We start from the raw sequence: 260,679 nt of genomic DNA, 5'->3' as shown, positions 1-260,679 counted from the left end.
TATGGTTTCTACCAGCATCCATAGAAATCTCAGCAAGTGAATAACATTTTCTATGCATCAGGTTTATAGAAATGTAGGAGTTCACCTGCTGTGTATATAGGATGGGGAGGAGAGAAGCATTGCTTCTACTTCTGACCTAGACATCATCTTTCAATTCCCTGACCCCTTACAAAGCCTGCAGGGACTGAGGGTATGGCTTCTGCAGATCCTACACCTCAACCCAGGACATGTTGCCTGTGTTTTTACAATAACCAGCTAGGTTATTCTCCCATACATGCACAACATTTTCTCTGTGCTAATATTTTCAAAGGAGCCTGAAGAAATCAGTGGGATTTGGGTGCATAACTCTGAGACCCCTTTGAAAATTCCAGCCTTCCTTATCTGCATGCTTTCTGAATGGAACTCAAAAACAGTTGCTTATGCTGCTGAATGTGCTCAGCATGCAATTTTCAAAGTCTGTTGACTGTCAAATCAAAAACCCAATTTTCAAAGGAACGTGCAGTACTCACGGAGAACTGTTTCCGTGCCTCTACCCATTTCAGCTGTAAGGCTGCTTAAATACAGGTCATGACAATTTTTTTAGCATAGGAAAGTACTTTTTTTTCATTCTTAAAAACTGTTGAACTGTGATTTCCTCAAGTTTGAGAAACTTGCAGGCAGAGATGAACAGGTGAAACTATGGGAATTTTCAGCCCAACAGGTGAAAATGTATGCGGCATAAAAGAGCCTAGAGTGGTGTAAAGGGGCTCTAAAAGCTCCTTGTTCTGGGTATGAGAGGGTTCCCTTTGCACAGACACTGCAGAAGCTTAAAGCTGTCCTCTGAGGACCCTATGCAGGGGATGGGACTTGGGGGTGGGGGACATGTCAGGGCAAGGGCCATCACACTCAGCAATGCAGCAGTTCTGGGCCAGGCTACAGCCCATAGGACGCTTCTGAGAGGCTGCAATAACTTAGACCTGGAGTCATGTTTGTTGTGCTGAGGGCCTTGGAGCAACTCAGGACCAAGAAGGTGCAAAAGTGGTGTAAGGCCATCTTAGATATGTAGCTCAGAATGTACCTCTATTATTTTGCCTGTTTCAGGACTATAGGATGAGGCCTCCTGGGGTGTTTTTTTTTCCCCCTGAAAGCACCTTCACTTCACGCAGGGACCTGCTGACCAGGAAAAAACCCAAACCTGCTACTTAATATTACATCATTGCATTTTTCTAGGTGAAAAGGTGTTGATCCTTTCTTCTTCCCTGGCTGGCTTCTAGCATGACCAGATGTCCAGATTTTATAGGGACAATCCCGATATTTGGGGTTTTTCCTTATATAGGTGCCATGATGGGTCAAATCCCTCTTCTGGGGTGCCACCTGATGTGCTGGGGTGTCACTGAGCCCAATCTTTCCACCAAACTGGGTTTCCTCACCCTGTTCTTGCTGTGCTAGCTCTCAAGCCTTCTCCAGCACACACACAAGTAAGGCCAGTCCCAGCTGCAGACACAGACTGAAATCAGCTCTATGGGGGAGGACTTGGCTAGGAGAATGGCCAGCACTCGTGCACACCTCCTTTGGGGTACAAACCAAAATAATATTATCTTGCACTGTATAGAAAGATCTGCACAGCACAAGCTCATAAAAATTCACCATCTCCCTCAATGTGGAGAGAGATATGCATCGCTTTTTGCTGCACCCCCCCAGCCCCGATATGAATTGCACAAACTGCGTTTTGAAATAAACAAGAAATAAGTTCATTAATGACAGAAGGTAAATTATAAGTGATTATAAGGGATAGCAAACAGAACAAAGCAGATTACTGAGCAAATAAAACAAAACAAGCACACTAAGCTTAATAAATTCAAGAAACAGGTTATAAAATGTAATTTCTCACCCTCAGTGTTGTTTTAGGCAGGTTGCAGAGTTTCTGTAGCTTTAGAGTTCAAGTTATTTCTCTTTACAAACTGAACCCCTGTCTCAGACTGGACTCAGCCCCTTCCCTTCAGGTGTTTATAGCAATCGTCCTTCTTTGATGGGGAGGCAATGGAGAAGAGTTCTGACTGATTGACTTCCCAGTCTTAAATAGAATTTACATAAGGCGGTAATCTTTTGTTTCCCAGTCTGACCCCGCGACCCCTTCTTAATGAAGAAAACACTGAAAGCCCAAGATGGGGGTCTAGTACCAGGTGACCCAGTCACCTGACCCTGTAATGTCAAAGCAGCAACCCCGGAACTTCTCAGGAAGGCAGGAGATTAGTATCTTCCAAGTCTTATTGTTCATCTTAATGGCCCAATAAGGCTGATTGCCTATTGTCTGGTGGGCATTCCCCCAAATACACACATAGTTGTAATTGTTACATAGTCAATATTCCTAACCTCAGTTACAGAAATGATACATGCGTACAAATTGGATAAATACATTCAGTAGATCATAACCTTTCCAATGATACCTCACATGACCTATCTTGCATAAAACGTATCTTAGTTATGCCATATTCATATGGTAACAATATTTCTATGAAGAACATGGGGTGCAGGGTCACAGGTGCCTATTACCCCCACTACCTGTACCTATTTTTCACACTTGCTATCTGGTCACCCTACTGGCTTCCCAGTTGTGTGTTTCTTCAGTTTGTAACAAAGCTCTGCCATTTTGATCTGATCCTTTTTCCATGATGCATGGTTCCCTCACTTCAGGGTATGAGACTTCTCATTTGAAATTAATCAGCTGCTTTCAATATTAGCCAAATTGAAATGGCAATAGTTTCCCCCCTCTCTTTTGTATGCAGTGGGGGTGGGAGGAACTATTCTGCTAAGGTGGGATCAGAAGAGATTGTTTAGTTTGAATTGTTTCCACTGTCAGGACTGAAACTTTCTGATTGGAGTACGCTGATTTATTAATGTAGTTATCAATAAGCTGCATTATTCAAATGTGAATCCTTTCCTTTTATTGCACTTTGTTTTAGCACTGGTCTCTCCAGGAATATGTATCAGTCTATACACTGCTGTTCTGAGAGGAGATCTGTTTTGTTGTAGGGAACTGTGAAATGTCCCAAGAAATCTTTACACTTTGTTTTTTCTCCATTTGTTGCAGGCAAGAGGTGGTACATTTTCAGCTGCTGTACAATGAAAATTTAGGGCTGTGAGCTACTAAGAAGGGGGTCTTCATGGACCATTAACGCTCTGTCCTATACAGCTTCCCTTTTAATTAAACACTGTTATGGATTTAGTGCCAGTGAAATATGCCAGACTGACAGCCTGCAGAGTGAAATCCTTTTAATCTGCAGAATAGATCAGCTTCCCACCACACTGAATGAGTATGCCTCAGCGTGGGTGAGACTCCCTCTAAAAGTGAAAGGGCAGTTCTAATTTCAATGCCAATTGAATCCCTGACTGTCATTATGGATGCCAGTTAGTGCTGGTCTATGTGAAATGGATGTTTATCCACTGGGAACTGGACTGAGACCAGCAATTTATTTCACATAGGCTAGTCACTGGTGACAGCGAACTGTTTCAAAACTAGGCCCAATCTGTGAAAGGTTCCATAGCCTAATACTAGCCTTCTACACAACCCAGTTCCTCAGAAATACCCAACTTTCTAAAACAGTGACTCTCTTTCTGTGATCGTTGGAGAACTAATGCCATTAGTCGCATGTAGCTAACTCTCTCTCCCCTGCTAAATACCATTAAAAGATAGCTAAAATACATTCAATACTTGTCTGTAGATTAATTTTCCTGGTGTGTAATTGCAATTGCTGATGTGAGGTGACTGAGATGTGAATGAGGGGCCTGGGTAACAACAAGATCATAAATGAGAAAGTGGTCCAGGAGTCAATGTCTATTAAGATATAGTCCATGTATTCTAAGGGATTTTTCTTTCACTATCAGAGGGTAGCGTGTTAGTCTGTATCCACAAAAACAATGAGGAGTCCGGTGGCAATTTAAAGACTAACAGATTTATTTGGGCAAATACGAAAACGAAAAAGCTTATACCCAAATAAATCTGTTAGTCTTTAAGGTGCCACCGGACTCCTTGTTCTTTCACTGTAAATCTTGTGTTTTTTCATCAGCCATTTAATAATCTCTTATTATAACTAGTGTCATCAGACAGGTTTTTTTAGAAACACAAGGTAACATGCTGAATAGCAAATATATTGGAGTGCAATTTTTGAGAAGGATAGTTTATTTGTTTAGCTTTATAAGAACATGTTTCAGACAAGGCATCACTCATTGGGAAATTCTAGGGAATCAGCAAATTCTGGCAAGTCTGATCAATTCATTCACATTTTACACATAAGGTTGTTGTTTGGCGCCTTTTTTTGTTGGCAAAATTGTGCTTTTGTTTTTGAAGAGTACAAATTTGTACTCTGTCAGGGGTGTAAAAAATTCTTTCCATCACATTGTTATATGGATGAATTGGGCTACTTTTAACCTTCATTTCTTGTAAGTGAAAGGTTTTTGGATCCAGTGTCACTACTTTTTTTTTCTTTTATGAATTACTGGCAAATTTTATAAGAGAACATATTTTATAGGATTTAAGTGAGTTTCCTTTGTGATTTAGCACTTTCTCGCCATATCTCATTCATGGGGATGGCATCCTTTTCTCATCTATGATATATCAGCCATAGCTGTGCTGTTTCCTGAGTGCAACAGCAGCATAATGAAAATAATAATGATTAGAAAAATTAAACACAGACTATGGTGTTCAAAACAATCTGTTCCTAGTTCATGGCCTCGTCAACAGCTGCTGTAACTTGCATGTCTCAATAAATGGTTACTGAAAGGTGCCAGATTGAAATTGATACTGTAGTCCTAGGCCTGATGCCAATCCCACCAGTTTTAAACTTGTGCAGCTCTATGGAGTTACTTCTAATTAACAACTTTTGGACACTGTCATCCTGCCTGGATTCAAACCAGCTATCTAGTGACCCATTCCTGCAAATGTTTTCTCATAGGCAGGATGCCTATTGCCATGAATAGCCCCCCTGATATCAGTTGGGCTATTCACAGTACAAAGCACTGAGCCTGATAGCTGATGCTTGCAGGATTAAGTTTTCAGATTGAAAGTCTCCTTAACCTATTGTCAATTCCTGGAACTATGTAGTCCCCTGACAGCTGCTATTTATAAGTGATTCCTAAACACACTCAGCCCTGGTCTACACTAGGTGTTGAGGTCAAATTTAGCAGCGTTAAATCGATGTAACACTGCACCCGTCCACATGATGAAGCCCTTTTTTTCAACTTCAAGGGCTCTTAAAATCGATTTCCTTACTCCACCCACGACAAGGGGATTAGCGCTGAAATCGGTTTTGCTGGGTCAAATTTGGGGTACGAATTTGACCCACCAGGCGGAAAAGGGACCTCTCGTGAGTGTACCTTTTAAAATACCATACAAAGTTTAAAAGCCAGCATGTTTAATGATTAATTTGCTCTGGCATTCATGGCTCTCCTGGATGTACTCCCAAAGCCTTTGCAAAAGGTTTCTGGGGAGGACAGCCTTATTCCGTCGACCATGGTAGGACACTCTACCACTCCAGGCCAGTAGCACGTAGTGGGGAATCATTGTAGAACAAAGCATTGCAGTGTATGTTTGCTGGCGTTCAAACAACATCCGTTCTTTATCTCTCTGTATTATCCTCAGGAGAGTGATATCATTCATGGTCACCTGGTTGAAATAGGGTGCTTTTCTTAAGGGAACATTCAGAGGTGCCCGTTCCTGCTGGGCTGTTAGCCTATGGCTGAACAGAAATGTTCCCCGCTGTTAGCCCTGCGGTGGGGGGAGGCAAAATGTGACTTCGTAACGAAAGCACATGTGCTATGTATGTAATGTTAACAGCAAGGTTTACTGTGAAAGAGTGTACCCATTGTTCTATAAAATGTGTCTTTTCAAATACCACTGTCCCTTTTTTTTTCTCCACCAGCTGCATGTGTTTCAAGGATCACAGGATCTTCTCCTTCCCAGAGGCTAGCGAAGATTAGAAGGCGAAAAAAATTCACTCACGATGAAATGTTCTCTGAGCTCATGCTGTCCTCCCACACTGACAGAGCACAGATGAATGCATGGAGGCAGACAATGTCAGAGTGCAGGAAAGCACAAAATGACCGGGAGGAGAGGTGGCGGGCTGAAGAGGGCTGAAGCTGAAAGGTGGCAGCAGCGTGATGAGAGGAGGTAGGATGCAATACTGAGGCTGCTGGAGGATCAAACTAATATGCTCCAGCATATGGTTGAGCTGCAGGAAAGGCAGGAGGAGCACAGACGGCCGCTACAGCCCCTGTGTAACCAACCGCCCTCCTCCCCAAGTTCCATAGCCTCCTCACCCAGACGCCCAAGAACGCGGTGGGGGGGCCTCCGGCCACCCAGCCACTTGACCCCAGAGGATTGCCCAAGTAACAGAAGGCTGTCATTCAATAAATTTTAAACTTTTAAAGTGCTGTGTGGCCTTGTCCTTCCGTCCTCCATCACCCCTCCTGGGCTACCTTGGTAATTATCCCCCTATTTGTGTGATGAATTAATAAAGAATGCATGAATGTGAAGCAACAATGACTTTATTGCCTCTGCAAGCGGTGATCGAAGGGAGGTGGGGAGGGTGGTTAGCTTACAGGGAAGTAGAGTGAACCAAGGGGCGGGGGATTTCATCAAGGAGAAACAAACAGAACTTTCACACCGTAGCCTGGCCAGTCATGATACTGTTTTTTTTCAAAGCTTCTCTGATGCGCACCGTAGCCTCCTGTGCTCTTCTAACCACCCTGGTGTCTCGCTGTGCGTAACCAGCAGCCAGGCGATTTGTCTCAACCTCCCACCCTGCCATAAACATCTCCCCCTTACTCTCACAGATATTGTGGCGCGCACAGCAAGCAGTAATAACAGTGGGAATATTGGTTTCGCTGAGGTCTAACCGAGTCAGTAAACTGTGCCAGCCTGCTTTTAAACGTCCAAATGCACATTCTACCACCATTCTGCACTTGCTCAGCCTGTAGTTGAACAGCTCCTGACTGCTCTGTGTATGGGTTCATAAGCCATGGCATTAAGGAGTAGGCTGAGTCCCCAAGGATAACTATAGGCATTTCAACATCCCCAACAGTTATTTTCTGGTCTGGGAATAAAGTCCCTTCCTGCAGCTTTTGAAACAGATCAGAGGTCCTGAAGATGCGAGCATCATGTACCTTTCCCGGCCATCCCACGTTGATGTTGGTGAAACGTCCCTTGTGATCCACTAGTGCTTGCAGCACTATTGAAAAGTACCCCTTGTGGTTTATGTACTCGCTGGCTTGGTGCTCCGGTGCCAAGATAGGGATATGGGTTCCATCTATGGCCCCACCACAGTTAGGGAATCCCATTGCAGCAAAGCCATCCACTATGACCTGCACATTTCCCAGGGTCACTACCCTTGATATCAGCAGATCTTTGATTGCGTTGGCTACTTGCATCACAGCAGCCCCCACAGTAGATTTGCCCACTCCAAATTCGTTCCCGACTGACTGGTAGCTGTCTGGCATTGCAAGCTTCCACAGGGCTATTGCCACTCGCTTCTCAACTGTGAGGGCTGCTCTCATCTTGGTATTCTTGTGCCTCAGGGCAGGGGAAAGCAAGTCACAAAGTTCCATGAAAGTGCCCTTACGCATGCGAAAGTTTCGCAGTCACTGGGAATCGTCCCAAACCTGCAACACTATGTGGTCCCACCAGTCTGTGCTTGTTTTCCGAGCCCAGAATTGGCGTTCCACCGCATGAACCTGCCCCATTAGCACCATGATGCCCACATTGGTAGGGCCCGTGGTTTGAGAGAAGTCAGTGTCCATGTTCTCATCACTCTCGTCACCGCGCTGATGTCGCCTACTCGCCCGCTTTTGCTTTGCCAGTTTCTGGTGCTGCATATACTGCTGGATAATGCGTGTGGTGTTTAATGTGCTCCTAATTGCCAATGCGATCTGAGTGGGCTCCATGCTTGCTGTGGTATGGCGTCTGCACAGAAAAAAGGCATGGAATGATTGTCTGCTGTTGCCCTGACGGAGGGAGGGGCGACTGACAACATGGCTTACAGAGTTGGCTTACAGGGAATTAAAATCAACAAGGGGGGTGGTTTTGCGAGAAACTGAATGGCCGCCTCAAGGATAGAACTCAAAACCTCAAGGATAGAACTCAAAACTGGGTTTAGCAGGCCATCGATTTCACAGAGGGAGGGAGGAGAAAATGAATACAAAACAAATCTGGTCTATTTCTTGTTTTGAGCCACTTCATCTATCTTTATACATCATGCTGGCAGCAGACTGTGCAGTACGACCTCTAGCCATCGTCACCTCCTGTGTGCTCGGCAGAAGACGGTGCACTATGACTGCTGGCCATCGTCTTCTGCTAGCTGCAGATTAAAAGACAGTGCACTGCCAGTAGGACTCAATCGCCATGAGACGAAACAAGGGAAATGACCTGGCTGAGTCACTCCCGTGTTTGCCCAGGTGCCCGGTTAAAAGAGCACCCAGGACTACGTCGACGATGGCTACCAGTCATACTGCACTGTCTGCTGCCAAAAGGCAATAAACTGCTGCTGTGTAGCAATGCAGTACCATGTCCACCAGCACCCAGGAGACATACGGTCACGGTTAGCTGAACGGGTTCCATGCTTGCCATGGTATGGTGTCTGCATAGGTAACTCAAGAAAAAAGGCGCAAAACGATTGTCTGCCCTTGCTTTTACAGAGGGAGGGAACGGGGGCCTGACGATATGTACCCAGAACCACCTGTGACAATGTTTTAGCCCCATCAGGCACTGGGATTTCTACCCAGAATTCAAATGGGTGGTGGAGACTGCGGGAACTGTGGGATAGCTACCCACAATGCAAAGCTCTGGAAGTCGACTGTTGCCTCGGTACTGTGGACACAGTCTGCCGACTACATGCACTTAGAGCATTGTGTGGGGACACACACACTCAACTGTATAAAAACGCTTTCGACAAAACCGACTTCTATAAATTCGACCTAATTTCATAGTGTAGACATACCCTCAATGCTCTTGCTGCTTGCCTTGCACCAGCAGTTACCTTAAAAAACCAACAAAAAAATAAAACACGAGAGAAGAATCTTTCTTCATTAGCATAGGCACAGATGCAATGAGAATGGTGCCAGTTAATCAGTAGTCTCAGTTTTCAGAAGCTCATGGAAACATGTTGTGCTGGGAGGTTTTGCTGCAGCTTTATCAATAGCTTGAAAAATAGACCCTGGACAAATTATTTTGTATAATATTATGGTAAGCTTGAGCTGTTTAGCAGCCATTACAGAGCAAAGAAGCAGAAATAAATTCACAGGAGGGAAATGTATGGCAGCAAATTTCTATTTATCTACACCTACAGTCTGAGCCTTAAAATCCCACCAATTCCTGGAGGGTAAATTCCATTGAATGATACTGACTACTTGTAAAGCCAATGCACAATTTTTGCAAGAGAGGATGAATTTTACAGCTTTAAGAATGTATTGATCGTTATATTGACAACAAAGGCACATCAGTTACATTTCACAGCTGGCTTATTTATCTGTTGTTCAGAATCAGAGTGGTGACCATATTGTCTTTCTATAATAGGCATTTAAATGGCCCTCATCAACCTAGTATCTGAGGACCGTGCAATCACTAATGAAATTTATCATCACAGCACCTGTAAGAGCCAGGTAAATATTATCCCATTTTACAGATGTGAAACTGAGGTATAGAATAGATTAAATAACTTTGATGAAGAACATCATAAGCACTGAGTTCATTTTAAAAGATTGTTAAACCAATCATAATAATGAATGTTATTTTGAAGGCCTCTATCTGTTCCAGCCCAGTAAGCATGTCACAGACAATGTTAAAGCCATAAACGTGCTAAACATGACAAGATAAAATCCTCAGAGATAAGTAAATCCAACTTATTGCAATGTGCCAAATGACATTTTTAAACAAAAAGGCCTTCACACCTCTCCACGTGTGCAATCTCACTTCAGGGAAACTAGAGAGACTATTCAGGACTATTTCCTGAACTGCTTTATAACATGCAGTGTGACTGCTCAAGTAACAAATGGGATGTGGGGGACCCCCACTGATGATGGAGAAAAATTGACGATGGTGTGCCATTTCACCGGCCACCTAGAAAGAAGAGAGGATAAACTGTTCTTTGCTGGTGCAGTCATGCTTTTTCTTTTTGCTTTGCAAAACTGAAACTTTTGATTCACATGAGAGGGGGATCAAAGAGTAAAATCTGCTGAGTCCTCCCTTTGCCCTGGTCTACACTAGGAGTTGAGGTTGAATTTAGCAGCATTAAATCGATTTAACCCTGCACCGTCCACACAACGAAGCCCTTTTTTTCGACCTAAAGGGCTCTTAAAATCAATTTCCTTACTCCACCCCCAACAAGGGGATTAGCACTGAAATTGGCCTTGCCGGGTCGAATTTGGGGTACTGTGGATGCAATTAGATGGTATTGGCCTCTGGGAGCTATCCCAGAGTGCTCCATTGTGACTGCTCTGGACAGCACTCTCAACTCAGATGCACTGGCTAGGAAGACAGGAAAAGGCCCGCGAACTTTTGAATTTCAATTTCCTGTTTGGCCAGCATGGCAAGCTGCAGATGAGTACAGAAGCTCATCAGCAGAGGTGACCATGATGGAGTCCCAGAATCGCAAAAGAGCTCCAGCATGGACCGAACAGGAGGTACGGGATCTGATCACTGTATGGGGAGAGGAATCCGTGCTATCAGAACTACGTTCCAGTTTTCAAAATGCCAAAACATTTGTCAAAATTTCTCAAGGCATGAAGGACAGAAGGCATAACAGGGACCCGAAGCAGTGCTGTGTGAAACTTAAGGAGCTGAGGCAAGCCTACCAGAAAACCAGAGAGGCAAACGGCTGCTCTGAGTCAGAGCCCCAAACATGCCGCTTCTATGGTGAGCTGCATGCCATTTTAGGGGGTTCAGCCACCACTACCCCAGCTATGTTGTTTGACTCTTTCAATGGAGATGGAAGAAACATGGAAGCAGGTTTTGGGGACAAGGAAGATGATGATGATGATGATGACAAAGAGGTTGTAGATAGTTCACAGCAAGCAAACGGAAAAATCGGTTTTCCCGACAGCCAGGAACTGTTTCTCGCCCTGGACCTGGAGCCAGTACCCCCCAAACCCACCGAAGGCTACCTCCCAGACCTGCCAGGTGGAGAAAGGACCTCTGGTGAGTGTACCTTTTAAAATAGTATACATGGTTTAAAAGCAAGCATGTTTAATGATTAATTTGCCCTGGCATTCGCAACTCTCCTGGATGTACTCCCAAAGCCTTTGCAAAAGGTTTCTGGGGAGGGCAGCCTTATTCCGTCGACCATGGTAGGACACTTTACCACTCCAGGCCAGTAGCACGTAGTGGGGAATCATTGTAGAACAAAGCATTGCAGTGTATGTTTGCTGGCTTTCAAACAACATCCGTTCTTTATCTCTCTGTATTATCCTCAGGAGAGTGACATCATTCATGGTCACCTGATTGAAATAGGAGGCTTTTCTTAAGGGGACATTCAGAGGTGCCCATTCCTGCTGGGCTGTTTGCTTATGGCTGAACAGAAATGTTCCCTGCTGTTACCGGGGGAAGGGGGAGGGGCTAGCCACGTGATGGGGGGAGGCAAAATGCGACCTTGGAACGAAAGCACATGTGCTATGTATGTAATGTTAACAGCAAGGTTTACCATGAAAGAGTGTACCCATTGTTCTATAAAATGTGTCTTTTTAAATACCACTGTCCTTTTTTTTTTCTCCATCAGCTGCATGTGTTTCAAGGATCTTCTCCTTCCCAGAGGCTAGTGAAGATTAGAAAGTGAAAAAAACGCACTTGCGATAAAATGTTCTCTGAGCTCATGCTGTCCTCCCACACTGACAGAGCACAGACGAATGCATGGAAGCAGACAATGTCAGAGTGCAGGAAAGCACAAAATGACCAGGAGAAGAGGTGGCGGGCTGAAGAGAGTAAGTGACGGGCTGAAGATGAAAGGTGGCAGCAGCATGATTGAGGAGGCAGGATTCAGTGCTGAAGCTGCTGGAGGATCAAACTAATATGCTCCAGCATATGGTTGAGCTGCAGGAAAGGCTGGAGCACAGACCGCAGCTACAGTCCCTGTGTAACCAACTGCCCTCCTCCCCAAGCTCCATAGCCTCCTCATCCAGATGCCCAAGAACACGGTGGGGGGGGGCCTCTGGCCTCCCAGCCACTCCACTCCACAATATTGCCCAAGGAACAGAAGGCTGGCATTCAATGAGTTTTAAAGTTTTAAACTTTTAAAGTGCTGTGTGGCCTGGTCTTTCTCTCCTCCACTACCCCTCCCAGGCTACCTTGGCAGTTATCCCCCTATTTTTGTGATGAATTAGTAAAGAATGCATGAATGTGAAGTAACATTGGCTTTATTGCTTCTGCAAGTGGTGATCGACGGGAGGAGTGGAGGGTGGTTAGCTTACAGGGAAGTAGAGTGAATCACGGGGCAGGGAGTTTCATCAAGGAGAAACAAACAGAACTTTCACACCGTAGCCTGGCCAGTCATGAAACTGGTTTTCAAAGCTTCTCTGATGCGCACCGCACCCTCCTGTGCTCTTGTAATCACCCTGGTGTCTGGCTGCGTTTAACCAGCGGCCAGGCGATTTGCCTCAACCTCCCACCCTGCCATAAACATCTCCCCCTTACTCTCACAGATATTGTGGAACGCACAGCAAGCAGTAATAACAGTGGGAATATTGGTTTCGCTGAGGTCTAACCGAGTCAGTAAACTGTGCCAGCCCGCTTTTAAACGTCCAAATGTACATTCTATCACCATTTTGCACTTTCTCAGCCTGTAGTTGAACAGCTCCTGACTACTGTCCAGGCTGCCTGTGTATGGCTTCATGAGCCATGGCATTAAAGGGTAGGCTGGGTCCTCAAAGATAACTATAGGCATTTCAACATCCCCAATGGTTATTTTCTGGTCTGGGAATAAAGTCCTTTCCTGCAGCTTTTGAAACAGACCAGAGGTCCTGAAGATACGAGCGTCATGTACCTTTCCCGGCCATCCCACGTTGATGTTGGTGAAACGTTCCTTATGGTCCACCAGTGCTTGCAGCACTATTGAAAAGTACCCCTTGTGGTTTATGTACTTGCCAGCTTGGTGCTCTGGTGCCAAGATAGGGATATGCGTTCCATCTATGGCCCCACCACAGTTAGGAAATCCCATTGCAGCAAAGCCATCCACTATGACCTGCACATTTCCCAGGGTCACCACCCTTAATATCAACAGACCTTTGATTGCGTTGGCTACTTGCATCACAGCAGCCCCCACAGTAGATTTGCCCACTCCAAATTCGTTCCTGACTGACTGGTAGCTGTCTGGCATTGCAAGCTTCCACAGGGCTATTGCCACTCGCTTCTCAACTGTGAGGGCTGCTCTCATCTTGGTATTCTTGTGCCTCAGGGCAGGGGAAAGCAAGTCACAAAGTTCCATGAAAGTGCCCTTACGCATGCGAAAGTTTTGCAGCCACTGGGAATCATCCCAGACCCACAACACTATGTGGTCCCACCAGTCTGTGCTTGTTTCTCGGGCCCAGAATCAGCATTCCACTGCATGAATCTGCCCCATTAGCACCATGATGCTGACATTGGCAGGGCCCGTGGTTTGAGAGAAGTCTGTGTCCATGTCCTCATCACTCTCGTCACCGTGCTGACATCGCCTACTCACCCGCTTTTGCTTTGCCAGTTTCTGGTGCTGCATATACTGCTGGATAATGCGCATGGTGTTTAATGTGCTCCTAAATGCCAAAGTGATCTGAGAGGGCTACGTGTTTGCCGTGGTATGGCGTCTGCACAGAAAAAAGGCGCAGAACGATTGTCTGCCGTTGCTCTGATGGAGGGAGGGGCGACTGACAACATAGCTTACAGGATTGGCTTACAGGTAATTAAAATCAACATAGGGGATAGCTTTACATCAAGGAGAAACAAAAACAACTGTCACACAGAACGGCCCCCTCAAGGATTGACCTCAAAACCCTGGGTTTAGCAGGCCAATGCTCAACCTACTAAGCTATTCCTCCATCTGGTATTTCAGGCAGGACTGAATCTCCATTAAAGTTTTCAAGGTGCCCCTGACAGACCTCACCAAAATGATTGTCGGCTGTTGATTTCACGGTGGGAGGGGGGAGCAAATGAATGCAAAACAAATCTGGTCTATTTCTTGTTTTGATCCACTCCATCTATCTTTTACATCTTTGGCTGGCAGCAGACGATGCAATAGGACTGCTAGCCATCCTCATCTCCTGCCTGCTCACCATAAGATGGTAGGACTGCCTGAATGACTAAAGAGAATGACCTGGTCGAGTCACTCCTAATTTAGACCCTGTGCCCATGTTTGCCCAGGTGCTCCTGACCAACCTTACTGAGGTGGCCAGGAGCACCTCGGACATGATGACGATGATTTTCAGACCTATTGCACCATCTGTTGCCACAAGGCAATGGGTTGCTGCTGCTGTGTAGCAATGCAGTACCACATCTTCCAGCAACCAGGAGACATATGGTGACAGTGAGCCGAGCTGGCTCCATACTTGCCATGGTATGGCGTCTGCACAGGTAACTCAGGAAAAAAGGCACAAAACGATTGTCTGCCGTTGCTTTCACGGAGGGAGGGCCTGATGACATGTTCTCAGAACCACCCGCAACAATGTTTTTTGCCCCACCAAGCATTGGGATCTCAACCCAGAATTCCAATGAGCGGCAGAGACTGCAGGAACTGTGGGATAGCTACCCACAGTGCAACACTCCGGAAGTCGACGCTAGCCTCGGTACTGTGGAAGCACTCAGCCGAGTTCATGCACTTAATGCACTTAGAGCATTTTGTGTGGGGACACACACAATCGACTATATAAAAATGATTTCTAAAAAAACAACTTCTATAAATTCAACCTAATTTCATAGTGTAGACATACCCTTTGTGATCACTACCACGAACACTGCTAATAGGGGAAGCAGAGATGATGGAAACTTCATATGGGTATCTTGGGAAAAAAGCTGAGAGATCCTCACAAAAAAAATCCCTAAATGTGGCAAAATCTCATCCAATGTTCATTTAGTTTGTGTTCTCCCATTTTATAGAGGTAGAAAAGGTTGTTAATTCTTCTCTTTTGGAGGCTACAAGAAAGAAGTATGTGTGTGTGGAACAGAAAGATGGGGGTGGGCAGTGGTGGCTGGTGAACTTTGAGACAGGTAGAGCTGCAGAAGAGTCAAGCTCCTGTTTCAAGCGGTGGCTGGAGCAGCCACAAGGCTGAGGCCACTGGGCACTGTGGGAGAAGGGAGTCAAGCCCCTGTTTGGTTTGAGGTGATGTTCTTTGCCTTCCCGGAGCTTTTCTCACCAAACCTACTGCTGATGGAGATTCTCTGCGGAATCCAAATGTTTGTGAGCTTGGTTCCTTTGCTTAAGCCCCAGGCTGCAGTGACTGTGAAGCATGCAAATGTGTCTAACTACCTTGTGTAGATCCTGCTGGCATGCTGTACAAGGTGCCAGGCAGTCTACACGGGCAGTTAGAGCACAACCTGTTAGAGCGCTCTTCGATCATAGCAGCCTGTGGTTTGGGCAGTGAATCCAGCACTCCAACCTCCACTGAAATCCCTGCAGCACTCTCCTGACTCAGACATTGTCAATCATTACTGAACAGGTGCCATGGGGACAGCAGAAAGACACCACGGCCATGATAGATTTGTTGTGTTTGTATCAGATGCACTCATGCACACGCGCGTGCACATGTGCGCGCATGTGTGTGTGTAATTATTAAGGCTGTCGATTAATCACAGTTAACTCACACCATTAACTCAAAAAAGTTAATCGCGATTAGAATACCCATTGAACTTTATTAAATATTTTTGATGTTTTTCTATATTTTCAAATATATTGATTTCTTATTACAATACAGAATACAAAGTGTACAGTGCTCACTTTGTATTATTTTAATTACAAATATTTGCACTGTAAAAATGAAAGAAGAAATAATATTCAATTCACCTCATACAAGTACTGTAGTGCAATCCCTTTATCATGAAAGTGTAACTTACAAATTAGATTTTTTTGTTACATAACTGCACTCAAAAACAAAACAATGTAAAATTTTAGAGCCTACAAGTCCACTCAGACCTACTTCTTGTTCAGCCTTTGGTGAGGGATCTTGTCAAGCAAGTTTGTTTACATTTATTTATCCCATGACTGCTTATTTTGCTTAAGAGCCTTTGGTGGGGGACCTTGTCAAAGGCTTTCTGAAAATCTAAATACATTATACATTATATCCACTGGATCTCCTTTGTCCGCATGCTTCTTGACCCCCTCAAAGAATTCTAGTAGATTGGTGAGGCATTATTTCCCTTTACAAAAACCATGTTGACTATTTCCCAAGAAATTATGTTCATCTATATGTCTGACAATTTTGTTTTTTATGATAGTTTCAGCCAATTTGCCCGGTACTGAAGTGAGGCTTACTGGCCAGTAGTTGCCAGGGTCACCTCTGGAGCCCTTTTTAAAAATTGGTGTCACATTAGCTATCCTCCAGTCATTTGGTACAGAAGCTGATTTAAATGACAGGTTACAGATGACAATTAGTAGTCCTGCAATTTCACATTTGAGTTCCTTCAGAACTCTTGGGTGAATACCATTGGGTGCTGGAGACTTATTACTGTTTAGTTTATCAATTTGTTCCAAAACCTCCTCTAATGACACCTCAATTTGGGACAGTTCCTCAGATCTGTCACCCAAAAAGAATGGCTCAGGTTTGGGAATGATAGACATGACCTTAGAAAAATAAATGAGCTACTTCCTAGAGGAATGGATACAGCCAGCAAAGATCATGACTCCAAGCTGGTTTCTGTGTATTTCTTTTGCTTCATCTTCATAGGCACACACTCTAATGGAGGCATGTGAAAGGAACACAGAAGAAGAATACTGTGTCTTTGTCATGAGTCGAGGAGCTGGTCTGCTCTGGGAACAGGCCTCGGTCTCTAGGGAAAGAGGAAAGTTGACCTTGGTACCTTTTTCTAAGGCTCTGTCACTTGCTCCTCCAGTCACATCTATTAAAGCTCTTTCCGCCTCATTTATTTTACCAAAGTTTGAGCCTCCATGGCTGATTCTCCTCTCACTTACATGGATTTAAATTCATTGACTTTAGTAGGGTACTCCTGAATTCATACTGGGGAAGCAAGAGCAGAATGAGGCCCACACCCAGTGGCAGCTCATGTATTGGTGGCATAGGGGCACTGCCCCACCAAAGCAACAAGCACACACTTTTTTATATATAATTACTAGGGCTGTCCAGTGATTAAAAAATTAATTGTGACATTAATCGCACTGTTAAACAATAGAATACCATTTATATAAATATTTTTGGATATTTTCTGCATTTCAAATATATTGATTGTAATAGGGATTTCTTATCAAAAGCCCAATCATTGTTGATAGTTGCACTTGAGTTATCAACATTGACAGCCCTACTGCTCTGTGGCATCAGCAGCCACTTCCTTTACTTTGGGAGCCCCTGTTCCAGGGTTAACTGACAATGTCACAAAGACAAGTGTGACTGCATTGAAAATTCTCTACCTAAATAAAATAGTGGCTCAAGCAAGGCAGACTTATTTTTGTTTCACCTGGTGGAACTGCTGTGTATGACAATGGCAATGGCAATGTGTGAAATACATTTACCACAAGCCCAGTTAACAAATGCGACATTACTAATTAAGGCACCCTATATTCTGACCACCAACAAGAAAATAAGAACAGTTACATATTTACTCAGCATCTTGATCTTGTGCTGTTTTTGGCACCAAGAGTTAATGTACCTTAAGCACCAGTTTCAGTGATTTCCTCCAACATCAGGGACAATTAATTTGTGTTATATGTATACTTGTGTCATCTTAGAGACTAACAAATTTATTTGAGCATAAGCTTTCGTGAGCTACAGCTCACTTCATCGGATGCACAAAAGCTTATGCTCAAATAAATTTGTTAGTCTCTAAGGTGCCACAAGTACTCCTTTTCTTTTTGCGAATACAGACTAACACAGCTGCTACTCTGAAACCTGTTATATGTATGTCAAACTGGTGGACATTGTCTTCAGTATTCAACTCTGCAGCACAAATTATGTCAACAATCATATATGAAAAATATTTTTTTAAAAAAATAATATTTCTGTAGAGTTGCACAATATGAATGCTAAAGTGCAATGTAAAATTAACATCAGGAAAAAAGACAGGTAACTAAGAGTGAAAAAGACTGTGAAAACATTATTATTAAACCTCCCTTCTATCAACAGTGTGAGTCATCCTGTCAAAGAAATCCCATTGCTACCACAAGAAGAGACTAACCACAGACACAGTGAACTTCTGTTAGCTTTTTACCACTGCACAAGGGCATTTTCTTTTCCATCTGCAGTTCTCAGTGGATTTGTTCAGCAGCAGTAATGGTTTGTTTAAAATCTTCAGATTTTTTTTTCCAATAGCAAGTTTCCTTTTCCATTTTTAAGAAAAGACTCTGGAGAAAAAAGCATATGTAAGGAGAGGAGATTGTTTCCCTTCGTCTCATTTAATGGTATTTTAAAATGTATATTTTTATTGAAATGTATTGGAAGTCATCAGAAAGGCTACTCTTAAACAGTAGGTACATTTACCTCCATTCTGTAAGGTGTTGTCTTCACTAGGAAGAAAAGATGTGTTCTTATAATCCACTAGTGTGTTTGTGTTACAGATTCCCCAATGTGCTGATATACAAAGTATATGTATTGTTACAACCTCCAGCTATAGAGACCTGGCTCCTTAGCTCAAGATGTAGCAGTTGATGGTTTTGGGTCTACAGGTCCCCGGTTCAGTCGCCAGTGTGTCAGCCGTGAGGGAAGCTGTCACATTCTTAACTTGAGTTAACTAAATTGGGGTAAAGTCCTAGGTAAGGAGTATGTGGGAGTCTAGTCTTTAATTTGACCTGCTCACTTGTATGTAAACTACAAATTGTCTAGGATTTTACCTCAGGTTAATACATCTTTTTCCTAGTGAACTCACAGATTTCCAGAGGTGCTGAGCACCCGCAATCCCAATTGACTTCAGTGGGAGCTCAGAATCTCTGTAAATCAGAGCTTATAGGAACAATTCAGCACCACAGGCTCAGAAAAAAATGGGACTTTACTTAGTTTAATGTCTAATGAGGAAAGTAATTGCTTAAAGTGATTACAGATTTCTTTTAGGGGCCTGATTGGACACCCTTGTATGACTTTTGATGTTCATAGCTACAGTTAATGTCAAATTGTAGCCTAACTCTAATTTTAAAAAGCAATTGGAAATTATTTTAAACTGATACAGTTATGAGAGAGATTAGGTTATAAAATGCATAGTGGTTAAATAATGTAATTATGTCTTCTAGGATTCTCAGGTTTTTTAGATCTGTTCTTTAACTAAAGTATGGACTGGAGAATTATTATAAATTGTTGTATTATAAATCATTAGCCAAAATAATTTTTAAAGCAAATAAGAAACTACAGAAGGAAAAATAAAGATGATTAGATAATTGTTCACAGTGTCAAAAATTTAACCCAACATTGGACATTACAATTTTCTAGAGGTAATAAATCAGAACAATTCAAGTTTTACTCATAATCTTGTTCCAAAAAGAAACTTTTATTCTAGTCCTATACTAGTCTGGGCAGGTGACTTTGGTACCAACATAGAATTGTGGATCCTTAAATATACATTCTTATTTACTTCTAGTCAAGTGTTGATGTAAATGGAATTATGGGATGCCTCAAGTCAGTTCAACCAAACTATTCTCAGTAGCATTTAGAAAGTTAATTATGGAAGAATGTCAATTCAGTTCAAAATTACCTTGCTTGGGTCATGCTTACAGCTGAGTTTTGCCACTTATACATATGAGATTATCCAGTATTGCCAAGCCATCATTCAAAAATCATGACACGGGCCTCCCAAAATCATGACATTGTTTTGCAAATCGTGAGATTTAAAAACAAATAATAATTTGGGAGGTTTTTCTTTGTCTTCTGGTTTCTGAACCTTTAGTGTGAACTTGGATCACTTTTGAGTTTTTTCTTCACAGACACAAGGGCTGGAAACTTGTCCTTAAAAATAATCAAATTTATCTGAAATTCACATAGAATTACATGAATCTTTGAGCTGCACCTGTAAGAAAAACACCAAAATATCACATGGCTCATGATTAAATTGCAAGAGCTGGAAACACTGAATTCTTACATCGCTTAGGTGTACGGCCAGTCCTCAACTCTTCAAGCATCTGGGTATCGGGTATTTCATCACACAGATGCAAGAATAGAAACCCCTGTATGTCCTGCAGCAACAATCAGTTAAGGGAAAGTGTTTCTTCTTTCTGCAGCAGTAAAAATACCAAACTGTTACAAGGATTGTGCTGAACCAGACCTCTTATGCTATGTGCACTGAAAGCAATAAAGCCTGCATTTCTCTTGTAAACCATAAAATAATCTATTGGTGTTGCTGCACAGTGTATACATGGCATGTTTAGACAATTGTAAGAGAGAATTCTCGTATCCTGACTAACATTTCCTGACTAACATAATGTCCAAGTTGTGTGGGAGCTATAGAATGGTTATTGGGTACAAACCACATAACTACTTTGTGCCTCAGTTTACCCATCTATAAAATGAACTTACTCATCTTTGTGTACTCTGAAATCTACAATTTACAAATACTGGGTATTTTATTATTAGAATGACTATTATTTTCTAACTGATAATGACTACTGACAACCTTGGCAAATGTTTCATGCTGTCTATGAGATCTGTATGTAGATTTAAGGGCATCTTTAAACTTGGTATTCAAGAGCTCCATACTATCAGGTGCTGAGCAATTGGGCCCTGATCCAATAGAACACTTATATGTTTATTTAACTAGTCCATTGACTGGCAGTCAAGTATCTACAGCACTGGTTCTCAAACTAGGGGTGCCGCTTGTTCAGGGAAAGCCCCTGGTGGGGCGGGCTGGTTTGTTTACCTGCTGCGTCCACAGGTTCAGCTGATCATGGTTCCCACTGGCCGCGGTTTGCCACTCCAGGCCAATGGGGGCTGTGGGAAGCGGCGCGGGCTGAGAGATGTGCTAGCTGCCCTTCCTGCAGCCCCCATTGGCCTGGAGCTGCGAACCGCGGCCAGAGGGCACCGCGATCAGCCAAACCTGTGGATGCAGCAGGTAAACAAACCGGCCCAGCCTGCCAAGGACTTTCTCTGAACAAGCAGCACCCCTAGTTTGAGAACCACTGATTTACAGAACAAAACCAACTATCAGAACTGACACCCTCATTGGCTACTTCAGGCTTTGTCTAAATGAGAAAGTTGAACTGGTTCAATGTAAATCAGTTTTTGCAAACCCCTACATAGACATTTGTTTTGCAATTTGGCTTATTTTTGGTTTCGCTTAAACCAATTCCTAATAAACTTAAGCTAAACCAATATAAGTGTGTCCAAACAGGGAATTGCATTGGTTTAACTAAATCGGTTTTTAAATCACACCTTTTGTTAAGTCAGCACAACTTTCTTATGCAGACAAGGCCTTGGTTGAGGGGCAAAGTACTGAATGGAAATGAAGACTATGCTCTCGGCCAGAGAAATTATCTGTTCCCACTAGATCACATTGGTAGAGATAAGTGGGAAAGCTTAGACATCTGTTTCTTGTGTTGTACCTGTTCTATGAATAAATGCAGGGCTTCAGTCTCCAGGGCTATTAATGTGACCTAAATTCACATGAAGAAAGTGATTAAAAATTGGCCTGGAAATCACTGCGTTCTTTGTTTTGCAAACCCAACACTCAAATTACTGGGTAGGAAACACATTTCTTCCATGTAAGTCATTTGCCCAAGCGGGTACAATACGCTGTGTGCTTCACTACTATCATATTAATCAAAGAGATCTGATCTCAGCTTTACAAGGTGATGACTCCAATGTCAGGGCAGCATCCATCACTTAAAAACCTGGATAACCAGAGAATGTATTCTATTGACAAACCTTGTTGGTAAAGAAAAGATGGTGTTTAGCTTTAAAATGTTAATGTTGAGAGATTAAGAAGTCCTGGGTTTTGCTACTGCTATAGGTCTGTCATGTTTCCATTTTTTTTTATGGTGAGACTGTGACGTTCCCCTCTGGTGTTATCTGGACCAGTGATTTGCTAGGTCACTCCAATCCTTGACTCTGGGAGCCAGCCTTACCCTGCTCTGCTGTGAGAACCTCCACTGCTGGGCAGTTCCCGCACAGACTCTGGCATGTAAACTGCTCCCAGCTACTTGCAACCGAATGACACTAGCCAATATCTCCGGTCCCAGATACAACCCTAGGAATCTCCATCTTGCAGTGTCCACTTTTGCCTGCTGGATGCTGCAAGCTTATATGAGTTTGTCAGTTTAACAAAGAAATTGATATGTACCAGGCTTGTTATCCCAAGGGGAGCCTCTGACACTTCAAACCAAATGCACTGCTTCAGATGTAGATGTAGGTGGAAGAGAGAGAGAGCATGGCAAATGTCTCTCCCTTTTATCATGTCCTTTCTTCCCTCTTGGCTTTGCGCCCCCCCGCCCCCTTCAGAGTCCCCTGAGCATTACCTCATCATAGTTCCAAACTGACCAAAGGAAGGGGGTGACTCCCTCGAGAGTCTAACAGATTCTTTTGTTGCTCCCAAGGCCAGCGTCCTTTTTTTCCTGTGAAGCTGGGCTGGGTTTGTCCCATACATGCCTGATGAGGTGTGAATTGTCTCTCTGTTCTTGGAGAGCTCAAGGTCTCGATTTATAAAAAGAATTAGGTATCTAACTAACACTTTAGGGGCCAATTCCCAGAATCAGGCCCGACTGAGATTCACAAAACCCCTGCTCAGCAGCCACTGAACCCTGTAAGTGCCTAAACTCACTTAACACTTAGATTTTTGCAGTAAAAGTTCACTAGGCACCTATGTTTTGGCTTCTGAGTATGTGCACCATAGCTTCGTGCCAGACATCTGGACAGCTAGACCCCAGAGTGATGAACAAACTGGCGAAAGATGGACATTCCTCCACCTAACTTGCCTGTGGGGCCCAATCCAGTAAGCATGTCCAGGGCTTGCTACACACCCCTCACCTTGGCAGAGTTGCATTGGTTAGTTTAGGTAGAGTTCTGTCCAGCATGCTGGCTTTTGTTACTCCCATTCTGAGGTGCCCATCTCTCCCCATTTGTGAACCCAGTGATTTTCTAGGTGCCTAAAAGTTAAATGTGGTAATGCTGAGCATTGCCACACCTAAGTTTCTTTGTGAATCTAGCCTAGCTACTCCCATTTAGGCACCTAAACAAGTAACTGATCAATTCTGAAAATTGAGTGTCCATTTAGGCATCTAAATGTGAAGTGGCAAGATTTGCAGAAGTGCTCATCACCCAACAGCTTTCATTGCTCTCAGTGGGCTCTCCTGAGTTTTGCTGCTGCAGTGCTGCCACCTAAATGAGAACACTTTTGTAAATCTGACCAGTTTAGGTGTCTACATTGAGCTCTTCTGAAAATGCAGCCTGTCGTGGGTGCTGAGCACTTTTGAAAATCTGGCCCTACATGTATATGGAAGAGCTTGCTGAACTTGTTAAAGACATAAAGATGTGAGTAAGGCCTTGACTACACTACAGAGTTTTGTTGACCAAAGTTATGTCAATGATCAAAAAGCGCAGTAATATTGCTATTGCATGTTCACACTACACTCCCTTTGTCAGCAGAACGCGTCCACACTTGGTGGTGTATCATCGACAGTAAGAGCAGTGCACTGTGGGTAGCTATCCCACTGTGCTACTCACTGCCTTCTGCCACTAGGAGTTCTGGGAAGGTAGAGTGGATGGCAGCACATCTTGGGTGTGGGCTCAATGTCCCATGATGCATGATTTTCTATCCCAGCATTCTATTGGCTTCTGACTGCGTTTCGTGGCGTTTTTCAATGGCCCCTGTTTACTGTGTCCCCGCCTTTCTCTGTCTGAAAGGATGAATCCCACACAGCTCTCTACTATTATGGTAACTGTCGTTAACACTTCACGGATGGTCACATAGTATAATGAGCTTGCTATTTGAACAGGAATCAGAGTTTCCTGACCTGCTGTGTACCATGGAAAGAAACTACATCAGATTACTTTTGGCATTCATGGAGCAGCTGAACATGGGTGCACCATCGCTTTTGGGCTCAGGAAACAAGCACCAAGTGGTGGGATCACATTGTTATACTGGTCTGGGATGACGAGCAGTGGCGACAGAAATTTTGGACACAGAAAGCCACCTACCTGGAACTGTGTGCGGAGCCCTGTCCTGAGACACAAGGACACCAAAATGAGAGCAGCCCACTCCGTGGAGAAGTTTGTGGCTATCACTGTGTGGAAGCTGGTGAGTCCAGACTGCTACTAGTCAGTTGCGAATCAGTTTGGAGGTCAGATGTCAACTATCGGGGCAGCTTTAATGTAAGTGTGCAGGGCCATTAATTGCATTCTGTTCTGAAGGACCATGACTCTCGGCAATGTGCATGAAGTAGTGGATGGCTTTGCAGAAATGGGCTTCCCTAATGGAATATTCCAGTTTTGGCCCCAGACCATCTTGCAACGGAGTGCATCAATAGAAAGGAGTACTTCTCCATGGTATTGCAGATGCTTGTGGATCATCGTGGGTGTTTCATTGATATCAATGTGGAGTGGTCCAAGAAGGTGCATGATGCACGAATCTTCAGGAACACTGCCCTGTACAGAAAGCTGCAAGCAGGGACTTTCTTTTTAGACTAGAAGATTACAGTGGGGGATGTTGAAATGCTCATAGTGATCCCAGGAGACCCCGTGTACCCCTTACTCCCATGGCACATAAAGCCTTACATGGGAAACCTGGACACTGGCAAAGAGAGCTTCAATGATAGGCTGAGTAGGTGCAGAATGACTGTAGAATGTGTGTTTGGCAAATTAAAAGCACGCTGGAGATGCCTTGATGGTAGGTTAGATCTCAGTGAGGAAAACATTCCCATGGTCATAGCTGCCTGCTGCACGCTCCATAATCTTTGTGAGGCTAACAACAAAACATTTGCCCAGGGTAGAATGCTGAGGCAGATTGCCTGGCTGCTGATTTTCAGCAGTGAGATACCAGGGCCATTAGAGGGGTACAACAAGGGACAATTTGAATCAGGGAGGCTTTGAGGCAACATTTTGAGAGTGCGAACCAGTAATGTGTGTTTGTATACAGCAATCTACCATCTTCATTCACTTTGGTTTGGTTTGTTTCTCTAACATATGTGATGATTACTGACCGGGATTTTCAGCAAGCAAATGATTAAACTGCATGTATATGTTTTACTACCAGCCGCTATCACAATTTGTAGGATACAAATAAAGATTTGCTATCTTTCAGAGACTTCATTTTTATTAAACACCAATTAACACACACACACACAAAGGCTCGGTGGGAAGGGAGGTACCAGTGAAGGGAAGCTGAGCGTAAATCCAGCTATCATTTTGGAAGATGTTTGAAGGGGTGGATTGAATGGGAAATTGAGAAGTTCTGGAAAGTTGAAAGGAATGTGTGGGAGGAGTTTAGGATGAGCATGGAAAACAGTTGTGAATGGGCTGCAGGGGGAGGCAAGCACTAATCTGTTCTGACTGTAGCATGATTAGGGACTTTAGCATCTCTGTTTGCTGCTCCATTACTTTTATCATCCACTCAGTGGCCTTTTGAACAATCTCCTAATTTTCTTTTCTGTCCAGCCTTTCCATTTCTCTCCATTCCCTCTGTTCCCTTTTTTCTTCCTCAGAAGATTGCAGCAGCTCCCGGAACATGTCCCCCTTGTTCTGCCTTGGTTGCTTAATTATCTGGCGGAGGCACTCCAGTGGTGTGTAGGGGGTTCCCCTGAAGGCCACATCTGCAGAACCACAAGAAACAATACACAGAAGCATGATTGTTAGTTCATGCACAGCATTGAACCATTACCATTAGTAAAAAGTATAGCTCTTGTTACATACCAAGCACTTTCTCACTGACCCTCAGCAAGCACACATCTTGGCTAACACCCTAAACATGGTGAGTTCTGCCTGGTGGGTGGGGGTTCTTGAAGCTGGGGTAAAAAGTGATTGGGGTGATTCAACAGTAGTGGTGCAGGTGACTAAAGACAATATTGTAAATTCGGCACCATTTTCCGCAGGCAGGGGTCAGTGAAGCAGATATCTCACTCCTGAGGGTAAGCAAGGGTGCATCTACTGCATGCTTGCGGTTTCAAACCCAGTCCTTATGCTGCTCATCTGTGTGCCACTTTGGTCCCTGCATAAGTGATTATTGAGTGGCGTGGAAAAGTTTCCTGCAATGGAGGAAGGAACAAAGCAGCTCTGCCAAGGAATCTTTGGCAGAGGATTAGCAAGTATCTCCAGGAAAGATTCCTAGAGATCTCTCTGGAGGATTCATCTGTAATCTCTCTGTGCAACAACACACTGTTCTGCCGCACAGCTTAGCTTTACAGGGGAATTTGGAACACACTCCAACCCAGCTTCTCTTCCACATTTCTATCCCTTCATCCAGTCTTACAGTATACAAAACAAAGAACAGCTGTATGTCATATAACCGAGCAGCATCAATACAAAGAGATCACTTACCGGCATCTCCTCTCTTGCTTCTTGCTCACCGGAGAGGGACTGCTGGAACTGGCTGGACACCTCTGGAGTGGTGAAGAGTTCCTTGCCATTGGGCAACCCTGCTGTGGGCTCCACATAGTCCTCCAACTCCACCTCCTCGTCCACGACTCCATCTTGTGGGTTAGGTCCACTTTCTGCCATTTCCAGTCCTACCGAAGTATCCAAGGGGCTCTTGGCGGTGGAAGTGGTGTTGCTGCCGAGGATAGCGTCCACCTCCTTATAGAAGCAGCAGGTCTTCGGCGCAGCACTGGAGCAACAGTTCGTCTCCCTTGCCTTCTGGTATGCCTGTCTCAGCTACTATATCTTCACTCTGTACCATAGGTGCCAACTCCATGGGTGCTCTGGGGTTGGAGCATTCATGGAAAAAAAATAGTGGGTGCTCAGCACACACCAACTACAGCTGATCAGTGGCCACTGCTGAACAGCTGTTTGGCAGCTCAGGGAAGGTGTAGAGCAGTGAGTGGGTGGGGGCCTCGGGGAGGGGCGGCAGGAAGAGACGGAGCAAGGCAGGGCCTTGGGGAAGGAGTGGAGCAGCTCTGGAGCACCCCTGGGGAAAACTAAAAGTCGGCACCTATGCTCTGTACCGCACCCTGTCCCAGTCATCGCCCTTTTCACACAAGCTACGAGAAATCTGCCTGTAGATATCGAAATTCCAACAACTGGAGCACAGCTTGGACTGGACAGCGTCCCCTCCCCATATACTCAGCAGACCCAGCAACTTAGCTGTGCTCCATGTGGGAGAGCATTTGCCGCGTGGAGGTGCCATGATTAGCTGGGAAGATGCATTGTGAGCTCTCCATACCAAGCAAACAGGAAGTGGAATTTCAAAAATCCCCGGGGCCTTTAAAGGGGAGGGATGGATGCTAGTTTACTTGGTGTGACCGAGTCCCAGGGGAGCCACACTGACGTTACTCAATTAGGGCAAACCCCAAAGCCGGGGGATATTCCAATACTTAGATTTAGAAAGGTTTCAGAGTAGCATCCGTGTTAGTCTGTATTCGCAAAAAGAAAAGGAGTACTTGTGGCACCTTAGAGACTAACAAATTTATTTGAGCATAAGCTTTCGTGAGCTACAGATGAAGTGAGCTGTAGCTCAAGAAAGCTTATGCTCAAATAAATTTGTTAGTCTCTAAGGTGCCACAAGTACTCTTTTTCTTTTTTAGATTTAGAAAGCCAGCACAAAACAACTTCTACAATATCTTATTGGTTGCACAGAAGCCAATAAACAGTTCCCGTATGGTAAGCCAGCCTTGGGCTTCCATCCAGACACCCAAGTCAAATATCAAAGTTCTACTAATCCCAAAGGATCAGACACATCACCTCCCAAGTTAATGAATACTTCAGATCTTACCTAAATACATGGTTACAGCCAATCCTTATTAACTAAACTAAAATTTATTTTTAAAAAAAGGAGAAAGAGTATTGGTTAAAAGATCAGTATACATTACAGACATGAATACAGTTCTGAGATCAGTTTCATAGTGGAGATGGTGAGCTTTGGAGTTACAAAAAGTTCTTAGAATTAGTCCATAAATTCAGTCTAATGTTCATATGCAGGGTGATCCAGGTGGGACTGGAGATCTCAGTCTTACGACTTAAGTTTTCCCTTGCATACAGCATCAAGCAGATCTGAGATAAAAAGGATCAGGATCCAATGGTTTTTTTATACAGTTCCAGGCCTTCTCTTGACAGCTCGGAGTCCTTAGGCGAACAATAGGCAATCATCAGGACTTTGAAGTAGACCCATTTCCAGAGCATCACTGGTAATTAGCTACATGGATTAACATAAGGCAATTGCCTGTTTTCCACCATTTACAAGTGATTTGCTAGACATTCAAAAAGAGATCAATACAGTGATATCACTATATTTACAGTTCATTTAAATGTTAAGATCTCCTTTTGATCTCTGAACTAACAGAATACAGCATAGGCAGAAACCATTTGGTTACACTATTAACCTCTAACAATATATATGTAAACACACAATATGTCCCTAAAGTTTGAATTTGGATCATTTATCCTACAGGATGCTTAACTAGCAATGCCAGTTGTCTGGTTTTTGACTGGAACGCCCAGGCAAAAAGGGACCCTGGCGGCTCCAGTCAGCACTGCTGACAAGGCCATTAAAAGTGCAGTTGGTGGGGCTGGCAGGCTTTCTACCTGGCTTCGCACAGCTCCCCGGAAGCGGCAACAAGTCCCTTGGCTCCTAGGTGGAGGTGCGTCCAGGGGTGCTCTGTGAGCTGCCCCTGCCTTGAGTGCCAGCTCTGCAGCTCCCATTGGCCGGGAACTGTGGTCAATGGGAGCTGTGGGGGTGGTGCCTGTGAGCGGAGACAGTGCACAGAGTTGCCTGGCTGTGCCTCCACCTAGGAGCTGAGGGACATGTCGCCGCTTCCAAGGAACCCCCCCGAGGTAAGTGCCAGCCAGAGCCCGCACCCTCTCCCGCACCCCAACTCCCTGCCCTAGCCCAGAGCTGAGTGAACCCCTCATTTATGGACCCACCCTGGAGCCCACACCCCCAGCCCAGAGCCCATACCCCGTCCCACATCCAAACCCCTTGTCTCAGTCCACACTCTGAATCCCTCAGCTCCACCTCCCAGCTTGGAGCCCCGTCCTGCATCCCAAACCCTTCATCCCTGGCCCACCTCAGAGCCTGCACCCCAACCCTCTGCCCCAGCCTGGAGCCCCCTCCTGCACCCTGAACCCCTAATTTCTGGCCCCACCCTGGAGCTCACACCCTCAGCTGGAGCCCTCACTCCCTCCCACATACCAACTCCCTGCACCAGCCTGGTGAAAATGAATGAGTGAGGGTGGGGGAGAGCGAGTGACAGAGGGAGGGGGGATGGAGTGAGCAGGGCCAGGGCCTCAGAGAAGGGGCAGGGCATGGGGCGGGGCCAAGGTGTTTGGTTTTGTGCAATTAGAAAGTTTGACATCCTATCCATAATCCTTTCGGGCCATGTGTCACACCTGGCTGCAGGGGAGTTTGAACTGCAAACCAGAGCGGTCAGGATGGGCATTGTGGGACATCTCTTGGTGACAAAACCAAGCATGGTATCTACAATGACACTTTTTCGATTAATCTTTGCCATAAATAGTCCTATGTCACTCGTTGAGGTGATTTTATTTTGTTTTGTTGCCAAAAGTTGCATTGTAGCATGTACACCATCACTGTTTTGTTGAGAAAAGCTGCCTTTTGTTGACAAAACTCTGTAGCATAGTCAATGCCTTTAGAGATTAATTTCTCCCCTTTACTTTGTCTGAGTTATTGTGCTAACATTCTGGCCGTACCAGTTTCTGCCTTCATTTCTTGAATGCATTGCTCTGCTCATTTTCTCTGTTTAAAATATTTAAGTAACAATTGTTTAAGAAACAGACATAAATGTTTAGGGACAAAACTATAATGTGCATCCAGTAATAAGTTGAATTGGTAAGTCATAGCTCTTTTCTACACTTCTGAGAGTTTGCCACTATAGCTATGCCAGCAACTCCCCCTAGTGGAGATGCACGTTATACTTGGCAAAGAGTTCTCTTGCTGGTATAGTTTACGCCCTTCCTCCAACAAAATAAGTGATACAAGCCCAAAAGTTCTTTTGCGTTGCTATAACTGCATCTATGCTCAGGTTTTCTGCCAATATCAAAGTCAAAGAATCACAACCCCTAACTGACATTATACTGTGACAGGTCTGAGTGTCGACTTAGGGGTACATCATTTCATGAAATACCTCAACTATGTTTCCTGTCTGCTTTTGAGAGAATCCAGCCTGCTTTATGTAGACCAAAGTCCCTATTTATTTTTTTCCCTCCCTCAGTTGGGGAGTCTTCCTGTGAAAGGCTTTGACCTGGCAAAGAGATGGCAGAAGTCTCAGAAATAGGTCATTTCTGTTTGGTGCCTCAGCTGAGCTCAGGAGGGACTGTGAATTTCAGTGGGGATTGCAGAGGTGCTGGAACTAGGGGTGCTGGGGGTAGGGCGGCACCACCTGGTTTGAAGTGGTTTCCATCATTTACAGGCTTTTGTTGAATGGCTTTTCATCACCCCCACTATAAAAATTGTTCCATCACCTAAGGGGAGGAGAAAATGGGTGGAGGGTAGAGAAGAAGAGAGCAGGAAAAACTAGGAGAGAGGAGACAAAGGTAAGTGGAGAGCAGAGAAAATCAGAGAGGAGTGAATGGTAGAAAGAATGAGTGAAATACCAATTTCAAAGAAAATAGGAAAGAGAATTCTGTAAAGTAAAAAGGAAGAAAATATAAATCAAGGGAAAGCGAAGACGGGAAAGAAGGAACTGGCAAGGAAAGGCGAGACTGCAGCCCTGAGTCTGATCTGATTTGCACCCGTTTTACACTCGTGAAAGGGCTTGTTTACAACGGCAGCCACCCAGGACTCACGGCACCTGTGTGGCCACCACTACTTTGGAATAAGAGTGGCCATACCCGGCGTTACTCAGGAGTAGCGGCCGCCCTTTAAATTCCCACGTGGCTGGCAGCTGCAGACAGGTGCTGTTGACCCCCCTGAGCCCGGGGCAGGGCCTCGCTTTCCCCGCGGGGGCTGGCGAAGAGAGGCGGCGGCCCGGGGAGAGGGGAGAGGGGGCAGGCAGGCTGGAGGAGGAGGAGGAGGAGGAGTGCGAGCAATGGCAGGAGTTCATGTCAGGGGAGAGGCGAAGAGGACGGAAGGGTAGGTCCGCCGAGGAGGGCGCCTGTGTGCAGGCGGGTCTCGGGAGCTGAGCGGCGGCGGCGGCGGCGGCGGCGGGGGAGCCCGCTGCGGAGCCGAGGGCGGGCTGCGCACGGAAGCCTCCGCTCCCCGCTCCCCGCTCCCGCTCGGCCGGCGGCGTTTGGCTTCTTACCTTCCCCCGCCCGGGCTTTGCAGCCGGCCGCAAACCGCTGCCCCAGCAGAGCCTGGGCGCGCGGCCGGGGGACGCCACCCCCGCCGCCGGAGAGAGCCCAGAGTCCCCGCAGAGGCGGGCTGGGGGAGCCCCGGAGCCCGGCGTGAGGCTCGCGGCGGCTCCCCGCCAGGATGCGAGAGGAGTAGGGGGCAGCCCAGGAGGACTGGGCCGGGGCAGCCGGTGGCCGCTGTGCCTGTCCCCGGAGGCGGAGGGGGGGGGGGGGCAGCAGCAAGCTCACCCCCGCGGCCAACTCGGAGCTGCGGCTTCCCCCCGCCAGGAGCCGGCGGCTGGGCTGAAGCCGCGGGGCTTATGCTCGCGTGCAGGTAGGGGACGGGGCGCTCCGCCCGCCCTTGCCTGGCCCCCTGGCGGCTCGCCCCAGCCGGGGAAAGTTGGGACGAGGAGGGAGGGCTGCTTGGGAGGGGGGAGCGGGGCGGCTGGAGGAGTGAAATGCCAGGCGGAGCAGGGGAGGGCTGCCGCTGAAATCCCAGGCGCCGAGGCAGAGAGCTGGCTGCTGCTCCTGGGGCTGGAGAGGGGCTTAGCGAAGGTAGGTTGTGCTGGGATAGCCTGGGGCTCGTCAGCCCCCCTTCCCCCCCCCCCACTGACTGCTTCCCATGGGGAAAGTTTGAGCAGCCCCCTAGGAGGGGGAGGGTGAATGCTGAACACTTGGTCTTGTAATTGTCTGTCCCCTGCTCCATCTCTTCTCAGTTTCCCCGACGCAGAGGTGGCTTCCTGCTTTTCACGGGCTTAGATATTATCTTGCCTTCCGCAAGCTACAGCAGCCCCCAGAAATCGGGGGTGTGTGGGGTGGGGGATCAGGTTTTTGGTTTTTCTTTTTAAACCTGCCTCGTCAACGAGAAACTCTATAGAAAGCAGGTTTCAGAGTAGCAGCCGTCTTAGTCTGTATTCGCAAAAAGAAAAGGAGTACTTGTGGCACCTTCGAGACTAACAAATTTATTAGAGCATAAGCTTTCGTGAGCTACAGCTCACTTCATCGGATGCATTTGGTGGAAAAAACAGAGGAGAGATCTTCATCGGATGCATTTGGTGGAAAAAACAGAGGAGAGATCTCTCCTCTGTTTTTTCCACCAAATGCATCCGATGAAGTGAGCTGTAGCTCACGAAAGCTTATGCTCTAATAAATTTGTTAGTCTCTAAGGTGCCACAAGTACTCCTTTTCTTTTTTCTATAGAAAGCAGACAGCAAAGTGCAATATATGATATGCCTGCCATGGTGTGCCAGAACTACATGAGAGAGGCTGAGAGGGTGCATTTATTCTAGGGCTAAGCATATTCTGAAATGTGGTGGTGCTTTTTTTTTTTCTTTTTTTTTCCCAAAGGGCTTTGTGCAAAGGTAGCTCAAATGTTACTTTATACAGAAAGTTGAAACACAATTGTAAAGGCTATTTATGTTTACCTAGCATCTCACATTTTTTGTCCACAACATAAAATTTTAAAATATATTTTAAATCAATAGCTGGGGTAATTATGTTGGCAGGGCTTCTGCTAAACTTCTGAAACATTAGCCTTAAATAAATCTCTGCTATAGAGTCCTGAACTATTTTGCTTTGCTGTTGTAAACCAGAGGAAGAAACAGGCAGCATATGCATACTGTTAGAAACTGCAAAGAGATCTATTTGGCTTTGCTGGCTTTAATAACGTGCTTGTACGTACTTGACTTTTTTTTTTTTTTTAAAAAAAATCATGCTCACTAGCAGTTATTTTAAAACAACTCTTATCAGACTGAATAAAAGATTGATGAAAATCAGCATGCATGAAGTCAGGAAATGTAAGTGAATGGTTGATGTTTGTTCTGGAGTCTGCTGTGATTTAAGGAGCTTCATTTGATTCTAGGTACATCCACTTTACAGCAGTCATTTTTTATTTTTTTTTTTTTTTTAAAAACCCTCTGATTTATGCCAGCTCTTATTAATTATACCTCACTAAGTTTGTGTAGCATTTTTAGAGATGTAAGAAGACAGGTCACTGTCCCAAACAACTTACAGGCAAAGTGTAGGGGGAGGGATGCAGCACAAGATCTTTGTTTGATAATTTATACAAAAGACAAACAAAGTTGCATGTTGTTTGAGATGTTGCATTGGTACAAATGCCAGGTGAAAAACGTGTGAGCTGAAGTGTTCCTAATTGTTCTCTTCCTAGGGACTGTGGATTTACGTAGTCGTTCTCTCTGATGTGAATACAGCATCTCTTGTCCCTCTGGGATGCCGTAGGTGATGCCTAGCTCTACTGCAATGGCAATTGGAGCTCTCTCTAGTTCTCTTCTTGTAAGCTGCTGTCTCATGGTTGCTCTCTGTAGCTCCACCATACCTGTGCAAAAACTGGCCAAGGCTCCAGACAAGCAGGAGATAAAAACAAGCCAGGAAAAGAGGGATCATACATCAACCAGGCCGGACAGTCAGAATCAGACAGGCCCAGGGAAAATGAATGAAATTGGAAGGAATGGGCGGGAAGAGGGCACCAGAGATTGGAAGAGCAAAGGAAACAGAAATTATTCAAACAAAGAATCTTGGACTAAGCAAAAACAGGTTTGGAGTAGTCAGGGAACAAGCAGTAAAGCTGGAAACATTCAAGCACAGGAGCAAAGGGATGGTGTTCCAGAGGAACCTCAGGCTGCTGAAGAATCATCCCTCCCAGAAGTTGTTGCTAGTACTACTCCTGAGCCTCCAGAGGAGTATGCCTATCCAGACTACCGTGGGAAAGGCTGTGTGGATGAGAGTGGCTTCGTTTACGCTATCGGGGAGAAGTTCACTCCAGGTCCCTCTGCTTGCCCCTGCCTTTGCACTGACGAGGGACCTCTGTGCATTCAACCCGAGTGCCCAAGACTCCATCCACGGTGTATTCATGTAGACACCAGTCAGTGCTGCCCACAGTGCAAAGAGAGGAAGAACTACTGCGAGTTCAGGGGAAAGACCTACCAGACGCTAGAAGAATTCATGGTAAGGGTGGCTTTTTTGTTTTGTTTTTTGTTTAACTCATTTGTGACGGTTAGTCTGTGAGCTTTATGTTCTTGAAATGTTTCTTAGAGAGGGATTTTTTTTCTTTCTTGTTAATATTGCACCTGCAGTAGTGTGCAATTTTCCCTTTAAACACGACCTTTCCAGTTCAGTGAAACCATAACATTTTAAAAATGAGGGAGCTGATCTTCATTAATTCCTTTGGTATTTATAGGGAAAAAAATTACAATGAAGCCATTCAGTATTAATATGTATGTGCCATGAGAGTTTCCACAGGATTTTCATTGCATTTTCAGCATTACATTTACTGTTCCCTTATTGAACAATGTTAACCATAAAACTTATTCCTTGTGAAACCTATTTGCCATTTGGGGCTGATTTCCATTGTTAATAGCTAGTTAGTGACAATAATGCATCCTTTAATCGACCTCTTTTTTGCCTGTTCAAACTGGGATGTCAGTTACATAATTTTCTGTGGGAATGATTATGGACCTTGGTGTATTAATTGGAGTATAGTTCAGAGGATAGATTATGGCAGTATTTAAATAGTCAATTTTCTATCTAGTGGAATACTTTTATAGTGAAGCGTTTTTGTGTTGTGGGTTTTTTTTTAAACAGGAAATTTCACAATGGTGGAGGTTCATTTATCATTGCAAATATTTCTTGTGCATTGAAACAGTGTTGGTTTTAAGGTCTGAGTGTACAGTTACTTTTTTTCTTTCTTTTTCCCCTTATAAGTTCTGTAAACCCGTACTGTTGTGCATGGACATTAGCAGATGCACGCTCCCAAGATGCAGGCCTGATCCAAAGCCCAGATCTGAATGCTCCTGCACTTTTGGGAGTCAGGAATAATAAAGGGAGTTAGAAATTCAGTTCATGCCTGTCTCATATATTTGAGAGAGAAAATTCATCTTTATGAAGGTTATAAAATCACTGCTTGAATCTTCTTTGGTGTCATCTGTGGTATTTGTGTAATCTTAGGAACGTATTTTTCTTTTGAATGCCTTTCCATATTTTTCACCTTCTAAAAAAGCCAGAGAATGATTCTGTTCAGAGAATAAATTGGAGCACTTTCTCCCTGCCATCTCTAGGTGGCTATGCTCCAAACACTAGCACTGTTCAAGGCATATGCCAGCAAAAAGTAGGCCCATCTCCTCTCCTCCCTCCCCAAGGTCTTGAGTCTTGGCACAGCAATTTCTTCCTTTAAAAGTGAAGAAATGTGGGTGGTTGGTGTGCCCTTTTTAGGGCCAGATTCTGAAATCCTTACTGTTTCAGCAAAGGACATTCAGAAGCAAAGTCAATATAATGTGATTCCCTTTATATGTTGTCTCCAGGTCTCAATAACTTAGTGTTAGAATTTTAATGTGTTCTTCATCCACAGCTTTCCAACCCCATCTATGTCTTCATACTCTGACTGTAGAGTAGCTTTAAAATGCAGTTAGGTTACAGTTCAATGTGTGGTGGAAGAATAAAACCCATGGGCTCACTGGTGTCATACAACAATCATGCCTGATAGTTTTTGGAAGTGTAATACAGTAACTCCTCGCTTAACGTTGTAGTTATGTTCCTGAAAAATGTGACTTTAAGTGAAACGATGTTAAGCGAATCCAGTTTCCCCATAAGAATTAATGTAAATGGGGAAGGGGTTAGGTTCCAGGGAAATTTTTTTTACACACAGTACAAGTTTTAAACAAACCATTTAATACTGTACACAGCGATGATGATTGTGAAGTTTGGTTGAGGTGGTGAAGTTAGAGGGTGGGATATTTCCCAGGGAATGCCTTATTGCTAAATGATCTAGCTTTTTGGCTAAGCCCTCAAAGGTTAACACTGTTGTTAATGTAGCCTCACACTCTACAAGGCAGCAGGAATGGAGGGAGGGGAGACAGCATGGCAGACAGAGACACACACCCTGTGTGTCGGGGGGGGGGAGGGGGGAAGGGAGGAGATGTGCATTGCCCCTTTTAAGTAGGTTGACCGCACTCTTAAGTACATTGGTCTTTTTAAGTGGATCAGGCAGTTGAGGCAGCAGCTGCTGCCCCCAAGTTTGCTAGCGCGCGCGCTCTCTCTCCATTTATGTCCCCACCCTGCTTTATATGAAGAAGGGGTAAGCGGGGTTCAGGAGCAGAGGGGGAGGGGAACACCCTGACACTAGCCCTCCCCATCACCCCCACACAGCAAGCAGGAGGCTCTGGGGAGCAGCTCCAAGACAGAGGGCAGGAGCAGCACATGGCAGTGGGGGGGAGGGGCAGGTGAACTGCTGGCAATTGATAGCCTGCTGGGTGGCTGCTGCACAGGGAACTTAGAGGGGCTGCCTATCCATCCTGGTTCCAAGCCCCCACCAGCTAGCTCCAATAGGCTGCTCTTCCTGAAAGCAGTGGACAAAGCAGGTGATTGCCAGTTATGAGGGAGCATTGCACAATTTTAAATGAGCATGTTCCCTAATTGATCAGCACTGTAACAACGTTAACTGGGAGGACTTTAAGTGAGGAGTTACATAATTCTGAAAAAGATCTGGGTTTTCAGCTTTGTTTTACCCCATTCTGACTCTGGCAGTTCTAATGAAATCTTCCCATGATACAGTGCCATTTTTCAATTATTCGTATTCTCTGTTAGAATAAGTGGATAAGTAGGATGAGTAAGGGGGTGTGTGTGTGTGTGTGTGTGTGTGCGCGCGCTCAGGGTGGATAACGAAAATCACTAAAGCTATATAGCACTTTAATTGCAGCCTATACTGTGTTTTATCATACTGACATCGCATAGCTGGGCCTCAACTCGGCCTATAATATTTGTAGGTGCAAAACAGTAGCACAGTTACTTTCATTTACCATTGCAGTCAATGATTAAGATGGAAGGGAAGTAACTTATGTGTGCAATCAGATCACCACTAAATGCATGCACAATTGCAGATGGAAATAACTGCAGCCAGTATTGGAAGCCATTTTTATAACTCTAGTCACAACTGTCTTGTGGATGTTAAGTACAGCACTCTCTAACATTTTATTTGAGTCAGGGAAGTATTTGCAAACAGATAAGTCTATTTTCTCTGGATGCATGTGTTCCATTAATGGGAATGAGTCACGTATTCTGATAAAGAAAAACATATTGACTCCTTAAATGATTACATGAAATTGTGTGTGTGTGTATACAAGAAAATGTGTATGCAGATTCACATGTGTGCATACACAAGTGTGTGTGCATGTATATAAATGGAGTTTGACATGTGCTTTATTTTAACAAAAAAACAAAAACAAAAAAAACTCTCCAAAGAGAAGTAAGTACCACTTCCCAAGCAGTGGTACATCAAATTTCACAGAAACCGATTTTTATCTCCCTCCACTCCTATCTCTGCATACAGAATTTGCTTGTATTTGTGTGTGCGTGTGGTAGTATCTATTTTATACTAGTGTTACAATTTATTTTTCTTTGTATTGCAAAACAGAACCCCAAAACTCAGAAGCCTAATAAAGATGTCTTATCACTTGCAGTATAGCTTTTTGTGGGGGCCATGTTTCAGTATGGGAAGTGTTTCAGCTTATAGAGAACTTTTAATGGGATTGGGAGCAAAAGTACCATACAAAAGAACAGTCTCACAACTGTGATTAAAATGGAATTCTTCAATGAATTATATCGGAATCTTTATTATTTCTATTCAAATTCTAAAGAAGCATTCCAGTGATCATTAGTGAGCTTTGTTACTTAGAGACAAATTGGATACTTCATAAATATGATTTCAGAATTCAGTATACTCCTATATGTAATGACCCCACAAAGGGCCAGAAATTAGAATAATTTCTAGAGCTGTTAAAATTAATAATGCTGCTTATATTGTAAAACCCCAAAGCTGTTACAGATTTTGCTTTGTTTATCGCGACTTCTGTCCTGTCAAATAACTTAATTTATGAACAACTCACTTGAAATTCTTGATGACGACAAATCCAGATGGATTTCAAAGCATTTGTTGTGCTTTGAAGTCACAGAGAAATATAAAGACTGGTTTCAGAGTAGCAGCCGTGTTAGTCTGTATTCGCAAAAAGAAAAGGAGTACGTGTGGCACCTTAGAGACTAACAAACTTATTTGAGCATAAGCTGTAGCTCACGAAAGCTTATGCTCAAATAAATTTGTTAGTCTCTAAGGTGCCACAAGTACTCCTTTTCATAAAGAAGATTGATATATCAATGCTTGTCAGCCTAACCGTGTTCATGATCTCTTGGGGGGGTGTAACTGAAATGAAAATGTTACTAGAAATACCAACCCAAGAGTAAATGGATATAGTTTTATATATTTTATTTATTTATTTTTATTTTACTTAGTTTTCAGAGATGCAAGGAATGAAATATAGACTTCTAGATTTTTTTTTTTTTCTTTTAAGAGTTGTTTAATCCCTGTCTTGGTTAAAGTACAAATAGAGAACTTCCACTTTCTGTAACCCAGGTGGATTTTTTTTCCAAAGTCCAGAAAAAAATTGCCTAAAACTTTACTTTGGTATGCATGCTGGGCCAGATCCTCAACTTGTGTTAAGTGGCATAGCTCCACTGACTTCAACTGAGTTATGACATTAAACTGCTGAGGATCTGGCTTGCTGCCTGTATTACGCTAGAATTTTTCTTGTTCTTCTGTTGGGGAACCCTTAACTGATCCACCAAGTTGTTTGCATAATTATGTATGCAAACTTTTCTACTACATCTGTAGCTCCACAGAAAAGCATTTATACACTTGTTCATAATCTTCCTTTAAACCCTCAAGAAGACAACTTCTTTTGATTTTTATGGCTGCCTGGCAAATTAGGTCAGATTTATCTGCTGCTTATTAGTTCTTCTATATGTTAGCATAGGAAAATCTGTTGTTGTGATATAGTTAATACTTAGCACTTAAGTAGTATTCTTCATTCCTAACTCTGAAATTGCTTTACGACTAACTGCATGATCTGTTAGATTGTGGAACAGTGTCTCAAAGGAGCTGGTGGCAGCCCCATCGCACCAGCTGTTAGAACCTGTGCTGAAGTAAGAGTTCTTCCATTAGAAGGGAGGGGAAAATGGAATAGAGGCACAAATGGGCCTTCTCTAATTCTGATTTATGATTCCCTGCTAACTACATGGTGTCATTGCAAGGAAATGCCTTTCTAGACTCTCTCTCATACATTGATCCTTATTAATATTACTTTTTTGGCCTTTTTCAAGCATTAAGATTAGAAAAGGCATTAGTTTTCTACAGTTTTAACCACATCTTGCCTATATTGAAAAAAGAAGCAGCAACAAGCTAGCATTTGGTCCAAAGACATGCAAATAAGGACTCCCTGGGCATTTCTATAAGGGACAGAGCTAATGCTACTTTAACAACTATTCTGCTTCACTTGTACTGAAAATGTACTTGACTCGTACTCTTGAAAATATTACAAAACAGAGTAGAAAAACATAATGTGGTCATTTTACAGCATTCTTAAAGGACTACATTGTACAACTCTTATTCATGTTGGAGAGCTTGTAAGAGTAGTCCCATAGACTACAACAGACTCTGCTAGTGATCACCAACATGAATGTTTGCGCAATGAAGTCCAAAGTGAAGAAACTCTTGTGGCTGGAAAAACAGGATGCCTTAGCATCAGATTCTTATCTTGGTTACACTGTAAGTGTGGAGATACTACACTGAGGTCAGGTTTCAGAGTAGCAGCCGTGTTAGTCTGTATTTGCAAAAAGAAAAGGAGTACTTGTGGCACCTTAGAGACTAACACATTTATTAGAGCATAAGCTTTCGTGAGCTACAGCTCACTTCATCGGATGCATTTCTGAAGTGAGCTGTAGCTCACGAAAGCTTATGCTCTAATAAATGTGTTAGTCTCTAAGGTGCCACAAGTACTCCTTTTCTTTTTACGCTGAGGTCAGTGGATTTCCTCCATATTTACGTTTGGTGTAACTGAAATGAGAATTTTTCTGTACTAAATCTCTTCCTGATCACCGAAATGCAAGGTGCTTTTTGTGTAGTTTGTACCATAGATCACATTGTAGATGTAGGAAATGTATGTGGTGGTGTATCCAGGGATGAATATGTCTCATCCAAAGGAAAAAAACAGAACAAAACAATGTATGAGAGATGTTAGTGCTTATTAAAGGATCATTGTAAATATTTCTTTGCAATAACCTGGTATATATTACATGCAAAAAACTGTTCATGACCTACTACTTGGACATCTGTTTATCATAAAGTGTTCAGTTTCTGAAAGGTTTGATCTTCAAAACACATTATATTTGAGGGAAACATCTTTATGAACACTTTTATATCTGTTCAGACTTTAAATCAGGATTGTCTCCTTCCACAGTGTCCTTAATATTTTATTAAATGGATTCATGTTCTGGGCAGCCTATGCGTTGTTGAAGGCAAATGGTTCTGTCAAATTTCTGTTGACATTCCAGTAAATAAGCTGCTGAATTAAAAGCTGCTTAAATTTTATAAGGCTGAATAAATGTTCTTCCTAACTTTTTTTTTTCAGTCTTGATTGCTGCTTCATCACATCAGATACAAGGATATAAAAAATTATATAAAAGCTAGCTGTACCATAGTATATGGAATACTTGAAGACGGAATACCCATTTTTTGCTGTTGATCTTGTCAAACTGTCAGACAACAGGGCTAAATTCACCTCTTATTTAATTGTGCCCAAGTATTGTGAAGGGAATTGTGCCAACTTAGGCTCTTGGTGAATTTAACCCCAAGACTTGATTTCTCGATTGTTTTATCTGCTGAATAAGATCTTAAAAGCAAAACATATATTTTGTACCTGTTTTTTTTTTAAAAGCTATAGTATATTTTATAGGGAAGAGCACTAGAAGAGAATGGCTAGCTGTGGAAGTCTAACTGAACAAAATTTAAATGTAAGGGAGAAGGGCAAGATGGGAGAGATGCTGCCCTGAGCAGAGGAGACCGCATGAAAAGAGGGTCAAGCACACGAGCAAAAAGAGAGGAAGAGGTTAGTGAACGGGGAAATTGGTGGCAGAGCATAGAACATAGGTGTATAGGAGGAGACAAGGGCATTGATGTAGCCATGGGTAGCGCTGTACCGAGATTTGACAGTGAGGAAAAGGAGAGAAGCGGGAAGTGTGGAGGAATTGAGGCAGAAGTAGCTGTGAGTATGCAAGATAACATTGGATGTGATAGGTTGAATAAGAAGTAGGGAAGTAAGGGAGAAGGATGTTTCTGTAGTCCAGATGAAGGAGAACACTGATTCAAATGAGAGTTGAGGTAGAGTGGAAGGTCTGGCTTTTGGGGATGTTTTAGTGGAATAAGTGAGAACTTTATCTGAGGGAGGAATCGAAGATGACCCCAAAGATGCAAGCTGGAGTGATCCTCTAGTGAGCACAGACTTCCTTAGAATTTCCGGCAATTCCACTTTGAGTGTCAACAGAGATCCAGTGAGAACAGCCTGTCTGACAATCTGTTGGTGCTTCTGTTTCACTGGAATCTGGAATTACAAACAAGCATTCTGCCTCCTTCTCTCCATGCTATCTGAGCACTTCAGAACCTCAAGTTCATTTCTAGAAATAGGGAAACGTTGGGTGTGGAAGATGTCCAGGTCTTAAACATGGAGGAGGGGAGGATGTCACTGGAAACAGTGTTCTATCACATTTCCTTCTCTAAACTCTGCTATGTGTACCGGTGCCATTTGGGGTACAGCAGTAGTAATCACACCCTCAACAGAGGGGAGAGACCAAATATTGGTAGCTATAGAAAATACCAGTTGGTTTTCACAGGAAATGTTGAGGGGAAAAAAATTCATTTTTTGTTCTGAATTTCCTATGGAAAATATTGAGGTTTTGGATTTTCATCAGAAAAACATAAAATGAAAAATTTGGACCCAAAGCCTTTTAAATCAAAATTACTTTTAGTATAATATAAGACCAGCTCTAGACTAACCCCACATCAATCCTTGGAGCCATGGGGAATGGCTCACAGCCACAGTGTCATAACTAGCCTCACATGGTTCTCTTCCTCAGAACCTTTTGCTTTGCTCAGTTTGGAGCATGGATTCAGAACAGTGCCTGGGGCTAGCGTAGCCTGCAGCAGCCCTACTTTTGTCTGAATACATGTAGAAGACAAGATGCATGTAAAATAGACAGAGGAAAAGACAGTACAGAGGCAAAGAAAGGCATTATGCTGTCCGGGAGAGAATATTGAATGGTTGAATTAAAAAATGAATGGATTTGTGTTTCAGGTTTCCCCATGTGAGAAATGCCGTTGTGAAGCCAATGGTGAAGTGCTGTGCACAGTGTCTGCTTGTCCTCAGACTGAATGCGTGGATCCAGTGTATGAGCCAGATCAGTGCTGCCCCATCTGCAAAAATGGTAGGTAACTAATGCAGTATCCAGATGGTTGGGGTTTTTCTTTCTCAGAGCTACCAGTTGCTCATATTTCTTTGAATGAAATGTGATTGTCCAAGCAAATGTGCAGAAATATAAGAGAGCTCTGTTGTGTTGAAAGGAATGTTTTCCTTGACCTGAGTAGATTTATGATGATCCACAAAGATTTTGTTGCCTGAGAATCATGTGTGGCATCAACACCAGTCTCTGGTTGTGTGTTCTGCATATGGTCATTGTGGATGTGACTTGTGTGCCATTTCAAGTCTAGGCCCTGTGAAGTTCTTCCCAACTGTAATGCCCGGTGGCTGATGTGGGTTAGGCAGCAGTCCTGATTCCTAGTCAATGGTGCATGAGTAGCTGGGTAGCCAGCTGGTCAATCCATATTGCAGGCAGTCCAGAGCAATGGCCTGAGTTTGCACAGGGGTCAGTAGGTGGCGGATCGGATCCAATCCAAAGGTCAGTGTGTTAGGGAGGCAGGATCAGGCGAGACAGCAGGGCAACAAGGTCGGGTCAGTATGAACGGCAAGGCAGTCTAGGCAGCAGGCAACGGCCTGTTGCTCATCAGCTTCCACTTCCAGTTGGGGCCTTTGTGTAGTCCAGGCACCCAGTGAGAATGCTGCTTCTCCGTCCAATCAGGGACCTAGGGTCTGGCGGCTGTAGGCCTTTAGCATTAGAGATGTTGGTCAGGCGCAGCTGTTCAGTGCATCATCTAAGGATGCTGCCTAAGGGTTGGTGGCAATATTGGGGTCTTGATACCAACTTTCCATTATTGAGCAGTAGAACTTACTTTTATTTTACCGTCATATTTCTTCCCTTGCAGAGGTGGCTTTTTTTCTCTTGAGGCAAATCAAATGTACCTTATTGAGCTCATTTAATTTTCATAACTAAATTAATTAAACTTCCATGTTTGTTTGAATATTCTTTGCAACTAAAGTAGATAGAAAGTCTCTACTCCCAGCAAGGCTTGCATTAGATCAAAGTCTTCTTCTTTTATTTAGAAGAACAAATTATGAGATACTTCAGTTTGCCATTTATAAAAAAAAGTAACTTATTAATAAAAACATACTGCAGTATCAAATGAAGCTGTATTTAAAATGAGAAACATTTTAAAATTTATTCAGGTAATTTTTGCAGTCCTATGTTTCTGTATAAATATAGGGCAATTACATTAGCTAAAACAAACGTCTACATTGCACATTTCTTTTTGGCATCGCTAGGAGTACATGGACTGCATGCACCCCTATCCTGGGTATCAATAGCAGTGTAGATGATGATGAGGCACTGCTTAGGTACCTAGCACAAAGATGCATCTGAACCTTGTGGGTATGTACCCTACATGGCTCTCTCCTCCCCCAAGCAGTGCCTCCCCGTCTATGCTGCTATTTTAAGCAGTGTGGTGTCACACTGCTGGAGTCTTTCCCTCTGTCCAGGAACATTCCAGCAGCGGGGGCTCTAGCAGCGGGGAAAGGCTCAAGCCGCTCCTTCCTAGGTGTTGACCACTGTCCAAGACAGGATACAGGACCTGAGGGTGTGACACATGGCCAGTCCTATAGGTCCCTGGAGTGTGTTTAGTTTAGGAATGACAGAAGACACACCCATAGGGGTATTTGCTTTCAGTATCTGCTGTATTGTGTGTAGCTCCTAGCACAGACTGGCTGTGTCAGGGAGGAAGCCTGTCCCAGGGTAAGTCTACACAGCAGCCGGGAGATGTGATTCCAAGCATGGGTAAACATGCATGCACTAGCTCTGCTTGATCTCACGCATTAAAAATAGCAGAGTGGCTGCAGTGGCACAGGGGCAATTCGGCATAGTTGCCAGAGAGTTGGGTGGGATTGATCTTGGCTAGCTAGTCTAGGCAGTTGCCTGTGCCGCTTAAGCTGCACTGCTATTTTTTTTAATGCACTAGCATGAGCACAGTCGGGGCACACACGTCTACCCAAGCTGGGAATCCGACTTCCCAGCTGCTGTGTAAATATACTCCTCTGATTTTAGGATTTGGGTTAGAAGAGTAATATGCTAGATACATTTCATCCTTTCCAATGGATTTCGCAGGAGGCATTAACCCAGCTCTAAGCAGCAGTAACTCCTACGTGATTATTTATTTTTTCCTCGGACAAAAGGATAGTGCAAAGTGGTGGGTACCTACCAACGCTAGCTTGACCGTGAATGAGCCATGAGGAGGAAGTGGGGCAGGGTCTGGCTCTCTGAATGGATTCCCTGAGACCCGCAGGTTTCCTTGCACCCGTGGTTAGAGGATTGAACACCCTGCCCCAAGAGAGAAGACCTCTGTACTGTCATAAGCCTCCCTCCCCTTAAAGAGGGTGGTGCTTAGAAAGTGCACATAAGCAACCAGGCTGACTTTCTAAGTGAGTTATCTCCTGTAAGAAAGGGTGATGAAAGCCCTATAATCCTGAGCATTGAATAATTTTCTGTAATTGTAACCGTATGTGTCTTGTATAGTCTAGTGTAGAGACTGGTATCACTGACACAATTTCAGACAAAAATTGCTGGAGATGTTAGTTTCCAGTGAACTGTTCTGATATTAACAGGAGCAATAAGGAACTGAAAATATTTTTCCTCTTTAGGTTTTAGACAAGGAAAAATAGTCCCTGAGAGGCTTAGCTTTTCTGGTTCAGTGAAGAAGCTCCTCTGTATGGAATTTGGTTTTAAAAATATCAGGCTCCTTGCTGTCAAAGCAGGGATATAGCTGTTTAGGAGTATGGCACCTGCACAGCTTGAAATTGTTTGCCTTCGCAGGCAGAAAAGAAATAGCCGTGAATGGTGAATGTTTTTAATTAGTTTGCTCAGACATTATCAGCCAGGAAAGCCTACCCTACCTCATCAGTCATATGCAAGCTTGTGATTCAAATTCACTGTGTATGTGCATCACAGTATTTCATTGCAAAGTTGCTCACAGTATGATTGTCATCACATCACCTTGCTGACCCAGAAGACCCTAAATAAGCACATGGGGAAGGCCATCCATGCAACCTGGGAGGAGAGAGAAGACCAGCTGAATGTGGAAGCAGCTAAGATGGAGTACCCTACAGCCCAGAAGTCCATAGAGGAGCGAGTAGGCTAGTTCCGAACAATCCACTCCATAAGAGACTTGTGCTCTCATTCCCTGTCCTTGAAGTGAGTACAGGAGGAAAAGATTAGATTTGGGTTCTGGAAATTTCCTGATCTTTGTGGCAAACCACAAAATCCAAACTCCAGTTTACCTTGGTTTTCCTGGCACTTAATGGTACACAGCAGTTCCCCCAACCTCCCTGGCCAGAGAGCTGTCCATGCAACAAGAGACAGAGACACACGCTTTGCAAATAAGACCATGTACACAGATATGGGACTAATGAGTGTGGAGAATGATTAGTGAAAGCATGACGTACATGGAGATGAGCAAATTCAGGTTGTACTCCTGCAGGAATACGGAACAGAATGGGGAGTCCTGCCATGCTCTAGCACCGTCCTGGCTCAATATCAAATGAGACAGGTGGCTTCACATTTAATAAACTTAACTCTGCACATACGCACCAATACAACTGGTGCATTGAACGTGATGAGAAAAGGGAATGGGAAAATCTAACTAGCTAAGAATAAATGTCTTAAGTCTCACTACACCACTCAAGAAGGAAATCCGGTATTTTGATATCTGGGAACATTTGGATGTAGGTAAATAATAATGCTCTTCCTTATGGAATGGAAAAGGTTTAAAGCGCAATCACAGTATGTAAAAAGGGCACCTTCTTACTCAAAGGTTCTGCTCCTTTGCATTGAGTTCTAGCTTATTGGTTTAGTGTCCAAAATAAGTTTTTTGCTGCCTTTTGTTTTAGCCCTACAGAGATATCATGGCTGAGAGAAAGAGAGCTGTGGTTGGTTGGTTTGTTTTCTTCCTTGTGCATCAACAGAATTAATGCATGGTGGGTGAGATAATCTCTTATTGGAACAGTTTGTTGGTGTGAGAAACCAGCCTTCAAGTGACACCAAGCTCTTCCTCAGGTCTGGGAAAAGTACTCAGTGTCACTGCTAAATACAAAGTCAAACAGATACTTTAGTATAAGTAGTTACAACATATTCTAATGGACCATTCAAGGTAAAGTGGCCCTTAACTCCCTATAGTCATAGCCCAAACGGGGTATTAGTGGGTTACAGATTGTAATCATAAATCCATAATTTCTAGTGTCTAGCATGGTTATGAATTTACGCTCCCAGGCTAGTCTTTTGAAGGTGTTGTACAGGTTTCCTTTGAGGGTGAGGAGTGATAGGTTAGGTATAGGGTGATCACTTTGTGAAAAGAATTAATGTACTAAGTTCCACTTGGTCAATAAGGCGGTCAATAACTCTGGGCGTAATTTGGTCTTCTGAACCTCTAACAAAAATAGTGAAGCAAAAAGAGAGAGAGAGCCCATCCTGCGAGATGGGACTAGACTGCCTGAGCCCAGGGCTGGCAGTTGTGGGGGCAGGAGTAATCCTTGTTGTGTGTTGGCAAACTGAATACATTTTTTTTTTTTCTGTAAATCACTGAGACACAATAAACAGGGAAATTCAGAATACTTTTCAGACAACTAATAGTTGGGGAGTAAAGGTTAAATATGCAAATTGTTTTTGATGAATAATTCAACCAGGTCTAGTTTACACTGATTGGTATGGAAAAATAACACCAGGGAAGTGCAATTTCTTGTGAAAATCCTCTGCAGATTCTTGACCAAGATATTGGACCCATTTCAAAGACTCTATCTCAGATTTTACACAGGACGTTGCATGTGCTGGGACAGGACTTGTGGAGTTGTAGGGAAAGCTGAGTTACCACAGTTTGGACAGTTTTTGTAAATATTATGATTGCATTTATGTACACTGTCAAATCAAGCACATTTAAGTGTCTTAGCCATTTGGCAGCTGAGGATAGGGTGTTGTGAAAGCCCATGAGAGAAGCAGGCAACCCTTGCCTTTGGATGCAGCCTGCAAGTGTATGAGCTACATCTTCTAATTGGCCACAATGGCAAAGATGGGAGTGATGGAGGCCTCACTTATGATCATCAGTAGCACATCTGGTCACTCCACATCTGAAGTGATGTGCTTTACCCAAAGATGGTGTGGAAAATCAAAACCAGGGTTCTGGACTGTTGGATCTGTCACAAGATAATCATTGACTGTGTTTGAATCGCATCAGTGGGGTGTGGGGGGGTGATACTCTGCTACAAAACAGGAGAAGGCAAGCCCAGAATTTCTCAATGTCTGCTCATTGGATCCCCAGGAAGAACCAGCTAGTTTGCTGATCACTTTCTTCTCTTTCTTTTTCAATGAGGTTTTGATAAGATGCTCCTCGAAGTTCAAGGTATGGTCCAGTGTAACACCTAGATACACAGGCTTTGGGTTGTGGCCCAGCCTGTGGCTATTCAGGAAGTGGGGGATCTGTTTGTTGGTCTTTGTATAGCATAGATGGAAACTTTTTTTTTTAAATATAAGGTTTAAGTATTCATCTTTTGCAATAGTGAGCCTCTTTCATGTCAGCATTCAGGACTTCTTCTAGATGTCTGAAATCCTAGTCCTGTACGGTTAGACAGATATCTGCATAGATAAAATGCTTGGCAGTGGTGTTGGGAAGGTCACTTGTGAAGAGGTTGTGAAGTGTTGCTGCTAGAATTGAGCCCTCGGGTAACCTGTTTTGGAGCCTCCAGGAGCGTGTGTGTGTGTGTGTGGTGTTTTTTTGGTCTGAGTGAAACTTGGAACCAGCAGCCTGTCAGCAACAGTTCCACAGCCATGATTACCCACCTGAGTAGGGCCAATGACGGTTTTAAAGTAGGCCCATTTGCCAGGCTGTGTCATATGCAGAAGTAAGATCTAGCAATTACTCCTGTCTTCTGCCTGGTGTGGAAGCCATTCTCGTTATAGATGTTGAGAGCCAGCACTTGATCACAGGGAGTGCAATTCCACCTGAAACCTGCTAGTTATGTACTCAGGAATGTCGTCAACAGTAGGGGCAATTCTTTGAAGGCTAAGACTTTCAAGTAATTTGTGTACACAGCTTAGCAAAGAGACAGGGCAGTAACTTGTTGGAAATCTGTGATCTTTCTCATGTTTTGGCAAGGGTATTACTCTTGCGCTGTGCCAAACCTTAAGTATTTTATCCTCCTGGGTAACTCTAGATAGAAAGATGGCTAACCATTAGCTGCTAGTTTTTCCCCAACTACTACTTCAGGAATTTGGGGAAGGTACTGTCAAGCTCACAGGCTTTCATAGAATCCTAGAATATCGGGGTTGGAAAGGACCTCAGGAGGTTGTCTAGTTCAACCCCCTGCTCAAAGCAGGACCAATCCCAATTTTTGCCCCAGATCCCTAAATGGCCCCCTTAAGGATTGAGCTCGCAACCCTGGGTTTAGCAGCCCAATGCTCAAACCACTGAGCTATCCCTTGTGCCCCCACTTTTCATTGTTTTGATCACCCTTTCTGTTTCATCTGCAGTGAAAGGCTGGAAGTCTTATTTGGTTTCAGGTACACGCTGTTTTTATTGCTGGCATTTTGTCTTCCCTGTCCTTCGAACTTTTTTCAAAGAGAGGTTGCTTTTGCAATATTTATCAGGTGGGCAGCAATGCTGTTTGGAGAGAATGGATAATGGCGCTTTGGTGGAAGCTTCTGAGCAGCACCAAGTTTTCAGATTTGTGCCCAGACTTTGCAGCTGGATCTTGACATGTTTAGTTGTGCAGTGGCCTGCTCTCATTTTCTTCTAGAAGCATACAAGCTGTTCAAAAGCTGTCCGGATTGCCACTTTCTTCATATTGCTTGAGAAGTTCTACATGCTCTCATCTATCCAGGGAATGTAGCTCTTATAACAGCCTATTGGAATTGATTCCGTGGCAGCTTTATAAATGGCTTTTGTGTACTTCATGTGCGCTCCTCAGTAGAGATGGTGTGTGGGATACAAGTAATGGGATACAAGCAGTCAGTGAACTGTGTAAAGGCTAGGTCAGTTTGCTTTCCGATTGTTCCAGCGAGGGTTTTTATTGGAGCTCACAATAGGTATGGTTACATCATCTTTGGTGAGGATCAGAGGATGTTGTTTACATGAGAAGTTTTTCAATACACTGGTTTATAGCTTGAAGTGGATAATTGCCTGTGCTGATGGAGCTCGGGAGAGTAGTCTTTCTTTCAAAATGAAAAGTATGTCCGTTATTTTAGGTCATGGGTGAGATGAAGATAATGAAGCGAGAACCAGTTCAAAAGATAAACTCCATTTTCATCTGACCTGCTGTATCCCCAACAGGGATATGGTGTGGTGGCTATTAAAATGTCCAACATAGATGGCAGGGTGTTCGAGCTTTGGGAGAATATTTGGGTTAGGCCAGGATTGGGTATGGGGCTTGATAATCAAATCTCACAATATCATAGAGGTCTGAATTAGGTGGGAGTGGTTCCATACCAGTAAGATCTGCTCTAACCTAGGTAGTATGTGCATATTTGATATGCAGAGAGTAACTCAAAAGGTAATATTTGATAAAGCAGCTGGTAGAAAGGGGGTCAACATGTATATCTGTGCTTTCAGGAGAATCTGCCATGTCTGGAAGGTAGGGACTGGAAGAAGGGAGCATTTAGCATTCGAGACCTTCAGCGCTGATCATGGTTAAGATCCCTGACATTGCTTGAGAGACCATGCTGGCCAAGATCTGAAAGATTTTGCAGCTTTGGCTATCCAATATACAACAAGAATGTAGCTGCACAGGACCCCAAAGGTTCAATACAATTGATGATTACTATAATGCCAAGTTTTATTGGATTAATTAAAGAAGACTGGGACACTTCAGGCAGCTGATAAATTAGTCTGCCTACACTAGAGTATAAAGACCTGATTCTTTATCTCATTTCATGTTTACACTGGTGTAACTCAATTGACTTCAGTGGAATTAATCCTTATTTCTGGCAGTATAAGTGAGATCAGAATCTGACAGACACATTTCTGGAATACATTTCAGCCACTTAAAAAAACCAGAATAACTAGCATAAGATTCCTTTCTCACTAGAAAAAGGATGGGCATTTGTTACTTGTGGTTGGTTTTTTGATTTTTTTTTCCCAATGTTGCAAAGTGAATGAATTATTTTTTTATCATTGAATTATCTTGGTTGACTATTTCACTCTTATTGTTAATACAACTACTCTAGTAGGCATCTCCATAAATGTGGCTCTCACTGGAAAGGTTGCTACTCCAATTAAGTTAATGGAGAGCCTGGTGTCTGTCAGTAGGACTTCAATTAAATCAGTGCCCCAAATGGAGGCAGGGAAAATAAAGGTTAAGGTGTAAGATCCAAAGACATTTCTTTCTAAGACTCCAGAGATTTTCTTCTTACTATAGCTAAGGCAGCACCCAAAACAAAATACAGTTAATACCTGTCTCCTAGCTCTCAGCCAGCAGATAGCTGATGGAGGCTGGCAGCTCTGTTGCCTCCTGTATCAGCAATCCTCTCCATAGCATGAGGGAGGAGTGAGGGCATGACATAGCAGAGCAGATCTCTACGTGTCCTGTCCTTCATAAGGTCTCTTAAGGAACTTATGCCAGCGTATTTATAGTCTACACTACATTATATTCATTTACAGAGAAATTGATTGGCAAACTTCAAAGGAATCAGTTTGGATAATTTGGCTAAGTTCTGGATAAGTTTCCAAACTTTTGGTCCTTATCCAATCACTTCGGGCTCAAATGCATTACAGGGATGAAGAAAGTTAAATTTTTGACACTGGGAAGCCAAATTGATTTCAGTGGGGGTTCCGCTGTGGATAGACAGCGGTATATGGCCCTAAGGATATAACATCTTGTCTTTCTGTTCATGCGTACAGGACAATTGGAACAGCTACAGTAGTGTTTAATATTTAAAGTGGAACTTCTATAGTTGAATGGGAGGAGGGGAAAGTAAAATATTCTATTAAAACATAAAAAGCAGTTTCCTCACAGGTTTTCCAGAATTGGCTTTGCCATATTTTCTTATTAGTTATTTCTGCCCAGACTGTTTTCCCCCACCCCTCCACCAAACAAACTATTTTTTTGTTTCTATTTGATACTGCAGTGAAGTCATAAGGCTTATTCTGCAACATCGCAATCATTTCTATGGCAACTTCCTACGTTACAAATAGAGCCCTATGACTTCACAGTGGGCTTAAACAGAAAAAGATGCTGGAATGTGAGACCTTATTTCAACAAGTCACTTGAATAGCAGCAAGAGGAATAGAGAATTATGTGGTGAACTGGCTAGTATGTATGTGAACCAGTACCATCTACTGGGTGGAATCAGAACTGCCCTACTGTGTGTTACAGAGCCTATATTGATAATGTAGTTTATCGTTTGAAGTAGAAAGACTTGAATTTTATCCCTGTTACTGCTCTGAGGCGCCAAATGACCCAGTGCACACTCAAGTGTCAGTGTTGATGTCCTTGCTATTAATTATAAAGTAAATTACTTACTCAGCCTTCAGCTGTAGTTGCATGCCTCCTAGACTACCAAGCCATGGGGGCTGCTACCAATTCAGACAGGGACATACCTGTGTGCAAACAGCTATATAATGTTGTAATAGGAAATAAATTGCTGCTTAATTTCTTTCCCAACTCCACGTCTTCCACAGAGATGGAGAAAGTTGTTTGGTTTTTTTTACCTCCTATGCAATGGGCAAACCTTTTTAAAAGGTATATAATTTTCTTAAAAATATGAATATTGAGAATGGTGGTTGAGCTGTACTGTAGTGAAAAACACTTTTTTTTTTTTTTTTTTAAATGTCACTTTACTGTTTTGCGGATTTCCCAGTTTTCTGAATGAGCACCAAATGATTTGGATTGATATAGCATATGAAGTAGAGAGAGCCCTGCTCTGATGAAATGGTGGGGGAGGTGTCTGTGTGTGAGTGAATTATGCCTGGTTGGGCGTGTGCCTTTTTTTTTTTTAATTTTAAGTCGCAATCTTTGTTAATGTATCTTACCTGTAATAACACACTCCCTGTCTGTTCCTATTGCTTAAGTGGTGCATCATGGGAGCTTCCTTACCCTCTCTGACATCAGATTCTTGTTTTAGGAGACAGGTGATATTCCTGCCCGGCTGTACAGCCACCACCACTTGGAGACTCAATTGCTTGCTTATTTGAAAAACTATGACTTCATATTAAATCTACTCCTCGTACTTGGTTGTAAGCACTCCTCACCTTGTGAATTTTTGGATTGCTGCCCTGGGTATAATCCTCTGTACAGCTGTCATTTTATTTTTAAAATTTGTATTTTTAAAGCAATTCTTTAGCTTTACCTGCACCATTATCAAAATGAAGAATTTCCGAGGAGTAGGGCTTTTCTTAGTTTTCCGAACATTAAAAAAAAAAATCCAAATACTAATGAAGATCATGCTTTTGAGTAGGAAAACGTGTGCCTATCTTTTTGCCGTACAGGGCTATTTAAACTTGCAGCTCAGTGATGTTTCTCCACCCAAAAACATCACTCTCTCTTCCAAACATTCCATATTTTAGCTGACTGTTCAGCTCTTTATTTGCTCTGTTTGTAACCCCTGGACTGTGGTTGGTTTTTATGGTCTCTGAAATGATATGCACAAATCCAGGTTGCCTATTAATTTTATGGTTGAGCAATATTGTGCTGCTTCTTCCTGGGGAACTTTGCCACTGCAAACCAAATAGCGTGTGGTTTTGTTTTGTTTTTTAGACAGTGGTAACTGACCGCTTCCCACCCTCTTTTTGCATCCTGCATAGAAAGTCATTCCATCCAAATGTAGGTTTCATTTCCAAGGAGACTGATCAATGAGGGCAGCAGCAAAAAGGCAGTGTAAACCAAGTTGTGTCAAACGGTGTTTTATTTGAGAAATGCTTCTGAATCAAAACTCTGGATCCAAGCACCTCCAAATCTGAGGGAGCGATCAAAATTCCATATTGGATCCAGATCCCAGTTCTGGGCCAGATTGAGAGAGCCTCTCTCATAATATAATATGTTCTCTCACTTCAAAGTAACTCAATTGACTTCACTGGCACTGCTTACAATTATAAGGCACTGTTCGTTGTGAGTAAAGGTATCACAAATGTGTCCCAAGTGGTCCCTCTTTTTATGATCGTATAAACCAAAATCCTGGATCTAAATACCTCTGGAGATTTAAGTGTTCAAATGGAGAGCATCTTGGAAAGAGATTAAATGTGGTGCTCTTGGGGATCTTATACTACTAGTAGATCTAGCTAAACCTATAACAAAAGGAGATTCTTAAGCAAAATAAGCAGTCATGAGATAACAGAGAAGGTCCTTTTCATGGATCAGTAGCTGGTTGAAAGATAGGAAACAAAGGGTAGGAATAAATGGTCAGCTTTCACAATGGAAAGAGTGGGCTTCCCCAAGGATCTGTGCTGTTCAACATATTCATAAATGATCAAGAAAAGGAAGTTAAATTGTGAGGTGACACAGTTTTCAGATGATACAAAACTACTCAAGATAGTTGGACACAAGTCCAAAGCTGACTATGGAGAGTTACAAAGGGAACTCACAAACCTGGGTGACTAGGCAACAAAATGGCAAAGGAAATTCATTGTTAATAAATGCAAAGTAATGCACATTGGAGAAAATAATCCCAACTCTACATACAAAATGATGGGGTCTAAATTAGCTGTTACCACTCAAAGAGATCTTGGAGTCATTGTGGATAGTCCTTTGAAAATATCTGGTCAATATGCAGCAACAGTCAAAGCTAACAATGTTAGAAACCACTAGGAAAGGGATAGATAATAAGACAGAAAATATTATAATGCCACTATTTAAACCCATGGTTCTCCCACAACTTGAATACTGCATGCAGTTCTGGTTGCACCATCTCAAAAATATATATTAGAACTGGAAAAAGTATGGAGAACAACAATGAATATGATTGGCGGTATGGAACAACTTTCATATGACAAGAGATTAAAAAGACCAGTACTGTTGAGCTTGGAAGAGACAAGGGGGGATGTGAGAGAGGCCTATGAATGAATGAATGGTGTGGAGAAAGTGAATAGGGAAGTATTATTTACCTGGTCACATAACACAAGAGCCAGCGGCCGCCCAATGAAAATAATAGGAAGCAAGTTTAAAACAAACATAAGGAAGTACTTGTTCACACCACAAAGTTAGCCTATGGAACTCCTTGCCAGGTGAAGTTGTAAAGGCCAAAAGTGTAACTGGGTTCAGAAAAGAATTAAGTAAGTTCATGAAGGATATGTTGATCAGTGGCTATTAGCTAAGAGGGTCTGGGATGCACACACTAAACCTCTGTGACTGATTAATTTAAAATAATGTCTTTTTGTTTCAGTGAGTTAAATATGTAGTAGTCTGGAATGATTACTGTATGAAGGTTTAAGAGTACATTTAAAATATAAAATCAGCTTAGAAATACTGATTTAAGAAAATGTAAAACAGAAGAGATGCATCATGTATTCCATAATATTTAATGTTGTATTCAGCAAGACAGCTGACTTGCCCTTACTACCAAGTTTTTGTAAATAAATCTGACAAACTTCAGGATATGTCAAAAAACCTGTGATTGACATTTTTTATTCCCAAGTTTTAGTGCTTTTAATTTGGTACCTTCTGCATGTCCAGTTTTCACCATCTGGCATGCAGTGGAAAACATGCTCCATTTTCTTTAGAAAGAAATTGTAGAAGAAGCAAATGACATCTGAAAAAACGGCTCATTTGGGTTCAGGGATTTGGCTGGAAGGGGGTGAGCAGGGTGAGGGAAGGAAGAGAGGAGAGAGACAGTGGGGAGAGGACGGGGCCTCAACAGAGTGGGGCAGGGCCAGGGGCAGAACAGGAGTGCAGTATGGGTGGGGCCACAGGCAGAAGAGGTGGGCTGGGGAGCTAGCCTCCCCAAGCAGCGGCTTCACCCACCGCCCATGACAGCAGGTAAGAGTGAGTCAGCTCCCACGCACCCAGCGCACACTGTAGCCTCCTTAGGCAGGAACTGTATTCACAGAGTCAAATGCACCAGCACCATGCATTCTGTGTGAGGGAGAGGTAACGGGGGTCTCTGTGGGAAACTGTGACTCTCCACCACTGTGAGGCGGGCCAGGCAGCTCAGTAGCCTTTGCTGCCTTGTCTCTCTTCCCGCTCCTGCGCCGCCTCCTCCCCCGGCTGTGAGCCCTGGTTGCTGTCGGGCATGGGGCACCAGTTTAATAATACTGCTTAGGGCCCCATAAATCCTAAGGACAGCCCTGTACATTTTTGATAGAGAAGGTGGTTCACCATTGGAACGGTTTACCAAGTGTCACGGTGGGTTCTCCATCGCTGACAATTTTTAAATCAAGACTGGATGTTTTTTGGGAGGGCAAAGTTTTTTAGGAATTATTTTGGAGAAGGTCTATGGCCTGTATTATGTAGGAGGTCAAACTAGATGATCACAAGGGTCCCTTCTGGCTTTGGAAACATAATCTATAAAGTCAACGGAGGATTCAATGAAAATGAAAGGTAACTTAGATAATTCTGTCTTTAATGCAGCTTGTAATTAGCCTGTGTAAACCAGACACACTATTGATTCACAGCATTTACTTTAGATTATGGGGAAAAAGAGACCTTTGATATGAATGGTAAAAATAACCCCAGTTACACTAAGATAAATATATCTGAGGGATATCAACCCTCATGCTACAGAGACTGGAGGCAGGAAGAAACTTCTCCCATTAGCGTGTTGTTTCATGACTGTCCCTTATGATGGAAGGGAAGGTCGTGATTGATTTTTAACCCATGGAATCAAACTTCAGATTTTCAGGCTTTCTACATTTTTGTTTTCCTTTTAAATTGCATTGTGGGTTTGTTTGTTTGTTTTTTGTTTTTAAAGGCAATTTTCAGAAACGTGATTGGTATTTCTGGGCTACCTTAATTCCAGTCCAATCAGATTTTTGCTTGGGAATAAATGTCCATTGTTACTAATGGTTATTGTGAATCTTGGCTTTAATATAGTGGTCTTTTTCCCCCACACACGCATTTCATCATCATTCTGATGTGTCATGAAACACAAAAAGTACTTTCTAAAATGAGGCCTTCAAGGCATTCAGACCAGGCAGATGGTTGGAGAAAATAGCTAATGAGAATGTCTTTTGACATGTTCTCCTTTCAGGGATCCTATCAAGCTTTACTGAAATGACCTAAAGGCAGGTCAGCTGTGAATTGCTGTATAATCACTATGCACACAGCTTAACTTGGCCGTTAATGAGTGATGGGGTCTCCCTAGGTATAGCACTTCAGTATTTTTAAAATGATCAGCAGAAGGGTAAATTAAAGAGGTCTAAAGACCAAATAAATTGTGCAATGTGTGTAGTTACTGCTTGTCTGTGTGAGAGAGAAATGTGCAGCCCCAAGACAGAAAAATTATTTTTCAGTAATGGCAGTTTGCTAGCTTGAGATATTCTTAATGAACTGATTTAGACAGGGGTCTGGCAGCATTATTAACATATGGGAATGACTGTTTACTTAATACTAATGCTTAGGTTCAAGCTAGATTGTGTTTATGACATCAAGCCCAAACTCCTAAGCATTTCTGTGCTTAGTACTGAGATTATAAATACAGCAGAAATTTCTTGGAAAAATCTCTTTGCTGAAAGTTTCCTGCAGAGCCTGGTGGTATTAAAATGCTATTGTCATGTCAAGGCTTGGCAGCCCAAATATTGGAACTGCTGGTTGTGATTTGGTTTGTGAGTGTGTCTAAGCAAGCCATGATGTCCTTGTTCTGTTGTGAACTGGCAGGGAGATGAAATGTATAATAACCCTTATGCCAAATGCTTTAGAGAACAAGTTTTTTGTATATTTCAGAACCCTGCCTACTCACAAGTAGAGTAGGATAGTGGGACTTGCATATATCTGTGATAATGAGAAAACAGCACCTTGGCAGATCATTCAACAGAGGAGGATATTGTCAATGTTGCACCTTTTATTCTGAGGGGGTGATGTGTTTGCCAGAATCGGGAAGAATTTTTTTTTTTTTTTTTTTTTTTTTTTTTTTAGAATTCACGTAATTATAATAGCTCTCTAGTTGGGAGGAGGGTTTGGAGAGAGGTCCCAAGATCAATTCCTGGCTCTCGTGTCTTGATGTTCAGAGGGGTCCCCAATTTTTCCTCGTTGATTTAATATAAGAATTGGTGCAGTTCTTCAAAACCAGTGCAACTGTTAAAGATAACTGGGAACTAAAGCAATTTTTATTTTTACCAGGCATTGCTCCTAATGATCTACTACTTTAAACAAAACCTTAAATTCCTACATTTGAAAGATCAGATCAGTTTTTTTCTTTGCTGGAGGACTCCACTGTTCGACTCCTCCACAGATTTTGCCTGATGTCACATGAGGCTGTAACCTCACCTGAAGATTTAGATATGTGAAAGACACATTTAAAGACGGCTTCATCACCACTTGTGACCTGTTCTCTCTTCTCTTGCCCTCTACAAATCTTCTCAGGCTCTCCAGTAAAAGGCTTTCTAATATAGAAAACCGAGAAAGAAGAAAGGATTTGGGTGAGGTGAGGAGTGACTCTTTTATATATCATAATTTGTGAAACTCAAGAATGGATTAAAGCAGTCGGTAAATCACCGCATGGGGGGGCCTCCTGGCTCCTTTCTTCAGATCCTCCTCTCCCCCCCCCCCCCCCCCACCGGATGGCAATAGCATGAGACCCCCTTCCCTCCCAGAGAAGCAGAGACAGCAGCATGGAACCTCCTTCTCCCTAGACGTGTCAGTAGGGGCCTTTTCCATACTCTGAGAGGGAGCAGGTGGCAGGCAGGAGATGGAAGGCACTCTTCTCCCCCCGACTTACTCCCGTTAGCTATGGTATATTTGCTTGGGTGGATGGACCAGCCACACAGCACCCTTCTCTTCCTGCGACACTCGAGTCTTTCGCTGGAGTGGTGTTATGGGCTGCCCTGAGCAGCTGGTCTTGGTGTTAACAATCCATAGAGATGAATGGGGCAGTTCACTCCTCTTGGAGCAATTGTTTTAGGCTGTCTGCAGACCTTACTGCATCAGTTGTTTGGTTTATATTTTCAAGTATTTTTTCCACAATTATGAGGGCCAAAGATTTATTGCTGTGATGTGTTTCTAATGACACCTGAAATTCTGATTTAATCATGGTTCCAAGAGCCTATGTATGGGCCTATATTGCCATAAGTAATATACAATTGCTTTCAAATTCATCTTTAATTGCATACTCCTTTGAAGTGGGCATGAATTTATAGAGCAGTTAAAGGTGCAAACTTCAGAGAAAAATCTTACCAATCGTAACAGTAGAGACATGCATTCCCAGTAGAAGCACCTCCAAAAAAAAATTCCTACTTCCTGGCACTAGAAGTCAGCATTAAGATAATTTTACATTTGCCTTTAGGCCAAAACTCTTCTTTCCAATCCACGCTCGATTTCCTGTAGTATACCTATCTGTTCTATACTGTGCCTCTGGCACCTGAATGGGTGGTGCATCAGTAGTGGCTTTGCGTGTGGCCCAAGTGCACAATAGGTGTATGAAAGTTATAGTGTGCCGCAAGTGCAGCTATCCTGCGAGTTCTTCTTTCAGGAATCCGAGCTTCACGTTACAAAAGGAATAACATGTAAAACCTTTAGTTCTGTTAATTCCGTTTTTAAGAAGTGTTCTGTTGGCCTTGCTATGAAATGTGCTGTATTTGTTAAAATATTCAGTATCTTATCAGCAAATAGTGACATCACTGCTAAGAAATAGATAGTACAAGAAAGGGAACAGGGTGTATGTAAGAAAGTAGTAAAAGAAATCTTTATTTATTTTTAAGAGTTGTCTATATAAAGTGTGTTAAACACTGCGTTAAATCTCTCCTACACTAGTATAATTCCCTTGAGTTTTGGTGGAGTGATTGTTGATTTTGCCCCAGTGTAGGCAACAGACAAACCAGGTCCATTAATTCTTTTTTTAAAAAAAAAAATCTGATTCATTCACTTTTAATTTGTAAATAGGATCAGCTGTCAGTGATAGATCAAACTGAACTGCTGTTTAAATCATAAGCAGCAAGGGGTGTGCTATCATTTTAAAGCTTAGGAGGCCATGTGCACGTAGAGTCTGAGCAAAGGCATGGAAGACATGAAGATTCTGATTACTTATCCTGGCTGAGCCTCTGACTTTGAATCTAACCTTGGGCAAATCACTTCACTGTCTTGTGCTTCCTCCCCCACGCCCCCATAAGGACTGGATAAGAGCTGAAGCTTGCTGGCCACCAGCTGCTGAATCTGAGTTGAACTTAACTGAGAGAATCTATTTTTTTAATTAAATCCATTAACATCTAGCTCTTATATTTAATGGATACACCTAAATGTCCATTTTGCCAGTAGAAATCTGATACTTGTATATAGAAATAAACTTCTTACTGCTTCAGATAAGAGACAAACCAACTAATGCATTCGTTCCTTTAGGACTCCATACCCCTTTCCACTGCATGCTAGAGAAGGTAGCAGAAGAATGAATTGTGATGAGAATACGGAAAGTGATGGAATGGAAAAATGGTGGCTTGCTCTATACAAGCTCTCTTCCCCCACCCCCCAAATCAGTATGGTACAGGCCTGTCCTTCCATGTCTGGGAAGGAGGAGTGGAACATGGACAGGAGATGGTTTACATGGCATGCTCCCTTTATCTACTGTCAATACTTTCATCTGAAAGTGAAATAAGTTATCTGCTACCCTCTCAGGAGGAGAAAGATATAGGTGTAAGAGGCAACCGATGTTAATGTTCCTGAGGGACTAACACAGGGGTAGGGTTGGAATTGGCTTTGGCTCTATGTGGCCTGGAGGCTATACCGTGGGGCCTTATCTAGATTGGGAAAAGAAGTTGTAGTTCCAAGTTTCTCTTGTGTAGAAAGAGGTTAATAGCATTTAATGCGAGTTTCCAGGTTATGGTCAACCCTAAGCTCCCCTCTGCCATCATTGTAGAGAGAGATTCACATGTTAAAGTCATGGTTATCATTATGTCAGTCTCCATCTCTTCTCCAGTCTAGATGGGAGTTTCAAAATCCCTCCCTGTGATGAACATGTGGCAGAGTTTCTTGAATCCTCTTTCCCTACCCACAGGTTTTATCCTTGGGAAGGGTAAGATTTGGACCATAGATCAAAAGTCAAAAAGATCTCTTTTGGGACTTCATCAGAACAAATCAGGAGAGCTTACAGTGTCACACGCTGTATGAACCTCTAACAGTAGGCACCTTTGTAATTTTCTCTCCTTGTTTACACTTCTGTGCCATAACATATTTTTCCTTTTTGATTCTGTATCAAGTTCTGTTTATGATCCTAAAAAGAAAAGGAGTACTTGTGGCACCTTAGAGACTAACAAATTTATTAGAGCATAAGCTTTCGTGAGCTACAGCTCGGAAGTGAGCTGTAGCTCACGAAAGCTTATGCTCTAATAAATTTGTTAGTCTCTAAGGTGCCACAAGTACTCCTTTTTCTTTTTGCGAATACAGACTAACACGGCTGCTACTCTGAAACCTGTTTATGATCCTGTATCCCCAAAAATTTGGTTCTTGTTGCAGTCTCTCTGTCTCTGTATAGCAAATCCCTGTGGTATCCTTGTGGCGTGTGCTATAAGATACAGAGATCAGCCAATTGCATAAGTTGCCTTTGGCATTGTACTTTCAGGAGCCAGAGGTTGCGTGCGTGGGTTGGCTGACTTCAGTAGTGGGACAATAGTGACATCAGCAAGTATTTTGAAGGCAACTAGCTAAATAAAATGAATTGTGATTAAAGGCTCTGTGGGGAAAAAATGAGGATGAAAGCACATCCCTCTTAAAATTCCTATTCAAATAAGTTTTGTTTTAATTTTCCTGTTCCATTTATACAATATAATGAAATCATAAACAGTAAACTGTGATTATTTTATATGTTCAGTGTGCTAATTATAGATGTATAGTAACACTTTAAAAAGTGCCAAAGTCTCATTTTAAAAACTAACTTAGGCATTAGCGACCTGAAGTCCCATTGACTTTCAGTGAGACTTAGACATTATACCAGAGAGGTATAAATTCTAGTGCATGCGCTAACTGGCTTGTGTGGACCCTGCTGGGTCACACTAAAAGTACACTAGTGTAGTGGCTCTCAATCTTTCCAGACTACTGTACCCATTTCAGGTGTCTGATTTGTCATGTGTGCCCTCAAGTTTCATCTCACTTAAACTACTTGCTGACAAAATCTGATATAAAAATACAAAAGCATCACAACACACTGTTACTAAAAAATTTCTCATTTTTACCATATTATAAAATAAATCAATTGGAATATAAATATTATACTTGCATTTCAGTGAATAGTAAATATAGTATAAACAAGTAATTGACTGTATGAAATTTTAGTTTGTACTGACTTCACTAGTGCTTTTTATATAGCCTGTTGTAAAACTAGGCAAATATCTAGATGAGTTGATGGAAGACTTCTGCATACCACTGGTTGAGAACCACTACCCTAATGTGTGTTAATGTATTCCTGAAACAGTGGTATATTAACATGCACTAGGAAACTTATTGCATGCCAGTAGGTCCATGTGGGCCAGTTAGTGCATGACACACTAGTGCTCACTAAAATTGACACCCTTCCAGTGCAGACTAATGCACTGTGTAGACAAGCTGTTAGACTGTGTAAAGTCTTATTGAAAGTCAATGGGACAGAAAGTCTCTAGAGCTTGTCATATTTGAAAATGTGACTGAGGTGCTTTTGAAAATTTCCCTGTAATCTGCTATATGGTTGAATAGTTATAATTAAACTGTCTTGTTTATAGCAGTCACTTGTGTAACAAAAGACACAACTCATAGGTTTTTCACAATATTTAATAGTGTGGTGAAATTCTGGCCCCATTGATTTCAGACAAAGGAGCAGGATTCCTCTGTCCATTTATAAAATCTGTCCCTATGCAAGTCCAATGAAAGTTTTGTTTGTGTTCTTTTTTTTTTTCTGGTGACTTGACTTGAAACTATCACTGCAATCATAGAGTTTTGAACGTTTCTTTTATTGTTAAACAAAGGATATTTGATTTTTCTTAAACTTCATATGGCAAACTTTCATTAAAATGTATGCCACAATTTTCCTTTTTATAAGTGAAATGACTCTTGCATTTTGTGCCATGACAAAGTCATGACTTCCCCAATTTTTTGCCATTACAGGCCAGCCTTCATGATGATTAGACAGACTACATTAGCATAAATACATATATACACATGCTTCAGTCATTTGAAGCATTTTCAGAGAAAAGCAGTGAAGTGAATTCACAGCATTGTACTCTTAATGCTGTTTTCAGCAAGGGTAAAACAAGGTAATCAACCACTGGGAACACCTGCACCCCATCTCTGATTCCTCCCTTCCTCCCTGAGATGCAACCATGGAATCTCAACTGCCTGGGTTTGTACAGATGGCTTACATGGGCTCTTTGGAAGGTTAGGAATGTGGCACAGAGTTGTCCCATCATCTTTACCCCCCTCCTCCCATTTTTGGGATATTTCCATCACACATTCTTCCTCTTTATTCTCCTCTATAGCTCCAAGCATGGGTCTTAAACTACTGCTATATTAGTTGGTTCAGCTCTTTATTTATTTCTGTAAGATGTTTCTTGTGCTCTTAAAGTAACCATAGCAGCTGGAATTTCCAAGCGCCTAAGGGACTTAAGGACCAAAATTCTAGCACATAAGAGTCACATGGCTAGTTAGTTAGGTACTGATATGGCCCCTGTAATAAATAGAGGGGGATAGCTCCCTTTGATGGACACCCAGCCTTTGTCTGTCTCTCTGGGCTGACAGCCATGCTATCAGCAGCTAAGCCAGGTACGATTATAAGTCATCAGATCATGTTAGAAACGCATTGGAGTTCAGATAAGTAGAAGTAGATCAGAAGTTTAACTAGATGCAATTAGGGTTATTTCTGTTGTTTCTTATTGGCTTGCGGACTCCTCTGTGCTAGCCACAGATGCTTTTGTTCGCTTGTAACCTTGGAACCCCCAAGAAAGCTGTTTTGGAATTGCTCTTTTAAAATCTAGCAAAAGCCTAAGTTCCAGGTGATGTATTTTCTTTTTTTGTTTTTAATAAAATTTACCTTTTTTAAAAACAGGATTGGATTTTTGGTGTCCAAGAGGTTTGTGCATGATGTTTGATTAGCTGGTAGCCACAGCTAATTTCCTTTGTTTCCTTTTTCAGCTCTTCCCCGGAGGGGATGTGAAAAGGCTTGAGGGCACCCCTCAGGAAGGAATTCCCCAGTGCTCCTTGCTGGGTTCAAAGGGGGTTTTGTTGCATTTGGGTGGTGGCAGCAGCCTTTACCAAGCCAAGGTCAGAGAAAAGCTGTAACCTTGGGAGTTTAATACAAGCCTGGAGTGGCCAGTATTAATTTTTAAAATCCTTGCGGGCCCCACTTCTGCACTCGGAGTGACGGAGTTGGGATTCAGCCTTGACAGCCCCCATTACCACAGTATCTGAGCATCTCAAAATCTTTAATGTATTTTATCCTTACAACCACCCTGTGAGGGAAGAAAGTATTATTAGCCCCACTTTAGAGATGAGGCACAGAGAGACTAGGCGATTTCTCAAGGTCACACAGGAAGTCTGCAGTGAAGCAGGGTCACAAACCTGGCTCTCGAGTCTCAGGCCAGCACCCTAGCCACTACTACCCTAGCCTATCCTTCCCTAGTCGTCTTCGAAAATCCCAGCCAGCATTAATATGGAAGAAAAACAGTGAAGCCGTTTAAACTATTCCCTGTGGGGCTCTGTGAGAAACTAAAATCCCCTGAGACGACATTATTAATTGAAACTATTCACACATATGTAATAAGATATATATTTTCAGCAATTCATTTCTATGCTGGTTAATCCTATTTCACGGAGCTTTGGAAAGAACATACTGTAATATGATTTTCTCCTTTAAATGCCTTAGATGAATCTATAAATTCAGCTGAAGCAACATGTCCTTTATCTGTTGCTTAGCTCTTTCATTAGTGGCTCTTTACAAAACAGTGCTATGTAAAAGGTGACAGTCACACAGATAAAAATCCAATTTTCTTTGTTTAACCAAAAAAGGGTACATGGTCTATATATATTTTTTTTTCCTATTAGCTTTGAGACTGCTGGCAAGATTGAATAGGTCTTTAGTTAGAATCAGTTACTGGCCATTTTCCAGAAAGGAAAAATATCTATTAATAAAAGCACTGACATCACAAATCTATGTTAAAAATGATAAATCTTGCAATACACCAAATCTAAAAAAGGAAAACAAAAACCTGATTGTCTTATTTTGGTAGGGTGATGTTTTATAGATGTTAAAGTGAAATAACTGGGGTAATGGGGGAAATCTAAGGAAGATGCACCCATTTTGTGTTTTAGTCTGAAAAAGATTGCAGAAATTAAAGTAACATCATAATGCAGATTCAGACTGTGCTACAACTTTAATCCCATAGGCAGTGGTGTAGGTGTATTTGTATACACACTAGGGAGTAATAAATGCTGTTCTGCAGCTTGAATGAATAGAGGTGAGTGTGTGGTCTTGCTTTCTCTTGCATAATTTTTATATACAGAAACTGGTAATGGGCAAAGGAGGAACGATCACTTGATTACCTGCTCTGTTCATTCCCTCTGGGGCATCTGGCATTGTCACTGTTGGAAGACAAGATGCTGGGCTAGATGGATCTTTGGTCTGACCCAGGATGGCCATTATGTTCTTATGTACACGTACACCGTATACTCACCAATAATATCTAGACTTGTCGTGTGTGTGTGTGTCCATATGTAATTATTGGTGTGACCAAGAACCTACCTATGTTCAAGCTGCAGAAGAGCTTGGCTTTCTAAGCCCTGTAACATAGTATACCAAGAGAAATATTGTAGGCTCCTCAATTAAATGGCAGTCTGAAAAATGCCAGCATTATAAAATGCTTTATTCTCTAGCTTTTCTTTTCTGAGAAGCTTGAGTTGGCACAATAGTTTATAGATCCCCTTGACCGAAGCACCATTCGTGGTACATGGGAGGAGAGGGCTATTTATACTAGCCTTTAATTCTACTGAGATCTGAGTTAAATCCTGATTTAGGTGAAAAGAAGATGGAGAGACTGTGGGAATGAGGAAAAAAAATTGGAAAGAATGGAGTAAAGAGGGAGACTAGCAGGAGAGAAGTGGAGGAAAATATGAAGGGGAATGAATTGGAGGGTGGAGAGGAGGTGTTGGAATTATGAAAAGAGATACTGGAAAAAGACTAAGACCTGAAATAACTATGACCAAAATATAGGAAAAAATCAGAAGAAATGAAGAGCTAAAAAGAGGGGAAATTTGGTTACTTTATTATTGTATAGAATAGCAAATAATTATACACAGGCTGGGCTTTATATATTAAGGAGATGTTGGAGGACATGACTGAGCAGGATGAATGGAATATGAGGGACTTGGCTGTAGATGGGAGTGGAATGTAGGAACTGTGTATGGAGAGGGACTAGCCTGCTTGACTGGGTTTGTTTTTGCAACATTTGCTGCTGGCTTTTTCAAGCTGCTTGTATAAATTCATGTACGCAGTTAATGGTGAAATATCTAAGTGCAGTTTGGGTGGGAAGTATTATAATGGACCCGAATTAGACTGGCAAGTTATTTTATTATGGAAATCTAGAGAAATAGCAGGTAGATTTCCTAGCTTCTGACCTACCATTTTAATTTGCTGTCTAGATTTGGAGGATGGGCTGTCTCTTTCCTGGTCAAGCTGAAATATTGCTGAGTAGAAGAACGTTGGGGAGTTGAGAGGAGAAAATAGAGGGACTCTAGGTATATGCCCTTTCACAGCTCTGCAATTTGTCCATCTCAAGCCAGTGCTCTACTGATTCTTCACTTTCTCTAGCACCATATTTTAACCATAAACAGTCATAAATCAGATTTTCCTAGGAGGAGAACTAAGTAACCATTTGATTTATGAATTGATTTGGATTACATATTAACATACATCTGACAGTGACTCTTTTCACAGAAGACCTTTGTTTCAGCAGTTCAGTTGTGACTAAAACGTGTGAGATGAAGAGCAATAATTCTGGTGCTAATACTCTGAAAGAGATCTCAATGCCCTGTACAAACTGGGGCACAGAGAAATGAAGTGACTTGTGCAGCATTCCACACCAGGTCTATGGAAGAGCTGGGTTAGAACCCAGGTCATCTGATTCTTGGTCCAGTGATCTAACTGCTCCCTTGATTAGCTGGTGAGGATTCATGCAAGCTCCTTGTTTGGGGGGCGAGGGGGAGGGCACCATCTGTGTCCTAAAATAACAAGCCTGAAATATCTGAACTAACGCAAATGGATTGCTAGGGTTTAAAGAAACACCCCTAGGAGCTTATGAGTGATGCACCGTATAATTCCTGCACGTCCTTCACCCTACTCTGGCCACTCCAGCATCACACAAAGAGTAGGAAAAACAGGAGGAAGAGCCAGGTTTCTGTTCCAATGAATGGGAGTCCTGTTGCTGCTGAAGCCCCATTTTCTCTCTTGCAGTACCTGGCTGCCCAGCCCAAGCCCAGCTTTGAAGAGCCAGTCCTGTAAAGGAAGTCTTATTTCTTCCAAATTAACCTCCCCACAACTCTTTCCATATCAGCTAAGGAGACTTCCAGCAATCAGTGGGAGAGACCCATCCACTTCAAGAACCAAAGGAGACCAACTCCTCACCTGAGCAACCACCCTATAAAAAGCAGCTCCAAGATGACCCACCTTCTGCCACCACTGCTCCTCTGAGGAATAGCCGCCATTTAGGGCAACCACCTATATATTGCTTCCATGAGGCGCTAGAGGAGGGGATGAGTCGAGGTGCTGGGCCAAGGATGAGTGTGGAAGGATTGTAAGACTTAGGGGCAGAGAGAAAAGAGTGCGGAATTGAGGGATTTTTGAGAAGAGGGGTACATTGTATTTTCCCCAGGGAAATCTCACGTGACTGAGATGGAATATATGTTGGGAGACTCTTGTTAAAATGTTAATAGCACTGGCTCTAATCAGTAGACCATGCAGAGGTATTTGGGGGGGGGGGTATTCAGATAACTGCACAATCTGATTAGCTGAATATTCATAGGTGTTGTTAATTAGTTGTCCTTAACTATAACCAGGACCGGCTCTTCCGTTTTTGCCTCCCCAAGCAGTGGAAAAAACCTGTCCCCGCCAAATTGCCACCGCGGATGGCAAGAGAGAGAAGCTGCCACCGGATTGCTGCTGCCGCCGCAGAAACTCTGCCGCCCTTTTCTGACTGCCACCCCAAGCACCTGTTTGGAACGCTGGTGCCTGGAGCCGGCCCTGACTATAACATACTACCACCCTGCTTGGCACTAATTGGGAGTCCCAGCTGAAAGACTAAAGACTGAATGAGCACCCTTAGAGATGGTTCCTCTTGGTCAAGGTAAAGGTATATCAATGGGACAGCACTCTGCCTGTTCTATGCCTAAAAGGAGGGTGACATATGCCAAGGCTATCAAAGCTCCAGCTCCTTCCATTACCATAAAATTCACATGAAACTATTTCTAGCTGTGGGAAGATCTAAGCTCTCAAGTACAGCACTAGGTGTAAAGTAAAAGATCCTGTAAATCCAATACTGCACTCCATTTTTGTGATGTCCTTTATACATTCTCCATTTTGACATACTTTCTGTGTCCAGGGCAAGCATGATGTGTGAGAGAATCCCAGAGGAGGCTGACGTAAGGCCACCTTATCAAAGATGAGTTAATGATGTCCTTGCAGTTTGTTTTTGAGGGAAAAGTATATTACAGTGCCTGACTCTGGTTTGTCACTATCAAAGTCAGCATAATTGATGCTGACCATGGGAAAATTGGAGAAGAGTTGCTTTTTAGCTGTATTTTATTTTAAAGGAATGCAGTCCATTTAAATTTAGCCTAAAATTTTAAATGGTACAAAATGATTCTAGTAGAAGTGACTTATCTTTGGTTTATCTTCCAGCACTGACTCTAGGTCTCTTATTCGCCTCTTTCAAACAAACCGAAATAGCATATTAATAGTTCTAATTTGTTTGCAGAAGCATCCAATGCAGGGATTTGGAATGGATTTGGTTATAGGATTGAGCCTCATGTTGTGACTTCCAAGGGGGTGCATATGCTGCCTCATCTTGCAGTCTTCTCCCTCACACAGTCACCAGCAGGATTCAAGCCCTTGACCAAGTTAGAACTTGAGTTTGGACAAATTTCTCCTCATTGGTGGTTATATGTATTATGGTGGTGCCTAGGAGTCCCAGTTGTGGACCAGGACCTCATTGTGCTCAGTGCTATACAAACAGAACAAAAAAACTGTCCCTGCCTGCAATAGTGTGTGCACTAGCCCTGCAAGAAGAGATGAATTAGGCCAGGTGGGCTCAATCAGCTAATTAGGCTGCAAACAGGGGAGCTTTAGGCTGGAGGCAGCTCATAGAGGCTCACATGTGCAGTGGCTGTGAATGGCCCAGGGAAAGGCAGCAGGGTGCAGGGAACAGACCGTGGTTGCAGTATAGAGGGTTCCTGAGCTGGAATCCTGAGTAGAGGGTGAGCCCGGGTTCCCCTGCCAGCCACTGCAGGAGTGGCCTGGGAGGCCGTGAAGCAGAAGACTACCTGAGACTGCTGGAAAGTAGGAACCTTAGTATACTTTCCCCTGAAAGGGAAAGCACAATAGTGACCTGCTCAGAGGGCTGAGTCATGAAGAAGACAGCCGCAACACTAAAGAGCGAGGGGGGGGGGGGGGGCGTTGACATGAAACTGACTGATGTAGCTGCTGGAAAGGGCATCGCCCTGACCGAGCTAATTCCCATAACCTCCAGGAGGTGGCACCATCCAGTGGAGCTTACAATCTAATTATGTAAATGTAACACAGAAGCCTTATGTCAATATTATGGATGAAATACTTCCACTTCAGCCAGTTCCCTAAACTAGCACCTGCATATCTTTTATGCACAGTTGTTTGCCTGTAGAAATGGTCATCCTCATGCACCATCTTTTATATCCACAAAATTGTTGGAGCAAATTTGGAAACCTAAAATCTTTCTCAAAAGGTTAAAATGTATCATATGGGGAAGAATATTTGGGCTTCATTATTGTTCCTGAATTGGATAATATAGTACAGCTTGGTTGTATTAGCATAAAGATTTCTACATTTTTGCCAGCACTTTCATTGTTCATTTGGAATTGCGTGCATCATAGTGAACTAGTAGTTTCCAGATTACTTTAAATGTTAGGGTTAGTAGCCAACACCACCTCTGGATCAGAGACTTTCCTTAACTAACACAGGATTAAGTCTGCTAGTTTAGGGTAATCAGCAGTATTTATCTTGAAAGCAACAGGGAAAGTGCATCATTTACATTAATTTGTGAGGTAGGGATTGTCAGTTTCTTCAGTGTCAGACCGTTTACTAAGAATGCATGTCCCAGGGCACAAATTAGCTCCTTCCATGTTGCAATGGCTTCAGTTATGAGTTATTTCAATTTTTGTTCAGACTAGCAGAGACTCACACAATGTAGGACAATAAGAAAAGGAGTCCTTGTGGCACCTTAGAGACTAACAAATTTATTTGAGCATAAGCTTTCGTGAACTACAGCTTACTTCATCGGATGCATTCAGTGGAAAATACAGTGGAGAGATTTATATACACAGAGAACATGAAACAATGGGCGTTACCATACACACTGTAAGGAGAGTGATCAGGTAAGGTGAGCTATTATCAGCAGGAGAGCAGGGCGGAAAAACCTTTTGTAGTGATAATCAAGGTGGGCCATTTCCAGTAGTTGACAAGAACATCTGAGGAACATTGGGGGGGGGGGGGGGAATAAACATGGGGAAATGGCTTTACTTTGTGTAATGACTCATTCATTCCCAGTTTCTATTCAAGCCTAAGTTAATTGTATCCAGTTTGCAAATTAATTCCAATTCAGCAGTCTCTCGTTGGAGTCTGTTTTTGAAGCTTTTTTGTTGAAGGATAGCCACTCTCAGGTCTGTAATCGAGTGACCAGAGAGATTGAAGTGTTCTCCAACTGGTTTTAGAATGTTATAATTCTTGACTTCTGATTTGTGTCCATTTATTCTTTTATGTAGAGACTGTCCAGTTTGGCCATTGTACATGGCAGAGGGGCATTGCTGGCACATGATGGCATATATCACATTGGTAGATGTGCAGGTGAACGAGCCTTTAATATTGTGGCTGATGTGATTAGGCCCGATGATGATGTCCCCTGAATAGATATGTGGACACAGTTGGCAATGGGCTTTGTTGCAAGGATAAGTTCCTGGGTTCGTGGTTCTGGTGTGTGCTTGCTGGTGAGTATTTGCTTCTGGTTGGGGGACTGTCTGTAAGCAAGGACTGGCCTGTCTCCCAAAATCTGTGAGAGCGATGGGTCGTCCTTCAGGATAGGTTGTAGATCCTTTGATGCGTTGGAGAGGTTTTAGTTGGGGGCTGAAGGTGATGGCTTGTGGCGTTCTGTTGTTTTCTTCGTTGGGCCTGTCCTATAGTAGGTGACTTCTGGATACTCTTCTGGTTCTGTCAATCTGTTTCTTCACTTCAGCAGGTCGGTATTGTAGTTTTAAGAATGCTTGATAGAGATCTTGTAGGTATTTGCCTCTGTCTGAGAGGTTGGAGCAAATGCAGTTGTATCGTAGAACTTGGTTGTAGACAATGGATCGTGTGGTGTGGTCTGGATGAAAGCTGGAGGCATGTAGGTAGGTATAGCGGTCAGTAGGTTTCTGGTATAGGGTGGTGGTTATGAGACCATCACTTATTAGCACCGTAGTGTCCAGGAAGTGGATCTTTTGCCTGGACTAGTCCAGGCTGAGGTTGATGGTGGGATGGAAATTGTTGAAATCATGGTGGAATTCCTCAAAGGCTTCTTTTCCATGGGTCCAGATGATGATGATGATGATGATGATGTCACAATGTAGCGCAAGTAGAGTAGGGGCGTTGTGGGACGAGAGCTGAGGAAGCGTTGTTATAAGTCAGCCATAAAAATGTTGGCATGCTGTGGGCCATGCGGGTACCCATAGCAGTGCCACTGATTTGAAGGTATACATTGTCCCCAAATGTGAAATAGTTATGGGTGAGGACAAAGTCACAATGTAATTCTTGGGGTTTAAAAAGAGAGTTTAGGGTTGTGTGTTGTTCCTCCCTGTTAGCTTTCACCATGGGCTTTTGTGGTATCAAGTACAGGAGAATCTGGCATGCCACTACCATAATTTTATAGGATTTCTCTGCCACAAACCTACAGGGATGTGATTTCCCACCCCAGTATGGGCCATTTAGATACAGTTACTATTGTGATGCTTCTTGGTGCATTGGTCTAGGGACCATCAAAATTTATTTGATCACAAATTTTGGCCAGTCCCTCGCTGCAGCCCTGGCAAATTCAAGTTAGATGTGGGATTGTTTCCAAAGAGAACCTATGGAAAAGAAATACATAGTCTAATCTCACTGTTTGGGGATTTATACACAGGAAAGTCCCGGTAATCCTCGGGACTGAGACCTGTCGCATCCCTGTAAATAGGCATGAGGATAAACCCTTTAAAAAGGTATAGCTTTAAAAAAAAAAAAAAAAACAACCAACCAAACAAAAACAAACAAACCCCCCCCCAACATAGTATACGAGTCTTGATGTCCTGTTTCTTGTGCAACAGTCAAGGGTGCAACTGATTTATCCTGGAACGCTCTACCTGACTACCAAACCTACATATTTCACCTCTATTTTGTTTCCCATCCATGTGCGGAATAAATTTTTGTTATGTACACCGAGGTAATGTGCGATGTGCACCACCAGTAGAAACCAAAAACCTAGATATGAGAGAGAGATAGATATAGATATAAAAAGTTGTTGTATCATAAAAACAAGACTAACAGGATCTTGTAAGAGGGATAAGGCAAAATGCTGCATTTATTGTAAATACAATAAAAAGATAAACACACTTCTATATTACTACTACTCTTTATGTATTCATATATCCATTCATACAATCATTCATGCAAGTTCTGTATAGTTGTTATAGTTAACAGCCTAGAAGCTGCTCGTGACAGAGTACTGGCCAGGTAGCCTGTACACGAGAGCGGAGCCAAATCCGTGTCAGATGCACATCCAATGCTCCTGGAGGGTGGTAGCAGAACCAGACTCGAAGTTCCCAGTCCTTAGAATCTATTTTTATAGGAATCTATTCCTATGCCAGTCCATGGGAGTTGCTTCATCATGCTGTTTGTCATGACAGCTCCATGATGGCTGTCAGGTGCTTATCAGTTTTCTCATCCTTTGAGATGGTCGGGTGGTTTCCAGTTTGTTCTCCGGGGGTCCTCTGGTTGTTTTCACTTGGCGCCTTCTTTGGCCAATTGACACTGAATTCCTAGGCTGGCACCTCCCTGACCATTCATTTATCATCTAAACCAAGCATTCATTCACATACATTCTCTATCTTAATCACATTTTTTTACTTTCTCTCTCTAACTTTTGGGGTGTTATGAATTTATTTGAGACTCCCTGCCTTTTAACATTCATGATAAATTGAGATTAAAAACTACGGAGGGTGGGAGTCTCTGTACTAGTTCTAAGAACAGTTGTTGTTACAAGGTATCCCTTGCAAAGTATCTCCTTGAGCGCAGTCAATTAACAGCTTACAAGCTTTACACAGATACAGTCAGCATCTTGCAAGTTAACAAGAGATCTTTTAATTGGTAATGCCCTGGAATTTAAATTGTGGGGGACTAGTTATGGGGAATCGCATTCACTTCTGATGTGAATATAGATCTTCTTTAATATGCCTACATAATATACCCACAAAGTTACCATAGGGATAATTGCTCCAGCCAGGACAGGTTAGGCATTTTAGAACTTGCTACTCAAAGAATTAAATTTAATTCTTTGAGAGAAATAAAAATTATGAAATGCTTGGACTAGTCAAACTAAAATAACACACTTTCCACCAATAAAACTACAGAGAATATATGTGCATTGCAGGAAGTACTAAGAAGTAATAACAGTAATACAAGTATGTGTTCGGAGGTGAGTGTGAGCGTTTGTGTGAGTCACAGACTGTGTGCTGGCTGCTAGGGATGTTTCTGAGAGACAGTGCACTGTCTCTCTAAGGCACTCGCTGAAAGATCTCCTGAGCCATGTCCATCCTTCCCCGCTCTGCAGAGATGGATACATGGGCCACAGGGAGGGGGAGAGAGAGAGAAATTTTGTATGTGCTGGCTGCTGGGTAAGTCTCTGAGAGACCATAAACCATCTCTTTAAGGTACTCACTCATCGCCCTGGAAGCTTTATCCAGACCTCAGACTCTCCTGCTCCAAGTTCTGAACCCTGTCCCCTGCTTTGTGGAGAGGGGTACAAGGGTAGGGTGGGGGGCACCCTGACATCAGCACCCCCCCACTCTGCACAGCCAGCAGGAGAGTCCCAGGAACAGCTGCAGGAGCATGGCTGCAGAGCAGCAGGGGAGGAGCATCTGAACATACGCTGCCGGATGTGCGTGGCTCTGCTAATCAAGTGCGTGGCACTTGAATTGCTCCTGGGCGGCCGCCTGACCACGCAGCTTAGAGAGAACACAAATATGGAGGTACATCTCCCTCAGGGCCATTGCTTTTGAGCAGATTTAAATTCTAATCTTTTTTCCCCCTCTGCACATCATGGTGAAGGGGAGCACGTGGCCAAATAACAAACACCTAAACCAGCAAAAGGGACTCGTCCCTCTGGTCTGTTTGCTGCCCCTCAATTGTTGCAAGAGGAAAACTGGACCTCGTTTGAATTTTGATCTTGACAACTAAGGAAAGGAAGAAAGTCAACTTTGTTGTTTCAAAATGTTGTATGTCACTTCCTAATTTTTATTTATTTGTGTGTGTCATTAGCAGAACTTGTATAAAATTGAATTGCATGATGATTGTCAAAAAATTGTGGCTGAGTTGTGGGCAAGCCATGGAAAATTAGTGGAAAACCAATAATGGACCTTTTTATTTGCGGTAATAAAGTCCATTATTACTTTTCCACGATTTTCTGCTGACTACCACCCAGGGCTAAGTGGGGAATGAGGCTCCATCTGTCAAAATTGCAGTAGAAGCTTAATATTTTGGAATCCACAATTTCTGCAACATTGCAAGCTAAGTAGGGCCTTTCTATAATTCTGCTAATGAGAGCGAGAGATTTTTTTGCATAGAAAATGAAAATCCAGGATTTCATTTACAGACAGATATATTAAAAAAAAAATTCTGCTATTGATTTGGGGTCATAGATGGTTTACAAAATTAGTGCCTGACTCTCCACTGTCTTGCAGTTTTTGTAGTCAGACTTGTGCAGAGTGGGTGTAACATGGTCCAGGGTGTATGTGGTGGTACCCACTCAGCCCACTGTGTGAAGGAGGCAGGCAATGTCAGAATCTTCGTGTGTGCAAGCACGTGTGCACAGAGAGAAAGTTGGTAGATTCTACTGACATACCAACTTTCTCTTTTCTCCCTCTTCCTGATACTGGGAAGGCAGTGATAGAATCTTCATCCTCAGTCATCCCTGCTGGAGACAAGTTGTGTTACTTATAAATAATAGAGTAGGCCTACTCTGAAGAACTCAGGATTAAACTGAAGACAAAAATTGTATCTGAGTGTGCAAACAAAAGGAGGGAGTGGAGGGCGGTGCTAAGCTTGCCCATTTACATAGTTTAGCTCTGTGCACAGCTTGAGGGACTCAGTCAAGTGGCACTGTCTTCCCCTGTGGCAATGTTGCAGAACTCAACATTTCTTGACTTTTGAATGCTTTCCCCCCAATCAAATTATGACATTAAGTCTTTCTTAACCAAGTTCTTCTAGTAATTTTTCAGAGAGTGGTATAGGTAGGGTAGATTTACGGCTATAACTGCCGTATATACATAAATACGGCTATAACCCCAAATTGAGCCTAAATCTTTTGTACAGGTTCACAATGAGTTCAGTTAAGGAGATCTCTATCTACCCCACAAACGAGGCCCCAAGCTATGGCCTTCTGAAGGTGCCCAGCCTATTCAGAGGCTTCTAGTTCCCCTCCTATTCCCATCAAACCTCCTCTTTCTTCAAACTCGGGCCTCCCCTCACCACCAAAAATATAACCCTGCATTGCTCTGTCAGGTCAGACACTCTTCACGCTAACTCTTCAAATGTATTGTGGGGACCCAGGATGCGCCACTTACAACTCTCAGGTGTTCTGTTTGGCAAAGTGGCATGAAATTCCTCAAACTCGGAGCCTGCCAAAGCGTGAAAGAACTGTAAGTGGAGACAGCAGTGCCCAGCAGCGTTATAGCTGGAACCTGTAGTGTATTTCAAAAAGGTAGACAGAGCTGGAGGCATGAGGGGAGACTGTGGGCCAGATGGGGGAACTGGAGTACAGCAGTGATAAAGGAGCAAGAAAAGTGACATTTGGTATTTTGAAGAAGGAATGATGCTGAATTGGTAAGGACAAGGTTGCCAGTGAGGTGCTACTATAGGGACAGCAAGGTAGATATAAGTATGTGAGCTTTTGGGTGCTTTTATTTCTAAGTGACAAACTTAGAATCATAGAATATCAGGGTTGGAAGAGATCTCAGGAGGTCATCTAGTCCAACCCCCTGCTCAAAGCAGGACTAATCCTCAACTCCCCAGATGGCCCCCTCAAGGACTGAACTCACAACCCTGGGTTTAGCAGGCCAATGCTAAAACTTTTTGAGGCTCTCCCATCAATCCTATTCACTCTTGTAATAAGCCAAATCCAAATTAAATATTTAGATTCAAATGCCTTTCTGACTTGATTTTTCAATGCTGCGGAACCATCTGTCACTCCTATTGAAAAATCAGGCTGTTAAGTTTCTCACAAGTCAACCAGAAAAGATTACTACAGCCCTGGGAGAGAAGGCAGTCTCACCGGAGTCAGTCTCACCAGGTTTGAAATAAATGAGCTGCTTCAGCACTGGGTGTTTGCCAGTCTTGCCTGCAGTATTCATTCCCCCAAGTGAGAAAACTGCAGCACCAGGGATTGTTCCTTACGCATCAGAGAACAGAAGACTATAGTGTATAAGCTTCCCTCTCCTCTACACTGCAAATTTGCTTTGAAATTTTTCAATATAGAAGAGTTATGGGCAAGAGCACTGTAAAATATATATTCACCATATTGGAGTGGAGTGCTAAGGAGAGCTGTGTCTTCATCAGGAGAAAAATTAACAAGCAATATGTGCCTGGTTATGAAAAATCCAATCCAAGTTTATCTTCTGTTTTCTTTGCAAATGGGAACTCATCTTTAGGTTAGTGACAAAAAGGGATATGTTGATGCACTTGTCTGTGTTGTCTGAGCTGTGGGACGATCTGGAAATGACGTAACTTGGTCACTTGAACTGTGTCTGTGTTCTGAGCTGGAGTTCTCAGTTGCAGTAATGTTGACTTCAAGGATTAGGTTCAGCATTTTGCATCTTTTTGCCACAAGTGTCAAATATAATTTCAAAACAAGTGGAAAAGTGTGTGTGTAGGGGGGGAAATAGAAGAATACTAAATTGAATGGTCATTAAACTGAAAAAAATCAACATTAAAACTCTTCAACCTTTGATGTTTTAGTTATTTAGATCACATAGCATTAAAAATGGGCTTAAAAATATCTTCATTTTATATATCACCTGTCAGCCATTCTAAGGGCTTTCAAGTTAGTCAGTTAAGGAGGCTTTAATGATAATGACCCAATTATTTTTAAGACTTGGTAGTAAACATATTCGGTAGAGATTTTAAAGGTTTAAATTAATGGTTTCAGCTTTTAAACTTGATAAAAGATACTGTAAATAACAAAACACTCTATGAAATTCCATTGGCCAGACACTTTAATCACATTTTAGTCTGATTACAAGAAGATGCGTTAATTAATATTTTGAAACCTGGGAATATTTATTCCTTTCTCCAATATTTCTGAATGACATTACCATCTTCAAATCCTCTGACGAGGGCATTGTTGGGTGCTTTGAACAACTAAAAATCATTTTCAGTCTTTTGGAAGCTTGAGATCGTAGTCTGTTTTGGGTGTGGCGTGTTTTTTTTTTTTTTTTTTTTTTGGATGACTTGGAGAATTTGAAATGTTATACAGATCCTTTCCCCCTCTATATAACTGATGTGAATCTGGGCTTGATTAGTGGTGACCAAAAGTGATTTCCATTTGACTGTGAAATTTAGTTTGGTCTGGGGGACAAGGGTCAAAATCACAAAATTCACCATCACAATTGACAATCTTGTTACAGACTAAGCAGAGAAGCCAAGGACTGAATAAGAACGGAGATGGAGCTATCCTTTCAATCTTGCCATTGGCCCGTCCAGGTTAGGGTTGACTCATTTGGGAATGGGTAGTATGGAGAAGCTTGTACAGTTTTTATACCAGTATATAATATTTCAGTTTTGTGTGTGTGTGTGTTACCCAAATAATTGTATCAGTACAACACCTAATGAGGACACATTTACACTGGTATAAAGGATTAGGCCAGGTCCAAAGCTACAATGTTTTGTCAGAATAGCACTGTTGGTTACGGGTGTGAAAGACCCACACACCCTTACCTGATATAGTAATGCCAGCAAAATCCCCATTGTAGACAAAGCTATATTGACAGAAGAGGGCTTCTGTCAGACACTAATGTCTTTTGGAGAGGTGGTGGTCCTTTATCAACAGAAAATCTCCTGTCAGCATATGCTAATGTCTACACTAGGGGGCGCTGCCAGTATAGTTATACTGGCAAAGGATTTGTAGTGTAGACAACACCTTATTGGTCTAGCTTATACCCCTTTTCTTGTGCAAATAAACTATACCGGTATAAAACACTTAATACTGAATAATTGTGCCTATACTGCGGGTTCTTTAGCTGTCCTAGTGCGGTTAAGGAGCTATAACTTTTGTGTGTAGAGAAGTGTGTGCATGGACACTGCGTGTCTCAGCTTGTATTAGTTATTCAGATTTTATTAGGTAAGAAGTTGGATACTGCAGTGATTTTTTTTTAATACTCTGGACAGTGCATTTTAATGGTAAAATGCCCCTTTTTATTTAGTAAGGGAGACTGAGAACACCAAAATGTGATCCTTTCTCAGTGTAATTGAAGGTTTCAGAGTAGCAGCTGACTTAGTCTGTATTCGCAAAAAGAAAAGGAGTACTTGTGGCACCTTAGAGACTAACAAATTTATTAGAGCATAAGCTTTCGTGAGCTACAGCTCACTTCATCTCACGAAAGTTTGTTATAATAAATTTTAGTCTCTAAGGTGCCACAAGTACTCCTTTTCTTTTAGTGTAATTGAAGTAACCCTCCTTCATTCAAATCATGTGCTGGTACCACTATTTAGAACACTTCATGCTGGGACAAAGACAAAAGAAAGAACAATGACATGAACTCCTTCTCTGGTTGGCAGCCTGTTTCCTTTGTTCATCTCTTTTTTTTTTTTTTTTTTTTTTTTTTCCTTCTCCTTATTCATAGATGTGTGGATTCATAGATTCCAAAGCCAGAAGGGTCCACTGTGATCATCTAGTTTGACCTCCTATATAACACTGGCCATACAACTTCTCCAAAATAATTCCAATAGAATGTCTTTTAGAAGAACATCCAATCTTGATTTTTAAAATTGCCAGTGATGGAAAATCCATTACAACCCTTGGGAAATTGTTCCAGTGGTTAATTACCCTCTCTGTTAAAAATGCATGCCTTATTTGAATTTTTTTAGCTTCAGCTTCCAGACATTGGATCTTGTTATAGTTTTCTCTCCTAGATTGAAGAGCCCATTATCAAATATTTGTTCCCCATGTAGATATTTATAGACTGTTAAGATGAATAGACTCAAGAAGCTCAGTCACTGTAAGTAAGGCTAAGATTTTGTCACTGATATCTTTAGTGAAAGTCATGGACACGTCACGGGGAATAATGAAAAATTCACAGGAGCCTGTGACCTGTCCCTCACTTTTACTAAAATTATCCATGATAAAAGGAGAAGCCTGTCCAGCTGTGAGTGGGCTGGGAGCTCCAGTGTCCCCCTCCACTGGTATGCGCCATGTTGGTTTTTAACTCTAATTTCTTAATCAAAATGTCATTGATGCTATACATAAGTCTTAAGTATATTACAGTAACACTATTATCTTTCTCAACCAAACTTGTAATCTAATCAAAAAAGATATCCAGTTGATTTGACAGGATCTATTTTTCATAAATTGGTTGAAATTCCAGGTTGATTGGCATTAATGATATTCTCTTCCGTTAATTATTGATTGTGTCCCATATCATCCACTCCATTACCTTGCCCAGGATTGATGACACACCAGCAGGTCTATTTTATCCAGGTCATCCTGTGGACCCTTTTTAAATATTGGCATAATATTAGCTTTCTTCCAGTCCTCTGGAACTTCATAATGTTCCAAGATTTATTGAAAGTCAACTATGGCCCAGCAAGTTGCTTAGCCAGTTGTTTTAAAAACTGCTGAATACAAGTTATCTGGACTTGTTGATTTTAAAAAATGTTTAACTTTAATAGCTGTTGTTTAACATCCCTCTGGGATAATAGTGGAATAGAAGGTGTATCATCATGATATGATGTGACTGTGTCTGTTTTCCCCCCCAATACAAATATTTTATTGTACGCTTCTGCCTTTTCTGCATTATTGATAATTCTACCATTTCCATCTAATAATGGACCAATACCATTATTTGGTTTCTGTTTGTTCCTAATATACTTTTAAAAACTCCTCCTTATTGGCCTTAACTCTGTTGGCCATAGATCTCTCCCTGTGTCTCTTTGGTTCCCGTATCAATTTTCTATAATTCCTAGCGTCTGATTTATATCTATTGCTATCGGGTTTCCCTTTCTTCCATTTGTTTATGATGTGTTGCTACCTCTGCTTCACCTCTAAACCAGATTGGGTTTTTAAACCACTACAGCCTTCTGCCTTGATTTTGGGATTGTGGCTTTTGGGGCATCTAGTGCAGTGTTCTTAAACAACTCCCAATTATCATTCACATTTTTCTGACTAAATTCTTCTTCCCAGCTGATTTGGCTCATAGTTTTCAGCTTTGTGAAATTGGCCCTTTTGAAGGCACTGAGTGTGTGTAATCACTGGTGTATATTTTATTCCCTCTATTGGACATCTGCGAGTTAGCTCTCTCATGTGTTGAAAGGTGTGGCAAGTCTCATCATCTAGGTCCAGTGAGTCCCAGTATTTTCTTGAGTATCAGTGCCAGGCAGTTATAAGCAGTTGTAAAGTTTCTTAGTTCACATAAAGTTCCAGGAGTTTTAGGTTAAATTTAGTCTTTGTTTGACCCGTACAGACACCTGTATAGGTGGTTCAAATTTTCTAAGCTGCAAGTCTGGTTTCTTTGCCAAAAGGAAAAAATGAGAGAGATCAGTCCCAGAGAATGGGAACAAAGTCAAAAAGGAAGAGGAAAAAGAGATGGACGTTTCTGAGGGGCTTTGGCATAGTATCTTTGCTTTAAAAAACATGCAGTTGTTTACATGGTTTGTTAGGTTATAGATTGGTCCTGATCCAAATTCCATAGAAATCAGTGGGAATATTTTACTGACTTCCATGGGCTTTGGATCTAGCCCTTTGTTTCCCATCTTTTTTTCTGTCAAAACATGCAGGGTTCATGATCACATTGGAAACTTCAGCACATGCATTTTGTAAAATCTCAGCAAAAGAATGAGCCCTCTCCTGTCAGCCTTTTCTCTTGGTTGACTTAAATTTAAGGTGACTGGTGGCAACACTATCTGTTCTGTGGAGGACTTCAATCTCCTGGACTACCAATCTGGCATCTTTCACCGGCATGAAATTCATTTAAAAAGAACTATTTATAGGGCCTGATTCACCACTAGGTTACTTCAGTTGTACATCATTGAAATCAGTGGAATTATAACCATGTAAAAATTAGAGTAATACAGTGGTGAATCAGGCCCTGAATTTATGGTTTTATTTTGCTAGAGTATAAAATAAGAAAAATATTTTCATTAATTCTTTAATGTGTTTTTCTCCAGAAAGCCTAGTGAGATTTCAGGTGGCTTTCACTATTTGGAACACTTATTTAGCTTAGACTGGCCAGGTCTGACAGCACCCCTTATGATACTGATTTACAGGTGAACTGTGGAAAGTTGCTTGCCTGGTAAGACCTGTGTTTAGAGTTCAATATTTTTCATACAACAGTGATAACACTAATGTCCTCTAGAGCAGAAGTATGTATTTCCTGTATTCCTTGCACCGCTTTAGTGGTAGTGACCTTGTCAATTGTGTCAAGGGAAACATAAGACCCTGGTCTTGGCAGATATGTAAAGGAAGAACTGATTTTCATTGGAAGTATTTTGTTTTAAATTGTATTTGTCATTTTTAAGTGTGTGCACACTTGGTTATTGGTTTGGAATATCTTTCCTTCTCTATAAAACAAAAATCATTTAATCTTTTAGGCCCTGCTACTGCAATAAGCACTATGGGTCTTCCCACAGAGCCCCATAGACTTCAGTGTGTGGGTAAAGAGGTCTGCCTGCACAGAGCCGCTTATTGCAGGATCAGGGCCTAGCACCTTAAGATACTGACCATAGATAGTGGTGCCATAATTGTTATACTTGCTGTTTTCCAACTTGTATGATGTCATTAAAAAGCTTTTATGGATGCATTCAAGATAAATTCTTTCAGTTCATACATCTGGACCTGTGTGCATCTTGCTCCTTTCAATTCCATGAATGAGAGCTGGAGACTCAGAGTAAGCCTGCAGCTATCACAAGGAATGATCAGGATTTACTGTACTTGCAGGGATGATAAGTGCTGTTGTCACAAAGCTCTGCAAGGTATTTTTTTCTCTTGCAACCATGGATTGAATGCAGTTGCTGCTGTGACTACGGGCTTGATGCTGCTCCCATTGTTTTGAATGGTTCAGGATCAAGCCCTAATTGCATTGCTATATTTTGTTTTGTGTAGGGTTTTTTCCCCCCACAGGATTTGTCTTTAATTTTGACATGGAATTTGGTATGGAATTTTATTTAATAAAAATAGAATTAATAAGATGAGACTTGGCGAGGGCATCTATTTACTGGAAAATAATCTATATGGAACAGAAAATTTAGTTTCCTTCTTGAAGAACTAGGCAGTCACACCAGATACATTTTCTTGACAAGAACTTCACACTCTCTGAAAATCTTTTCATTAAAGGATTATATTAACCCATCTGCCCTTTCAGAAACAGATAAACTATTCCACATTTTTCTACCATCCAACCTTCTTATAAGTCTGTGCCTTAATTGCAGGATCAGTGGAAGAGAATGAAGTCTACAGACCCATTTGTAATAATGGTGTACTCCAACAGTGGACAAATGAAAAATAAACTGGTATGTGTGCCTCTTTTTAGGTGGTATAGTGAGATGGTCCAACAGAGCATTGATATAGGAAGTTACAAACTGTCACTTTAATCAAAGACCCAAAAGTATCATTTACATAGTGGCAGCAAGACTACACAACTTCAGGGCATTTATCAAAGTCCCTGGAGTTAGTTCCTTATTTCAAGCAAGAGAGGTAAAACAGATATTTGAGTAAAGAGTTAATCTCCATTCAGATCATGTAATAAATTGGGAGGTAAAAGTAAAAAACCAGAGAGGAGCTATTGGCTCTTGATTAACTATTTCTTATTACATGCAGAATTGTAAGTAAAAATCTCTCTGGAGTGCAAGTATGAATTTCCATTGTAAACATCATATTTAGCTTTGTGATTTGGATGTTCTAATTGCATCTCTCGCTTGGTGCAACTTCCCTATGTTTAAAAGATCCATGTCACATATTTGGACTTATGTAGTATAAGATGTGTGATATCAATTCAGACCTAATCATCTTTCTCCTCTAATCCTTCAAATGGTCTCCTATTCAAAAGCCTTGGCTTACAATCTGCTGCTAAGGGTGTTTAGCATCTATGTCTGTTTGCATCAGCTACTGAGCTAGTCATCAGTGAAAAGCAAGGATATAGTCCAAGATGTCCAGATATGATGGCTGCCTTCCTCCAAAGACCCCCCCTCCTTCCCCGGGATTATAGAAGCTAGCACTAATTAGTGTAACATTTATAGACAGTAAAGGTTTGAGTGAGTGAGGTGATAGGGTGAAATTAGAGCTTTTTACTTTATTTATTTTTTAAAAACTTTACTATGAACTGTCTTTATTTTTATTGTGAATTTAGGGCTTGTGAAAGGAGCCAAATTGACTGCCTTAATGAGGCCAAAAGTATCCATTTAGTCAAAGCGTGGTACAGTATATGCAGTCACAATGTAACCTTCTCCTATCCCTTACACACCTGATATGGTAGATCAATATAAATGGAACAGATACCTGGCAAATTTATATGCAGTGCAAGTCAGGTTGAGGGTGCAAGGGTGGCTTAAAGCTAACCTTTGGATTCTACTGATCCTATAGCTGCTATGTGCAGGGCCAGTCCTGCGTTACAGCAACTTGTGAACTGCTCCAATTTATGCAATCAGTAAATGATCCAAAGTGACTAAAAATGCAGCCTAGGAATTGGCATAACCTGTGGGCATCCCAGCCAGCCTCCTTTTATTCTGACCCTAATTCACCCCCCCCCCCCCCGCTACACTTGCAGCAGGGAGTAGGGTCATGCACGAGGCTCTAAGTAGATTGTGTCACCAGAGGATCCCACCTGCACTGGGATCTCATAAACTGCAGTCTATATTCAGTTTCCCAAACAAAGCAAAGTAGCTATATGTACCTGAAAATCTGGCTTTATGTCCTTTCTACAGAGAGCCAAATATCAAGGTTTTTTTGGTGACAGGGACACCTGTCCATGAAGGACTGGAGTGACTCCTTCAATGTGTCTGCCATAAATATAAAGGAAAGGGTAATCACCTTTCTGTATACAGTGCTATAAAATCCATCCTGGCCAGAGGCAAAGTCCTTTTGCCTGTAAAGGGTTAAGCAGCTCAGGTAACCTGGCTGGCACCGGACCCAAAATGACCCATGAGGGGATAAGATACTTTCAAATCTGGAAGGGGGGGGGGAGAGTCTTTTGTCTGTCTGTGTGATATCTTTTTGCCAGGAACAGATCAAGGATGCAAGCCCTCCAACTCTTGTAAAGCTAGTAAGTAATCTAGCTAGGAAATGTGTTAGGTTTTCTTTGTTTTGGCTTGTGAAATTAGCTGTGCTGGAGGAAATGTGTATTCCTGTTTTTGGGTCTTTTTGTAACGTAAGGTTTTGCCTAGAGGAATTCTCTGTTTTGAATCTGACTGCCTGTAAGATTATTTTCCATTCTGATCTTAGAGTTCTCTTATCTTTTTTTTGTTCTTCTAATAAAGTTCTGTTTAAGAATCTCATTGGGTTTTTGGGGTCTTAAAAATCCAAGGCTGGTTTGTGCTCATCTTGCTCATTCTCAAACCTCCCCAGGAAAGGGGGTGTAAGAACTTGGGGGGGGATATTTTGGGGAAATAGGAACTCCAAGTGGTCCTTTCCCTGTTCTTTGTCTAAATCACTTGGTAGTGGCAGCATACTGTTCAAGGACAAGACAAAATTTGTGCCTTGGGAAAGTTTTTTTTTTTTTTTTTTTTTTTTTTTTTTTAAACCTAAGCTGGTAAAAATAAGCATAGGGGGTCTTTCATGTGGGTCCCCCCATCTGTACCCTAGAGTTCAGGGTGGGGAGGGAACCCTGACAGCTTCCCATCTGAAGAGCCCTCAGACAGTACTGACATTGTCTCTTCTGATCCAGATGTGACCAGGAGGTGAAAGGTCTCTTATCCCATTACCAGTCCATGAATCATCTAACCACTTTAGTAATATTGTTCAATAGCTTATGTCCAATGAAATTAATATTCCTTATTCAGATAAAATAAGTGATATCTTTTGTCAGACTATCCATGATTATTGAGGAACATATGCAGAAAGTTCACTTTTAAAAATCCATGTACCCATGCCTGACATACTTATACCTCACAGTGCATGCAGATAGTTTTAAATCTTTCCCACTAAGTAAGATCATTGTTTTGAGCAGGTATTTCCTATTCTTCTAGTAGGGAATTCTGCAAAAACTGGGAATGCCTTACCTATGTGGTATATCTTGACTTTAGTAAAGCTTTTGATGCCGTCTCACATGGCCTTCTCATAAACTAGAGAAATGCAACCTAGAGAAGCTACTATAATGTGGGTGCAAAACTGGTTGGAAAACCGTTCCTACAGAGTAGTTATCAGTGGTTCACAGTCATGCTCCCCAAGGGCGTAATGAGTGGGGTCCCTGTCAGGGATCGGTTCTGTTCAATATCTTCATCAATGATTTAGATGATGGCATAGAGAGTACACTTGCAAAGTTTGCAGATGATACCAAGCTGTGAGGGGTTGCAAGTGCTTTGGAGGATAGGATTAAAATTCTAAATGATCTGGAGAAATGGTCTGAAGTAAATAGGATGAAATTAAATAAGGACAAATGCAAGGTATTCCATTTAGGAAGGAACAATCAGTTGTACGCATACAAAATGGGGAAATGACTGCCTAGGAAGGAGTACTGTGGAAAATCTATCTGGAGGTCATAGTGGACCACAAGCTAAACGAGTCAACAGTGTAATGCTATTGCAAAAAAAGCAAACATAATTCTGGGATGTATTAGCAGGAATATTGTAAGCAAGACATGAGAAGTAATTCTTCCACTCTACTCTACGCTGATTGGGCTCCACTGGAGTATTGTCCCCAGTTCTGGGCACCACATTTCAGGAAGGATGTGGACAAATTGGAGAGAGTCCAGAGAAGAGTGACAAAAATGATTAAAGGTCTAGAAAACATGACCTATGAGGGAAGATTGGGGGGAAAAAAAATTGGGTTAGCTTAGTCTGGAAAAGAGAAGACAGAAATGGGACATGAAATGGGACACTTCTGACATGAAAATGGTTTCAAATATGTAAAAGGTTGTTACAAGCAGGAGGGAGAAAAATTGTTTTTCTTAACCTCCGAGGACAAGAAGTAATGGGCTTAAATTGTAGTAAGGGAGATTTAGGTTGGACATTAGGGAAAAACTGCCTAACTGTCAGGGTGGTTAAACACTGAATAAATTGCCTATGGAGGTTGTGAAATCGCCATCATTAGAATTTTTTAAGAGCAGGTTGGACAAAGGCATCTCAGGAATGGTCTGAATAATACTCAGTCCTGCCATGAGTGCAGAGGACTGGACTAGATGACCTCTCAAGGTACCTTCCAGTTCTATGATTCTACCTGGAAAGGGTTTAAAAAAAAGCTTTTAAACTGTGCCTGCTGTATGTAGCCTTATGGCTAAAGGCCTCATTGCAAAATAACAGTAAGCCAGATCACAGCTAGTATAAATTTGCATAGGTCCTCTGAAATTAATGCAGTGAAGTCAGTGGAACACTCTGATTTACACCATCTGGGCTCAGGCCCATTCTTCAGTCGTGCACTAATAACAATTAGTGTAGCATTTATACAGTTCCTCACTTTGCCACAGACTTCCCTTGTGACCTTAGGCAAGTGACTTAATCTGTCTGTGCCTCAGTTCCCCATCTGTACAATGAAGATAATAGAAAATTTCCTTTCTCCCACCCTTTGTCTGTCTTGTCTGTTTAGACTGCAAGTTGCTTCTGACAGGAACTGTTTTCACAGAGTTTAGCGTGATGGGACCCCAGTCTTGCTTGTGGTCTCTAGTCACTAATGTAATACAAATATTTATTATTACTATATTCTAAACAATTTCCAGTTAAAATGAAGCAATTTTTTGTAGCTCAGTGGCATGCTAGTACTCGGTCTCCATCTGGAGAACACACACTGACGGGTAGTTGGTATTTGACATCACAGTACAAAGAAATTTAATTTCTAATTGCTATACCAACTGACATCTACTCATTAATTTGAAAATTTGTAAATCTGTTAGCTGTCATAATGTTTTTCTTTTTATCACCTGCCCTGATATACAGAAAACCCTAGCTCTAGATTATATCACCAAAGACTAATTTTTTTCTTATTAACAAAGTTGGGCAGACTGCCATAAACACCACTCTAAGTGACATGTTTATAGTGTGACTTGAGTGTTCTTAGCAGGAAAAAGTTTTAGAACAAATAATTGTACAGAATGAGCTGGTACTCCCATGCTTCGTGCCTGATTTACATTAAATCAAGGTTATGATAGGTATGTGACAAAGTCAGACCACGCAGCCACCAGAGTGGTCCTGTTGAGATCCAGGAAACCACCCACTGCTAAAGGTCCTCCCCCCCAGCCTAAGGGGAGGATCCAAAGGTCCGGGATTCCTAATGATTGCAGGGGACAGCTAAAGATATAACGGGAACGGGAGTGAGGTCACAGGGCTAAATGAAGGGAACCTGACGGACAACGAGCCGAGAATTCCGGACAGCGCCCACTGTTCCTTGAAGGTGTTAAGGGAGCCAGTGGATGCCCGCAGAGGAATTCTGCCCGGATGCATGAACGGACTGAGGAGCGGAAATAGGCCGCACAGTTGTAGGAAACCCCGTTGGCCAACCTCCTCTTCCTGGTTTTGTAGATGGCCATTTTGGCCAGGGCTAGGAGGAGGTTGACAAGGAGGTCCTGTGACTTTGTGGAGCCACAGATAGGCAGTGTGGCAGGCAACTATATCAGTCTTAGAATGGGAAAGACCCTTTTCCCCATGACCGGGAAAGAGGTTACCTCAAGTCAATTAAGGACACCTGAGTCCTGTTAAAGGCTGCTTGTGACCTTTAAAAACCTGTCTTCCGGTGAGAAAGAGAGGGAAGGGAGAGATGAGAGACAAGCTGTAGCAGGGGTAGTGGCAGCTGCGGGGGGGAAAAGCATTGCTTTGGTGGAAGGTTGCTCCCCTCCATATAGGGGAAGCAACTGAGCTAACAGACTGTTTGGGGAAGGACTGGCACCCAGACGCCAGCATACCCAAGCAACGTTCCAGAGGGGGCAAGGAGAGGTATTCCCTTTTTGTGTTTTGAACTTGTTTCTTTTATGTTTGACTGAAGAGAACTCTTTGGGCCTACCTTTAAGGCCCACCTTGTAAATACTGAAAAATAAAATCTGTGTGAGGAATAAGAACTTTCTGGGGTGGGACTGATTCATTCCAGGCCCCCACCACCAGAGGGGGAAATGCTGAGTCCAGTGAGGCAAAAGAGGAGCTTTGCCATGTGATGTCACGAGTGAGATTTGACGCAGTGGATTAGCCTGGGAGCAACATAGATTGCTCCTGAGAATGGATGGTGTAATGAGGGTGCTGGTGCAGGCACAACAAGAGGCTAACCAGAGTCCAGATGGCTGCTAAGCAGGTATCTGTGGGTACAAGAAGAGAGAAATCAACTGCTGATGAACCAGGCAGCTCGGGACAGAGCCACCCTACAGGAGTTAGTGGAACAACTGAAAGCTCTGACAGCTCTGGCATGTGGCCACGATGGGGGACAATCCCTGAGGGCCAGCAGTTACCTGCAAAAGTTGATGATGGAGGATAATGTTGTTGTATTTCCTCATGTTTTAAAGAACAGCCCTACATGAGGCCTGCCCTATAACCTTGCCCTTTTCCTGTGTGAGGAGGCCCAGAAGGCTTACTATGACATTGCAGCAAAGGCTGCTACAGACTACTCCCAGTTGACAGCTGAGATCTTGGCAAGATTGGTCATGCCCACAGCAATAATGGCTCAGAGATTCTACAAGTGGAGGTACCAGGAGAACAAAGTGCCCAGATACCAACTGTTTGACCTGATCCATTTCACACCCAAGTGGCTTCGTTCCACGATTACAGAACTCATGAATCTGTCCAAAACCCAAGAGAGGACTACAACCAGACCTACGAGGGTAGGTTGGCCAAAATGACTCTCTTGCTTATAATGATTTGGTCACCTTTGTGGAGATGCAGTTAATGGTCAGAGAGCTTTCTCAGATTACTGGGGAAGAGATGCACCAGACCAAGGGGGCTCCCAGCCCTGAAGACTGAACTCCAGAAAGTTCAGGTAGGACTATGTTGGGGAGGAGGCATGCTAAAGAGCAGCCCGAGGCCTAAAAGGGACTAGGGGAGACAGACAGAAGGGCAAGGGGTGAGACCCAATAGCCTAAAGAACAGGGGGATATGCCAGGCTGTGTGTAGATGTTAAGCTTGTGAGAACTAGAGCATATAACAGCTCCATGTCCTAAGATTGAGGAGCCCCTGCAGTGCAGTCTGGGTGATTGTGAAGATCTGTGTGGACTAATCAACCTTGTCAGAATTGCTATGACCCCACATAGATAAACGTGGTCAGTTAGAATGAATGATATAGAGACCATTGCATTAGTAGACTCAGGAATTGCAGTCACACTGGTCTCTGGGAAACTGGGGGGGTGGAACCAGCTGTCTCAAGCCAACCTGTGGACAACCTGTGTACATGGAGAAGTTAAGTACTACCCAGCCATTTCTGTACAAAAGTTCAGGAAAACACAACAAGGGTGACTGCAGGAGTGGTTCCTAAACCTCCCATACCTAGTGCTCGTTGAACAAGACTTTCCAGGATTTGGAAATCTACTCCCGGTGGAGGGGTCAAAAGAAGGTAGTAACCTTGGGGCCAATACCATGGCCCCAGGAAATAGCCATCCTCTCTCATTTTTTTCTGAATTGCTCAGGACTTATTTTCTATACCTGGGAAATCCTGGAAGTCTAGGCGAAAGGAGGGTAGATAAAGGACTGGGGACCAAAGTCTTGGCTCAGAATCAAAAGGTGGTGCTCGTGGGTCAGCGGTCTTGTCCAGAAGGTAGGGAAGCAACTTAGAAAGTTGGCGAACCTGAGAGTAGGCCCAGTTCCACTGAGATCAATCCTGGGGGTGAAATAGAAATGGCTCCGCTTGTGTTTGTCATGTAAGAATTTTGGGCAGGACCAAACCTATGATTCTCTCTATTATAACATTAGAAAAGAAGTCGTTGAGTTGAACAGGGTGCTGATAGAGGGGAAAACCAAAGGCCCAGGATCGCACCTCATGAAAGAGACCCCTATTATGTAGAATAGTCCAACTATAGGAGGAAGAACTGGAGCAACTTCCGGTACCCAGAGAACACCGGAGGCTAGTATTAGACCTAGCCCACAGTTGTTTGTGTGGGGGACGTTTAGGGGTGGGTAAAACCCTACATTCCTAGATGGAATCTTACAAAGCTTCTTTTGGCCAGGAGTCTATTTGGAGGTCCAACGCTACTGAGCCTCCTGCCCAGAATACCAATTGTACGGCCCATGACCTCATTTAAGGGTCCCTTTAATACCCATACCAATTATTGGTGTCCCATTTGAGAGAATATTGATGCACCTGATAGGCCCTTTGGAGAAGTCGACCCAAGATAATCAATGTGTGCTCCTGTTTCTGGACTACGGTACCTCTGTGAAACACAATGTCCAAGGTGGTAGCAAAGGAGTTAATCCAAATTTTCTCTAAGGTAGGAATACCACAGGAGATTGACGGATCAAGTAATAGAATCCATTGGGGAGGCTGACTATAAGATTTGACAGCCTGATCCCCCAAAACAGGAGCAAATCTACCAAGTCAACATGGTGAAGCCATGGCAAGACAGAGAAACTTGTATGGTCACACTAGAGACACCAACCCAAGAAAATCAACCTCATGAACAGGTAAAAATATCACCTGAAATGACTACTGAACAATGTACAGAGGCCATCAAAATGACTGAGCAGAGCTATATGTTACTGGAAAAGCCAGGCAGAACCACAGAAGCCCATCATCACAAATTCAGGAGTAAAGGTGACTGTTAAACCATGTTGGATTCCGGAGGCTAAAACAGGAGATGACTCCCATAAGTTAATAGGATGTTGGAGCTGGAAGTCCTTGAAGAGTCCCGTAGTCAATGGTTCAGCCTTATCATTCTGGTATCTAAGCCAGATGGTACCACAAAGTTCTGCAACAGCTTCCAAAAATTAAATGTGTCCCAGTTTGATGCCTACCCTGTACCTTGGATAGATGAGCTAATTGACCAGTTGGAAAAAGCACAATTCTTGTCAACTCTTGACCTGACCAAAGGTTATTGACAAATCTCTCTGGCAAAGGAGGTCAAGGAGAAGGCCATCTTTTCTAAACCAGAATGCTTATACCAGTACACCGTCCTCCATTTTGGATTACGTAGGACTCCAGCAACCTTCCAAAGACTCATTGATGATCTATTATATCCACATGCCAAGTATGCTGCTACTTACCTGGATGATGTGGCCATACATAGCTAAAACAGGGGGATGCATCTAGAAAAGGTGGGAGAAATACTGGATACCCAGGGGAATCCAGGTCTTACCACTAATTCACCCAAATGTGCAGTAGGGTCACCAGAAGCCAAATATCTTGGGTACATTGTGGGAGGAAGCATAGTGAAATCCCTACCGAACAATTGGTTGGGGCCAATTTTGTGTCACCACTAAATCTGGAAGAAACGGGTCAAAGCATTTCTGGGAGTAGTGGGGTATTTTGGTGATTCATTCCCCACTTTGTTACCTGTGATGAGTCTGGTAAAGGCCAGAGGTCCAGACATAATGAAGTGGACTGATATAGCTGAAGAAGCTTTTGCAGATCTGAGGACCACAGTAATCCAGCTCTAGTAGCTGCAGACTTTCTCAAATGGTAGGAGAGGAAGAACACCCAGTCCTGCTGCCATGTCCATACTACTATTTTTAGTGTGCTAGGTCAAGCTGAGCTAGTGCGGTAGGCTGGGAGTCGCATCTCCCAGCTGCAGCTTAGATGTATGGTAGGAGACCTACGCACCCATCTCCTATGCTATGCATGAGAAATGCCCTGTTTGTGAGGACCTACTCTGCAAACACTCAGAATGGAACTCTTGTTTGATGGGGTCTGAATCATCAGTACTCCTCTCCACAGTGTAATGTGGTTAGGAAGGAGACTAACGGTATGTCTACACTGCAGGTATAAGCCCGCAGCTGGCCCATACTAGCTGGCTTGGGCTTGAGCTAAAGGGCTGTTTAATTGTGATGTAGATGTTCATGCTTGGACTGGAGCCCAGGCTCTAGGACCCTGCAAAATAGGAGGGTGCCAGAGCTCGGGCTGCAGCATGAGCCTGAATGTCCATGCTGATATTAAACAGCCCCATTGTCAGGTGTCTACCTTCAGTGTAGATGTCTCCTTAGTGGCCAGCAGGTCAGAGGGCATCCCCTTCTGTGGTCCTAGCAGAGTGTGCTGGAGCAGACTCCTGTCAACATCCTAGGTTTTGCTGGGACAGGACTCCTCTCCAGCAGGGAGCTTTACAAATAAATAAATACATTCCTGCTTACTTTCACCTAACTTTTTTTTTGTGGGTAAAGGACCACGGAAGATAATGAAACACTGTCTTCTGAGAAACTTAGAGTTAACGGTTAAAATTCCAGGAAATTCAGGGGGAAGGGTGCACTTACATACGAAGTGACAGAATCATACTGAAATCTCCCTAAATTTGCACATACATGAAATTACTAAAACTCCAATATATAGTCATTAACTGAAAGAGCTTTTAAAGTTCATTCTTTGTTGCAGCTAGAATTAGAGTTCTTACTCACTGGAGAAGCACAAATATCCCTTTTACCAAGCAATGGTTTGTTAAATTATGGGATATTCTTCTAATGGAAAAAATTGACTTGTCAGTAAAATTATTTGCCACAATACCTGGTATTATAATATCATCCATAGTAAGTTACAAATACATGCAAGCAGCCAAACCACAATCTCTAGCATAATTCAAGCTGGAATGATAAAGTCTGCGACTAGCAAGTGATATTAATACTGTCTGCGTTTAGTAGCGAATATAATTTGATTGTGTAGTGTCAGGTATCATCACGCTGACTTTTGTTCCCAACATAAATTCTCCCCCCCTCCCCCCCCGCTCTATTACACAATAAAAAATATTGTAATTAAGGGTTAAAATCTTGGCTCGGTTTGAAGTCAATAGCAAAACTCTTTAGTGGGGCCAGGATTTCAGTCTAAGGGTCTGTCTGCACAGCAATAAAAGGCACCTGGTACTGAGTCGCAGAGCCTGGGTCAGCTGATTCAAGCTTGTGGGGCTTGGGCTGAGGGCTTAAAGCAGCGTAGATGTTCAGGCTCGGAATGGAGCCTGGGCTATGGAAACCTACAAAATGGGAGAGGCTCAGTGTCCAGGTTCCAGCTCGAGCGTCTACTCTGCTATTTTTAGCTCTGTTGCTTGGGTAAGCTGACTTGGGCTCTGGAACTCATTGTCGTGGGGGTTTTTTAATTGGTATGTAGATGCACACTAAAAGTGTTTCTGAATTCAGTTCAATGCAACTAGCAAGGTGTTCTAAAAAGAATCCATAATATATACAACTTAGATGTGTGATTTAAAAGTTATGCTAAAAGTTTCAAGCTACAGTGACTATCTTCAGCTCTTAAAGGCATATTTAGATACCTCAATAAAAATGTTTTTATAGAGATACTGGGCACCCACAAATATCAATGCAGTCGCTTTAGACCCCAAGGTTTGTAAACATTGGCCTATATATTTTAAATGTTTAAGGCCAGTAGAAAATGACAGGTCTTGCCACAATTTTTGCTAATAGCTTATTTTAAAAAATGTAGATCACTCACTTTTTTTTGTAAAGACTGTCCTCCCTTTTGAAACCATCACAATATTGCACTCTAAAGGCAATCTTGCACAGGGAGAACTTCAGCTGGAGAATGCTAGCCTCAGCAAATGTTTGAGGCTACTATCTACTACCACTATACTTGCCTCAATGAGATGCCTCGTTGGAACCATTTAAATTAGAACGTTAACCAAAGTCATTTAATACTCATTATCCATTTCACTGCTCTGTGATGGTATTGCATTTATGGTCTTAGGAGCAGTTTCAAACACAAAGTTCATTCAAATGAATGGGCTGCCCAGTCCCCTTCATAGAGCAATCTCATTAGATCTCACAAGTGAAGTAGGGGTTTGAGCTTGGTGTGCACTTGAGTGGGACGTCACCAAGGATAAATTAAGATGATGCAGAAAGTAATGTTGGAGATTCTATGGGAGCCTCTCCTTCCCTCTCAACCAGTGCACCAAAATGGTGTTGGGGGCATTATGGTGCTGGAGGTTCCTTTTTTACAATGAGATGTAGGTCCATTTTTGTCCCTAAGTTTTCATAACAGTTCTTGGTGAGTCTGCCCTAAAGTACTCTGGCCAAATTCTATCTTGGGTGATTACATTTTCCCTAAACTGTTTGTTTGTGATGGTGGTTATCACTATAGCTGCATTGTACTACCCTAGAATCGGCTGCATTTCATTCCTGGCTGAAATAATCTCTGTGGGTTTGTACTCACTTTATAGACTGTAAAAGTGCTCTGAGGCATGCGAAAGGTGATATAGATCTATATATAGATACCTTATCCAGTGGGGGGGGAGAGTAAAAAAGGGAGAGAAAGTAGCAAGAAAACTGCAACTTTGGAGTTTTTTTCATTTCATTGCAGTTTTAAAATCTGGTATGAAATGAAAAATTGTTAGTTTATTTTGAAAAGCCTGTTTTAATTGAAAAAAGTTTGGATAATTATGTTTTACTAACCCTACTTTCTACATATCACTTACTGATTATACATAATTATCCAAACTTTTTTCAATTAAAACAGGCTTTTCAAAATAAACTAACAATTTTTCATTTCATACCAGATTTTTTCGTTTCATTGCAGTTTTAAAAACTCCAAAGTTGCAGTTTTCTTGCTACTTTCTCTCCCTTTTTTACTCTTCCCCCCCCCCCCCACTGGATAATGGGGGGGGAAGGAAAGAGGAGTAAAAGTGGGGGGGGGAAAGATTTAGGGGAAGTAAAAATGGGATAGAAAAGGAGTCAGAGGGACAAAAAGACTCCAAAAATAAAATAGGGGGGAGATACAAAAATATTAGGATACAGCAAAATTATTTCCATTCTAATGAAAAAATCTAAACTTTTATTCTGAAACAGAAATTAATTTACATTTTTCAACCAGTCTTACTAGAGCGAGACCCCTGATACATATCAAGGCACATTTGAGGCTGTGCTGTGGTTAGCCCTCTTAACTCTGACTGGTAGGTCTTTGTGTTCAAGTGCACACAATTATACACAAGCGCATAAAAATTATTTTATGGCTGTCTGAGAATCCTGTTGACAAACCAGTAGCAAAAAGACTGTAGAGACTGAAGCAGATGGTGACAGCTTTTCTTTACGTTGTTGTATGTTAATTTAATTAGGCATAGGTCAAAGAAACCTTTTAAATTCATCTATAGCTCCGCTAGGCTTATGCATGTCATACTTCTGATTCAGGGCATTCAGAGCTCCAGATACTCCATTACTATATATTCCTAAACATGAAATGGGTCAAATTTTGCCTTCAGCTTAGCTTTTCTTGCATTGTAAAAGAGTAGAATGTAGCTCCATGAATTTATTTGTAAGGGTTGCTGGCAGGAAGACAAGGGAATTGTTTAATCACTCTGGTGCTGTCCCTGTTTTTATTGTGGACTTTCATTGTTCATAAATGATTAATGTTCATGTGAAATACCTTAAAATGAGATTTCATGATCAAAATTTTGTCTTTTTTTTTTTTATTTGTGTGTGCTTTAATTGATCGGTGGATCTTCCTCCTCCCCCAAACCTAAAATTTCTTGTTTAGGAAGACTGGTGATGCTGTACAGATGTAATCTAATCTCCTGCCAAATTCAACCCTTTATTGCAGTGAGAATTCCCTGGTGGCAGATCATCTTCCTTGCAACTTTGCAGCAGTAGATGGCATTAACTGCTTGCTTTAAAACAGGAGCTGACTGAGGTTTAGCCATAAAAAATCAATTCTGTATCAACTCACTAGCTTTCAGCAAACAAAGTCAGACCACACTGCAGTAGAGATCAGGGAGTTTATGGAAAAACTTATGGGCCCATTCTAGCAAAATATATCTCTGGTCTTCTGAACCACGCAAGTTGTGAAAGGTTGCAGCCGTTAGGTCTGTGGCAAACATTTACCTGGGAACAGGCAGTCAGCAGTGGAAGCCAGAAAAGAACAAATAAAACTGTCTATGCATTGTGGAGCTTTCTAGGGAAAAAAGCTTGTGCAAAGGAGTTCCTAGTCTTGCATGCATTAATAGTCCCTATACTTGGTCGACCTGTCAAACTTTCTCTGCATCTGTTCACTCTGCAGAAGTGAGTCCATAAAGTAACCCTCACTTTGTAGATTCAAATAGGAAAGTTGAAGTTCCTAGTTCAATAGTTCCTAGTTCAATGTCTAGGCCATAAAAGCAAGTGGAAGAGGAAACAAACTGATTATCATTGAGGAGGTTCACTCTTCTTCCTGCAATTGTTGCTTGTTTGGCAGCTGGAGGATGAAGTAATCTTTGGGTTACATAATCCATCATGGACTTTTGCTCCAGATATGGACTGGCTACAGAACTTGATATACACACTATGTGTTCATCAAGAGATCTTTTCATGATCTACCAAGTGTGGCTAAGGTTTGTTTAAATAAGGTATTATACACACAGCACCGCCTAGTGGCTGAACAGTATAATTCAATGATGACAAGGCTAATTCAGTCAGAGTGGATGTGGTCCACTCCCAATAATTGATGAGGAGGTGTCAATACCAAGAGAGGGGAAAATGGCTTTTGTAGTGAGCCAGTCCCTATTAAAGCCCAAATGAATGGTGTTAATTTCAACAATTTCCACCTCAGCCTGGACCAGTCCACATAAGAGATCCACTTCCTGGACACTACAGTGCAAATAAGTGATGGTCACATAAACACGACCCTATACTGGAAACCTAATGACAGCTATACTTACCTACATGCATCCAGTTTCCATCCAGGACACATCACACGATCCATTGTCTAGAGCCAAGCCATAAGATGTATCCGCATTTGCTCCAATCCCTCAGACAGAGACAAACACCTACAAGATCTTTATCCAGCATTCTTAAAACTACAATACTCACCGGGGGAAGTGAGGAAAAGACTGACAGAGCGAGATGGGTACCCGGAAGTCACTTAGTATAAGACAGGCCCAACAAGGAAAACAACAGAACATCACTGGCCATCGCATACAGCCCCCAACTAAAGCCTCTCCAGTACATTAATGATCTACAACGTAACCTGGAAACTGATCCCTCGCTCTCACAGACAGTGGGAGGCAGGCCAGTGTTCGCTTACAGATAGCCCCCCAACCTGAAGCAAATACTCGCCAGCAACTATACACCACACCACAGAAACACTAACCCAGGAACCAATCCCTGTAACAAACCCCATTGCCTACTCTGTCCCCTTATCTACTCTAGCAACACCGTCCGAGGACTCAGCCCCATCAGCAACACATCAGGGGCTCATTCACCTGCACATCTACTAATGTGATATATGCCATCATGTGCCAACAATGCCCCTCTGCCATGTACATTGGCCAAACTGGACCGTATCTATGTAAAAAAATAAATGGACACAAATCAGACATCAGGAATGGTAACATACAAAAGACAGTAGGAGAACACTACAGTCTCCCTGGACATTCAATAACAGATTTAAAAGTAGCCATTCTTGAACAACAAAAAAAAACTTCAAAAACAGACTTCAAAGAGAAACTACAGAGCTACAATTCATTTGCAAATTTACCACCATTAATTTGGACTTGAATAGGGACTGGGAGTGGCTGGCTCACTACAAAAGCAATTTCCCCTCTCTTGGTAATGACATCTCCTCCTCGATTATTGGGAGTGGACCACATCCATCCTGACTGAATTGGCTTTGTCATCACTGATTCTCCACTTGTAACTCCCTTCTCTTTATGTGCCAGTATATTTATGCTTGTATCTGTAATTTTCACTCCATGCAGCTGAAGAAGTGGTTTTTTACCCACAAAAACTTATGCTCAAATAAATCTGTTGGTCTTTAAGATGCTACCGTACTCCTCGTTGTTTTTATGGATACAGACTAACATGGCTACCCCTCTGATACTTGTGTATTATTCAATTATAGAGCTGATGGAGGAAAAGATCCGACGTTTGGAGATGCAGGTGGAAAGTCTCATTGAGTTTAGGAAGGGGTTTGAGCAGATGATGGAGCAAAGATATGAGGTATCTGAAGGGAAAAGCTCAGACGCACAGATGGAAGCAGGGCTGGGGAATTTTGAGGGGAGACTGGGTGAGGCAAGTGGTCAGTGGAAACTTGTGACTAAAAGAACCAGGCAGAGGAAAAGATGGGCTAGTGAAGGAGAAATAGAGCTTAGGAATAGGTTTGCAGAGTTGGAAAATGAAGAAGGGGCTCAGCAGGAACTTGTTGAAGGTGGAAGGGTAAGGAAGAAGAGAAGAGAGGCTAGTCCTATAGGAAAAGGGGAAGAGTCAAGGGAGACTAGACTAAATATGAGCCTCAGGAGGATACAGGATGGGTTGAAGAAGATAAGGGAAAATAGGAATGGAAAGAACTTGCAGCCAGAGGGAACAGGGGAGAGACTGAAGAATAGCACCGTCACCAGGAAAAGGCAGGTCTATGTGATCGGGGACTCTTTATTGAGAATAGACAGGCCTGTAACTAGAGCTGATCCAGAGAATAGAAGGGTGTGCTGTCTTCCGGGTGCTAAGATACGGGATGTAGACCTGAGGTTGAAAAGGATCCTAAAGGGAGCGGAAAAGAATCCCCTAATTATCCTTCATGTGGGAACAAACGATACGGCTAGATTCTCGCTGGAAAGTATTAAGGGAGATTATGCTAGGCTGGGGAAGATGCTTAAGGAAATTGAGGCTCAGGTGATCTTTAGTGGGATCCTTCCTGTTCCTAGAGAAGGGCAACAAAGGTGTGACAAGATTATGACTGTCAACAGATGGCTTAGGCAGTGGTGCTATAAGGAGGGCTTTGGGATGTATGGCCACTGGGAGGCATTCACGGACAGAGGACAGTTCTCTCGGGATGGACTTCATCTGAGTAGGGAAGGAAATAGACTTATAGGATTGAGGCTGGCACAACTGATAAAGAGAGCTTTAAACTAGGAATTAGGGGGAGATGGATGGGAGATGTCCAGGAAATCTCTACGCCAGATTTTAGCATTGAGAGGGAAGAAGACGAAGTAAGAAAGGATACAGCCGTGGGTAGGAGAATAGTATCCACACCACCCTCGTTCCTTATATACAGTCTAATAGGTTATACTGGCTGTAGAATGACTGTGCCTAATAGGGTACAAAATGTGAGCAAGGCCAAACAGCAAAAATTAAGATGTTTGTACACCAATGCGAGGAGCCTAGGTAACAAAATGGAGGAACTAGAGCTACTGGTGCAGGAAGTGAAACCAGATATTATAGGGATAACAGAAACATGGTGGAATAGTACTCATGACTGGACTGCAGGTATTGAAGGGTATGTGCTGTTTAGGAAAGACAGAAACAAAGGTAAAGGGGGTGGAGTAGCATTGTATATCAATGATTAGGTAGAATGTAAAGAAATAAGAAGCGATGCAATGGATAAGACAGAGTCCGTCTGGGCAAAAATTACATTGGGGAAGAAAACTAGTAAAGTCTCTCCTACGATAGTGCTTGGGGTGTGCTATAGACCTCCGGGATCTAATTTGGATATGGATAGAGCCCTTTTTAATGTCTTTATTAAAGTAAATACTAATGGAAACTGCGTGATCATGGGAGTCTTTAACTTCCCAGATATAGACTGGAGGACCAGTGCTAGTAATAATAATAGGGCTCAGATTTTCCTAGATGTGATAGCTGATGGATTCCTTCATCAAGTAGTTGCTGAACCAACTAGAGGGGATGCCATTTTAGATTTAATTTTGGTGAGTAGCGAGGACCTCATAGAAGAAATGGTTGTAGGGGACAATCTTGGCTCAAGTGATCATGAGCTAATTCAGTTCAAACTAAATGGAAGGATTAACAAAAATAAATCTGCAACTAGGGTTTTTGATTTCAAAAGGGCTGACTTTCAAAAATTAAGGAAATTAGTTAGGGAAGTGGATTGGACTGAAGAACTTAAGGATCTAAAGGTAGAGGAGGCATGGGATTACTTCAAATCAAAGCTGCAGAAGCTATCAGAAGCCTGTATCCCAAGAAAAGGGAAAAAATTCATAGGAAGGAGTTGTAGACCAAGCTGGATGAGCAAGCATCTTAGAGAGGTGATTAAGAAGAAGCAGAAAGCATACAGGGAGTGGAAGATGGGAGGGATCAGCAAGGAAAGCTACCTAATTGAGGTCAGAACATGTAGGAATAAAGTGAGACGAGCTAAAAGTAGAGTAGAGTTGGACCTTGCAAAGGGAATTAAAACCAATAGTAAAAGGTTCTATAGCCTATAAATAAGAAAAAAACTAAGAAGGAAGAAGTGGGGCCACTTAACACTGAGGATGGAGTGGAGGTTAAAGATAATCTAGGCATGGCCCAATATCTAAACAAATACTTTGCCTCAGTCTTTAATAAGGCTAAAGAGGATCTTGGGGATAATGGTATCATGACAAATGGGAATGAGGATATAGAGGTAGATATTACCATATCTGAGGTAGAAGCAAAACTGAAACAGCTTAATGGGACTAAATCGGGGGGCCCAGATAATCTTCATCCAAGAATATTAAAGGAATTGGCACCTGAAATTCCAAGCCCATTAGCAAGAATTTTTAATGAATCTTTAAACTCAGGAGTAGTACCAAATGATTGGAGAATTGCTAATATAGTTCCTATTTTTAGGAAAGGAAAAAAAAGTGATCCGGGTAACTACAGGCCAGTTGGTTTGACATCTGTAGCATGCAAGGTCCTGGAAAAAATTTTGAAGGAGAAATTAGTTAAGGACATTGAAGTCAATGGTAAATGGGACAAAATACAACATGGTTTTACAAAAGGTAGATCGTGCCAAACCAACCTAATCTCCTTTTTTGAAAAAGTAACAGATTTTTTAGATGAAGGAAATGCAGTGGATCTAATTTACCTAGATTTCAGTAAGGCATTTGATACCGTGCCACATGGGGAATTATTAGTTAAATTGGAGAAGTTGGGGATCAATATGAACATCAAAAGGTGGATAAGGAATTGGTTAAAGGGGAGACTGCAACGGGTCCTACTGAAAGGCGAACTGTCAGGTTGGAGGGAGGTTACCAGTGGAGTTCCTCAGGGATCTGTTTTCGGACCAATCTTATTTAATCTTTTTATTACTGACCTTGGCACAAAAAGCGGGAGTGTGCTAATAAAGTTTGCAGATGATACAAAGCTGGGAGGTATTGCCGATTCGGAGAAGGATCGGGATATTATACAGGAGGATCTGGATGACCTTGTAAACTGGAGTAATTGTAATAGGATGAAATTTAATAGTGAGAAGTGTAAGGTTATGCATTTAGGGATTAATAACAAGAATTTTAGTTATAAGTTGGGGATGCATCAATTAGAAGTCACGGAAGAGGAGAAGGACCTTGGAGTATTGGTTGATCATAGGATGACTATGAGCTGCCAATGTGATATGGCTGTGAAAAAAGCTAATGCGGTTTTGGGATGCATCAGGAGAGGCATTTCCAGTAGGGATAAGGAGGTTTTAGTACCGTTATACAAGGCACTAGTGAGACCTCACCTAGAATACTGTGTGCAGTTCTGGTCTCCCATGTTTAAAAAGGATGAATTCAAACTGGAGCAGGTACAGAGAAGGGCTACTAGGATGATCCGAGGAATGGAAAACTTGCCTTATGAAAGGAGACTTAAGGAGCTTGGCTTGTTTAGCCTAACTAAAAGAAGGTTGAGGGGAGATATGATTGCTCTCTATAAATATATCAGAGGGATAAATACAGGAGAGGGAGAAGAATTATTTAAGCTCAGCACCAATGTGGACACAAGAACAAATGGGTATAAACTGGCCACCAGGAAGTTTAGACTTGCAATCAGACGAAGGTTTTTAACCATCAGAGGAGTGAAGTTTTGGAATAACCTTCCAAGGGAAGCAGTGGGGGCAAAAGATCTATCTGGTTTTAAGATTCTACTTGATAAGTTTATGGAGAAGATGGTATGATGGGATAATGGGATTTTGGAAAGTAATTGATCTTTAAATATTCAGGGTCAATAGGCCTAATCCCCTGAGATGGGATATTAGATGGATGTCATCTGAGTTACCCAGGAAAGAATTTTCTGTAGTATCTGGCTGGTGAATCTTGCCCATATGCTCAGGGTTTAGCTGATCGCCATATTTGGGGTCGGGAAGGAATTTTCCTCCAGGGCAGATTGGAGAGGCCCTGGAGGTTTTTCGCCTTCCTCTGTAGCATGGGGCATGGTTGACTTGAGGGAGGCTTCTCTGCTCCTTGAAGTCTTTGAACCATGATTTGAGGACTTCAATAGCTTAGACATGGGTGAGGTTTTTCCTAGGAGTGGATGGGTGAGATTCTGTGGCCTGCGCTGTGCAGGAGGTCGGACTAGATGATCAGAATGGTCCCTTCTGACCTTAGTATCTATGAATTTCACATTCCATCTTCCCGTTTAAGTTCTACATTCCTACAATTTACAATATTTACACTATCACAATGTCTTTGAAGTTCAGTATGTTAAGTGTCTCTGAATCATACTGATTTCCTAATTACATGACACAAAAGCATAACAATTTGGTTCATTGGCTATCCATTAGTAGCAATAACTGGCTATGTTTGGTCTAGAATTCTTGAGTCGTCATCTTGTTCTGCACCTGCCATCTGCAGAGTATGCTCTGTTGATTGATCTCTCTGAGGAACAAACTGTAGATATTGACAGTTTTTGTTGAACTCTGCTGTCAGCCTCGATCACATATGATTTAGGTGCTGAATTTGTTTTCTTTGAAACTTGTAGTTTTCTTCATTCGATTTGAAATGAACATAGTCTCCAGGTTCTCGACCTAGCAGTTATCTAATTGAGTGACCTCTGTTGTAAAAGCATGAAGCTCTTTTAGCCTTTTATTTGAATTTTTGGCTATTCTCCATGTCTGTCCACTTTGGAGACATTGTTTTCTTGGAGACAAAGTTGTAATGGTAATTCTGGGTTGTCTTCCCATCAGGAGTTGTGTGGGACTATATCCAGTAAGTGTGCTTGGTGTTTATCTGTAACTCAGAAGAGCAAGGAATGGATCTTCCTGCTGTAGGATTTTCTTGGCTGTCTGAACAGCTCTCTCACTCTCCATATTAAGCACAAGCTAATGGACTGCTACTAATATGACCACGATCATATTTCATTTGAAATGACTTCACTTTTGCTCACTGCAGCAGAATTTAATTTCAGTTTCTTGATAACACTGCGTCATGTTATATCTTTCAAGTACATTTCTATGTTCCTGAAAAAATAGTCCATGGTCACCAGATAATGATGTCCTCTGAATTTGCATAAATCTGCAGCAAGTCTCTTCCAAGGTCTGTCTGATAGAGGTGTTGTTGTTAAATGTTCTTTCTGTTGCATTACTTTGTTAGTTCTGCAGTATTCACATGCAGAAGAACTTTACGTCCTTGCTGATGTACGGACACCGCACTGACTGGTTGGCCCATTCATGACATTTTAGTTAATTTCTTGATGTCCTTCAATGGGTGAGGTTTAAGATTTCTCCTCTCATTTAATTTGGAATTACGATGCAATTACCTTTTATTTTTGAGTCCATTTGACTTGCTTAATTGTCCATACACTGCAAAGTAGTCTCTTGTCACTTCCTTAGTGTCCTTTAGATACTTGGCCCAGCCGTCCCTAATGTAAGTTAGAGCTGCCATGTTTGTCAAGATTGCTTTTTGTGGCTGGTGCAGTCTCTTTTCTGACACTGGTCTCTATGTGTTGTGACAAAGTTCCTCCTCTGCCTTGGTGGGTCCTGTGCTTATTGGCAGCTTTTCTTGCCTCAGAGGTTCACGGCAGCCCTCAGTTTGGCCACTTTCGTGGCTCAAGTCTGCCATTCATTCAGTTAGCCTCATCACTGGCCAGCATTGGGAAAGGAAGAACAACAATCCCTGCAGTCTCTGCTGATCCACTTAGTGGATCGGAGAACAGGCCAGAGACCTTCCCCTCTGGTGGAACCCACAGTCCAGTTCAACTTCTCCAGTATCAAATAGGAAGTTGGGGGGATGGAGGTTTTGGGGGGAGTCCGGGCCCACCCTCTACTCCAGGTTTCATCCCAGGGCCCTGTGGATTGCAGCTGTCTACAGTGGCTCCTTTAACAGCTGCATGGCAGCTATAACTCCCTGGGCAACTTCTCCATGGCATCCTCCCAACACCTTCTTTATTCTCACCACAGGACGTTCCTCCTGATGTCTGATGATGTTTGCACTTCAGTCTTTCAGTAGTACACCTTCTCACTCTCAGCTTCTTGCGCCTCTTGCTCCCAGCTCCTCGCATGCACCACAAACTGAAGTGAGCTCCTTTTTAAACCCAGGTGCCCTGATTAGCCTGCCTTAATTGATTCTAGCAGCTTCTTGATTGGCTGCAGGGGTTCTCATCAGTCTGTCTGCCTTAATTGTTTCCAGAAAGTTCCTGATTGTTCTGGAACCTTCCCTGTTACCTTACCCAGGGAAAAGGGACCTACTTAACCTGGGGCTAATATATCTGCCTTTTATCACTCTCCTGTAGCCATCTGGCCCGACCCTTCACAGTGTCCCCAGCATCTACATATGCTTTTACATTACCTTCAAGCTCATGGGTAGTTGAGTGTGATACTGGGCTCTGTGACAGAGTGTCTGTTACTACCCGATTTTTCCCAGGAACATATTTTGCAATTGGGTTCAATCCCATTAACTTTAGCGATAGACACTGGCATCTCAGCAGTACTTGATCAGGTTTTCTCTATTGATACAAGGGTTACAAGCGGTTTATGGTCTGCTTTCAGTGTAAATGAATCCAGTTCACTCAGATATATCTGTAAAAGTTCTCACGTGCCCATATACTTTCCAGGCACACTCTTTCAATCTGTGCATATCATTTTTCTGCTTTTGTGAGTGTGTGAGCAAAATGCAACTGGCTTCCACTGAGAGCCATACAGTACACTGCCTAGGCCATAGCTGTTTGGCTTCATGCTGATCATTGTGGGTTTGTTCACACCACAGTACTTGAGAATTTGAGCTGCTGCATTTTTTGGATTTTTTTTTTTTTTAAAGGCAACTTGCTTGATTTGGCCCCCATAGTCAAAATGTTTGAATTTAATAGTTTACTCAGTGGTTTTGTTACTACAGAAAGGTCTTGTAAGTATCAACTACGGTAGTTTACCATCCCCAGTATATGTCTCAGTTCTGGTACATTAATTGGTATATTCAATTCTCAAATTGCTTTTACTCTCTCAAGGTTAGGATTGATTCCATCTTTATTTATTTTATGTCCCAAAAAACTCAATTGGGAGTAAGTGGAAAATGCATTTTTCCTTGTTTAGTTTCAGTCCAGACTGACTGGAATTTTTTCCATTGAATATCGTTCATGAAAACTACAACTCTAATATGTTCCTAAACAGTTCTGCCATCTTTCTTTGAAAAACTTCAGGTGCACTGGAAATCCCAAAATCTCACAAAGGGGTGTGAAAATTTAATCAGTTTAGCATTTTTTTTGAGGGAGGGGCTAACAGAATTTGCCTGAAACCACTCCAGACATCGAGCTTGGAGAATACTGTAACTCCTTTCTCTTTGGGGAAGAAGTCATCTAATGTTGGGAGGAAATACTTTTCTCTCACTACTGCTTCATTAAGACCCTTTTTTAAGATCCACACCGATTTGTTTTTTTTTTTTCAGTTTTCTTCATAATTTGTACCATTGGGGCACACCATGCTGTTGGCTCAAAGATTTTCTCAATTAGGCCAATTTGCTCCATTTTCTTTAAGTTTCCAATTTATGAAATATTGGGATAAGAATCCCACTGTGTGTGTGTGTACGCTGTATGTTTCAACATTGTCTCTTAATGTTGTTTGTACTGAATTTCCTTTCAAAAATCTAATATAAACAAATATTCTGTCAAGTTCTTCTGCTTTTCTCACTAGGCTCATGATGCCCAGGGGTCCTGGAACAGGGGAGGACAGGGGGCCATGGTTCCATCACAATTAAAAGGGGGAGGACTATGCTCTCCCACTTTTTGGCTGTAGAGTTGAGTGTCGGGGTCATGGCGGGTGGCTCAGGTGCCTGTGCCTTCCTCATTTTTAGGGCGCTTCCGCCACTCCTGATGATGGCTACCACACTGCAGCTGAGAAGGCTGTTGGTCTATAGTCCTTTGATCGCACTCACTGAATGCATAACTTTTGTCTTTGCAGTTTTGTCTTTGTCTAAGCAGTTTCTGTGGTGAACTAACCCAAGCAATTCAGAATATATCCAGGGCTAGATCAATTGACTTCAGCTTTGGGAGGGTTGAAGGTGATTGTAAAACCCTTTTGAGATGATTGTGATGTCAGCTCCTGAGTCAATTTAAAAGTCAGTAGTCTTACCATAAATAGTCTGTTTCACTCTCCAGGCAGGTTCTGTGTCTTCATAAGTGATAGACACCAGAAACAATGACTCTTAATTGTCCATAATACGAGTTTTAACTCCCCGACTGCTTTGGTGTGGCAAATAGCAGCAGAATGTCCATATTTCATCATTTATTATACTGTGCACTTCTGGCTGGCTAAGCATCATCTCTTAGGATATAACTTTTTCACAGCTTATGCACGTAGGCTGGAATTTGTCCCCCTTAGCCTGGGAGTTCTTTCTCTGTGTATCAAGGATTTTATGGTAATGGCTTTTAGGACTCATACTGCATCTGTCAACATCTTCTAAGCTAGTATCTTGTTTTGCAAGTTTGGGAAGTTGCTCTTGGTTTTGCTGTGTCGCCAGCCCAGACTGCTTTGCTATTTGAATCTGGGACTAGGGTTACATCTCTCTTCAATTGTAGTTGTTGTAAAAGGTTTTTATCCGTTAACCCAATAAACAACCTGTGTCTGATACTTTCAAGTCTTGCATTCCCAAAATCAGTTTTCAGTCAATGTATGTAGAACTCTTATAAAACATTCAACATTTTCCACTGGTTCTTGAATTCTCTGGTGAAAACATGCTTTTTCATGAATACCATTTCTCGGTGGTATAAAGTATGCATCAAACCTAGCTGTTTGTCTGTCAACAGTAATAGGCATCTGTGACTGTCCTGAGTAAAGACAAAAGATTTAAAGGTATGCTCTGCTTGCTTCCCCATAGCATAAATTAAAGAAAATGCCTGCATATCTCCAGTTTCCTGGTGGATTTGTTTGCAATTCAAAGTTGTGCAAAGTACTGCTTCCAGCCTGTCCCTTGTGAAGGCTTGTCAAAGCTGATATTCTCTGAGGCATTGAAGAGTGGCATGTTGATGAGATCTTGCAACCTTTGTTGCTATTTTTCCTTCTGTTTCCTTCTGTTCTCACAGCTTGCTCATATATATGAGACATGTTCATCATAAGATCATTTAACACACTGCCAGGTATAGCTAAGGTTCACTTTGTCTCTTACACACAGCATCATCTAGTGGCTGAACAGTATAATACAGTTTACCATTCCTTTACCTAACTTTTTTTTCCTCCCAACTCTGAAATGTAACTATGAGCCCAAGAGCTTGAGCAATTCAGACTGCAGATCCTTAAGAATTCTTCATCACCCCACTTATTCATTCAGGTCCTGAGTCAGGAAAGTATATCCAGGACAGGAAGTAAATGAGATCTAAGCACAAACTTAAAATTAAGCAGGGGTATAAATGCTTCCCTGAGTTGGAGCCCGAGTTAGGAAAGAACTCTTGCTGCATGTCAGGAGAGTTCTCTGTCATGATTTCCAAGAGTGTCTTAACTGTATGCAGCAGTAGCAATATAGCTGTGTGTAAAATCATTAATAGAGTACAGCTTATGACTGCTAGAATGGAATTAATCCTGTACCCAGAATACATGGCACTTCCTCTCCCACTTCTGCTATAGCCATGGAGTCCTGGCAGAGTTGCTGGGGTTTCCTCCAGATATATACAACTAAGGCTCTGGAATACTTGAAAATGCAAGTAATTGTTCAACTGCCAGCTTTAGGCAGGCAAATTTAGTTCTTGCTTTGTGGCATCCTATGGCATTCTTTGTGCCCCATGTATGCTGGTACTTGTGTGCCCCCCCCCCCGTCATTGAATATCTGATTCTATTAAATCTATGCAGGAAAAAACCAATGTCATTACCATGACCAATGTCATTACAACTTTTTCTGGAACTGCTTTCATATTCATTATCCTTGCAATAGAGAGAACATACTTTTGCTTTTCTGCAGGAATGTATAAGCTGATACAGATCACTAGAGTGCTGCTGGCTCTCTCTCCCAGTGTTTCACTTTTGGTTCTAAATACTCTTGAGATGGGAAGAACCTTGTCTGTCAGTTTTCAGAATCCCACATTCAGAAAGGGAGGTGGTAAGGGCCAAGTTGGGATTGTGACTCCTCTCAATTTCAAACCGGGGTGGGGGGAAGGAAGAGTGGTTTATGATGTTTGGCCAAACCTCATTGGTTGGGATTTTGTTTAGGAAAATTAAAACCAGGGATGGCTCAGATCTGTGTGTCGTCTTGATCGGATATCCCTCACGAGTTTGTGTGTGGTCCAATAAATGGCTGTGGTTGTGACCCACTGCTAATGTAAACCATTGCAAAGAGCCCTACTTGCTTCTATTCTTTAACAGACCTGTCCTTTCCTTTATGATTTTTCTCTTGTATTATTGTATCTGCATGTTTCTTCCTTTGAACTATACAGGCTACAGTTAAGATAAGGCTGCTGTAAAGATGCTTTAAAATATGCTTCATCAATGATTTGTGCACAGATGAGTGAAAACATCCTAATAAGCTTATTTATAATAAACTCCTATTATAGATTGCCTATGTAAATACTCATGATTAATGTGTGCAACGTTTTAGTGCTATTACTTCTGAAAAAAATCCTTAGTTGTGTACATTTATCAAAACAGAGCTTATGTAAATGTGTGACAAAAAGTGTAAGTGCATGAATATAACAGATTTCAATAATGCTGCTATGAATATTTTAGTGCAGAAGTTGCATGTGCAGTTTAACAAATCCACAGGGAATCTCTTCACTTTGAACACTTTAGAAAAATCTATCCAAAGATTTTTTTTGTCCATGTAATGAACTATCTGGCCAGTCAGTACATCATGAGAATATGAGAGCACCAAGGTAGGGAGACAATATCTTGGACTAAATTCCGTTGGTGGAAGGTACAGTTTTTTGAGCTGCAAAAGTAAAACACCATATCCATAAGCAAACACTTTTCACAAAGTGATCACTCCATATGTGACCTTGCAATACTTGTCCTCCAGGGAAACCAGAACAACACCTTCAAAACGTGAGTCTGGGAACTTAAATTCATAATTCTGCTAAATAGCGGAAGTCCTGGACTTAACAGGGAGATCCACTGATTTTTTTTATAGCTTATTACAATAATTTGTAACATACCACAATACCTATTACCCTTAATTGCCCCTTCAAAATGTAAATGCATAACAGTCTAACCCCCAACTGCTCACTTCAAGTAGCTGCCTGTAACATGTTACCCTTTCTGCTTAAGTCTGTTCCAACTTTTATGTATTTCAGACACTCTACTTCCTTCCCCAGACCTGAAGAAGAGTTCTGTGTTGCTCTTAACCTTGTACTTTCCACCAATGGAAGTTATTTCAATAAAAGATATTACCTCACCCATCTTGTCTCCTCTTGTAGCTCTTATTGCACACTGAGAAGAGGCCGAAAGAAGCTGTTCAAGAGGTACCGCTTAGGTAGTGGAAACTTGGGTACAGAGACAGAGAAGGCTTCTGAGCGTTGTGAGGTCCTGGGGGCAGGCTGCTGTGAGCTTAAGTTGGAATAATGGGAGGTCATTGAGGCAGGGAGGAAAAGGGGTTGAGATCACAAAGGGGAGAGAGTTCAGTGAAGAGATCCTGTATGGCAGGGCAGAAAGTGACTAAGAGAATGAAGAGAGACCAGGGGAAATACTCTCAGAAAAGAGAGATCCAAGGGTGTGTGCCCAGGATGATTGAAAGAGAGACTGGAGAAAAGAAAGAGTGATTGTAGAAGGAAGGCAGCAGAGACAAGACGGGAAGAAATGTCCAATGCAGGAAGTGTTGAAGCCACGGCAGGAAGAGAATTAGGTCCTCTTGATGTTCTAAAATCTGATCTTGCAGTGTAGACAGGACCAAGCCATGTTCCCAAACTGCTGTACCCTTGAATTTTTAACAGGGTTCTAGCATGATTTAAGAGCACAAATCAAATATAGTTTAAAACCTGTCTAAGAAATCATATTTTAACAGTGATGGGGCACTACTGTATTGTGATCCCCAATACTGTAGATTCCACAGTGGAGATGGGAGCACAGGAGGAGGAGGAAGGCTGGGAAAGAAATATTGGAGAGAAAGGTGATGAAAAGAAAGAAAATAGAACCAAAAATAGAAGATACTGAATATTTCTATGGACTTTGGGCCTGATTTTCAGAAAGCATTCATACAAATTCTTGAGTACAACATGAATGCCACAACTCTTCAAGCATAGACACCTGTGTAGTTAGTTGACTGAATCTGTTAGCTACCAGTGCAGTTATCAGTGCTTGTATAGAACATACAGAATTGTTGTGCTCTCAAATTGTCATGTGCACAGAAGAATGCCACACTAAGGCCCCTTTGAAAATTAGGCGCCCACATGTTTCTATATGCATCTGTCATAAATATAAAGGGAAGGTTTACAGTGCTATAAAATCCCACCTGGCCAGAGGCAAAACCCTTTCACCTGTAAAGGGTTAAGAAGCTAAGATAACCTCCCTGGCACCTGACTAAAATGACCAATGAGGAGACAAGATACTTTCAAAGCTGGAGGGGGGGGACTAAGGGGTCTGTCTGTATGATGCTTTTGCCAGGAACAGATCAGGAATGCAGCTCAGAACTCCTGTAAAAAGTTAGTAAGTAATCTAGCTAGAAATGCATTAACTTCTTTTGTTTAATGGCTGGTAAAACAGCTGTGCTGAATGGAATGTATATTCCTGTTTTTGTGTCTTTTTGTAAGTTAAGGTTTTGCCTAGAGGGATTCTCTGTTTTGAATCTGATTATCCTGTAAGGTATTTACCATCCTGATTTTACAGAGGTGATTCTTTTACTTTTTCTTTAATTAAAATTCTTCTTTTAAGAACCTGATTGTTTTTTCATTGTTCTTAAGATCCAAGGGTTTGGGTCTGTGTTCAGCTGTACAGATTGGTGAGGATTTTTATCAAGCCTTCCCCAGGAAAGGGGGTGTAGGGCTTGGGGGGAAGACGTCTCCACGTGGGCTCGTTCCCTGTTCTTTGTTTAACACGCTTGGTGGTGGCAGCACAGGGTTCAAGGACAAGGCAAAGTTTGTACCTTGAGGAAGTTTTTAACCTAAGCTGGTAAGAATAAGCTTAGGGGGTCTTTCATGCAGGTCCCCACATCTGTACCCTAGAGTGGGGAAGAAACCTTGACAGCATCAAATGGGAAATGTGAGGGCATTTGGAATCCTGGTTTCATAGTTCTTAGTGTGCACTAACTGCTGTCACAGAACCTAACTTGTCATACTGTAAAACTTCCCTAGTAGAGAATTCCAGATAGCTACTTTCTTTATAATTAAAATAAAAGTCCTAAAATATTTGTACATCTTCTAAAATGCAGGAAATTGCTTCTGGTGTTTCATCGACCATTTTGAAAGGATGCCTGGAAACATCCATTTTTGTTTTGTATTTTCTAGAATCTGAATATTTTCATCTACAGCCAGGGGCTGTAGCCTATCTTTAGATAAGAATGTGTCGGTCATACCTGAGCTTTCTAGCCTTGTCCCTTAATCACTGTCTTCCACTTTTTGATGTTCTTGGGGTAGATTCTGACCTTTTAATAAATCTCCTTATGTTTGGAATGTGTTTAACAGCAATGTCATATTCAAGAAAAAGCTTCAATAGAGTAGCTATTAGAAATAAGTGATTGTGTAGCCTCTAAAAGCTCTACTTTGAAGGGAATGAAGCCTCATATGAGAAACTATTAGAGATAAAAGGCAGGTTTCTACAGCTGCCTTCAACTAGATTTGACATTTTATCCAATTTGAAGGGTTCAACTCTTTCTGACAGTCAGTATCTGCCTTCAATCACTCCCTGTCAACACAGTTTTGTTTAGGATGAATAAATATGACATAATTAGCTAAAAAGAGTCCCATAATTACAGGTGTAAAGTTCTTTTATTTGCAAAGTCTTCGTGCCTAAGGAAAATGACACAACATGTCAGGAGTGTTTAAAATGTGAAATCTAAATTTATCAATGTGATTATTTCGCAGTGATTAGGGTATTTTGACTTTGTCCCAATTTTCTTTGACAGTTCTGGTGCCTGTAGCATTAGCCAGAAATTCAGATGCTTTTAGCTGTAGTTGTTGTCAAAGGCATTCTAAGAGCAGTTGCTATATTATTTTGGCTACATGATTCCCTCAGAGAATCTTACCTTTACAGCTGGATTATTTTGTCCCGCTGTTGGTACATTTTTACCTAGAGCACTGTTCTTAATACAACAGAATTCAACTAATGTGGCAATGCAGATCCTCAGAGAAGGGTGTAAAATGTCTACCAGAAACCACACAAATTCCATTAAAGCTTCCATTTCTAAATGGTTTAGCCTCCTTTCAAGTGTTGAAGTGGCCTTTATAGTCAAGGGTCTGCCAGAACTTCCATTATAAATTACTATTTTTCACAAGTTAGAAATCAGACATAAAATATTGATGCAGGTTAAAACTTGCATATGAGGATTAAGTCTGAGGACATAAGGGAACAATATTCCCTGAGTATTCTGGATTGGGAACAATTCAGACATTTTTAGAAATTGATTAGTGCCACTTTTTGCTAAGGGACTACACAATTTATAGTATTCTCAAAGAACTGAGCAGGCCTCCCTGTGTATGTTGAAAAATAGGTGGTATGCTTGTGCTTAAAAGGAGAATGGCGCTCTCTGAATTAGCATTCAAAGCACCTAGTTTCACCTAGCAGAGCATGTCTCATTAAATTGTTTGCATTTCTGTGGTGCTTTCCAGCTGAGGATCTCAAAGTCTTTTATTAAGGACGTCAGGCAAATCGTCTTATGAAACTGCAATAGTGACTTCACAGTTATGATTGCAAAGTAAGTCATTTTCCAGTGTAAACCAGATCTTAACCCTACCCACTCAACTTTCTGAAAAAGCTCCTTTCCACCTCATATTATTTCTCAGAGTAGACTTTTCTGAGGGGAAGGATTGGGTGGGGGGAAATCTTGATGTTGATTGGACAAGGCATTTTTCAGATATGGGGCTTTGGGGAAAATGTTTTTCACTTTATAAAAGTCTCCTGGGAGGGAGTAGTGTATGTATTTTGCAAAGTTGTATCAAAATTAGGATAGTCTAGGAATTTTAAATTTGTTTCTTCATTAGTCCTGAATGAGTTTAGAGCCTGATTCAAAGTCCTTTAAAGTCAGTGGAAAGTCTCTCACATTGACTTTGGGTCAGTCCTTCAGTGCACAGGACAGTTTTCTGATGTGAGACGAAAGAGTTAAGTTATTTTTTCAGAAAATTCAAATCTCTCTAAACTCAATCAGATTAAAAATTCCTTGCCAGGTTTTACAGAGTTTATAACTTCTCCTGGCTACACTGGCGTAAGTATTAAGCTCTGTCCGCCCAACAGCTCTCATTCATGAAACTTTCCAGCTCCACAGGGCATATCTGCCAAATATTATAAGCCAAATATTAAGGGCCAAAAGTACCTAGTGATTTTTAGTGCCTCCATTTTTGGGTACTCAACCTGAAAGAGGACTGGTTTTCAGATAGTCAGTGCTGAGCACTTTGATAGTCACACCCCTTTTAGGTGTTTCAGGTTGAACAAACAAAACTTAAGCCATCCAAAATTCTTAAGTGCTTTTGAAAAACTTGGCAATTATGAATATAAAGCAGTCGTATTTGTGGACAGCATTATTTCAATTAATGCATACATTATTAACAGAAAATGTTCTCATTATATAACCAGCTCTGGAATATTGAATAATAATAAAATAAATCACAATAAATATCAACAGATTTTAATATATTTCTAAATTAATATTTGTATTTAGAAAGTTTTTAAATTGAATTTTGAATTTTACTCTTCAGAGCTACTGTTCAGAACAAGTCAGTTTTTGGTTTTACAGTGGGCTTTCTTTCACTGTAAAAAATGACTTTTTAAGCAAAATAAAATTGAAATAAGTTGTAGTTTTTCCCTAATAAAGTTGAGGTCATTTTAGATTTTTGTAATGAAATATTTAAAAAAAAATCTGATTCCAAACATAGAAGTCTTACTTACTGTTGCAAATATTTGACACACTTTCACTAATTACTATTTATAGTGTTTTTTTTCTTTTAGCAACAGCATTTGACACATAGAACTAGTAACTCTCATCTTCCCACACCTAGTTTTTGGTCATAGATTGGAAGAGGAAAACAAGCTTCCATGCTTTTTTTAAACTCCTGTCATTGAACTGAGTTGAAAAGAAGAAAATGTTCTTTATGTACCTGCAGAAGAGGCTACCGTTGTCAAAAGCTGATTTAACACACAGCACAAACGGGTTCCAGATGCTTAGCCAGTGATTTCCTCCAGATCAGTAGTCTTTCTTTAAAACTTTGGCAGCAAACACCTACTGCTTGAATATTATTTATTTGATTTAAATGATTGTAATAGGTTATGGTAAATTTAGGCCTTAAAGTAGGTTGTCATAATTTCAAATTTAAGTTTAATCAAATCTGATAAAAATATTTTATTATTTTAATCCACTTTGGGAAGGGGACCATTTAAAAAGTTAGAGATACCCCAAGTGGTCATTGAAATGATATAATGTGACTTTATTAAATGCGATAGCTGGATAATGGAGAGCTGATTGAAGGATGGTACAAAAGTATTCCCTGCCTCCTATAGTAGTTGAGATGACTTATTTGGTAGGACATAATAAGTAATTTCACAGAATTCTGGGGATAATAGAGGCGCTAAATTCAGGAAGCTGCCTGTGCACATGCCTAATTTTAACCTGATTGTTTCAAGTGCTTAAAATAAAAATACTGTTGAATTGGGGTTATGTTGTGCCAACATAACAGTGCAGGACAGAATATTCTTTTCAATGTTGAAATCAGTGGCCTTTTGGAGAAGATATTTAGGCCAGCATAATCTTCTATTTTTCCTTTTATGTTTGTGATGGAAATTTAATAAAATACTCTCTTGTCAGATTGCTATTTTGAAGAGTAAATTACAAAAGAAATCTTTCTATTGCTTGCCTACAGTATTTTTAGTACTAGGTGAATGGAGATATACTTGCAACTTTTCAATCGCTGCAGAAACTCCTTGGTATTTGGGAATGTTACCATATGGCATGTCTTTATTATTGTCAATGTCCTGAAAGATCTGCATCCTTCAAACTGCCGATCCAGTGATTTCATGTTTCCTTTGTTTCATAGATATCTCTGAGAGAATTCACTTATATTTAACTTTTTCTCACCACACAGTTTGATTTAACTCAAATTTTTGAGCCAGCTAGAGTGACCAGATAGAAAGTGTGAAAAATCGGGATGGGGGTGGGGGCTAATAGGAGCCTATACAAGAAAAAGCCCCAAATATCGGGACTGTCCCTATAAAATCGAGACATCTGGTCACCCTAGAGCCTGCAGCCTTGTTATTTAGTATCGAGGACCTAGTTCTGGATGGTTCATAGAGATAATTATTAACTGTATTACTGTAGCACTTAGAGACCCAAGCTGGGATTTGTATCCCATCATGCAAAGTGCTGTACTAAGAAATAGTAAGGAACAATCCCTGTCCTAAAGAGTTTATAGTCCAAAAATAGACAAGACAGAAATCTTGGGAGGGGAACAGAGGCATAGTGATTGTGACTTGCCCAAGGTCACACAATAGTCCAGTAGTCAGAGATAGGAATCAAACCCAGGTTCCCTGACCTCCCTGCCAGTGCCTTATTTACTGGGCCCCAGATGAGACACACCCCAAAAATTCTTACTCATGATTAATTTTATGTATGCAAGTAATGCACTGACTTCCGTGGCTCTACCTACATGTATCAAGTTACTGGTACCACTCACAATAGTAAGCAGTAAATGTTAGCATGATCAGATCCTAAGTGAGAAAGTGTGACACAGGGATGAATCACACTGGGCTAAGACAAACGAGTCCAAGAGGAGGAAGCTTACTCCCCATTCGAACAAAAGTCCCATATTCCTTCAGAGCATGTGATTCTCACATTGGAACCATACTAATAGTACTACAAAAATATATGGGAGACAGACATCTAAGATATCTGCACAATAATTAATAGCTGCTGCTTTTCATTTAGGCCATGTCTACACTAGCACTTATGTTGGCAAAACTTATGTCGCTCAGGGGTGTGACAAAACACCCTTCCCCACCCCCCGAAGCAACATATATGATAGTTTGCACAGTGTTATATTGGCATGTGAACTTCTCCCACTGACATAATTAAACCACCCCCAATGAGTGGCAGTAGCTATGTCAACAGGAGAGCTCTGTCTTGTCAGCATAGAGCAGCTACTTACAGTGGCACAACTGCATCGGCCTGCTTTATGCTTGTATTAGGTAATCGTTGGTGGAAGTGGTCTAGAAATTCACTTTTATTACTGTTGAACAGAAGAATAGTCTGAAGATAAATGGAGTGGCTGGCAATGTAATCATGCACATAAATTGAGCTTTTAATTGTCACTTGAAGGAAACAATTTAATTAGAAGAGTAAAATGGAACTTTATTATTTTTTGTCAGTTTCCCTTATTTTATTTACTCTTTGGTGGTGCACTAATCTGAGTTTTATGAAAATCAGGCTGGAGAGTGTGGGGAGTCGTTTCTAGTTTCCTGTAGTTCTAGTGTTGCCTAAGAGAAAGCAAACATAGCTTTCAGATAAACATTCAAGTACCAGCTGTTCTCTTTCCCCTCCCCCCCAATGGAATTTTACATTTCCGTAATACTTGCCTTTGAGGATAATTTTACAAAGAAAAAACCTGAAATATTTCCATATTATATAACAGGTTTACAATAATTAAATTACAGGAAATACAAATACTAGCTTTCCTATCTCAGGTTTCAGAGTAACAGCCGTGTTAGTCTGTATTCGCAAAAAAGAAAAGGAGGACTTGTGGCACCTTAGAGACTAACACATTTATTTGAGCATATCTCAGTAATTGTTCCAGATGCCTGATGTGTTGGAGAAACGGAGGTACTAGCAGGTTGCTAAGTCTCCCTACAACAGTAATATGCCTGGGATACCTAGGAGCTGGAGGTGCATTGCTCTTAGCTAGGCTGCAGTGTCATTTTTTTAGCAGAAGGCCTGAGTTGTGTTATCTTCTCATGAGGTTTCCATTATTAGGGCCATAAAGGTTCCTTTCCAGAAATACCAGCCATCAGGACAGAAGTGCTTGCTACCGGTATGCTTTCCATCCTAGGGCGGAAAGAAGTTTTAAATGTCAGTCATTTTCAAGACCTCCCATCTAGTTGGGGGGCAGAGATAGCTCGGTGTTTTGCGCATTGGCCTGCTAAACCCAGCGTTGTGAGTTCAATCCTTGAGGGGGCCATTTAGGGATCTGGGGCAAAAATTGGAGATTGGCTCTGCTTTGAGCAGGGGGGTTGGACTAGATGACCTTCTGAGGTCCCTTCCAACCCTGATATTCTACTCCACGCTACTTCAAGGAGAAAGAAGCCCACAGGAGCCATATGCCTGGCTTCCAGCTGCTAAGCTTGTGGGGCTCTGGTTCACACAAAACCATAAGCCCGGGCTGGATCTCTCTCTAAGCACTCTGATCTCTCTAGGGGGAGAGGAATGTGGCAGTGCATCATCATAGAAGGCTGAACTAGTTGATATGAACAAAATACTGAAGAGGGATATCTCAATATTAATGTTGAACGCTGACAGTACAAACTAGGCTTGTTGCTAGCCTGTGAAAAGTTGTGCTGGGAGTGACTGAGGGAGAAATCTTGGCTATATTTTCTTCCTTTAGCTCTCCTCTGGAACTTGCTCCTATCAAAACATTCAATTATGCAGAAACCTGGCCCTTTTAGAAAGAGCTACAAGACTCACCTCTTCACCCTGGCCTTCCCAACTTCAGAGACTCATGTAACACAGAGGAGAGCTCCAAGTATATGCTAATAACAGCCTGAAGAAGAGCTTTAGGGAACTTAACAGTTTGTCCCTTTCACTAACAGAAGTTGGTCCAACAGAACCTACTACCTCCCCTACCTTGTTTCTTATAACAACTATAAAAGGAGAAAGTGAAATATTATTAGGTGGACTCAAACTATTGGTCTCCACTTGGATTGACATTCAAGGAAAGTTTATGCTAGATGGTAACACTGAAGACAGGGAAGCTGCACAACAATTTCTGAAATGCAAGAGATTTCCTTATACTACTGTAGATCCTCATCTGTTTTACCCCTGTGGCTCCAACTTGCAACTTCAGCAAGATTAGAGGAGTTGTAGCATTCATGGAGCACTGCAACCCTTTGAGTTTTACAAAGCCAGATTTCTTCCTCCTCACCCCAAAGCAGCCTGATCTTCTAGCAATTATTCAGCCCACCAGCCATGACACTTCTTCCTACTAAACAGAATAAATACAGTCCAAATGTCCCCCACGGTCCCTGTAGCTAACGCCCTTGGGCCATTTTACCCACAGCCCTGCCTGCCTCTCCTGCTTCATTCCCCCATTGCTTGTGCCCTGGCTACTCTTTCTTTTTATAACTCCCCCAAACTATTATTTCTTTCTTTGTCTCAAATCATCCTTCCATCCTCTGGCTCCCTGCCTCCATATATCTCCTCTACCCAACTGCTGATTTCTCTCCTTTGTTTCTGAATTTTCTGGGACTGGAGAGAGCGGAAATGAGAGGGAGTTAGAATTCCATCATTGTTTTAGAAGTTTATCTTTATATTTTGCATTTACCATGTATCCGACTGTGGTTGTAAATAGTTCTTTTGTGACCAATGGGTTTAATCTAGTCGATCAGTAAAACAATTTCACTGTTTCAACATTATCTTTAATTGATTAAGCCTGCTGCTGATGAGAGAAATAAATCCATCCTGTGTAATCCAGTGACTCTTGCTTCGCCTATTGAACAATACAGATAAACACTGTCCAGATTAGGGCTACTCATTATGTGGGTGGATATCTGTAACACAGGCAAAACAGCTTAAGTAAAATTATTACTATGTTTACACTGCAAGCTAGGAGTTTGAGTCCCCTGCTGGTGTATACATATATGTGCTTGCTCTCATCAAGTTAACACAGGTATAAATAGCAGTGTAGCCACAGTAGCTTGAAGTGGTTTTATCACATATAGGGTTTACAATTTGGTTCAGTGGCTCTCAGCATACCCATCGCTTCAGTATCGCTGAGTGGCAGAGGAAGCATGGCTGAAACCTGCCTGAAACGGGTGGGTATGTACCTATGCTACCACAGCTACACTGCTTTTTATACTCTTGCTAGCTAAATGAAAGCAACTGCGAGTATGTGTACAGGAACAGGGAAATCACATCTCTCACTTGCACTGTACACATAGCCTTAGAGATGACATCTGCTGCATGTTGGCATTAGGAGCAGGTTTTCAAGGAGATAAGTATTAAGTGGATGTCTTCATTTTTTACATTAATGAGAAAAATGGTTTAACATGGTTAGACCCTGATCCTGGGACTATTCACAGTGTGTGAAGTTAAGCACACACACAAGTCTTTGCAGCATCAAATCTTTAAATTTTGCCTAACTAGGAGCAGGGACTTGAATCTGGGTCTCCCATGCCCCAGGTGATTGCCCAAACCACCAGGCAACTGGCTATTCTGTGGTGGGTCTCTCTCGTGCATGTGCTGTTTGATTTTTGACCAGAAATTCCACCTTGGATGCAAGAAACCATCCCCAGTAAATTTCCATCAAAACAGATTGTTTCCATGAAAAGTTTTGGATGGGCATTTTCCAATTCTAAAACATTTAGTCAAAAAGTTCCTGATCAGCTCCAAAGGTCATACCTGTTATTCCAATAAAGAGGCAATCTGTTTATACAAGATATATTCTTAGCAAGTAAATAAAGCTGAAAATAAACTCAAAAGTATGTAGTTAAAGTTTATTATTGAAAAGTGATATCAGTAATGTTCTCAAATTGTTTTTTAGTTAGCAGGCTCAACCTCACCCCATTTGTGTCCATAACAGAAAACGTATGCTGTTTGGGGGGGGAAGGGGAAGGCACAAACAAATGGAAACTAAAGGGAATTTAGTTTTAAAAAGCAGCCAGTGCTCAGCCACAAAGAAGTTAATCATTCTGTTTTTTTTAATAAAACACTTCATTTTTCTTATTAATAATCTCCCGGCTATGCTCTGACGGGCAATTTTTGCCCCAATGCACGTGTTTATTTTAAAATTAAATCTCAGGCAGATTAACTTCACTTCTGGAATACACTTCTAGCATGCGCTTGCTGCACTTAAAGTCACTGATCACTTTCCACAGGAGATGGATAATTGTGTGGCTTTAGCATTGAAAGTTATAGTTCATGTCTCCAAAAGGCAGAGAGAAAACAGAATGATGGATGTCTGGAGTAAAAAATCAATTGTGAAATATCTGATGCGCAGAATATTCTGGATGCGCTTGTCTGAAGTGCGTGTAGATATCTCTCATATAAGAGGAGTGACTGGACTATTGAGCTAAGATGGAAACCAGTACCGTTTGAAATTAAACAAAGATAATTATTTACCAGGTAAAAACAAAGGGGGGATCGTGCTGGGGGGGCAGAGGTACTGGGGGGGGCTGGTGGCGGTGCGCAGCCTGGGACCTCTGCTGTTCTGGGGAGGGGAGGGGGGGTAGGATTGGCAGGGTTGCCAGGCTCCCTACCCAGCTCTGACCACCATGTCCCTATAGCTCCTAGGAACCACAGCCAATGGGAGCTGTGGGGGCGGGGCCGGCAGGTGTGAGCAGAGCGCAGGGGCCCACTGGCCTCTCTGCCTAGGAGCTGCATGGACATGGCGGTGGGAGCCAGGGAGCTCCCCGTAGGTAAGCACCGCCACGCACCCCTGCCTGAGCCCCCTCTCACACACCCAGACTGCTGTTGCTGGCCTGGGGGCTGCCTGAGCCAGCACCAGCCGCTGCAGAAGTCATGGAGGTCACTGAATCTGTGGCAGACATGCAGCCTTAATCGTAAGATAACACTAGGACTGTGGTTTTTAAAAAAAAAAAAAAAAAAAAAAAAAGTATATTGGATCTAAAAAGAGGTTAAACGGTGGCTGATATGGGATATCATTCTTGTTTTTTTTTAATTGCATAATGCCTACCAAGCAATAATTATTGACTAAACCTGGATACAGCACTTTGGATGAGGGCTCCCCAGTGTTTACATAGATTGATTTATATCTTACTCAACTACCAAGGTAGCATTATATTATACTTTAGTTTCACTTTATCTTTTTGGTTTTCACCGTCATCCCTACCTCCACACTTTCCAAGACATCATTTTGATGGCACACAAGAGAAGTCAACCAGTCCTTGAGCATTTAGTCTCCCCCACTATTTTGATGACCACCTGGCCCATTTCCTTTCAATGTGACAGCTTATGATTTTGGACAAAGGGGTCTTAGGGAGCATTTTAACTGGCTATACAATTAAATTACTGTCTGCCCCTCTTCATGAACCCCACTCCCAAGAGGATTCTCAGACAAGAGCTGTACTCTCTAATCTAGCTAGAGGTTATAGAGCCTGTACCCCCTCTTCATGGGGAGAAGGGTTTTACTCCGGAAAATGAAAGGGGGCTGGAGACTTATCCTGGATCTCAGGCAGTTGAACGCCTTCATCTGCCACTCAAGTTAGAGGATGATTCCCCTGGCGGCCATAATCCCCTCCTTGAACAAAGGCAACTGGTTTCTGGCTCTTGACTTGAAGGACACCTATTCTCATATAGACATCCACCCAGAAGGTTCCTGCACTTTACAGTGGATTTAGAGCACTTCCAATACAAAATCCACATGTTGGGCCTTCTGATGGCTCCAAAACTTTCTATAGATTTCATAGCTGTGAAAGCAGTGCACCTGCACCATCAACACAACCCTGTATTTTCATACCTATATGACTGCCTGCTCATGGGACAATCGCATCAGGAGGTGCACTTAGCAGTCACCTCCTTGCTTAACCTGCATGACTCCTTGGGACTTCAGATAAATCCAAGAAAGTCCACTTTAACACCAACAACTATATAATTTATTGGAGGCAATCAATACTTAATTGCAGCCACGGCCTACTTACTGCAGGACACATGCCTCACAATGAGAGTCCTTCAACTCAGTCCTTAGATAACAGTCTGATCCTGCTAAACCATGTCGCCGTATGCACCCCCTTTGGCAGGCTTCACATTTACGGTCTCCAGATTTGGCTGAGGGAGGTCTATGCTCCTATCAGACTCCATGGACAAAAGTCTCATTTCCTCATGGTGTCCTGACATTGCTCACCTGGTGGGTGCAGAGGGACGCTATTTGTGTAGAGGATTTCCCTTGTTCCCACACCATTCACAAACACACTTGTTACAGATGCCTCTAGGCTGGGGATTGCACCTAGATGACCAGACAGCTCATTTTCCTGGACTTCACATCAACCTTCTTGAGGCTTCAGGAAGTTCACAAAGTGTGGAAGAGGTTCCTGTCTTTCATTCAGTCTATTTATGTCCAGGTCAGATATTTCCATTGTTTATTATATAAACAGAGGGAAAAGGTCTGCCCTACTCTGCAGGGAATCAGACCAGCTCTGGAATAGGTCCATTCAGCATCAGATTACGTTCTCTGCAGAGAACCTAGCAGGCATAACTAACTCCCTCAGCTGGCATTTTCATGAGGCTCACTAGTGGGAGCTCCACTTATCAGTGGTCCAGTGGACCTTTAGTCAGTGGGGACTCCCATCATGGTGCACTTTTACACCATAGGGAAAGACAGGCCTATTGTTCTTGGGCTGCCTAAGGGCACAACTTCAGAGGGGATACCTTCATAGAGCAGTAGTCAAATCTGTTGATGTATGGCTTCCCTCCTGTGCCCCTCCTACCTTCTATCCTCTAAAAGATCAAGTTGGATATAGCAATGGTGATCCTAACAGTACCATGGTGGCCATGATCGTTCTTGTTCACCACTGCTCTGCAGATGGCTTCTCACCTGTGCATTCACCTACTGCTGTTTCTAGACCTGTTGTCACGGAATGAGGCAGGTCCAACCATCCTAACCTAACCTAACCTAGCATTGCTCCATCTGATAGCCCATTTTTTGGGATGGGCAACTGACTTAGAGAGAGCTTGCTTGGAGGAGGTCCAATCCATCCTTCTCAATAGCAGGATACTCTCTACTAGAAAGTGTTTTGCTGCCAAGTGGAAGCAGTGCTCCCTGCGGTGCTAGAAGCATCATTTGCCTCTGGAGGAGTCAGTGATGCTCTTCTCCTGGACTATCTCCTCTCACAGAAGTCATAAGGCCTATGTCAGTTCACTTGTAGATACATTTAGAAGTTATTAATGTCTTTCATCCTCCTGTGAAGAGCTACTTGGTTTTTACCCACCTCAAAACAGTAAACCTGCCTGGGATCTGAATCTGGCCTTCTACTTGGACAGATCTGAAGATCTGAAGTTATTACTCTCTCTCTCTTGCCAAAGAGGCAATATCTTCCCAAAGACTCTCAAAATGTATTTCCCACTGCATCCTCCTTTACTATGAGCTTGTGGAAGACCCTCCTCCTCAATCTACCAGAGCTCAAGCTGCCTCAGTGTCTTCTCTGCCAGGAATCCTACTGTCAGAGATCAGCAGAGCAGCAACCTGGGCTCCATTCAAAAGGCTACCAGCCACTGTGCCCTGATTCAAGCCTCTGCTCAACAATCCTGCAAACTGGTACAAAGCAGCTCCTCATATCTGCCTGCTTGGAAGTCACCCACAGGTACCAGCACTTGAAGGAAAAAAGGAGGGTTACTTATCTTACAGTAACCAGAGTCCTTCAAAGGCGTGTGGTCCTGATGGGTATTCATGATCTGCCATCCTTTTCCTATTCTCAGCTCACCTCTAGATTTGCAGTAGAGTAGAAACTGGGGAGGCGGTCAGTCTGTGTTGCCCCTTACCTCCTCAGCGGGGAGTATGAGGAGATGAAGGGCACAGGCACGTGCCTAGAGATACTGCTGTTGGAGAATGTCTGGTTCCAGGAGCACATGCACACCCACAATGAATACCCATATTGACCAACATCTCAAAGACCTCAGTTACTGTAAGACAAGTCACCTTCCTTCCTTCTACTGATAATTATCCGTTAGCCTGTCTGGTGTTAATAGGGATAGAGGACTTCAGATGCAAATAAGCAGAGTCTGGCTCATGAGTGCTTTGAACCTGTGGCATCCAACATGAATTTATAGTTTATAAAAGTTTATTATAGTTTATAAAACTCTAACTCCATAAACACCAAGCTGGTGTCTGCTGAGTTCTAAGGAAGCACAAGTACAAATTGTATAAGCTGCTTGTGAGTTTCTAAGGATAACTAGAGTTTGCAGAGAAATACACACACTTCCCAAAGGTATTCACCTCATCTCTAATTGGTACAGTTCCACAGATTCTCCAGGGGATTCACTCTTATATGTCTTATTTTTGAACATAATTTTAGGGTAAGTATCTCACTTCCACCAGCTTTATTAATTCTTCTAATCAAGAAGCTTGTTTGATGTGCCTATTTTTATGACTCAAGTCTATGTATTTAATTTGGCCCTTTGTATGCTCTGATGCTTTGTTTGGCTTATATGATATTTGATAATACAGAGTTCTTTCTACTTCAGCTCAATCAATTTGTTTTCTCTGGTTTACTGGTTTTCTTTGGTTGACTAAAAAGATTTTTAAAATCTAATCCTCTCAAATAGCACACCTTACACATTTTCATGTGTAAAGGGAAATGTTACAAATACCATGTTCCTGATTCCCTATTACCTTGCATCTTGTACAGTCATTTACACCTATGCAAAATAAATATAAAACAGAACAGTTCTGAATGGCTAGCATTTTACACTATATTCGCACAGGTGTAAATGCTGCCACTAGGAGCAAGGCAGTGAAAAATCAGGTTTTACACTTATGTAGAAAAGTGCAGAATGCTTTTACTGAGTAAGGTGGCTTTGTTTTGTTGAATTTCTGTACTTAAGTGGACATCACACATGGGGCCAGAGCCATGAAGTGTAAAATAAAAAAAATAATCAAGATTTGTAAGTCTCACTAACCTCAAAGGGAGCTTAAAAAGCAGCTTTAAATGGAGATTTACCTAGTTGTTGGAAAAAAAAATGAGACCACAGCAAAAGCAAACTTGGTAGCACTTGTTACTATATGTTTTGTATAGCAATGCCACAAAGAACACTTCCAACCCTCTTCGCTGCACAAGTACTTAGTTCAGCTTTCTTCGGTCTGTCTACAGATGCACCCGTGTTCCTAAATTGTGGCATGTTTAATAGTTTTTACTATACCAGTTTCTCTTTCAGTTTTCTATGCATATAACAGGAAAATCGACCCTAGAAAAAGTATTCTTGGTTTTCTTCTGCAACACATTAAGATTCTATCTAGCATGAACAAAGCAGTTTTTATGAACAGCAGTACAGTGTGCAATCCACCTTTTTCTATAGAAGCTAGATAGATAGAATTACAAACAGATGGGAGCTTTTTTCGGTTCTTTAAACATACACATTCACTACCACTCTAAAAAGATGTCTTGATGGTTTAGGACTTTAATACACAATGTGAAGGCATTAATTAAACTATGTAAAGCACCCATTGTTAGGGCCTAAAGACTTCCAAATTGGTTTTAAAATTGAAATTCAACTCTTTATAACTAAAACCACTCCTTTAGTCTGGTACAGTGGTATCCAAAGATATACCTATCTATCGAGAGAGAGGTTAGTAAGAGGCAAAACTAGATTGACAGTAGTCAATAGTGTGGTAGTGTCAGCGGTGATTGATTAATTTTTTTAAAAGAATGCAAGTCAGCTGATCTAGTCTCAAACTACCTCTGCTAGTTCATCTAACTGCTTTCTCCACTCTTTCAGAGAAACGTTAGTGTGAAAGATATGTTATATCTACACACCTGATGGGGAAACAGTCAAATCAGGAAGATACATACTCGTTAGATGAGATCAGAGAGTGGAAGGGGATGAAGCCGAAAAGGATACATCTTTTGAGAAAGCAGTGATTGGATTTTGGGGGGTGAGGAATAGCCTGCAGTTTGATGTCTAGTCTGGGTCTGTATTAAATGGGGGACTTCCTTTTTTATTTTTTCTCTCCATGCTGTTACTCTTTAAAAAAAAATCAATACATAGAATTATTCAGCAAGCACAGTAGGGTCTTGAGTATAATGTTCCAGTTGAAGGGAACCTTTTTAACTACAGCACTGAGAGCCAGTCTCAATAATCTGAAATCTGTGGTCTGGCCCTTAGCTTGCCTAAGCCTAAGAAGTACAACTTCTATGAAAGTTCTTTTTAACAAAGAAAGAGCCTGATGAATTTGCTTAAACAAAGTATGTGAAAAAATCAGGTGAAACTGATAGTTCTGTATCTTTGTTTTATCTATGACATATCATTGCCTTCAGGACAAATAGGTTTAAATTTATCTATCTATTTAAATAGGTGGAGAAAAGCAAAGGTAACTGGCTTTTTTAAATATAATTGGTAAAGTGCTTGGGTACCACAGTGATGAATGCAGTATATAAATATCTAGATAGACGTGCTGTATGATGCCTGACAAGCCACATGACTATTACAGATTAGAAGGGCAATTACTAAGGAGTGTAAGACAGCTAGGACCAAAGGACAGAGAAGTCTTGCATCAAAGTATTATTACTGATGGTGGCATGTATTTCAAAGGGGCTAAATTTTGCTTTGACTTGTACCTCGTGCATTGAAGAGATTATTTGCCCATCATTTGGCCTAATATATTATGGAATCATTGATTACAATGTGACTAAGTTACTGTATCTGTCTGAATAGGTGAGTACATATGCAAAAGCAGGGTCACTCTGCAAAGGAGTTAAACACAATTAACACTGTAAAGCACAAATGTTTTTATGGAAGGGGAGGAGCAGCGGCTTGAAAGAATCTCTTAAAAGATTGTCAGGGTTACAAGGAATACTGCACCTATAGGTGAGTGGCTTGGACACTTTCTGTTGATAATTGGTATCAGGATGTTTTCTTCTGGGATAACAAAATTTGCATTTTAATTAAATCCTGTTGTATTTATCAACATTAGAGCATAGAACATCATAATTCACTGGAAGCTTTTCATGGTATCAATTAGAAACCTCAAAATATTGTACAAGAGATGCATTTATGCCAACAGTTGTTTTTAAAAACATATTTGAGGATATAAGAAGCCTATATAGCATCAACCTATATAGTCCTAATTAGGCTGAAACATTTTAATGTGATCAAGAAATTTAGGATTTCTTACTTAGCTGTCCAAGAACTTGATCTCACACTCACTTTACACTGATGTAACTGCAGTTTTCATGAAAGTTATTTTTGATTTAGTCCACTCTTACAACAGAATCGGACCTTTAGACTTGTGAAAGAAATCTCCCTAGTCAATAGGGATCAGTGCAGTTTTGCTTAAGTAAAGAATGCAGGATCAAGCATATACTTTTGGGAAACAAATTGTTTGAAGAATTTCAAACTACTTCTGGGATTGGTCCTGTTGCGACTATCCTATACGAGATGAGGCTACAGCGTCAGCTGGTGTAAACAGGTGCAGCTCCATTGATTTCATGGGAGCTACACCAGTTTACACAACCTGGTGACCTAGATCACGGTATTTGTAAAGTAAATTCTCCTCAAACAAATGCTATTGGCTGTTGCTACATTAAATTGTACAGATGCTAAAGTTGGAACTATAGTATTAAAAAGAACAAGTTTAGAAACCACAAAGCATGGCAGGTAGCATGCTTTATTGGCCAAGGAGAAGAGATTCGTTTTCCATTATGCTACTGGCAAACAGAGAGAAGCAACATTCCAGATCACCATAATATTGTAATCAGCAAGTATTTGGATAGTTTAGGTTGTAAAAGAGTTGCTGCTTTACCCTCACATAGTTATTTTTTAATTCAAATGTTTTGAGTGATAAATCAGTAACAATTTTTTAAACCTTGGTTTGTCTTCAAGTGTCCAGCTATATACCAGGCCATCTATCTTATTAAATAATGTATTAAAAATTCACAATTTGCAAACGCCAGAGTTTTGCTTAAAACCCCTTTAACTTCCCTGGAGTGAGCTACAGGAGAGAGGCTGCTCAGGCAGGGCACTGGGAAAAAGTTTTGATGGTTAATAGTAAATCAGACTGGTTATTTACTAACTAACTGTTCATTATATTTTAATCAGGAATTCCCCTCTCATCACTGGGGGGATGTAGAGATGATGATGTCCAGTTAGGTCAGTGTTTCTCAAATGCGGCCACCATGGCCACATGCAGCCACCAGGGGCTTTTCGTGTGGCCACAACAGCCTCCTGAGCAGTGATCAGGGGAAGGGGGGCAAAGTATTGGTCCCTCCTCTTCCTTCCTTGTTGCTCCTGGATGCGCTGCCCTGCCCTGCCTCTGGAGAGAGATGGGACACAACACTGCAGGAGCAAGGTGAGTTCTTCACCCACGTTGTGGGGAGGAGGGGGTTTGAGCAGCAGGCTCCAGCTGCAGGACTTCAGGAACCTGGCTGTGCAGCTCCAACCAGGGGACAGCAGTTACTGACCCCCCCGGGCTCTGGCCACCTGGCCCTAGCCTCCAGCTGCGGGGTGTCAACCTCCGGACCCTAGTTCCAGCTGCATGGCAGCAGGTGCTGGTTCCCAGCTCCAGTCCCAGGCTTCGGCCACAGGCACCAACTCCCAACCTCAGCTGCATGGCAGCGAGTTCCAACTGCAGGGCTTTGGGTACCAACCCCTGGCTCTGGCCGCAGGGTAGCAGGTGCTGCCCCCATGCTCTAGTCACAGAGCTTCAGTCAGCCTCTAGCCCCCAATTCCAGCAATGAGGTGGCAGACACTGGCCCCAGGCTCCAGCCACACAGCCCTAGCCCCTGGTGCTGATCTCCTGACCCAGGCGCTGACCCACAGCTCTGTTCCCGGGCTCTTGTCACATGGTGGCAGGAGCTGGTCCCGGGTGCCGACCCCTGGCCCTGGCTGCGCTGCAGTGAGTGCTGATTCCAGGTCTCCAGCACCCAGCTCCGGGTTCTAGCCGTATAGCAGCAGGCACTAGTCCTGGGCGCTGACCCACAGCTCCCGCTGCATGGCAGCAGGCTCCGATCCCTAGCTCGAGTCACGCGGCTTCTGGCCGTGGGCACTGAGCTCTGGCCCTGGCCACATGGCAGCAGATACCAGACCACTCTGGCCATGCAGCTATGGGGCTCATCACCCACTCCCATGTATTCATCTCCTATCACTGCTGCCTCCCCCTTCTGTCCCCCTATCCAGGGCTTAATGGGTCCTGGGGCTTGCTGAGAAAAGTGATATTAACAAATATGCAAGTATCACTTTTCACAGCAAACCTGCTAGCTATCTGTGAAAAGTGATACTTGTATGTTTGGCAATATCACTTATCCTAGCCTCCCAAGTAGCTACTAACAAATATACAAAATCACTTTTCACAGCAAGCCCCAGGACCCATTAAGCCCAGGGTAGCAGGGCCGAAGAGGAAGGCAGCATTATTTTTGTTGTTGAATCTGCCAAAAAACCTACAAATATACATTACAATGATTTGGATGTGAATGTGCATATTTAATTTTTTTTCCTAAAGTTAATTTAAGTATTTTAAGAAAAAAGTTTCAGTGCGGCCAGCAGGGAGAGTTAGTGGCCACACTCTGAGGCCACCAAAGATTTTGTTGCGAGAAATCATACCAAGTGTTTTATATATTTCTATTAAGATTGAAAAATATCTTTACAATATAAATATTTCCTTTCTTGTTGAGTCAGGAGTGTCTAGTGGAGCAGTCCCTAAGCATAAAATATCTTCTTGCACATCTGTCTATAGGGAGTCTCTCATCTCTGGCAGAACAAACATTAAATGTGCACCTTAATTTTCATAAAATCTCCAGATTTATCTTTGCAAATGGCCCAGAAGACAGAAAAGAAAAAAAAAGTACAGCTTTCTGGGGAACATCTTACTAAATTCACAATAGTGTAGATATTAAAGAGGAGGTGTAATCACATACATACTTAGCAATTCACAACTTCAAAATGTTGTTCAAATGTTGTTATATGACTAATACTCTTGTAAGGAGGTGTTATCCCCATTTTACAGGAGGAGGACATTGAGGCAAAGGTCACACAGCAAGTTGATAGCACATACAGTTCACCTGACCACTCTGGCTAGTGTGTCAAACTTAAGTCAAGTTATGCTTTAGCATCAAAAGCCATAGAAACTGAAGAAGGAGAATTGCAGAATACATCTACATGTAGCATACACTGATGTCTGTGTGCACATAAATTCCCAGTGTTTTGTTTGATGTAGCCTCTTCAGTGTAAGTTTCATTTACTATTTTAGTATGGTGGTTTATGTTATGGAAAGCTCCCTAATCAAAGCTTTCTGTAACAAAGAGGGAGAATAGCTTAAGTCCACTTGAAGTGAACAAGGAACTTTTGGTATACCAATCTAATTAACATGAAATATGCTCAAGTGTTTCAGTGATGGAAGAAAATACAAAACCCTAAAATAGATAATTCCCCTTGTAGTTAGTGGTCATTCAGAACAGCCACATGAAAATTAAGAAAACATCTTCCTTGTTAATATCTTGCTGTCTCACCATTATTTTGTGATAGGCCTACCCTTCTCAAGTAGATGACTGACACTAGACTTACCAATATAAAACAGCCTCTCCAAACTGAAGTGGATTAACAATTTGTGATATGGTTACTCATGTTAAATAATGCACTGATTTCAATGGCACCGCTCATAGCATAAGATACTTTTCAATGTAATGGAATTAAAATAGCCCAATTAATTAAATTCACTCAGGGTTAAATTGTATTTCATTTCTTGTTGCTCATCACAACAAAATATAACATTTACTCTCTCAGAACAAAATTCAGCACCAACGTCCCTCTTGCACTTCAGTGCTTAGATGGATTTTAAGTAGGATATAGGTCTTGTGTAGATTCCCTGTACAGCAGTGAATTTCACCCTTAATAATTTAGCATTTGTTCCATATCTTTTACAGTGAAGGTCTCTATAGGATGATACCCACGCATCTTTATATCCCAATGAAGAGAAACAACTGCTGTGTTCTACCCCAGAAGTGTAGGTACAATAATAATACTGTATCTGCCTAAACTTTCAGTTAATCGGAAAGTGTTATCACTTGTCATATGACCAGGATACCAGAGTTAACAGCTATATTGGGAGGAAAAATCCAAAATCTTAAAATATATATATATATATATATATATATATATATATACACACACACACACACACACACACACACAGTTGTTTTTAATCGAATCTGAAAGATAGCATTCCACCCACAGGAGTGTGTTTGGGACATTAATTCAGTAGTGACTTGAAGGAAGAATATCACTTTCTGCAGTAGCTGAAGTCTCCCATTCAAGTACTGATCCAGCCCAGTGCTGCTTAGCTTGTGAAAAATGAAAGGGTCAGAGAACAAGGTGGTACCACTATAAAATTAAATACTTTAAATATGGTATGCTGATTTTAAGCTCTGATTAGTGAGCGATGGCAATTCTATTATGTGCAAAACTTTGAGCAAGAATCCAAAAAAAAGCTTAATATTTTAGTTGCTAAGTTGAAGTCAGTCAAATATACAAAGAATAGAATTATGCAAATTCAACTTCATTTAAAAAGTACACTTGAGTTTTGCAAGTTCTATAAGATATTTTCTACAGGGGCAACTCTTCAGTGGCCTAAGGGTCTAACGCAGTGTCCATTGGAACTCACTGGGCACTGGCTCAGCCTATAGGTGTAATATATCTGGTACACAGACCCTGAACAAAATGATACTCTCTTATCCTAAGAGTGTGTTGTTCAAATAAACATATGAATCATTCTATTTGTCCTCAACAAATAGTTGGCTTCTACTTTTTGTTTGCAAAGAAAACTCAAAAACACTGTTTTATAAGGGGTAGTGCACCAGCCTGAAGAGACTATTGTCAGGTAGTTCTCCTCCCTTGTAGTTGGAAACAAACATGTTTCTGTGAACTCAAAAAAAAAAAAAAAAAAAAAAGGTGCTTCGCTTATTGCTGGTTAATATATCAATATATAGAGTGCACAGGTGGCAATACAGACTTCAAATTATTATTATAACATTATACTCTGTTATAATGGAGACAGGAAATATTTTCTCAGCTAACACAAAATAAAGCTTGGATACTTTACAAGTATATTCTAAACATGTTTCCAGTGGAAGAAGCAATAAAATCTGAAGTAAAATGCTTGATAACCTGTGGTCATGCTATGGTGTTCTACTCTTTCTGGACCATATGGAGTATTTCTCACATCTGAAATCTGTATTTATCTACAGGAACAGACTCTTCCCAGATGTCTATCATGGCTGTGTATGGTCTTACTATGAAACACTGTACAATTAGCACACATATACATATTCTTGAACAGAGGGGAAATGTGCATACAAAACCCCCAGACAAACACAGAACAGATGGTTCTCATTCCCTTTTCTAATTAAATATCCTGTTTTAAAAATCACAACTATATGACATTAAAAGTAACATACTTTTTGTTACTAATTTCATACTAGGTCTGCAATATTAAGGAGCAAAAACTAAACATATTACAGCTTATATATATTATAATTTTTTTTTTTTAGGCCCAAACTGCTTTGCAGAAACCACGGTCATTCCAGCTGGCCGAGAGGTGAAGACTGATGAATGCACTATATGTCACTGTACTTACGAAGAAGGCACTTGGAGAATTGAACGACAAGCTATGTGCACTAGACATGAATGCAAACAAATCTAGGGAATCTACAAATCAAAGTACTATGATGTTTTTATAAAATACTTCACTGTGGTGAAAACCCTAGATAAGCCTGGGAAAGATTATTCATTGTAGTAAGAATATTTTTGGTGAGGAGAAAAAGATCATCATGCTGGTATTTTGTTTTTCATAGTAATGGAATACTACAAGACAAAGAAATCCATATACTTAAAAAAGTTTGGACATAAAAAATCCTGTCTTAACGTTTTATTTTCATGGTGAGTGCACTGAGTACACCCTATCAAATATTCTATGTATTTATATAATCCCATTATAGAGGTTAAAATAAATGTTTTATATAGATACAGATTAAAATATGGTACGGTCACCTGTCCTACTGTGTACATGCACCATGCCTAAAACATTTCCATTTTAGATTTATTATGACTTTATTTTTGGTGGGCAAAAATAATAGACGTGTGGCCAGGAAATAGCCAGCAAATCACATATTTCAGGTAATTCAAAATTCTACCTTTTGAAAATATACGGTATAAGCTTTAAAATAATGTGCTAAATGTATTATATGTGCAAAAGTAGACCAAATTCTCTTTTCAGTTATTCTGGGTGCATCTCCAGTGGCCGTGCACTAGTATAACTGGGAAGAGAATATGAAATTGTGACTTTGATTATAGTAATTAATTGTTTCAGAACTCTAAACATGGATCCTATAAGAATTAATTTCAGGTATTTACACATCACATCAGGATGAATTCTTTTGTGATGTAAAGCGTCCCATATCTGATATAAGGGCTGTAAGTGACAAAACAATTCAACTTGCAATGATTTTACATTTAATGGTTGTGAAAAACAAGTACAACTGACCACAGAGTATGACGGGGAGTATAACAGGAGAAGCAACTAACAGGTGTAAGATAAAATAGTGGAGACCTGCTTTATTTAAACACGCTCTTGGTTTTTCTGCTACTCTCATAAATTACACTTGGGTTGAATCACTCGTGAGGCCCAGGTTCAAGAAGGCACTTAACTATAGCATATGCTTTGCTGAATTATTGCAATGTTAGTAGTTAACTACATGACACCTGATGCGTAACTTACATTGTTTAGCTCTCAAACTTCTATCAGGATTTCAATGGAAGTTTTGCCATTGACTTCAAAGGGCCAAAGTATGGATTTTGCTCATATAGCTATCAATCGCCAGACAACTGTTTCTCAACCACATCATGGACAAGAAAATGATGAAACTATGAAGCAGCAAAGTCATAAAATGCACAGCAAGCTTAAGTAACCATAATAATTAAAAATCTGAAGAAAAATAATCCTACAACAAAATATACTTCAAGTTCACATATAGCCTCAGTCCATTGAGGTGGACGATCGAGGAAAGTAGGTTTTGGACTGATTATGATTTTTTCAAATGTGTTCTGAACCTATCAACTATCAAAATGATTTTCCTCAAGCCTATGATATAAAGTACATCAAAATATTATACTAAAAAGCTATTATCAATAAGCAGCAGAAAGAATGTCCAACATATGTACCCTACATGTTTCACTCTTAGCATAAAAATATTTCTCTGCTAGCGGTAGTAAATGGAAATCACTAATGGGCAGATTGGGAAGAGCTTGATCACATGTGTGCACCCAACATGTGGAGCACTCTTGCAAATCTGGACATAAAAGTGCTTGATCCTGCTACCTCTACCAACAATAGTACCTCATTCCCTGAGTAGAAACTACTAGTGCAGTAAGGTCCTACTCAGTCTAACCTAAGGTGGCAGAATTTGGCCCTAAATCAGAGCCAAATCCTATTCACCTTACAAAAGTAGTTATGTTACTCAGCTGAATAAAGCAAACAGATTTTGGTCCCAAGTTGCTAAGGGCTAGATTTACAAAGATACTTAGGATTCCAACATCTAGGTGCCACTGGCATTCGCAAAACCACTACTCAGCTTCTGCCTAGCCCTGCAGGTGCCTATGTTTCTACCAGTCAGCACGTGCAAAGCCCTGATGTTGCCCCACAGCTAATGAGTGAGGCTTCCGAGCAACCCAAGCCAAAGCCCTCCTGGGATTCTCAACTCAGGCGTTTCCCACCTTCAACAGAAGTGACTGAAAGACCCAACACAGAGATTAAGGCACTCATTTGGAATGCAGGAGAGGTAGATTCAAATCCCTGTTCCAATTCAGGGGCATAGTTAATATTGAGCATTTTCCACTTCACATTTTTAATCCTGACACTAACATAACCATTTCGGCCTTTTTCTAATTTCATCCAGAATTTCCTGTCTGATTTATGGGATTCCTTATGATCTCTCAGGTGTCTCTGGTTTACTGAAGATGTTTCTCAAATATTTTTGAGTTGCAGAGACTGCTTTTTAAAAATCATGATTGGGAGGATGGCAAGATGGCTATGGAGCCTTTTACATCTAGGTCACTGAACAAAACCCAACGCAGGTCCATAGTAACTACTGCCAGCTGAGGACTGTTCAGTGGCCTGTGTAAAATTGATGGGCAAAGGCAAATTTCTAGCGCAGATGTCAAGGCTGCACAAAAAAACCCATAATTGGCTCTGACTGGCATTCTTGTTGACAGCCTCAGTAAAGAGGCAAAGAAGTGAACAAGCAGGAGCACTGTACTCTACAAGGGTGATTCTACTATGTCAGTGAACAGGAACATTGGCAATGTAATGTGTGAGAGCACATCAGTATGTACCTGTGATACTTGTAGATCATACATGTGATACTTGTAGAACTTCAGGCTCCAGCGCTGTGAATTTGGCACCTTGTAGATGCACTAATTTTTATTTAGAGTTTATCTTAATTCTTCCCATCATCACCTTTTAGACTCGTTCTGATTTAGCTACTTCGAAAGAACAATATCCTCTCCCCTTCAAAAATAAAAAGGAATGTAAAACCTGCAGTGGGATTTTGTCCCTCCCCAGGTGCTGAGGACTATACCAGAAAGAAAAAAGGTACATCTTACAGAGTCTTTCAAATAGCAGTGGGAAAGAACAATAAAACCTTACCAAACATGGAATACAGGGGAGAAAAAAAAAAAGACTGTCCATCTGTAGACTTTTTTCTAAAACTTTTTAAGCAGCACAGGATGTTCCTGGTGTCCATATTAGATACCGGTGTTGAAATCTATATTGATCTAGCTCTCATCACATAACTGAAGTAATATTCCTGTTTGAATCTAGGAGCAAATACTGTTTAATTTCTTCATACAAAAGTACAAATACAGTCTAACTACATAGTTCCTAATGAGCAAAGCCACACAGTGTATTGAGTTGCATTGACTATCATACTGAAGTATTCAGCTGAGGTTTGAACAAAAATGAAGAAACATTAAAACAAGCTCTGTTTTGCTAACAGACAATTCACTGGAAGTTATATTTAACTCTTTCCAATTTATAATTTTAATCAAGTAAAATATATGTTACTGAAGTGAAGAAATGTCAGTTTGCCATAAAACAATAGTTTTAAAATCTGACTGTGGTAAAAATATATAATACTGCAAATAATATTGGGTTATCACTTACTTAATGTATATTGTCAAAAACGGGAAAATACCTCAAGCCAGTTAAAATGGTCAAAGACACCTGCCGCTGTTCAAGCAGTGTTACTTATTTCAGCTGGTTGGCAATTCTCTATCTTGCAGTTTTTCATCCATAAGAACTAGGACTCTACCAAATTCAGCATCCATTTTGGACAATTTCATGCTCATGGGATTTTAAAAATAGTCAATTTCTCTGAAATTTCATATGTAAACATCTGAAACAGTGTTGTAACCGTGGGCATCCCTACCCAAAAGGAGTCATGGGGGGGGTCGCAGAATTCCCACCCTTACTTCTGTGCTGCCTTCAGAGCTGGACGGCCAGAGAGCTTTGAAGACAGTGCCATGCCAGCCTAGAAGTGAGGGTTGCAGGGTATGGGGGGGGAGGGGACAGCATTATGGGTTGGTGACTGCCAAGGGCTGTAGGGGGCTGGAGTTGGGGAGGTGCAGGGCTGAGGGTGCCCCAGCTGGGGACTCCTACCATGTGCTGGGCTCCAGCTGCTTTTCCCAGCTAGGCAGGGTAGGGATGGGACTTCCTTGTGTCCTGCAAGGGCCACTTTGGGGGCCAGGTGAGACCCACCCCCCGGGAATCTCCTATTGCTGCCTGCAGCTGCTGGTTGGGAGCCCAGCTCTGAAGGCAGTGCAGCTGTGGAGCTTCCTGCAGCCAGGGGAGATTCCCAGAGGTAGGTCTGATCTGGCCCAGGAATGGCCCCTGCAGAGGAAGAGCAAGTCCCGTCCCTCCCGAGTCCGGCTGGGACTAGCAGCTTGAGCCCAGCACATGGTAGGAGCCCTCCTCCCCTAAGGTAGCCAGAGTCCACAGCTCATAGCACATTTTTCATAACCCTACCAAATTCATGACCTGCTAATGGATAACGAATAAGTCTGTATTTCATGGTGAATAGATGTTTTTGTGGGGGATGTGTGAGGATAAGCGGGCATTCTTCTTTCCCCAGTTGTTTTTATTGATACTTCCATGAACACAGGGTCTCTGCTTTTAATTCTCCTGCTTATTCCCTATCTGAAATCAGAGCCAACTTAACAGTGCAACTCTGACTTCTGTGGCTTTACAACAGGAGTGAATTTGGCCTCAGATACGCATAAGTAGGTGCTGCAGAGATCTTGCCACCTATGGTTTCTGATAAATAGGCAGAGAATATTTTTTAAAAAAGTCTTTCATATAAAATGTTCTATTACTAAGAATGGGGGAAAACGGGGAAAAGTAGAAAATGTGAGATCAAAACTATTTGTAAATATAACTTCTTTTCCAGCTTTCACCATGAAGCATTCAATTGTTCTTTATTTGTTCTTTTCAGTTAGACTCAAAGTGATGGTCAGGAGGGATGGAAACATAGTAGATGGAAAGATTAAATGCTTAACAAAAAACAAACAAACAAACAAAGCATTCAGAAGTTTGCTCCCATGTTATACTGTAGCGCAACTGCCTCGTACATTATGAGAGCCTTTAAACTGCACAAGTTGAAGCATTGGTATGTTCCTGTCTAATTATTCTTATTGGGATTTGGGGGCAAGGGGACAGGAAAGACAGAAAAAGACACCAAATAGAGAAAATAATATTGTAAAGGCAAATATAGCCATTCTTAAAGGTTTTTATCCTGGGGAAAAAGGTGAGAGCAGAAGAACATCAGAAAGAGGAAGAGCCATAACGATATGAATGTGACACTGGAAGAAATATATCAAACCAAACAATAAGGAGAAAATTACAGAATTTGAGTACAGGAAGGTAATGGAACAGAAAGACTGAGTGCGAGGGAAATTAACAAAGTAAGAAGAGGTCACAGGGTGGGGGAACAAAATGGATGGGAAAAGACTGAGGTTGCAATAACGTATCTTAGGACAAAAGAAATGAGGAGTATAATAACAAAGCAGTAAAGAAGTTGACACAGCACAGAAGAGCAGAAGACTGAGGCCCTGATTAGGAAAGTGCTTATGTAGCTGTCCAGAATAGAGATGGATCCTTAAATTGGGGCCTATACCACCAAAAAAGAGAGGAAAAAATCACAATTAAGAGATTCCTCCCTCTTTGGAAAAAGTATCTCATCTCTAAATTCTCACACTATGTTTACATTACACTGCAGGACTATTAATTACTTTTAGTGTCAAAAAATCTATCTTTTGAAGGCAATTATACTAAATGGATCTTGAGTTATTTCCACATTAGATATAGGGGATTTTGAAAAGGAATTCATTTAAAAGTCAGGCTGACATAACCCATTTCTCTTAACAGCCAACATGTTCCCTTTATATACTGTGTTTATATGGCTTCATGGAAAGTACACTCTGTCCAGTACATTGCTGAAAAACCCCAAGGAAAGAAAAGACAAGACCGTGGTAGGGAAAAAAAATATTACTTTCCACTTTGCTATCCATACATCCAAATCATTCATCAATTCTAGGTAAAAAAGGAATTTTAGATTAAAGTTCAAGCATCTTACCATTTGTGATATTAAAGACAACCCTAAAATCAATCATGCTCCAATACAAAAAAGGCATTGAGAGTGTTAAATTGTAGATGATGATGAAATATCTCATAGAAACACTTTGCAGTAAGAACCAGATTCTAATGTAACACTGAAACCATGGAAGCAAATGTCCCACGAAGCAGAAAAATCAAGGCTAAATATCAGCAAAAAAATGTCCAGTCTGAGATAGACTATGGATCAGCCTCCTACCAAAGGAGGTAGAGATGCTACTACTTGATTAACTTTAAACAGGATTGTTTAAAGTTACAACAGAATCCTGAATTGATAGAGAGATAAGTAACATGACCTAGAATATATTTTTGATGGCTAATTATGTATCAGTCATGAAAACACCCCACCTTGATTAGCTGCAGCTAAATTAATTGAAAAAAATCTTATTTACCTCTGAATTTATGAGGTAACATTTACTAATTTCTGCTTCCTGATGTCTCAACTAAGGCTAATAACATATCTAGACCCTGTAACGTCATTTCTTGTTAAGTTGTAAAAGAAAACAAATGATAAACATAAGAAATGACTGGCTATAAAAAGGAGATATTGCATTCTGAATATTTTCATCAGGATGTATCAACACATAAAAGTGACAATATTTTGACAGAGTCAGCATTCATTGTCCCTCAAGGTAAATATTGGGCTTACCCTTGCATCAGTCAACAGTCTTGGTGTTCACCTTAACAGCAGTCAACATCTCATCTGGTGTGAGATCCTCCCTTCCATTGGTTCCCCTCTAGGCCCACTAAAAGGGATAGAATGTCTTAAAGGGGCCCTCAGCAGAGTGGGTTGTGGGTGGAAAATTCTCCTAGTGCAGATATTGTAGAAGGCAGCTGCAAGGTTGCCCTCAAAGGACCTACAAGTCCTAGTGGGAGTGCTGAGGATGGGCCTAGGTCTGATATAAAAGACAAAATTAGTAAGAAGATAAAATAAAAGCAAAGGTGACATGGCAATATCAGTTCTTGCACAACAATGAAAAGTAGCAGGAGAGGTACAAATAGAATAAATACAAGTCTTACATGGAATCATCACTGAGAACTGAAAAAGACAAAAAATGAAATTTTCTGATTTATATACAAAGAAGTTTGCAATTTCCAGCCAGGCATTGAGAGAATAAGGAAGTATTTTGAAGGAAATACAAAAGAGAAAACTGGAAAATATGGAAATATTTTGGGAAGTATGAAAAATGTCGATGGCATATCTATATACAGAATGTACACAAACCTTTGCTGACAGCACATGTAAACAAATTACCAAATTCTGATCTTGGTTACACCAATGTAAATTAATTTCCAGATTAACACCAATGTAACTGAGATTTGCCCCATAGACTATATATAATATCTGTATTTAATTGTGATTAATGAATTATCAGATATGAGAATGGGTATAAGTAATTTTGTGAGGAATGCATGATCATAGAAGGTGAAATTCCCTCTATGTAGTAAAACAGCACAAGGCCTATGTACTAGTGATACTATTTAATCCCTCCAAATAAGTCTCAAGTAGGATTTAAGTGGTATATAGGCATTGAGTTGGCCTGATTCATGGAATGAATTTCACTCATTATGAGGAGCAGAAAAAACAATCATTTTCCACACTATGCTACAATGTGTACATAGAGAATCAAGGCATGACCCTTATAGGATATGACACATCAAAATGAAAAGAACTATTACAGCATAACCCTTATCAATTCAATTCTATCTCAAGAAGTATGGTTGATATTTCATAAATGCCTTTAGGTGATGGAATTGTGTGCCAATTACAGGTTTTTTTAAAAGGTGCATCAGATTGATAAATGTATTTCTCTATTTATAAAAAAAAATAAAAAGTGCATCTTAATCTATATTTCTACTGCCTTAAAAACTAATAATTAATTCCAGAGGGTAATCCTGGAGTTTATTTGCAGTAGGTACTGTACAAAGCTCCATCTGCTTACATTACTTGGCATGTTACCAGCACAAAGCATACATATTTGCAAAGGCAAGACTCACTGTTTCCTATGCTTTATTAACCACTGATAAATCAAACTAATGCTAAGTAATTTAGTGTTATTGTGATTGGCTAATTATGGAGATGACATTTTATGTGCAGTGCTTCAAATCAATGTAACCACACTTACAGTTTGCATTCTGTTTAACCCTGTTTACCAAATGAAAATGCGGAATAACTAGGATTTGGTCATTTTGTAGATTCCAGTTGAACATAGATTAATTTCATAATTTACTGCTAAAGCTTTTTTTCCCCCCAAACACTGCTTTTTCCCAGCTACTTGTTTTAAAATGGCGTTTGATAAAAATAGCTATTTTATATATTCTGCTAAATATTAGATATGCTGTTTATACAACTGTTTCAGCAATAAAAAGTCATTCTGTTAATCTTAATTATGTTTTTGCATTTATTTTCGATTAATTAGAGGCCCTGGATATACATACATAAATATGCACTACAGAGAAACTAGTTCATTAAAACTGAAAAAGCAACCGCTATGGTTTTTCAAATGTTTTAATTTTTTGGCACAATTCACATCAAATCAGAATCTTTATGAAGTCTAGATCTTTACATATAAAAATATACAAATCGGGTGCTTGCAATATAATTTCTTTAAATTAATTTCCCTTATGTTTAAGAAGTAACATTAAGTATGCTGAAGCTCATGTATTTAATTCTCCTTCTCAGAATGTAATAAGTGTAACAGATCCAAACATTTAAACATGGTCTATGTGTATAAGGCTACGACTTGAAAATTCCAAACTTGAAGAGCTATTGTATTAAACTGTTTACCTAGAAATGTGTCAAAATAGCTAGAAACTGCCCCTGCTATCAGCTCTTTTATTTTGCCATGCAGGGAATATACTAGGTGAGCTGAGATTACTTACAAATGGAATTTCCTGAGATCAGAATTAGTTGTTTCCTTCAAAAGTAATTCTTCCCCACTTTGAGGATCTAAACTCCAAGGAAGTGTCTACAATAAGGAAAACATGAAATACTTTAAAAAAACAAATGAAATACCCCACCCCCACTTGAAGTCACCTATTGTCCCAAAAGGAAAAAAAAATCAAGGGTCAAATGAGTTAGACCAGTGGTTCTCAACTTTTCCAGACTACTGTACCCCTTTCAGAGGTCTGATTTGTCTTGCGTACCCTCAAGTTTCACCTCACTTAAAAACCACTTGCTTACAAAATCAGACATAAAAATACAAAAAAGTGTCACAGCACTATTACTGAAAAATTGTAGTTTCTTATTTTTATCATATAAATTGTAAAAAAAAATCAAATCAATAGTATACTTACATTTCAGTGTGCAGTATATAGAGCAATATAAACAAGTCATTGTATGAAATTTTAATTTGTACTGACTTCGCTAGTGCTTTTTATGTAGTCGGTTGTAAAACTAGGCAAATATCTAGATGATTTGATGTACCCCCGGAAGTCCTCTGAGTACTCCCAGATGTACATATACCCCTGATTGAGAACTACTGAGTTAGAGTATTTTCAATACTGATACTGATTTTGCAGCACAAATTAGACTTTTCAACATGAATTTGTTTCCACTAATGCTAGTGTTTTATTAAAACTATATTAAGAATTCCATAGGGGCTGCTCTGCAAATCTCCTGACTAGGTAATGATCTGAGGCTGGCTTCTGTCACTGTCCTTAACATGCCCACTAAGGAATAACAATGAGAAGGCATCAAGGCATTAAGCATATAAATAGATCTTTAGCTAAAGATTTAGCCTACTCCAGGTAAGAGCCAAGAGAGCTTTAATGTTCAATTGGGACCTGCTGGCATGGCCATAAGATTGCATAGAAAATACTGATAATATGATGACTCATTGATTAAATTGAAATTCTGCCACTTTTTGGGGAGGAATTGAATATAGGCCTGTAGCACTAATTTATCGTTATGAAATTTAATGTGGGATGACTGAAGCCCTACTTACTATGGAAACTGAAGTCACTGCTATCAGAAAGAAATAATTTCTTACCTGGTAATTGTTCGCAGAAGAAACACAATTTAGTAGAATATCACACTTGGATCTGTGTCCCAGTGTGCTCCTCCTCTGAGCAAGTGCTGTGGAATCTGGGCTCCTCATAGTCCTCTAACAGTCTATGAAGGGATTGGATGATCAGGCAGACTAAATTACATGTACACTCCTAGAGGTGGTCCTTGTAGAAAAAGCAGAAGCACATTGGCAAGAAACTTGTAGGAAAGTATACATGCCCACTGCCAGTACTCTGTCTGTTCTGTGAGTAACTAGAAAGCTTTAGTCATCACAGCAGTCAATCTGGCACATTTCATAAACGCTAAATGTAGTTTTAAAAAAAATCAAATACTCAAAAATGGTACAAGACCTAATATTTTATTAAAATGACTAGATATTACTCCTTTTTAAAACAAATTGATAGAACCAAAATTCACCGTACAAGTTGTTAAAATCATTTTATTGATATTACTATATTAAAAATGAAATACATCAGAGCTACTGAAGAGCAATGTATTCCTATTGACATTCTGCTAACATTTTGCTCCTCCATATATCAAAGTATGGTTGCACTGAAGACAGTGAACTCCATCGTGGGGATTATATGATCCTGGGCTGCAGACAACTACAGACAAAGAAAACAGAACAAAAGAAATTTAAAAAAACTAAATGAATGATTTCTAAAATATTGCTTAGATTAGAAATGTTTAAAACCCTTTCCTTGGGATGTAATATTCAATAATTGGCAAGATCTGATTTTTCTAACATTCTAATATTTGAATTTTTAAAAAAAGGACAAATGTAAAAATCTATTTTTACATGCCGTCCATTTGTTACATATAATGTTCTTCTCTTCACAAAAGTAGTTTGTATGACGCTCTGACTCCCCATTGCTCTACCCCAAGTAAGTTTTTTCACTATTGAAAACCAGTGAGCAGCAGCTTCCAACAGATTCTAATCTGGTCAACACCCTGTAATGTTTGAACTTAATTGCTTTAGCTCCACCTAGTGGACACAGATGTACTTAAAAGGAAATTTAAAACAAAACTGTAGCTCACGAAAGCTTATGCTCTAATAAATTTGTTAGTCTCTAAGGTGCCACAAGTACTCCTTTTCTTTTTGACCTTTAAGAATCTATTAATAAGTAGCAAGTGCACAGAGAATACAACAAACAAGCAGACATCAGTGTGTGGTGCCAAAGATGGTGTTGTGAGCAGAATAATTTTTCTACTACTTAACTCATGATATGCGATTCTATGAAATCCTCAGCTAAGGATGGACTATAGCCCTACCTTGTACAGGATATGTTAGCCCCCAACATAAGTCATCAGGAGGAAGCAAGAAGGATCACAGTCAGGTGACTGGTTTGTCTGTGGTTCTCATGGCTTCCTTGAACATCACTATACTTTGACAATTATAGCATTTTAGAGAAAAAGGGGGACAGTGAGGGTGTTAATGCTCAGCCCCACTGGAAACTGGGAAACTCCTACTCCTGTAGCTGGAGCACACCTGCTTCCCCACTTTGTAGCCCAAAGATGTCCACTAGGTCTTATCCTACCTGACACCTATTAATTAAACAGGATTTGTGGAGTTTCACCCTGCCTATTCCCATTTTTATAGAACCTTAGCGAGGTTCATCTGACCTGTGGCAACCACCAGGGGTTGCCTGACTCTGCTTGTTCCTTTCTGGTGACTCAAAGGAATTTTAGAGGTCTTCTCAAATGCCATTAGAAATGGGCAGAGCTTATTCACCATTTAGCAACAGAGGCTTGCAAGTGGCCCCTCATCCCAACCCTAAAAATCACTGTATTAACTATTTGGATTATGGTAGTGCCTAAAGGCCCCAAACAAGAGCAGAGTCCCATTTTGCTAGACACTATACAAAACATTGTACGTGTATTAGACAATCATCATCCTTGTTTCACACATTTTCATTAACTAAGCATAAGGGAAGCATCACAGTAACGATGATTGGTAGGATTCAGAAGCCCTTATCTCTCAGCAGGAGAGTCACAATTTTTCTCCCACTGCTGGGGAGAGTGAGGAAGTATGTCTGGAAGAGGAATGTGAAGCTCTGTATCCACCCTTCAGCACATCTCTATGGTTCTGCTGGAGGAAACCCTAGATACACACGCAGCAAACAGCACTTCCCAGTCTCCACATCAGGTGGGCTGGTAAATAGCCTTCTTTCTCCCCAGAGTGTCTCAACAACAGAAGCAAAACTGCACTCTCCCCACTTCTTGTCCCAGAAAATTCTGTGTTATATGATAACAATCATATAAAAAGCTATTTGTGAACAGCTCAATCTCAGTCTGCCATCTAGAGCAAGGCATGAAAAAGAGAAAAAATCTTAAGCAAACAGCCTACTGCTTGCTGAGAAAAGATATAAAGTTTCTTACAGTAAACATAACTCGCCTCGGTCTTCCTTATTGAGCATAAATTCCCACTGGCCTATCTTCACCCTTCATGTATAAACATCTCCACAAAATACTTCACCTCATGTATTTCATTTGTACCATTTCACACCTCACAAACTTTTAAGTGCACTTGACATGTTAATTTCTTCTTGAATTCTATGTGCTGACATTTTCTGCTCTACTCCAATTTTTAGTACTATTTCAATATTTGCTTGAGCAACACATTTTATTTAGAACTTTGACATGATTATTCTTCAGTTATAGTTTCTTTTTTTTTAATTCACTTTTTTGAGAGAGCTGGAGAAATTCCAATTACTGTAATGGCAAGCTAAATTTGTACCTAGTTCATTAAAGCAAATACTACAGGAAATCAAACTATAAAATATAACAAATGAGGACAAAGGCTACTAAGTTATAAATCAAGTGTGGGTTTTTGTTTATATTATCCCATGGGACAGAGGTGGGCAAACTACGGCCTGGGGGCCACATCCGGCCCTTCAGATGTTTTAATCCGGCCCTTGAGCTCGCGCTGGGGAGTGGAGTCCAGTGCTTGCCCCGGTTCAACAGGGGAGCGGGGTCGAGGGCTTGCCCTGATCAGTGCGTGCTGTGACTCTGCACAGCTCCCAGAAGCTGCGGCATATCCCCCCTCAGGCTCATACATGAAGGAGCAGCCAGAGGGGCTCCGCACGCTGCCTCCGCCCCAAGTGCTGCCTCTGCAGCTCCTGTTGGCTGGGAACTGCGGCCAAGGGGAGCTGCAGGGGTAGCGCCTGAGAACGGGGCAGCACACAAAGCCTCCTGGCCTCACCGCCACGTAGGAGCCAGAAGGGGGATATGCTGCTGCTTCTGGGAGCTGCTTGCGGTGCCATCCAGAACCTGCATCCCTAACTCCCTTCCCGTGCCCCAACCCCCTGCCCCAGCCCAGAGCCTCCTCCTGCAACCTGAATTCCTCATTTCTGGCCCCACCCCAGAGCCCGCACCACCAGACAGAGCCCTCACCCCCTCCCACACTGCAACCCCCAATTTTGTTAGCATTCATGGCCCACCATACAATTTCCAAACCCGGATAATGGCTATCGGGCCAAAAAGTTTGCCACCCCTACCATGGGATGAAATCAAGTTGCCAGGAATGTATCAGGAGACCACAAAAGATATGAATTTTGGTACTGTATTTCATCTACATCTGTAGCCTAACTCCTGAAGGAAAATGAAAACATTGCAGGAATGTTTTTGAGACTAACCAATCCATTGTAACGGGGACGGGGAGTGGGTCATGGAATATATATAACCTGCAACAAATCTCAGAGCCACAGTTAATGTAGTAAATAATTGTTTCATCTTATTCTTCTTAAGTGCTTGTACACTTGTGTTTATATTCCAATGAGATCCCCAAGCAGTTCTCTTTTGGAGATGGGAACTCACTGAGGTCTATTTAAACTGCAACTGTAGAACTGTCATTTCAAAGTTGGTATCAGCTCTGGATGCTTTCACTATGGCATAATGTTGAGTGAACGTATGGATGTAGCAACTCTATAAATGTCCATGAGGAGAATGCTCCTCAGAAGGACCACAGCGGCAGCCTGGGCTCCAGTTTAATGCACAATAATACTTGGTAATAGTGTCACATTTTAACAGCTCATAACAAATACAGATACAGGAAGAGATCCAGTTAGAAATCCTCTGGGCTGAAGTGGCCTGACCTATCATTCTTTCCGTTTAAACTACAAAAAGTCTTGTTTGCTCTCTATAAAATGAGAGCACCATATGGACATCTGAGGGTGCAGCTTTTCCTCATCCTTGTTAGTATGTGGTTTCAGAAAAATTATCACTAGTGATTAACCACATTTAAGTGGAATTTCAAGACCATCTTTGACCGGAATTTTGGATGAGGTTCTAATGAGACCTTATCTTCACAGATAGGCTTGGAAGGATTAGATTTTTATCAGTAATTGTTGGTAAATGTTCATTTCACCCTACACACAAACCAATGCAAAACCCTTTCCATCGATAATGACAGAAATTTACAGATCAACAGAAAAAGAAAAATGATGCTTGAGAACTTAGAGTTTGATTTAAGGAGATTTACTTTATATATTTTGACATGTGATACTGACAATGTGTGTGTTAATGGTTACAATGCTTTAACTTTTTGAATCTACTATTAAATAGTTATTGTCCCTGCCCGCAGAATTTCCCTCAATCATGAAAATTTAAATAGATACAAATTGGGGAGGGGGGAGTGTAAACATCTAGATTATCTGTCAATTACATATAAAAAAACCCCGACAAATTCTGCCAAGACTACTTATAGAAGACAGTATATGGAAGTCCTGCCATTTAGAGCCTTTAATTTTCTCACTCTCTTTGGTGATGTTATTGCAACTAGAAATGCTGTCTTAGCTAATAAGTGAGAAATGCAGCAATTTGCCAGCGGTTCAAAGGGCAGTCCCATAAGGTCTGTGAGGACTAAGTTAAAGTCCCAGAGAGGGACTGGTTCTCTTGTTGATGGATAAAACCCTTATTAGGCCTTTTAGAAGTCTTCCTACTACAGGGATGAAGAAAACAGAACATCCCTGAATAGGAGGGTGAATGGTGGAGTTAGCTTGCTGAAAGTTGACCTCGCAGCACACTGATAGGCCCAAATTCTTTAGTTCCAGTAAGTATTCCAACACCTCTTGTATCTGCGCTTTGGATGGAGACAGTTGATGATGCCAGGCCTACACTGAAAACCTCTTCCAATTAGCCAGATAAACCTTTCTGGTAGAGTCCTTCCTACTGTTAATAAGGATATTTTGAACTCTATGCAAACAGTTTCTTTCTGATAAATTTGCCACTAATAAAATTTGCCATGATGCCACTCTGCATCCCTGCTGTGAGGTGGATACTGCAAGGACTAGGGTACAAAATCTTACAGGGTCCCAGCAATTGCGTCCAGGAATAAAGGGAGGCTGCACTGACATAAGAACAGCCATATGAGTCAGACCAAGTATCCTGTCCAAGTATCAGACCATCTAGCTCAGTATCCTGTCTTCCAACAGTGGCAATGCCAGGTGCCGAGGGAATGAACAGAACAGGTAATCACCAAGTGATCCATCCCCATCTCCCATTCCCAGCTTCTGGGAAACAAAAGAAAACACTAACCCAGGAACCTATCCTTCCAACAACGCCCGATGCCAACTCTGTCCACATATTTATTCAACTTACACCATCATAGGACCTAATCACATTAGCCACGCCATCAGGGGCTCCTTCACCTGCACATCTACCAATGTGACATATGCCATCATGTGCCAGCAATGCCCCTCTCCCGTGTACATTGGCCAAACTGGACAGTCTCTATGCAAAAGAATAAATGCACACAAATCTGACATCAGGAATCATAACATTCAAAAACCAGAGGATAACACTTCAACCTCTCTGGCCACTCAGTAACAGACTTAAAGGTGGTAATTTTGCAACAGAAAAGCTTCAAAAACAGACTCCAACAAGAAACAAGCTGAGCTTGAATAAATATGCAAACTAGATACCATTAACTTGGGTTTGAATAGAGATTGGGAGTGGCTGGGTCATTACACATATTGAATCTATTTCCCCATGTTAAATATCCTCACACCTTCTTGTCAACTGTCTAAATGGGCGATCTTGATTATCACTGCAAAAGTTTTTTTCTCCTGCTGATAATAACTCATCTTAATTAATTAGCCTCTTACTCCACCTTTTCATGTTTTGTGTGTGTGTGTGTGTGTATAAAATCTTCTTACTATATGTTCCATTCTATGCATCTGATGAAGTGGACTGTAACCCATGAAAGTTTATGCTCAAATAAATTTGTTAGTTTCTAAGCTTTTTTAAAAAGAAGCACTGTGTAGTAGCAGACTCCAACTAGAAATTTTATATTTTCCGTGGCTTAATTGGCTGACCACATGAAAGTAGGCATCCTGTAACCCAAGAGCGGTGTACCAATCATTCAGATCTTAGGATGGAATGATGATGCCAGCAGGTTTGCCTGGTGCCCTCAAATGTGACGGTCTCATTGGTATGAAGGTGGATACTGAAACCACTGTTTGCTGTGGGACCTGTTGGGCCACAAGCAGAAGAGTGTCTGGGACCGGCGAACACAATATATCTTTGGCTGCTATGCAGGCTCAAGGAGTAGACAGTACTGATAGGATCGGCACAATAGTCTATTTGTGCCAACAGTGAAACTGGACACAGCATCAGTACCAGGCTGTCAGTACTGGAGGAAGGGATGGAATAGTCGGGGCTGGCCTCATTGCTACTGAGGTGACCAGTACCAGAGTCATTGATACAATTGTATACTGAGTCCCTGGAAATATTACCCGAGTTAGTGACACCTGTCCTCTTTAATCAGCCAGATTGGTACCTGACAACTTATAAGGCAAGTTTTCACCTCTTGCTGAAGCATGATGTTCAGAGCCAATGGTTCTTGAGTAGCTTTTCTTCGGTCTTGAGCTGCCCTTATGCTCTGAAGAGCTAAACGTCTTAAGGGCTTTAGATGAAGGTCCAGGAATGGATTGCTGCCTCTTCTCTCTGGAATTTTTGTGGGGCTTCCTCCTTCTGTCAGAGGCAGAGTTTTTCAGTGACAGAACAGCAACTGAAGATGAGGTAGCTGCAGGAATACTTCTGGAGGAGGTATAATCAGAATGATCAGCCCTGGGCGTACCAGGATCAGAGTTCAGGCCATCAACCCCTTCATGAGGTACATCATAAGCCAGGACTCTCCAGCTCTTTCAGGTTCTTTTCCAAATCAATTCAATATAGCACAACTAGAACTAACAGATTAGACACCTAGTGTGTCTGTCATTTAGTGACATTACTGCCTCACATGTCAAGCAAATTTTAAATCTGAGGATTTACGTACCAACACAACTAATCTGTACAGGAGTGTGGTGGAGCGGTAGGTAGATGGAAGGTTAAAATAGTCCACAGGGAGACTACGCAAAACCCAACCAATGGGAGGAGAGCTTGTAGACAGCCAGGGAGCCAATCAGAAGAAGGCTTGTTGGAGCAGCGAATCACGACCAGGGAAGGCCATATAAGAAGGGCTGCTCAACAGAGCAGGGTCAGTCTCGCCCTGGAGGGCTGCCTTAGAAGAGTGGACTGGCTGCCTTAGAGGAGGGCTGACTGTCTTAGAGGAGTACCTTAGATAGAGCAGTGCTCGGCAGGGTGAGGGAAGCAATAGAGAGCTCCAGCCTGAGGACTGCCAGACTGCCTGATACAAAGGGCCAGGAAGGTGCTAGGGCTACCGGGAATGGCCCAGGGAAATAGGTGGCGGGAGTTGGAGCAGCATAATGTGACTGCCAGCTATATGGTCCCTAGAGCAGCGGGCAGGCCTGGGTTCCCCCTTCCTTCCCCCCCCCACTTGCCACAGAGAGGGTGGCTGGTATTCAGACTGCAGTTTACCCCTTGAATTGAGGGGCTAGGCCGAAGGCTGCAATAGGCCACAGCAGCAAGTGGATGGACTAAAGACAGCCAGTTCCGCCGGAATGGGGGAGAAAGTGGAGTGAGGCACAGCCAGAGAGCCGTGCCCAGAAGAGGACACCGCGGTCCGGGGAGCAACATGGCTCTTAGAGGTGGAGCAGAAGTGATGACGGCGAGACACCATTAGAGGAAGGTGCACTGGCAACCAAGAGCTAATTCCCAGCACACCCAGCAGGAGGCACTAAGGTGGTGAGTCCCACCCCGTCACAAGGATTACCACCACAAGAGACAAATGAAAGAAAATAGCCTCCTCTTGAAAGAGAACAAAAAAGCTCTTACTTAAAACTAATACTAAACTACCTATCTAGTACCATGCTAAGCACTAGCTATTTACAAAAAAGCTGCTGATAAGCAAGGCAATAAATTGTGAGCTAAGAGGCATCAATGGGAGCACCATTGAAGAAGGAACTGAGAGGCAGCTGGAGCAGCCCTGTTCTTTATTCCCACAGTTGGAGGCACAATGATACTCAGGGCACATGCACGGCTCCACACAGTGCTGATGACTAAAAGTCTCTGGTTTGAATGCACCAGGCACACATACCCCAACAGTGGAACATATGTGTACAAGCACTCAAAGAAGAACCAGAGTTTGTTAAAATACTAAATTAGCTTCTGACAGAAGTGACATCTTCTACAGGTGCAGAGAGACTATTTTCTTTATTTCAGCTCATTCAACAAATTCAGAGCTAAATGATTAGTTCATTCAAAGTTAAGAAACTGATAGGGAATTGAAAAAGCAGCAAAGCTTGTTCTTCTCTTCCCTTCTTGAATTAAAAACTGTGTATGAGAGGATGAGATCTACTAATTCTAAAATCTTGAATGACATGATGACCAATTCAATTCCCAAACTACAGAGAATACTTCCTTTGTTTAATACATCAGGTTTTAAATGCAAAACATGTTTTAATAAATTTATGTTTTTCTTATGTATCCAATACATTTAAAGGTAATTTTCAATAATAAAAAATGCTGTTTTATGCATTTTAATTGTATTACAATTTGCATCCAGATGCAGCTTAACACAAATCATGAGTAAAAAATTAATCCTATACTAAATAAGATATATTCACATTTTCTAAAAAAGTGTAAAAATTAAGAATCTGAATAAAAGAATGTTAAGCTACAAACTGCTTAAATAGATGTGCATAGACACAGTTTATCCTCCTTGTTAGCAAACAGTACCAAACTTAGAGTAAAACCTATACAGTAAAAGCTGTATCACTCCGCACTTTACCAACTGGAATGCTCTATAACCGGCATTTCTGATCTTCATTGAAAGTCCGGTTTATAGTCCAGTTGGCGCAGGGCTGGCAGGCTCCCTACCTAGCACCCTGGAAGCAGTGACATGTCCCTGCTGCTCCTAGGCAGAGAAATGGCCATGAAGAGTTCGGAGCACAGAGTGTGGGAACCTCAGCCAATCGTAGCTGTAGGGGCAGCGCCTGCAGACAGGCAGCGCGCAGAGCCACTTAGCTGCGCCTCCGCCTAGGAGCAGCAGAGACATGCTGCTGCTTGTGGGGAGCCGCCCCAGGTGAGCACCACCCGGATCTGGCATCCCGCACCCTCTCCCATGCCCCAACCCTCAGCCCTGAGCCCCCTCCCACAAGCAAACTCCCTCCCTCTTAGCTAACCGGAATTGTTGACTTACCAGCACCCCCCACATAAGAAAGCTTTTCCTGCGTTTAGTTACAAGTCAACAAGTTCTAATGGTTACCAACCAATGAGAATGAACTTTTTTTTAGGAGAAAAAAAAAAGTACAAATGAAAAACAAGATTAAAGTTGATCATTTAAATCAAATTTTCTAGCTTGTTGATTTAAATCATGATTTAAGTTGGTGGCTCTCAACCTTTCCACAATACTGTACCACTTTTAGAAATCTGTGTTGCCTTGCATACCTCCAAGTTTCACCTTACTTACAAAATCAGACATAAAAATACAAAAAACTGTCACAGCATACCTTTACTGAAAAACTGCTTGCTTTCTCATTTTTACCATATAATGATAAAATAAATCAATTGGAATATAAATACTATACTTACATTTCAGTGTATAGTATAAAGAGCAGTATGACCAAGTCATTGTATGAAATTTTAGTTTGTACCACTTTGCTAGTGCTTTTTATATAGCCTGTTATAAAATGAGGCAAATATCTAGATGAGTTGATGTACCCCCTGGAAGACCTCTGGGTACTCCAGTTGAGTACAACTGATTTAAATCAATACACTCTTTATGAGGTACAAAGGCTTTACTGACCATTAGTAACTCATCTTCAAATGTATTGCCTCTATAGCCCCATTAAGGGTGCCTACCCAGGTGGCCTCAAAAACAATTTTGAGTAGTAGTCTGCAATTACAAGTTCCAAGGACATAAATACTCTGCCTCCTCTAACCGCTCTTCATTTACTCTCTACCTCAGGAAGTCTTACTTGGAGCTGGCCGTTGAAGTTATGTTAACAGAGGGTGATTGTGTCTCTGAGATGGCAATACATTCAGAGTATAAGAATTACCTCTAATAAGTTAACAACCTTCTGTAGTTTCATGACATTGCCTCCACAGAGCCCTACTGTAGGAGACTAGCTAACAGTGACATCCCTTAAAATGCAAGCTTGTTCAACAGCAACTGAAGCACTGTCCTCCTCAAACCAGAATATGCTGTTGACAAAATGTCAAGTTGAGAACAGCTTATATCAGCCCTAAAATAGTTTCCATGAGTGCTCAAGTTGGCAACAGAGAGGAACTGATGGATTGTTAGGAGGAGTATAGTAATTATACTCTTGGTCCATAGAACGTAGGGCTAAAGGGAGATGTATTTGGACCTCCTAATGCCAACTACTAATCAAAAAGGTTTTATGGCCAGCCATGTGGTTCCTACAATGGGGCTCTGTGGAGGCAATGTCATGAAGAACTATGTTTTTGTAAAGTCTATAGTTAGATTGTTTGGGGACCTGGGAAACGAAAAGCTCAGTTTTACCAAGGGGCAGGCTAAAGAAAGATCTCTGTATTCAAGTGTGTTGCCAGAAGGGCGTTCAGGGACAGTCACAGGGAGTAGCCACAGAATTACTGGGAGCCCACTCAAAATACAGAAGCTTTGAATGGGAGGCAGTCAGCGGAGAGGGATTGAGGTGCAGGATGGACTCTGTCCCTTTTTCAGGGCTGAATGCTGTCCTTCCCAAATGGGGTGCATCACAAGTGAAAGTTTGCTGTTATCTCTTGAGAAGTTACCAGCAGGTAAAGGGAATTGGCTCAGGAGGAAGGCATTCCTGTAGGGAACCCAGAGACAGAGAGAATAAGCCTCTCCCTGATGTTTATTTAACATCATACAGTCAATTCTATGATCCCAACTGATGTGAGGTAAAAGGGTCTATATAGTAACTACCTAGCACCAGTATGTAATCATGTGCTAGTTTTGCCTGCTGCAGGAAGGATAAGGAACAAGGCAGCTAAAAGGAAGTGTCTGAAAATTAGTATTGTTCTCCCATCCATCAAGGCTGAGGAAAGAGGAAGATTCTGATGTGAGGAAGAGCAAATAGGACTTGGTTCTAGGAAGGAAAAGGGCTTCAAATCTGGGGCTGAGACAAAAACATTGCTTGGATCTATATTAAGGGAAGAAGAAATGTGTGTTTGGTAGAAAGGATATTTCTATTCAGAGCAGGGTGCTCAGCTTTGGAAAGAGACTGGAAAACAGAACATTGGGGAATCTGGTTGAGTTGGTGGGAACCAAAACTTCTGGTGAATCTAGGCACTAGTTATTCTTGGGACTTATGTACACAAACATTTAGTTTGTGGCAAGTTTGGGTGTGAACCTACCCCTCACTAGCCTGCCATACACTAACTAACAGTTCACATGGACTCTGTTGATGCACACTAACAGTTCATTAATGTGCTTTAATCTACTCCCGTTTCAAAGCAGCAGGCTAGAGTGAGGTAGATTCACATCCCAGCACGTCACAAACTAAATGTGTGTGTAGACAAGCCCTTGAGTTTTACCTCAACACTCTAACACAACATAACTAAAATATTTCTAAGAACAAAATCTGTTTTTAATTATCAAAATTATAATAATCTTTTAGCATGCACCACGTAGGAGCTGACAACAACATTAACAAACTAGGGAAATGCAACCTAGATGGAGATACCATAAGATGGGTGCAAAACTGGTTGAAAAACCGTTCCTAGAGAGTAGTTATCAGTGGTTCACACTCATGCTGGAAGGGCATAACAAGTGGGGTCCTGTAGGGATCAGTTCAATATCTTCATCAATGATTTAGATAATGGCATAGAGAGTACACTTATAACGTTTTTGGACCAAGATGGGAGGGGTTGCAAGTGCTTTGGGGGATAGGATTAAAATTCACAATGATCTCGACAAACTGGAGAAATGGTCTGAAGCAAACAGGATGAAATTCAATAAGGACAAATGCAAAGTACTCCTGTGGTGGGGCGGCTTCCCCACACAGGGAGAAGAAGGGGTTAAAAGCAGCACCAAGGATGCTGCGCAGAACTCACGAATCAGGAAAGGGCTTATTGAGCCCACCAATTGGGGAAGGCTTGCTGGAGCAGCCAATCAGGGCCAGCAAGGGCCATATATGAAGAGCTGCTTAGGACAGCAGTAGGCAGTCTCTCCCTGGAAGGCAAGGGTGGAGGACTGCCTGAAGAAGTGCCATAGATAGAATAGTGCTGGGCAGGAGCAACAGACTGTGAGGATGAGCTGCTGGCTGACCAAGGCCAAGCTGGAGCCTTGCTACAAGGGCTGAGAGGGTGGTAGGGCTATGGGGGAAGTAGCCCAGGGAAAACAGGCAGCAAGTTGGAGGAGGACAGTACGTGGCTGTCGGCTATAGGGTCCCTGGGCCAGGATCCAGAGTAGCCGGCGGGCCTGGATCCCCCTGACCTCACTTGCTAATGAGGAGAGTGGCTGGTATCCAGAATGCAGTTTGCCCCCGAGGCAAGGGGCTGGACCTTGGATTGCAGTTGGACACTGAGGCAAGTGGTGGGACTAAGGACTGCCAGTCCCCTGGAAGGGGGAGATACCAGAGCGGGGGCACAGCCAGAGGACCATGCCCAGAAGAGGACACTGCGGCCTGGGGAGCAATGCAGGTCCAAAGAGTGGAGACAGCAGTGACAGCAGGTCTGACACCACTAGCTGAAGGTGGACTGGTTGGGCCTAGAGCTAATTCCCAGGATGGCCAGCAGGAGGTGCGATGGTGGTGAGACCCGCCCCGTTACAACTCCATTTAGGAAGAAACAAATCAGTTGCACACATACAAAATGGGAAATGACTGCATACGAAGGAGTACTGCAGAAAGGGATCTGGGGGTCATAGTGGATCACAAGCTAAATATGAATCAACAGTGTAGCACTGTTGCAAAAAAAGAGAACATCATTCTGAGATGTATTAGCAGGAGTGTTGTAAGCAAGACACGAGAAGTAATTCTTCTGCTCTACTCTGCGTTGATTAGGCCTCAACTGGAGTATTGTGTCCATTTCTGGGTACCACATTTCAGGAAAGGTGTGGACAAATTGGAGAAAGTCCAGGGAAGAGTGACAAAAATGATTAAATGTCTAGAAAACATGACCTATGAGGAAAGATTGAAAAAAAAAATGGGTTAGTTTAGTCTGGAAAAGAGAATACTGAGAGGGGACACGATAACAGTTTTCAAGTACATAAAAGGTTGTTACAAGGAGACGGGAGAAAAACTGTTCTTCTTAACCTCTGAGGATAGGACAAGAAGCAATGGGCTTAAATTGCAGCAAGGGAGGTTCAGGTGGAACATTAGGAAAAACTTCCTGTCAGGGTTGTTAAGCACTGGAATAACTTGCCTAGGGAGGTTGTGGAATCTCCATCATTGGAGGATTTTTAAGAGCAGGTTAGACAAACATCTGTCAGCAATGTTCTAGATAATACTTAGTCCTGCCATGAGTGCAGGGGACTGGACTAGATGACCTCTCGAGGTCGCTTCCAGTCCTATGATTCTGATTTCCAGCCCTTACACTGCCCCTGAGTACAAGGGCTTATTAGGACTATTGTGTTTATGGGAGCTAGCCTCTGCAAAAGGGAAGAGGAAGTGAATTCATGATAAAACTGGAGCGCTGTATACTATAAACCTTCCTAAGAGATAGATGTACCATATCCTGGAGATGTACTCCCAAGAAGCCCACAGAGCTTTCATTGTAGTTTTCCTCATGATTATGTAAAACTATAGTTATGGATATAAGTAAAACTTTCAAATGCTTCACTACATTTCTTTGGAAGAAATGGAAGAAATTCCCCTGTATAGTATAAGCTTCTTCTCATAAATCAGAGCAAATAGAAAAATCTTATATGCAAATATATTGCAGATCCTGCAGTTTTAGGGTCTTCTCATTATGTTTTCTATTTTCTTGAATACTCTTTGTTTCTTTTTTAAACAAAGACTCTAAATTGGATTACAACTTGAAGGCTGCGTTCTCTTTCCCTATTCCCCAGCCATGCAGGAAACTGCCTTCACCAAAAAACCAAGTGCAGCTTTATTCTATTCTTCTGTATATTTCTACATTACACCACACTATTGAGATTTCAGCCTCAATGTCTAATTGGGATAATTTGAACACTTTTAAGGAAAACAATCTAAGAACAATTTAGAGTCAAAGTAACTTTTTAAAATGATGATCCAAACCTCGGTCACTTTACTCAAGTGTGATAGTTCACTGATTTCAGTGAGAGAACTTGTATGAATAAAGTGAGCAATATTTGGCCCACTCTTTGTTTCCCCTTCTAGTATATTCTAGAATTGTCTCTTTTGCTTGATCATTCTACAAATCTAGAGGGGGGGTTATATTTGCGCCCTATGTTGGGAAAAACTGGAGGGCAAGGAAGGCTTCTAACCTTTCATCTTTCCAACTTTTATTTTTGGTTTTCTAATTTCTCCTGTGATTAAAAATATTTTAATCTGTAAGTATTTTCCTCAAATTTTGCATTAATTTTCCTGGTTTTCTACTAGTTATCTTTGCACATATTCTTTGCAAAATTCGTTAACTTTACCAGGAAGCTTCAGATAATTGATCAGCACTATTGATAAAGATCTTACATTAGTATAACACCTTACATTCTGATGGATCAAGAAGTTCTATACAAATTTAACTTACTGATATGAAAGCTGTTCACCTGGATCATTTCATCCACAACTTAAATTTTAACCATTCTTGAACAACTATGTAAGAGTATATTACACATTACATACTATTTAGAATAGGAAATGTGGCATAATTTCAATTGCAACTACAGAAGGAATTTAAGTAAACCAAATGCAATTACAAAACTTGTAAGATGATCAGGATACTGTGTTAATTCTTCTGCTGTTACAAAGAGTGTCATAGGGGCCTTTAGTAACAACAAAGAGCAGTCAGCCTTTTTTTTGGTCTCACTTGAAAGATGGAACCATGAACAGCACAGAAACCCCTTAACACTTTGCAGAGTTGTACGTTTAGCCTTAACTCACAAGGAAGAGTGTCATCTGAGGATCTGATCCAAATACAATTGACTTAAATGCACTGTGTATAAGACCCTAACTCATCAAGACTGCTTTCTGCAGTATCATGATGTTCCTTGAAAACATCAGTCTAAAATGGTAAAACAGGTCAATCTTGATTAGCTTCAGAGAGAGCTGACAGGATAATACCATAAGGTGAGTATGAACAACTACTCTGAAGTTAAACAATGTATAGAGCTCAATCAAAGTGAAAATTATCTTGAATTAACATGCATTTAATAATGTGTATGATTTGTAAATTTATCACATACCACAACAATCAGGACAATCTGGATGTATCAAAGCATTTATTCCATATCCTGGATAGCAGCGATTAACCCATACCATTTGCAGAGTACCTTCAATATAGTATATTTCAGGTAAGGGTTCAGAACGTTTCCCCAGCACTTCCACTTGTTGGTTAAAAAATCTCTCTATAAGGTCTTTTGCCTAAAGTAAAACAAAAAAGATGTTGTTAAATCCTCCATTCAAAAATAAGTAAAATTATTTTTTGTTTTTTTTCTAGTGTACTTAAGGTAGGAGAAGTTTTAGGGTACAGGATCTGGGAAATGTATTACTGTCATTATTGATCATTGCTGATGGGGGGATAGAGCTAGCTGGCTAATCTATCATATTTTAAATTCAGACTACTATAACTGTGAATTTTAATGTCCAGGGAAGTGGTCAGAGCTTTGGCAGGCACTAACAGCTGTCATGAGTCAGCAAAAGTAAAGAGTACCAGCAAAAACATTCTAAAAATGAGTGACAGTTTTTCCTATATTATAGTAGGGATTTCTATGATGCAGCATCAGCAAAATAGACTCATGGGTCTTCCATCTGCACAACTACTGACATACAGGATGAATCACACTTCAAATGCTCTTTTCACCACCGACAGGTCATCTGTTCAAGACGCAGACAATGCAAGCATCTCCCCAGAATAAAGCAAACGACAAAAAATTATGCTATTGTAATAATCAAATATAACATGGTAGATTATTCCCATTGCTGGAGTGGTTTCGCAGATATCCAATTCTAGGTAACGAATTATTTTTTTCTCTTAATGAATCAATTTTAGCACTGGAAAAAAGGTGCAACTCCATGGTCCATAAGCTCCAAGTAGCAATGGCCATCAAAGTGAGCCCTTCTTCAGTGCCAGGAGGAGGAGGGGTTACTTAACTGAACAGTAAGTGATGTTCTTCAAGATGTGTAGCCTGTATTTGTATTTCACAGCTGGTGGTTACACATCTAGAGCATATGCACCAGAGATCTTTCTAGTCAGCACTATCTGCTGGGGTGACACATACTCCATTCACATCCTTGTGTGCTCAGGTGAAGTTCCTTCACCACCTCAAAAGCCTGTTGTCTGAAGACTCCAAAGTAGGGATGGTGGATGGGTCATGGAATATGTATACTGACTACACATCTTGAAAGACACACAGATAAGTAAAGAATGGTTAGTTTGTACAGTACATAAGAATGGCCCTACTGGGTCAGACCAAAGGTCCATCTAGCCCAGTATCCTGTCTTCCAACAGTGGCCAGTGTCAGGTGCCACAGAGGGAATGAACAGAACAGGTAGTCTTCAAGTGATCCATCCCCTATCGCTCATTCCCAGCTTCTGGCAAACAGAGGCTAGGGACACCATTTCTGCCCATCCTGGCTAATAGCCATTGATGGATCTATCTTCCATGAATTTATCTAGTTCTTTTTTGAACCCTGTTATGGTCTTGGCCTTCACAACATCCTCTGGGAAGGAGCTCCACAAGTTGACTGTGCATTGTGATGGAGTTTTGAGAGGTATTATCCATGAGTAATCCCTGGGTGAGGCATGAATACACTCCCTGCACCTGAAACTAGAAGATTTTTCATTAGTAGTGTCTATTGGTCTGTGCCTGTGCCCTTCTCCTTTTGCTCCCAATTTACAGTATAAGCATCAATGTGGACCGACTACCTCTCCTATTCTTCTCTACCATGAATAACCTTAAGCTAATTATCTGAAGCAGAGGGGAAGCAGGGAAGGTGATGGAATATACATAGGGACCACACATTTCAAAGAACTTCTGTTACTGTACAACGTAAGTAACATTCTTTCTTCTTCTTGGGATGGTCCCTGTTTACTCCTGTCAAGGTGACTCACAAGCAGTACTCATGAAGGAGGAGGGGGTGAGAAACCCTGCACTGATAAGCGGTATGCTCTGCTGAAGGAGCTGTCTGCTGTTGAAGCCTGCACCAAGGTGTAATGCTTTGCAAAGGCATGTACAGAGCCTCATGCTGCTGCTCCTCCTCAGAACTCTAGAAGAGGGATGTCCTGTAGTAAAGACACACGAACTGACTGGGCTCTAACTGAGTGTGTTCTCACTCCCTGTTGGGCAGGTGTATGAAGCAAAGCAGGATGCAACTCAGAATGACTCTGAATGGAGATAGCTTCTCCTGTCATACATTCAATGAAGGAGACAAATAGATAAGGGGATCTTAAGGGTTTTGTCCTCTATAGGTAGAAACCAAGGCTCATCAAACATTCAGAGAATGGAGCTTTGTGTCCTCTCTGGTGGCACATGGTTTCAGGTAAAAGGCAGGTAAGTGGATGGCCTTCTTCAGATAGTAATTCCAAGATCACCTTCCAAATGAACTTAAGATGTAACCTTTGGGAAACTAACACTATGAAAGACTGTATATGGAGGGTCAGCCATAAGGGCTTCCAGCTTTCCTACTCTTTGCTGAGGTCACTGCAACGAAGGCAGCAACTTTCACAGACAGATGACTGGAGGAACATGAGGCCAAGGGTTCACATGGAGGATTCATTCAGGCACAAAGATTATAGCATAGGTTTCAGCACCAAAGGAAAGATTCTGACATGGCTCTTCAAAAATCTCTCTGTAACCAGATGGATAAAAATTGTATAGTTGTCCACCAGTAGGTGAAAAGCACTAAATGCTGCCAACTGCACTCGTAAGAAGCTGAGTGACAATCCCAACATTTTCAGAGGGGAGAGACTCAAATATAGCTGAAATCTCAGAACCTTCTGGGGATAACTGTCAGTGCTGGCACCGTATAGAAAAATGTCTTCCATTTTGCTGTACAGCATTTCTTCGTAGAGTCTCTTCTGCTGTTGCTAAGGTCTGACTATAGAGCAGCAGAACACAATTGCTCTAAGTTTGTTGTCCACCCAAATACCAATCTGCCAGCTGGAGAGCTGCTGGGTTGGGGTGGTAGAACATGGTTTTGTCCTGGGTTAAGAGGTCTGATGACATTTGAATGCAGATGGTGCACAGTCATCTGGAGAACACCAGTGAACCAGAACTGTTTTAGCCACATGGGAGCTACCAGGGTTACAGTCACTTTGTGCTGCCTAATCTTTCTCAAGACTTGCAGTAAGAGTGGATGAGTAGAAATGTACATTACTGCTTGGAACAAAAAATATATCTTCTTTGGAATTCTGGCCTTGGGCTATTAGGAGCAGCAGGCCAGGCATTTCTTATTCTCTCATCAGACACAGAGATTTCACAACAAGGTCCCCCACTGTTGAAAAATGTTCCACATCACCAAACTGTGTAGTTTCCACTTGTGTTCACTGGCAAAGTGTCTGCTGAGGCTGTCTGCCAGTTTTTTCTGTATCCCAGCTAGGTTCTCCACTTCTGACTAACCAGTTATTTAGACGGGAATTCCTTAATGCCTACTTTTCGGAGATAGGTGGCTACTACCACCAAGCACTTAATAAATATCCCTGATGATGCAGAAAGCCCAAATGGCAAAACCTAGCATCAGCAGTGATTGCTGTCTACAGTGAAACTCAGGTAGCATTTCTGGGCTGGGGGTATTGCAGTGTGAAAGTATGCATCCTGAAAGTTAAGGGCAGCATAGCAGTCCTTCTGATACGGGAGATCAAAATGAAAGGTATCATCCTGAATCTGAACTTTTTGATGTAAACATTCAGGTCTCCGATGTCCAGTATTGGCCAGAGTTCCCCTTTCTTCTTCAGAATGAGAAAGTATCTTGAATAGAGCCCTCTCCCTCTTTGACAGAGGAGCATCTCTTCTATTGCACTGAGAGCTACGTGGGATTGTGCCTCTCAGTTGAGAGGGATCACTGAATACAGATGGGGAGGATGAGGTGGGTAGCAGAATAAGAAAGGAACTGTATCATATAGACTATCTCTATCCACATCCAACACCCCATGATTTGAGATGATGGTTAGACCAGGTGTGATGGAAATGAACCTGATGGTTGCCAAGGAAGGGAAGCGGGAAGATATCAGAGGCTGAGAAACAAGAGGTACGCTGTCCTTGGGCACAAAATCAAATTTTCTGCCTTGGAGAAGCAGGAGAGTGCTGGAACGGAGTGGTAGTTGCACCCAAGAACTTCCTTCTTGAAAAACTTTGCTTCCTTCTAGTGTGCTCAGGTGGCCTATATTAGTAGCAAGGAGGCTGTCTCTGATGCAGTGGAAGCACACTGTACCTGAACTGCAGTTGTTTGAAGGCAGGGCATAGACCACTAAGGATCTGAAGATAGTACTTGAGTCCCCTGAGAGTTCTCTGGCCTCATCAGTCTTGTAGAACAAAGAGCATCCCTCAGAAGATAGATCCTCAACCATGGACTGCTGCTTCTTAAGTATCCTGGATGAGGACAGCCACAATGAGTGATGCATCATAACTGTTGTTGTCATTGCCCTGGAGGTCATATCTATAGTACCCAATGCTGCCTATGCTAGGATAACTTGGAATTTACTCTTGTGATAGTTTGTCAATAAAGCATTGCATGGTACACCAGCTGAAGTGGTAGTACTTTACTCAGATTGCTTGATAGTGTAAAGACCTGGGGAGTAGAACCCTGGCCTGCAGAGCATAGAGCAACTAATATTTTCACAATGCCAACAGAAGGCCTTGTAAAGGCATAGCCAGGGAGCACTGTGGAGAATAGATGCTTCAGGAAGGACTCCCTGTTTTTGCTGATACAGACTAACACGGCTACCCCTCTGAAACATGTTCTGGTGGTTAGCCTACTTACCTGGGATGTTAGTTCAGGTCCCTGGTCTGCATCAGGCAAGAGGAGGGATTTGAAACTGGGTCTCCCACATCCCTGCTGAGTGCCCTAACCACCACGCTATTGGCTTCTGTCTCTCTTTCTCTCTAACAACGCTGAAAGCAGCCAAAACCACTTGGACAAACCTAGGACATGGGCTACCTAAGCAGATGACCTGGTTCAGATGCCTAATTCTAGAAAGAGTTTAACAGCTGAGCCTCCCAAGGAGAGGGAGATACCTATCTCTGGGCCATCAGCCAGGTACAGAAGGCCTACATTAATGAGAATGACAAATCTAAATATCCTTGAGGATCTGGGCCTAAGCCACCCACTTTCTTCGGCATTTCAGTCATGGCCAACTTACATAGCTACCTGCTCAGCTTGTTGGCTTCTGAGGATCCCTTCCCTAGACAGCTAACTGTATCCATGCATTGTGGGCACCTAACTCAGGGCTTTAGATTCCAGTAAGCAGCAGGCCACCTTGCAACACTGAGCAGAGCAACCCCTACATACCTTTGTGGATCTGGGCCTAAGTGCCAACAGTCTAGATCCTCAATGGAATTTGGACGCCTAACTCCTAATGAAGTTAATGAGATCTGGGCCCCAGGCACTTTGAAAAATTTTACCCTAGGCACCATTATGGGCTGTCTTGCAAAACACCTTTTTGTTATTGTTGTTGTTGTTTTCTAATGGTGCATAAATTAACTAAGGACTTCTTTTAAAATTTTGTTTTTTTTGCCATAAGAATTATCAGGAATGTCAAGTCTAGCATTTCTTGGTTTTGCTGAAGGACGCATTTGAGAACCTGGATATGGACTACGAGTTCTTTCAGCACTCACTTGAAGAGCTAGAGAATGTTGAATTTCTAACAAAGATATTTTTCTCCAAGTGTTTCTCAAGCATTTTGGATAAACAGATGTTAAAAGTCTGGGGGCAGGGAGGGATCCTCAGACAATGTAAATTGGCACAGATCCGTTGTCCAAAGAGGTTTTTTTTGAACAATCTGAATGATTAAACCATCTCAAGCTTGTTTCATTTGCTTGTTTTTTCTGATATTATTAATCCTACCAGTTCTCCAGTCATCCACAAAATCTTCTGGGGAAAAAACTGGATAGATACACCCAAATTTCTAATATATTAAGATTTTTTTCTGTTTATATCAATGATACAAAAATGCACAAACTCATTTTTCCTTTTGTCAGATGAAGTGAAAATCTCAAATAACTGAATTTTGAAGGTTAGTTTGATAAAACCTGTTCTAGGAATAAAAAAAAACTAAAAAATATTTGTCTTCTGAAATGTAGTTTAATAATCCACAGTTCTGAAAAATGTCCTCTCAATCTTATAAGTAATACACTAATCAAGTTAGGCAATATTTAACTTTTTCTATTTTACTGTTTAAAGTCATGGTAAGCCACACACCAACATCAGGGTTACTTTCAAATAACATAAAGACATGCTTTGTTGCAAACTATGGTTAGATTTATAACCATACAATCCTCTTTTGATTGTTTTACTACTATTCACACTCAATATCTTACTTCTGTGTAATTATCTCATCACCTGATATCAAACAGCTCAAGCCTGTTCTCCAAATAAAGCACAATGCAATTCACCCTCTTTCACATAGCAAACCAAAAATTAAACAACATTAATAGGTGATAAATTACATATAAGTGCTCACTGGTATATCCATTTGCACATATGTTAACATTTTTAATTATTATTATTCTCATTCTTTAGATCAATTTATTGGCGCTAAAAGAGTTGAATAATTATTTTTGCTGGTCTTCGTGTTTTTTGATTTATCTACAGTACCTTCTTTAATCTTTTAGCAGTATCACAACTCTTTTGCTGACATGGATTGTTGTTTTTTTCTGTATCTAAAGAAGAAACTGTAACAAAACATACTCTACTTTACAAAAGAACAAATACACTGAAATCAACATTAAACTTGCTAATATCCCAAAAATATACTTTAAGATTTTCTTTTCAAATTTATAAAATTACATTTCTGATTATGCCTGAAGGAACTATACAGACAATATTTTTTCCATGTTCAGATGTCTGACTAGTATTACTGCCTTAAAGAAATAATCAGAATTTTCCTCTCATGAACATATAATAAGATCATGGTGCACTTAATTATTATTTGATATCTCCTTTTTAAAAAAAAGTGTAATTGGAGGCAATACTTATTTGCAGATTTTGATCGCTAGGAAATTAGCAATCTTAGAAATCTACCAATGTTGTAAATATTCTAATTCTTTCAATTCAGATGAGTAATCCACTTGAAAATTATTTAACTACAATGGCTGTTTAATTAAGTAGAGGTCTTAATATATCACTTTTGGATTGAGTGTGTGGCCAGATACAAACTCCAAAAGCTCAAAGTTCTAATCAATTATTTCTGCAAGGACCATCTTGAGCCTCCCCTGAAGAAAAGCCATGATAATCCCTAGTGCTTCCAATGATCAGTTCCTTTCTAGTGAAAGACCAATAGTACAGTAGAATCTACCAAGGATTACTTCATCAACTCTAGTTCTTCAAAAATGATTGCCTTATGGATCTACATTCTTGTGAAACATGTATGCTCCATAGGTATAAGTGTCTAATGCCTAAGCCTGATTGCATAACAATGGATTGCAGCCCTAGCTACCACTCTGTTCCTTCCATTTTCTCAGGAATCCTTATACAACTCTGACATGAAGGATGGTGAGAAGCCTGGATCCATATAGGCAAATGATTACACTTATACAATCATCTGCCTGTATAGATCCCCATTCTTTGGAGATTAACAACTCAGTATGATGGAGGGCCAGAAGAAATATTAATTAAATAGAGATTGAAGTGCTCCTCTCCACCCTTTGACATTAGAGTAAGCTGCCAAATGAAGAATAAGAAATGTGTAGATGTACGAATTGAATTCCTTTTACCAACAGCTTAACATCACTCTGTAATGGAAACATTTCTGAAATATGCATTAGAAGCTGCTTAAATCTAGTAAAATATGTTCCAAGACACTAAACACCTGCAGGTTCACAACAGGTTTGTTTGCACATTTTGATCCCCTTAATCTCGGATAAGAGATCATACAGTCTGTGATTTTGATAAGCCTCAGACAGTCTAGGACAGGGGTTCTCAAACTTCACTGCCCCATGGCCCCCTTCTGACAACAAAAATTACTACACAACCCCAGGACAGGGGATCAAAGCCTGAGCCTGCCCAAGCACAGCTGCCTTGTTTGGGGGTGGGGGACAAAACCAAAGCCTTAACTCCCATCACCCTGGGTTGGGGGGCCAAAGCAGGAGGCCTGTAACCCTGGGCCCCACAGCCCAGGGCTGAAGCTCTTGGGCCCCGGGCCACAGCAAGTCTAACGCCAGTCCTAGCAACCCCATTAAAATGGGGTCACGCCCCGCCTTGTGGTCCCAACCCACAGTTTGAGAACCACTGTCTAGGAGACTTGCACATTGTCTTAGTCCTATCTGCATAGTCTAGATAATAGCTGAGAACTCTCAACACCTAGGTTATATAATCTAAACTCCCCCCCAGTAATGGCACAGATTTAGAGGAGAAAAACAGCAAACTATTAATGACTGGTTTGGTGAAACATTTAGGGTTTGTTCTTTCAGATGCTTCATAAAGATGTTACAGCTACTGTGAATGGAGTCTTCAGGGGGAAAAGCAGTGCAGTCAGCATTCTGCAAGGACTTCCACATTGATCAATTTTTTAAAACTAGTTCAAATCCCAAGAATGAGATGATTCATCAACAACAGAAATGGAACTGAAGAATTAATAGAAATTTCAGCCTTCTGAGAGAATCCTTTCTACTGCAACGTATTTGTCACCCTCCAAAAAGATCTGCTGCACCTGTAACTACAACCACAATCTAAGTGGCACAACAAAGCAGCAGACAAACCAACAAGCTCATTAATTTCAGTTCTAGGTGGAAGAATTGGTCTTGATGAGACGGCAAATCTGGGAAACAGAACAACGGAACAGGAGAGTTTCAGTGCAAGAGCCAGGAAATCTGAGAAAATACAATGACATGCCACAGTTGCAGCTATTATGAACTCATGGACTTTGTCTTGTTTGATCGTTCTAATGATGGCAGAAGAGCTATTGGAAGGAAGTAATATAGAAACTCCTGATGCGAATCTAGTAGAAAGTCACCCATCAAAAATTTTGGACCTCTGCTACGTGTGTATGAAAACATTTTGCATTCTCTGTTGTGACCACCAGGTTTATTTGTGCTGTTTCTCACACCTGAAAAAAAATGAGTAATTTACATTTAACACTGACATTTGACTGGAATAGACTACACTATGGATCCCTCTTGAAAACTGAGCTCTCAACAAGAAATCTGGATAGAGAGCAATACAGCTACCTTGACATTTTACATCTACTGACAGACACTTGATAAACATTCTTAAGGAAAAAGATGTAAAGGAAAATACCCTATATTGAGAGGGGTCTTCACCCAAGCCAAGACTCACATAGTTTTTGATCAACAAGACAGATGAAAATACGAAAGTAGGCATCCTTTACATTGAAAGCCTAAACCTACTGACTGAACTCTCTTCTTAGATCCAATATGCCTCTTATGTTCTCTTTTTTCCCCCAGGAGATAATAAAAAAACAAAAGAATGTGGATCTAGTCCAAAGTCTCAAATGGGACTTGGACTCAGTGCTGCAGTGCCTAACTTTTAGGCCCTGCTGCCTAAGGAATTCCACAGGCCTGAGGTTAGCTACCCAGGTTCCTTATACAATACAAGAGGAGAGTCAGAGGCCTAAGAATTAGATTCACAAAAGTCAGCATATTGAGTAGAGAGCTGCCTCAGCTAGCCAATAGCAAATTCTGGGGAGGGTGGCAGGGCCTAAGCACCACCCCTCAAAATAAGTTAGCCACCTAATTGGTGGCACATCCGTCTGCTTGAGGTTCCCTCTGCTTGAACATTCTCCTAGAGTTAGGTGTCTAAACCAAGGCAGTCCTTTCATGCAAAAAGTGGTGGTGGTGGGGCCTGTTGCCCTCCCTCCCCTGTGGTTAGTGCATTCACCCCCAACTGGGGAAGACACAGGTTCAAAACCTCATTCAGACTGCTGTTGAACAGGGACTTGAACATGGGTCTCCCATACTAGAGGAGAGTACCGTGACTAGTCAGTCATTCTCTGTCTCCCTGACACAATGAATATTTATGTATTTTACAAAAAGTGGAAGAGAGACTGAGCTTCATCCCAAAATACCACATAGCTCAGGGTTTAGAGAAAGGATGATCTGGGTTTAAGTTTCTGCTCTACATTAGGAAGTATAGGGATTTGTATCCAGGCCTCTTACATTTTATGCGAGTTCTATATCCTGTAGTCAAGTGGTTAGAGGGGACACTACCACCATCTCCTCCTCCATGGACATGCACTGGACCATGATGTTCAGATGAGATAGGAGGTGAATGCCTAATTTGCAGATCCCATTGGGACATAAGAGATTTTACACATATCCACCAGCAGAAAGCTAGGTGCACAGGGACTTTAGGAGCCTACACGGTTAGGCAGCAGCTGCATGGGGGTTTTCAGAATCTAATTTTTTGCACCTTTGTGGATCTAGCCCTCTGAGACTTATTTTCTTGTGAGACAGATTTGTAACAGTTAGGAAAGAGTCAGTGATGAGTTGCCAAAATCTTAACAACCGGTTCCCTATAAAAAGTTCTGATTTAAGGGATGTGCCACAGTATGTATTTTTTGTACCTTTCTCCATAAGAAGTGGCAACGCATTGAGTCATTGGGAGTCATACTTAACAATAAAAAAACAAAATTTTACATGTTTATTACAATAGAAACTGACCCCCACCCACTTACTGCCCACCTCAGAACCCACAACCCATCAACCCCCCTGCTCCTTGTCCCCTGACCACCCCCTCCCGAGACCCCCCACCCTAACTGCCCCCCAGGACCCCACCCCTACCTAACTTGACCCGCTCCCTGTCCCCCTGACTGCCCCGACCCCATCCACCACCACCCCGACAGACCCCTGGAACTCCCATGCCTACCCAACCCCCCACCCCACCCCATCCCCTGACCACCCCCCCAGAACCTCCACCCCCTCCAACCGCTCCCTGCCCCTTATCCAACCCCTCCTCCCAGCCCCGGCCCAACCCCCTTACCATGCTGCTCAGGGCAAGCGTGTATGGATATCGTGTGGACTGCTGGAGCTCGGAGCCACACCCCCTTACCATGCCACTCAAAGCGGCAGGAGCTACAGATCTGCCCAGGAGTGGTCCAGAGCGCTGGTGCCAGCAGCACGGCACACTGAAGCTCTGTGAGAGGGGGGAAGGTGTGGGAGGGGCTGAGGTGCCTCCCTAGCCGGGAGCTCAGGGAGCCGTAACAATTTTTAACAACTGGTTCTAAAACTGCTTCAAAATTTAACAACCGGTTCGCACAAACTGACTCCAGCTCACCACTGGAAAGAGTGTGGAGTCACCTGGAGTGGTACTGCACAAAATTTCTTTTGTTAATTACAGGATTCAATTGTCCAATGAATTTTAAGGAGAAATTACATGGACAGCTGTCAAATTAGAAGATATGCAAGACAACTGAGGCAGCCGTCCAGCACAGCAACCGCTGGAAGCTCCTTCATCAGCTATAACAAGGAAGGAACATAGGAGGCAACTTGTATCTCCATAGCTGTTCTGCAGGGGCTGTTTGTAATAGAGCTGTAACTTTATGCTGTGTAAGTTCCCTCTTGCTTGGAGCCTGGACCAAAGAAGGGGAATCAATTAGGATAGGTATCATTTTCTTATCTCTTGGTGATAGTTTCAGGTAGCCTAGCAATTCTTGACAGTTTTTCCTGATAAAAATATACATTCATTTATACATGTATTTCCACAGCTCTCCACTCAATGCTAAATCATGGAAAATGGAGTAAAGCTGGAGCAAAATGATTTTGCTCCAACACAACTATGCTGAAGCACATTAGAGGCAGAGGGATGGATTCTTCAATTTGTGCTTTACGGCTCTTCAATCCACTATCCCTCACACCCAGTTAATTTGGGGATAAAAACAGTAGCAGACTGTTAAACAGATTATTAAAGCTTTGTCACAAACCTTGCCACCAGGAGCAGAACAGGAACTGTACTGTGACTCTCAGTCACACAGTGGTCTCTCCTTGCTTCAGGGAAAATCCACACACTAGCCACATGCCTGGCACAGGTTACTTTCCCAGAGGGCAGAGTGGTTGTATGTGCGGAGGTGGGCGGGGGACACAGTGGAATGGTTTTGCTAACTCCTCAACCAGGCCTCCCTTCCTCCACACACATGCATAGGAGGGGGAATAACAGTCCCACAGTAGCTGCTGTCCCAATGCACTGCTCCTCACAATATATTAAGGGGGCATATTATATCCCTTTACTTCCCTGTGTGGGCATGCCTCAGGGGTCACAATCTCACTCTATGATAAGACCAACTAAATAATTGTGTCTGTGGGTAGAATCATAGAATATCAGGGTTGGAAGGGACCTCTGGAGGTCATCTAGTCCAACCCCCAGTTTAAAGCAGGGCCAATCCCCAACTAAATCATCCCAGCTAGGGCTTTGTCCAGCCTGACCTTAAAAACCTCTACGAAGGAGATTCCACCACCTCCCTAGGTAACCCATTCCAGTGCTTCACCACCCTCCTAGTGAAGAAGTTTTTCCTAATATTCAACCTAAACCTTCCCCACTGCAACTTGAGACCATTACTCCTTGTTCTATCATCTGCTACCGAGAATAATCTAGATCCATCCTCTTTGGAACCCCTTTTCAGGTTGTTGAAAGCAGCTATCAAATCCCCCCTCATTCTTCTCTTCTACAGACTAAATAATCCCAGTTCCCTCAGCCTCTCCTCATAAATTATGTGCTCCAGCCCCCTAATCATTTTTGTTGCCCTCTGCTGGACTCTCTCCTATTTTTCCACATCCTTCCCCATCCTGTGGGGCCCAAAACTGGACACAGTACTCCAGATGAGGCCTTACCAATGCATAAAAGCTCCTAACTTGGTTTGTGGGCTATTGTAAAGGATATTTTTTGGAGTCAGACATCTGAATTTTCATAATTTTTACAAGGAATTACCACATAAATTATTTTTGTGTGTTTTGTTACAATCTAGATTACTCTTTATGAATTAAACATGTAAAATGCTTTCAATAGGAGTAGTGAAGATAATCCAGGATATAAACTTTGCTTCACCATGAAAATACTAAGCAGTCTTTAAAAGATCAATAATTTTTACCTGTAAAAGTAAAGAAGATTTCATTTTGTAGACCTGCTTTCTGCATTTTTACATGATGGCACTCTGACTTGAGTAAAGTAACCTCACAAGAAAGTTCAATGACAAGTTTGCTTAGTATTTGAAGCAACTTCTTCTCAAAAGAAATATTGTAGATACTGTTGCAGGGGGCTGCATGGTACCGGGCTGTAAACTCATAGTAAAAGTTAGGATCAGAATAAGCTGCAGGTAAAAGAAAATACAAGATACTGAGAGATGCACATTTAAACATGAAGGTTAAGTTAAAAAGAGACAGCATTTTTGTGTAGTTCATAAACAAAATTGATTTACATCCCCACTGAAATTTTAATGAAGGATTCATTTGTCAGAGAACAATGGAAAATACTTTATAATTCATCATTCCAGTTTGTTTCCATAGATAAATATCACCTTTCATTTTGCAAAACATATCCTAACAAGGACAACGCCCCTATACATTTTTGTTTCACTTTCAAGAAATGAAGAGACTATAGTATAAGTGCTTAAAAATATAAAGGAGCCTAAGGACAATAGCAGTTTCAGAAGACAATTCAACATGAGGTGCAATTTATCATCACAGGCACTGCATTCAATAATGTATAATTATAATACAGTATTTTGCACCTCTCTAGTGAGAACCAAAAAAGCTTCAGGATTGATTCCTGTCCCCCAAAATGAGATCCACGAGAGCTCTAGCAACTGAGTAGTGGCTCAACAACATGTCCTTTTAGATCAGTCTCTCTGCTGGTCCTGCTGAATAGCTGATACGGCGGAGGGAGGTGAGGAGAGTATCTTCTGCTGCAATCTGTACTGAATTGAAGTTAGCTACCCCTAGCTCCCTACAATCACAGTCTTGCACATGGTGAAGGGGTCAAGATGACAGTAGGGGACAGAGATTAAATGGATGGATCACAAGGAGACAGAGGAATAATGGAAGCTAAAGAAAAAGAAGCAGGGAGGTGTCAGAGCAATAGAGAATGAAGGAAGGGAGAAGGGAAAAATTAGGGATACGAGGAATACATGACAAGGGAAAAGAGAATGTAGAGACAATAGAGAAATCAGGTAGCCAAGTTAAAAAACAATGCCATACAGACTACATGATGGTGTATTGCTACCCATTTAAACATAACTCACTAGACCGTTCACTGCTTGTTTATAATGCAGTATCCCATATTCATCCTGAAAATTTTTAAGCCATACCATCATGTATTTTAATACATTTATGTATAAATTCTTCCTGTGCATTGGGAGACCACATCTGCTTCTGTACCCAGGTCCCGTATATTCTGGAAGCCCTGTACATTTCTATAAAAATCATTTTGCTTTCTAATATTTAGATTGGAGCCTATTGTGGGGAACAAGCAAGCTGTAACAAGACTGGAAGATAACACTAGAAAACATGCTGGAAACAATAAATTTTTCATGAAAATTTTGATCATGAAAAAATAAAATTGAAAAGAAATTCCCCCTTTTCAGCTATGTTCAGCAAGTTGACAAACTACTAAAACAATCAGACTTCTTTTTTAAGGTTGGAGAGAGTAGGCCAAATTCAGGTGAATTTAAAATCAGGAATTAATTTGGCTTATTCTGTTCTACTCAATGTTTCTCAGCTAACAATGGCTTCAACCTAGCTCCAACTGAAGTCAATGGCAGTTTTGCTATTGGCTTCAGTTGGAGTAGAATCACGCCCTCAGAGAAGAAAAGAGCAATGAAGAAATGTAATTTTACCTGTAATACTTGTATTTCAGCAGAATCATGGGGCATTCTGCTATATTATGCAACAAAATTTACTCTGAATAGTGAAACAGAATCAGCACGTTCAAAAAAAACTAGCACTTTATATTTCATTACACAATATTCACTAAGAAGAGCAGAACTTACTTGACAACACTGTAAAAACAAAACTGAATCAGAGCTTTACATTGGTGTAAAGTGTGTTCTAGTGACTCTCCTGGAGTCCCAGGAATAGAAGGTAAAAAAGACATTAAAATAAATCTCCAAAGGAATAATTCAGCATGAAATGAAGTTACTTTGGCATAGTTTTTAAGAATTTTCACCAGCCAGTTTTTCAATCTTCTATTTTCCAATTATGTTCCATGTCTCTTTTTAAAAGCAGAGAGCCATGCTTAACAATTTCTCAATCAAAAGACCACAAAATTTCCTTTAAGGCACTGAAAATGACATTCCATGAATTCTCTGGTAAGTGACAATTAACAGCAAATTATTGAGAGATGTACAGAATTCTGCAACTCTACTCAAATTAAATTAAGCAGACTTATCGGAATTTCAAAACATCAACATACATTTTAAAAGTGAAAGAAAAACATTTTTGTACTGTAAATTAACTATTTTGATCTCTTACCATAAATAACATATTTGAGCAAATAGTTTTTTTCAGCCTGCTCTGCAGTTGGTTTAAAAACGAGGGAACAAGTGTAAATTCCACTCATGTCGTATTTGAAGTGTCTGAATATTAGGGTTCCTGTTGGTGTTATTTTCACACTGCTATTTTCTAGTAAATAAATAAATAAATAATACAGTGAGTTTAGCCTTACTTTTCATTATGACATGGGAAAATACAAAAGGAGGAATCTGAATGGCTATGGTTCTAACTATGGCACTTATAGCCTTAATACAAGAAGGAAGCTCACCAGTAACTGTAGTTCTTTGGCTGTATTAACACTGCATATTTACCATTATACATAGGTGCCCCAGTACTGCTGAGCTTTTTGAATTTTGCACATAGTAATGCTCATTGGGTTGCACAAGCACCCTCACACAACACCAAATGTTCAGTTATAAAAGCATGTTATGATCCCAACCATCTCAGTTCCTTTTAGTAAACTATAATGTCTCATGATGGAGAACTCCCAGAAGAGGGAATGTGCGCAGATAGTCTGAATAGTTACAGGCAATACAGTAAGAAAATATATACATTTATTCTACAGTTACTGGTAAGTAATCTTTCTGACAATTGCCCTTGCATATTACTAGTTGTGGAAGTTTAACAAGTATCAGAACTCCAAAATAGGTAGGCTAAAAAAATTATAATTAAACAAAGGACCAAAATAAGTATCACGTAGAGATGCTAAATTGCAAGAGCAGTGCTGTGTAAATGTGTGTACAAGACTGAAGGTAGCAGTCATACAGATTTCTAGGATGGAAACATTACAAAGGCATAAGCCAGTAGAGTGGGCTCTTAAGATATTCAGATACTGACAGCCAGACTAAACAACAACAGGTATCAAGGGCAGACTCTGAATCACTTTGATAAAAGCTGCGTGGGAATGGCTTTCTGTCGGCATTACCAACGGCAGAAAATGTTTAGTGGACTTCCCAAATATCTTAGTCCTGTCAAGATGAAACATCTGTGCTATGGAGTCTAGATTTTTCTAGTGAGAGTGAAGTTTTGGGAAAAATATAGACAAATTAATTGACTGAATCAGGTGAATTTCATGCATCACTATTCGTATACGTTTGGCATGAGGACATTGGACAACTTTGTCGTTATGGAATACAGCGAACGGAAGATCAGCTATTAAAGCCTGCAGTTCACTCAGTCTTAACAGGTGTGACTGATTTAGAAAACTGCTGTCTTCAGTGACAAGTGAAATAAAGAATATAATAAAAAATTAGAGAGTGAGTTCTTAACTTCAAGATGCCAGGTTGAGATTCCATATCAACACAGGTTCACAAATTGATGAGCATACCTTCACCTGTCCTTTAAGGAATCTTATGGTGGTGGGTCACTAAGGACAGGAGGTATCAATTGGAAGGTTATATGTTGAGACAGCAGGAAGCTGCACCTTGGTAGAAAACAAGCAGAGGCTTAAGGACTACAGGCCACATGCTCAGCCCTCCACTCAGCTGCTCTGTGTTGTCCAGACAGTGCAAGACAGCCAGACCAGTGCCTGAATCAAGGCTCTGTTACTAATTTGTAAAGATAACGTCTCCAGAATGATCGGGGTTTACTGCGTGGGAAGGTTTGGAAGAGCTTTCAAAATTGGCACCAATGGACAAACCTATTTCGGCTCCTTTGAATGTCAAAATCCTACACCACTGAAAGAGGATCCAAGTGGGTGGAGCTACTAGCTAGAAATGCAAATCAAATCCTTAAAAAAAATATATATGTTCTAAAGCTATTTTGTTCAGCTGCACTAAATTCTACAGAACAGATGGACAAGAACCTTTTTGCTGTGCGATGCAGGCTCTTTTACTGGTTCCAAATGACTATATTTTAATTTCAATAAGTCTACCCTTGTGTAAAAGGATAAAACAGGCAGATCAAAACTATGCTGGATATGTAGAAAACTTCAGTTACGTTCCTTTCCAGGCTAAACAATATCAGTCTTTTCAACTGCTCACAATAGTTAAACCCTGCCATATTACTAATATTTTGACACTTTTCAGTTTGCACTGAATTTTTTTTTTACATAAGGCAACCAAAACTGAAGATAGATTGTCGTCTGGAGTACTAGCAGATTGTAATCTCTCTCATATCGTATTTGTTTGGGACCAGATTCAGTTTGGCCTTTATGTCTGTGCACAAGGCAGGGAATCTTCTACCAGTTTACATGTGCCATGAAGGATCAGCTGCAGTTGCAGCACTTGTGCTTCAGACTGCTTAAGGATTGTTTCTTCTCTACACCCCTGGGAGGAGCAAGGAGAGCCATGCACAGACATGCACACACTCATCCCTGGCACAGGACCATATCAGAGGGAAGAGCAAGCTAGATCCCATAAACAATAAGGACAGCTCCACATCAACGTTCCCTCTAATTTTTTACATCCATGTGCGGAATTAATTTTGTTATGTGTACCAATATGGAAGTGATGTGTGGCAGGGTGGGGCTGAGGGGCTAGGAGTGTGGGAGGGGGCTCTGGCACAGCTGGAGCAGAGGGTTGGAGTGCGGGAGGGGGAAGGCTCTGGCTGGGGGTGCGGGCTGCCCCGGGCCTGCAGTAGGGAGAGAGGACATCCGCCAGCCCTCTCTCGCTGCAGCAGCTCTGGGGCCAGGGGCCAAGTCCTCTCGCCCAGCCAGGGCCAAGGGAGAGGCACCTCTTCCTGCCTGCACAGCCCTTGATAGCCTGTTGCACAGCCGCACAGCTTAGAGGGAACTTAGCTCCAAGTTAATGCTATGACAGGTTTCAGAGTAGCAGCCGTGTTAGTCTGTATTCGCAAAAAGAAAAGGAGTACTTATGGCACCTTAGAGACTAACAAATTTATTAGAGCAAATTTAAAATTTTCTAAATAAAATGCATCCAATGAAGTGAGCTGTAGCTCACAAAAGCTTATGCTCTAATAAATTTGTTAGTTTCTAAGGTGCCACAAGTACTCCTTTTCTTTTTGTTAATGCTATGAGACTCAGTCACTCCAAAAGTACCCCTGAGGGCATTCTGCCCCCCAAAATTAAAAATTCTGCAAGTTTTATTTGTTAATAAATAAATGCAGAGGCTCCAGCATGGGAGCGGGGCGGACAGGCCACTGGCTGCACGAAAGTGGGAGATAACCCTGCAGCCTCCCCACCACTCACCCTAGGCACACAGATTCAGTGGTGAGGCTGCACCTTACCCTGACAAAGCACAAGGCCTGGGCCTGCCCCAGAAACACCCTGGGGCCCTGGCCCTCTGCGCCAGGAACACCAGGTGTGGGGCAGGCAGGATCTAAATGTGGAGGGGCTCAGAGTGGGGTGAGAAGTTTCTGTGTGGGACAATCTGGGTGCAGGCCGCTCAGTATGGGGTATAGGTGTGGGGGGATCTGGATACACAGAGGCTCGTTGGAGGGGGTTCTAAGTGCAGGGGCAATGGGACTCTGCAGGGGCTTCCAGGCGAAAATGGTTGGGGCTCACCGGAGGGGTCTGGGAGTGGGGGGGTCTGAGGAGGGGGGTCTGCATTCTGGGGGAGTGGGGTGGGAGTCTAGGTACAGTTAATTGAGGACAGTCAGATGGGGGTCGATGTGGGGGGCTCACCATGGTGCAGGGGGTGTCACTCATCAGGGTGGGGGTTTGAGTGCAGGGAGATCGGGGGGGTTCATCTGGTTACAGGGGGCTCCAGCTAAATGGGATGGGGTTTGGGTATGGAGGACTAAGGAGGTTTTGGATGTACAGGGTGAGGCTTGGCAGGGGTGTCTGGGTATGAGAGCTCTGGATGCACGGGGCTTGGGCGAATAGGGGAGCAGCTCCCTGTACAGTGACCCCTCACCCCACAGCTGAGGAGTAATGGGGGCAGGAAACAGGGGAGGATACTGAGCTTCCTGTAGCTGGGGGAGGTTTCTGGGGGTGGGTCTGACACAGCCCCAACTACTCCTGGCAGGGGAAGAGAAAGTCCCATCCTCTCCTGCCTCCCACCCAGCTGGGACTAGCAGCTGATCCTGGCTCAGGGTTGGAGCCACTGGCTGGGGTGTCCCCAGCCCTGCAATGGTTTACCTCTCCATTGACTGCTCCAGGTGCCTGAAACAATGTACCTGCACAGTTAGGGAGTGGTGCGTGACTGCTCTTGCAGCTTCCCTTTCTTTCAGGGAAGCAAAGTCATTTTTCCACAAGGAAGCAAAGAAATCTGCCAGGGTCATGAATTCTGCACCCATTCAGTGGCACAGAATTCTCCCAGGAGTACAAAACAGATGACGAGACACAGCTATGTTTCCATAGTCGAGGAGCAGAGTTTACACTTAACGCCTTCAGGATATGTAGTAGTGGCCACATTTCCCTATCTGTTGGGGAACTCCAAGAGGTATTGCACCTCCTCCAACAATACTCCCCAGAGCCTGACTACAGAGCACTCAATATGTGCAAGTTCCCTAAAGGCATAACTGAAACCTATTAACCAAAAAGAATTACAATGGGTGCAAATCAGCATGAGTTCTGTAGACTTCTCATATCTCCCCTCATCATTTTATTTAACCTTTCTTTACAACTCAGTTCCACCAGATAATCGTAATTTCTCTTTTCTGAACTCCTTCCATCCAGGGCACATAAATGTCAATGACTTTTTTAAAATTTAAAAAAAAATTAAAATTTTTAATCTACATTAAACACATTTTCTTGTTTAAAAATAAAACTATTTAAAATAAATTTGAAATTGTTTACATCTGAATATGTTATCAACAGGGTGGATAAAAATCAATGACTAAAAAAAATTAAAAATAGAATTTTTTTTATTTAAATCAGATTTTTTTGAAAAAATGCTTTTTGAGGAAAAAAAAACCTATCTAAAGATAGAGATATAGCTCAAAGATATCTCATCATGGAATAGGGATTATAAATTTGAATTCTATAGAATGAGACAATATATTCATGTAATGTTTAAGAAACGTTTTGTAAATGAGTTCCAATAGTTCATGGATTAGGGACCCAATCTTATGGGGTTCCACAGGCTTCTGTATAGATTATTTAGGTTAATTTTTCTATCTACCCACTGGGACCCAGTGCTCAGTCTAGAACAGACCATCAGAAATGCTTAGTCTAGCAGTTCTCAAACCGTGGATTTGTGTCTCCAGAGGTAACAGGCCTGTTAACAGCAAAAATGTTTTAAATAAATAAATAATGTAAAGAGGTGAGAAATAACAGACCTCAAATCTATTGTCCCTCTGCAAATTTGTGTACACAGAGTCAATCCCTTACCTCTCTCTAAAAGTGCAAAGTTTCAAAAAGTTCAATTAATAGAAGATTGTTGGAGGTGGAATAGATCTGGACAAGGAGAAGAAGTTTGGAGATAAATGTGAGAAACAAGAGACATATGGTTGTTTTGTCAAAATATTATATGTTTGCTGTTGAAGAAAAAAATCCAGAATACTTAACGTTGTCGTTTTAGCTAAATAAAACAATTTAAATGTCTGTCCATCTGGTGATGTTCTCCTCCTAATACAGCATCGCAAGAAAATCCTCCAAATATTAATGATTAACCTGTTGAATTGGAGATAGTTCACCTCCCAATGACTTCATAAATATCTGTTTCAATTACCTTTGGTAAATGAAATAATCAAACAATCATTCATTTTCTGATATAGCTGTAAAACTAATCTTAAGTTTTCAAAATAAATCACTGTTTAAAAATGTAGAGCATGCACCTTCTAAAAATGAAACTTACATCTATCTTGGAGTTCTGAAGAATATGTATTAAGGTTATAACAACCAACAAGAATGCACTTTTATGTAGAAAACCATGATTAAATCGAGTCTTCCTGAGTAGTGATTTAAATCATGATTTAATTTAAATCAAATCCTCCCTGGTTGTCAATCTATTAAAATCATCTGCATTAGATAAATATGCAAGTAGCACATTTGTCCCAAAGTTTTAAATAAACAAACCACTGAACTGGGGGGAAGTCTCTGGCCTGGCACCTAGAGCCAGAATTGGTTGAAGTGCTAAACCAGCTTTTGATAGCAGTAACCTCTTCTGCAGGTGCAGATCATTTTTTTCCCCCAGGTAAGCTTATTCAACTAGTTCAGTTCAATGAGTAGATTATTCAAAGTTGAGAAAACAATTGGGAACTAAAAATGCAGGAAAGCTTGTTTACCTCTTCCAATACAGGAATAAAAGCAAGCTGTGAAAAGATGAGATTTACTAATTCTAAAATCTTGAAGGAATGGTAACAAGAAACAATCAGTTCAATTTACTAACTACACAATACTTCCTTTATTCAATAAATGAATAAGTTTTAAATGCAAAATGTGTTTTGGACAAGCTTTCTTCTTATGTCCATCTCATTTATGCTAGGTTTATTTAATTAATTATAAAATGCTGTTTCTGTGAATTTTGTCCTCAGATCTTGGTCAATAAAAAGACATGACAAAGCAACTTTCCAAAGGATAGGTTGTGCCAGTACGTCCAATGTTGCATTTCCACATCAAGATTGGCTGTTTGGGAGAGGCGACTGTCTAGGAGAGATGGCTACCAAGGTAAAGGAAATGCTCAACATTTTCCAGAGGTTCACCACCTATGACAATTTGTGGGAGAAGGGGGACAATTTGTGCGGGCCAGGCTGGTGAAGCATGTTAGTCTTCCCAATGTTGAAGGAAAGTCCTAGACTATAATAGGCACCTGAGAAAAGATCTAGGGTGGATTGCAAGTCAGCCTCTGTGTGTGCAAGGATAGCATGGTCCTCTGTCTGCATACTGAAGGTCAGTAACAATCCTGGTGACCTTAGTTTTTAGAGCGAAGACACTGCAGGTTGAAGAGCTAGCCGCTCACGTGATAATCCCAATTCTAGAAGAAAAGCAGTCATGAATAAGAATCAAGCTCACAACAAGATAGATGGAAAAAAGGGTTGGGGCAATAAAGCAGCCCTGCTTGACATCAGTACGGATGGTGAATGGTCTGTCGCCAACCCATCACAGAGGACGGTGGCGATCATCCCATCATGAAGTAGCCTGAGAATGCGACTGAACTTCAATGGACAACTGAACCTAGAGAGCACCTTCCATAACACTTCATGATTGATGGAATCAAAGTCCTTTGTTAGGTCAATACATGCCATAAGCAATGGCTGGGCATCTTCGCTAAACTTCTCTTGGATTTGTCCTGAAACAAAAAAATTCACATTGGTGGTGCCCAAAGACAGTCTGAAACCACACTGGGATTCAAGAAGGATGTCTTCTGCAAAACGGAGGAGATGGTTCAAAAGGATCTGAGCAAGAATCTTCCTGGAGACAAGGGCAATATTTCAGTAATTCCCATACACTGACTTGTCCCCTTTCTTAAAAATGGGTACAATATTGGCACTCTTTAGGTCAGACAGAATTTCCGCATTAACCCAAATTCTAACAAGAAGTTGATTAAGTTTTTGCATAAAACTTTGAAGACCACCACCAGGATGCCATCTGAGCCTGGCGCCTTGTTTCTAATGAGTGAAATGCTTCTTCCAACATTGCTTGGGGACTATACTGGGTGCAGAAGGGTGAAGCTGTCCTGGGATCGCAGAGGGGTTGTGCCATTTTAACTTGGCCTGTAGATGGCTTTTGTTGCTTGAAAAAAAGAAAGATTCTCATATCATGTTGATCAGAGAAGCTCTGGATCTCCATGGCCTTTGCTTGCCACCACTGATTCTTGATGTCACACAGCCTCCTTTGAACTACAGCTTTAAACTGGTAAGTCTCTCGTTTTTGCTGATTAGGGGATTCATTTTGCCAAGTGCAAAGTGTGCTTCTTTTCTGATGAAAAAATACGAGGATTTCCCTGTTCTCATTAAATGAATCCTGATGGCAGTGAGTGGAGTATCCAAATCAATTCAGCACATGCCTTGTGAATAATGGTCTTGAACTCCTCCCAACATGTTTGGATGTCACTGATGTTGTCAGAAGGGCCAGAGAACCTCCCCACCAAGGCATTGCTGAAGAGTCTCGCAACTAGCAAGATTCTGAAATACCTTGATGTTAAATCTCTTCTGCATTCGTCTACAGCAGTGGTTCTCAACCAGGGGTCCAAGGTCCACTGGGGGTGCCACGAGCAGGTTTCAGGGGTCCACCAAAATAAACCAGAGAGCAGGGCCAGCATTAGATTTGCTGGGGCCCAGGACAAAAAAGCCGAAACCTGAGCCCCGCCGAAGGCTGAAAGCCAAAGCCAGAGCAACTTAGCTTCACGAGGCCCCTTTTGGTGTGGAGCCCTGGGCAATTGCCATGCTGGCTATCCCCAATGCCAACCTTGGCTTTTAATCTACTGGATATGCAGAAAAACAGTTGTGATGCTACATTTTTTTAGCATGTTGGTTGGGCCTCAGAAAGAAAAAGGTTAAGAACCCCGGGTTTACAGTGTTGTTGTGCAAGCTGCATGTTCATGATTGATCTGACTAAGCAATCATCTGTACCTCTCATGGCTTGTGTAATAGGGACGTCAGTACGATCACAGGCTCTGACGATGATGTAATCAAGAAGATGCCAGTGTTCAGAACATGGGTGTTTCCAAGTTATCTTATATTTGTCCCTCTGTTTAAAGATATTTGTGATAAGCAAGTCATGTTCCACACATTAGCTGAGCAGAAGAATGCTGTTAGAGTTAACTTTCCCCACTCCTTCTTTCCCAATGCTGCCTCTCCAGAGCTTGGGGTGTCACCCAACTCTTGCACTGAAGTCACCCATGAGGATAAGCTTGTCTTCCTTGGCTGTGGCAATGAGGACAGCAACAAGAGCACACTAGAACTGCTCCTTGTTATTTTCATCATTGTCAAGTATGGGAGCACACACACTGATACCCATGGTATACTGGTTGTTACTCAGCTTGACGAAGAGTCAGGAGATGTTTGTTAATACCCATAGGGAGTTCTAAAAACTGGCTGGCAGTCCTCTTCTTGGTGGCAAAACCAACCCCATGATTTTCAGATGGCTTTCCTTTCCAAAAAAAGGTATAGCCTTCCATCTTCTTTCAGTTGGTCTTCATCTGCCTGATGTGTCTCATTTAGGGCAGCATTACTGATGTCATATCTTGCAAGTTCTCTAGCTATTATGACAATTCTTTCAGGACAGCCACTGTTTGGGGAATCCATGAGAATGCAAACATTCTAAGCGGCAAACTTTATTACTTTGTGTGTTCTGACTGTAGGTAGTGTGATTCCGTTGGTCATGGCCATCCAGACAGGGGAGGGGTGGGAGTCTGAGCAGCTTATGTTCAGAGCACCTTTTCCAGGCCCTTCCCCATTCAGGATGAGCAGAGGGGATCCTGAAAAGGACTGCTCAGTCGTGGCCACAGCTGCAGAATTGCACTTATGTCTCATAAGCCCGAGCGCAAGATGACCAACACACAGCCACCGCTCGTGTGTAGAATGATCCCAGAGTTTGCTGTCCCCACCACCACTCATCCATCAGCACAGACTTTGTTAGTAGGAGATGTTAACACCCTTGGCAAAGGCCTACGTGTGAAACCTTAATGTGGGGAAGCTGGTGTGTAGGCGGCAACCTCACAAAACTTGAGAGGAAGGAGCACTGAACCCAGTGGCAGGGAAGTCCGAGACAACCAGAAGTCTCCTTCCTGCTGCAGCCCTCATCCACTGTCACAACCACAGAGAACTAACAAGTCCTCAAATAAATCTGTTCCACTTATGGGGTCTTGAGAAGTTTGGACCCCATTTCATCTGGAACCTCACCTCAGAGCTGTTCGCCAAGGGTGGCCCTACCAGGAGTACAAGACTCAGGACAACATACTTCTGAGGGTCATTGAGAAACACAAGCCACTCCACCACAACAAGGTATGCATTCAAGGAGAGGACCTTATATTCTAAGAACCTACAAAATAGACTATGTCATATGAAATACACCCAGGGCTTACAACATGATGTGATAAAGGCCATATACTACAGCAACTGATTCTGTTTGAAGTACTATCATTTTGTTATACAGGTGTATCACTTCATATAAAAGTAATATTGAAAAACTGGAAAAGATAACTGAAGATTATGGCAGCGAGTCTATCAACTCCTTCATTCAATTAGCACAAGCCCCCTCCTGTTACAGTTTCACAGATTGACAACTGGAAAATACTGCTAGATCCTCAAGATGCAGCAATGGTCAATTGTGCATTTTCCCCATCCGTACGTTACTCTTGGGGGAATTCCACACCATTACACGTGCACAGAATTCATGTCCCCCGCAGATTTCTTTGCTTCCCCGCAGAAAAATGACTTTCTGACAGGGAAGCAAAGGGAAGCTGCAAGAGCAGTCACGAACCACTCCCTAGCTGCACAGGTACATTGTTTCAGGCAGCCGGCAGAGAGGTAAATCACTGCAGGGCTGGTGACGCCCCGGCCAGTGGTTCCTACCCTGAGCTGGGATAAGCTGCTAGTCCCAGCTGGGCTGGAGGGAGGAGAGGACGGGACTTCCTCTTCCCTCCAAGGAGTGGCTGGGGCTGTGTCGGACACACCCCCAGAAACCTCCCCCAGCTGCAGGAAGTTCAGCATCCTTCCCTACTTCCTGCCCCCATCACTTCTCAGTTGTTGGGGGAGGGGTTGCTGTGGGGGGAGCTGCTCCCCCTATCCACCCAACTCCTGTGCATACAGACCTCCCATACCCACATACCCCTGCCAAGCCTGTCCCAGTACATCCAGAACTCCTCTAGCCCTCCATACCTGAACCACAACCCACTAAAACTCAACCCCTGCATCTGGAGCCCCTCTGTACCCAGACCACTGATCTCCCTGCACTCAACCCCCACCCTGATGCCCCACCCCTGCACCACCCTGAGTCGCCACATCCAGACCCCCGTTACTGACCCAACTGACTGCACATAGATGCCCACTCCACCAAGCCCCACTCCCTCAGCACCCAGACCCTCACCCTGAGATTGACACCCAGACCCGTCCGCTGAACCCCAACCACCATCACCTGAAAGCCCCTGCAGAGTCCCATTGCCCCAGCACCTGAAACCCCCCACCACAAGCCTCTGTGCATCCAGATCCCTCACACTTAGACTCCTCACTAAGCTGCCTGCACCCAGATTGTCCAACACAGAATCCTCTCACCCCACACTTGGATCCCTCCACATTGAGCTCCTCCACACTTGGATCCTGCTTAGTTGAGGCTGCCTGCCCCACACCTGGTGCAGAGGGGCAGGGCCCCAGGGTGTTTCTGGGGCAGGCCCAGGCCTTGTGCTGTGTCAGGGTTGTGTGCAGCCTCACCATTGAGTCTGTGTCCAAAGGGTGGGGGTGGTACAGGGTGATCTCCCACCTTCGTGCAGCCAGTGGTCTATGCTTCCCACTGCTATGCTGGAGTCTCTGCATTTATTTATTGATAAATAAAACCTGCAGAATTTTAAGAATATTGTACGCAGAATATTAATTTTTGGTGCAGAATTTTTAATGTTTTGGTACAGAATGCCCTCAGTAGTATATGATGTCATAATGTGGCGTGTTGTTGCTTGATGCCTCCATACCATAGTGATTGACAGAGCTAAAATAAATACACAGGCTGGCAGGCAATGATGTACATCGTTTAGTTTTAAGACAGAAAGTGTGGGGCAAGACCTATCTTTTTGGGGAACCCCAAATAGGAGGACAATAGGAGTGGCTAGGTAAGAATTTTTCTCTCTCTCCTCATCCAGAAAAAAGGGGAATTATGACTTTTACACTTGAACATGAAATTCCACAAACCACAGCAATGAGTGATATTCCCAGGCCCGCAGGACGCTCTCCTGCAGGACTCTGGGGCAGGTGGAGAAACTGTCCCTTGATGATATCCATTTTCCCCCTCCTCTAACACTGAATCTATGTCAGGATGCAGAAAAGAGGGGGGATTTTCCTGCTTGAAGAGGGGTCTGGTACATCTGCAACAAATTCCCTTGACAACAGAAGGGGGGGGGGAGAAGCAGCGCCTACTGCAGAATTCCTAAATATCTTTATCAAAAGAGGACACAGTGGCTCTCAGATTAAATCTGGTGTTGAAAGCTCCATATTGGATTCAGTTGACCAGGATGAGACCAAGTCCCTTAAGACAGTTATGCAATTCATGAAGCCATTTTGGTGAGCAGTCTTTTACAGCAGAGAAATCTCTGTATCAATGGTGCTAGATTGAGTCAACAATAGAAGTCTGAGGTGGTGCTTCCCAATCCTTGCGAGTTTAGTTAAAGAAGAACATCAGTTTCAGCTGGGCTGTGACCCTCTTCTAGGCACCAGAGACTCTGAATATAGGCGTCTGTAACAGACAACACAGCTTTGCATGAACCACAAGGCTTTTGAAGCTGGTTTTCTTTCATGATTGAATCATCAAAATGTGGGATTGATGGATCCAAGGAAGAGGGGGGAAAATCAACCTAACAGAACTGATACTGAAAGGGGAAGCAGCCCGAGTCGGTTGTGCTCTGAAGACACCCACAACAACACGACCAGCAGGAAAAAAAAAAGATGGGTTTTCTGTTTTTAAGGAAAAAAAGGCTGGTGAACAAGCTAGATGAATTATATACTAAGACTATCATGAAAAGGAGCAAAGAAAGGAGAAAACCAACAAGGGAAGCAATGTGGACATAGAATCATAGGACTGGAAGGGACCTTGAGAGGTCTTCTAGACCAGTCCCCTGCAATCAAGGCAGGATTAAGTATTATCTAGACCATCCCTGACACGTGATTATCTAACCTGCTCTTAAAAATCTCCAATGACGGAGACTCCACAACCGCCCTAGGCAATTTATTCCGTGCTTAACTATCCTGACAGTTAAGAAGTTTTTCCTAATGTCCATTTAAACCTTCCTTGCTGCAATTTTAGACATCAAGACATACTGAGTGTGCTCTGAACTCTTGTACCCTAGATAGTCAGAAAGACGTGTGGTTGTGCCCACTTCCCACTTTACAACCTCAGAATCCTGTGCAAGGGGAAACAGTTGCTGGGTGAGTGGCCCTAACAGATATTGTTTTGCAGAAGATCTTGCACTGAAAGCACCTGTACCCAGGAATGGAAATCAATTTGGACACCATCAAAACAGGTAAGGCTGGGTTACACAGGGCAGCAGTAGGGTTCTAAATTGAAAATGACAAAATGACATAAGAGCAGTTAGGTATCCTGGCTCCTTTATGTTGCTCTTGACTCCTTTTAGCCTCTTTGCATCATGGTTGGTAGGGACATAACACTGTCTTTTAGGATTTCTACTGCAGTTTATAGAAAGAAAAAAAAAGATACACTGCAAAACCAAAATAAGATTTAAGATTAGCACTCTATGGTCTGAGACAGACTGTTGTGCTGGAAACTAGAAGATCTAGTGACATTTGAAAGAGGTTTTATTTGTTTGATTCTTGAACCTTGAAATTTAGGGGGGAAAAAACTGTAATTAGTAAAATGTTTATGGAAATTTTGGGGCGCTATTAGAAGAATTTCAAAGGAAAAAGGAAGGTCAGATTAAACCTGCAGACCCATTATAGTAATGGTCATAGCCATACACATTAGGACTTAATTGGCATACTGCCATTTCAACTTCCTTATAAAACTCCATCTTTTTACTACAATGAAACGCACGATGAAATACTGCAATCGACAGTGACTGAAATTCCCTAGTAGAAGCATTTACAGCTATTACATAAATCTAATAAGATTGGATATCCAATTTTCTTGCACTTGTTTTGAAAATTTCAGCATTATTCCTCAGTGTTTATGTAAAAAAACTTGAATGTAAGCCAAGAACCTTCGCATTGAACTAGAATTATTCATTTTTATTTTATTTTCTAATGTACACTAAGAAAAAAGCCTTCTTGTACCTCAATAGGAGGATCATTTTAGTGGAATTAAGATTTTTGTAATCTTATAATTACCTGTTTGATGAGCTATATCAGATCAATTCCTGAGTGAGTCGTATCTGAGTCTCTATTAGGCATAGGAGGCTTACTCTGAAGCAAAAAGTAGGTTGTTGACAATTTTCTTTCATTCCAATTTGTTTCTTGAAAGTACCTCAGGACATTGAGATAATGTCAGATGTTTCTACGTCTGACTTCCTATGTGACCTGGAACCATTTACACTTTTCTTAGATGTCTTTTGTTGTTCTGCTTAACCAGTGGATCTATGAAAATGTTATGTGCCTGCACATATGATAGATGTGCCCAATATTTAAGACTTTTTGGAAAGCCACTGGAGCCTCCATAAGGAAGATAAGCGGTCAACTGTTAGGTAACCCCTTAGTATTTTTATTAAATGGTCCTGAAAACTCTGAGTTTTATAAAAGCCATAAAGAACGGATCTCTCATCTCCTAGTTGCAGCTAGAATTATCAGCAGCAAGGTGGTAGAAGAGGAATGATTCCTGTAAAACTGGTTATCAGGAAGTGTGGGAAATTCTGGTACAAGAAAAACTAAATCAAGTCAGAGTTCTACAGGGGAGAAGGAAAAACGATAACTACTTAAAACTATAATTACTGGTGGAACTTTTTGGTGTCTGTTGAAGAGGGTCATTGCCCACCACCAAGAAAAAATGGTTATTTACTTTTTGTAACTCGTTGTTCTTCAAGATGTGTTGCTCATGTCCATTCCATTCTAGAGTGTGTGCGTCCCCACATGCAGTCGTAGATTTTTGCCTTAAGGGTATCCATAGGGCCTTTTGTGGCGCCCTCTGGAGTGCACACTGATGCATCAGTATATTAGGTGTCGCCGGCCCTACTCTCTCTCAGTTCCTTCTTGCCAGCAACTCCAACAGAGGGGCAGGAGGGTGGGTAATGGATGGATATGAGAACACATCTCGAAGAACAAGTTATGAAAGGTAGGTTACCATTTTTTCTTTGAATGCTTGCTTATGTCAATTCCATTCTGGATGACTCACAAGCAGTTTTCCTGGAGGCGAGCTCGGAGTTCACACTCATGCAGCTTGCAACACTGCTCTACCAAAGCCAGCATTGTCTCGGGCCTGCTGGATAAGTACATAATGCAACCTAAATGTGTGGATAGATGACCAGGTAGTGGGTGCAGAAGACAGTCCAAGGTCGCCTGCAGCGAGGCCTGTTAGGCCCGAATACCTTAGTCCAAGGTCCAGCTAGTGAACCTTTTCCATTTGGCCAGGTAAGTCGTTCTAGTGGAGGGCTTTCTTCTACCCAACAAAACCCGTTGGACACAGGCCAAGCATTCCTGTTCTTCTGAATTCAGCCATGCAGTAGCCAGGCTGTCAAGTGCAGCACCGGTTCGGGTGTAGAAGGCTGCCATGGTTCTGGGACAGCAGATCCAGCCAGAAGAGCAGCTGCAGTGAGGCAGCCACCAAAAAGTACAGCAGCATCCCAAACCAATGCTGGCAAGGCCAAGACAGGGATATCAGGGTAACCTTCACCTTGTCTTGTTTGATCTTCATGAGGACTCTGTGGGTGGGAAGGCATAAATCAGAGCCACCGACCACGGGAACAAAAAACTGTCCAACAGGAAGCCCCTGTCCATCCCCCGAAAAATCAAGCAGAAAACATAGCACTTCCTGTTCTGAGGGACATGAACAAGTCCACCTCGGGAGTTCCCCTCCTCTGGAAGATCACACTGACTGCCTCCTGATGGAGCAAGAGAAAAGAAGGTCCTGCTGAGGCAATCTGCTAACACATTCCTGACCCTGGGAAGGTGCACGGTCACCAAATGAACGGCATGCTGCACGCAGAAGTCCCAAAGGTTGAGAGCTTCTTGGCAAATGGCCGAAGACCTGGCTCTGCCCTGCTTGTTGATGTAATACATCGCAGCAGTATTGTCCATCAGGACTGGTACCACTTTGCTCTCCAGATGGGGCAGGAAAACCTGGCAGACCAGGCAAACTGCTTTGAGCTCTCTGACGCCCATGTGGAGGGACTGATCTTCCCATGACCAGCAGCCTTGAGTGCTGAGCTCACCCAGGGGGGCTCCCTAACCCAGGCCCAAGGCATTGGAAACCAGAGTCAGATACGGAAATGGGGCCACAAAAGGAACTCCCTCCAACTCCGATCTGGGGTCCAACCACCAATCCAGGGACAACCGTATATGACCCTGCACCATGACTACCCGGTCTAGACCGTGTCCGATAGGGACCGACGCCAACCATGCTTGCATTGGCCGGAAATGGAACTGAGCATGACGGACCATGTGAGAACATCCTATCATGTGGCCTAACAATCTCAGGCAGGTGCGAGCAGTGGTGAGTAGATGGTCCCTCACTTGGGACATCAGGTCCAGCATTGCCTGGAAATAGGCCTCTGGAAGGAAGACTCTGGCTCGTGTGATGTCAAGGACTGCCCCATGAACTGTCTGTCTGTTGTACCAACCTTAAGGTCTATTTCTTTTCATTTATTAACAGGCCCAGGTCGTGGAAGGTGGAACATACCAGATCGAGGCTCCTTTGTACCAGTTTCTGAGATGAGCCAATTGTCGAAATACAGGTAGACCTGGACACCTCGACGCCTCAGTTAAATGGCCATTGGTGCCATATATTTTGTGAACACCCTCGGGGCCGACAAGAGTACAAAGGGCAGTGACATGAATTGAAAATGGTGATGGCCCACTGTAAAACAGAGGAACCGCCTGTGCCCTTGCAAGATGGACATATGGAAATAAGAAAAGGAGTACTTGTAGCACCTTAGAGACTAACAAATTTATTTGAGCATAAGCTTTTGTGAGCTACAGCTCACTTCATTGGATGAATTCAGTGGAAAATACAGTGGGGAGATTTATATATACAGAGAATATGAAACAATGGGTGTTACCATACACACGGTAACGAGACTGATCAGATAAGGTGAGCTATTACCTGTGGGGGGGGGACCTTTTGTAGTGATAATCAAGGTGGGCCATTTCCAGCAGTTGACAAGAACGTCTGAGGAACAGTGGGGAGTGGGAAGGGGGGGATAAACATGGGGAAATAGTTTTACTGTGTGTAATGACCCATCCACTCCCAGTCTCTATTCAAGCCTAAATTAATTGTATCCAGTTTGCAAATTAATTCCAATTCAGCAGTCTCTCGTTGGAGTCTGTTTTTGAAGTTTTTTTGTTGAAGTATTGCCACTTTTAGGTCTGTAATCGATGGACCAGAGAGATTGAAGTGTTCTCCAACTGGATTTTGAATGTTATAATTCTTGACGTCTGATTTGTGTCCATTTATTCTTTTACATAGAGACTGTCCAGTTTGACCAATGTACATGGCAGAGGGGCGTTGCTGGCACATGATGGCATATATCACATTGGTAGATGTGCAGGTGAACAAGCCTCTATACTGAGTGCCTTCTGGCCCCCCATGATGCTTCACCATGCTGTGTTGTGCAAGTGAGCGAGAGGAGGAAGGGCGGTGAAGACTAAAACTCATGTCTCTATCCCTTCTCTTTGCACACCCCTGTCGAGGCTGCCAAGGCCTTGGAGGCAGGGGCAGACGGAACTGCTTCCTCACCGACTGCAGCGGATGCAGACCCAGTGAGTGGAGGGTGGCCTGAATATCCTTTAGTCCGTGCAACCTCACATCCATTTGCTCTGCAAAGAGTTCACTCCCATCAAATGGAAGGTCTTGGATGGAGGACGACATATCCTGGGACAGGCCCACGGTTTGAATCCAGGAACTGCGCCTCATGACCACTGCCGATGCAACCACCCTGCCAGTCAAATCAGCCACGTCCCATGCCATTTGGAGGGAGCATCTTGCTGCAGCTGTACCCTCCTCAACTAGGGCCCTGAAGCAGGGACTTGAACTTATGGAGGGAGTCCCATAAGTTAAAGTTATATCTCCCCAAAAGAACCTGGTGGTTTGCCATCCTGAACTGAAGGCTGGTTGTTGAATAAATTTTCCTTCCAAAAAGGTCCAGGCTCTTGGCCTCCTTATTTTTGGGGTAGAATTTGTTTGCCCCATCTGTCTCTCTCATTGGCCACAGAGATGACCAGCAAGCAAGAGGCGAGTGAGCGTACAAGTATTTGAAATCCTTAGCTGGGACAAAATACTTCTTTTAAGCCCTCTTGAAGGTGGGTGGGATAGAAGATGGGGTTTGCCAGAGGACTTTGGCTATTTTCAAGACTCCATTGTGCACCGATAGCATGACATGTGTGGGAGTAGATGCCAAGAGAACATTAAACAAAGTGTCCGACTGTTCCACCATGTTCTCCATCTCCAGGCTCAAGTTCATGGCCACCTTTTGAAGCAGGGCCTGGTGCTCTTTAAAGTCACCCGGCAGGCTGACATGAAAGGGCTCCACAAACGCCTCATCTGGGGTAGGGGAGTGAGTGCCCACACCAAAACCTCCTTCCCCACTGGAGATGATTCCCTACTGTAAATAAACTAAGAGCTTGAAGAAAGGAGAGAATCGCTAACCACTTGCTAGGCAAGGAAAAAAGGCACTCTGACCAACCACCCTGGGCAGTCAGAAGGAAGTGAGAGGGCGTACGGCTGGCAGTGCCGAATATACTGATGCATGACCGCGGCACTCCAGAGAGTGCCACGGACAACCCTACCATCACTGCTAAGGCAAAAATCTCTGACGACTGTGCATGTGGCCGTGCACGCACCCTAGACTGGAATCGACATAAGCAAGCACTTGAAGAACTACTTTTGAATAGTTAGGAAGAAACCCCTTCAAACAATAGTCAAAATTAAACTCAAAATTAAGATACGAAGCACGGAAAACAGGAGTATAAAGGAGAAAAATTTAACATGTAGAGTTTTGACAGGACAATACAATACATTTTAGTTATGAAACTTGTTTAAGAAAAACAGAAGTTTGGCCCCAAATGTGAGATAATGAAAGACTAACCAACATTACAAACTGATAAGACAGAGGAGGAAGATGAAGAGTAGAAAAGCTTCAGCCACAATATATGATCAATACCACAAAGCTGAAGAAAGTAGCACGTCCCATCAACACAGCTTTAGGGATTCCTATAGGCCAATTTATAATCATGTATTAGTGTATATACTAACTTTATCTCTATTTTAGGTGTAAAACAAGGGGTTTTTTACATAAATGATAAAGAATGGCTTTGTTAATAAACAAATTAAAGTAAAAAAGAAAACCTACATACCCTAATCTGTTTATGGGGAAGACTTCAAAATGACAAGCCTGCCACAAAAATATATCCCGGCACTACGGGTGAACAAATCTCTTGCTTAAGCTAAAAGCCGATCATCGTACAGATATTGTAAGTGTACTGAGTTGGGGGTGGGGGGACACTGACATTCATCTAAATCAACATCAGGTGTTGGTCACCGCCAGCCAGTCTTATTAGACTTGATGACCTTATGGTCCTACTTGTATGACAAAACTTATGGTTCAGTGTAACTTCAAAGCAAAAAGTAGTGATACCATATTTAAAGACCACTGAAACTGTTAATAATAAACCCCCCTTATATTCAAATATTTTTTCACACTGCTCGTTACTTCTACTATATAAAGATGTGGAGCAGACATTTTTCAGATACTAGACAAATATTTCCTTGAGAATATTTTGCAGTCAAATTTCTAAAGGTGGTGTATTGCTTCTCCTTCTGTATCCCCCACCAGCAGATAAAATAAAAATTTACAGGAGAGTAGAAACTTTTTTTCCTCTGCAGTATAGTCCAACAACATACCTGCCTGTGCAAGGCAGGTGACTTGTGAGTGTAGAGATAATGTAATATTCTTCCCCAAAGGGCATGAAAAGATGATTGGATCTTCTGCAAAAACAGGTCACCTGGGGGACAATTTATCAATCTGGATTTGCAGCAGACCCGATCACACAAATAGCTGTTAATTTTGGCTTCTCTGAAATACAGAGTAAAAAAAATTCAATGTTGATTACTGCAAATGATAACAAAAATGGTTCGGAGCTACATAAAATAGTGGAAAGTAAAACAGTTAAAACTGTCAAATTATTTGACAATATTAGAAGAATTTAAAACTCTTAAATATTATTAAATAGTAAAACCTACTCTATAGTAGTGCATTGTTGCCTGCTTATATCCTTGGAAGTATCAGCATAGGAATGTGAAATAACCACTGATTTAATCTGCCCCATATCCACTGTTTGGGCCTGATTCTTTCAATTATTCTTTGCTTTAAAAATCAAATGAGTGTCTCCAGAATTATATTAGTCTAACTCAGATCACATTCTGGTCCTCTTGTGTGTAGCTATATTCAGCTGTCCCTTCATGCCTCCTGTGCAGATAGGAGAAGGGGGCACTGCTGAGCAAATTATGCTCCAGCAAACCTTGACTGTTGCATGGTTCCTTGTCATAACAATCCTCTATCACAAAGTCTGGCAGAGAAAAACCAAAGCAGAAGGCAAGAAGGATGGGTAGTGGAGACCGATAGGGATACACATCTCGAAGAACTCCAGTTATTGCACAAATAACCTCTCTTTTTTTTCCACTGAATGCATCCGATGAAGTGAGCTGTAGCTCACGAAAGCTTATGCTCAAATAAATTTGTTAGTCTCTAAGGTGCCACAAGTACTCCTTTTCTCTCCTTCTTTGAGTAGTGTCCCTATGGGTGTTCCATTTTAGGTGACTCCTGAGCAGTAGCCTCATAAGGAGGACGGAGTCCAATACTGAAAACAGTGAACAGCATTGCCAACTGAAACATCTGATCTAGAGGCATGAACCAGAGCATGGTTAGGAGGAAGCATATACTGAAGTTTAAGTTGCAGCTCTGCAAGTTTCAGCACTGGAAAAATCTTGAGTAGTGGGCTAAACCTCTAGAAGGAAGCTGAATATTGGCAGAATCATAACTAAATAATCCATCCAGAGATCAGTCTTGAGTCTCTGGGTGGAGACTGTAGAGCCCTTGGATCTGTTTGCAATTGAAAGTCTGGGAGAGTCGTTCAGAAAGCCTTCTATCTGGAAAGAACTACACTGAACACCTTCCTGACATCGAAAGTATAAAAGGCAGATTCCTGCCTCATTTGTTGTGGTTTCAGGAAAAAAAACTGAAAGGTGAATGATGTATCTAATACAAAAGACACTTTAGGAAGAAACCTTGGATGTTGTCACAACAATATCTTTTCCTTAAAAAAGACTGTAAAAGCTGGGTCTGTCATTGAAGGCCCAAGCACTCTGTGTCTCTGGGCAGATGTGATGGCTATCAACAAAGCTGTTTTCATGAATAGGTGGAGCAGTGAACATGGAGCAATGGCTAAAAGGGGCATTTCAAAAGGCAAGTAAAAATAAAATTCAAGTTCCATACCAGGGTAGGTTCCCTAGTCTGTCAATAAAGATTCATCAGTCCTCTAAGGAATCTTGACATTGCTGGATAAGCAAAAATACAAACTTTCCACAGCTGAGTGAAAAGCTGTTACATCCACCAACTGAACCTTGACAGAACTCATAGCAAGACCTGATCTTTTAATTCCAACAGGTAACTCCAGAATAATGGAAAGAAAAACGTGAACAGGAAAGACTAATCAACAGATATACCAGTGGTGAAATCTCTTCCATTTCGGAAGGTAAGTATTTCATGTAGATGTCTCTTTTCTATTTAACAGTACCTCTGTTGAGCAGGAGGTATCTATCCCCAAGAACAGTTGAGGAATCATACCAGGAGTCACAGTACTTTGAGGTTGGGGTGAAGAATCTGATCAGCATTCTAAGACAACAGATGCCAACTGACAAAGTCTCAGCGGTGGATAAGAAGCAAATCAAATAAGATAAGGATACCAAACCTGTCTCAGCCAAGTCAGTGTAATTAAAAATGACTTCGGCCCTGTCCTGTTTGATCTTATTCAATACCTTCAAACGTAAAGGTGAAATAAGGAAGGTACCCCCTAGTGATTAAAGGTCTCATCCCCCTCTAGAGCAAAATTCCTTGAAATTTGTGTTGGCAGCAGTTGAAAAGAGGTTCAACTTCTGGAAATCCATACATTAAAACTATGATGTTGAGTACTCATGAATCAAACTCCCATTTGTAATTTTGGGAGAAGAGCCTGCTGAAGTCATCAGATGTGGTGTTCTATACACCCAGGAGGTAAGAAGTTGACTATCTGGTTGGCTATGCAGAGAGTTTTATTGCTGCAGCAAAGTCCTGCCCCGATGATTGATGTAGAATATGCAGGCCAAATAGTAGGACATGATCTTGATGGATATGACTCTGATCAGAGGAAGGAAGTGAATGCAAGCATTTCTCATTGCTCTAAGTTCTAAACGATTGATATGAAGATGCTCTTGGGACAATATGCCTTGGATTGTGTGTGACCTTAGATATGTTTCCCATCCCAAGAGGGATGTGTCTAATCTTAAAATGATGGTAAGAGGAGCTTGAACAAAAGAAAATCCGGCACAGACCCTTTGGTCCTTCCACTAGTTGAGTGTTTGCAGAATGCAGGGGGGTACAGACACCTGTTTGTCCAGGATATGTTTGTTTGGGATACATACATACACTGTCTTGGGCCATCCTTGAAGGCATCAAAGATGTAAGCTTGAACCTTCGTAAACCAACACTCCAGATATGACATGCTTTAGTAGTTGAAGACAATCCCTTAGTGAGGTTTGAGGGCTGAGTTGAATCTTTGAGATGAGATTCTTTAGGGTGAGAAATCTGTCAGTCGGTTGGTAAGCCCTGCCCACCAACACATCCAAAAAACCCTACAAAATCTATCTGCTGTACCGGTGTCAAAGCGGACTTCAAGGTTTATTTGGACTGTGTGTGCTCGCTATATGCATGGGTGACAGAAGTTTCTCCCCCAGTGGTATCCATAGGGGACCAGCTCTGGCACCCTCCGGAGTGGCGCACATATGCGCTGGTATAAGGGGTGCACCCAGCTCCCTCACCCATCCCAGGTTCCTTCTTGCTGGAACGCCGATGGAGGGGAAGGAGGGTAGATCATGGAATGGACGTGAGCACCACATCTCTAAGAACAGTTAAAAAAGGTTAGTAACTGCTTTTTCTTCTTCGAGTGCTTGCTCATGTCCATTCCACGTTAGGTGACTGCCAAGCAGTATCTCTGGATGCAGGTAGGAGTTCATGGACATGTTGATTACAACACAGCTCTGCCAAAGCCAGCATCATCTCTGGCCTGCTGGGTGATGGCATAGTCCGTTGTGAAGGTATATACCGACGACCACATTGCAGTCCTGCAGATGTCCTGGATAGGGACCTGCTCCAGGAAGGCTGCCAATGATGCCTGAGCTCTAATAGATTGGGCCCTCACTATCAGTGGAGACACAAACTGTGCCATCTCGTAGCAAGTATGGATGCAGGTGGTGATCCAAGGCAAGATCCTTTGAGAAGATGTCGGAAGGCCTTTCATCCTGTCAGCCACCGTGAAGAGTTGAGTCAATCTGCGGAAGGGCTTAGTACCCTTCAGACAGAAAGCTAGGGCATGCCTTATAGGGTATGCAGACGCCTCTCTTAGTTGGACGGGTGAGGCTTTGGACAAAACACCAGGAGGAAGATGTCCTGGTGAACATGAAAGTGCAACACCACCTTTGGCAGGAAAGCAGGATGGGATGCAACTGAACTATATCGTTGTAGAACACCACGTACGGGGGCTCCAACGTAAGGGATTTAATCTCGGAGACTCACCTCGCTGAAGTGATAGCTACAAGGAAAGTGACATTCCACAACAGGTGCGAAAGAGAGCAGGAGGCTAGAGGCTCAAAGGGAGGGCCAGTCAGCCTACAGAGGACTAGGTTGAGGTCCCATTGGGGAACCAGGTCCTGGACCGCTGGAAAAAGTCTTTCAAGGTCTTTCAGGAACGTGATTATCATCTCATGGAAGAATGCTGATCTGCCTTGGCTGTGGAGATAGAAGACTGATATGGCCACAAGGTGCACCTTGATCAAAGAGAAGGCCAGGCTCTGGTGCTTTAAGTAAAGCAGGTAATCCAGAATAGACTGCAGAGATGACTGGGTCAAGTTGATATTCTGCTCCGACGCCCAGCAGGAGAAGCACTTCCACTTTTCCAGGTAAGTCACTCTCATGGAGGGCTTTCTACTTTCCAAAAGAACCCGCTGGACCTGACTAGAGTAGGCCTAGCATGGAATGGACATGAGCAAGCACTCGAAGAAGAAATACTTTTTTCGCCACCTTCCCCGATTTTTTTTTATAATATATATATATATATATATATATATATATATATATATATATATATCTCACACATATACAGTGTGACACAGGAAAGCCAGGGAGCAGTGGGAGAATGCTAGAGGGGAAATATATAAACTCAAGGCTAATTAAGGCTTGGTTCCCTGTAGACTAGGGAAGGTGGCTGCAGGTTATTTGGAGCACCTGCAGTCAATTAAGGCCCTGTTAGCAAGCTAATAAAACCCCCTGCTTCAAGCAGACAGAGAAAGAGGAGGAAGGAGAGAGGACTGGAGCTTGGAGGTGTGCTGTGAGACTTGGAAAAATCAGAGAACTGAAGTAAGAGGGACCCTGCCCAGTAGGGGAGGGAGATTCCCTTCCCCAGCATCTAAGGACTGCAGGTACCGCACCCAAGGGGAAAGAGGGTAAGAACCCACAGGGGTTGAGAGGGACTGGGGCTCAGAGTGAGGAACAAACCCAGACATCTCTCCCACTTCCCTCCTTTACCACCTTCCTGGGTCACTAGCGGGGCCATCAATCTCCCAAGAACAGGGACAAGGGGTGGCATCTTAGTTCCCCACCAAGAAAAGCACAGGACCCACCAGCCTAACATCGGACATCTTGTCAGAACAATTACCTCAATTTCATCTTAAAATTTCTTTTTTACCTTTCCCTTCCACGTACATGGTTTAGGTGCAGTTTTGTTACCCATATTTCTTTTTTAAAAAACTTTTTGAGAAGCAGGAACATCACAAATCCTCTAAGTAATATTCCATCCCAGGTTAGATATCAACACATATACCACCACAGGAAAAATTAAGAATGAAGCAAGAAAACAAATCTCTACCTGCAACAAGGTCACCTCCTGGTCCATGCCATTGGAATACTGGATCAATCAGCTCTGAATTTCGTAGCCGATTTGTTACACATAGAATACGTGGACTGTTGTGATTCAACTTGACATAAATTTTGACTGAAAATACAACATATGGTAATTAACAAGTTTCTTAGGTAATAAATTGTCTGTACAGTCAAGTAAGATAATGACCACAATCTTAAAATGTATGTTTGAAGAATGACCCCAAGATATTGGGATTGGTCCTCTTATCTCCATCACCAGACATGAAATGTTAAAAAGACATTTTTTTCTGTCCTATGTGAAATCAAATGAAAAGCACTGGAGATTTGTTCCAATTCTATTTCATATTCTTCTATAACATCTAGGTCTCTTCTACCTGACTTGATTGAATCCAGTTCTCTAAAAAGAGCAGTACCTCCTAGTGCCCACCAATGACCCTTTTGGCAGAACAGAATATGTTTGCACATCCATCCAATAGGTTCTCACTTGTGGGGTTCTGCAGAGTTTTATTTTGTCTCCCCTAGAGTTCAATTTGTACATAAAGTCAATGTGCAGGGACAGAGAGTAAGCTTGGAGCCTGGGTAATTTTACCATTAGTATTCCAATAGGCTCTTGCAGTTCTAGCTGACCTGTGAAAATGTGGATTGGGGGCCTTCTTTGTGCCCTTTCAAAAACTTAGGTGGAATCATCCATAATTTTAACAGTAAGAGTCTAACTCAGGAGAAGACTGATGTATAGAAAGTACCCACAATCCCACAACAACCTTGAGAAGCTGCTTTCCTGACATTATGTGGCATGGAACATAAACTTTGTTGTGTGTGATAGTACTTCTATTCCACAAAAAATACTACTAGTAATAGTACTTCTATTTGTTGTATGTGTAGTACTTCTATTCCACAAAAAAGAAAGATTTAGTTAAGGTATTAAGGTTGCAAGTATGTTACAGTGAAATCCAGGTAACTCCAAAACATAGTATTACATTTTGTTTACCAAAATTCTATATCTTTTAAATAAACCAAATGTTAGGCTGGGAAATTAACAATTAAAGGATCCAGCTAGTTCTCCAGGGCCATATTACTCACTACCTCCCACTTGGTTTACATTACTCACCCAATCTTAAACTTAATCCTTTAAAATTTGCAAAAAAAAACCAGTCCTAGGTCAAAACACAAATTATAGTGAAATATAAAATCCCATTTCCAATCCAAAGGCACAGGTATCTGGCAAGGTCTGCATCTGAGGGAGAAAGTCACAACTGTTGTGCAAAAACACCAGTGGGAAAAAAAGCACATTGGCCACTGAAGGCTAGACTCTAGGATCAACAGAAGGTCAAGAAGTACCTCTAAACTACAAATCTCATAAATGAAGGCTGGACACACCTGCTTCTCAATGGGAAAAGAATCCATCCCCAGTAGGCTCCAGATCCTTCCCCACAAGACATCTTTCTTTCTTATTTGGATAAAGTATTAGCCAACTCACTCTTATGCAAATCCCTATCTCAGCCACCCAGAAAGAAAGCAACCACACTCCACCATCTGGGTCTGTTAAAAAGGGGATATAGGAGTTGCTTGCTATTAGCATACTAATGGCAAAATAGTGAGCATAGTCCCCATAATTATTATTTTAACCATCAGTAAAAACTAAGGTTTATTATTCCATTTATGAATACCTGGAAATGTGGTTGATCCTACTATTTTCAAATCATTATGTTTTGGATTTGCACTTCCAGAGAATCTCCTTGAAGACTGAACTGTCAAGATATAAAAATTAAAATAAGAATTTAAACTTATCTGGAAAAGTGAACAGTGAATTTATAGGCTGATTTCTAAGCTTTAATAGATGTGTTCTCCTATTATTTGTAGTGGGGTAGCACCATTAATACTAGGTCTGAATAGAACAATTTTATGCAAAAGTACCTCCCATTAAGTCAAATGACTAAGGCACGGATTCATAAAAGCATCCCTATTATACACTGCACTAAAGCACATACTTAATTTTAAGCACATTCTTAAATATTACACAAGTGCATAAGTCCTGTCCAGAATAGGGATAGATTTAAACATGTGCCTTTCAGAACAGGTCCCTTAATCTGTGTACTGACTATTAATGAAACAAGTTTAAACATTTATTTTATTACGGTAATCTCATAATTGGAACCAATCTGAAATAAATGCATACACTACAAATTTAACCATTTTCTGCATATAAGAATGTTGTACACCAAACAGCAATACATAAGAATCAATGCCTGCTCACCTTACGCCAAACTCCCCTTGACTTCTGACTTTCCCAAACAGTAACTTGAATACATTACTGATCTATATTAAGGCACAATTTAACAGCATGTATATTATACCCTGCAACTTTGGTTCCTCATCTCAGGCCCCCATTTCCTCAGCTCTATGTCCCAATCTTCCCACCAGCCCCAAACCCTTTTCCTACCACCTCAGGGAACCCTTCTACATTCCAGTCAAGTTGCTTCCTCCCCCTTGCTCCCTGGGAGCCAGCATGGGGACCACTGAGAGCACAGAAGACCCAGTCTCACTGTTATCAGTTTCTGTTCCTGGCACCCCCAGGCCCCTAATAGTGAGGAGGAATAACTGCAGGGAAAGCCTTGCTCTGCTCAGTCATCCCTGGGCTGGGGCACGCTCAGTACAATCTTTGAAGCATTGCCAAACGTGTTAACGTGAGATTTTCTGGGGCTCATAATTTGGCCAAATTTTGGCAAATTTTCATGGAGATGATCAAGAGTATCCCTGACACAAGGGCAATACCCCATGACAAATCTTGAGTCCCTGCTCCAAAGAATGGGGCACTAGAGCATCTCAATTTAACAGTTTTAAGAATTTTTTAACATAGGCAGAACAATGTATTTTTTCCACTATTCTTGTTCTAAGAAATGGTTGAACCATTTTTGCTAAAATTTTCTAAAACAATTCAAGCTAAGATAGGCATCTGGCATGGAAAATTACAGCCCAAAGGTTAAAGTTTGACAAATTTATAAGAAACTGAAAACAGCATCTTATAGTGGAAAGTGTTGGGCAATTTTAACAACAGGTATCACTACCTACACTGCCTTTCATATACAAACATGACTTTTGGGGGTGGGGGGCAGTAACCACACCATTATAATGAAGGCATTTTTAGTGCTTGTGGCCACAGATTAGCTTAAACTGATTTTTAAAGACAGGATTTTTTCATATTTTCACTTCTTGGTGACACTACAGGGCAGAATTAAGGATGTTTGAATGCCTTAATATTGTATTTCCATATCTTAACATGTTTTTGGATCTCTCTTAAGTATAAGTTTAACTCTCAAATTTCCAATTTGTAATGCTTGGTTTGAGGATAAATTACAACAGCTCTGTATTTTTTTTAAATTACTAATTACTGTTACATACTCTCAGTCTTACCTCCATTTTACCAGTATTTTATCTTGGAATTTCCTTGGTTTATTTTAAAGTTAAAAGCTAATGAACATGAACACTAAATAAGAAATCCAATGAAAATGCTTCCATGTGCTATTTCTAGTTATTTGAAGAGATGTACTGTTAACTTTAAATCTTATTTTAATTTTTGAGAGCAGATTCACTCATATATCAGAGCAGCACAAAGCAGCCAACCCATTTAAACTGGGTTCACAGCAACTTTGCATCACCAGAACAGCACAGAACAGCTGGCTATTATCGTGCAACTGACTTATTGGTTATTGGGCAGTATTAGTGAGACTGGTGCTATGTGAGAGGGGTGAAGGGTGCCCCATATCTGAACCCCTGCGTCTCCACTTCGAAGGTTCCCACTGTATTCCTATGTCAGATCCCCCAGCAGAGTTGTCTGAATGTGCAGTGGAGCTGTGGGAGCAGTGCCTTGAGGAGTTTTCAAATACTGATGCCAAAGCTAGCATGTTGTCTTGGAACTTTTAAAGAGCAGTGACAGTTGGGTCGAAGTAATCTGCCAATAAGAATTCATGGCACATGACTGCAGTCTATCCCATACCACTGACTCCAATGTAGAATCTACTATATTTTCTATGTTTAAATACTCAAACTTAAGGTTGCAATCAGTCCATTAAATTGAATTGAGTCCTTATGGTGGACCAATCCATTCTTAACTCTGAATTTGCCCCTTAGAATTAGAATCAGACTTTTAAAGTAATTTTAACCTGTGTATACTATATATTCAAGCAGAGATATAAAGCAAGTAGGGCTATTGATTAATCACAGTTAACTAACATGACTAACTCAAAAAAATTAACTGTGATTAAAAAAAATTAATCGCAATTATTCGCACTGTTAAACAATAGAATACCAATTGAAATGTATTAAATATTTTTGCATGTTTTTCTACATTTTCAAATATATTGATTTCTATTACAACACAGAATACGAAGTGTAGAGTACTTTGTACTTCTTTATTGTAGTTTTTATTACAAATATTTGCACTGTAAAATTGATAAACAAAAGAAATAGTATTTTTCAATTCATCTCATACAAGTACTGTAGTGCAATCCCTATTGTGAAAGTGTAACTTACAAATGTAGATTTTTTTTCTTTTGGTTACATAACTGCACTTAAAAACAAAACAATGTAAAGCTTTAGAGCCTACAAATCCATTCAATCCTACTTCCTATTCAGCCAATCACTAAATCAAACAAGTTTGTTTACATTTACAGGAGATACTGCCGACTGCTTCTTATTTATGTCACCTAAAAGTGAGAACAGGCATTCACATGGCATTTTTGTAGCCGGCATTGCAAGGTATTTACATGCCAGATATGCTAAACATTCGTATGCCCCTTCATGCTTCAGCCACCGTTCTGGAGGTCATGCTTCCATGCTGGTGATGTTCGTTAAAAAAATGATGAGTTAATTAAATTTGTGACTGAACTCCTTTTGGGAGAATTTTATGTCTCCTGTTCTGTTTTACCCATATTCTGCCATATATTTCATAATATAGCAGTCTCAGATGATGACCCAGCACATAGAATCATAGAATCATAGAATATCAGGGTTGGAAGGGACCCCAGAAGGTCATCTAGTCCAACCCCCTGCTCAAAGCAGGACCAAGTCCCAGTTAAATCATCCCAGCTAGGGCTTTGTCAAGCCTGACCTTAAAAACCTCTAAGGAAGGAGATTCTACCACCTCCCTAGGTAACGCATTCCAGTGTTTCACCACCCTCTTAGTGAAAAAGTTTTTCCTAATATCCAATCTAAACCTCCCCCATTGCAACTTGAGACCATTACTCCTCGTTCTGTCATCTGCTACCATTGAGAACAGTCTAGAGCCATCCTCTTTGAAACCCCCTTTCAGGTAGTTGAAAGCAGCTATCAAATCCCCCCTCATTCTTCTCTTCTGCAGAATAAACAATCCCAGCTCCCTCAGCCTCTCCTCATAAGTCATGTGCTCTAGACCCCTAATCATTTTCGTTGCCCTTCGTTGTACTCTTTCCAATTTATCCACATCCTTCCTGTAGTGTGGGGCCCAAAACTGGACACAGTACTCCAGATGAGGCCTCATCAGTGTCGAATAGAGGGGAACGATCACGTCCCTCGATCTGCTCGCTATGCCCCTACTTATACAACCCAAAATGCCATTGGCCTTCTTGGCAACAAGGGCACACTGCTGACTCATATCCAGCTTCTCGTCCACTGTCACCCCTAGGTCCTTTTCCGCAGAACTGCTGCCGAGCCATTCGGTCCCTAGTCTGTAGCGGTGCATTGGATTCTTCCATCCTAAGTGCAGGACCCTGCATTTATCCTTATTGAACCTCATTAGATTTCTTTTGGCCCAATCCTCCAATTTGTCTAGGTCCTTCTGTATCCTATCCCTCCCCTCCAGCGTATCTACCACTCCTCCCAGTTTAGTATCATCCGCAAATTTGCTGAGAGTGCAATCCACACCATCCTCCAGATCATTTATGAAGATATTGAACAAAACGGGCCCCAGGACCGACCCCTGGGGCACTCCACTTGACACCGGCTGCCAACTAGACATGGAGCCATTGATCACTACCCGTTGAGCCCGACAATCTAGCCAGCTTTCTACCCACCTTATAGTGCATTCATCCAGCCCATACTTCCTTAACTTGCTGACAAGAATGCTGTGGGAGACCGTGTCAAAAGCTTTGCTAAAGTCAAGAAACAATACATCCACTGCTTTCCCTTCATCCACAGAACCAGTAATCTCATCATAAAAGGCGATTAGATTAGTCAGGCATGACCTTCCCTTGGTGAATCCATGCTGACTGTTCCTGATCACTTTCCTCTCCTCTAAGTGCTTCAGGATTGATTCTTTGAGGACCTGCTCCATGATTTTTCCAGGGACTGAGGTGAGGCTGACCGGCCTGTAGTTCCCAGGATCCTCCTTCTTCCCTTTTTTAAAGATGGGCACTACATTAGCCTTTTTCCAGTCATCCGGGACTTCCCCCGTTCGCCACGAGTTTTCAAAGATAATGGCCAAGGGCTCTGCAATCACAGCCGCCAATTCCTTCAGCACTCTCGGATGCAATTCGTCCGGCCCCATGGACTTGTGCACGTCCAGCTTTTCTAAATAGTCCCTAACCACCTCTATCTCTACAGAGGGCTGGCCATCTCTTCCCCATTTTGTGTTGCCCAGCACAGCAGTCTGGGAGCTGACCTTGTTAGTGAAAACAGAGGCAAAAAAAGCATTGAGTACATTAGCTTTTTCCACATCCTCTGTCACTAGCTTGCCTCCCTCATTCAGTAAGGGGCCCACACTTTCCTTGGCTTTCTTCTTGTTGCCAATATACCTGAAGAAACCCTTCTTGTTACTCTTGACATCTCTTGCTAGCTGCAGCTCCAGGTGCGATTTGGCCCTCCTGATATCTTTCCTACATGCCCGAGCAATATTTTTATACTCTTCCCTGGTCATATGTCCAAGCTTCCACTTCTTGTAAGCTTCTTTTTTATGTTTAAGATCCGCTAGGATTTCACCATTAAGCCAAGCTGGTCGCCTGCCATATTTACTATTCTTTCGACTCATCGGGATGGTTTGTCCCTGTAACCTCAACAGGGATTCCTTGAAATACAGCCAGCTCTCCTGGACTCCCTTCCCTTTCATGTTAGTCCCCCAGGGGATCCTGGCCATCTGTTCCCTGAGGGAGTCAAAGTCTGCTTTCCTGAAGTCCAGGGTCCGTATCCTGCTGCTTACCTTTCTTCCCTGCGTCAGGATCCTGAACTCAACCAACTCATGGTCACTGCCTCCCAGATTCCCATCCACTTTTGCTTCCCCCACTAATTCTACCCGGTTTGTGAGCAGCAGGTCAAGAAAAGCGCTCCCCCTAGTTGGCTCCCCTAGCACTTGCACCAGGAAATTGTCCCCTACGCTTTCCAAAAACTTCCTGGATTGTCTATGCACCGCTGTATTGCTCTCCCAGCAGATATCAGGAAAATTAAAGTCACCCATGAGAATCAGGGCATGCGATCTAGTAGCTTCCTTGAGTTGCCGGAAGAAAGCCTCATCCACCTCATCCCCCTGGTCCGGTGGTCTATAGCAGACTCCCACCATGACATCACTCTTGTTGCACACACTTCTAAACTTAATCCAGAGACACTCAGGTTTTTCCACAGTTTCGTACCGGAGCTCTGAGCAGTCATACTGCTCCCTTACATACAGTGCTACTCCCCCACCTTTTCTGCCCTGCCTGTCCTTCCTGAACAGTTTATAACCATCCATGACTGTACTCCAGTCATGTGAGTTATCCCACCAAGTCTCTGTTATTCCAATCACGTCATAATTCCTTGACATCACCAGGACCTCCAGTTCTCCCTGCTTGTTTCCAAGGCTTTGTGCATTTGTATATAAGCACTTGAGATAACCTGTTGATCGCCCCTCATTCCCAGTATGAGGCAGGAGCCCTCCCCTCACAGACCTTCCTGCCTGTGCTTCCTCCCGGTATCCCGCTTTCCCACTTACCTCAGGGCTTTGGTCTCCTTCCCCCGGTGAACCTAGTTTAAAGCCCTCCTCACTAGGTTAGCCAGCCTGCTGGCAAAGATGTTCTTCCCTCTCTTCGTAAGATGGAGCCCGTCTCTGCCCAGCACTCCTCCTTCATGGAACACCATCCCATGGTCAAAGAATCCAAAGCCTTCTCTCCGACACCACCTGCGTAGCCATTCATTGACCTCCACGATTCGACGGTCCCTACCCAGGCCTTTTCCTTCCACGGGGAGGATGGACGAGAACACCACTTGCGCCTCCAACTCCTTTATCCTTCTTCCCAGAGCCACGTAGTCCGCAGTGATCCGCTCAAGGTCATTCTTGGCAGTATCATTGGTGCCCACGTGGAGAAGCAGGAAGGGGTAGCGATCCGAGGGCTTGATGAGTCTCGGCAGTCTCTCCGTCACATCACGAATCTTAGCCCCTGGCAAGCAGCAGACTTCTCGGTTTTCCCGGTCAGGGCGGCAGATAGATGCCTCAGTCCCCCGGAGGAGAGAGTCCCCGACCACCACCACCCGCCTTCTCCTCTTGGGAGTGGTGGTCGTGGAACCCCCAACCTCAGGACATCGCATCTCATGCCTCCCAACCAGCCGAGTCTCCTTCCGCTTTCTCCCCCCAGACATATCATCTGGTCCACTCTCCGCATTGGTACCTGTGGAGAGAACATGAAAGCGGTTAGTTACCTGTGTCTGTGTTACTGGAACCCGGACATTCCGCTTACCTCTTCTGGAGGTCACATGTTGCCAAGCTTCTTCACTGGCCTCTTGGCTCCTCTGTGCAACCTGCTCTACATCTTTAGAGCTTTGTGCCCCTAGAAGGCTATCCTGAGTTTGGTCCAGAAAATCCTCAGTCTCTCGTATACAACGCAGGGTCGTTACCTGTTGCTCCAGACCTTCAATCTTCTCTTCCAATATGGAGACCAGCTTGCACTTTGTACAGACAAAGTCGCTTCTGTCCTGTGGAAGAAAGACAAACATGGCACATCCAGTGCAGGTCACAACAGCTGAATTCCCCCCTTCCATATCACCTACCTACTACGGAGCTTCCTCAGAGACGTTGGCAAGATGTAAGCCTCACTGGGCTCACTCCAGGCGAACATGTTGTTTGATTTACGAACACTGTCACTGCAGATTTGACAAAACGCAAAGAAGGTACCAATGTGAGATTTCTAAAAATAGCTACAGCAGTCGACCCAAGGTTTAAGAATCTGAAGTGCCTTTCCAAATCTGAGAGGGATGAGGTGTGGAGCATGCTTTCAGAAGTCTTAAAAGAGCAACATTTTGATGCAAAAACTACAGAACCTGAACCACCAAAAAAGAAAATCAACCTTCTGCTGGTGGCATCTGACTCAGACGATGAAAATGAACATGCATCGGTCCGCTCTGCTTTAGATCGTTATCGAGCAGAAGCCATCATCAGCATGGACGCATATATTCTGGAATGGTGGTTGAAGCATGAAGGGACATATGAATCTTCAGTGCATCTGGCACGTAAATATCTTGCGACCCCAGTTACAACAGTGCCATGTGAACGCCTGTTCTCACTTTCAGGTGACACTGTAAACAAGAAGCAGGTAGCATTATGTCCTGCAAATGTAACCAAACTTGTCTGTCTGAGCGATTGGCTGAAGTAGGACCGAGTGGACTTGCAGGCTCTAAAGTCTGACATTGTTTTATTTTTAATGCAGTTTTTTTGTACATAATTCTACATTTGTAAGTTCAACTTTCATGATAAAGAGATTGCACTACAGTACTTATATTAGGTGAATTGAAATATACAATTTGTTTTGTTTTTTACAGTGCAAATATTTGTAATCAAAAATAAATATAAATTGAGCACTGTACGTTTTGTATTCGGTGTTGTAATTGAAATCAATATATTTAAAAATGTAGAAAACATCCAAAAATATTTAAATAAATGGTATTATATTATTGTTTAACAATGCGATTAATCGCTTGATTGATTTTTATAATCGTGCAATTAATCGCAATTAATTTTTTAAATTGCTTGACAGCCCTAAAAGCAAGTTTTATGAGAAACAATCAGGTCTGACAGAAATATAAAACTTCTGAAGGAAAGACAAAAAAATATAGTCAGTCATTCTAGTACAAGTCAGACAAGCCTTTCTGTTGTACACCTGCTGGAATCAGAAATAAGCAAGGGTACACGGTTAACATTCTTGTTAGGCTTTGGTTTCCCATTATTCTATGTTGTCTCCACCTATTGTTTGGAAACAACATAACCGTACAATGATGTAAGGATATGTACCGGTATATAATTTTAAATTAGGCACATTACTTGAAAACTTGAAGAGAAGTTAAATTAAGAAATAAGAATACTTAACACAATGTAGAAGTTTAGCAAAAATATTGAAAATTTGAATACATCATTTATATAAATATTAATACAATGTTATCAAAATTATCCAAAGTAATTATAGTTTTAGTACAAATAATTTGCTGCGAAGAACAAGCAGTTAAACTGGTCATCGAATTTTTTTTTGCAGTGTTGATCCCAAGACATGAGACAAAGTGAGTGAGAACATCTTTTACTAGACAAACTTCCACCAACAGAGAAGTTGTTCCAATAGAAAGTATTACATCACCAACCTTGTGTGTCTCATATCATATTTTAGAAGACATTGTACAATGCAACATTTGACAGTAAAGATTAACAACATGCACCATTTCGTTCCCCTATATTCTCAAAGTAAAAGCAATGATGAATAAATGGATTACTCTGTAGGAAAACAGTCACATGTGGAAGGTACTTGTCAGGGACATAGGAGATTTGGGTTCAACTCCCAGCTCTCCCATAGGTAGAATATGGCTAATAATACTTCACCACATAAGGTAGCTGTGAACATAAATACTTGGGAGGAACTCAGATCTTGCCACGATGGGAGCCAGATAAGAATGTGAGATACCATCTTTCAACAAATTTGTCTATGTGTCATCTCAGAAGGTAAGCACAACTCTCCATAGAGATGTGCTCAGGCAGTAGAAAGCAACAATCTGTCTTCCCTTGGAATTTGTCATTCAAAAATGCAGTCATAGCCATCACAGAGTAGACACATTCCTGATGAACTTCTGTGATTAATAGTTCCATTAATTTTGCAATAGTTCTTTATACTTTGTCACTTTCACACTTTGCTTGAAAGGATCACCATGTCAAATAAATTTCCCTTCTCCCAAAAAGACATCCTGAAGGATTTCAGCCTTCTTTACACCACTGTTAAATTTAGGTCTCTTAGAATACTGTTGCACATATACAAGAGCTGAAATCAATCTTCGCATTAAAACTGGACCTCCAAAGAACAGAGGACCAGATTCTCAGACAATGTAAATAAGAACAAGTGCTTTGACTTCAATGAAGCTATGCTAGTTTACATCAATTCATAATATGACCCAAGGACTACAGTGATTTTTATGAACTCCTTTTGCCTATCCTATATAATGTATAATTTGGCTTGGACAGATTAAGAACATTTTATGGACTGACACCGGTTAATTTATATGCCATGATTAAACTTTTTAATTTTGATTTAAGTAGAGCAGTAGAATATAAAGTAGGAATGGATGAATCCAGGGTTTTTATTTGTTTTTTTCTTTCCTCTGGAATAGCAAGTCTGGACCTAAATAAAACAATATCTGACATCACTGGCTAACTTGCACAATAGGATGAACATAAAAAATTATAAGCAGCTGAAAACAGGATTATAACAAACACTCAGGCAAACTTCACTATAGCTAAGGCCCTACCAAATTCACGGCTATGAAAAATGCATCACGAAATGTGAAATCTGTTATTTTGTGTACTTTTACCCTATACTATACAGATTTCACAGGGGAGACCAGCATTTCTCAAACTGGGGGTCCCAACCCGAAAGGGAGTTTGCAATGTTATTTGGTGTGTGTGTGGTGGGGGGGGTTTCGTGGTATTGCCACCGTTATTTCTGCGCTGCCTACAGAGCTCGATGGCCAGAGAGTGTCAGCTGCTGGCCAGGTACCAGATCTGAAGGCAGCAGCAGCGCAAAAGTAAGGGTGGCAATACCACGACCCCCGCCCCACATAATCTTGCAACCCACTCCCACAACCTGCTTTTGGGTCAGGCCCCCTACAGTTACAACACTGTGAAATTTCAGATTTAAATATCTAAAATCATGAAATTTACAATTTTTAAAATCCTATGACCGTGAAATTGACCAAAATGGACTGTGAATTTGGTAGGGTCTTAACTACAGTGAATACTCCTGATTGAATTATACATACACACATTTTTCTTTAAGCAAGCTCTATGGGCAAGTTAGAGATTAGTTATAATAGCAGCTGCAGTTCTAATATCACAATAATGCCATACTAGCAATAGGGAAAGCTGCCAGCAGAGAAGTACCTTGGTGGTAAACACTTTCTCTTTTGTTTGCTTCCTATGGTTGTATGAGAACATTACCCAAGAAGTTTTCACTTTTAACTTTTCAATGCTGACAACTTTATTGACTTGATATTCAAATTTATTGATAGACTGACACCTGTTCACAGAACTCCTCTGAAAGAGCTGCTTAACAATGCTTAAAATTACAATACATATTTTTTTCGAGGATTCCTCTATGTCCCTGTCGGAACCCAAAGAACAAACAAACAAACAAACAAACACACACACACACACACACACACACACACACACACACAATCATCTTAGATTTATATCTCGAAGCACCACCTTTGCCCGTCTGGGCAAACAAGAGACTGGAATCAAACTAGAGTCCTTCATATGTTAGGGCAGAGCAAAATAATATAACAATCCCAGTGTGAAAGAAATGTTCCACATAGCTGTGAAAAGCCACTAAAACTCATTTAGATGTTTCATTGCATATATGCAGCTAGAAAGATGGAAAATGACAAGCTGAAAACAGATATATAGTATTGATAGGGGGATGTTCTTGCTGTACTTAATGAATACAATCCTGGGGAGAATATTTTACATTAATATATTACACCCAAAGATGGAGCTCTTGAACCAAAAAATTGAAAAAAGTAGAAGTTATACAGTTGTGTATCAGGGCGTATAACACAAAGATTCTAGAATTATCTGATTCTCCCTCAGAACAGGAGATAATTTAGACCAGCGGTGGGCAAACATTTTGGCCCAAGGGCCACATCTGGGAATAGAAATTGTATGGTGGTCCATGAATGCTCACAAAATTGGGGTTGGGGTGCGGGAGGGGGTGAGGGCTCTGGTTGGGGGTGCAGGTTCTGGGGTGAGGACAGAAATGAGTTCAGAGTGAGGGAGGGGCTCTGGGTTGGGGAGTGGGGTGGGGGGCCAGGGCTCTGGCGGGGGGCTTGGGCTCTGGGGTGGGGCTGGGGATGAGGAGTTTGGGGTGTAGGAGGGTGCTCTGGGCTGAGGGGTTTGGAGGGCAGGAGGGGGATCAGGGCAGGGGTCTGGGAAGGGGTGTATGCTCCGGCTGGGGGTGCAGGCTCTGGGGTCGGGCTGGAGATGAGGGGTTTGGGGTGAAGGAAGGTGCTTGGGATTGAGGGGTTCAGAGGACAGGAGGGAGATCAGAGCAGGGGGTTGGGGAGAGGTTCAGGGGTGCAGGTTCCGGGCAGCACTTACCTCAAGGGGCTCCCAGAAGCAGCAGCATGTCCCTTCTCCAGCTCCTACATGGAGATGTGGCCAGGTGGCTCTGCACGCTGCCCCATCCGCAGGCACCACCCCTGCAGCTCCCATTGGCCACGGTTCCTAGCCGTGGTTCACTTGGGGTGGGGGCAGTGTGCAGAGCGTAGCCCCCTGGCTGCCCCTACACATAGGAGCCAGAGCAGGGCCATGACGCTGCTTCCGGGAGCCACGTAGAGCACTGGAGCACCGGAGTGGGGCAAGCCCCAGAACCCGCTCTGCAGCAGGAGCTCGAGGGACAGCTTAAAATGGCTGGCGGCCCACAGTTTGCCCACTCCTGATTTAGACCGTCAAGAGCCATGCTGTGTGCCAGATTTTGAAAACATGCCTTAGCTTTTGTTCCTTCAGTTGTTTGCAGGTGCATCTTAGTCATTTTGATGTCTAAGCCCCAACTTCATACATTGCATATTTTTTGACAACCTTTGAACCACATTTGTCTAAGTTATTCTTCTCCAGCTTTTTTCTGGTTTCCTACTTTATTTGAATTCCTTTTCCCTCCTCCTGATCTCCATGAACCCAAATGCTCTTACTGCAATAGTCTGGAGCACAGAATCCTCTTCGCACTCTCACTTCCAATTGGATTCATTAAAATTGGATAGGTTGAACAATTCAAGTTAACTTTAGTCACAGAAAGTGAAAAACTAAAGTTTAATGAAAGCTACCACGCACTGCAGAAAGGACAACGAAGTTCACTGTGGAAAAGTCATGGAAGCAATTTTAAATTTGCCTTTTTGTTAAAAACAATCTTTGAGCATCCCCAACCCAATCCAGATTCTAAACTTTACAGGAAATGCAGAAGCTTTTAAGTTTTATCCATCCTAAAAAAGTGAACTGAGAGTTCTGAAACAGCTCCTAAGACAATTTTCAAAGCAATTTGCCTTGTAATATCTGTGGAATGCCACTACTACACTAGAAACCTCAGAGGGCCTGATTTTCCACTGCCTTATACTGTACCATCTCTGACTTCCTCAATCATGGGACCAGCCTGATACAACATAACCCCCAACACTAAGTTTTTGCAGCCTGCGTGGGACCATTGGAGCAGGTAGTGATCACTGAGGTGCTGGGGGCTCATTGGCCATGCAAAGAGGAATCCACACCACCTGAATTCACTGATGAAAAATTCACTGGGGAAATTCTTAGGACAGCAAATCCAACAGCATTGTGACTGCTTTGTGCCTCCAAAGCAAGACCAAGGATCTATCACAGTAAGTGCAATATGGATAAAATACTAGCAGTCTGCTTTGGAAGCATTTTAAACCCACTCTGTACTCACTTTACACAAGTGTAAATACTACACAACATGAAAGGCGGTAGGGAATCTGGCTCAGTTTCCCTGATACTTTTCTGTAGGGGGCAAATTCCAACTCTTGACCAAAAGTGACAGATGGATTCCCCCAATATCTTATAGACCAGGTCTATCTGTGTGGAGGCCCTGCATCTCGAAACTAGTTCCTCTATCCTTCTCCTGCTTCCAGACAGTAGAGCAATGATGTTGTCACAAAACCAAGGCTTCTCCTGACAGTTGCTGTCCCTAGAATCTTACCTTGACATGGAGGGAACACTAATAAAACACAGGGTATATAATGTAATTCTATCAACCCTATAAAATATTATTATTAATTCTGCAGTCTCAGAACAAAAACTAAGATCAAATAGTAAAATTAATCAACTTTAAAACAATTAATCAAAACATTAAATTTGGTCTGAAAATGGTAGTGGCAAAAAATAGAGTTTAAAGATGTGTTTTGAATAATTAAACAATTTATTAACTGATAAAATATTATTACTAGAATGCTAAATTGAAAGAGCTTCAGTTTATTTAGAAATGAAAGTTCTTTGAACTGATGGAAAATGTTGGCACAAGACCATGGTAATTACTACAACATTTTAATTATGTTTTGAAATGATTCTGTAGAGATTTCTGCAGCAAAAATATATAGTTAGCTAGTTTACTTACTCTAATATTCAAGTATTTTCCTTGTGATTTTAATTACAAATGGTATTTCTCAGCTGTCTGCTGATGGAAATGATTATGCAGAAATGCTATCATTTTAGCAATAGAAGTATGAAAGCGCAGTGGGAGAGACTGAAATCCAGTTTCCATTCTGCTCTAACAGTTTAATGATAAGAATTCTTGTACTTAAAATGTTTAATTAAAAAAAAATCTATAAATCTCTCTTTTGATTGCTACTCAACTACTAAAACAGTTTGTATATTAGTTTGGAGTCCCGTCCATAGCACTGTAAGAAAGCTAGTGTCAAAAATGACAGGTTTCAGAGCAGCAGCCGTGTTAGTCTGTATTCGCAAAAAGAAAAGAATTACTCGTGGCACCTTAGAGACTAACAAATTTATTAGAGCATAAGCTTTCGTGAGCTACAGCTCACTTCATCGGATGCATTTGGTGGAAAAAGCAGAGGAGAGATTTATATACACACTGTGTGTGTGTGTGTGTGTGTGTGTGTGTGTGTGTGTGTGTGTGTGTGTGTGTGTGTGTGTGTGTGTGTGTGTGTGTGTGTGTGTGTGTGTGTGTGTGTGTGTGTGTGTGTGTGTGTGTGTGTGAGAGAGAGAGAGAGAGAGAGAGAGAGAGAGAGAGAGAATCTCTCCTCTGCTTTTTCCACCAAATGCATCCGATGAAGTGAGCTGTAGCTCACGAAAGCTTATGCTCTAATAAATTTGTTAGTCTCTAAGGTGCCACGAGTACTCCTTTTCTTAGTGTCAAAAATGACATCACATTTCAGTGAGATGGACACCCCAGGAAGATAGCTCAAATATGCACACTGTAATTAAGACATTTTAAAGAAACATTTCACCCTTCACTATGGCAGGTGTGTCATATCTTTGGACTTTCTAGATGGCTTGGCCTGACTAAAGTTTTTTCTTTAAAAATATAAAAGGAACAGAGAGTTATGCCTTTCAGTAAACTGGAGACAAAAAAATTCTTCGAAGTTCTTTGTCCTCTTAAAGCAACCTACACTCAGTTGCCATCAGCGGCTCCCCCTGTAATACATGGGGCTCGTTATCTGCAATAGTTTCATTATCTATCATGTAATATTTAAAGTTGCTGAATTTATTGTCAGGTTTCAGAGTAGCAGCCGGGTTAGTCTGTTTCCGCAAAGGGAAAAGGCGGACTTGTGGCACCTTAGAGACTAACCAATTTATTTGAGCATAAACATTTGAGCACTTCATCGGATGAAGTGAGCTGCAGCTCAGGGAAGCTTGTGCTCAAATAAATTGGTTAGGGTCTAAGGTGCCACAAGTCCTCCTGTTCCTTTCGTGACTGTCTGGTGTTATTCTGTTGTATTAATTATGACTATCCACGAATTATTATGTTACTTATTTATTTGCACCCGCGTTATTGCAGCATTTAGGACCAAGACATTGGCGGGGGGGGGGGGGGGGGATGAAGATCCCGCCTCTCGCCGGCGGCGCCAATGCTGGGGGTGGGGGAAGGTACCTGCGGGGGGTCTCTGAAGCAGGAGGAAGAGGAACGTGACGCCGAGCGCTGGAAGGCGGAAGGCCGAGGAGGGAAAAGCTCCCACCCGTCGCCTCCTCCTCCAACCCCGGCCCCGCCGGCGCGCAGCCCCGGGGGGCGAGTCCGCCATCCCTAAAGCCCCGCTCGGTCCTGTGCCTCGCCCCGCGCGGCGGCCCTAACAGTTCGTTAGCCGGCGTCGAACCCCGGCGGCGTCACGCTGGCGCTGGAGCGCGCGGGGAAGAGGGCCGCGCAGCGAAGCGGCCGAGGCCCGGCGGCGGCGCGTGCCGACCCCGCTTCCGCTCGTCAGTTCCGCTCCGTCCCCTGCCGGCGCGTGGGCGCCGCCGCCGCCGGGCTCGAGGCGCGAAGCCGCCGGAGATTTACTGTGAGGGCCTGAAGCCGACGGCTCGTCCTGGCGCGCGGGCCGGGGAGGCCGCCGTACGCTGTGACCTTCCGTGACCAAGTGGGGGGGGGCCGGGGCCGGGGCCGGGGCCGGGGCTCGTGCTCGCGGCCCAGCCCGCCCTTGGCCGGTGGTGCCAGCGCAGTGGGGCGCGCCCCGCGCGAGCGGGACGGAGCCGCCCAAGGCCCCGCGTCTCTGCAGCCAGGCTTTGACGTGGCTCCCCTGCCGGGCCCGGGAAGGCTCTGTGGGAAGCAAAGCTGATCTTGGCAGGGGAACAGATTCGCGAGCGCGGCTGGCGAGTGGGCCCCAGGGCCGGATTAACTTTTTGTGGGCCTGGCTCCGACACACGTTTGTGTGCGCCCCCGGGGAGCGATTGTAAAAGGGGCGGGGAGCCAAAGCCCGGCGGGGCGGCAGCTCGGGTTGGTCCCTGGGGCAAGGGAGGGGCCGGGGTAAACTACAAGCGCAGAGGCGGTAAACAGGATTCCCCCTCCCCCCCCCAGTCCCTGCCCACCCCGAGCGGGTACCTACCTTCATAGGTATCATCATAGAATATCAGGGTTGGAAGGGACCTCAGGAGGTCATCTAGTCCAACCCCCTGCTCAAAGCAGGAACAATCCCCATTTTTTTTGCCCCAGATCCCTAAATGGCCCTCTCCAGGATTGAACTCACAACCCTGGGTTTACCAGGCTAATGCTCAAACCACTGAGCTATCCCTCTCCCTGGTTCAAGCCCATTCTCTTCCCCTCTCTCTGCCCTGAGCTGCTCCTCCTCCAGTGTGACATAGTGGGAGTGTTCTTAATGGCTTCTCTGAATACTGTGTGGATGCCTCAGTTTCCCCAATGCATTTCTTAAGTACCTAGCTGGTGGGATAAGGGTGTGTGATTGTTGCAGAGCCCTAGGGAGGTGTGATGCTGTCTGAAGAGAGGAGGGCTGACACCCTGTCTCCTGGCAACTGATGGCCTGGGCCCCTCCCCTGCAAGGTGCAAGCTGAAGGTGTTGAAGAACAGAGATCAGGTGGCCTCTTGGCCCCGGAAAGGGACAAAGGACAGAGGAGGAGCTGGAGGGGGTTGCAGTTTGGAGCTGGCTGGGGAAACAGAGGAAGGTCCAGCGCTTGTGTCTGGCCTCTCTACCCCACAAGATGGACCTGACAGCGGGGGTCCTGTTTTCCATATCTACAAGCTCTGCTTTGACCGTGTTCCTTTCATCTAATAAACTTTCTGTTTTACTGGCTGACTGAGAGTCACAGTGAATTACAGGAAGTGGGGGGGGGTACAGGACCCTGACTCCCCCACACTCCATGACATCCAGCAGCAGCAGGACAAGTTCTCTTCCAGGCCTCTGGGGTGGGTGTTGGGAGTGGGAGGAGCAGAAGCTAAAGCGGTTACTCCTATAACCGGACTTTTAGTTTCCAGTCAGCACTGCTAACCGGACACCCAGGTCCCGTTTTCTACTGGAGTTTCCAGTCTAAAACTGGATACCTATCAACATGGATTCTAGAAAAGCTTGAGGGGGGTAGGAAAGGCAAGCATTCATTTTTAAATGTGAGAAGGCTAAGCCTTGAGCCTTAAGCAGTGGGAAGCAAGGGGTGGGTGGGTTAGGGAGTGGAGAGGAGCAAATGGGCAGGGCCATGTCTGCTGTACTGCCCAGGTAGGATGGAGACCGTGGGGATCAGCTGACACAGTATCCCTAACCCAGGTGATATGACAGCCAGTGGTGGTTTTAGAGTTAGTGGGGCCCCCTGGCCCTGTGCTCAGCTTCATTTTTGGGGCCCCTCTTTGGAAACCAGACAAGAAAAAGAAAGTTCTCTCTTATCTCCCCCTGCCCGCATTTTTCATTTTTTTTCTTCATCCTCCTCCTATAAGTAATAGCAAGTAAATGAAAATAAAGTGAAGTACCTTGATTGTTCTTGTACTCTAACTTATTTTTCCACAGATCACTTGAAAATCGCAGAGGGTCTCAACAGACCACTGAATGATCTTTCCAAATATTGTAAAAAAACATTGGGGAGCGGGGTCTGGCCAGGAACTAGGATGAGGGAGGGGACTCAGGGTTGGGGCAGGAGGTTGGGGTGTGGAGCACTTACCTGGAGCAGCTCCTGTTTGGTTCGAGGGGTGCAGGAGCTCCTTTTGGTGCTCAGGATTGGGGTGAGAATGGGGGGGGTTCAGGAGTCAGGGCATGGTGGAGGCTGGGTATGTGGGGGGGGCAGGAGTTAAGGCAGGGGGCTGGAGGTGTGGGGGGGGGCTGGGGGTGTGTGAGGTGGTGCAGGGGGCTAAGGGGTGAGGGGGTGCAGGAGTCAGGGTAGGGAGCTGGGGAGGTGTGTCGGGGGTGTGCAAGAGTCAAGGTGGGCAGAGGGCTGGGGTTGTGGGGGTGCTTATGGCAGGGGGGCTGAGGGGATATGCCCCAATTCCAGCCCCTTCGCTAAGGTCCCTCCCCCTCTTTTCCTCCTCCCAGGAGCAGAGCAGCGAGCATGCTGAGGCTCTGCTCTTCCCCCTCCCTCCTGCTGGCAAACAGCTGATCGGCGGCAGAGAGGGGAGGGAACATAGCTGGGAAGAGGCAGGGGAGGATTTTGGCTACCAGCAGAGCCTGCCCTGGTGCAGCAGGATCCGGCAGCACCAAGTTTCTGCCCCATGGGGGGGGTGGGGTTGGGCGGAAAAGAGCGGGCCAGGCTAGGGCCCCTTTGGATCATGGGCATGGTGCCAGTGGTGCCATAGTAAATCCAGTACTGCTGGGCCCTGGGAAAAAGATGGCACCTCCCTTTGTAAATCAACAAGGAATCAAAACAAGAAAGAGCTATTCTGTTGGGCATCTTAACAAAAACGAGCATTATTCAATTGAGCTGGTATGGGGTCAGCCTGGACAGATATGAGTGGCGCTTGTATCTAAATCCATAGGGTGTGCTTAGGAAAAGTGACTCTGTAAAAATGGCATCATCAGACTTAGCAGATTTATAGAGCCCTGCAAGTCTGCGGATATCTGCTTTATATCCGCGGATCGTTTTTGCAGATTGCGGATGAGATATGGACACAAATTTTGTATCCGTGCGTGGCTCTACAGGTTTAGTCTCTAAACTGGGGATAGTCAGAGCAATGCTTTTGTTCCTGAAGACCAATGATAAGAATAAAAAGCAATTAAAACTTAGTAGAGCCAACACAATAAGGATTGAGTGAACTGTGAACTCTATTCCATCTTATGCATCATCAACAGATTCTCTATTAAATTCCAAGTATTTGCAGCTATGTAAAGCCAGTGTACATGAGAGAACATTCAGGGCCTGTTTGTTCAATCACATCTCCAAGTTTCTCCTAACAGAGTCATAAACTAAAGTTTTAAGTCAGTATTTTCAAAGTTGGGTGCCTAAAGTTGGGCCCCTAAATCTATGTTTAAGACAACCAATTAAAAATGTCTTGATTTTTGGAGGTGCTGAACACTTGCATTTAAATCAATGGGTGTTAGGGGTACTAAACCACCTCTGAAAGTTAGGCTGCTTTTTTAGATTCCCTAAATACAACTTTCCAACCTAACATAGGAAATCAGCTTTGAAAACTTTGGCTTCAGCCTTTAATGGATCATTGCCATTACTCCTAAAGTAAGTTACAGTAAAAACAACTGGTGAAACTCTAGAGCAATGTTTCCCAAACTTAGGATGCTGCTTATTCAGGGAAAGGCTGGCGGGCCGGGCTGGTTTATTTACCTGCCGCGTCCGCAGGTTTGGCCGATCGCGGCTCCCTCTGGCCGCGGTTCGCCGGCCAATGGGGGCTGCTGGAAGCGGCGGCCAGTACCTCCCTCGGCCCGCGCCGCTTCCCACAGCCCCATTGGCCGGGCACAGCGAACCGTGGCCAGTGGGAGCCCGCGATCGATTCGAACCTGCGGACGCGACAGGTAAACAAACCGGCCCGGCCTGCCAGGGCCTTTCCCTGAACAAGCGGCGTCCCAAGTTTGGGAAACACTGCTCTAGAAAAAAGCAATATTTTATAGAGTAGATAATGTTAGTGACAGTGATCAATAGAATTTATTACTCCTAGTAAAATATTTTTCTTTGTATGTTTAATAACTCTCATATCAGTTAAATCTGTTTTATTCTGTTCCTATTGCTTATCTAAATGTCAATTTTGTAGTTTACTTTAAAAAGTACTGATACAAAAATACTAAATAATTCTTGGGAAAATTAAAAACATTTTATTTGTGTGTCCGTGGAATAAATAGTTGTATTCTTATTTAGAGATATCAACTGTGTTTCCTCAAGGAATTGGATTATTATGATATACACAATTACAAGTTTCATTGTATGCTAGTGTTCCACCATTGCCAAGCAACCAAGAGACCCTTTGCTCATTTGACAGCTTCATTCTTTCTCTGACTGGATCACTCACTGCTTTTCAGGGAAGAATTCACCATTTGAACTCCTGTCTTGGCTTTTATGGTCTCTGTTCAGTATTTTTTCAGAGAAGGATCTCTAGTTTTACTGTGGTTTGTTGGACAGGATTTCAGAAAGTCCAAGAAATAGAAGAGAGCGGGGTCTTTTTAATTTACTATCATCTAAAACAATAAAAGAAAATGACCCTGGTTTCCCAGGGAGCTGAAAGGCAGGTAAATGCCTTTAAAAACTCCAGTCGGTCAGCTGAGCCACTTCACAAGATGGATCACCATCAGTATCGAAGTCTGTTAAAGAAATGTATATGCCTTTTGTGAGAGGACCTGATTTCAAACATGATTTTGCCAGTTTCCAAGAGAAAGACAGTAATTCTTTTCTTAAATTCAATCCTTACAGCCCTCCTATGGGGCCAGATTACCCTTTATTCCCACACCGGGACAATGTGCCTTTTGCTGATCCCTGCTCAGGATTCATGAGCCCAGGAGCTGATGCTGATCTGCAGCCCTGCTGTGGCAGAACCATTGAGTCCCTGGTGGATTACAGTGATGTGAAACCTCACCAGCGGGTCCCCATCCCAGAAAAGACTGCACAGACTTCACATACAAGGCATGTGGTCTTGTTGGAGGAGGTGAGCCAGGACAGATGGTGGAACTCCAGGGCAGTGTCAGATGCTTCTATCAGGGCAAGACTCGGAGGTAAAGCAAATTATTATTATGTATTATTCGTTAATGACCAAAAAAGGATGATACTGTACAAGACACAAGTAAAGACAGTCTTCTCCCCAAAGAGCTTACAAACTATCAATTTAACAAAATATGTTTGCACTGGATGCTTCCACTGAAACCAGCAACTGGAAAGAAGTAGAATAGTTGGATGATTAATTGATTTAACTGAAAGCATCAACCAGGTGCCAAAATAGCAAATTGTAGCATACGTTGACAGAGCAGAGTCTTTGGAAATAGTTGATGTTTAAAAGAATTCATATTCTGTAAACAAAGAAGTAAAATAGAATAACTAAAATGCGTCTTTACTGTAATGCGAGCTGATAGAGCAGATTATTTTGGAGAGTAAGGAAATCACCTTGTACACTTCTGTGGCATTTTAATGTTTTCTGGCTGATAGTATTAAGTGATTCATATTTAGGACCTGTTCAACATCTATCCCCTTGGATGGGTTATTACAAAAAGTAAAACTATTTCCCCATGCTTATTCCTCTCCCCCCCCCCCTCCACCCCTCCTCAGGCGTTCTTGTCAACTGCTGGAAATGGCCCACCTTGATTATCACTACAAAAGATTTTTTCGGCCCCCCCCACCCCCCGCGCTCTCCTGCTGGTAATAGCTCACCTTACCTAATCACTCTCTTTACAGCAAAAAGAAAAGGAGTGCTTGTGGCACCTTAGAGGCTAACAAATTTTTTAGTCTGTATTCACAAAAAGAAAAGGAGTACTTGTGGCACCTTAGAGACTAACACGACTGCTACTCTGAAACCTGCTGAAAAAGATGACTCTTGCATTATGACCTGGAGGTTGCCAGACATGGGTTTCTGCTGTTCTCTAGCAGTAAGATGTTCTACAGCCAAGGGATCCTCACAAAGAACACCATTTTTCATTCCTTGTGTGTTCTGGCCTGGTTTTGTATGACAGTCTGTATCCCTATGTCCACCCATTTTTTAAGACTATGATACATTTTGTACAAACTATGTCTTGTAGGGTATCATCTGAAAACTCATGATATGCTGATCATTATTGTCCTGGTGGACAGTGAGATTCTGGCTACCTGGGCACAGCGGCTCGCTCCCCACTGCAAAGTACACTTACCCAGAAAGGGGGATTCTATCACCGCCCTCTGGGATCTGTAAGCACAGCTGTGGAGTTGGCAGGGGAGGTGAGTGTAAGCCACCTTCCCAGATTTCAAGGCAACTGGAGGAGTAACTTAACCTAAGGGCTCCTCTTAAGTGCATGCTGTTTCTGACCCTAGCATGCCTCCAGCAGTAGTTTGCTCATTGCTCTTAGGTGGGTAATAAGCCCATTGGGCTCGCCTGTCGTGTTCCCTTTCTCTCAGTCATAAGAAACTGGAATTTCAATCTTGGTCCCCTGTAGGGCTCATTTAAGGTCCCTTCACACTGCTTAGCGTGTCCCAAGGATCTAGCCCAAAGTGTATACTTCTACTGGAGAAGCTCAGGTTCAGGAAACCTTGTTGGATCCAGTTGTAAAGTGTTATTCAGTTGCATATGCCTGAGACAGCTGTGCGGCTGGCAGGAACACCTGTCTCCATTCAACCACCAGGAATCTGGATCAGTGTTTTGTGAGGTTGGAGTAAAATACTTCCTGTTCACAGGAAATCGGAAAGACAGCTGGAGATGGTCTGGTAAGGAGCATTTGTGACCCCCTTCCCCCACTTGAATTTGAGGTACCCCTAGGAATTGGGGCAGGGGGAGGGAACAACCCCCACAAGAAGATGGGAGAGAGTAAGGGAACACTAGATGCAAGCGTTAGATCTTGTTACTGACCCCATCTGTGAGCACTGAGCACCCTATTCCTGCTGCTGTGGAGCTGACTATGACCCACTACGCTTCCCACCCAGTAGGCCTTTGATCTGCCACTGGGAGGGAGGGAGAGGAGTTCTTCCCACTTCTGGAAACCTCTCTCCAAGCTTATCTGGGTAAATACCCCACACTTGGGTGTGAGGTAGACTCAAAGGACCCACCGTCCCTTCCCTGCCTCCCAAAGAGCAGATGGAAAGGAAGCACTAACTCCACTGGCCCTGCCCTGTGCAGTGATGTAGATATCTACCCGGATGAGGTGTTTACCTGCAGTTAAGAAGAAAAGGAATCAGGGACAATCAGAGGCAAAAATGTAAACAAAACCAAAAAAGCCTCAAAACATTAAAATGAAAACATTTTTTTTAAAAGATCAAGCCTGGCCAATCACTCACCCAAATTACCATAGTTTATAAAGTTCACAATCATTACCTTGTACTTCAGTATAAACAGTAATTGAAAAACGTCAGCTAGTACTAACCAAAATAAATGTTCTTAGCAACATATGTTCTTAAATAATTATGAAGCATGCATTGAAATGTGTAATAGTGTTCCGGCTAATCCTGTAAGTAGCTCATCAAGAAAGTACCACATAAAAATCCAGAGTAATCCCTTGAGGATCCTGTGCTATTAGTAAAACCAATTGTATTTCCTCAAGGGATTTGATTATTATGATTTACAGTTACATACTTCATTGTGTGATACTTTTTCACTAGCACCAAGTAACAGAGAAATTCTTTGCATCTTCAGCAGCCCCAGTCCTTCCCTGTTGCTACTCCTGTCATGAAAGTCTTTACAAATTAAACTACCTTTTTTTATTTTTATGTTTCTCTGAAATCATTTTTCAGTGGCTGATCTGTAGCTTCAATTTGTTGGATAGAAGTAGAGAAAGGAGGAGAATGGCCATGGGGTATATTTATTTTCAGTTATATCAAGCAATACAGTACAGTTTACACAGAGATAAAAAAGTAAAACACATTGATGCTTGATTAAATGATTTAGCTCTAGGGCTTCAATTACTTCAACAAGGAGGCATGTGAACAGCATTACCTGCTGTTAGGGTCTGATCCTGCTCCCTTTAAAATCAATACCAACACTCCCATTGATTTTAGTGGATGTCCGGTACAGTGCATCACTTTCATGAGAGGATCGCACTTTGCCAACTCTTGTAACTTTGTGACTCTCGCAATATTAGTTGTTTTTTCATAAAGCCTCAGCTCCTGGTTTTATGTGATTACATAAGAACCACAACTTTCACTTAAAAAAATAACAAACAACAAACCCAATTATTTATTTCTCGTAGTTGTGCAGAAAATCTTGAAGCTGTGACTCAAATGCATCTTAAAGAGGTTCAGGCTCAAAAAACATAAGATAAATAAGATGGACCCAAAAAGTATTATACACATCATTGACCCCTGCGATGTGATGGGTGAAGGCCAACTTCAAATAGCAAATAGGATCATTAAGTTCTTGGTAAATAAAAGTGTTGTGCAACCAAGCCACTGAGTTCCCAATGTGGTCCAGAGAGGCCAGACCATACCATCTTCAATCCTGTGGGATGAGCAAGACCAGGAGGGACATTGGGAACTCCAGACACTTGAGCTCTAGACCAGAATTACTACAAGTGTGCTGAATCTCTCCACAGAAACTAGAGAGAGAGAGAGGAAAAAAACAGTTAGAAGATTAATTATCCCAACAGCAAAAACCAGATGTGAAAATAGCAAATTATAACATACTGCAGAGATCTCTGAAAATGTGTGTTCAATTAGTAAAGCAAATGTAAAATTAGAACTATCTGTGTCTTCTGTATAAAATGTGCGGCAGCACAGCTGTCATATTTACTTTATATGTACAGCTTGAGGAATAATGTTCACAGCCTTTAAATCCAAATCTACATTCTTTAACCAGAGAGCTGAAGGAACAATGTTTTAGCATAACCAGTAGACACTGCCTATATGTGTATATAAGCAGGTCTGCTTCTCTGCAGTAGAGGGCAGTAGTACACATACATACCAATTAATTACAGCATTACAGGAATAAAACTATTCATAGCAAGGTTCCCACATGAGTGTGTTGAGTTTACCTGGTCCCAGCGAGCCTTTGAAATTCACAACACTGAGGCAAATGGGGATGACTTTCATTGTTCTGTAGTAATGTCCACATGGGATGTTGCTGTGCAGCAAGCTGGAGTGTTGTAGATTCATACCCTAGCTTGCTGCGCAATAGCTCCCTTTATAGATAACTTCCTAATGAAGTTTTACCATAATTACTGATTTGGATATTTTTCCTGTATACGTTAAATAAGATATCATCAATGAAAATGAAGCTACATTGCATTTTGTTAAGTAGGGCCAAATCACGGCAGATGAAATGCTAATTACTGTTTCTTTCAGCTGCCTTTTACTTGAATGAATTTTGCTGAAGGCCTGTAAGTAACTCTCTCTAAAGAGTCAGGAATGGGTAAATATATGGATGTACTGTATATAATCTTTATGGTAATGTACAAACTATTTCATTTCATTTGTTTAATTTCTGTTAAAGAAATTATGTACAGTTGTAGAATGAATAGCACAATATCGAGTCTTTTCTTTCAGGTTGGACAAGTCCAATGAAAGTTACTCCTGCTTCATCTAAACAAAGAGATTCTTTTCAAATTCATAGCTTTGCATTTCATGTGGACCCAAAACTTAAGGTAGTGTGTCTAGTACTGTTTGTTTCAATGATTATACAAGCCTGGATGACAGAATAGACTTTTAAATCATGTATCTGAAAACTTCCAGTCTTCAGAGGTACAGCAGTCAATGTTCAAAATCAACTTTTGCCAACATTTATCATGCAGTGGTGTAATCTAGGATTCCACATTCTTTTCCTAGTCTAATTACAGAGAAATAAGCATAATATTTCAGATAACTGTGTAGTACCTGTTGACATACTCACTTTGTAATATTGACCACTGCCCTTGATTTTTAAAAAATCTTCTTTTATCACAAACCATGAATGAATGCTTAAAAGTAAGATTCATACGGGTGAGATGATTTCATCAACTACATGCAGCCCTGATCCTTGACTGAGGTTTCGAAGTGCTGCTATAAGCTAAATAATAATAATATTATACAGAAGGCATATATATACCTACATGCCCACACCACACACAGAGCTGATGCAGATTTCCAGAATTTACATAATGTGATACAATTGAAATGAAAATAAGAATACCCTGTTTATATAGGTTAGTTAGTTCGCCTTTAGTCTTTTGCTTCAAACAGTTAACTTCCAGTACAATTCTATAGTGAAAAGTCTAGTGGTCCTTCATCCTTCCACATCAAGGCCCTGATCTTATTTGAAATCAATGAGACTACTCTCATGCTTATAGTTACACAATGCTTAAATAGTTTGCTGGATTGTGGCCCAAGAATATAATTTTTTCTGGTAGCAACCAGCATACACTATAATAAGCATGTGTCAGGAGCTGAGAAAGGTAAATTTGCACTGCCATTCCCAAAGAACATTAGAAGTGGAGTCAGCTGGTACATTTCAGATGATTAAAGAGGTGAGCTGACTTAGAAACAGAAATATCAATAAACACTCAGGAAGTAGAGCCAAATAAGAGGCATCTTGCATAGCCTTGTGTGGTGGAAGTGGGATAGTTTGTGAAGAATGTGTGACTGCCTGTTTCACATTCTGATATTAGAGGAGATTAAACATTTTACAGGAAGAGACCATAAATGAGTGTTCATGGAGTTCCCAAAACTAATTTGGGTATCCTGCCATATGCTATCTCTCATATTATGTTCTCTCTAGAAATCAAGTGATCCTCCTTCTGAAAGTTGGCGAGAAGAAAAAGCAAGGGACTATTTCTACATCTCAAGTACCCAAAAGTGAGCAACTGTTTCTATCAAGAAGAGATTTTTTTTGTTACTTCATGTTTATCCACCTTTTTCCTCTATTCATCTTTCAGTAGCTGTATATTTAAGAAATTCATTTCAGGTTTTTTCCTGCAACCCTAAACTACAGATGTTGGAAGGAGTAGTTACAATACGTGCAGAAATTCAAAACTGGCAGCAGGCATGCTGCCAATGCGCTCTATTCCTTTTATATTTCAATTAGGAAAGGCTTTGAATAACTGCTGCCAGTGAATCTATGTCAGGTGTCCCTATCCTCAAACCCCAACACCTTTTATGGGGCAATTTCATTACAAATTGTGTATGACTTTAGACTTTTCCTTTCCCATGAAAATAAATGCTCATATTTATTTCTCCCATTGTCTTTGTTTGTCACAGAATTATCGGTTTCCACCCATATTTTCTGATTAAAATTTGGAGAGTTTTAAATAGGGCCCTATGAAATCTGGGTTAATAAGAAGATGGAGGGAGTCGCGGAATCAAAACAATAACATGGAATCCAAACTCTCTCCAGCACTAGGACTGCAGTAGCAGATGGGCAGCAGGGCTGAGCCATGTGCAGCCACTGGAGATAAAAGACGGGTGGGGTGAGGTGGGTGCAGGGGGCTAGGAACGCAGGGGGCGTGGGGAGGAGGTGCAGAGGACATGGGGAAGGAGTGCAGGGGGCTAGGGCCACGAGGGAGTGCAGGGGCTAGGGGAGAAGGGCTCACATCCGGGATTTAAGGGCAGCTTCTGGGATCTCCGTTCCTTGCTGTGTCATTTTCATGTCAGGAGCTGATGTGCTCCTCTGGGACATTGGCATCACATTAAGGGAAAAGCTGAAATTTCCTTGGGGTGCTGTGTTAATAAAAGTATTCAGTGCCCAAGCAAGCACAAGTTAATTTGAAAGAACCTCTTCATGCTCCTTTATGTGGTATCAGTGTGCCCCTTCTCAAAGACACACAAAAGGAGAATGCATATATATGTGTTATGAAGTGACGGGTGCCTAAAGTAGCAGAGGTTGCCCTACCTTACATCTTCTTCCCTGTCAGCTCTGTAGCCACAGAGAGGAACTTTAGTAAATATTAAAACCTACTTGTCAACAAGAGGGAATCAATTTCTGAGGAAAACACTAGCAGGCTAACCATAATGTATCACTATGGAGATGTGTGCCAGATATGGCAAAAATAATGACATTGAAGTTTGTCACTTTGTATTGCTACTCAGCAATAAACTATTGATTTGATAGTTTGAAATTATTTAATGAAATTTGAAATTAATTGAAGCATTCCTTCAGAATGTAGGAAGCTTGAAAGTACCGAGTTTAATTTAAAAGGCAACAATGACTGCTAAGGATGAACTATTTTATGTTTAGTGTGTTATTTTTAAAATTTTAATTATTAAAATATGAATTCAGTTAATGATACTGTAATAGGCTCTTCTGTGGACTTCTTGTGTTACTGTTCAATAATGTTAGTTTGGTCATATAACTGAGTGCTACTTTTAAAAGTGATTTAGAATGTATTACTTTTACTGTATATCTGCAGAATGTTTTGTTGAAATTGTAGGGGTTTCTTTTGTAAAATCAGTTTTTCCTATTGCAATCCAATTCTGAACATTTTTGTGCATTTATAGGAAGGCTACTTAATTGTTGTCAATGTGTCAAACAATTTTGATTAAAAAATATAAAGAAAGAACTATATTTTAAATGGAAACAAAACACAATCAGAAAATAATAAATCTGAAAATCTACAATAATAAATTGGATTTCATAGAGCCTTACTTAAAAGAAGCATCCATTTTGGTCATAAATGTATAGGTCATCTTAGATGTGCTGATACTAGAGGCTTTGCTGTCCCTTTCACTAGCAGTTACTGAATCATATTATAAACTCTTTAATGTCTTCTAACCTTGTAAACAACTGTCCTCCCTAGAGTGAGGTTATTATCATTTTTGCTGAACATAATGGGCTAATAACAGTTGCATATGTCTTTATTCTATGCTGAAAATCTAACACAAATGTTCCACAAATCCTGGCAGCCAGAACAGAATGCCATGGACCATGCTGATGGGATACACTGATGGGTTTGTATAATGTTGCTTGAAAAGAAGCAACATGCTATCCCAACTAGGACATGCTTCTTATCCATAGTATTCTCTGAAAAATGTAGCTAATGATGATTTACACTTACATGCACATTTTAATCTGTGGATGTAAAGATGCATGACAAAGGTGGGCATATAGAAATAGCACCACCTTCCTAAAAGCTTACCCAAACACCTAGATCTGATTCTTTAGGAAATGTTCCAAGGCCTTCCTCTTTTAGAAAACCTTTCCATCATAAGTGATACAATTCAAACACCCCTTTTATGTCCAAATCTCTACTAATTCTCCAGTCCCCCCCCCAAAAAAAACCCCTAACCTAAGCAGAGTTTTGACACCAAAAAGAGAGATGTGCCAGAGATTCCATGAAATCCATTAGAGATTTTGCTATTGCTGTTTTTTACATGGAAGGTGCTCATATACTATGGTGATGGATGACAGTATAAACCTTCAACAAAAAAACTTCAAAGACAGACTCCAGTTAGAGACTGCTGAATTGGAATAATTTGCAAACTGGATACAATTAACTTAGGCTTGAATAAAGACTGGGAGTGGATGGGTCATTACACAAAGGTAAAACTATTTTCCCATGTTTATCCCCCCCCCCCACTGTTTCTCAGATGTTCTTGTCAACTGCTAGAAATGGCCCACCTTGATTATCACTACAAAAGGTCCCTTCCCCCCCCCCCCGCTCTCCTGCTGGTAATAGCTCACCTTAAGTGATCACTCTCTTTACAGTGTGTATGGTAACACCCATTGTTTCATGTTCTCTGTGTATATAAATCTCCCCACTGTATTTTCCACTGAATGCATCCGATGAAGTGAGCTGTAGCTCACGAAAGTTTATGCTCAGATAAATTTGTTAGTCTCTAAGGTGCCACAAGTACTCCTTTTCTTTTTAGTATAAACCCTTGACATAGATAGGTACTTTTTTTTTTTTCAGAGAGGCACTGTGGCTTAATAGATGAGATTCTGCACTGTCATCTGAGACTTGTATTTACTCCCAAACTCTGCCACTGACTTCATCTGTAATCTTGGGCCACCTCTCTGGTCCTTATTTACTCTGTTTGCAAGATAAGAAGATATGGTATTTGCCTCTTGTAAAGGAGGGGTGGGAAGTGTGGAGCTTGCTAAGGGCATTCAGTGGAAGAGAAGATCTCCTGGATCCTAACTCAGTGCTCCTTCCCATTTTTGTATTTTGGGTAAGACACGTGTGGCCACTTTAACTAGCTTTAGCGGCTCACAGTGTGCTAAAAATTCCTCTCCCAGGAGGCAAGTCTTTGTCATTCATTCTCTTTCACTGAGCAGAAAGAAAAAATCACTCTTTCTCTGCAGTTTCTGAAATACGTTCTCATGTGCAGATCCAATATAATGTTAGCAGACTATTAGGAGTTTGCATTACAAAATCTAATCCTCACATGCAAAGTACATTTTAATCCCCTAGTTATACATGTCACACCATGCATCACTTCTAATGATTGTTTTAAATATGTTCCTTTTCTTCTTCTTCTTTTTTTTATTAATGGTCTAGAGCTTATGAAGAAGTTCCTTGGGATAAGATATTACCATCCAAAATCCCACAGCTAGAATCAACAGTAGAAGTGATGGCTGATCCCATCTCCCAGTGTTTTACACTAAAAAGATACAACCCTGCACGAGAAATAAGCCAAGTCAGTGAACCTTTTTTTAAAATGACAGTTTATGGGTTTTGCTAATGAAATACGCACAAATTATGGCCTGTGGGTCACATTAACCTTTTAGAAATAGGCCCAAACCAATACCCTAAATACAAACATCCATGTAGTTTGGGAAAGTCCAAAACTGGATCCTGACTTGATGGCTAAAGCCTATCTTTTGTTTTGTTACTTAGTATCTGACAAAGAAAGGGATAGTAAATGAGTTAGTTCGTGAGAATTCAAGGATGGGAAAATGGAGCATTTACAAGCCACAAAAGCCATTTACTGAAAATCCAATGCCCACTGAAGTCAGTCAGAACCTTTTCTTTAGAGCTGGGCGGAAATGGCTCTTTTCTGTTATAAATGTCAGTGAAAAAAATAGCTTTAATTGAAATTTTCTACAAGATGTTTTGACTTTCAGTTATTTCAATCAAAAATCTTTTATTTTTATTTTTTTTGGTTTGGAAATGCTGTTGTGGTGTTGCCATGTTGGTGGTTAGTTAAAATTACATGTGCTCTGATTCTCCTCTATAACTTGGGCCGTCTCGCTGGACTACATCTTCCATGATGCACCACAGTCTCTCCTCCAGGTTGTTATATCTCGGGTATCACTTGCCATGATAGGAGATGTAGTCTGAACAAGGAGCCCATCCCATAAAGGAGAATGGGGAAATGAGGAAATCAAACTTCAAATCCCATGAGGTACTGTGGAATGTTATCTGAATCTAAATGTTTTGATTTTATGGAAAGCACACTTTTTATGGAAAATTTCATTTAGTCAAAAACCCAATTTTCCATTGAGAAACAATTTTGATGGATAATTTTTGAACAGACTTCCTTTTTATTGATTTCAGTGTTCATTGGTTCAGGCCCATAGTTTTATCTCACCTATATTTTTAAAAAATATTAACTGTAACATAATATTAAAACATATAGTCCCCTTTATTAGAGTCAGACAGGGTTGGATTGCTTAGGGGATTGATAATGAAATATAGAGACTTTCACCACTGTGGTACCGCTCTAAATGTGGTGAAGAAATGTTCCCATCTGATAACTGCTAAAAGGCCTGTTTGACCTGGATCTCCATCTAGTTCCCAGTGAGCAAATGTTCACGTGACAAAAAATGCCATCATAATTTAAACTAATTGGCACCTTTAGCAGCCAGCAGAGGCCAAGTTTTGAATTGGCATGAGAATGAGCTATTCTCTCACCCCTCCAGGACAAGATCGAGGCACTTTTGGGTGTACGGTGTGGGAAATCTCCTCCCTCTGCTTTATACACAAAACCTGTAGCTTACTTACCTCCACAATCAAATTGATTGCATGCAATACATCACAAAACAGAAAACAAAGTGCCATGAGGCATGCATCAGGCTGCTTAGAAAATCAGTACCAAAACTATGGAATTCATGCTCACAAATGCAAGGATGTTTCCTTTAGTTTTCAAAAGTAAAAAGCAGGGTCACTGTATTCATAGAGGAGACTCTACCACTTGACTCAGAAAGCAGCATTTCAGCTGGCTTCACAGGGACTGGTATCTTTTTTCTCTTTTCTAAAGACTGCATGCAGAAAAATAGGTAATACATGCAAAGTGTCAAAGAAGAGAAAGAAAAACATCAGTGAAAATTGAGAGCAGAAATTATCCTGTAGCATGAAAAAGCATATAATGTATTTATTTCATGTAATTATTTATTTTAATTGTTAAAATAATGTGTCCTAAGGTCACTGCTATAATATCTAGAAATTGCCTGAGGACAGAAGAGTTTATTTGTTATAACCTAAATCACTGAATCTTTTGAGGGAAAAGTGCATGAGAAACACAGTTCATTTTGAAATTTTCCTGTGAGGAATCAGGGCCTGCAACAGAGCTAGTCTCCTTGAAGCCTGATCAGTGCAACTGGCCTGCAGCAAGCTGCCTGATTAGCCATGCAACCTGACTGGCTGCAGAGGCCAGCAGGCTGGCTCTTAGGCCAGCAGCAGTCACAGTTTGCTGTCTTCTCTGTGTCTGCTCCTGTGTTACCTTGTTCCTGCTGCTCCTGCCTTGCACCTAGCCTTGCCTCTGTCCTGCCCCTGCCTTGAACCCCTCCTGGCGTGATATCCTGCTTGCTCCAGTTCCTGATCTCCAGTTTGGCCCTTGGCTCTGGCTCCTGACCATGGACTCCAGCTTGACCCCCAGTTCTGATAATCAGTTTCTGCCTTCCGGTTTTGGTCCTTGGCTTTGGCTTTTGATGATAGACTATGGCTTTGACCCTGGCCACTAGGCTAGACTGCCCTCATCCCAGTTGGCTGACACTTCCAATATGTTAACAACTTGATTCAATTTAGTCAGCTCTCAAAAAAAAAAAAGAGGATTCAAAACTTCATATCTGTTGGTTTAGACTCTACACTACATTTTGGTTGTCTAATTAATGATATTTTGGAAACTAAAGCCCAGTTTTGCAATTGGATCTGCACAGGCTAGCAGATCTGATTGCTGGATCAGCACATAAAAATATATCCGGCTTACCTAATTAAGTGATATTGTGTTACACAGAGCTCATGTTTCAAGAAGCATTCTGATTGTGATTCTAGATTGTTGGGGGCCTCTGGGATAGATTTCAAACAAGATCTTTTACTTCACCACAAAAACCAATTGATTTGTAAGTTTCTTTTTTATATTTTAATTGTCTTTTCATCACTGTTTCCTTTATGTGTATCTCCACCATGTTATCTCCACCATGTTTATCTCTCTGTGTATGGTATAGTTCTTTTTTCAAAGATAGTTACATAAATTCCATGTTGTGTATTGTGATGTCATCTGAGCTTGCAGTGATTGTACATTTCACCAACCTACTGTAATCAGAGAGGTTAAAGATATTCCATTAATAATTTTATTGAAAAATATACCTGAGATATATCCTGTGAGAGGATTAGACATGAAAACATAACTCGAGAGGTTCCCAATAGCTAGTTCCTGTATAAGTGCTGCACCTCTGACTTTTTCATTGACAGGTGCGTTTTTATTGTAGAGATTTTACAAGTAGCATATATTTACAAAATCCAAAACTTTGTCCTTTTTTGTAGTGTTAGAAATTATCTCAGAATGCATTTCAGCTGAACAGTAGGGGAAAACAGAAAGATTAGTAGGGGCTCAGAGGCGAGTCAGGGACAAGTAAAGAGAGGATGGGAAGTCAGCCAGGGACAGATTAAATAGAAGACAGTAGGGTGAGGCCGGGAGGAGAAAAGACAGGACAGCAAAACCCTAATGTGATGGATCAGAACAAGAGGGACAGAGTAAGAGAGAGAGAGAGCAAATTCAAGCCTGATGTTAAATTGATACATCTCCCATTGAAGTCCATGGGATTTGAGCTTCCCTCTGAAGAGCAGCTCAGTTATTAAAAAGTTTTGCCACACAGTTACGGAAACAGCAATTACCTGTGATATGGTTTGAAACCCCAAAACTCTGCCTGCTGAATAGGGACATTCACATCTATGCCAGCCCCCCAGCACAAAGATCATTCACCACTATTTGATTTTGAGCTCCCTTCGCCCCCGTCATTCCAAAAGCAAAACTTGAACTTGTCTCTGCCACTCCTGTGAGTTCTCAAAAATAGGTCTCTAAGTCACTTCCTCTTTATCTTTTCATGTTTGCTGCATAAAAAGTTTGCTTAACATAATCAGTTAAATCAGTTCCATCTTTTTTCTAATAGCTAATATATTTTGCATTTTTCTTAACAGTGTAAGCCCAAGCTCTCGAACTCAACATATTCCTTTCTACACGTAAGTAAAGATTTAGCAACATTATGTATTTTTTCAGTTTTGATTTAATGCAATCAGCCCATTTGTCTCATCTTCCTAATGCAAGGTTTGCAGCTTGACTATTCTCCTCTGCTTATTCTTGGGTAACTCCACTCACTTCAGTGGAATTACTCCTCATTTACAATATTGTGAGTTAAGAATGAGGATCTATTGTGTCCTCATCTCAAAGGTATCATACTTTACTATGGCACATTATAAACGTCAAAAAAAAAAAATAGGGATGACAGATGTTTCTCACGTTACTTCCAGCTTTCCCAAAACTGATCACTGCACATATGTGGTAGAGTTGTCATTAATTATATGGTTCTGTGTGTTTGTTTTTGTCTTGGGACATTACTGCACAAAGGCTAGTTCATCTCCATGTATTTTCTTGTGGACCATTTTAATAAATAACTATAGATGTGGAGCTTGAAGTATGATTCAGCTGCCTCTGCCAGCTGTCTTATGAATAATGTATATGTCTTTGCTTTTCCTTTTTATTCAAACAGTGGCTGTGCTGGCGCAGAGATTTTTGAGGACCTAGACAATGCCAATGTAGATGTGATTACTCTTGGCAGCGTTCGAACTTCAAAACCTCGCCACACAAGAACTGCTCAGTATGTTGCCTCTATTACTTTACTTTTACTATAACTACTGCTGGAGTTTGTCATCTTGAAAAGAAGAAAAGGGCCCAAGGCCCTGGTCTTGCACAAGAAAGGACATAGGATTTTCCCTATCCTGGATGGAGGGATCTGTATGAGGGTCTGTTGCACAAGTGATATTGTTGGGTTTTAGGTATCAGAGGTTTTCACTATGTGGCTCACTGAGCACACCAAAGGCCATTACAGTCAAAGGAAAGATAGCCATTGACTTCAATGGCCATTAGAGTACAACGTAATTATACATGGATCAATTTGAGCCAATTTAAAAGACACTTCTGTCTAGATACACAAAATGTAGTCACAGCAGCAGCTACAAGATGGTGGGAGATTTTGCTAATAGGATTATCTTGTATAGTATGGCAAACTTTACCCTTCATGTTTGTGTTAGATTATATTTCCCACCTGCAGCCTAACCTATGAATGAATTCATCACAGAACCCTAGGGCTTGATTCTCCATTGCTCTACTCCAATCTGGTGCTGAACAGTGCTACTCATTTTTGTAGAGTTGAAGTAGTGTAAAACTGGAATAACATTGGCCCTTCAGAAATTCAGAGTAAACCTTTTTCCATCTTTTAGAAACCTGATGCTTTTTCAGATTTTTTTGCTTGTTTTCTCTCTCATCTCTTTTTATTCATTATCCAAATTAGTCTTCCTGTGCATTCCACCGAATGCATCTGATGAAGTGAGCTGTAGCTCACGAAAGCTATGCTCAAATAAATTTGTAGTCTCTAAGGTGCCACAAATATTCCTTTTCTTTTTTGTGGTATAGTTGTTTCTGAAACTGCTTTAATAGGCACTTCAGAGAAAATGAAGTTAAGCAGAAGCTTCTGTTTTCATTAATTTACAATTCTATAGATGGGTTACTTTGGAAAAAGATAAATAAATTAGAAGCACCTCTCAACCTCATTAATTCCTGTGTTTCACCAAGTGTATATTCTGTTGGATAAGAATTATTATGACAAATATCATACTGTACGTCTGCTTAATACTGTCACTCCTCTTCTGGCAGATATTAGGGCAATGCAGGTTGATTCCCTATGGAGGAGAAATGAGAGACATGGAATCTGGGCATTTTCTTGTAACTATTTTACTCCTTTTCATGGAATGTTTAATTGATATTTTGCTAAATGACCTTGGCTTAAATATGTAAAGAAAAATATCTTTGTGATTGGAAAACATTTGTAGTAATGTAAGTTAAATATGTAAATTCATATCCATCCCTCATTAGTGTGGTACTAGAACATGTTTGTAATAGCATACCCACAGTTGTCTGTCAAACTAAATCTACTCTGGTAGTGCAGACACGGGGAGGTGTAGACTACTTGCGATAGTGCTTATACACCATTGTGTCTCTATAATGTGTTATTTATGGTCCAGTGGCTATGGAACAGTGTTTGGAGCCAGAAAACATTATATATAAGGGATTATATATTCCTTCCTTTGCTGTTGATCCACTGGGGAAAAACACTTAGGACCATATTTACAAAGGTGACTTCAATGGAAGTTGGGACCTAACCTGCTTAGATGCTTTTGAAAACCCCACTATGCATCTATCTGTGTGTTTAAGTGCCTAAGCACCTGTGTAAAATCTACCCATTAGGGCCTCACCCACATCTACTATTGAGTCAATTGAAAGACTTCTCCCATTAGCTTCAATGAGGCTTTGGATCATGGCCTCAGACCCAGTTTTTCACAAGTAGTTTCTAAGTTTGGGTGCTTCTGTTTTCAGGTTCTCAACTTTAGATATCACAGGCCTGATTTTCAGAGAGGCTAAGCATCCAGAACTCCAGTTGAAGTCAGTGGGAGATACAGACATACCGTACCCTTAAAACCAATTTCTGGGGCCAACATTTTCAAATTTTACTTTTCAAAGTTAGGGGCCCCAATCCAAAGTCCACTGAAGTCTTGAAGTCTTTCCATTAATTTTAATGGGCTTCAGATAAGGCTGATGCTGAGCAATTCCCACTGATTAAAATAAGAGCTAGAAATTGGTGCTAGAAGTACTCATCACTTCTGAAAAGTTACTTATTAGGTGTCTAAATATAAATAGTTGTGCCTGATACTAAGCACCTGAGTTAAAAAATGTGTCGTGTATAAGGTTGGACACCTAATACTACTGCTAACTATAATCTTCTTGAAGCTGTAATCCTTTCAAGGCAAAGATTTAGTTTTTACCATACTTTCAATAAACATAACAGGGTAAAGTCCTGGGAGAAACAAGTATAAGAACTCAATAGTTTTGAAGAAGAATGTAGCAATTTATGTACACTATCACTCTGCATACATAGGATACATGGCTATATAGCCGTATTTTTTTGTGACATGCACAGAATCACAATATTAAACAAATAAAAAGTCAAGTCACATCAGATTCATTTAATACGACGTCCTTAACAAACCCCCTACAAGGAGATGTTGAATTTTCTGAGGCATACTACAAGGACAGCAATTTCTGGAATTCAGCATTCTGTTTTTCCCCATGGGGGGGGAGGAGGCGGGGTGGGAGAGTAAGGAAAAGTCCAATCCTAAATTAGTGTACAAATTACTGTTACACTGCAATATGGGGGGAGGGATAGCTCAGTGGTTTGAGCATTGGCCTGCTAAACCCAGCATTGTGAGTTCAATCCTTGAGGGGGCCATTTAGGGATCTGGGGCAAAAATTGGGGATTGGTCCTGCTTTGTGCAGGGGGTTGGACTAGATGACCTCCTGAGGTCCCTTCCAACCCTGAGATTCTATGATTAATTAACAAGTCCATAGATAGAAAAAAAAAAGGCATTGTTTCTGAATAATAAATAGGAGTCCTAGAAATCTGTTTGCCGTGGGGAAAAACACAGAATTTGCATTTTTACAGAGAATCTTTAGTTTTTACGTTTTGTGAAAAAATGAAAACATATTAACTAATTTTAATGAAAGTTAGGGTGACCATATTTCCCAAAGTGAAAACAGGATACTGCACAGGGTTGGCCTGAGCTGCGTGGGGCAGGGACTGACAGCCCAAGCCCCCACCAAATGTTGCTCTGTGCCCCCCAACAGCAAAACTGGGCATTTGTCCCATTTGCTTTTGCCCAGTTTTGCCAAAAAAGTCAGGACGTCCGGGATAGGGCTTAAAAAGGAGACTGTCCTGGTCCAAAACAAGAAATACTGTCATCCTAGCTGTGGCCAAGGAAACTAAAGTTCAGCGTTTCATTTTATTCACGGAAAAATGCAGATTTTAATGTTTTTCTTTTACCAGAGAATTTTGGTTTTTGGTCACGGAAAACTGGGATGTCTCAAGATAAGATTGAGTGTTATAATGCTAAACAAGTGATTACTAGCTTTGGCCACTAGATGTCCTCTGAGTTTACAAAAGCTGTTTATATTCTATTAAATATATGATTTCCTTTTACTTACAGTATGAACTTAAAAATATTTTTTTTCTGGTTATGTCCTTCCTGAATTTCTCTTAAGCAAGCTGAGCTGGTCAGAAGCATTTACCTGGAAAGCTGGTGTAACACATAAAGGTGGTAAAACAAAAGAGGAAAAAACTTGTTTTTTTGTGTACAGTTTCTCATTGGCTAGATCTTTTCTTTCTATAGTTTTCAGTGAACAGGGGTAGTCCACATTGGTAAGGAAACCACAGGAGGTATATTTTTTGTGGTAAAAATAAGCTCTAAAAATGTTCCCCCTCTCTTCTGCAGAAAAGGCAAACTCCCCTTGTCAGAGAGATGGGCCTGCATCACAAATTTCAGAACATATGCTAAACAAATGTCTGTAGCAGGTATGGGGATGGCTGGTTTTGTTGTGTTCTCTAGTAATTAGGTCCAGTCATCTCTATTAATTTAATGCAGAATGCACAATACTTTAAATAGCGCCAGGTGCTGCTACCCTTAGTCACTCTGAGTAGCACCTTACTCTTCATGTAGCCCTACTAATTTCAATGGGACTATTTGCAGATTAAGATGCTATTCCCTGTGATTAAGGGGATCAGACACCTAGTATAGACACCATATCCACTAAGCCTAAATAAAAGATTATAAATTTATAGATCTTAAGGGAAGACATGACCATTATGATCATTTAGTCTGTCCTCCTGCATAACACTGAATTTCATCCAATAGAATTTCATCCACTCTTCATCACCCATAACTTCTGGTTGAGTTTAAGCACAAAAGAATAGAAAATGGTTATCCTGAAATACATTTTTTAAAATATATGATCACTATGTTAACCCTATGGGTATGTCCACACTGCAATAAATCACCCATGGCTGGCCCATGTCAACTGTCTCAGGCTCACAGGGCTTGGTCTGCTGGGCTATAGAATTGCAGGTGGACATCCAGGTTTGGGCTGAAGTCAAGACTCAGGGACTCTCCCCTGTCACAGGGTCACAGAGCTCAGACTTCAGCCCAAGCCTGGACATCTACACTGCAGTTTTATGGCCTCACAGCCTGAGCTCCAGAAGCCCCAGTCAGCTGACATGGGCCAGCCATGGGTGTTTTATTGCAGTGTAGACGTATCCTTTGAAACTGAAGTGGTGGCACTGTCCAAATAAGCACCACGTTCCCTGCCCACATTCCCAGCATTCTCTATTTGCCATGTCCCTCTTTTCCTGCTTCTCAGAAATATAAACTGTTACTGTAGGTGAAGTGGACTTTTTGTAGCCAGAAGGACTGACAAATACATAGCTGGAAATCTCATAGGCTGCTGTAGAAAGCAAGAGTCTTGCAAAGCAAACTTCCATCTGAGAATTCTGTACCCACTATTGTTAGGCCTTACCTACTATTTGGTACATACTAGTATTAAATGGTAAGCTTACTGTAATTTAAACAGATAACAGAAAAGTAATTTTCTGGGTTTTTTTCCCACTGCATTTGACAGCAGTTTATATAGTAAGTCACTTTCAATGTTTTGTTAATGATCAGGTGCAATTCCTGTGTCAAGCACTAAGGTGATGACATCACTTTCATGTAGTGCTCTGGGGCAAGTTTATGTTCTTCTCCAGGCCCTGCAAGAAAGTATTTTTCAATAAGAGCAGTAACAAATCTGAAACTAGACCTTCAGGGGCAGACAGTGGGCCAGGTTGCAGAGACAAAGGGGAAGAGGGGTGGTGAGCAGGTTGGTGTATTCCTCTTGGGCCCATCCATTCTCCCCTGTTGGGGAATAGAAAGCCATTTTCTTACTTTTAAAGGAATTAGAAAAAAACAAACTCTGGTCATTATTATTTGTACTGTGGTACTAAGGACCCCAACCAAGATTGGGGGCTTATTGTGCAAGATGCTGTACATAGACATAATATAGTCCCTGCCCTGAAGACATTACTGTGTAACCAGGAAATAGTACTATTCCACTTTACAGATGGGGAACCAAGATGCAGAGATATTAAGTGACTTTGGCTGAGTTGGACAGAGAATTTGTGGCAGACCCAGTAATCAGATCCACATTTCCTGAATCCCAGTCCAGTACCTTAATCACAAAACTGGAATTCCACTATAATACTGTTTAAAGCGTGGTCTGTTAGAAACTTGATTTTTAAAAATGTATATTAAAAAATTAATTTAGCGTGAAATACAAATAAAGATACAGAGATGTATTTGTTCTCTTAAACCATTTTTTCCCTGTGTGAATCAGACACAGAATAACTAATGGAACCCCAATCCCATATAAGAAACCTGTGACTTAGCTATAGAAGCTAAACTTCTGAACCTATATTTATATTAATCAAAATCATATTTGTGGTCTGGCTCAGTTACCTAGCATTATCAGTCTGTGTTGCCATGAGAGAGACCTGGAAATTGATTTCTCAATGTAATCTCTTGCTCCTCGTCACCCAGTAAGAGATCCCAAATGGCAATGCACTGCATATCACCAGGCCAGCCCTGAATAGGCCATTGTTAAGGACAATTTGTTTCCAGATTCACTCCTGAGCTGGCTATAAACACATTGGGATTGATCCATCCTTCCTCTTTCACCTTTATTACACTGGAACACATGTCTGAGGACTGGAAGCACCTAGGATTTTAAGAAAGGGTGAAATACATGTCATTAGAAAAGCAAATGGACAGACATAAAACTTTTCTGTGTATGTGATAGTCAAGTGAGCTTCCAAAGTAAACGTTCTGGTTATTTATTGCCGGTTTTCTATGTAATTTTGCCCCAAAAAAGTATGCTGGACAACACTAACACCATGGCTGTTAGGTCTGCTTTTTGTGTGTCTTGTTCCTCCCCGTCACTTTTGTCTGGCTTCCTCCTGCTCTCCGCACTTATCTCCTTACTTCCTGTTTTCATATTTGTTTTCTTTTCCTTCTCTTTATCTCTTCTCCCTGCCCGCAATTCATCAAAGCACTTACACTCCTGCATAAGTCCCATTATAGCTGATGGGACTCACACAGGTGTGTAAGTGCTTTGCTTATAGGGATGGAATTGAGCACATGTTTATGTGCTTTGACGGACTGGAGCCTTTGTCATTTATTCTGGAGCTACTTTGGCGTTTGAAACAAGCTGGACTAACTAGTTTGCTTGTTTTTTTATTTGTTTGTAAAAAATGAATAATGAAGCTGTTTTTGTACATTACGTAGCTGGCCAAGTATCAGGCAGGGAGAACTTATGGGTAATGAGATAATGAGAAAAGTGGACTGTGGTCCAGATTTTCAAAATAAATCAACAGCTACAGTTAGGGCCAGATTTCCAAAAGAGTTCAGTATGCTGGATGCTTGTAGGGTGATGAGCTATTATGAAGAACTGGCCCCAAGTGTCATAATGAGATCTGTTGGCTGTTGAGTATTTTTCAAAATCTGGCTATGTCCAGATGAACTCCTGTTGCAAACACGTGTACTGTGGAAGGAAAGAGAGCCTGATTCCTGGTGAAATTCCAATTGCTGTGCATTTTCAAAGAGTAAGGCAAGTCATGTGAGCCAGTTACACAAAGGAGGAGATTTCAAAAGCATCAAAGTGATTTAGGAACCCAAGCCCCACTGAAATTCAATGGGATTTGTGCTCCTAAATTCCTTAGCTGCTTTTGAAATCCATCCTCCCAATAAATAAAAAGAAAATGATAAGAACATAAGAATGGCCATACTGGGTCAAACCAGTGGTCCATCTAGCCCAGTATCCTGTCTTCTGACAGTGGTCAGTGCCAGTTGTTTCAGAGGGAATGAACAGAACAGGGCAATTATCATGTGATCCATCCCCAGTCGTCCCATCCCCCTCAGTCATCTTTTTTTTCTAAAAGGAATAGTCCCAGTCCTTTTAATCTCTCCTCACATGGAAGCTTTTCCATACCCTAATCATTTTTGTTGTCCTTCTCTGTACTTTTTCCAATTCTAGTATATCTTTTGTTAGATGAGGCAACCAGAAAGGCACGTAGTATTCAAGATGTGGACGTACCATGGATTTATATAGTGGCATTTGTCTATTTTCTGTCTTATTATCTATCCCTTTCCTAATGGTTCCTAACATTCTGTTAGCTTTTTTTGACTGCCACTGCACATTGAGCAGATGTTTTCAGAGAACCATCCACGATGAGTCCAAGATCTCTTTTTTGAGTGTGAACAGCTAAATTAGACCCAATCATTTTGTATGTATATTTGGGATTATGTTTTTCAATGTGCATTACTTTGCACTTATCAACATTGAATTTCATCTGCCATTTTGTTGCCCAGTCACCCAAGTTTGTGAGATCACTTTGTAACTCTTTGCATTCAGCTTTGGACATAACTATCCTGAGGAATTTTGTATTATCTGCAAATTTTACCACCTCTCTGTTCACCGCCTTTTCCAGATCATTTATGAATATTATCAGTAATGACACAATTAATTTTCATGTTAATTAACAAACAAAATATTTCATTCAAAATGCATAATAAGGTTAATTTTCAATACCAAGAGAAAACTCTGTTCTAACTTTAGCACATGGATTCATGATGCCACCTTACTCTGTTTATTTAAATGTCTTTATAGGTCTTTTTCTCCTCCATCTGCCAGCCACCAGCTTTTTCCTTTATCGGACCCCTTCCCCCATCAGCTGCTGCAATGAGAGTATGGTCTAAGTGATATTTTAGTTCTGCAGGTGTTCTAAGGGTCAATGGAAAAAACTCCCACACTGTTGATGGGGATTTCCTCTGTAGCATTCATGAGGGGGGCAACGGTAAACGCTTGGTGTGACAGACACTGCATGAACAATTTTTTTTTTATTCCTGGCACGGCTGTAACTAACTAATGCATGATGTAGTAACACTTAGTAAATTCCAACTTACATAGCAAAGTTTCTTAAAGTGAGAGCTAACAGATCGCCTGAAGTGGCAGCTTTAATGCTGCATCTGTCTCTCACTATTTTTGTACCTTACATATTGTAACAAACATCATTTTCTGTTATTCACTGTGCTCCATATCACAGCCTCCTAGAACTACACAGCAGTCAGGACAGAACTCAAATTCTCTTGCTTCAAAACACTGGCCCTTGCTTCCTGAGCTAAATAAGGTTATCTGGCACTCATTAACAATATAAGGCAGGGATTGGCAAACTATGGCCCAGGGGCCGCATCCGGCCCTCCAGATGTTTTAATCCGGCCCTCGAGCTCCCGCCGGGAGTGGGGTCCAGGGCTTGCCCCGCTCTGGCACTCCAACCAGGGAGTGGGGTGGAGGGCTTGTCCTGCTCCACATAGCTCCCAGAAGCAGTGGCATGTCCCCCCTCAGGCTCCTACGCATAAGGGCATCCAAGGGGTTCCACATGCTGCTCCCACAGCGCTGATTGGCTGGAAACCGTGGCCCATGAGAGCTGCAGGGGCAGCACCTGTGGCCAGGGTGGCACACAGAGCTGCGTGCCCGCACCTCACTCGTAGAAGCCGAAGCGGGGACTTGACACTGCTTCTTGGAGCTGCTTGAGGTAAGCGCCGCCCAGAGCCTGCACCCCACCTCCCTGATCCCCTCCCTCCCTCTGAACCCCTTGGGCCCAGCTCAGAGCACCTTCCTGCAACCCCGACCCCTTATCCCCAGCCGGAGCCCTCACCTCATAGAATCATAGAATATCAGGGTTGGAAGGGACCTCAGGAGGTCATCTAGTCCAACCCCCTGCTCAAAGCAGGACCAATCCTCAATTTTTGCCCCAGATCCCTAAATGGTCCCCCTCAAGGATTGAACTCACAGCCCTGGGTTTAGCAAGCCAATGCTCAAACCACTGAGCTATCCGTCCCCCCAGTCCATGCAATCCACCCACAATTTCGTGATCAGTCATGGCCCACCATACAATTTCCATACCCAGTTGTGGCCCTCAGGCCAAAAAGTTTGCCCACTCCTGATATAAGGCCTGTGACAGCAGTTTTCATTCCCTTCAGTAGAGGGCAGTGCTACCTGCACTCACTCACTCACACCCACACACTGGTTTCAGAGTAGCAGCCGTGTTACTCTGTATTCGCAAAAAGAAAAGGAGTACTTGTGGCACCTTAGAGACTAACAAATTTATTAGCGCATAAGCTTTCGTGAGCTACAGCTCACTTCATTTAAGACTTTCTGCTTAGCAGCACTTTTCAAGTGTTAACTAATTAATCTCCTTAACACTTCTGTCCAGTAAGAGTTAACTTCATTTCCTCAATTTTCATATCTGGAAAATAAGTGCAAGTGACTTGCGCAAGGCCACAGATGATGTTGGTGTCAGAGGCAGAATTAGCTCTTTGAAGACCCCTGTAAGCTCTTGTTTGCAGTGGGAGCTCTGTACATGCAGTCTCTAAAGGATAAAGCCCCTGGAGTTCCAAGTCCTGCACTCAAACCATTCTCCTCCCGTAACTTATATTCCCTTTCTTTGTAGATGTTCCTCCTAGTTTATCGGCACCCTTTCTGTCAGTGTCCCAAACACACTGAGCCAGATTATGATCTCACACGTGACTTTAGTTGTGTTACTCCAAATATACATGTGGGTTGAGATCAGCCTCTAGCTGTTTTTATGTGTCTCTGAACCATCTTCAAGTCATAACAGAAACTTCATAGACCATAATTAGATAGACACAGGGTCCTTCCAATGTCTTGCACCTTGTGTATTCATTTACTAGAACTGGTAAGAAATTTTCTGAGTAACATCTTTTTCATCAGAAAATGACAGTTTGTCAAAACTGAAACTGTTGCGGGAAAGGGTTAATTTTGATGAATCTCCCAATTCAAAAATTAATTGGGTTCAAAATTATCAAAATGTCCCTGTTTTGACATTTTCAAAATGAAAAGTTACATTTTTGTGTTCAAAACTATTTTTTATTTCAAGATTTTAGTTCGTGTGTATTATATTTGACCCAGTCCAGGGTTTTTTCGGATTATTGGTTTGTGAATATTTTTGAGATTTAGAACTTTTCCTTCCATTTTGGGATGGGAAAAATTTTGAACTCTTGAAAACTCTCACAGGAAAACTGTTTCCCACCCAGCTCTATCATTTACACTAGTGCAAAGTGAGTGTGAAACACTACCGAATCAAAATATGCCATTAGTTTATGGTAGTGTTTTTCATCTGCTTTTCACAGTTGTAACTAACAAAATACCCAATTTTGATCTTACATGTATGTAAATCAGAAGTAAGACCACACACTAAATAAAACAGATATAAATGAGATCAGAAGCAGACTTAGGTACTCTAACCTACTGTAGGTGTTCTTTACCGCGTCATGTGAGCACATTATGGCTTTATTCAGTGCTTTCTGTTTGTGGAACTGAAGCACTAGGGTCTAAGAACAAGTAAGAACTCTAAGAGCAGTGTATAATGATCATTTAGCAGTCTCTGTGAAAGATTACTCTTTTGCAGAAGTTTCTGTTTTGCATGGAGAGTTAACAACGATCATGAACCTTTTATCACTCAAGCTAAAGCACAGGGAACTAAAGCCTACATTTTCAAAAATGATTACTCTTTCTGAGTGCCTCAGTTTTCAGGTGCCCAACTTAAACCACTTTCTGATTTTCAGAGAACGGTTACCCAGCACTTTCTGATAATCAGGCCCCTTTAAAGTGTCTCAAAATGGGCACCCACAAATGGATGCACCCAATTTCTGTTTGAAATCTTAGGCCTTGTACAGCTTCAATTGCTTATGCATTGACTATGGTGGAGGCTTGTTTTGTTTTTTGTGGGGAGTGAGGGCTGCTAGTGTAATAACAAGGAAGCATCTGAGCAAGATGAGAGAAACGTCATGGTGACAGAAAGAAAACTTGATGACAAGAAGCCTAACCACAAAGAGTGTTGCATGTTGCCAGTTGTAGCCTGGCACTCAGTTGTTTTTTTTCAGCAGAGATGATCTGGTTCAACATCTCAGCAAAGAAAACACAAGAGAACTAGACAGTGTGATCCAAAAACAAAAACCAAAGGGGTATTTTTTTAACCTCAGTCTCTTCTACCTTATCACACGCATAACCACAGCACATTTCTGCATCCCTTCTTCAGGTTCCCATGAGGGTAGCTGGTTAACGTAGTGTAGGCTTTCTTAGTATCCTGGTACTTTTAGCTTCTCTTTACACAGCCTCCTCTTTCAGTGTAACATCCTTCAGCATGCTATGAAGTATGTTAACTCTGTGAATCACTTCTAAAAGGCAGACAACAATCTAGAACAAATCTGAATCTGGGACTGTCTCTCGTGCTCATTTTGCTGTTTGTATATCACATATGGATATTCATGTTGCTTTTCTCTTATCTTCTTTCCAAGGAAAATATGTTAGTGAAAGAAATTAAATTATGTAACTAGCAGTGCTAGGTTAGGTGGTTTTGCAAGCTTTAAAGGTCGGAAGATTTTATAAATCAGATGCTTCACAATGCATAATGAGACTCACATGTCTACACTATTATACAGTTGTTATGTGAGTTAATTTCAACTAGCCTTATGATATATTGCAAGATATTATGAGATTTCATGCAATGGCCCAAATTCTCTGTCATACTGGTGCAATTCCATGGAAGTCATTAGCATTTCATTCTGTAACTGAGAGTCTAATGAGCAATTCTTATATGATATCTTATTACAGTAGAACCTCAGAATTATGAACAACTGAGTTACAAACTGACCGGTTAACCACACACCTCATTTGGAACCAGAAGTACATAATCAGGCAGCAGAGACACACAAAAAAAGCATATCCAATATAGCAGCAGTTCTCAAACTAGGGTCCGCTGACCTCTGGGGGTCTGTGAAGTTACTCCAGGGGGTCTGTGAGTAATGTCCGGCTCCAGGGGATCTGTGAATCATGTCTGGGACCACTGGCCCCGCTGATCAACTCCTCCTCCTCCTCCCTCCCAGTGCCTCCTTAAGGCCGCAGAACAGGTGTTCAGCGACAGGCAGGAGGAGCTGGGAGGCAGAGGGAGGAGCGGGGGACAGGGCGCATTCAGGGGAGGGGGTAGGAAGAGGTGGGGTGGGGGTGGGGTCTTGGGGGAAGGAGTGGAATGGGGGCAGGGGCTGAGTGGGGGTTGAGCACCCCCCGAGGGAAATTAGAAGCCAGCTTCTGGGTCCATGAAAAATTTTAAATCAAAATGGGGGTCCTCAGGTTGCTAAAGTTTGAGAACCACTTCAATATAGTACTGTGTTAAATGTAAACAACTAAAATTAAAGGGAAAGTTTAAAAATAATTGATAAGGTAAGGAAACTGTTTCTGTGCTTGTTTAATTTAAATGAAGATAGTTAAAAGCATCATTTTTCTTCTGCATAGAAAAGTTTCAAAGCTGCATTAAGTCAATGTTCAGTTGTAAAGTTTTGAAAGAACAATCATAACGTTTTGATCAGAGTTACGAACATTTCAGAGTTCAGAACAACCTCCATTCCCGAGGTATTCGTAACTCTGAGGTTCTAATGTAAGTATCACATCGTCGGGGTAGTAAAATTCCAATCACAGTAAGATTAAAAATAGTCCTTATGGACCAAATGATCCGAAATAGCTAAATGCATGTGTTTGCACAAATGTACCCATTGTTCTTATAAACCCCTATATTTGAATACACACATTAGATATTTTCACATGCAAATAGGTATATGTATGTGCAATTGCCTGGTCTTCACACAACCAGATCATTGTCCATTTGTCCACGAAAAGGCAGAGTTTTGCACATACACCATTGTAACTATTTCAGAAAATGTGTCCCAATACTAGCCCAGATCCTCAGGCCTGCTAAGGCTGCTTTGTGCTGCTATGGTGCCACAAAGCAGCAGAAATGCTGGCTTAACCAGCTATGTGGAGATTCCTCATAAGTAAAGGGAATCCTCAGGTGGCATAGAGTTGCTGTCCTGGCTGCAAGCCACCTCTGCTGATGTAGGAGCATAACAAAGGGGATAAGAAAAAAAACTCATGAAAAGCCCCTTGGAGCCATGGGCAGCTAGATATAGAATAATAATAATATATAATAATATATATAACATAGAACACCCCAAAACTACTCCTGTGTAATACTGTTGACCAGATCAGCCTTCCATCAGCCCCTGGATCTGAGTGGGCGTGACATAAAATCCACCTTTCCCCTCTGATGTTCCTATGCTGAGCACAGCTTAGCTGGTCCAGAGAATTGAATCTCTTGTGTGACAAATGAATATTCCAACAAATACGTCATGTTTTATCTCTGTATCACATACTCTATAGATGCAGCATTTTAACATTATCTCTACCCCAATGAGAAATTAGAGTAACAAATTGCTAGGTACACAGCCAAAGAATTATTTAATAAACCACCTCTCCCATAAGTCATAAGAGTGTGCTATAGACCTCCGGGATCTAATTTGGATATGGATAGAGCCCTTTTTAATGTTTTTAGTAAAGTAAATACTAATGGAAACTGCGTGATCATGGGAGACTTTAACTTCCCAGATATAGACTGGAGGACCAGTGCTAGTAATAATAATAGGACTCAGATTTTCCTAGATGCGATAGCTGATGGATTCCTTCATCAAGTAGTTGCTGAACCAACTAGAGGGGATGCCATTTTAGATTTAATTTTGGTGAGTAGCGAGGACCTCATAGAAGAAATGGTTGTAGGGGACAATCTTGGCTCAAGTGATCATGAGATAATTCAGTTCAAATGGAAGGATTAACAAAAATAAATCTGCAACTAGAGTTTTAGATTTCAAAAGGGCTGACTTTCAAAAATTAAGGAAATTAGTTACGGAAGTGGATTGGATTGAAGAATTTATGGATCTAAAGGTAGAGGAGGCCTGGGATTACTTTAAATCAAAGCTGCAGAAGCTATTGGAAGCCTATATCCCAAGAAAGGGGAAAAAATTCATAGGCAGGAGTTGTAGACCAAGCTGGATGAGCAAGCATCTTAGAGAGGTGATTAAGAAGAAGCAGAAAGCATACAGGGAGTGGAAGATGGGAGGGATCAGCAAGGAAAGCTACCTAATTGAGGTCAGAACATGTAGGGATAAAGTGAGACAGGCTAAAAGTCGAGTCAAGTTGGACCTTGCAAAGGGAATTAAAACCAATAGTAAAAGGTTCTATAGCCATATAAATAAGAAGAAAACTAAGAAAGAAGAAGTGGGGCCGCTTAACACTGAGGATGGAGTGGAGGTTAAAGATAATCTAGGCATGGCCCAATATCTAAACAAATACTTTGCCTCAGTCTTTAATAAGGCTAAAGAGGATCTTAGGGATAATGGTAGCATGACAAATGGGAATGAGGATATGGAGGTAGATATTACCATATCTGAGGTAGAAGCGAAACTCAAACAGCTTAATGGGACTAAATCGGGGGGCCCAGATAATCTTCATCCAAGAATATTAAAGGAATTGGCACCTGAAATTGCAAGCCCATTAACAAGAATTTTTAATGAATCTGTAAACTCAGGAGTAGTACCGAATGATTGGAGAATTGCTAATATAGTTCCTATTTTTAAAAAAGGAAAAAAAAGTGATCGGGGTAACTAGAGGCCAGTTAGTTTGACATCTGTAGTATGCAAGGTCCTGGAAAAAATTTTGAAGGAGAAATTAGTTAAGGACATTGAAGTCAATGGTAAATGGGACAAAATACAACATGGTTTTACAAAAGGTAGATCATGCCAAACCAACCTAATCTCCTTTTTTGAAAAAGTAACAGATTTTTTAGATAAAGGAAATGCAGTGGATCTAATTTACCTAGATTTCAGTAAGACATTTGATACCGTGCCACATGGGGAATTATTGGTTAAATTGGAGAAGATGGGGATCAATATGAACATCAAAAGGTGGATAAGGAATTGATTAAAGAGGAGACTGCAACGGGTCCTACTGAAAGGCGAACTGTCAGGTTGGAGGGAGGTTACCAGTGGAGTTCCTCAGGGATCGGTTTTGGGACCAATCTTATTTAATCTTTTTATTACTGACCTCGGCACAAAAAGTGGGAGTGTGCTAATAAAGTTTGCAGATGATACAAAGCTGGGAGGTATTGCCAATTCGGAGAAGGATCGGGATATTATACAGGAGGATCTGGATGACCTTGTAAACTGGAGTAATAGTAATAGGATGAAATTTAATAGTGAGAAGTGTAAGGTTACGCATTTAGGGATTAATAACAAGAATTTTAGTTATAAGTTGGGGATGCATCAATTAGAAGTAACGGAAGAGGAGAAGGACCTTGGAGTATTGGTTGATCATAGGATGACTATGAGCTGCCAATGTGATATGGCTGTGAAAAAAGCTAATGTGGTTTTGGGATGCATCAGGAGAGGCATTTCCAGTAGGGATAAGGAGGTTTTAGTACCATTATACAAGGCACTGGTGAGACCTCACCTAGAATACTGTGTGCAGTTCTGGTTTCCTATGTTTAAAAAGGATGAATTCAAACTGGAGCAGGTACAGAGAAGGGCTACTAGGATGATCCGAGCAATGGAAAACTTGTCTTATGAAAGGAGACTTAAGGAGCTTGGCTTGTTTAGCCTAACTAAAAGAAGGTTGAGGGGAGATATGATTGCTCTCTATAAATATATCAGAGGGATTAATACAGGAGAGGGAGAGGAATTATTTCAGCTCAGCACCAATGTGGACACAAGAACAAATGGGTATAAACTGGCCACCAGGAAGTTTAGACTTGAAATCAGACGAAGGTTTCTAACCATCAGAGGAGTGAAGTTTTGGAATAGCCTTCCAAGGGAAGCAGTGGGGGCAAAAGATCTATCTGGCTTTAAGATTCTACTCGATAAGTTTATGGAGGAGATGGTATAATGGGATTTTGGTAAGTAATTGATCTTTAAATATTCAGGGAAAATAAGCCTAATCCCCTGAGATGGGATATTAGATGGATGGGATCTGAGTTACCCAGGAAAGAATTTTCTTTAGTATCTGGCTGGTGAATCTTGCCCATATGCTCAGGGTTTAGCTGATCGCCATATTTGGGGTCGGGAAGGAATTTTCCTCCAGGGCAGATTGGAGAGGCCCTGGAGGTTTTAGGTCTTCCTCTGTAGCATGGGGCATGGGTGACTTGAGGGAGGCTTCTCTGCTCCTTGGAGTCTTTAAACCACGATTTAAGGATTTCAATAGCTCATAGGTGAGGTTTTTTGTAGGAGTGGGTGGGTGAGATTCTGTTGCCTGCGCTGTGCAGGAGGTCAGACTAGATGATCAGAATGGTCCCTTCTGACCTTAGTATCTATGAATCTATAAGTCAATTCTTGAATCCTGCACTGAATTTAGCTTAAAGGGATTTCTGGTCATTGTACTGAAAATTAGTAGCTATGTACTATCTCACACTCTAAGATTTATTTTTCTAGGGAGCACACGGGTGTCAGAAAGCACCGTGGAAGCAGTTCCTAAATGGGCATTGTTGTTATTTGCAGAATGTACGAGCCCACAAAAGGGTTTATAGTCTCTTGTACTTTACAGTCCCTTGTACTTAGCTGAGTCACAGGCTGAAACAGCTTTTCATGAAAGACTTGTCTGCTTGTGTATGGGCAGTTACCTATTTTGAGCTGGCAGAACAGGAAATAATTAACTACTGATGCCAATAATGGACATTTTTTAAACTATGCATGGGCTCCCTCTCTGACCTCACATGCTTTTACTCCTCCAGCTCTCTTTCAACCTGCTTCTCTCTTCTCTCCTTCCCCTCCCAACAACTCTTGCCATTTAGGAGTTGATCTTTCAGTTGTGCTGCCCTATATAGCTAGAAGTCTTTCCTTAGTCTGTTTGCATCTCACATGAAAACTTTCCTTTTCTCTTTATCGACTGTCAGTGTATTTCATTTTGTATGAATTATCAAAAAATATACAAAGGCTCAATCCTGCCAGGTATGGAGCACGCTTGCCCATCCAATAAAGCATTTAAGCAAGTACTTATCTTTAAGAAAGTGAGTAGTCCTAACCGGACTACCTATGTACTTCAAGTTAAACATGTGCTTAATTTTTTTGATGGATTAGGCCAGTGGTTCCCAAACTTGTTCCGCCGCTTGTGTAGGGAAAGCCCCTGGCGGGCCGGGCCAATTTGTTTACCTGCCGTGTCCGCAGGTTCGGCTGATCGCAGCTCCCAGTGGCTGCAGTTCACTGCCTCAGGCCAATGGAAGCTGCTGGAAGCAGCGCGGGCTGAGGGACGTACTGGCCACTTCATCCAGCAGCTCCCATTGGCCTGGAGCAGCGAACCGCAGCCACTGGGAGCCGCGATCGGCCGAACCTGCAGACGCGGCAGGTAAACAAACCGGCCCGGCCCGTCAGGGGCTTTCCCAGCACAAGCGGCAGAACAAGTTTGGATTCCCTGGATCATATTGTATCGTTGCACATCTTTGTTTCTTTTCTTTATATGGATAGCTAAATAAGATTAAATTAAAGACACTAGTAAAAATTCAGATGTTACATTGGATTTTTTTAATAATATACATCTAACATCTTAAACTGCTTGTATAAGATAAAAATGTATTGATGGTCCAATGCTTTGTATCCAATAGAACAGGAGCAATGCAAATTTTTTTTTTAGGAAAATCACCCAGAATAATAAACCAGAAATCATACTTGAAATTTGCAAAACTGTAGAATTGTTGTAGGATGTTGGTTTCAAACGGGGGGGGAACCCCTTCTTGGGGGGAAGGGGGCACAAGGAGTTTAGCAGGGCATTGAATGACCTGACTAGTTATGGATTTTTTCTTGTTTCTTCAAAATATTGTTGATAAAATAAGAATATGTTTCACTAACTGAGTCTCCAGCTCCTGCCAGGCTGGTAGAACAAGGAGGAGGAAGAGTACAAGGAGAGGGGGGGAGTGGTCTCTTCCTGGGCAGGGAGTGGGGTGACTCAGTCAAGCTCATTCATCTCTTCAGAAGTGGATGTGCATGGGTCCCCTTGGGAGGTAGTTTCTCCCTGCCAGCACAGGCCCTTGTTTATGCGTGCAGGGGATTGTGTCAGGGCCACAGAAGCCTGCAGCCTGTCAGTGACACAGGGGAGTCCTAGGGTCACAAGAAGAGGGGTGAAGTCCAGCTTTCGGTGTCCTGCTGGGATCACCCACCTGGAGCATACCTGACAAGGGATGCTCGCGGGCTGGACTCCCAGACCCCAGGCATCCATGGAAATACTGTTTCTTAGAAAGAGGCAGCTGCACATGTGACATGAACCTCCAAAACACAGGGAGCATTCAGCAAAAAAAGTTTGGGAACCTCTGTTGCAAGAACTTTGGGCATAGGCCAAACATTTCAGACTGAGCTGCTTAAAGAACGTCACCTAAGTGCCATGTTTGAAATTGGGACCTAAATCCCACCTAAAATGTAATCCATGTTTGAAATATTGGCCTTAGTGCTTTTGTGAACCACTTTTTCTAGTTCTTTCCTCTTGATGAAATGTTGTTTTTGGTCATGAGTAGTGTACAGACAATCAAATAAAACCCATCATTTCAAAACAAGATGAGAAACACTGGAGAATGGATTTTTGCCCTCTGTAATTAAAATTGAGCTTATGGACCAGATCTTCAGGTGGTGTAAATTATTGTGGCTCCATTGATGTCAAAGAAGCTATGACAATTTATATCAGTTGGGGATCTGGCCTAGTGCTTTCAAGCAATATAATATCACACATTTACACTCTGTATCACCTATCTACCTTGGATATAGAAATACAAGCTAGTGGTTTTACAACTGTCTGTGATAGATTATTTCAAGCCTGTACTCATTTAATTTAGTCCTTTCCTGCCCTTCCCCCTTTTAACTTTTTCCTGTAGCACTCCGAATATCCCTGGATACACTGGCAAGGTTCATTGGACAGCAACCCACCCGGCAAATTCTAATCTTCCATCAACATCCCCATTGATAATTGCACAAATGCATGGGTAAGTAAGTGTAAGGCGTATTACTCAATTTGTTCAGATACATTAGAGGAAAAGTCCTAATTATAGTTATTTAATTAAAGAACAATTAAATTTGAAGCATGACATTTCCTTGGTTTAAAGAAAAATATTGCGAGTCAAATCCAATCATGTGGCTGCTAAGAACGTTCCTGGTTTTCATGATTCCTTTTAAGCTTACCACAGGAATTCATTAAAATGTACATTAATGCAGGAGTCCTAAAATAGTGATTGTTTCCACATTATGTGATTGGATATGTTGGCCAGATTATGATCCCTGTTTTTATGTTTTGATTGAGATCTGTCTGAGATCTGAAATTTTTTTTTTAATAATGCCAAATATGAGGTTGCATTTTGTTGGGGAGTTTGAAGCCCTCAAGACATGGATGCGTTCCTCACAGAAAATTGTTAAAATTTTCATCACTCTGTGTTCCCCTTCTATACCAGGTTCATCACTGCAGTAGCTGAGAGCCTTGCCAAACATTTTCATTGTAAATGTCCCTCCTGTGATTCTGTATTCTGCTTTCCTCCCCAGAAGCAACTGAGAATTATTTAATAATTATTTGTTGTCCTCTCCCCATATGCTTTTGTATCGCCCCTTTAGATCATGGACTATTTTTTCTCCCATAGTGATCTAGGACTTCACGATGACATTGAAGTCTCCACTAATTTCTAAGACATTCATTTTTAAACACTCTTTTATTTTGATTAGTTTTAAAACAATATACACTTCTGCACCACCAGTACAGGGGGAGCTGACTGGCTACTAAAGAATTCCTCTGTCAAAGTGGTTCATGACTAAGTGCGACATACTGGCATACTCTCCTGATACCTCTGCCTTTTTCTTGTGTGGCTATACTTGGAAAATAGGCATTCTTCTATAATAGCAGTTTTCAGGTTACAAAGATTGAAAATACACAACCAGGTCTTTGAGATTTTATAGGCTAATCGAGCTGAACTCAATCAGCTTGCTGTAAGACCAAGTTACTTTTAAATGTCACACACATGGATGCTGATGTGCCTCTGCAGAGATCACTGGCAGCATTCAGACAAATACCAAATTTCAAAAGCAAAGAATCAGGTGCAAATGCGATCTGAGAAAATAAAATGTCTGTTATTTCCTTTGACTTTCTGCAGGGTTATCATGCAAATGCAGTAAGCAGCGCAACTAAACATTTCTCTGGTTCTACAATTGGACTTCACTCATTAAAAATAGGGACAAAATTTGTCATGACATTTTGCAAAAATTAATCCATATGGCAGTGCATGGATTTTTTTTTTCTGTAATGTGTGAAAGGATTCTTGTCCTGTGCTAATGGGGTCTTTCTGGAAACGAGGCAGAGTCACAGGGCTTTTGTAAGGGGTGTGTGTGAGAAAGACAGAAAGAGAGAGTATAAACAGGCACTGTGGACTAGATTCTAGCACCATTACTCATACTGAGAAATACCTTTCTCTATGAGTAAATAACAGATATATTTTACTTTTAATGGGATTACTCATGGAGTGAGATACTATTCACCGTGAGTTAAGATGGCAGAATATAGCCTTATATTTGAAACTGCTGTGTTAAAAACAAAAATGCAGATCCTATGAGTACCCAGGAATTGGTCAGCACAGTACATATTGGAGAATAGCACATACGGTTTCATCCTGCACTTTTTAAAGTTAATGGCAAAAGTCCCACTGATTTCAGTGGTGCAGGAGAGGTGAATTCCGGTATTTCTGGGTCTGATCACTCTAACCAGGAAATGGAGTGTATTTTTTAATGGACCCGTATTCTCCTTTTGTGGGGGGGTTATCTCATCCTCATATTGCTTTCATGGGTGATGATCCATTTTGTTTCTACATTTTGGTCTTTATGACTTTCCTTGTTGTAACACTATTGATATGTAGGACTCTCGGTGATGGATGTCTTTGTGCCTACCTCATTCGACATATCAGCACTATAGATTCATTGTTCTGTAACTCCCACTTAAAGACAATTAAGGGCAACACAGGAGATTACTGTAGTTTTCCGCTAACATACTTTTTACATGAATGTTCATTAAACTATTGGCTGTGGACAGACCAGGCAATATTCTAGACAACTTCTGCACTTTATTTAATTTGAATAGAGATGCACAATATCTGGGGTGAAATTCTTTAGGCTGCTCGTAAATCTGCTGAAATCAATAGGGTCACATGGGCTATACAACAGCACAGAATTGTCCTTTCATCTTTGAACATGAATATCATTCTTTTATAAATAAAGTATTTTTATTATTATTATTATTTGTGTGGTGCTCAGATACTGGGGTGTTGGGTAATAGATCATTTCAATGTCTTTTAGTGCAATTGAAATATGGGAGCTGAATACTGCATTAGAAATATTTTGTTGAGACATGATCTACTAGGGAATGTTACAAAGAATGTAGAATGTTTTTGTTTTGCAACTTTTAACATTTTGGTCTCTGTTTGAAATATCTGTCCATAGCCATTCATCAAATAAAAATCCACATGGAATACATAGCATGGTATAAATATGATGATCTTATCATTACAGTAGACCCTCAGAGTTATGAACAACTCAATAATGGAGATTGTTCGTAACTCTGAAATGTTCGTAATTCTGAACAAAACATTATGGTCATTCGTAACTCTAGTGTTCATAACTCTGAGGTTCTACTGTATAAGCCTTCTTATCTTTTCAACACAGGGTTGCCACTAATTTTGTTTAAATAAGTAGTAAACTCATAATTGAGTGTGCGTAGCATTTGATTGCTTTTGAAGAGAAGGATTGCTTTCAGCATGCTGTTTGTTAGATTTTGAGCATGTGACACTTTGTAAGAGCACTTTAAAGGGAGCTTTAAAAAAGAGGAGAATGGATTTGTTTGGGGAAGTGCACAAAAGGTAAAATAAGGTTTAAAAGACATAGGATCACATTCTGCTCTGATTTACACCCAATGCAATCCGCCTTGAAATCTATGGGGTTATACAAGTGTAAATAAAGGCAGAATTTGACTCACTCATGTGTATGTGTGGTAAGTATCCCATAGGTACATACAGTGTAACATAAATTAATTCTGCTAAGGAAAATATGGGAAAGCAGTAACAAATCTTGGTATTCTCAGTGAAAGCAAATGAGTTGGCACTCATACAATCTGTAAAACCTGAGTCCGCAGCCATTGCTCCCACCACAAGACATAATGAGCCAGGTTCTATCCTACAGCCAATCTGGGCTTGGTGCAGGAGAAGCAGGGGGAGCCAGGAAGTTACAGCTTCTTGAATCTGGTCTTTTCCGCACCAGCCCAGGCCCTGATGAGAATTACAATAACTTGAGAAATTCTTCTAACTTACATCACAGGTATAAGGTCCTTAAATGGCCTTATGCCAGGGATTGGGGACATCTGGTGTAGGAACTGCCTATGCCAGCTTTATGCTAGCTGGGTGTTCTCTTATGCCAGGGGGATTCACTGCTAGCTACATGCTGTCGGAATCTGGCTCTATGTCTTCACCATAACACCTCAGAATACAATGGAACACTTTGCCTGGGCTGGATGGGGGAGAGTGCCACCAAAGACAACTTTGATGAATTTCCTGCCACCGTTGTTGAGCTGGCTGAATCTAATAGCGTGGAACTGTTGTGAATTGTATACATTTTCTCCAAAGTCAGTGGTCACAATGGTTAGCAAAGAACGTGTTTCTGAGAAATATGAAAAAAGATTATTTTTAAAAGAGATTTTCTTCTTTTTGTAATTGCAGATACATAGCAAAGTGTGGCCGCTCATCTCGATTTAATCACCAGGGCCCTTTGTCTCAAATACTTACTCCAGTTTATCCTCAAAATTCTTTTAACAAGGTGGAAAGAGAAACTATTAAGTTTTAACAATACCAATCTTGCTGCCAGTGTGACTGTGAGTCCCAATGGCCAATGGTGGGAAGGAAGGAAATGTGTGTAGTACGTACACCTTAAAAATGGAACCATAGTAAAAGAATACAGAAGTGGGTGTCTGTGTGGACGTGCTAGTCTTTATTACATGTTCTTACTATACTCAGTATTTATGATTTGCTATTGTTTATGGTTAAAATCATTTGAGAAGTAGGAGGACTCTTCATGGTTTGAACTATAGTTACTGTATTGAATTTCAGTATTAAGATAGAAAGTGATGTATAGAAGGGCTACCCATTATACTGTATTGCATATGCAGTGTAGTCTGTATATATAACATTTTTTCAATTTATAAAAAAATAGTCATCCTTTGTGCCTCTCATCAGTAGCTCTCAGAGTGCTTTACAAAGATGGGTGTCATAGGGTGAGATCTAGGCTACGCCTCTTGGAGATGCAGCACAAAACAGCTTTGGGGAAAGGGAGAAGAAAAGGTGCCTTTTTTCTTCTTTACACCCTTGGAATTCCAGAATGATCCAGGAGCCAAAATGGCTGCCTTTATAATTTAGACAGCCTGCGGTGCTATGCTAGGTTACAACAGCCTATCCTGGACTTCCTGTGGGTGGCAGCATTGCCAAGAATGTGCATTGTGCTATGCGATCACTCATTCCAGTCCCTGGCCATCCCCCCGGCACCCGGGTCTGTGATAGGCCTGTGTATTCAGCATATCTCCACTGAGGGAATTCTCCCACAGCCAGCTAAGAGAATTTCTATGATTCTTATATACTGCAGAGTGATGTACACAGTCCAGTCCTGGTCATGGGTTGGAGAGAAACCCACCCAGAGAAACTGAAAGATATAGATGTTATACCCAAGGTCACAGAGCAAGGCAGTGGCAAAGCTAAAAAAAGAACCCAGATCTCCTGACTCCCTTTCCTCCATCCTCACTCCTGGATCATGCTAGCTTCCTTTATTGGGGCCACAATGGCATGTAGTCTGGTGGGTGTTCTCGCCTTCCTCACAGCCTCTCGTTAGCACAGTTGGCTTAGAAACAATAGGATTTGAGGTTCATATAATGTTGTTATGATTACTGACTTGTCACAACTTGCCACCCGTGTCGAGTCTGGGTAAAGCATAAAAGGGCCAGATCCCAGAGGTAAATGAGACTCAGGGTTGTGCATTTGTTTCTTATGCTCATAAAGGAGGAGGAGTTTGAAGTCTTTGCAGACTGAGGTTCCCCCCACCCAGCCTTGTGGCCTCTGTCACTCCATCTACCTTAAGCCCAGGGAGGGTCTACCCCAAGTTATTGTTTGATTTGTGGTAAAAGCCTTGTAACCCACTGTGAAACCAATTAAATGCCTGGTATGTGAAAACTGGAGCAGGCAATATAATGCCCTCCCCAAGGTATAATTAATAAAGTTGTGGCCTGCTGCTTAAACCCATCCAACGTGTCTGTCAGTCATTCACCTGTTTGTTCTGGTCAGTTTACACAAGTCTGTGTTTACATCTACAAAACAGACATTTAATTCACATGTGAATTTGCACTTCAGGGAAGTGAATGCTCAGGTGCACATTTGATGTACA

At 41.9% G+C, this 260,679-nt stretch overlaps 3 protein-coding genes across 12 annotated transcripts; 2 read left to right on the top strand and 1 right to left on the bottom strand.

The window, feature by feature from the left end:
• The first annotated feature begins 31,091 nt into the window (after nucleotides 1-31,091).
• VWC2 (von Willebrand factor C domain containing 2) lies at nucleotides 31,092-133,946 on the top strand. 7 transcript variants are annotated; one of them, XR_005291509.2, is made up of 5 exons: nucleotides 31,099-31,300; nucleotides 33,665-34,461; nucleotides 42,687-42,816; nucleotides 131,804-131,883; nucleotides 133,427-133,561. XR_005291509.2 is itself a non-coding variant. In XM_043508655.1 (4 exons), exons 1-4 carry the CDS (start codon nucleotides 31,257-31,259, stop codon nucleotides 133,576-133,578), a joined length of 966 nt encoding a protein of 321 aa, XP_043364590.1. In that variant the 5' UTR covers nucleotides 31,092-31,256; the 3' UTR covers nucleotides 133,579-133,946. The 7 variants fall into 7 exon arrangements, 6 of the variants coding, with proteins under 6 accessions (XP_043364590.1, XP_043364591.1, XP_038248813.1 ...); XM_043508655.1 differs by lacking the exon at nucleotides 131,804-131,883 and having other exon boundaries at nucleotides 31,092-31,300; nucleotides 33,822-34,461; nucleotides 133,427-133,946; XM_038392885.2 differs by lacking the exon at nucleotides 131,804-131,883 and having other exon boundaries at nucleotides 31,096-31,300; nucleotides 133,427-133,946.
• A 9,999-nt stretch (nucleotides 133,947-143,945) lies between these two features.
• LOC119851431 (zona pellucida binding protein) lies at nucleotides 143,946-216,945 on the bottom strand. Of its 4 annotated transcripts, XM_038391246.2 has the most exons (8): nucleotides 216,603-216,937; nucleotides 201,189-201,269; nucleotides 199,508-199,633; nucleotides 174,665-174,814; nucleotides 172,288-172,506; nucleotides 165,846-165,922; nucleotides 159,279-159,456; nucleotides 143,946-144,213 (listed from the first exon to the last, which is right to left on the bottom strand). In XM_038391246.2, the coding sequence occupies exons 1-8, from the start codon at nucleotides 216,748-216,750 to the stop codon at nucleotides 144,122-144,124; spliced, it is 1,071 nt and encodes a 356-aa protein (XP_038247174.1). In that variant the 5' UTR covers nucleotides 216,751-216,937; the 3' UTR covers nucleotides 143,946-144,121. The 4 variants fall into 4 exon arrangements, with proteins under 4 accessions (XP_038247174.1, XP_038247175.1, XP_043364589.1 ...); XM_038391247.2 differs by lacking the exon at nucleotides 174,665-174,814 and having other exon boundaries at nucleotides 143,965-144,213; nucleotides 216,603-216,942; XM_043508654.1 differs by lacking the exon at nucleotides 172,288-172,506 and having other exon boundaries at nucleotides 143,965-144,213; nucleotides 216,603-216,940.
• A 4,353-nt stretch (nucleotides 216,946-221,298) lies between these two features.
• On the top strand, nucleotides 221,299-260,465 carry SPATA48 (spermatogenesis associated 48). Its single transcript, XM_038391245.2, is given in 10 exon segments — nucleotides 221,299-221,683; nucleotides 221,686-222,084; nucleotides 226,523-226,620; nucleotides 227,730-227,806; nucleotides 231,445-231,583; nucleotides 234,160-234,227; nucleotides 235,306-235,347; nucleotides 235,875-235,982; nucleotides 255,108-255,215; nucleotides 258,972-260,465. Coding segments are annotated over 10 exon segments (1,275 nt in total). The 5' UTR covers nucleotides 221,299-221,571; the 3' UTR covers nucleotides 259,096-260,465.
• The last annotated feature ends 214 nt before the right edge of the window (nucleotides 260,466-260,679 follow it).

This window comes from Dermochelys coriacea, chromosome 2 (genome assembly GCF_009764565.3).
Source record: "Dermochelys coriacea isolate rDerCor1 chromosome 2, rDerCor1.pri.v4, whole genome shotgun sequence".
NCBI lineage: Eukaryota > Metazoa > Chordata > Testudines > Dermochelyidae > Dermochelys > Dermochelys coriacea.
Note: the sequence above shows the minus strand (reverse complement) of the source record. Positions and strands in the feature narration are given on the sequence as shown.

Coding starts and splice junctions, on each gene's coding strand:
- VWC2 (XM_038392885.2), top strand. CDS start 33,739: ATGCCTAGCTCTACTGCAATGGCAATTGGAGCTCTCTCTAGTTCTCTT. Junction 34,462..42,686: donor AGACGCTAGAAGAATTCATG/GTAAGGGTGGCT, acceptor TTTGTGTTTCAG/GTTTCCCCATGTGAGAAATG. Junction 42,817..133,426: donor CTGCCCCATCTGCAAAAATG/GTAGGTAACTAA, acceptor TTTTTTTTTTAG/GCCCAAACTGCTTTGCAGAA.
- LOC119851431 (XM_038391246.2), bottom strand. CDS start 216,750: ATGGCGGACTCGCCCCCCGGGGCTGCGCGCCGGCGGGGCCGGGGTTGG. Junction 201,270..216,602: donor GCTTCAGAGACCCCCCGCAG/GTACCTTCCCCC, acceptor ATATCTTGACAG/TTCAGTCTTCAAGGAGATTC. Junction 172,507..174,664: donor GCTCAAATATGTTATTTATG/GTAAGAGATCAA, acceptor TTTTACCTGCAG/CTTATTCTGATCCTAACTTT.